The sequence below is a fragment of the Styela clava genome, chromosome 7 (genome assembly GCF_964204865.1).
Source record: "Styela clava chromosome 7, kaStyClav1.hap1.2, whole genome shotgun sequence".
NCBI lineage: Eukaryota > Metazoa > Chordata > Ascidiacea > Stolidobranchia > Styelidae > Styela > Styela clava.
This window is the reverse complement of record NC_135256.1, coordinates 6501167-6789524: the sequence shown is the minus strand read 5'-3', so window position 1 is coordinate 6789524 and position 288358 is coordinate 6501167. Positions and strand designations below refer to the sequence as shown.

General features: G+C 35.2%; 22 protein-coding genes and 1 long non-coding RNA gene across 25 annotated transcripts in view; 14 read left to right on the top strand and 9 right to left on the bottom strand.

Moving 5' to 3' along the window:
• LOC120327870 (betaine--homocysteine S-methyltransferase 1-like) overlaps positions 1-2484 on the top strand; it is a 4686-nt gene extending 2202 nt beyond the window's left edge. Inside the window, exons 5-7 of the mRNA XM_039394227.2 lie at positions 1-22; positions 503-612; positions 2178-2484. The exon at positions 1-22 is cut by the window's left edge and continues 109 nt beyond it. Of these exons, the coding sequence (XP_039250161.2) occupies positions 1-22; positions 503-612; positions 2178-2286 (241 nt within the window). The 3' untranslated portion in view covers positions 2287-2484. The remainder of the gene's footprint in view (positions 23-502; positions 613-2177) is intronic.
• A 100-nt stretch (positions 2485-2584) lies between these two features.
• On the bottom strand, positions 2585-13022 carry LOC120328064 (sodium-dependent glucose transporter 1-like). 2 transcript variants are annotated; one of them, XM_039394457.2, is made up of 12 exons: positions 12929-13022; positions 12011-12100; positions 11587-11767; positions 10926-11042; positions 10093-10200; positions 8981-9108; positions 8798-8897; positions 8285-8469; positions 7384-7521; positions 6333-6426; positions 4788-4921; positions 2585-3067 (listed from the first exon to the last, which is right to left on the bottom strand). In XM_039394457.2, the coding sequence occupies exons 1-12, from the start codon at positions 13001-13003 to the stop codon at positions 2948-2950; spliced, it is 1470 nt and encodes a 489-aa protein (XP_039250391.2). In that variant the 5' UTR covers positions 13004-13022; the 3' UTR covers positions 2585-2947. The 2 variants fall into 2 exon arrangements, with proteins under 2 accessions (XP_039250391.2, XP_039250393.2); XM_039394459.2 differs by lacking the exon at positions 10093-10200.
• Positions 13023-21449: 8427 nt separating this feature from the next.
• On the top strand, positions 21450-26701 carry LOC120328505 (betaine--homocysteine S-methyltransferase 1-like). The gene is made up of 7 exons (XM_039395015.2): positions 21450-22037; positions 22400-22588; positions 23278-23440; positions 23717-23890; positions 24289-24419; positions 25106-25212; positions 26142-26701. The coding sequence occupies exons 1-7, from the start codon at positions 21774-21776 to the stop codon at positions 26233-26235; spliced, it is 1122 nt and encodes a 373-aa protein (XP_039250949.2). The 5' UTR covers positions 21450-21773; the 3' UTR covers positions 26236-26701.
• A 6642-nt stretch (positions 26702-33343) lies between these two features.
• On the top strand, positions 33344-39424 carry LOC120328506 (betaine--homocysteine S-methyltransferase 1-like). The gene is made up of 7 exons (XM_039395016.2): positions 33344-33848; positions 34883-35071; positions 35740-35902; positions 36419-36592; positions 37017-37147; positions 37836-37942; positions 38761-39424. The coding sequence occupies exons 1-7, from the start codon at positions 33585-33587 to the stop codon at positions 38852-38854; spliced, it is 1122 nt and encodes a 373-aa protein (XP_039250950.2). The 5' UTR covers positions 33344-33584; the 3' UTR covers positions 38855-39424.
• Positions 39425-40995: 1571 nt separating this feature from the next.
• Positions 40996-49882, bottom strand: LOC120328890 (betaine--homocysteine S-methyltransferase 1-like). The gene is made up of 7 exons (XM_039395453.2): positions 48042-49882; positions 47445-47636; positions 46574-46736; positions 46327-46500; positions 45889-46019; positions 45311-45420; positions 40996-41845 (listed from the first exon to the last, which is right to left on the bottom strand). Exons 1-7 carry the CDS (start codon positions 48303-48305, stop codon positions 41737-41739), a joined length of 1143 nt encoding a protein of 380 aa, XP_039251387.2. The 5' UTR covers positions 48306-49882; the 3' UTR covers positions 40996-41736.
• Positions 49883-86595: 36713 nt separating this feature from the next.
• Positions 86596-90574, top strand: LOC120327867 (uncharacterized). Its single transcript, XM_078114511.1, has 4 exons — positions 86596-86905; positions 87265-87336; positions 89105-89328; positions 89802-90574. Exons 1-4 carry the CDS (start codon positions 86605-86607, stop codon positions 90003-90005), a joined length of 801 nt encoding a protein of 266 aa, XP_077970637.1. The 5' UTR covers positions 86596-86604; the 3' UTR covers positions 90006-90574.
• Positions 90575-93974: 3400 nt separating this feature from the next.
• Positions 93975-102950, top strand: LOC120327866 (platelet glycoprotein 4-like). The gene is made up of 13 exons (XM_078114375.1): positions 93975-94145; positions 95370-95542; positions 96057-96204; positions 96630-96899; positions 97508-97602; positions 98069-98118; positions 98348-98417; positions 98752-98939; positions 99340-99458; positions 99997-100070; positions 100815-100910; positions 101931-102042; positions 102378-102950. The coding sequence occupies exons 1-13, from the start codon at positions 93975-93977 to the stop codon at positions 102489-102491; spliced, it is 1680 nt and encodes a 559-aa protein (XP_077970501.1). The 3' UTR covers positions 102492-102950.
• Positions 102951-103089: 139 nt separating this feature from the next.
• Positions 103090-106006, bottom strand: LOC144411644 (myosin light chain 3, skeletal muscle isoform-like). Its single transcript, XM_078114513.1, has 6 exons — positions 105887-106006; positions 105650-105683; positions 105027-105170; positions 104481-104654; positions 104170-104247; positions 103090-103914 (listed from the first exon to the last, which is right to left on the bottom strand). Exons 1-6 carry the CDS (start codon positions 105887-105889, stop codon positions 103871-103873), a joined length of 477 nt encoding a protein of 158 aa, XP_077970639.1. The 5' UTR covers positions 105890-106006; the 3' UTR covers positions 103090-103870.
• A 2691-nt stretch (positions 106007-108697) lies between these two features.
• Positions 108698-111781, bottom strand: LOC120328081 (myosin light chain 3, skeletal muscle isoform-like). The gene is made up of 6 exons (XM_039394477.2): positions 111663-111781; positions 111406-111439; positions 110894-111037; positions 110307-110480; positions 109824-109901; positions 108698-109558 (listed from the first exon to the last, which is right to left on the bottom strand). Exons 1-6 carry the CDS (start codon positions 111744-111746, stop codon positions 109515-109517), a joined length of 558 nt encoding a protein of 185 aa, XP_039250411.2. The 5' UTR covers positions 111747-111781; the 3' UTR covers positions 108698-109514.
• Positions 111782-112905: 1124 nt separating this feature from the next.
• Positions 112906-131644, bottom strand: LOC120328114 (lysosomal alpha-mannosidase-like). Its single transcript, XM_039394518.2, has 24 exons — positions 131440-131644; positions 130729-130831; positions 130127-130300; positions 128434-128627; positions 127597-127729; positions 126993-127138; positions 126443-126562; positions 125574-125768; positions 125154-125244; positions 124662-124754; positions 123871-123986; positions 122958-123083; positions 122182-122295; positions 121684-121779; positions 121063-121204; positions 120073-120152; positions 119264-119320; positions 118970-119067; positions 118475-118546; positions 117926-118094; positions 116816-117049; positions 115388-115540; positions 114421-114535; positions 112906-113548 (listed from the first exon to the last, which is right to left on the bottom strand). The coding sequence occupies exons 1-24, from the start codon at positions 131530-131532 to the stop codon at positions 113448-113450; spliced, it is 3015 nt and encodes a 1004-aa protein (XP_039250452.2). The 5' UTR covers positions 131533-131644; the 3' UTR covers positions 112906-113447.
• A 1494-nt stretch (positions 131645-133138) lies between these two features.
• On the bottom strand, positions 133139-136988 carry LOC144425192 (uncharacterized). The gene is made up of 5 exons (XR_013477377.1): positions 136848-136988; positions 135967-136163; positions 135214-135341; positions 134581-134741; positions 133139-133608 (listed from the first exon to the last, which is right to left on the bottom strand). It is a non-coding gene; the product is annotated as an uncharacterized LOC144425192 (long non-coding RNA).
• A 6218-nt stretch (positions 136989-143206) lies between these two features.
• Positions 143207-169364, bottom strand: LOC120328548 (uncharacterized). Of its 2 annotated transcripts, none has more exons than XM_078114564.1 (5): positions 169079-169364; positions 147588-147644; positions 147237-147368; positions 146218-146432; positions 143207-144721 (listed from the first exon to the last, which is right to left on the bottom strand). In XM_078114564.1, exons 1-5 carry the CDS (start codon positions 169251-169253, stop codon positions 144524-144526), a joined length of 777 nt encoding a protein of 258 aa, XP_077970690.1. In that variant the 5' UTR covers positions 169254-169364; the 3' UTR covers positions 143207-144523. The 2 variants fall into 2 exon arrangements, with proteins under 2 accessions (XP_077970690.1, XP_039251001.2); XM_039395067.2 differs by lacking the exon at positions 169079-169364 and adding an exon at positions 147961-148240.
• On the top strand, positions 150013-157321 carry LOC120328549 (uncharacterized). Its single transcript, XM_039395068.2, has 5 exons — positions 150013-150505; positions 150857-150913; positions 151373-151504; positions 153457-153671; positions 154331-157321. The coding sequence occupies exons 1-5, from the start codon at positions 150316-150318 to the stop codon at positions 154529-154531; spliced, it is 795 nt and encodes a 264-aa protein (XP_039251002.2). The 5' UTR covers positions 150013-150315; the 3' UTR covers positions 154532-157321.
• Positions 164505-168647, bottom strand: LOC120328547 (uncharacterized). Its single transcript, XM_078114331.1, has 5 exons — positions 168603-168647; positions 168407-168467; positions 167567-167698; positions 166379-166593; positions 164505-165617 (listed from the first exon to the last, which is right to left on the bottom strand). The coding sequence occupies exons 1-5, from the start codon at positions 168645-168647 to the stop codon at positions 165420-165422; spliced, it is 651 nt and encodes a 216-aa protein (XP_077970457.1). The 3' UTR covers positions 164505-165419.
• A 2104-nt stretch (positions 169365-171468) lies between the features above and the next one.
• LOC120328448 (uncharacterized) lies at positions 171469-176005 on the top strand. The gene is made up of 5 exons (XM_039394937.2): positions 171469-171707; positions 172080-172136; positions 172549-172680; positions 173750-173964; positions 174324-176005. Exons 1-5 carry the CDS (start codon positions 171518-171520, stop codon positions 174522-174524), a joined length of 795 nt encoding a protein of 264 aa, XP_039250871.2. The 5' UTR covers positions 171469-171517; the 3' UTR covers positions 174525-176005.
• A 1059-nt stretch (positions 176006-177064) lies between these two features.
• LOC144425237 (uncharacterized) lies at positions 177065-179328 on the top strand. The gene is made up of 2 exons (XM_078114771.1): positions 177065-177275; positions 177635-179328. The coding sequence occupies exons 1-2, from the start codon at positions 177117-177119 to the stop codon at positions 177833-177835; spliced, it is 360 nt and encodes a 119-aa protein (XP_077970897.1). The 5' UTR covers positions 177065-177116; the 3' UTR covers positions 177836-179328.
• Positions 179329-182740: 3412 nt separating this feature from the next.
• LOC120328186 (cilia- and flagella-associated protein 68-like) lies at positions 182741-184702 on the bottom strand. The gene has a single exon (XM_039394608.2). It carries the CDS (start codon positions 184657-184659, stop codon positions 184189-184191), a length of 471 nt encoding a protein of 156 aa, XP_039250542.2. The 5' UTR covers positions 184660-184702; the 3' UTR covers positions 182741-184188.
• An 8178-nt stretch (positions 184703-192880) lies between these two features.
• On the top strand, positions 192881-203311 carry LOC120328195 (sodium/mannose cotransporter SLC5A10-like). Its single transcript, XM_078114476.1, has 15 exons — positions 192881-193079; positions 193383-193518; positions 193909-194009; positions 194325-194496; positions 194936-195055; positions 195255-195478; positions 197184-197292; positions 198368-198502; positions 199071-199221; positions 200071-200239; positions 200312-200430; positions 201024-201120; positions 201433-201529; positions 201901-201966; positions 202358-203311. Exons 1-15 carry the CDS (start codon positions 192951-192953, stop codon positions 202495-202497), a joined length of 1965 nt encoding a protein of 654 aa, XP_077970602.1. The 5' UTR covers positions 192881-192950; the 3' UTR covers positions 202498-203311.
• A 303-nt stretch (positions 203312-203614) lies between these two features.
• LOC120328194 (sodium/mannose cotransporter SLC5A10-like) lies at positions 203615-217829 on the top strand. The gene is made up of 15 exons (XM_078114569.1): positions 203615-204793; positions 205656-205791; positions 206097-206197; positions 206779-206950; positions 207447-207566; positions 207649-207872; positions 208245-208353; positions 208713-208847; positions 213804-213954; positions 214501-214669; positions 215066-215184; positions 215720-215816; positions 216071-216164; positions 216453-216527; positions 217112-217829. The coding sequence occupies exons 1-15, from the start codon at positions 204662-204664 to the stop codon at positions 217249-217251; spliced, it is 1974 nt and encodes a 657-aa protein (XP_077970695.1). The 5' UTR covers positions 203615-204661; the 3' UTR covers positions 217252-217829.
• A 4395-nt stretch (positions 217830-222224) lies between these two features.
• On the top strand, positions 222225-232351 carry LOC120327885 (choline-phosphate cytidylyltransferase A-like). Its single transcript, XM_039394242.2, has 6 exons — positions 222225-222767; positions 223053-223225; positions 224994-225103; positions 225473-225589; positions 226055-226219; positions 229590-232351. The coding sequence occupies exons 1-6, from the start codon at positions 222385-222387 to the stop codon at positions 229743-229745; spliced, it is 1104 nt and encodes a 367-aa protein (XP_039250176.2). The 5' UTR covers positions 222225-222384; the 3' UTR covers positions 229746-232351.
• Positions 232352-241584: 9233 nt separating this feature from the next.
• On the top strand, positions 241585-254730 carry LOC120328855 (cytochrome P450 2J6-like). The gene is made up of 9 exons (XM_039395406.2): positions 241585-243139; positions 243685-243827; positions 244258-244354; positions 249800-249906; positions 250602-250723; positions 251347-251474; positions 251638-251785; positions 252570-252733; positions 253299-254730. The coding sequence occupies exons 1-9, from the start codon at positions 242894-242896 to the stop codon at positions 253611-253613; spliced, it is 1470 nt and encodes a 489-aa protein (XP_039251340.2). The 5' UTR covers positions 241585-242893; the 3' UTR covers positions 253614-254730.
• Positions 245980-248784, top strand: LOC144425156 (uncharacterized). Its single transcript, XM_078114548.1, has 2 exons — positions 245980-246429; positions 248242-248784. Exons 1-2 carry the CDS (start codon positions 246105-246107, stop codon positions 248454-248456), a joined length of 540 nt encoding a protein of 179 aa, XP_077970674.1. The 5' UTR covers positions 245980-246104; the 3' UTR covers positions 248457-248784.
• Positions 254731-259714: 4984 nt separating the features above from the next.
• LOC120327587 (solute carrier organic anion transporter family member 4A1-like) lies at positions 259715-280139 on the top strand. Its single transcript, XM_039393912.2, has 14 exons — positions 259715-260215; positions 260516-260630; positions 261136-261348; positions 261695-261859; positions 262267-262357; positions 265874-266133; positions 268924-269071; positions 272869-273023; positions 274607-274814; positions 275252-275417; positions 275975-276008; positions 276854-276983; positions 277426-277645; positions 278008-280139. Exons 1-14 carry the CDS (start codon positions 259802-259804, stop codon positions 278185-278187), a joined length of 2499 nt encoding a protein of 832 aa, XP_039249846.2. The 5' UTR covers positions 259715-259801; the 3' UTR covers positions 278188-280139.
• Positions 280140-288358: the final 8219 nt, after the last annotated feature.

The following is a 288358-nucleotide window of genomic DNA, read 5'->3' as shown; positions in this document are numbered from 1 at the left end:
TATAGCAGCAATATCACAAGAGGTAAGTTAAATCATAAGTATGTCCAAAGTGCTGAGTATAATTTCCCGCAAAATGAAACCAAAGTAATAGTTCCCATATGGTGAGTATTTCTTGTAAGATTACAATTCGTGCGACTTGCGCATGTGGTTGTTATTTCCGAATTCGATAAGATTTATTTTCACGTCCATCAAAACTATGCGCACAAGTTTGTTTGCACATGTAGTTAGGCAGTGATTTTATTTGTATCGAACTCACTAATACCAGGTTCCCTCATTTCAGAAAATAGTTTTCACTGCGTGAGCAATATTAACATGACGTTCTATATAAAAAGCTAATGCGTAACACCCGAAACACTTTGCCGCCGCCTGCGATACGCTTTACTCATTTGCTGCGGTTGCCCAAGTAAAAGATAAAAACAAGAACAGTTTCGTGGGAACCCGTGGGAATCTGAAAAATACCAACCACCACTGCATATAACACCTTTTATTTGTCTTATCACAGTTGGCTCCAGAACGAGGAGGAAAACAAGCACCCGGAAGTGATATGATGCAAGCGTTTGGTGGGGAATTTTTTAAGAAGAGTGCAGTTTCAAATATTGCTTCCGGAAAACAGTAAGATACAACTAGTTCACTGCATGAATTATATTAACGCTCTTAAGTATTTATATATAGCACGTATCACACAGCACTTGAGAGTTTTGCTACAGAAAAAAAATGATTAGAGTCTTGTAATATTATCTTTAAAAAAATGCAAAGACGGTATATTTTATTACGTTTTTTTATTAGTGTCTATTGGAGCTGTTCCGGAAAACTCATGATAAAGCAGATTTAATCTCCTTCGGCAGTTAAATAATCTTAGCACAATATTGGCATTGCTAAGTAATTAAAAGGTGGAATACTGCAAACAATGCAGTCGCCGTTTTGGAACCTGGCTTATGTCTGAGTATTTGTGCAACTTTGCAAAACAATATTCGCCGTAATACGGAGTAAATTTTAAGTAAATCTAAGCAAACAAAGATATCTTCTGCCCACACAAACAAGCGAAAAAAGAAATGATAAGGAGTCGGGTCAATATAATCTGTAAAATAAGATTCATAACTCATTCATAAAGAGGTTATGCATAAAAAAGTCGCGGTGGCAGAATTCGTTTTTTATAATACAGTGGAACAACCAATCAATCTTGAGTAAAACTGCACACCGGCAAACCACAAACATATGTATAAGAAATACACTACATATACTTGTTGTTATTGAAATCTGTATGATGCAATAGCCTTGACAGATTATAATCCTAGTCAGTGTAAGTTATATTTTAGGTTGACAGTTGCCATAACCAAACTAAAACCAATTTTTTATGTTTCAACTAAAAAAATAGCTCAAGGAAGTTGTTGAGATTGCGATTAAATTTAGTTCCGGCACGAGGCTTATTGTTTTTCAATTTTGCTTTTGTAACACTATAAATTAAATTCTGTTTCTAAAGTGTAACTTTTGATGTCACACTTACATGGCCCGCCAGTCTAGGTGGGCAAATTTTTGGTCCCTGGTCCAAACACATTGCCCACCTCTGGTGTATAAGATATAGGCCTAATCCACTTTTTCTACATAATTCCTTTCGCAACTCAATCTAGAAATTTTGAAGCCACAAAAACCCCGTGAGCCATTGAGCAGTTTGATAGTGCGTTAATATAATAAGACTGATTTAACATAATAGTGAGAAGTGCACTGCTGTACGAAAGAATTTAATTCAACCTATGAAATAATGCTACACGTTTCGACTGTCCAGAATGAATAATAATTAGTATTGAATCTTCTCTCTTGAACGCTCGCTTAGGAATACGCTCGCCAACGTACCTCTGATTATCCTGCGTAGGTTCGCAGTTTCGAATCCCATGCGACCGTGGTTATGTGCGAGAAGATTGCTTGACTTGGGTGGTTGGGTGGTTCACGTAACCTGGTCGGTTAAGTCTTCCTCCATCATCAAGTCATTGCTTTCAAAAATAATTAACTGGCTAACTAATCCCATACCCGACATAGACTGGTAACCGGACGAGTGGCCGTATGATTATGCCGTCTTATCGGATTTTCTCTCCCCTGGGATAAGTATGCAGGCTCCTATTTTATGACAATCCATTCAACACAAATCCGCCATCATAACATACATTTATTTCACGTTTCAGATCGTCAAAGGAATATTGGTGTGGACTGAAAGCTGGTACTGGCAGACCTTACAACCCACCCCTTTCACAAATATTGGATAATAACTTTCAGTACGATAAGGATAATTGAACCACACCGAGAAAGCTCAAATATGCTTGGCTATTGGTTTATGTATGATTGTATTTTTTGTACAATATGATTTAACATAAATGGACAATAATGGTTAAGAGTGAGAGCTTCAAATATGAACGTAGAATGTGTGATATTCAATTAAGTTAATTATGGATAGCATGCGCATTATAAAATAAAGCATCGCGTTTTAACTTGTTTGTGTAAAGATTATATAGGCTGTAATATATAGGTTGTAGGCATATTATGCTGCCGTCCATAAAAAATGAATTGACGTCAACCAGTGCTGGGATTAAAGAGGTTCTCATGGATTCAAGCGCACCCATTCTTGGAATGTTATGTGACCATACCAGCAAACCCTTTATGAGCTGGCGATCAGTGTAATAATTGTCGTTTCGATTACATTTTAATGTTGTTTACATAGTGACATACATTGGTAATATGACATACAGTTTAAAAGCCAAAGTTAGTCATGGTTTTCTGTAAATAAGAGAACCTGTTGTTAGTGAATTCTACGCCCGTTCTAAAAATTTTGAATTCCACCACTGATGTCAACCACAGATAAATGGTGATCACAGGTGTTTACAATTTGAATACGGAGTTAGGCACACCCAGTTTGCACCTTCACCATAACATGATGACGAATCGCTAATATTTCCATTTATCGCTTAGCTGTAATTTTTTTTGTCTGGTCGTTCAATAATGATTTGTAATTCGCCATGATTATCATCATTCCAAAAGTAATAGCAGTACCTAGTGAGAATCCGAATATGAGATATATCTGAAAAAACATGTATACATGTTAGTTTCAAAAACTGCACCCCTTCACGGCCTTTTAGGATATTGTTTTCAAGTATTTGCTGAATTTCAAAATCGCAACAAAATTTAGAAAGTTATTGTCAATCTTGCTACAGCATCCTTGTATTAGATCAGTGCTCTTCAACAGGGGTTTCGCGGAACCCTAGAGTTCCGCAATACATGCGGTGGGATTCCGTGAGTTTATAGGGTTCCTTGGGGGTTCCTTTTTATTTCAGGGAAAATCATTTCTTGCTTCAGAATGTTGATGCGTCATTGCAAATATTATTCTCAGACCACCGTGTCTCATTCAAACCTCAAGTAGGCCAGTTTGTTAAACAGGAGGTTTAGGCACAGTGCAGTTAATAGACAAAACAGAAATATTTTCGGTAGTCATTGTTATGCGACTAACAAAAACGCTATTTTCGAGACTAGAGAGAGTAAGTACTACAAACTATAGTTGTTGTTCAGCTTTTGTTAGAATATGGTAAAAATAGTGTGAAACCCAACTTCTTAATATTTAGTCAATACAGATGAAGCAAAATAGTATATTTTCTTATGTGAGGCGAAATAATAACAACGGTGAAGGTCAGGGCGGCAATGAGCAAGGTAGTTCAAATGCGAAAGACGCACCTGCTCCTCTTCTGAAGCGAACCAAATGTAATTCAATTGCCAAAGTTAGAAAATGGGATGAAACATATTTGAAATACGGCTTTTTTTGCCCGAAGACTATATCATACTTTAAGCATATGAAAAGCGGCGCATGCCAGCAAAAAGATTCTTTCTTAAGAGCCCTGAATACTATTCAGGATTTGTTAGTGACTTCATATTGACTTATGAACAAATATCTACCTATTTATGTGAATCAGCATTTTCTGCTTTAACAACTATTAAGAAAAAAAATAAGTTGTTCAAAGAGTGTAGACATGAGTATGAGAATTGCATTGAGCGTCGTGGAGCCACGATTCAAGAAGATTGCAAATAAAATGCAAGAACACCTAGTCATTGAATTTCACGCTTGGAACCTTCTTGCTGTTTCGTTGTTGAAGTAGAAATATTTAAATTACAAATATTTTGTGTTACGAGTATTTCGTGTTTTTTTTTTAAATTTTGTCAATCGGGGTTTCATAAAAAACGAAAAATTATATGAGGGGTTCCACAATAACAAAAAGGTTGAAGAGCACTGTATTAGATGCATACGGATCCAGCGGCACACAAGAATAGAAGAAAGATATGTAGTTAGTACTGCAGAAACCAATAGCGCAATCTATATATTTGTTGGCATCAACATCACTATTGCCAATGCATTGCTCGAATATAATACACGGTGTCAGAATTACAGACTAACTGTACTATACGAAAATAACTCGCAGGGTCAAATTGAATAAAATTAAATTTCATCAACGCACACAGAAAAGGAATTCGAGACACTGAAAATTCCGAAGATATTCAGATAGGCCATAACAATCTAAGCGGCCGCAGTAGGCCCCGCACTTTCATGTGCCGAAGTAATTTTATGTGTGAGGTATTCAATTCAACCGATTTAATTTATAATCATGTATAATTTTTAGGATGTACTCGAAAGACTTCTTAAGTTGCCTTAATCGTGATTTTTGTACTCGGTAATAAAATGTAAAGACATTCATTTTCTACCACAAAATAAAAGCAGTGCAGAGTGAGGATTATGTAATTGGTGATATACTTACGACACTGAATGCATTTAAATCAAGTATAAATCCACCCAGAGGCACCATGATCATCTTTTCAAGCAGACTTCCCACACTGGGTACGAACATATATGTTCCAGATATGTTTGTGATCTCTGACACCCACGAAACGCCTGTATCGTATATATAATTATATCAGCGATTCAAGAGTCTGGCTTCAAACTATGTTGTGTAACATAAATCTTGAATCACTTAGGATAGTTATCGTCACTCTTGCTACAGCATCCTTGCAATATATGCCTACGGATTCACGGGCACAAAGGTATAGAAGAAAGATAACAAGTAGTTAGTCCCGCAGGAACCATTCGATATATAGTAGGTCGGGGTAGTTCGGACACCCGGGGTATGATGGTCAGTCAAAATAAAATCCTCCTACTAGCGACACCTCGCGCTTTTTCGTCGCTCAAAACGCATCGCGTGAAAGAGCGACATCATGCGAACAACGACAGAACCAAGATTTTACATTCCAGGCTCGACAACTTACAAGGCGGTGCTTTTTGGGGAAAGTGTGTTTTTGTTGGGTCAGAAAAACGTCAAATTATAGAGTCCCATGGTGGCGAAGAATAATTTTAGCCGGAAAAGTCTGCGAACTCGGTTCTATTTTGTTTATTTGTTGAAAGTAGTTGCATTAGATCGAATAAATTCTTTAGCAGACTGCCAGTACTCATATTTGGATTGGCAGGGTCACTTAAGAGGTAGGGTGGATTTTGAGTGGGGGAGGGGGGAGGATTTTTTTCAATATAGTCTGTTGGGAATGTCAATGGCCCGTCGTCATCGAAACTTATAAATAATTATTTTTTGGGAATTAGTTCCCTTTTACAACAAAGATCAAAAGCACACTCATCGCCATATTTATATTGGGTCTCTTAGAAGTTAAGCCCGGCGTAAAATTTCAGCTTACCCCGTCAAATTATTTTTTTCATATGCGTATAAAATACGCCCAAGGTTATGCCAAGAAATTACAAAATAAATACTTCTAGAGGTAGTCCGTGTAAAGAAGATATAAAAATTGCGGTTGAAAAAGCGCAAACTAAATTTTAAATTTCTAGTTTTCCTAAAACTGTTCAAGCTCTTTCGAAAATTGCCCTGTTATGTCCTTTATGGGGTAAGACGGACATACTTTTCAATATGCAAGAAGAGTGATCTGTTTAAAAAAAATTTAAGAGACATAATCCTGGGCCATCTAGGCGTTGACCGAAGTCTTATGACCGAAATCTTAGACACAATCAAGTTAATTTTGGTGTGTGTCCGTCTTTCCCACAAAGTGTCTAACTTACCCGATATTTTTTTAGCTGAAAATCGGGCGTAAATTCCGATTCGTTGCTATGGCAACATTGGGCAAATGTGGCAAGATAGCTGGAGGGTGGGTGCATGAATCAATCGTAGAACGAATGCAGCTGCGACATTATTTGAAGAGTTATTCAAAATAACTTATTAGTGGGTCCGACTTCCCCCGACCTACTATATATTAAATAGCATTTTGAAATTGCTCAGATAGAATCTAGATGATGGTTTATATCTTACCAGCTGGATATAAAATTGATACAGTGTATCCGTGGAGTGCAGAAATCACCCAAGGTATCCATGGTACCCGCTCTCCGAAAACACTCAAAATTGTCTGTTTTAAAAGTGTTAAAATTTTGTTTGAATTATAGAAAATGATATCAGAAACGACATGTAAGAACGCTATGATTGCATGTATGCTATGATAAGCATTTACTGGGCAGATGATACATAACAAAATTCTCGTGGGATTGTTTGCTAATGGCACATAATAAGTTAGATATCGGTAATTCATCACTAAATTTATACCTTGGACGTATTTGATTACTTAAGTAATCTAAAAGATTAATTTAAGAGACATTCATCGTATTTCAGATTTTCCCCATTGAAGGAATGTTTGTGGATGCATTTTTTGTGGAGTTCACATAGTAAACTTTTCCGATTGGAAACTGTACATGAAAGTTTTAATATTTTCAGTGACTCACAGCTGTACATACTACAATTATCTTCAGTAAACATTTGTTGCATATACGCAGTGGAGGGATTCATGGGGTCTGCACGAGTTTCCCCGAATCCCTGGAATGTGATAGTAATCAGTGCCCACGTTCTTGTTTTTTTAGACTGGTAACCTGCACCGCAGATGACAACTAATGATGTATTTAGCGTTTCAAAGGTTATGTATTAAATTTATGTAAAGCGTCTTGCGTAGTGACATACATTAGTTAAAACATCACGTATAAGTTGTCCTTATCTGATTATCATATAATCTTATACGTTCTTGTATTGTTTTAGAGCTATAAGTTCAGCATGAATAAGGACACCTTTTGTTAGTAAGTTCTATTCAGAAAAGAAGCTATTTTTCATTGAAAGCTATTTTTTATTAAAATTGCGAATCCTCCCACTGCATATACGATAAATTTGATAGATGCTTGCGTTGGAAACAAAATGAATCAATTCGGTCACTCAACTGTACGTCGCGCAGCATTATATATACGATTACCAAATTAGGTTATTGAAGGTGTAGTTCTAGTTCTGACAGATTGGATCTAGCTTTTTGCAATGTTCAACTTACCATAGAAAATATACTTCCAGCGATACCAAACTTAATAATAGTTTTGGTTGAGATATAATTTGACGCTATCACTCCACTTAGACGACCACATCCATGACAAAACCAAAATAAAGAATTAATTTGAGATGCTGAAGTAATCTGAAATTTTGAAAGTATTGAAGGAAAAATGTTAGTTCAAAAGTTTGTTTTTTGTCAAACGCTTGAATGAGGCAATGTTCCAACAAAAATATTTCTCAACTGAGTCAAATACTGCACTTATTTTATATATTGCGGCGATAAATATCATATTGATCATTTATGTCTAAATCCTAATTTTCATTGCCCTAATTAGCGTATTGAGGCCAAATTTTTGATTTTTGAACTGACGAATAACTACAAACCCTCCCGACAGCAAAGCCATCGGACTAAGTAAAGCGGAGTTTATTTGTGTGTAAATTATAACTCGAGCTGGGCACACAAATCGAATATCCGAATTGAATAGTGAGCTATTCGCATCACTTTTCTAATCGCGACCATGTTGTTATTTTTTCGCCATAGGTCAAAGCTGAATTTTCACTTCCTCGTCTAAATTTTTAAAATGCCATTCTGACGTAGGACTCTTTTCTTCCTAGTGAGTATTTGATGAAACTTGTTTCTTGTTGTATGTGACAACTCAGCGAACTGACTGTGTGATGGATTCCATTTTCAGTAATTTATGCGCCTAGAGGACCCATTACAATAAAATAGTCACATACAATCAAATATTTTCCAAGTATTCGAGATTCGATTCGAAATCGGATCGGAAATCACCGGGTATTTGAAAATGACCAGCCCGAATAATAACGTGAACCTCAATTACATCAAACCGAACAATATAATACGAATAAAAAATAAACAACGTAAAGTTTCTACTTGTACTCACAGAAAACTCAAGATTAGAGCAAAGTGTGACGGCATATATGTAGGTAGAAAAAAGGCCAGAAGCCGAAACAACACAGAGGAAATATCCGACCACAATTACAAAGAACGATACCAAAGTCAGCGAGGGTTTTTCTTCTGTTTCCACCGGGAAATAATCATCATACGGTGAAAATTCGGAAATACGACCTGAAAAGTACAAAATAAAGATCAATTTCTACTCTATGTTCTACTGATGAAAAAAATGCCGGTATAGCATACAACAAAATATTATTATTAATAACGGTCATAAGACGTTTACAACAGAATTTATCAAACTATGGTATATTTATATGAAAAGAGTAATGAAAAAGTATCGATACGAAACTGTTGGGAATTCTGATAATTAAAATCAGGAAGTTTTGGAAGAAAATAGTAAAAATACAGGATTTATTGAAACAATTTTACCCAAGAAACGGATTTCAGAAAATATTAGCCGTCAAATCATAAATCAAAGACAACATATATCTGGAAATACCTTCAACATCTGCCAAGGCGAGCACAAAAAATACGATTGAGACAAGAACGATAAAACAAGCTGTAACAATGAACGCCCATCCAGCTTGGTTGATTTCAATCTAAAATGATGCAAATGTGCACAATAAAGTGATCAATTTGAGCAAAAAAATCATTTTCCTAGTTTGTGTTGGTTTGTACATACAGTATCAATAGCACTTTTGTTAACACCGACGTCTTCCAACTGGAGTGTTGAATTGATTGCATTTAAAATTTTACCGGGGCAATAGTTATTTTCCGCATCGGCATCAGATAGGGCGAGAAAGTAACCAGCTGCAAAAATAAACAATGTAAAATTAGAAGTATATAATTTTGAGCACAATTATACTAATTTAAATTGAGGTTTTGCGTCAAAAATAAAATATTTCAGGCTCCGTTAGCCTCTGAAAACGCCGTTTACTGTTTTGTTACAAAGTCTGAACTTCAATGAAAATCAAGTCGAACCGTTATTTAACCACAGGTCATTCCACTCACATCCATAAATTCGGAAATACGTTCATCCCGCCTATTTTTCTAAAACATACATGTTGAAAATTTTATCTCGAACTAGACCAGTGGATTTTGATCGGGTTCCGAGGATCCCTAGGGTTCCGTTACTACAACCTACAGGTTTCACAATTCTCCATTCAAATCCAAGAATTATATAAATATATATGTACAGTATATATATAACATTAGAATGAATCAAGCAATACAAGTGTGACGCAAACAGCAGAAGTGTGAGATTATTATGGCAAGTATAGGGCAAACAGGACAAGTATTGTGCAAGCAAGACAAGCATATTGTCAAATAAATACCCGTTTGCCACTATTATAAACTTGCTACACTTTGGAGGTAATTTTATTTTATCAGTATCAAGTTTGCTCTTATGTATATTTATAGTTTATAGAGTTCAGATAATAGAAGGATATTAAAGATTTGGTTCCTCGAGCCTCGGAGGTGTTTCATTAGGGTTATGTTCCACCATAAAGGTTGGAAATCACTGCAATACGAAAAAGCTAAAATATTGGGTACTTCCGTAGTATGTGTACCAAGTTAGGGTTGGATCATAATTTTATTCCGATTTTCCTTACTTTATTTCTATTACAAGTTCGGGGACTGTCTGTGTTAGCCAAGTGAATATACCCCCTGCCCATAGGCTTCCGTCCCTTTACACAACTCGATTTGAAGTAGGCGAACAAAATTAATTATCTCCATATTGGTACACACACTTTTGGAGTGCCAAATGTTGAATAATAGAATACAATGAAGTGTTACCTATTAATGGCGTAGCAAATGATCCAAAGCTGTGCATCATGTGGAAAAGATGAATAAATGGCGCTGATGATTTACTTTCCCATGTTTGAAGAATAAATGCTTGCATCGCTAAAATAAGAGGTAGGTGACAAGTTTCCTAATAATATTATTGATGTAACTGGTTTTGGACAGCACTGACAGTAATACTGCCAAATCCGTTTTCATCTCATTCCGTAACTCTTGAAATTCCGATAACTATTGTCGTCGAAATTGATCGCATAAAACGTCATAAAAATTCAATCAAAAATATATGTCCGACTCTGATTCCTGTTGGAGTAATCACTGCAGATATAATCTATATACGCAGTGATTGGATTCATCCCGTTCTTGGGATGTCGAACCCGTTCTTGTGGATGTTCTTGTTTTTAGACGTTACTACTACAGCAACTTGGTAACGAGCGCCGCAGCTGAAGACTAACGTTATATTTGGCGTTTGGATAGCAAGTTATGTATTATATTTATGTAAAGCGTGTCATGTTGATGTAGCTTATGTGGTTACATACATTAATTAGTAAATATCACCTACAATTATACAGTTATAAGTCCGCCTTGTTTTTTTTTAAATGAGGGAATCTGTTGTTAATGAGTTCGTTACAAAATAGAAGCAGTTATCAAAAGTTTGAATCTTACTACTGTAAATACTATATACTCATGATGTCAATTGATCATGTAGTTCCATATGCAAGCCGAAACTCTTACTGCATATAACATGTTTTCTAAAGAATTGATTACCTTAACAATCATATAAACTTTAAAAGACAAATTATCATAGACTTATATTTTATCCGTCTTACCAGATTCGAGATATCCATAAAGAACTCCGTTTAGAATATAATTTCCCATAAGAATCCAGAAATTAGTCGTCCATGGGATAACTGCTTGAAGAATTCCAAAAATGAAGCAGCTAATACCTGTTTTTAAATGATGGTAACAAATCAGATAAAGACAATACTATAGAAAGGTTATAATACATGATGATTGTAATACACATTAAGTGAAACTAGGTTGATATGTCACTAACACTTAGATCATATCACGAAACTCGTTTGACAACTACAATTTAGGTATGCGAATCCGTTAATCGCTGCGATCAAATTTTAAATGATAAAATCACAAACGAGAATATCGGTCAGAGACCGACGACTTATCTATCGAAAGTTTGGGGATCTCCCAAAACTAACCCCCAATAATTCATCCAAATTTCAATAGGCTTCTGGTCCGACATACGATGAATGCACATGCAAAATCTGGAGCATATTCAATCTCGCTTTCGTGAGATATCGCGTGCATCTAACAGACAAACAGACAAATACCTATCAACATACTTACCGATTAAAATCGATGAGTAACAACCGAGGAAGTCTATTTCTAAATACACATGTGATAGCCAATAACATATTAATTGTATTAATATTAATTGTATATTAATAATTATTTGTTGATAAATTTTCTTACCAAACAACACTAAATGACGAAAGTTCGGGCCAACGAGATTCTTTATTATTCCACCCAGAACCGCACCGAATATACCTCCAACTGCCTTTCCCGTAGACAGCGTTGAAATTGTAGTTACAGAAACGTTAACTTGATCTGCGACGTACAGCAACGTTGGGCCGAACAACGACCCAATTGCAGCCTGAAAACAGTATTCATCTTCTGATTTTGTTTGGGTCGATTTATAAAATTTCATATTGTCATTCCTGTCAAGGGGGTAACTTCATACGAAAGTCTGTGCAATCTTTTGCTTCGTAGAATTAATGAATTTCGAATACCTGAGGACCTGATGATAATTTACTAATTGATTTGAAATGACCATCCCCAGTCGTAAATAATTGCTTCATTTAATGTCCTAAGATGAGGAATAGACTTAGAAACTCACCAGTCCGATTCTCGCCAAAGATATTGCTATTATGAGAGAAATTGTCCATATATTCAGCGTGGCCATGCTTTTTATGGTAAGATTGAGAGCCTTATATGAAATATGCGAATATCATATAGCAGAAATAAATTATACTTTTTGATATTCGATTCTCACTCAATAATCATCTCAGCTCATATAATGCCTGAGCACAGAACTTATATTCATATATTAACTTATGAAAACTCATGTTACATCAAGAATAAAATCATGTCTATATGCGGATGTTAGTGACACTTATTTGATTAATTAAGTGAATTAGTTTCCATAAGTCTGAGACAACTAATAGGCCAGGAAATCGTTATACTATATTAGACCCGGTTATGCAATTTAATTCTAGTGAAATGCGCTGTGCTGCAAAGCTTATCATACATTCGAACAAAACTATTCGAAAGAATTTATTTTCTTAGCCCTAAACGCATTACGATATAAAACTATTGCTGCCAAAACAGCACCGATTTTAAATTATTATTCATATTGACAGATAATAAGAGTCATCGCATTAATTTGCTTGTAACCATATAATAACGGAGTAACTATGAAATATAATTTATAAGTCCTAAAAAAGGGCTTGCAGTGACATTATCAGTAGACTTGAACAAATGAAAATTTTGAGAGAGTACATAAAACTATCAGACTTCACTAAGTTCCAAAAGTAATTATCGAATTTCAGTGCTTCAGAACCTAGATAAATATATATATATACTTGTCATTGCATAACACGAAAACTTAATTCTCTAACCAGATAAGTTTAAAAGACGCTTCTCTATAAAGAATTGTATCAGCTTAAAAGTATGTCACGAAATTCTTATGGCTATCATCGATCAATTACGTGAATTCATATTCTGCGGAAGTCAGTGTTTGCTATTGACCAGTTACCTCATTTCTTCTGTAACCAATTCGATTGTAGCATACTCTCAGCACCACAATTATTAAGTGTGGAACAAAATGCATCTCTGTTGGCTATTTGAACAATGTTTCCTTATTCAAGAGCTTAATGTTTTTAAACGGATGACATAATAACTGATGATCGAGTTGGTTTTGTAATCAATTCTCTCAATTTGTTTTTGCAATCAATAATTAAAATACAATTTCTTATTATAGAAAAATAAAACACTTGAATGTTTCAATTCGCATCATCCAAATCTATAACAACTTGCTGCAATCCCACGTGCAGATAACTACAGTCTATTTATTGGTACTCCATTTTGTAATGCAAGTTCTGACCTTGACTGCACTTTGTTGTCTTTTTGTGATTATCTCCTTCTCGCATGTTTATTATATCTCCTTCTCGCATAGTGCACAAACTACGCAAGCACCTAATTTACTATAGGAAATAAAATCAATAACTTTTAGGTATTTATTAAGATATTTGTATTAGTGTTTTTCGTCCAACATGTGCATCATGATAACACACTACCTGAACTATAACCTGTTACAATACTATGTTCAGGTTGTGCGCAATCTTGGTGCACAAACTACGCAAGCCCCAAATTTACTAGGAAATAAAATCAATGACTTTTAGGTATTCGTTGAGCCTAGCTTTGGGTCGCGATCCATATGCAGTATATGGAAATACTGTCGAAACATACGCGTAAAATAAAGAGTACTATTTCAAAATACCTGTTTTTGTTGCAATTAACAATACAAGCCTGCTAATGCAGTCACCAGTGGTTCAAGTGGATATACACCCGGTGGAGAACAGTCAATTATTTGTTAGCGAGAATTGTTATGCAGCGGGATGATCACGACGATGCAGTGAAAGATAATGATATCACGAGAACAAGAATGAGAAAATTGCTACATTTTATAGTATATATATATCCCTGGAAAAGAATGTAGTTCATTCTTATGTTCCATGCCAATGCTTTTCAAACTACCAAAGAGTCTCAACACTTTTGCTTCTTCTCTTCTATAGAAATACATTGTTATTATATATTCGCATTTCCATCTGTTTGTTCGTGCTCCCAGATAACCGATCAGCGGCCTCCAAGGAGGACGGGGTCCCCTTTTAAGAAACCCTGTCATAAACTAAAAGAGGCGACCGTGCTTCTCTTGCGTGTTGTCATGCTGTCCCTGGAATTCAGCTACAACAAAAATTTCACGGAAACGAATTTTTAAATTTTATGATTTTATTAATATTCTCAACAATGAATGATATACGGGTGGTAAAATGCCAAGTTATTTCAACAACATGATCATGTTTTGCAATTCACAACCAATATTATGTATGTAACTTTGTTTGACAGAGCCCCAAGAGCTCTAACTACAAATATCAAATATGTGAGGCCAAAAAAGACACACTACAACATTGTCACATGTGCTGTATTTACGATAGACAACAGGTTTACCAAAAAGAATTACATGAAAAATGGTAAAATACAGATCAATTCAGCAATATCCACTTGGTGATATGCATCTGTTGCTAATTTTATGTGTTTGTTTCGGAAGTTTAATAACAGAATTAATTGTGGTTGTTGGGGAGGTTTTAAGAAAAGGTTGCATAGAAAAAAGTTTTCACAAAATGTCAAGGTTTGATAGTAGTAGAGAAGTAGAAAAAATACTCCCATATTTTTTTTCATTCGATAACCTCGCCACAGAACTTCCCCGATAAGTATACGCAGCAATTGCGAGAGGCAGAAATGCCAAGGTGGGATTTCATCGCATTGCAAACCAATATTAGCAATTCTTATATATATTCGCGCATTCCCATCTGAACAGCGTGGAAAAGATTATACCCATCTACACACTTTAGGAACTATGTCAGATGAGCATCCTATTATCGAATATTAGTAAAGGAATAGTGCAATGGGAAAAGACTTATAAGGCGGAACTTTCAGTAGTGTGCAATCAAATAATCTTATTGTAGAATATATATTTAAAAACATTTCGTCACACCAACTGCAGTCCCAAACTTTTTTTCGCTTGCTGAGCTTAGATACCAATTGGCACTCATGTAAACTGGTAAGACTGTAAGAGGCACGCGATGGAGTAAATACTAAGAGTATCCATCCTCCAGCTGTCATTTGAGTGGGCACTGCTGTTTTTATTGCAGCTGTTACTGATCATTTTGTATTAAAGTATTAAGGATGATGGAAACCAACACGCAATATTACAAAACTTACTTTTAACACGCTGTTTGAATGAATGAAAAAGCTGGAACTAGTATTCTTTAGAACAGCATACAAATTCTATGGAATGAAATCATACACAAAAGCTCGTCAAAAACCTATAGCTCAATAATCAAGTGGAATTTGATGCATGTGCGCAAAAATGTGCGCGTTACTACGTACAACCGAAGCACGCAGGAAAATGTGTGTGATGTACTAGTATTCAAAACGTTTGACTCGACTATGTTGACATAACAGGTGCACATCTCGGTTTCGCATATGCATACCTTCTATCTCCACAAGGATATATTAATTTTGCCAAAGTCAATGCAGCACTGAAAGGTTGCGGTTCTTCCAAAAGAAAACACGGTACACATCTTTAGATACCAGTGGATGGTTTTACATGGCCTTGTTCAGAGTGAAAGACAAGGTCAAATATTTCAATCCAATTCAACTAATAAAATATTTCCCAAGTCCCTAAGCTTAAACTATGAAAACGAAATGCGCGCGGCAACGCAAATGTAGTCTGAAGAGCGCAATAGAAAGTGGCTAGATGCTGTCGATGGATCTTGGCTTGTATTAGTGAAATAAACTACCATTTATTCTACTAAAATTGAATTTCTGACATTGTAAGGAGATTCAATGTTACTATGTATGCAAAACTAAACCATGTAGTTATGAAATAATTGTTTTTAACAAAAAGGCGCTCCTGAAGTATTCGTACCAAGATGGCGCACAACCTGAACATTGTATGTTTACCAGATTATGGTTCAGGATGTGCGTCATCTTGGACCGGATACTTTGAATCCACTTGAAAAAAATTGCTCAACATTATACACCTGGGTATCATTATATATGTCATATACATTATATCTAAACAATAAAAAAAACTTCATGTCCCAAAACAATGTTAAGGCCCGATTCTGCACCAGTATGTATGAACGGTTTAAATTCGCATGTACAAAAACATGAAATATCGCATTAAATGCAGATCCCTGGTTAAAACGAACATGGTTTTTTAACCGTTGTTTAATTTACCTTGCACGCTAAGCATTTAGCGGTAGCAGTGAACGTTTCTAATGATGGGCAATGATTAAATAGCAACTGACTTAATATATATACCTTGCGGTGTTGACCATATCTAATAATGTTTCCTATTTGCGCAAAAAGGCTAAAAAGGTAGTCGCTCGGAATTGGACGACAGCGATTGGGCAGCAATTCGACTATATCTTAAACGGACTATGTAAATCGCGTTACTTTTTGTCATACCATTTCTAATTGAATATCGCTGCGAGTAGATATATAAATATATATATTCCACCGAATTTCGAGCAACTTACAAGCTCAGAGTGAAGATGCTGTGACCTTTGAAAACATCGACTAGGTGTGATGACCATTTGACAGAAAATGGTAAAGAGAAGCAATACGGTCGATACCGAATTTGCACAGAAAAAGCGAATTCATTTTTCCCATCCATGGTTAGTTGAATAAAATCTTTAGAACATTCCCCAGATGATTTTGATTCGTCCTGCGGTGACTAAAGGGTTCAGAAGTGAGGCTCTGACGCAAAAAGCAAACAATCATCTTCGCGGAGCTCTACGAACTTTCGACGATATTTGAAGTAACCGGTCTGATCAAGCCGTTTAATTGTGTCAGTTCGACTCCGCGCTGTGTTTGTCTTGATAATGTGCAGACTATAAAAAACACTCTTGCAATTTGAGGGTATCTCTGTCAATCTATTGTAGTCGATTGCTTATAGGTCCCCAAGGAGCGTTGAAAATCGGATTTGAAAAATTTATTCAAATTTTGTTTCCGTCTTTGGACTATGCGTTCAATTATATTTTCTCAATAGGGCACAATAACTAGACTTCAGTGCACTAAATAACGATGAGACCGGCCCGCCAAGCCATGTGGTGTGGGCTTGTCAACACTCAGATTTTTCCCCATCAAGCAAAAAATCCGACAGTGTATGTTCAAAAAGTCGCTCACGTGGGAAAAAATACATATGTTTTTGCTCTTGTAGCTGCGTTAAATCTTTCGCCGTTTGCCCGGTGTCTTCATCACCGCAAGCTAACAATACATAATTCAGGTAATTTAAAACTTTAGAACATATTCTAGAAACAATAGCCGCATTTTCTTCCTTTCCCGCGTGGATAATTTAAAATAAATCCAGAAAGTAAGTTCCAGCTTGAATGCAAAAACAATAATAATGTTTATTGGGTAATACACCTGCTTTCGAGATTTACAAATATTCTTTCTCAGATTTACGATCATGATATGCAAATTAAATTTCATTTCAACCAAAAGTTTGGGTATGGCGAGATGAAATATCAATTGACAAATGTTTTTTAATTGTCATTTTGGTGTCAAATGATATAAAAGGTCGGAGGAGATTAAGCCATATATATTGTCCTGTATGTCAGTGTGAGCCCTCTCGCATCACGCCGACTTCACTTCGAGTGTTACCGAGTTAACATACTAACTATGGGAATGGATTATCACAATTCATGTGCAGACCAAACAACGAGCTCAACTTATCTGACTTTACATTTACGATTGAAACAAATTGCTTTCACCAGTGTGAGCCTCGTCTACTTCAGTTCGAAGTGTTATCATGATAAAATACAATGTATGTGCACACCAAACAACGTGTTAAATTTATCTGAATTTGCGTTTACATTTAGGATACAACACGAGACAAAGCAAACACTACTAATAAAAGTTATAGCACATTTGCTTGCACTTTTAATGTATATACAAAAACTAATGAGGAAATATGATACCTTCCCAATCTATATTCTTACTATGATGCGATACGCATTGAAAATTCTGGTGCAATGAGGTTGAACTCACCCGCATTTGAAAAAATTTAACGAATCATGCTAGAACTAGGAACGGTATCGAAATCATCTCTTGCAATTCAAGTGGCGGGTCAATGAAAGCAATGAATAAAATCAAATGTGATGCCATAATAATAAAATATCATGCTGTAAAGAGCGCCAGACCTCAGATACGCCCTGAAACATACTAAAACTGCTGTTCTCAGCTCTTCATGATGGCCTATAAGCCTATATCATGAGTACAACTTTTACTCAATTACGATGAACCCTTTTGGTTGTTTACTCATTTTAGGAATATCGAAATCTTCTCGTGCAATTCAAGATATTTCAATTAGTTCATTTGTCGATTGTTACATGGAACCCGTAAAGAGCTTTAAAAAAAATTGTATCGAGACTATATTTATTACAGTGTCTGCCGTTGAGGTTTATATTTACTCAAATCATCATAAGTCTGCGATGTGTAAACTTCGACGTAATGAACAACTATGCGATCGGAATAAACTTTACGATATTTTGCACCGTGTGACCAATAAATAAACATTGCGAGATGGGAACAAACTAGATGTGATGTGGCAGTATTGTTCATATTTGTTATTAACAAACTGCTAAGTCAGATAATCATCACAACGAATTCAAGCTCAAATAGTCAGGTGGCTATAAAAGGGCTCTAAAATTTTGCAAGAAAAGGCTTGCAATAGGGCTTAATTTGTTGAATATATATATAATATAGGTGAATTTATATAGTATATATCGATAATTTTAATGCATAAGTGGAATTGTTTTCACAATGCTGCAGTGAAAATGATGTAAGACTGAGATTGTCGCATATTCAAGAAATTGCTTCGTTACAATATTGCTCTTCTAGAATTCTAGGTAATCTTTTATATCGCTTGATATCGTACAATATGATGACCGTACATTTGAATCCACGTACATTTGAACCCATGTGTATATCCTAGGGTTCAATCTATATGCGGGTGCTAAAACCCATGGGTTAGAGTTACTATGAGTTCAAATATCCGTAGAACAAAATAAATTTCCATAGGTGCAATAGTATGCAGGTTCAAATGTACGTTGGTTCAAATGTAATGGAACCTACAATATACCTGCGATAGGGAGTATTCAGCGAACTCTGTGAACCAAATACTTCGATGTACTGATTTGACCTCATTTAATATTACGTGAAAAAACAAGCAGGTATGAAATTTGTTTATGAAGGTTTAGTAGTTGAAACACGTCGTGGTAACATGATTCTGCTAATTGTAGAATGACATTTATTGTAAAGTTACCACGTATTCTCTTTGTCTGGTGTGTTATCGTAGATTATATTATACGGTATGTCATAGTCTGTACAAACCAAATATTATGGTGAACTTACCTGAGTTTATTATCAGCTAAAAACATCTAAGATTTGAATGCAAATCTGCTCTAAAGAAATATTTCCAATTCATAGAGCCGGTTACTTGTAAGCTCGCTTATCCTAACGTTATACTAGGATGTTGAAGCGAAGTGATCAAAGGTGATAAGAAGTTTCATCATCCTCAAACAAAGAATAATACAACAATTGAGAGCTGAAAACAGTCAAACAAATTTTCCTTCGTCATCATGACTAGTGAGGTTATATCATTCTTCAGTTACAATGCGCAATGAAGGAACTATATAATTGCAAATAAGAACTCTTGCTCATTGACAACATGTTTTGCAGAGACGTGTGTGCTTTGTGAGTTTTAATGTTGTCAGCTAAGTAGTTTCATGAGTATAAATCTCATTCGGTTTTTAAAAAATTAGCGATGAGAAACCAAGCATGAGTTTTGTGTAATACGACATAGAATTTTAATTTTAGGATCTGCCTATTCCGGGACATCATTTTTTAGACAGGGTGTTAAAAAGTAACGCAAAATTAACAGAAGTTAATATGAAATGCTACTTGAAACGTTTAGCGACTAAAATCTTTCAAAAGTATCAAATTACGATGAACTGCCACTTAAACATTTCACGACTGACGTTTCTTAACAGTTACTTTTTTAACCTTGCAATGACGAAAAATTTTATCTTAATTTTGCGTAACTTTTTTAACACCCTGTATTTTTATTTAATCTCCTTTTATTCAGTAGAATGATAAAGAATTGCCAATGACTAATCTAGATCTAGGAGATTAATCAGACTTTGAAGCACTGCAGAATTGTTGTGCAATTTGATTTGTTCAGAAGCTTTATTGTTTGTTCAATCCCTGGCTAGTGGAGGGTTCTACACAAAGTGTACATATTGACCCTTAAGCTAAAGTACAATTGTTGCTCTTAAAAAACGCTTTTCTCCACAACCGTTGGATGAATTTATTACAAATGTTTCGTACAGAAAATGGAAGTAGTCTCTAGATGACTGTTATTGTAAATTTTCAACTTTCGCGATATTTGATTCAGAATTTTCTTGTATTATTTTTATTTAGGGAACACTTTTTATAATGTATGCCGCAGGGGTGGCCAACCTCCTTGAGATCGCGATCGACTAAAATCGTCAAAATAGCTCGCGATCGACTGATCGGTAATAAGGTCTTTCACAAAAACAAATGAGTACACTGATTGCAGATAACTGCGCACTCGTATATAAAATATTCCGCCGCTGCCAATAAGCTCGGTTCTTTGACGGTGTATTATTAATGAAATCGACATAATTTGCATGTTACATTTAATTTGATTTTGTAACTGTACCCAGAGTAAATGCTTCATCATTTATTTAGGATTCATTCAAATCATACAATTCTGATTCAAGACTTGTTCAATTTTTAGTCGTGAGTGTTGAGAATTTCGCAAAGAATCTTGCAAAGTATCCATGTATTATTCTTAACCGAAAAAAATGAATATCTCCAAACCATAACTGTCATATGACTGCTCATACTTCCCAATCACAATTTCGCGAGTCCGATTCTTCGCTCGCTTGGAATTAGAAAAAATTGGCTTTCTGATGCCACTACTACCGTTGCAAATAAAATATATCACTACTCTCGGAGTGAGACAATTACTTTCGCATGGTGCAAAAGTTATTGTACGATCGTACCTCAGTCAAGGGCTCAAAGCACACGATATTCTGCAATTTTCATTTCTTAACATCGGCAGCCTCGAACCTTTCTATCGTTGCGTAATAATATGCTCTGTCGGCCTCGCCGAGCTCTAGAACTATATGCGTATACAGTATTTTGCGCGTGCGCAGTACTCTATTATTGGACACGTTTAGGGGCCATAACGAGCGTTTGTGAAAATTTTGTTGTTATTGTTATTTGTCTCCGTCTCCATTTTTAAAAAATCGCTTTTCTCTTCGAATACTGGACCAATTGCTTTGATATTTTCGGTGGTTAAAGATAAAATTTTTCTCCAGAACGCTATTACTTTTTTCTCGCTATGACGTCATCAAAATTATTGCCACTGGGTGGCGCTACGTGTCCATATATTTGAGCATAACTCTCTTGTTTCTGTTTCAAAACACACAACAAGCGCTGCATAAAATTGGTCTAAGACATTTTGACGTATCTTATTAAATTTTCTCAACATCAAACGCGATCGACTACTCAAGACGTGGCGATCGACCAGTCGATAGAGATCGACGTGTTGGCCCTGAGGTATGTGAACGCGTAGGGCATCACACGTAGCCCGTGTAAGGCTTTTAAATATTCCAGCATTGCTCTTTAGTTTTATTCGTAAAAAACATTGAATAAGTATTTTGGTATCATTTCAAATACAGAAATTCTTTTACATAGAAAACCTGCAATATATACGCAATATGTCAGAAAAAAAGGGTATTTTGCAGCGACTAGCTGAAGGTCCAGTTGTCGGAGATGGAAGCATGTGTTTTATTCTCGAGAAACGAGGCTATGCCAAAGCAGGTCCATGGACCCCAGAAGCCGTTATTGAGTATCCCGACGCAGTTCTTCAGTTGCACAAAGAATATGTGAGATCTGGAGCCGATGTTGTTCAGACTGCTTCATTTTATTCCAACGATGATAAATTAGCATACGGACGCAAGGGCGAAGAAGTAATTCATACAGTAAGTACACATATACACAGTTAATTGTTCTAAGCGATTCAAGAGTCTTTCTGCACATTAACAAAAATGTATATAAGTGAATTGGTTCGAAATGGGTATTTTAACTCTTGCTATAGCATGCTTGCATTATAGGCATACGGACCCACCAGTGCAATAGAAATAGAAAAGGATTAGTAGTTAGTCACGCAAAAACACACATCGATGGCACAGATAATCGTATTTGAACATAGGACCCCGACGCACGTTAAGTGTTTTGTAAACAAACTCATACGAACCAAATTTGACAAAACTTGTTGACACAGAAATCGAAAATTGATAGTCTTTTCTAATAAAAGAATACTAGCACAGTTTGTTTTTTACAGAGTGCAGAGATTAATGATGCAGCTTGCAAATTGGCTAAAAAGGCCGCTGACGAAAACGGCTGTCTAGTTTGTGGTGGATTTTCTCCTGTTCCGTCATATAAAAAAAGCGGAGTAGAAGCGGCTAGAGTGGAATATCGAAAACAAGCTAAAGTTTATCAAGAACACGATGTTGATTTTGTTATGGCGGAGGTGAGAAGAATATATTGCGCTATAAATATACGATAAAAGAAGATTTAGATGTACTTCTGTAGTATGCGAACCATGATGTCAGACAACGGAACGTAGATGTGTACCAGGTTAGGGTTAGGCCATAATTTTATTCCAATTTTCCCTTTTTGGTTCGATTGCGAGTTCTGACACTAGCCAAGTAACCGTAGTATGTGTACCTGAAATTATGGCCTAACCCTAGCCTGGTACACATACACATCTTGGTTCGCAGGAGTACCAATATAGATTTGTTTAAGGGAAGGCCGGATGCGGCCCACCAAGGTATAATGTACGTCCCTCTGCTCTCGGAGAAAGTTATGAAAATTTCTAACAACTATATATAGGGTTTGGATCCCTTTTTAAACTTCATTCCTAAATTTGATAAATTTGTTGACGGGAGTCGTCGAATGCATCAGTCGCGTCGTCAATATTCTGTTTATGAAAATCATCTGATAATGAGTTACTTTGCTTTATCAAATAAAATTTTATCAGCTGGTCTTTTTACTTTTCTGAATGCAGCTATTGCTAAAAAAGCTTGCCAACGCCTGGTTTAAGGCTCAAGTTATTCTCATACAATTGACACACCTCATCTTGTTTGAGGAACAAATCTTTAAAAGACAAGTATTCAATCACAGAGATTATATTTTACGAATTTAAACATTTTCTTTCAGTTCTTTCATGACATCAATGAAATTGAACTTTGTGCGAGTGAAATGAAAAAATTGAATAAACCAATTGCACTGTGTATGAGAGTCGGATTAATGGGAGATGTGAACGGAGTCTCGCCAGAAGAATGCGCAATACGGATGGCAAAAACCGGAGCGGAGATTATTGGTAAGTTTCTACACGCCCTTTTTTATCCAGTTATTTTCAGTCATACCCAGTACGCCGGTGATGATTAGTGTCAGTGAATTTGTAAGCATATAGGCTATTGCAATGATGCTGAAGTTACTTATTCTACGTGATTCATGAGTCTTGTTGCAGGCATATATTATGCTATAATGCAGCAAGACTTTTGAATTACTTAAACTCAAAATCAACGGCAATTTATCGTAAGTTATTTATTATCGTCCTACAGAGGAGGTTGTAAAATTTGTTAATGTCTTAAAGGAACAAACTGCTCGTACGACACCGATACCAGCCTCAAAGTGATGAAAAGAATAGTGAATGCACTCAAAAAGGAAGACTTGCACCCTTACCTTATCTGTCAACCAATCGGTTACGTCTGTCCTGATGCAGAAAACAGTCCAATTGGCTTTTACTCTCTTATAGAATATCCGCTTTGTAAGTACAGTTGTTTTTTGAAAATTGTAATACAAAATATGTTCAGAAATACTCAGAACCATTCATTAATTCAATAATATTCTTGTAAAGTTAAAGAAAAACGAATCTAGTTATTGAATTTTATTTACTCTTTTCAATGTCTTTGGTGGAGACGAAAATCAAACCAACACAACTGTTCAGTGTCTTGGAGGACTCAGCCACGAAGGGATTTCTTTATCCGGGGCTATTAATTGCAGTTTTATTCAATTGTCCAGTCTGGTATAGAATAAACTTGGAAAAATTGAAAGCCAATTTGCATGTTTGTCTGCAAACTTCTCATACAAACTCGAATAAATCGGACCAAGTATTTCAAAATTACATTGCTATTTTTTTACTAACCTATTTATTACCCCCACCAGGTCTTGACCCAAGATCGATGACAAGAATAGAAGCTCACAAATTTGCCAGAGAAGCGTGGGAGATTGGCGTCAGATATATAGGAGGTTGTTGTGGCTTCGAACCTCATCATATTCGTGCAATAGCTCAAGAGGTTCGTTCTGTGTTGAAAATAAATATGGAAATGTTTTATATCTGAGGGAGTATTGCCATGGCTTGATTGCTTACTAGTGTAATATGCATTGGTTGTTACTGGTTCGCAACTAAATGGTGCAGTCTTGTTCGAAGAATCTCAATCAATCAAACAACAAATGACATAATTTTTATCTACAAAACAACAGCAAGTATATTTGTGTGCTACGAAGTACGTAAGGAGAAATAATCTAAAGATCAATACGCGATACATGTATCACCAAAAATGCATGATATGTCTAACAGTTTGCTAATAAATGATAGATAATGCGATTGATTGGCAGGCATAAATAACAAAATAAGTGTTCAATCAAACCGAACTTTGAGCAGAACACACTCAGATTTTGTTGTTATAAATATTTACCGTATCTTACTGATTCTAAGACGCACTTAAAATTCTTTTCTCTCACAAGAATCGACCGTGCTTCTTCAGCTGGTGCGCCTGGTAGAGCTTTATTGCTTACAGTTAAAACCAGTACCAGTATCCGTTGCGTCTTGTAGCCTGATGCGCCTCATATACAAATAAAACCCAATCTAAGCAATTTATTAACAGTGTTCCTTGTTATAACTCAGTGCGCTTTTGGCCTGTAAAATACGGCAAATAACATTACTAACAAACTGGAAAACAAGTTTTCTTGTGTATTGTAGCTTGCTGCCGAAAGAGGTAGAAAACCTCCAGTTGAAGATATGGCACAAGCATTTGGCGGAGAATATTTCAAAACGAGCCTTGTGTCAGATATAGCGAGTGGAGAAACGTAAGTAGATCTAATGTACAATAATATGAGAAAGTTCCATTTCGTTCGAAATGTACACTGGCCCATAGAAGGGGATCTTTTTACAGCCCCCGCCACTAATGCAAAAATGTCAAATTTCCCCGTCACGTTTCAAGTAGACTACTGGTGATTGTCTTCGCTACGTTTTAAGTAATTACGCGTTCGCTAACCATAATCCTGACATCGCTGAATCCGGTGTTGGACTTCATCAATGAAAAAAATTGTGACTGGATGATTACTATTTGTTTGGCGGGGGCTTGCTATAAAAGATCCATGAAAGGTATATCTTTAGTCAGTGTGATCATTTTCAAAACATTAGGAGTTAAGGTTATGTCCAGCTGAACTCAATTACAGAAAACAAAAAATGGACTACACTTCCGAGTATGTAATGGATCTCCCTTGATAATGTAAAATACGTTCTGTAAACATAACACTTCATACCAGAGGTTTTCAATCGGGGTCCCACCGGCACAGTTCAGAAGTTTCGCAAATTTAAGAGTCTATATTTTTATTAGTTTATTGTTTAAATGTAATTAAATTGGTTTGATACTATTATTGAACTTGTTACACCTTAAAGATCATTTTGTTCTGACAATATTAGTTTTGATATTATATTAATTTTTAGGTTTTGCAATTCAGACAATAAAAGACAACTTAAGTAATCCACGGGGGTTCCTCAAGCCTCTGGGAGGTTTCATGGGGGTTCCGATTCACTAACATGGTTGATTACCACTGCTCTTAGGCTACATTCACTATTCAAACGATCATTTAGTGATGCTATTGTGTGTCAAATATTGCTTTAGTGTCATCGAGACGTGCAAGATGGAATACATAATGAAGTCACTGAAAATACAATTTCTGTAAGGAATGAAATTGTCAAATATTTAATTTTTATTTTTATATATTGCCAGAGCTACAAGAGAATATTGGATGAATATGAAACCAGGATTTGGCAGACCTTTTAACCCCTCTTGTTCAAAACCAAAGGAAGTAAAATTCAACTAACAATTCAAATGAAATATGATTTTTAAAACACTGCGGAACAACAAATGTAATTTGGTGGAAGAGATTTTACGACGGCAATTATGTATTAATTTATGATTAGAAAGATACTAAGTTTCAAGAAATACTTTTAACCTATAAACACCTGAAAGAGGATTTTGCTATTTATGTCCTTCTGTTTTGGTTCGATGATATACATAGGAGTGATATATTTATTTTCATGACAGGGTGCAAAAGTGATTACTAAAATTAAAACATTTATATCAATTATACGTCCATGACAATAAGTTCCGATTATTCAATTTTCTATGCTATTTAAAAGTATGTTGTAATAATAACAAGATTCTTAAGGGTACTAATGTAATCAAATATCAAATTTCATCGTTTTCCCTGTTAGTTTTGGATGTGCTGTGACGTTTCAATTATATGCAAAATTTGCCAAATACATGTGCTTTGCAAGACTGAAGAATATGAGTGACGGTGCTATTATACTAAGATTCCCCCGAAACTTGCTTGATAGGAGGGGGAGAGGGCCTCATCTGATCTTGCTCGTAGGGGGAGATTTTCAGTTATCGACTCTCTATTCTGTCTAGTGCCGTATGAGCGAGGATAGAAAACACATGTTATTTCAACAGAAGCCGAGTATCGAATATTTATCGTGAACAAATTCTGACAAACACCGATCATGTAATCAGGCACGCGTGCGTGACAATACTAGAAGAACGCATACATATCATTATATATACCCAATCTGGCAAAAATTGTAAAGTTTGACTGACTGAAAATGGTTGAAATATGAAGATGCTCTTGCAAACACGTTGTTTACACGATGTTTTGCATGATGATACTCATATAGTCCTATTCAATTTTCGTAATATTTCTTCAACGTGGAGTAGACATTTACATTTGCTTTGGCTCCTCAAGCTTTACTGCTGAAGCTTTACAATCTTAGCGAGATGATGTGCACATACCGTCATGGAATAAAAGTTGGTGCAATGACATTTGATTGAATAAAATCGTGCTGGGGATGGAAAGTTCCATAGAATGGATAATCTTATATTCATTATATAGTCTTTGAATATTCACGATTCTTTATCACATGATGGTGAAGGTGCAAACTGAGTGTGCCTAGCTCCGTATTCAAGTGGTAAACACTTGAGCTGGAAGGCACATGTTTCTGAATTATCTAAGAAACTATCTCAAACTGTTGGAATATGTTACAGACTAAGGAATATTTTGAATCCTGAAACACTCAAATTAGTCTACTATAGTCTATTTCTCTCGCGATTACAGTATGGTATATTTAGCTGCTGGGGGTCGACAAATAAGTCCATCTGTATCGACAGTTTAATAACTTACATCTGTGTGAAATGCATAGACTTGAAATAGCAAATTTTATGCATCGGCGTGGAAATGGCCTTGTTCCCATTGCTTTCCAACACTATTTCACTAGGCTACAAGATGTATATAGTCCAGCGGATAAGACCTCAAATATGATAGAATTGTGCACTTTTGGATGCAAGCATGAAACTTGGCACACATGTACAGTAACATCTTCTGATCAATTTTGGATATGGTGCCATACAAGAAAATACCGCGTTGCCATGGAAACGAGGCATCATCCGTATTGCTATCCAAGTGTAAGAAACATTACTTTAGGAAAGAATATTTTCGAGATAAGTAAACCGATGTTTATTTAAATAGTAAGGAATATGATAAAAAGTGCACTTTGACAAATTCCCTTGATAACAGAATACCTGGTTACCATGGAAACGAGGTATCGTTATCGACCAAACACGATTATTAGTCGCAGAACCTGAACGCTAACCGGAACACAAATACTACGTTCATGTTGTGCGCCACCTTGGTGCACATACTTCTGGAACTCCCCCAACCTTACTATTTAATGGACATACTTTCTATGTACATGCATATTAATATAGTTGATCAACATGACATTCCAGCCAAACAACGCTTGGAAAAACTGCCGTGTTTTTATGCATCGACTGCACCGAATTAGAAAATAAATTTCCATAATCAATTGTAAATCCTTTGTTTATTGAATGAACAGATTGGTACTGATTCCATCTCGCTTGTTATAAACTTGGCTTTGTTTTGGAGCAATTCCTATTGTGTTCGACACGAGCGGGAAGCAGCGATTTCCCTACACCCCCCCCCCCCCCCCCTATTGAACACCCCCCCTAAAATTTCAAACTTGAGTGAAATAGTTTAACACTTTATGGCCTTACCTTTTGAGTTTTAGATACCGTCTATCGTTACATAATCATCACAGTTTAAGAATGTTTATTTTGTAACAATTGAAATATACCGGAATCTTATGTATACGTATGGGTATTAGGATTACACACTGCAGTATTTTAGGTACCAGCCTTATATTAGGAAAGCTTGAAGATGTCACAAAACGAAAACTAGGCACCGAAAACAGACATTTTTTAGATGAAGGGCGTCGTTTTCATTTCTTTTTTGGAAAGAATCAAACTTCAGCGATTTGTCTTCCTTGCCAACAAAATATTTCAGTTCAGAAGGAATACAACATTATGCGCCATTATGATCAGTTGACGCGCGTATTTCAAAATTTAATTCATACAAAAGTCAAACAAACATGTTCAAAAATATGTGAAATGTGTTACCCCAAGCCATAAGTAGCCATTCATACGATGCCATATGCTAGATGAGCAAGTAACTTCATTAGTCACTATCAGTTGCAAATTACTTGCTGAAAGTCAAGCTTGTTATTTATTTCTCGGAAATTCTATCAGCTAAATATTATAATTAATGATTTCATTACATAACAAACTGCGATGCTAGGTGTATCTGAAACCAAGCTTAGAGCCTATTTCTCAAAATTTTCTCAGGGCGCTTAAGCGCGCCCTGAACCCCAGCCGTGTCGTCGCACATTTTCCTCGCTCCCCTTTTCTGGCCCTATAATTTTCTGCTGCTGTGTATTTTAGCTCGCCGGCAATCACCTTGGGGGGACCCCATTAGGTACATCGTTTCTTAAATACATACCAATTTTTAAGATTACAAATAGTTTTATCTCTAATAGCAAATTATTTACCACCCCCGAAATTTCGAAACACCCCCCCTAAAATGAAAAGCTGGGGAACATACTGGCGGGAAGTATTCCTGTTATCACAAATTAGGCTACATTCACTTTCCTTTGTAATTCCTTTTGTGCTCAATCAACTGTCATTGCCAATGGTATATCTTCAAACTCATACCCATATAAAGCTGGTGAAAATATAAAATATATATCTCATAACTGACGGATTATTGTTATCTTGGAGCTATCATATCGTCATCATATATATTAATGAAAAAAAATTATTCTCATAACCCTGGCATGGAGAATCTCAGCCAGATAATCTGTGGAAGACGGAAAACTTACATTACATTTCAGCTCAGACTCGGCTGAAATCGTTGATTCTTGTAATTTAGATCTAACGTCGCCTTATGTAAGTGCTACAATAAAAAATAAATAGAAAAACGATTGAAATAATTATATTTTCCAAAAATATATTCCACAATGACTCCCCAATAACCAGTGGGAGCAATTTTACTATTTAGATGTATACTTCAAACAAAGCACTTATAATGCATGAAATATATTGCCTAATTGAATTCGATTCTTGAAACAAACTTTTAGGTACATTCTACTCTTCCATATATTGCCGTTGGCTATCTGGGTCATGTGAAAATAGTAAATATCTATATTGCCCTTCTAATAATCAGAATTCAATTAACAATAGACATTTAATACTACTTTCCTCTCGAAAATCGTGTGCACTAAGCTCCAACAAACCTCAATATTTCCACTACATTTTATAAGACTGCAATTCTATTGAATACCAGGCAACATACTGTTTTATATCTGTCACAATGATTATAATCGCGGTGCACAGGAAATGTGTTTTTGACATTCGTTATTTACCGGTGATAAATTCGGCCGATTGATATAATGAATAGCGGTTTAAGACCTTAATATTTATGGAATAATAATATGTGTACAAGGATTGAGATAAGATTATGGGAATCAATTTTTATGGCTTATATCTTGACAGGTTGATGGACCGAAATAAGAAAAGGGAAATATTCTCTACTCGACGTAGTTTATCTTACCCCAGCAGATGCGGGAAATAACTTTCCTGAGGGGGTCCAGTTACAGATAATAGACTTAGTGGACTATGAAGTGAAGTGAGCTTTATAACCGTATCTGCTGCCCTGATTTCAAGCTCTTGTGTCGAAAATTGTTGGCGAAAGTCTTATATATGTTTTGTTCAGAAAAAAAAAAAAAATTCTCGTAATGTTATATTCTTCGAACACCGGAAACCCTTCATTACAAATTAAGCAGGCAGTTGAATATTGTCTTTAAAAAATACGTCTCTCCATTTCTTGATAAAAAACGTCATTCGGAATCCACATTGCGTTTCCCACTCATACTGAAGGATTTGTTACAGTGGCTAGCAAATTACGGCAGCTGCAGAGAGAATGTTGGTGAAAAAATAAGTCCAAACCAGGACTAAAATTTATATAATAAACAGCATCATGCAGCAATCGGGTCATCTTCAATGAGTTTTAGGTATAGGTGGCTGGCTTTCCACATTATTTACAGGTGCAGATAATACATGTCTATCTATATCTTAGCCGACGACTCGTTAGTTTCAACGCAAATTTTTATCCATAAAATCTATATATACTGTAGTCGTAAATTCTACAGGCACAAGTGGGCCGGATGAAATACTTCGGCGAGCTGGATCTTGCCCGCGTTGCTGTATTTTGCCCACCCTGTCTTAGTGGTACCTCAATCAATCGGACTTCAATCAATTATTGGAAACGAAGTATATATAAGGATCGTTATGTTATTATTTTGTTCTCGCACCAAGGTGGCGCACAACATGAACATAGTATTTGTGTTTCGGTTCGGGTTCGGGTTGTGCGACTAATAATAGTGTTTGTCGATAACGATACCTCATTTCCATGGTAACCAGGTATTCTGTTATCAAGGGGAATTGTCAAAATGCACTTCTGATCATATTCGTTACTTCTTAAATACATACCGGTTTACTTATCTTGAAAATATCCTATCCTAAAGTAATGTTTCTTTCACTTTAATAGCAATACGGAGGATACCTCGTTTCCATGGCAACGAGGTATTTTCTTGGGTGGAATCATATCCAAAATTGATCAGGGGATGCTACTGTACATGTGTGCCAAGTTTCATGCTTGCATCAAAAGTGTATGATTTTACCTTTTATCCGCCGGACTAATAAATACGCTACCAGGTCCCCAAAAAAGAAGTCGCATTTTACCCCTCAAGTAGCCACAGAGTTTCAGAAAGATCTCTGAAATATAGTGGTGTACAGGTCTGGAGCATTGTACCACCCGAAATCAAAAACTGTTCAGCATATACTTTCGATAAAAATATGGAAAAATTCTTGTTTTCCATGTACCGTATCCATACTATCCGTACTGTCCATGTGATTCGTATAATTCTGTTTAATATACTGTAATTGCCTTTTTTAAGCTGCTAAGTTATTGTGTATTAAGTGATGAACTGCATATCAATTGCATATCTAATTGTGCATATTTAATTGTGGATCATACATCAATATTCCATTTCTCTTTCAAGTATGTATAAATACTTATTACTGTTGGTAGCCTTTTCATAAATTAATTTAATAACCTTTTTACCTTGTTAGAATTCATTGTGTAATAAGTGTTGAACTGCGTGATCAATTGCATTTTTACTTGTGGATCATACATTAATATTTCATTTCTATTTCAAGTATGTATAAATCTTTATGAATAATGGTAGCCACTATATAGTATTCAGTGATTATCACTGTTTATTCCATAATTCTATTTCGTAAATTAATTTAGTATATTATTCATATTGTTAAAATTCATCGTGTAAAAAGTGATGCAATGAATATTTAATTGTGGACCATACATTAATATTCCAGTCTTTTTCAAGTATGTATAAATACTTATGAATGTTGGTGCTATTTTTTCCCCTGCAAACCAATTAAGGTGTCGAATGATACTTTAACGTCATGCACTGTATTACTGAATCTGTGATGATATTATTTTCTTGTCCCTATTTTTCCATTTGTGATCCCAGTCTGTGTCCAATAAATTTTTTTTTTAATCTATGATTTTTTTTAAATTCTTTCATTGGACACGATCGGCTTCCACCAATACATGTCCTCTCAAAATCCTTAATTGCCTCTTAATACCTTACATAATAACTTTGAATTGCTGATTCATTCACTCATTTCTTTATCTTTATATTTTATTTAATATCATTTGCCTCCGCCCATGGTACTATATTATGCTCTAATGAGCTTATATAAAGCATATACACAAGGGTCGGGAGTCTATATGACTTTAATCGGTCCTGCACACCGACCCGCACAAAACAAGTTTTATTATCTTCAAACAAAGATTACTACAACAATTGAGAGCTAAAAAACATTTGAACAAGTTTTCCTTGGTCAGCATGACTAGTGACGTTATATCATTCTTCAGTTACAATGTGCAATAAAAAAACCTCAAAACAGCAAATAAGAACTTGCTCATTGAAAACATGTTTTACAGAGACGTGTGTGCTTTGTGGTTAGTGAATTTTGGTGTTGTCAGCTAAGTAGCTTTATGAGTATAAATCTGATTCTGTTTTCCAAATTTAGTGATGAGAAACCGAGCACGAGTTTGTGTATTATAACGTAGAATTTTAATTTTAGGATGTCTTTTCCGGGACATCAGATTTGTTTTATATTTTTATTTATTCTTCTTTTATTCAGTAGAATGATAAAGATTACCAATGATTAATCTAAAATACCAGATCAGACTTTGGTGCACTGCCACATTAAAACAGAATTGTTGTGCACTTTGATTTTATTTGTTCTAAAGCTTTATTGTTTATTTAATCCTTGACTAGTGAAACGTTATTATACACAAAGTGTACATATGGACCCTTAACCTAAAGTACAATTGCTGCTGTTGAAAAAACGCTTTTCTTGGATGATTGAAATCGATTACAAGTGTTTTGTACTGAAATGGAGAAAAATCTCTAGATGGCTGTTATTGTCAATTTTGTAAATTTCTTGACTGCTATGGGTCGCGATATTTATTCAGAATTTTCTTGTTTTATTTTAATTTAAGGAAACACTTTTTATTATGTACCTGAACGCTGTATTCGGTCACCCGTGTGAGGCCTTTATATATTTCAGCATTGCTCTTTAGTTTTTATCGTAAAAAAAAACAGATTCGATGACTATTCTAGCATTAGTTTAACGCAGAATTCCTTACATAAAAAACCTGAAATACGCAATATGGCAGAAAAGAAAGGTATTTTGCAGCGACTAGCTGAAGGTCCAGTTGTCGGAGATGGAAGCATGTGTTTTATTCTCGAAAAACGAGGATATGCCAAAGCAGGTCGGTGGACCCCAGAAGCCGTTTTGGAGTATCCTGACGCCGTTCTTCAGTTGCACAAAGAATATGTGAGGTCTGGAGCCGATGTTGTTCAGACTGCTTCATTTTATTCCAACGACGATAAATTAGCATACGGCCGCAAGGGCGAAGAAGTAACTCATACAGTAAGTACACATACATACAGATACTCGTTCTAAGTCAGGCTGGTGCAAACCCAGGCCCGCGTCGCATTCGAAGAGTAATCAAAAAATTATATTTAGTGTTGTTTCGTCATAAAATAAACTAGAAAAATCTTTTGACATATTTTACATCACTAATGTCACTGAATTGACTAATGTTATGGCTAGCTGAGTTTCTATCTTTTTGATCAGGAATATATGCTTACAATTTTGGCATCGTTGAGAACTTAAAATTGAATGCGGATTTTATTAGCCTTGGTTGGCTATGCCTGGTAACTAAATATCAATGTTATGGTCTCAATATAATTCATGTCGGGAGTTTGTTGCAACCAGCCTAAACAGAATTACAAAAATTGCTGCCTATATGACAGAAGATTTAGTAATTATCTTCGATGTTCGGAATCACTTACAATTGCGGAAGCTCTTTTTCCGCTTGAAAGAGTTTTGAATCTTACATTAACTATAAATATAAAAAAAACTTCTGCATGTTTTATTAAGTTTTTGGTGGTTTTTGCATGTTTAGCTTAATAAATGACAAATACTGATCAATGTGTTTCCACAATAAAAGTGTTTGTTTTGTATTGAACTGTTTACCTATTCTTGGCACTATTGTGGCCTGCGAACAATGCAAAAATAATTTTGTGGTCTCCCGAGCTGACAACCTTGGACTACCCTGTTCTAAGTGATTCACGAGTCTTGCTGCACACTAACACAAATGTATATATATATATATGTGTGAATTAATCACTTGAAATGGTTATGATATCTTGCTTTAGCATGCTTGCATTGTAGGCATAGGGATCCACCAGCGCAAAGGCATAGAAAAGGATTAGTAGTTAGTCTCGCAAAAACCCAATCGATAGCACAGATAATTTGAACATGGGACCCCGACGCACGTTAAGTGTTTTGTAAACAAACACATACGAAACATATTTCATAAAACTTGTTGACGCAGGATTCGAAAATTGATAGTCTTTTTTAATAAAAGAATACTAGCACAGTTTTTTTGTTTTTTACAGAGTGCCAAGATTAATGAAGCAGCTTGCAAATTGGCTAAAAAAGCCGCTGACGAAAACGGATGTCTAGTTTGTGGTGGATTTTTTCCTGTTCCTTCACATAAAAAAAGGGGAGAGGAAGCGGCTAGAGTGGAATATCAAAAACAAGCTAACGTTTATCAGGATCATGATGTTGATTTCGTTATGGCTGAGGTGAGAAGGATATATTGCGCTATAAATATAGAATAAAAGAAGATTCAGATTTGTTTAAGAGACCGGATGCGATCCACCAATGGGTACTCCCGAAGTATGTGAACCAAGATGACGGACACCGAACGTAGTATGTGTACCACGCTAGAGTTAGACCATAATTTCAGATGCAAATACTACGGAAGTCACCTGGCTAGTCCCCGAACACCTAACATAACTAAATTAAGGAAAATTGGAATAAAATTATGCTCTAACCCTAACCTGGTACACATACCACGTTCCGGTGTCCGCCATCTTGATTCACATACTTACGGAGTATCCACCAAAGTATAATGTACGGCCCCCTGCTCTCGGAGAAAGTTGTGAAAATTTCTTACAACTACATAAAAAATTAGGATTCATTTTTAAACTTCACTCCTAACTTTGATAAATTGGTTGACGACAGTCATCGAATGCATCAGTCGCGTTGTCAATATTCTTTTTATAAAATTTATCTGGTAATGAGTTTTTGGACTTTGCTTTATCAAATAAATTTGTGCCAGCTGATGTTTTTACTTTTCTAAATGTAGATATTACTAAAAAAGTTTGCCCACACCTGGGCAACAAATCTTCAAAAGACAAGTATTCAACCACACAGACTATTTTATACGAATTTAAACATTTTATTCCAGTTCTTTCATGACATCAATGAAATTGAACTTTGTGCGAGTGAAATGAAAAAATTGAATAAACCAATTGCATTGTGTATGAGAGTTGGATTAATGGGAGATGTGAACGGAGTCTCACCAGAAGAATGTGCAATACGGATGGCAAAAACCGGAGCGGAGATTATTGGTATGTTTTTACACTCTTAGTTTCATCCTGTTATTTTCATTTTTAGTACGCTCTGCCGTCAGACAGAGCAAACAATAAAGTTGTAAAGCCGTAGAATACAGTGTTTTTCACAGCAGTAACTTTGTGAATTTTATGCACTAACAGCCGTTGTTGTGTGTTTACAGTTTCCATAAACTGGAAACAACAAAGACGCAAATCGCATAAAACATATGTGTAATGTCTTTTGATGCCTATTCCAATCTGCTGTATAAACCTGTGCTTTCGGTACCGACTATATTTATTCTATCCTTTTGCACCAGTGAATCTGTATGCATATAATTCAAAGATGCTGTAACAAGAATAAAGATAACTATATTATAAGTGAAATAAAAATAGTGTTGCGCAATAACAGAAATATACAGCAAGACTCTTGAATTAATTAAGCTCAAAATCACTGACAATTCAGCGCTATATTTCATATTCGTTAATTATTATCGCCATACAGAGCAGGTTTTAAAATTTAATAATGTAATAAAGGAACAAACTGCTCGTACGACACCGATACCAGCCTCAAAGTGATGAGGAGAATAGTAAATGCACTTAAAAAGGAAGACTTGCACCCTTATCTTATCTGTCAACCAATCGGTTACATCAGCCCTGATGCAGAAAACAGTCCAATTGGCTTTTACTCTCTTATAGAATATCCGTTATGTAAGTACAGTTGTTTTTTAAAAACTTTTATACAAAATATGTTCAGAAATACCCAGAACCATTCATTAACTCAAGAATATTTTTGTAGTATTTTTTCAAAGCTTGTAAAGCTATCCCGAAGTTAAAAAAGCGAATGTAAGTATTGAACTGTATTTACTCTTTTCAACTGGTTTGGGGGAGACGGAAATCGAACCATCACAACTGTCGACACAATCCAGTGTCTTGGCGTGTTCAGCCCCGAAAGGATTTCTTTATCCGAGGCAATTGATTGCAGTTTTATTCAATTGCCAAGTTTGATACATAAAAAACTTTAGAAAATTGGAAGCCAATTTTCATGTTTGTCGGCAAACTTTTAATAAATCGGACAAAATATTTCAAAATTACATTGTTCATTTTATACTAACCTATTTATTACCCCCACCAGGTCTTGACCCAAGATCAATGACAAGAATAGAAGCTCACAAGTTTGCCAGAGAAGCGTGGGAGATTGGCGTCAGATATATAGGAGGTTGTTGTGGCTTCGAACCTCATCATATTCGTGCAATAGCTCAAGAGGTTCGTTCTGTGTTTAAAACAATTACGGAAATGTTTTATATCTAAGGGAGTATTGCCATGGCTTGATTGCTTACTAGTGTAATTTGCATTGGTTGTTACTGGTTCGCAACTACATGATATCGTCTTGTTGGAAAAATCTCAATCAATCAAACAACAAACAACATAATTTTTGTCTACAAAACAGCAACAAGTATATTTGTGAGCTACGAAGTACGACGCATGTAAAGAGAAATGTCCTTCAGATGCAATATACCTGTGCCATCAAACAATGCTTGCCATCTCTAACAGTGTGCTATAAACTGATACATATTTTGATTGATTGCCAGGCATAAATAACAAAATAAGTGTTGAATCAAACTGAACTTTGGGCCGAACACACTTAGATTTTGTTGTTATAAAGAACTACCGTATCTTACTGACCCTAAGGCGCACATAAATTTTGTTCTCCCACAACAATCGACTGTGCTTCGTCAGCTGGTGCGACTGGTGGAGCTTTATTGCTCACAATCAGAATCAGTACTAGTACCCGTTGCGTCTTATAGCTTGATGCGCCTCTTATACAAATAAAACCCAATCTAAGTAATTTATTTACAGTGTGCCTTATGTAACTCGGTGCGCTTTTGGCCTGTAAAATACGGAAAATAACATTACTTACAAACTGGAAAACAAGCTTTTTTGTGTATTGTAGCTTGCTGCCGAAAGGGGTAGAAAACCTCCAGTTGAAGATATGGCACAAGCATTTGGCGGAGAATATTTTAAAACGAGTCATAGGTCCGATTTAGCGAGTGGAGAAAGGTGAGTAGATCAAATGTGCAATATACTTAGAACGCTTTATTTTGTTTGAAATATATACTGGCCTATAGAAGTGAATATTTTTAAAGCCCCGCCACTAATGTGAAAATGTCGATTTTCCTCGCCACGTTTTAAGTACTGGAAATGGCATCCGCCACATTTTAAGTAAATGCTAACTTTACTCCCGACATTGCTGAATTCAGTGCTGAACACCATCAATGAAACAAATTGTAATTGGATAATTACTATTTTTGGCGGGAGCATCCTATGAAAAGTCTTTCGTTTGCTAGTGTGATATTTTTCAAAACATTAAGAGTTAAGGTAATTTCCAGCTGAACTCGATTGAAGTAAACAAAATATTGACTTTCGTGTATGTAATGGATGGCCCTTGATAATGTAAAATACGTTCTGTAAACATAACACTTCATACCAGAGGTTTTCAATCGGGGTCCCGCCGGTACAGTTCAGAGTTTCCGCAAATTTCCATTCAAATATAAGAGTCTATATTTTTAAGTTTATAGTTTAAATGTGATTAAATTGGTTTGATACCATTATTGAACTTTAAAGATCATTTTGTTCTGAAAATATTAGGTTCGATTTTATAATAATTTGAAAAAGATTTGCAATTCAGACAATGAAAACAACTAATTCACGTGGGTTCCTCGAGTTCCTGAAAAGTTTCATTGGGCTTCGCTTCACGAAAATAGTTAAAAACACGACTCTATAGTATGAAAAAGATAGCATATTAGGGTCACTGAAAATACAATTTTTGTAAGAAAGGAAAATGTCGAATCCTCTTTTTTACCTTTATATATTACCAGAGCTTCAAAGGAATATTGGATGAATATGAAACCAGGCTTTGGGAGACCTTTTAACCCACCGTGTTCGAAACCAAAGGACGAAAATTACAACTAACGATTAAAATAAAATATGATATGAAAAACAAAAATGTAATTTGGTGGAAGAGATTTTACGACATCAATTATTTATTAATTTATGATTATAAACTCTTGAAAGATGATTTTGCTATTTTTCGTTTTTGCCACTGTGTCATTCTGTTTTGGGTCGATGATATGAGAATTGATATTTCATTTTCATGACACGGTGCAAAAGTGATTACTAAAATTCAAACATTTAAACCAATTATACGTCACTGACAATCAGTTTCAATTATTTAATTTGCTATGCTATTTAAAAGTGTTTTGTAATAATATTAAGATTTTTAACGGTACTAATGTAAAGTAATATATATTTTCATCATTTTCCCTGTTAGTTTTGAATGTGCTGGGACGTTACAATTATATGCAAATTTGCCAAATACAAATGCTTTGCGATACTGAAGACATGAGTTTTCGGGATCACATGAAGTTTCCGTCAAAACTTACTTGAGAGGGGGAACCTGCATATGATCCAACATGTGTGGGAAATTTACAGTTGTCGGTCCTCTCGACAAGCGAGGACAGAAAACCCAGGTTACTCCATCTGAAGGCAAGACTCGAATGTTTATCGTAAGCAAATTCCACAAATACAGATTCACTTTGCAAGCTATTTAAACGCAAAGGTAAATTAGCATCAGAATAGGTAGGCTATATAAACGTCCAGATCGTCTTGGCATTGATTAATTTTGTATACAGCTTCAATCGGAATATATCATTCTTATGTGTTGGTGTCTAGTTTACTGATTTTCATTGTGCCTTGGCAGAATTTATCCACATTTCTAGTTTGGACAATTACGAAATGATAAAAGTCGCCAATTGCGGACCGCGGGACGATAGTTTGTGGCCCCGCCTTGGTTTGAAAGTGTGATGTTAGTGCCACCCACAGGTCACTCAGATCAGTTAGCATGATTAATACATTTGATATAAGGTAGCTACCGAAGTATGTGCACCAAGATGGCGCACAATTTGAACATGGTGCGTGTACCAGGTTAGGGTTCAGGTCGTGTGCCATCTTGGTGCACACACTTTGAGAGCACCGACATAAGATATGAACACGTACGGCAAAAAAATACATTTTATCATCTATCCCCCGAAATGCATATGCGGTACGGTGACCTAACTGGACCGTACCTGTAGGCCTGATATTTAATCAGAAAATCGTTTGAAGTAAGTTAAAAACAGTGATTTTTGACGTCACTAACGCTTAGATTTATATTGATTGTCACATTTTAACCATGTTATGGTGAGACATCACGTCCATCGGCCAAATGTTTGATTGAAACATCAGCGCAACAATGATAGCAAGTTGAATTTTATATATTGCACATCCCAAACATGTCTTTTCCAAAGCCTGCAGTGAAGAGAAAGGTTGGGGATTAGCACAGACAATTGCAAGAGAAGTTGAAAATGCAATATTTCTTTGTTGAACATAGGGGCACTCTCGACATATCTTATCTGCACAGAGAAAGTTGCATTGCACCAGGAATACAATTTAAAAAGTCATTACACGACAAGACATGGGGAGTATACAAAATATCAGGGAGATGAAAGAGCTAAACGAGTTGCCAGTCTTAAAACATGTCTACTGAAGCAGCAAAATTTCTTCAAGAAAGCAACCAGTGTAGTGCAGCAGTCGAAGCTAGCTACGTGATTAATGAGAATATTACAATACCCGGAAAGCCATTCACAGAAGGTGAGTTTGTAAAAAAGTGCTTGTTACAAGCTGCAAGTACAATCTGTCCAGAAAAGAAAGGCCAGTTTAGCAATATCAGCCTTTCTGCCAACACAGTGGCAGAGCTTATTTCTAACCTGTCAAGTGACATTTATGATCAAGTGTGTGAGAAAGCCAAATGTTTTCATACTCAGTCACTCTTGACGAGAGCACAGACATCACAGACACTGCCCAGCTCGCAATTTATGTCCCTGGTGTAAAAATGACAATTTTGAAGTGATGAAGGGGTTGCTCAGAGTAGATCCAATGCACGACTAGACCCCATGCAAGAATCAATGCAAACACAACACAAAAGTGTATAACGGAATTAGAAAAAAATTGAAATATACACATAAGAAATAACGTCAGAAATTCATTGCAATCGATAAGGGGTCGCAAAGGAGTCAGCGACACCTGTTGGCTGATTAATTCAGAAGGAAAAGAATAAAATATACTAATTTAATAATTCAAAAGTATCACAAAATGAAATCACAAAATATCACTGGAGTAAGAAATGACGCAGCAGCGCCCTCATGGGTTTAACTGTGCGTTCACGAACCATGACAAACTGGTGCTTTCTATGTTATCTATCCCAAGACCGAGATGAATCCCATCACTCCGTATGTAGATTATATCTGTAGTGATTACTACAGTCAAAGTCTGATATATTATATAAACAGAAGCGAAAAAAGGTCAATTTTTAAATGACTTGAACACGTTTTTTGATATCAGTAGCGACGACAATATTTATCGGAATTTCAAGATTTAATGAATGTGATGAAAACGGACTTTTTACATATTAGGCTTCCAAAATAAACGGTGCCTCCGTAGTATGTGCACCAAGATGCCGCACAACCTGAACATAGTATGTGTACCTGGTTAAGTTATCAGGCTGTGCGACATCTTGGTGCACATACTACGGAAGCGCCAAATAAACTAACAAAAGATTAATCTTTACACAAACAAGTTACAACGCGATGCTTTGTTTCATATTGCGCGTGCTATCCATAATTAACTTAATTAAATATCACAAATTCCATGTTTACATTTAAGGCTCTCACTCTTAACCGTTGTTAGGCATTTCTGATACACAAAATGCAATCATACAGGAGCTATTAGCTAAGCATATTTAGCTCGCATGGGAGTGTTCAATTATCCTTATCAAACTGAAATTTATTATCCAATATTTGTGAAAGGGCTGGGTTGTAAGGTCTGCCAGTACCAGCTTTCAGTCCACACCAATATTCCCTTGACGACCTGAAACGTGAAATAAATGTATGTTATGATGGCGGATTTGTATTGAATAGGCTTCCATCGTATTTAGGCCTACATATTTTGTCCGTGAATAAGAAAAGCCGATAAGACGGTTTAATCGTATCGTCCGGTTACCAGTCCATGTCGGGTATGGGAATAGTTAGTCAGTTAATAATTTCTGAAGTATGGACTTGATGGTGGAGGAAGCCGTAACCGATCAGCGGTTACGTGTCGAGGAGTCCAACAATCCTTTCGCACATACCTATCGCCACATGAGATTCGTACCTGTGAACCCACGCAGGGTACTCAAAGAGGCGGGAGCGAGCGTATTCCTAACGCTTAGCGCAATGCGCCACACCGTCTTGCAAGTTTGAGATTTGCAAGATTTGTTGAATCAGTCTTATTTTTTAACGGACTGTCAAACTGAACTGCTCAATGGCTTACGGGATTTTTGTGGCTTCAAAATTTCTAGATTGGGTTGCAAGAGGAGTTCATAATGATTAAAACATGTTCAAGAGTCGGAGATTCTGGCTAGAATAGATATTAGAATAAGAACGTTGCAGTACAATCTGCGATAATAAAAAATGTATTGCATTCCTGAAAACCCGAATTCTGATACTTATATATATGTTTGTGGGTAGTCGGTGTGCAGTTTTACCCACGGTTGATTGGATGTTCAACTGTATTATGCCAAAACGAATTCTGCCACCGCGAACACCGAGAGAATCTTTTTTTATAGAGAGTTATGAATCCTATTTTATAGATTACATTGACCCGACTTCTTATCCTTTCGCTTGTTTGTATGGGCAGAAGATTCAAACTATAAACTTTGTTTGCTCAAATCTGATTTGAACTGTACTCCATATTACGGCGCATATTGTTTTGTAAAGTTTCACAAATACTTTGACTTGAGCGAGGTTCCCAATCGGCGACTGCATTGTTTGAAGTACTTTACCGTTTGATTACTTAGCAATGCCAATATTGTGTTAAAGTTATTATTTTCAGCGACGTAACTGCCAAAGAAGATTAAAACTGCTTCATCATGAGATTCTCGGAACAGCTCCGATAGGCACTAATAAAAAAACGTATCAAAATTCACTGTAAATTTGAGTTGGGTTGCGCGAGACTAACTTCCTATCTTTTTTCTATGCCTTTATGCTAGTGGATCCGTATGCGTATACTGCAAGGATACTATAGCTGGAATAAACATGACTATCCTATCCAATTAAAGAGTCCAGCTGCACACTAACACAAATGTATTTGCGTAACGTTTCGTCTGACCCAAGTCGGACTTCCTCAGACAAGCAGTTTACAACAATGGCAAGAAATAAATTTGATAAATAAATTGAAAATCTCAAATCAAGTATGACGCAACAATGCATAAACATTTGAATTTGCATTTAGCCGTAGAAGTAATGATGGGAAAATTAGAACCACAAATATCAGTGGAGCTCATTTCAGATGTAATTAAAAAAAATTTATTATTGCATTTACGAAAATGATGGGTAACTAAATGTAATTAAAATTAAGATTATGGGCACTTAGAGAACCACGAGGGAGTAAACCAACATTTAAACATAAATCAATGCTTAGTTTGGTGAGAACCAATTTTAAAATAAAATAAGGTTAAAAGTTATTGCTGAATTTTGATCCTAAATAGCGTTAAAATATAATAATAATTCATAATAATAAATGAATGAATGAACCATCTCTCACTAATATCTTTTACCCTGCTCATGCCACCTCAAACATATTACTGCAAACATTTCAAAGGGACTCTTCATAAGAATAAGAAGATCGTGCTCAAATGTCGAATTTTTCGACAAGCATGCAGAAATTATGAAACGCTATCTCATGCAACGAAATTACGAAGAGACTTCTATTGACAAAACAATAAAATTGGTAAAAGAAATGAACAGAGATTATCTTTTAACACCGAAAGGTACAAAACAAAGTCAGCAACTATTGCCATTTAATACCAACTACCACCCAAACCAACCGCACTTTAGAAAAATATTTTCGGACTACCAATATATTCTTGACAACAATGCACGACTAAAAGAGATTTTCCCTCAACCTCCGAAAATTGCATATAGAAAGTGCCCTACATTACGCGATAGACTGGTTAGAGCTAAACTACAACCAGTAATATCACAGAAAGTACAATCTGGTTTTTATAAATGTAATAGAAAAGCAAGCACCACCTGTAAATATTCCGAAGAAACAAAAATAAGTACCGGGAACGTGACGGGAGTCCATATAAACAATAACGAAAGAATAAGTTGCAAATCAAAAAATGTTATTTATCTAATAAACTGTAAGAAATGTGCGACGCAGTATATCGGCGAGACCGGAAGGTCGTTAAAACATCGTATAACAGAACATCTGAGAAGTATTACGGAAAGGAAACATGATTTAGTAGTGGGAGAACACTTCAACAAACTGGGACATTCAATAAGTGACTTTTCAGTAACGAGAATAAAAAAACTATTCAGAGACCAGGGCTATCGCCAAACAGTAGAAGCATACTACATCAACAAATCCGGAACATTGGAACCCCAAGGACTCAATTCACGGGAGAAATAGACTGTAGACTCATCTAAGAATTATTATTTAATAATAATTTTCATTTCAACATCATATAATATTTAAATTTAACAATCACCCTTTTTCTTAATATTTTATTATTACTCGCCCCTTGATTGACGTTTTATTTTACTATTATTTTCAAGTGTCCCAAGTTTAATTTTAATTATAATTCAAAACCTTGGATTTATGTGCTTGCGATAGTTTTTTAATTATTATTTTTTTTTGTCCTACTCGAAATATGCTAGATGGTTCATTCATTCATTTATTATTATGAATTATTATTATATTTTAACGCTATTTAAGATCAAAATTCAGCAATAACTTTTAACCTTATTTTATTTTAAAATTGGTCCTAACCAAACTAAGCATTGATTTATGTTTAAATGTTGGTTTACTTCCTCGTGGTTCTCTAAGTGCCCATAATCTTAATTTGAATTACATTTAGTTACCCATCATTTTCGTAAATGCAATAATATATTTTTTTTTTAATCACATCTGAAATGAGCTCCACTGATATTAGTGGTTCTAATTTTCCCATCATTACTTCTACGGCTAAATGCAAATTAAATGTTTATGCATTGTTACGTCATACTTGATTTGAGATTTCCAATTTATTTATCAAATTTATTTCTTGCCATTGTTGTAAACTGCTTGTCTGAGGAAGTCCGACTAGGGTCAGACGAAACGTTACAAAAATACATTTGTGTTAGTGTGCAGCTGGACTCTTTAATTGGATAAAATTCACTGTCTTTGCGTTTTTTTAAGATAATATTACAGGTCACTAATCCTTTATTTTCCGCAGTAAGGCTCTCAAGTGCTGCGTGATGCGCGCTATCTATAAATTAATATAAATTATGCAGTGAACAAGTTGTATCTTACTGTTTTCCAGAAGCAATATTTGAAACTGCACTCTTCTTAAAAAATACCCCACCAAACGCTTGCATCATATCTCTGATGGGTGGTTGTTTTCCTCCTCGTTCTGGAGCCAACTGAGATAAGACAAATAAAAGTGTTTTTTGCAGTGGTAAGATTCAGTCGGTTCGTTCGTTCAGTCGGCTTTCCGCGAAACTGTTTTTGTTTTTATCTTTTACTTGGGCAATCGCAGCAATACGCATTGCAGCCGGCGTCAAGCGTTGAATTTGGCGTTTCGGAAGTTATGCATTAGATTTATATAAAGCTTGTCATGTTAATGTAGCTTACACAGTGACATGTATACATAAATTTTCTGCTATTAGTTAGTTCGATACAAAAAATAAGCAATGGTTATATACGTATGCAAACAAACTTGTGTGCATATAGTTTCGGTGGATGTAAAGTCCAATTTAAGTCAGGAATTACAACCTTATAATGAGCAAGCCATACGACAATAAATATCCACCATCTTAGAACTATTACGCTTATCACATTGTGCGGAGAATTATATTTAGCGCTTGAAACAAACGTATGATTTAACTTACCTCTTGTGATATTGCTGCTATAAGATGAGGTTCGAATCCACAGCAACCACCAATATATCTAACTCCGAGTTTCCACGCTTTCCTGGCAAACTCATGAACCTCTATTCTAGTCATAACACGAGGATCTAAAGCTGTAACAGAAATCGGGCATTCTTAACAAAATTGGACTATTTTCATTTGGCTTTGGCAATACACGCTCTTTCCTTCATTGCCATGGGGCCAATACCTAACTTGAATGACCACTGAATCATATGTGATGTACGGGAATATGTACGTATGTGTATGTATAGTGGGATTGTACAGTTTATAGAATATATACTTTGGTCAAAGCACGTATGTTACCATTTTATTCTGGTCCTGTCGCCTACACTGAAAACAAATTATGCGTACGAAATGAACTCAGTTTGTATTAATTTTAGATAAATCTATACTAAATACCGAATGGAAACTCGGGTAGAGATAGGTATCCCATTTGACTTGTTTCCGTTTCTGGACAATGCATTCCCAATGGCTGACACAACAAATATGGATGTAAGTCTTCTTTCTCTAATGCTTCTTTCACTCGTTTTATTACTTTCAGACTGGTATTAACATCATAAATGCAATTGTTTCCTGGAATGAAACATTCGAAAAATATATTAATGTCTTGCCTCCGTCCAATATGGTACATTTGAACACTTCTAACCTATTATATCTGCTCCTGTTTTTGCCATTCTTATCGCACATTCTTCAACTGATACTCCGTTAACATCACCCATCACGCCTAATCTCATTGATAACGCGAACGGTTTCTTCAATTTCTTCATTTCACTGGCACATATTTCAACTTCACGGATGTCGTTAAAAAACTGAATATTAAAAAAATCTGGTTCTATGACATTTGAACCCACGTACATTTGAACCCACGGCAATTGCACCTGCATACTATTGCACCTATGGAATTTTTTTGTTTGTTTTGCGGATATTAAAACCATACTAACCCTAACCCATGGGTTTTAGCCGGCATAAAGATTGAACCCGCTGATATACACATGGGTTCAAATGTACATGGGTTCAAATGTACGGTCACCACAAAATCTATGTCGAAATAATTTGAAATCTATCAGTACATTAACTAGAAAGTAATACAATGATCGGAATTAAATGTTTGGTAGTTGAACACATTCTTCATACCTAACGTATATCTTTATCACAGTTTATTGCCAAATATCATGTTGGGAATTCATCTTTATCGCCAGTGGTGATATTCAGGGGTTTGTGCAAACGTTTTTGGAATGTCATGATTATCAGGGTTCTAGATTTTTATCGGTCTCAGACGTCAGACCCCAGAAAATGAGTATAACATTCACCACAGCTGACAGCTAGCGTTTTATTTGACTTTTCGAATGTTATGTATTAGATTTATGAAAAGCCTGTCATGTTAATGTAACTTACGTAGTGTCATACACACCTTATTTGGGAGAACCAGTTGCTGACGAGGTTGATACAAAATAGAACCCGTTCCTAGAATTTTGAATCCAACCACTGCCTGAAACCCTAATATTCAAAATTCTTACTTCACACATAACAAAATCTACATCGTGTTTTCTGTAGACTTCTATCTGCTTGCTAAATTCTCTGCGGACAATTGATTCACCTTTCTTCTGAGCAAAGGCAGGCACTGGAGATATTCCACCACATACAAGACAGCCATTCTCATCTGCGGCTTTCCTCGCTAGTTTGCAAGCCGCATCATTCAGTTCAACACTCTAAAAGAGAATAAACAAATAAATATGTAATATCACTCCCGAACTATAAAATTATAGGACCTCAAACGGTGGGGCGCGCCCTATAAGAGGGGCCTAGACAATTTTTGAGAGGGCGTGAAGCTAACCGAAAATAAAAATATTTGTTAGATTTGATCTTGACCATCTTATTTTGGATATTAACATTTCTCCATTATTAACGTTCCATCCACGTATTTTCAACATTTTCTATAAATAAAACATACTTTCGCTTTACTATCTGTTATTTGTAGCTTAATCTTAGATAGTTATTTTTGAAGTGGGGCGCCAAACTTGCAAAATTCCAGAAAGGGAGCACGACTTAAAAAGTTTGAGAACCACTGCATTAAATAGTGCTATCGTCAAAATTTTATGAATCGCTGTTCTTACAGTGTGCGTGATCTCATTTTTATCTTGAGCATACGTGAGTCTTCCATCACTGGCATAGAAAGTACATGTTTGTACAACATCTGCTCCTGCTCTTACGAATTCACGATGAAGCTGAAGAACTGCATCGGGATATTCCACAGTAGCTTCTGGCGTCCATGGTCCCGCTTTTGCATAGCCTCGCCTTTCCAAAGTGAAAATCATACTACCATCGCCGATTACTGGACCTTCGGCGAGGCGTTCCAGTATTCCCTTCTTTTCACTCATTGTTAAACGGAATAATATCAATATAAATTAGTAAATAATATACAATAACCAATGGTATCTTGAATTCGAAAGAAACATAAATATTCACAACACCCTGTACCGCTTTGCACCCCATCTCAGTAAGCGACAGTTATCTTGGATAATAAAGTTAACAAGTGGACCAAGGCGTAAAGTGGGGAAAAATCAGAATTCGAGACTTTGCGAAATTCGACTCCAATATAAGCGAAAATCGACGCAGTTTAAGATATAGCGTGGGCCAAGTTAGGATACAGTTTTTGAATTAATTATTTATTATTAACTGCTACCGTGATTTTGGCTTATGCTGTATATATATGTCTATTCAATGATAATCCCAAATGTGGTGGATTCACTTTGACTTAATGAACAGAATTAGGTAACGCTAGTTCCATTCCGTTTATGATCACCGTTTCGCCATGAGGTATAACCAGTGGTGGGATTCAGGGTCTTAACGCGAACCCGTTGTTGGAATATTGTGATGTTCTTGTTTTATGTTTTAGCTATGCATTTCATTGCAAAGCAGCTCCCATAGTCACATACATACATTTCTAAGTAAAAATATATATTTCTTGTGTTCGTAGCTAAACTGTTATTGTTGTATTTTCTGAGGATATGCCTTCTATTTCTGAATGATACAAACACACTGCTCGGTTTCCGAATACATGTATTGATATCATATATATTTCCGAATGCAAAGTGAACAGTTTAGAACTGGCTACAGCTGGACAAAATCAAATTTTCACTGCAAACATGAGTTGCAGCTTCCTAATAGTTGGTCATTTTATAAACTTGTTTTGGAGTCCCGAGGGCATGACACTGTAACGCCGTCGTACTCAGAACGACGGGTCGTCTAATTTTCGTGTCCTGTGACTAAAGATTAGTTATAATTTCAATGTCCAAATCAAATTAGGATGAATTGAAACACGTCCAACTGTTACTGTTAACTGCAGTTAGTTAAAATAATCCAAATATGCTATACGAGCATTTTATGAAACGAGGGAACCTGTTGTTAGTGAGTTAGATACAAAATGGGGATCTTTTATACAAAGCCCCTGCCACTGATGCAAAAAATTGAGAATTGGAAGAACACCTCGCCACGTTTTGAAATAAATAATTAGCAATTATTCATTTAAGGTTAGGAATGATTTGAAAATTTAAATTTCCAGCACAATCTGCATACATAAACGTAACTGGATAAAAACTAATTTTCGATTTTGAGCGTGGGTGAGGGCTTTGTATGGAAGATCGCAAAATATAACCCGTTCTTAAAATTTTGAATCTTACCACTGAGAATCACCTACTGTTATGCGCTAGCCCTCATCCCTTCAAACGTTGTTGCAAACCATTTCCTTTATCGAAACTAAATATACAGCAATTATTATACATTGTAAGGCTTCCGTTGATGTGACTCAGTCGTTGAAATCGAAATATCATTGCAAACAGTTATTTCCTCTTGTCAGTAAATCAAACAATTTCGGCGTGCTCGTCTCAATTTGAGCTCAGCTTACAGGGATTACATCCAAGAAGGATTTGTGGGTAGCAATGAATCTGTATGTAATATTCTAAAAACGACTTAGGAGAAAACGACTTTATTTTAAATTACATAGAACTTGAGTTTGTCTATATAGTTTGAACGTATGTAAAATCACAAATTACAAAAAAAAATTACATCCCTTTCGAAAAGGTTCCTCAGCAATATGTTATTGCCATGCTAATTTCCATAAATATTAACTTTTCTTTCTTCTGCATCTATTATCTTGCTCTAAGAAAACGGGTACTTCAAAACTAAATATATGCCACAGGCACAGTTAGATGCCGACACAAGTAACACAGCGATTCCCGTTTTCTCCTCTTGTTTACAGACCTAGCTATTTGAACGTACGCCGACCTCCCGTGCCGCGCCGACCGCATGTGCACCGCGACTGCCGCAGTGAATAACACTTATCAACTGAATTCCTGTCGTTCCGGCCGACTGCACTCGCTAATTAATCTATGTTTTATATTTGTCGCAAATACTTTCTGGATTTATTTTTGACAAGTCTTCTGTCTGCTGTCGGATTTTTGCGACGATTCAAGACGAATTTAAAATAGACAACGTTTTGGATATTCGCCAGAACGACATTCCTGAATTCCACCAAATAAGAAATGGTACATGAAAATAAACATGAATATACACAAAAGATTACACTGCATTGCATGTCCAACGTCGCAAGCGACAGTTTATATGAATGATAGAGTAAACAGGATTGTCGTGAAGTGAGGTGAGTGAAAAAAATTGATGCACGAGAACTGTTTAAATTCGTGCCTGTGAATAAAAATATTCCATTTCCGCCTTTCTCACCATAATTAATTGTAAAACATAAAATCGAACTTTAATTTCTATTTCAAAAACTTCGGATTTTAGGGATTGTAATAATAACTGAGAATCGCCTTGTATGCAAACGACATGTACCAATCTTCACAAACTGCGACTGGGAGCCGTGCGGAATAATCCACCCACTTGCCCTAGCCTAGGACTTTTTAATTTAGAGCAGAATAATGATACTCGTAGAAAGTCGTATTTTTGTATGTAACGGGTTAGATCCCATTTTTTTCGTAAACCTATTTATAATGTTCTTTTCCTTTTTTCTATATATTACACTGTTAGGCTCAATCGCTTCTCAATAACCAGCATTGGTTTTTCGCGCCTCCTTTCGCCAAGAAATGCCGTTTTAATGTTTCTTAATTAATTATATCAGGGGTTCCCAAACCGCGGCCCGCGGGCCAATTACGGCCCGCGAGACGATTTCAAATGGCCCGCCGAACATTAGTGAAACTATAACCATGAATAAATACTAACACGTTCAATTAACCGGTAACAATTCAATTATACCGGTATCTTAACTTACGTACCGGTATTAGGATTGCGTACGGCAGTCTTTTAGGTATCACGTTTCAGCCCTTTATTAAGGAAGCTTGAAGATGTCACAAAAACGAAAACTAGACACTGCAAACAGGCGTTTTTCGGATAAATGGCAGCGTTCTTATTTCTTTATTGAAAAGAATCAAACTTCAGCGATTTGTCTTCTTTGCCAACAAACTATTCTTGTTCTATTCCTGTTAAACTACGGTCGAGACTGACAGATAATCACTAAGAGTGCGGTATTGCAAATACAATGTAACAAATTGGAGCCACGTTTTGAACATCAGTTTTCGAGCAAACCCCAATTACACGTATCTACAAAAATGCAAGTAAATTATGTTGGTTATTCGTTTTTTTTTAATATTCATATACATTGAGACGTTTTTTTGTTTAACAAAAAAAACATGAGTCGCTATCTGGGGTCATCTCTTATCTCTGGGGTCAATCTCAACCTCAGTGTCAGTGGATAATATTGGTAGTACAACTGCAAAAACCATACTCACCAGAGATAACAGTGTTTTATAAACTTCAACTACAAATTTAATTAGATAACAAACCTTGGGTGTCGCTGCCTGATAATCAGTTCCCAGCGATTTCCCTTCCCAGTAAAATGTGTGTCAATTTTACTTTTTTCATAATTTCGTTTGCTATTTTTACTGGATGGAAAAAATACACTTGACCATGATATGAGTAGACATTTATACGAAGCCGTACTCCAGATGAGCAAGTAACCTCATTAGTCGCTATCAGTTACAAATACTTTTTGAAAGTCGTGCTTGTTATTCCTCGGGTATTCTATCACCTAACTATCATACTTATGAATTTTATTACATAACAAACTGCAATACTGGGTGTATCTAGAATCAATCTTGCATCCTATTTTGGTGCCTATTTGCGGCACCCTAGCCTTTTCTAACCCCAGCCTTTACGTCGGGCTTTTTTGGTCATCTCGCTTTACTGGCCCGCGAGTATCCTCGCCTTGAAATGTTGGCCCGCGGCCAAATAAGTTTGGGAACCCCTGAATTATATTGTTCGTACAAAGTGTGTTTTCAGTATAGTGAAAATATAAATTGTTGATCAAGTGACATTCTGCGATGTCATGTATGGCAACTTCAGCCTTCTATTAACCTTTCACTGATATTCTCCATTTCTGATGTGATATTTTCATACAACGTTTTATATGAGAAGTTGATGACGTATTTCCCGCCCTCGCTCAAGAGTTTCTTGTCTTTGATTTATCGTTTTTGATTCTGGTAATTTGGATTTCAAACGTATACTTACCTGCATTGAGGTTTTGAGTGTATTTCATAATCTGCTATTTGGAACAATTTAATTCGATCATGCAACTTTATAATGAACATTTGGCAGTACAGCCATTGTGTGCTTATTTCACTTCTGTAGAAGTCAGTTGGGTTTATTTCGCCAAGTACGATCTGAATAGCACTGGGAATAGAACATACTTTCTCCATAACGAAAAACAAATAGGATAATGGAAATCAAATTTGTATGTATTGTGTAATACTGAATAAATTGAACAAGAATCCGAATAGAAACGTCGATAATTTTTATGGCGCCTCGATGTTGTATTGATCATGACGTAGGCTACTTTTAAATGTAAATCGTCTCATGTTTGTAATCGACAAAAAAAACACTATATTTAGTACTAAATGCGATGGACACAAGTGCTGTACATATAAATGGGATCCCAAAATTCCGGGCTTTAAACCTATTTTTCTTGTCTTGATTCTAAGACTGACATGGGCAAACTACGGCCCGCGGGCCAAATCCGGTCTGTTGGGTAATTCAATCCGGCCCGCCTGATGCTGCTACAAACAAACTAGAACGAGGTTCGATGTTTCAGCTAAAAAATAGTTAAAGGAGTTTGTTGAGATTGCGATTGATTGATATTGTTTTCCACTTTCACTTTCGAAACAAGGTGAATATTGTTCATAATTGTAACTTTTACGTCACACTTACATGGCCCGCCAGACTAGGAGAGCATTTTTTTGGCCCCTTCTTCAAAAACCTTGCCCACCTTTGTTCTAAGACAATTTCAGTATGTCGAAGAAGTAACTTTCGCTTTCAACAAAGAACTGCCTGCTCCATTGCATACTTCTTACCGTGAAATGTGGAGCATTTCGGAAGAACGGGTTCTATTCAGTATCAAACTCAGTCACAACTGATTCCCTAATTTCAGAAAATGCGTGAAAAATTGTATGTTACTACGTAAGCTGGATCGACCGAAAACGCTCTGCATAAATCTAACTAACACCTTTCGAAACGCCAAATATAACGCTAGTCCACAGCTGCGGTGTATCCCATTTGCTGCTGTCGTCTAACGTCAAAACAAAAAACAAGAACGAGTTCGCTAATATCACAACATTCCAAGAACGGGTTCACTAACCCTATCGTGAGCAATAGCAACCTTTTTTTTTATTTGCGATTTCCACTTGAAGAACTAAGATTCAAATAATATACAAACTAAGGTTATCATGGTTGCTTCTTACCTAATAAAACCGTTTTTCTAAGTTGATACTTAGTGTCTTAGAATACAAGTTTAAATGTCAATATTTTTCTCTAACGTTATAAACGTTGAAGTTTACTATACTATGGGATGTCGAGGTCCTTTGGGAGCCCAAAGAGTACGTTATTTGTGCAACAACGCATGGAACCAATAAGCTATGCTATTCACGACGTGAGTAACGACCACAGTTTCGAGAGATGAAACCTATTAATTAATCAATTTTGTTCGATATAAAGTGATCTTCCAAGATGATTTTTTTTGGTGGAGATTTTGTACAAAAGATTACAAACTAAACCTCGCCAGACGAAACGTCACATAAATACAAGACTTTTTGATTTAATGAGGTATGGATATGTCGTCTTTTAATGATAAAGTTAGGGTTTGTAAAAACCAGACTTGATTTCTTATGAATTATGCATGTTGAGCATAGAAAAGGCAAAGAATGCCCCGACTCGGTATTGAATCAGGGGCCTTCAGAACTTCAGTCTCTGTCAGATTATCATATTGTATGGACATCAAGTTGATTGATTTGTAGTCATCGCCTTGATATCTTGTCCATGTCTATGTTTTTTTCCAATATATCAATCAGTTAGTCGGCATCACAGATAAAACAAATGAACAGAAATTATTGCATTATTTGTGTACTTGAGTTGCGAGGGGACCTCGGAAGATCTTTAAGCAGAGACGCCTCTGTCGCTTGTACAGGTTAGTTAGCGTCGATAATAGGGTCATTTCATCTGCCTTTTGACGTAGTCAAAGCATGTATTTGTGTGCATATATTTCCTCTATGCTCTTTTATATGGACGCTCTGAAAATTACAATTGTCGAGTGAAATATTCTTAAATAGTATTCAAATAATTTGCAAGATAGATTATAATTATAAGTTTAAAATGTGTTCTTCTTCACAATGAAAACCTATTTGGATCAGTCCCTCTAGGTCATTCAACAACCCTCAAAGAAAAATATGATGAAATTAAATTTGCACTTGAAAATATTTCATACAGACAGCACCAATGGATCATATGTGTCGATTTGAAAATGGTAGGATTTCTCCTTGGGCTACAAGGTGGCTACACGAAATTCCCTTGCTTCTTGTGTTTGTGGGACAGCAGGGCAAGAACAGAGCATTGGATAAAAAAAGATTTGCCTGTGCGCAGTGAGTTGATTCCTGGCTTTCTCAATGTTTTGGCTCCTCCTTAGATCGACCGTTCAAAAATTGTGTTTCCTCCTCTTCACATAAAGCTTGGCATCATGAAACAGTTTGTGAAGGCTCTTGAGAAAGATGGCGACTGTTTCAAATATATTTGCAGGAAATTTCCAGGTCTAACCACAGGAAAATTAAGAGCTGGAATTTTTGATGAACCCCAGATTCGAAAGTTATTGAATGATGTAACTTTCTGTAATTTTATGAATCCAACAGAATTGAGGGTTTGGACGGAGTTTACAATTGTAGTAAAATTCTTTTTGGGAAAAACAAAGGCGCCCAACTACAAAGAGCTTGTTGAAACACTACTTACAAGTCTCTGTCAACTGGCTGCAAATATGAGCATCAAGTTACATTTTTTGCACAGCCATCTTGCCCGTTTTCCAGAAAATCTAGGTGATGTGAGCGATGAGCAAGGGGAGCGCTTCCATTAAGATATCAATGACATGGAAGTTCGCTATCAAGGTCGTTGGGATTCCACCATGCTTGCAGACTACTGTTGGCCTATCAAGCGCGATGATGCCGAGGCCTCCCATTCTAGAAAATCAGTAAAACGTCAATTTATAGCCGATGACATCTATTAGTAAGCATTTATTACAAGTTCCAGCTTTAATTGTGAATATTTTGGTGAGATTCCATGGATATGTTCAAGAAAATTACAGAAAAATATTGTTCCTTCATTTGCCTATCTTTATTGTAACAATCGGCTTCCTGCAGAGAGGGATATACCATAGAGGAAAAACTAGACCTGATAGAGAAAAAGTAACAGCATTTCTGAAATCAGCGCCCTCAAATGTGCTAAAAACGTTTAAAACATCTTAGACACCATAAAAAAAATTTTTTTGTTGGCCAGTGTTATCATATATTTTCTCTCGTGCTGATGGAAATAGGCAACATTATAAAATTTGTTGCTTAACAAGAACTTGGAAATTTTACTCTCATCCAGGCCTATGTACAACTGCTATATACATTTGGCTTTCTCCAATAGCTTCGCAGCGGAAACGGCTTTGAAACCTGATACTGTATAATAAAAATGGGAAACGTTGACAAACTAGAGTCTAGAACTCTAGACTACAGGGTGTTTTCGGCGCTGACAAAATGCACAATTGACTTACTGACTTAGCAATAAAATCTTCCAAACCTTTATTTTTGGTAACTATTGTGTAAAAGAAAACTGCCTCATCCACAGCATGGAAATGTTTTTTTTTAAAAGGTAATGCCGATCAAGCTAAACTGAAGTATATCTCACCAACAATACCAACCCGCAAAAGAGTTTCATTGCTTCGATAATTTTTCTTGAATAATACTCAATATGATTTTAAAAAATAAAATCAAACAAAAATATGTTAATTAATCTATAAAATAAATATACTTATATAATAGTAGCAATGTTATTGATTTAATTATTAACATAAACCTGACGTACTAATATTAAAAATTGAAAATGTCTCTTCTGTGTCTTCAATGTGTTAGAATATTACAATGTAGGCAATGTGTTACAATATAGAATCAACAGTTTTTGTCAGATAAAGTAAATTGTAAAGTATATATGTCAAGGTATAGAGGAAACTCTACATCCACTATCTCCAACTGGATTGTCGTTTATGAAGAAAATTTTGCTTTGTAATTGCTATCATATTACTGATATTCTCCATTTATATTATTAATATTGTTGTTAATATTATACTTATTTACGCACACATTATAAAGCGGGGTGCGACTTGCGAACACCATTAGATAATGGTCCATGGAAGACTGAATTAACAAAGTATTGTTTATGTATATTGAAGAGACAATAAAGAGTTTTATAATGGGCGAAGGACAGAATTCAAAGAATCGCTTCTTTAACTACACATCGTCTTTTTACATATGACCCAATAATGGTTTCAGTTTGGTGAATAAAATTTTTAGTGTTAGAAAAAGTAAAAATACGACGAATAAAGATAACGATAAATACAACAATGTGTAATAAAGCATAAACGCGAATACAAAACATTTTACAATAGCATATTGTCGAAAAGATGAAAATAAATGATGTTTATTTCACTATATAAGTACAACATATAAAACAATATGTATTTGAGTGATTAAATGTGCATTCTATGTGCAGACTTATTTTTTCAATCATTGTAGGCTAGTTTATGGTTGATTACAGCAGAGCAAAATTCGTAATTTCAACCCAGGTCGGGGAACCTTTTTCAAGGAAATTTCTTGAGAAAAAGACAGTGATATTTTCACGAAAATTGTGCGCAAAGTTAAAAAACGGAAAATAACATGATAAATATCATAATTCTTTTCCCATGAACATCAAAACGGGAGGCAATCTCAGATACAAATAATTTTCTTTGTATTCATCCGAAAATAGTAGTATTATGATAAGAATGACTGTGAGGCCTATCTGTGACTGTAGCTTGAACTAATGTTACGTGATGAGCAAAGGGAAACAACCTAAGTTTCCATTCATCAAAGGAAGCTATGACACAGATAGTAGCAACTAGGATTACAAATTCCAGTACAAGCGAATCAAAAATTATCAAGTGAAAGTACGAATTGTATATAATAGAAATTATAGGACCAACCATCATTGCAAAGAATGTTATTGTTGTAGCGATCGAAGACCGTTTAATTCGTTTCATTAATCTTCTGTGGAAAGACAGAGAGTTTCCTCTATAATCTTCTGTGGAAGAAAATTTTGCTTTGCAATTGCTATTATATTACTGATATTCTCCATTTATATTATTAATATTGTTGTTAATATTATACTTATTTACGCGCACATTATAAAGCGGGGTGCGACTTGCGAACACCATTGGATAATGGTCCATGGAAGACTGAATTAACAACATATTGTTTATGTATATTGAAGAGACAATAAAGAGTTTTATAATAGGCGAAGGACAGAATTCAAAGAATCGCTGCTTTAACTACACGTCGTCTTTTTACATATGACCCAATAATGGTTTCAGTTTGGTGAATAAAATTTTTAGTCTTAGAAAAAGTAAAAATACGACGAATAAAGATAACGATAAATACAACAATGTGTAATAAAGCATAAAAGCGAATACAAAACATTTTACAATAGCATATTGTCGAAAAGATGAAAATAAATGATGTTTATTTCACTATATAAGTACAACATATAAAACAATATGTATTTGAGTGAATAAATGTGCATTCTATGTGTAGACCTATTTTTTCAATCATTGTAGGCTAGTTTATGGTTGATTACAGCAGAGCAAAATTCGTAATTTCAACCCAGGTCGGGGAACATTTTTCAAGGAAATTTCTTGAGAAAAAGACAGTGATATTTTCACGTAAATTGTGCGCAAAGTTAAAAAACGGAAAATAACATGATAATTATCATAATTCTTTTCCCATGAACATCAAAACGGGAGGCAATCTCAGATACAAATAATTTTCTTTGTATTCATCCGAAAATAGTAGTATTATGATAAGAATGACTGTGAGGCCTATCTGTGATTGTAGCTTGAACTAATGTGACGTGATGAGCAAAGGGAAACAACCTCAGTTTCCATTCATCAAAGGAAGCTATGACACAGATAGTAGCAACTAGGATTACGAATTCCAGTACAAGCGAATCAAAAATTATCAAGTGAAAGTACGAATTGTATATAAAAGAAACTATAGGACCAACCATCATTGCAAAGAATGTTATTGTTGTAGCGATCGAAGACCGTTTAATTTGTTTCATTAATCTTCTGGCATTTGCATTATGATTTTTTCTTAATTTCCATAATGGATAAACAAAAAGAAAAAGTAAAGAAAATTGAAAAATTATCAAAGCAATATACGCAGATGCTGTTTGCAACAGCAGTAGGGGGGTGGGATCTTCCTTTTCAGATGAGCAACCTATTGAAGTATTGCTATATTCGCCACGAAAAATCATTATGAGTAAACCCGTAACCAAACCAATGATCATAAAAGCTAAGACGAGCCAACTCAATACTTGCATAAATTTGTTGCATATTGGCTTCAGTAAATCTGACTTGTAAAATTGTCTCTGACGCAACCAGTAAATCAGATACGGTATAAGAAGACAAATAGCGACTAAAAAATGCTTCACATATCGCAGGTTTCTGCATATATCCACTTCATGGTCATAAGAATAACGTAATTCAACAGCATCAAGACATCCCACAGCAACGAACAAAATCAGAAACGTAATGATTAAGTATCTCATGACGTCACTAGCTATATGTTTTCTCATTCTTGAATATCGATTCTCCTGACGAATTCGGTTCATGATTTCCCTGTTTTCTTTTTGTACTTTCCATTCATAAATCAAAGTTACGACCAAGACGTAGAAGTTTATGAAAAATGTAAAAGATGCAAAAACTACAGCCGCCAGCCATTGTCTATATACTTCGTCTTTATAGAATGAAATGGTATCATTGGCCGAAATATTTTGACTTATTTGTAGAAACCACATCTTGTAGAAACTATTAGAAATTTTATTAGTAATTGTTTTTAAAAACAACAAATAGGTTGAAATTAGTGCATTGCCATTAGTACATTGAAAGTACATCGAATTTTAGCCTCAGAAAACCATGCATATAAAGATTTTTGTTTTATATATATATAATGAATATTGTGATTTCATATGATTGTATATGGGGATAATTTTGTTATTTTAGTAAGATTTTACTGTTGTTTTTGAAATTAATAATATTAAACGGAGTCAAACAAGTTAATATATAGATCAGGGGTGGCAAAGCTGCTTAAAGCAGAGTAAATTTTCCTCATTTAGTTAAGATTTATTCGAATCATACAATTCAGATCTAAGTCCTGTCTAATTTTTAGTCGTAAGTGTTGAAAATTCCTCTGAAAACCTTGCCAAGTATCCATATTATCTAAACAGGAAAATATAAATATTCTCGAACCATCAATGTTACATTACTGCTCAAACTTCAGTATCTAATTTACAATTCACTCCAAGTCCGACTCTTCCTTCGCTCGCTTGGAATTAGAAATAATACGGCATTTTGATGTCAGTGCTACCATTGCGAATACAATTTATCACACTACTCTTGGAGTGAGACAATAACTTCCCCGTATTGCAGATGTTTTTGTGGGATCGTTTGTCAGTCCAGACATTCGATATTCTGCAGTTTCATTTCTAAACCTTGGCTGAACCTTTTATTTGTTTCGTAAAAATATGATCTATCAGGTTTGCCCAAACTCAAATATTGTATGTGTATGACGTATTTTGCGCGTATACAGTACTGTATTTTTCCTGATTTGAAACACATTGCGATGCATGAAACTGGTCAAGGTAATTTTTGGGACATTTTATAAATTCACTCAACATCAGACGCGATCGACTACTTGAGACGTGGCACGCTACCGGTTGATGTTTGCCACCCTTGATATAGACTATTCTAAATTATAAATCGTCATAACTTGTTTTTTACTGGACATAATCGAGTTAAATAGTCCCGAACTATTTCACAACTAATACCTAGTTCTAGTAATATTTATCCCAGTTCCACGCGTAATTAAGACATTTTTATGTATTATTATTTAGTTTTTAGTACATAAACTATGGCCATTGTTCACTAGTTGATTGTCGTATCGTACGTTGGAGTTGAAAGTTAAGAATTGTCTCGTTATGGTTCTGAGTATAGTTCTAATTCGACAACTTCGAATTCGAAAGCTTTTTCCTCCCCAACAACAAACAAACAACAACAAGTCCATATTTACTTTCTTACCAATAGGCATGCATTATGAGAAATTTTCTTCTACGTTTTCAAGGGCATGTGTCTACTTTCAACTTCATCTAAAACTCCTGGATTAAATTCGGTAAAATTCCTCATTCTCATTTTCGTGGACAAAATATAAGTTTTCTCATTTTACAAATATTCTGATAAACACTTTCGGCCCTGTCCGATTTAGCGACAAGCAAAAAATTTCTGACGTTATCCCACATTCGGTATAGATTTCATGAAAGTACTGATATATATGCTACCACCTTTCCACCAATTACCTTATATAACGTTGCCGTTCAATTGACAAGAACAATGGAATGCAAACTCCAGAGTCAGAATTTTTTAATACATCCATTGACACCCTTGAGCACTGCGTCACAATCAGGAAGCGTTATAGTAAATTTGCTGAAGTGCTCCCTATTGTCATTGCAACGTACGAAAGAAGCGTTACTGCTCAATTGACTGACTGACGTAGCAATAAAATCTTCCAAATATTTATTTTTGGTCACTCTTGAGTAAATGAAGACGGCCTCACCAACATCATGGAAATGGTTTTTCAAAAGATAATGCCGATCGAGCTGAACTGAAGTGTATCCCACCAGCAATACCAACCCCATGACAGAATTTAATGCTCTGAGAATTTTTTTTTGAATACTTTGAAACGCATTATATACTCAACATGATTTAGACAAATATTATCAAACAAAAATATGTAAACACGGTAATATGTGCTGTACAGTGTTCCAAACTGCTATGCGTAAAAAAAACCACATGGTTATTCTTTGAGTAGCAAATTTTTGTTCCTTTGATAAGATCGTAAAAAGGAAACTTTCACAGATTAGAATTTAAATTCAATTTAATTTTTTTTTTTTTTTGAAGATTTACGCATTCGAGTTGCCACTTGCCACCAATCCTAATAACCAGTATAACTAACCAAAGATTTCTACATCTTTTCACGACCCACTACGATTCCTTTTGCGACCCACCGGCCACCAGTGGGTCGCGACCCATAGTTTGTCTCATAGTTTGTCGCTGTCTATGTCAAATTATGTATCGAGGAAACTTTACACCCACCTTTCCCGAAAAAAATTTTGTCATTTTTGGAAGAAAATTTTACTTTGTAATTGCTATTATATTACTAATATTCTTCATTTATATTATTATTTATTATTATTATCAATTCTAAACCACGTTGGACTAAACTCTACAACCACCTTTCCTAACAGGGTTACTGATATTCTTTATTTATATTATTATTATTGTTGGTAGTATAATGCTTATTTTCGCACACATTTTAAACTACTTGCACTAAACAAAATCGGAATTGCGACCTGGAAAAAGGGCAATAAAAGTTTTAAAATAGATAAGTCAAATTCAAAGAATCACTGCTTTACACACGCGTAGTTTGATGAATTAAATTCTTAGTCTTGGAAAAATCAAAAACACAACGAATAAAGATAGCGATAAATAATAAGTACATGATAAACCTACATATTATAAACTACAACAGAGTGTAATAAAGAATGAAAGCGAATCAATATAAATATGAAAATTAATGAATAGTATATTGTCAAAAGGATGAATATAAATGATACCTAATTTTACTATATAAGCATACAGCATGTAAAACAATATATGAGTAATTAAATGAGCATTCGCGTGAGACTTATTTTTTCGCTGTTTGTAGTTTTTAGCTAAGTAAAGCAAAGTAAAATAGTAATTTCAAAATAGTCACGAGAACCGCTGTTTTAATTTAATGAGTATAATAGACACAATGCAATTGTGCAAAAAGTTAGAAAAAATCGGATAATAGATTTTCCTATTTGCATCACAGGGTAAGGCAGACAATTAGTATTTTATGTATTCATCCGAAAATAGTAGTATTATGATAAGAATGACTGTGAGGCCAATCTGTGATTGTAGCTTGAACAAATGTTACGTGATGAGCAAACGGAAACAGCCTAAGTTTCCATTCATCGAAGGAAGCTATGACACAGATAGTAGCAACTAGGACTACGAATTCCAATACAAGCGAATCAAAAATTAACAGGTGAAAGTACGAATTGTATATAGAAGAAATTGAAGGACCAATCGTCATTACAAAGATCGATACAGCTGTAGCAATTGAACAACGTTTAATTCGTTTCATTAATTTTCTGGAACTCGCATTATGAATTATGATTTTTTCTTAATTTCCATAAAGGATAAACAAAGAGAAAAAGTGAAGAAAATTGGAAAATTGCCATAGCAATATATGCAAATGCTGATTGCAAAAGCACAATGGGGATCGTATATCTCTTTTCAGATGAGCAACCTAGTAAGGTATTGCTGTATTTGCCACGAATAAGAATTATAATTAAACCCGTAAGAAGCACACCAATGATGATGAAAGCTAATACTAGCCAACTCAATGTTCGCATAAATTTGTTGCATCTGTAAAATTGTCTCTGACGCATCCAGTAAATCAGATACGGTATAAAAAGACAAATGGCCACTAAAAGATGCTTCACATATCGTAGGATTCTGCACAGATCCACTTCATTGTCATAAAAATAACGTAATTCAACAGCATCAAGGCATCCGACAGCAACGAACAAAATCAGAAACGTTATGATTAAGTATCTCATGACGTCACTAGCTATATGTTTTTCATTCTTGAATATCGATTCTCCTGACAAATTCGGTTCATGATTTCTCTGTTTACCTTTTGTACTTTCCATTCATAAATCAAAGTAACGACCAAGACATAGAAGTTTAAGAGAAACGTGAAGGATGCAAAAATCACAGCAAACAGCCATACTCTAAATACTTCGTTTTTGCTGTAAAATGAATCGGTATCATTGGCCGAAACATTTTAGCTTTTTTGTAGAAACCACATATTATAGAAACTCCGGAACGTTAAAGCAATGAAAATTTAGTTATAATGCTTTTTAAAAACAAAAATAGGTTAAAATGAGTGCACCGACATTTTGCATAAAAAGGAGCGTTTATACTTATATTTATTTTGCACCACGGATGTTATGCAAACAATATATTTGTCGAGTTAGGCTTTTTCATATATGTTATTTAAATAATTTGCAATTTGAACCGGCTTCTGTCCCTTGTGCGGATAACGTTGTATCGATCGTTTATCGTAGAACATTCGGCAAAATGTTAGGGCCATCTTTGCAAAAAATCAGGAAATTGATTTTAATTATTGTTGTGAATTTCATACCAAGTTAACAATTATAAAAAATATTTCCAATGTTTCCAAGTGCATGTATCGACCTTATGCATTATCTAAATCTCATTGACCATTTTCCGTAAAATTTGTAAAATAGGCCGAGTCAGTAAAAAAAAGCAACTAGTCTACAGGCTCCTTCTCGTAGACAAAATAAATGTTTACTCTTCTTAAAAATACTAATAAACAATGTATGTCTTTTGCTATCGATTTCTGCTTCAACAACGATCACAACGACACTTTTTTCATCATGCCCATATTTGGTATAGTTTTCTGGAAAATATCCTCAAAGCACTGATACGTCTTTTCAAGTTAGTATAACGTTGTCGTACCATTCAGTTGATCGATTGACAAGAACAACGGAATGCAAACTTCTGACTCAGAGATTTTTCAATAGATCTATTGACACCCTTGAGCACTGTGTTACATTCAGGAAGCGTTATGGGAAAACTGCAAATGTGAAATTTAAAATAAACGTAGAAAATACCGGCATTTTACCATATGACTTTAAACTACGGAAGGTCAATTTCTGCTAATCAATATGTCGAAACTATATATCACCATCAAGTAGAAATAATTACCAAGTATTTACAGCTATTGTTAACAGTTTAACAGAAATATTCTCCCATACTTCACTATTGCAAAAAGTTTTATGATTTTTTAAGTGTTTATTGCAACGGAACTGCAGCTCCTCGGAAGACACAATATAATCGTGCTACGTAAAACAAGGAAGTGTTTTGGCGGTACCGATGCATTAAAAGGTAACGTAGACTACTCTTTCGCTTTAGTCTTCGTGTCCATGTATTTGAGCATGACTCTTTTGTTTAATTTCAGATCACATGGAACACTGGATTCACGTTAATTAAAATTACTTTTCTGTATAGGGTACCAGATTCTCAAGTGATCAGGGTCCCTGAAAGGCATGAACCGGCCCTGTAAAAGACCAAACATCTGATCACGTTTATATTCGATTTTTTGATCAACCCAGAAGTTGAAATTTTTAACAGCGTCATTTCCGTTTATTGATTAGACGCACTACACCTGCTGAGTAATATAATTACCAATATAGTAAGGAATTTTTGTTTTGTGTTTTCTTGTTAGGATAGAATAGTAGAAGTAGAATTTACTATGGCTCAATAAAAATATTACATAGGCATGGAGTTTATTTACTTCTTTCCCTAATAATGCATTAAGTTAAAAAAGCTTTAACCATTTTATTTACCTTCTAAATATTAAAATGACAGTTGATAGTCGTCTAATTGAGTCTAGTGTAGACCAGTCTGTTGGGTTTTGTTTAGTTAGCCGCATGAAATACTGTTTTTTTGCACTGTAAATAAGCTATTAAGAAAAGGGTTCTTCCGTAGTGTGTCTACCAGGTTAGAGTCAGGCCATAATTTTATTTCAATTTTCCTTATTTTAGTTCTATTACGAGTTTGGGGACTATCTGTATTAGCCAAGTAAATTCCGTATTGGTACACACTTCTCTGGTTCTACACTTCTGGAGCACCTAAAATAGGAAACTTTGCAAAGTGCTTTGATTCTAAAAAGACTTATATGAATAAAATATCAATGGTGACAATGTCATGTCCCCTTTCCAAAAATGAACACCTCAAAATGGAAATGGAAATATGGATCATACATTTGACTTGATTTGTTACAAACCTCATGTCATTAGATATCGCAGAAATCACAATGAAAAAATTATATATAGCTCGCATGGCTCTAGATTTTTCATGTTTCTACATTTCACTCTGAACGAAGTCCCGCACACCCAGCCATATTTGAATAATGAGGATTTTGCATCACTTATCCTGCCACTCTTTTACTGGTACTCCAGAGGTATGTGAACCAAGATGGCGGACACCGGAACGTAGTATGTGTACCTAGTTAAAGTTAGGCCGTAATTTCATGTACAAATACTACTGAAGTCACTCGGCTAGTCCTCGAACTCGTAATAGAACTAAAATGACGACAATTGGAATAAAACTATGTCCTAACCCTAACCTGGTACTCATACTACGTTCCGGTGTTCGCCATATTGGTTCACATATTACTGGAGCGCCTTTCTATGTTAACTTGAAGCAGGTCTGAACTGAAAGAGAACATATAACAGCAGCTACTCAGACGCTCCGAGTAATCAATATTGTTTTGTTCGAATATAGAATTATTTAGAAAAAGTTTTAAAAATAACGAGATTGCCCGTTGACAGAAATATAAATAACAAAAAAAGATTTTTTATTATTTTGGTGGAAGCGAATTTGTTGAGCTTCTCATGGATTATAACAGCAATTACATTGACCCTGACTATGTATTGAATACAGATATTAGCTACCTCTGTGTGAATTTGATATCGACTGCATTGCTTCTCTACATCACTATCTGTCAAATGGTCATCTTTATCAGGAAACGTTTATACAGAACAAGAATTCGAAACGTAAAGGATGTCTTGAAGCCTTCAAATATACAATTTCTTATGGATGTTGCAATTCTCTTATCTGACATATTTGGTATTACATTCAGTGCTTGTTTGACTGCCGTAAATATTGGTAAATTGACTTATACTAATTGTTTGGAAATAATCAATGAAGATAAAATGAACATTGAAATAGAAGATTTTGGAGAGTTAGAACTATATAGTGGATTTGAAAATTGCTTTGGTCAAACTAACTTGCCCAAGTTATACTTGGCCGCACAATTCTTCTACATGTGCTTGATAACATCTGTCTACATGCTGCTGTGGTTACGACAAACGTTGTTTATTACGGAGCCAACTTTAAAACGACTTTCTTCTAAATATTTGAAAATTTTCAGTTATTTTCAAGGATGCTTCATCATATTATCCAGCGTCGTTTTGACAATATTATGGTACTATCGTTATACTGGAGATATTTATGGTTTTAAACATACGCTCGCTTTAATCTTGCTGAGTACTCAGCTTGAAATACAGATTGCAGTCCTCATTCTCTTTTTAGTTCCGTTAATCAAGCACCAACGAAGTCTAAAATTTCTTCATCAAAATCAAAAACCTCCTGATCATCTCATACGACTGATGAAACGTTGCACTGCAGCAACAATTGTTGCTATGGTAACGGACATAGCAACAATCGTAGTATTTCAAATCGCTTCCGAATATTTGATGTCGATTAATGCTCTTATAAATATATGTTGCATTATTTTTTGCTACGCCGATTGGAGAGAAAAGTTCATTCCATGTCTTACATTATGCAAAAATGATAAAGCGGAAGCCAAACAAGTTACCCCGGGCAATGACACTAGACTTTAAGCCAAGACAGTATTTATTGTTGGGGTTTTCTGTTTAAACTTCGAGCCTGAAATTAATGACATTTCAGTTCAGAGATGACCGGTTTACAATTCGGCTCATTCATAATTTCCCAAGTGGGGAAAAACTCCTCCCCAGTAAGGACTGTCATACAGTATATTACTTGCATTCGGTGTCATTTTGCCTATTTTGTTATTTTTATTGTTTTCAGTATGATTGTGAACTTAATAATACATGTTTATGCTCATATTATAAGCTATTTAAACTGTGCAGAAGTTGGAGTGCTCATAACGCTAGCTAGGGATTGAACAATGAGGGGAAAACAAAGTTCTAGGCACAAATTGCATATAGTGAGGGAGGAACAAAGAGATCGATCCATCATAGGCTCAGAGTGAAATTTATCGATAAATGCTGGGAACCACTGGTATAAATTCTGATAATATATCTTCACCAAACTTGCGCTAAATTCGTACGTCTCATAATTATACCCAACTCCACGAGAAATGCTTGTTCATCTAACTCAGTGGTTCCCAACCAGGGTGCCAATGTGCCGCGAAAATATTTTGGTGTGCCACGAAGCGATTTCATTTTCGAATTTATTTCAAGTGATTCCAATTTCCACAAGAATTACTCACGGCTCTTGCTAACAAACAGAAACGACAAATTTGCGGAGTCGTATTTCAGGTATTTGGGTATTGTTTTATATCTAAGTTTTGCATAATGCGCGCCAACACCGTTTTGTAAAATTGAAAATGTCATCCAAGGTAACAAATATTTGTGCGAAATTTTTCTCAAATCTGACCAAGGAATTATTATTTGACTAGTAGAATTTCCATTCATGCCTATTTATTTAACTATTATTTCAACTCAAAATAACATTTAGGATTCACGCAATAACTTTCCAGGGTTTTCATTCATCATTTAATACGAAAATAAAACCGACATAATAGGAAAGTAAAATCATAAGAAGATCAACTATAAATATTCGCATTCCGACGTCAGAAATGATAATATTGTTACCTCAAAATTGGGATAGTTAATTTACAATCGGTGGGGAGGAAGATCAAACTCGGCGTGAAAGATAAGAATCAGAATAAAATCCCGAATTCACTCTTTAATAGCCGTCTTTAACATATGTCGCCCATATGAACGCATAGTTCTCCCAGGAATATAAAACCAAACGTAGCGTAAGAATTAGACCTTGTAAAAAAGAGAGGATGGGCGGAAATAGCTCACCAACATTAGAAGGCCTAGCATTCTGGATGCCCAATGTATTTGTATTAAAAATATCCGATATTCGACAATTTGTTAAAAATATTCGAATTATTCGATTTGATGAAAATATTTTATTTTGCCTATCCTTGCGATCTGTAATCATGTCAGTAATCAGGCGAAACGAGTGGTAGCACAAACACTGATGCAATGAAACTTAATATTAAAAACTTCATGAAATTTAGTAAATTGCACTACTTCACGGAAACGTGGTAGAATTGACGATTATCTTGATCTCAAACACAGAAACGGTTATTTTTCAGATAGTTTCTGCGGTCTGAAAAGTCGAATAAGCGTTTCGAAATAGTAAATTCGGCCAGGGTGGTCAAAGGTTGCGAGGTTGGCGGGCCGCAAAATTTTTTAAAAATGTCTCACGGGCCGCAGTCGGAGAAAACCCAAAAGTGATCAAAACATCGCAAATTTACTCACTTCAAATATATTCAAGAATGAGATTTTATCGTTCTAATCAGTTTTTTTAGGAGGATATATAAAGCCTTTAGTTATTTTAAAATTGCTTGCCGAGAAATACCGTAGTATGTTCGGTATGTTTTCTCGGGTTTGGTTTTGTGATGTCTTAATATTATATTCTTTCGTGACAGATATTACTTGAAAACACACCAGGCAATGAGGTTTAAGGTCGTTGTGGGCAAGAAAATACCTTTTCTCTTAGTTTACCTCGGTCACCTTTTTTCACACTGATTGTATGATGCATTGTTATATTTGGCTAATTTTATTACTTGTAGCGTGAGCAGGCCAGGTGCGAACAACCAAGTCCGTCTAAGTTGGGACTCCGGACACAGCTAAAACAAACTGGATCGCGCGGCGCCAAGTCAGATCCGCGGTTCGTCACTGCTGTCAACATAGCCAACTAATGAAAATAGAGGAGTGTTTTACTAAACTAAAGGCACACAACGTCTCTCCAAATGAGAATTTACTAAACTCGAGCTTAAAGTTCGAAGTTTAAGCGCGACTTAGCTCATCGGCTTGGTCCTGTTTGCACAAGACAAACCATTTTCCTGGTGCCGATCAAAGGGTGTCATATTGGCGCCGTCTTAATGCTTATAGATACAATATTAAAATTCCGTGATTTTAACAAACATTAATCCCGACATCAAGATTAGGAAATGGGATATTCCCAGTTGGAATGGTTCAAAAATAACTCGAAAATGTTCTGCTAATAAATACAAATATCTGCCAAGTGAACGCTAAAATTATTTCGTGGGACGCACGGAATGTGTCCGGGGGCCGCAGTTTGGACCACCCTGTGCTACGATCTTTGCCATCAAATTATGCTCGGGCCTTGCACAAAATTCATAACGTGAAAAAATTCGTTCTACGGTAAAATTGTTTATAACAACTTTGAACCTATTCAGTGTTTTTAGCGATAATAATTAATTGCTGTGATGAAACACGGTTTATTTGCCTCTTTTATTTCTTTCGCTAACAATTGCACCGTTGAATGAATTTGGCAATGGGAGAAACATTGAATTGTAACAAAAAATGAATTAAGTTGTGAAAAAGTGATAATACTTTTGGTAATAATAAGGTTACACCCAGGGGAGGGGCGAGAAAAACAAAAGCGTATCGCGTCACGTATTACTCGTACGGCCGCGCATCTCTTACAATAATGTGAGGTGGGTCTCGTGTACATTATTCTAAGGCAGGGGTGGCCAACTTATGGCGCATGCGCCAAACGTGGCGCATTGCATGATTAGAGGTGGCGCATTGCATCCTTCACCCTTTTCATGCCAAAATTGTTATTTGCACTTGGCTTCTCCACGCCAAGCCGTTTTTTTGCGATTTACATGGTGACTTTTGATTGTACCTAAAATCTATTCTCCACTTACGGCTTGTTGGAATTAGAAACAGCAGGCGATTATTGACGTTAGCTTTTGGACGGACTTTACGACATTCATTCTAGACTTTTAGCAAAAATTAGTAAAATTTACTATTTTTTTCCTACTGAAGTGAAAAGAAAATAGAAAATCGTCATTTATCAGCTTGAAACATGGATTTTCCATTGCCCAGACTTCCCAAATATCTCCCAATAACCATTGAACAACCAGTTGAATTGCCCAAGCCTAAAAAATTTCTTATGAATCAACCCACAACATGCTGAAAATGACCCCTAAATTCCACCTTTTTCATCCAAACTTCAAATGACCGTTGTCAACAAAAGCGAAGCGTAAAATCGCTTGCTGTGACGCAAGTACTAATCTCGAAGAAGCCTGGAGTAAAATCACGCGACGCTGGGCCAAACAGCTGATTAGCAAAGGCCAATTAGAATCGAGGGTAGAGTAGAGTAGAGGAGATATTGATACTAAAGAACTGAGAAAATTTGCCCAGGGTTTTATATGTCGTTTCGGAACGACATATAGATGTGAACAAACATTTTCTGCCATGGAACTAATTAAAAGCAAAGCGAGGTCAGGACTTACAGATTTAAATTTGAAGAATGCACTGCTCCTCTCAGTAACAAACTTAACTCCAAGAATAAAAAAACCGGCGAAAGTAAAACAGCAGCAAAAGTCTCATAAAGGCGGTACTTAAATAAAATTGATCAGTTTTATTTATTATACTTCCTTGCTTAATTTCTATTCATGTGAAGTTGTAAATTGTAAAAACTACATATACGTGTGTATATATGTGTGTGTATTATAAATTTATATAATTTCAACAAGAAGCGGACATTAGGCGTGGGAATACAAGAGATTTACGGCGCATCTGAAACATTTTGTTTAAAACGTGGCGCATGGTATGTGAAAGGTTGGCCACCCCTGTTCTAAGGAAACAGTTATAATATCGGTAACTATTAACCATCCATTTTTAATACAGAATATGTTATATTAACAATAATAGAATTTCCCTTATCTGATCTTCTATGTTTTTTATTATTTTATAGCTAAATGGCTTCAAGAGTAGAAAATGTTCCTGTTTTGTGATAGGTGTGCCGCAAATATTTAAATAGCTCAATAGTGTGCCGTGACATAAAAAGGGTTGAAAACCACTGACCTAACTTAATGAACTCGTACGTCCCACAAATCACAATTATAAGCAACTACGCGAGATATGCTTGTCCATTCTTGTTCAGTACAAAAATGGTGATTGTCAGGGTCATGGTTTTTATACGATGTTTTCATATCTTCGCACCAAACAAATATCTGATATAATTTGATTGCTTATAGTTTGTTGCAATATTATTTAGAGAATGAACTTTTATTTGAGGCCATACCCAGTGCTAAAATCAATCAATTGCCAATATGAAATATCGTAATGCATGGTTAATAGTTACCTAAATTCGCTGACCATCAGATCCATGAATAACGATCGCCTAACGCGTTGGGCAATATCTTATTTTGATGACGTTACACAAAACTTCAGAGTGAAAAACGAATCTCAAAGATTCACAAAAATAATAGCATTCTTGCGACAACAAGAATCTTCCACCAATCAAATTTTAAAGCAATTGGTTCAGTAATTATTAATTAGCAATAGGAAATTAGACAATTAGAGCAATCAGGCCGGGCTGAAGCAGGCCACATACGTGGTAGTTGCTATTGGAGGATCCCAACTTCCAAATTTAATAGAGCTTTCAAATCTGATTACTGCGAGCGTATTTCACAAGTAATAATAAATGTGGATTCTAGATTCTAGAATGCATTTTGTTTTCATTCAGTGATTTGAAATAGTGAATAAAGTGAGTGTGAACTCTAATGACCGTATGGTTGTATCTAGTGATGGGAATTTTAAGAACGGGTTCTCTTCTGTATTGAACGTACCAACGACAGGTTCCGTCATTTAAGAAAATATATGTATGTATGTAAAAATGCGGTCCACGTTACCCATTTGCTTCAATCATCTAAAGCTGACAGGGGCAGACTACGGCCGGATGGTCAAATCTGGCCCGTTGGGTAATGCAGCCTGATGCTCCCAAACTGAAACCGAATTTTGTTATTTTATTCGATGGGATTGGGATTAAATTTAGTTATTGCACGAAGCTTATTGTTTTCCACTTTTGCTTTTGTAACACTGTAAATATTGTTCCTGTAATGTAACTTTTTACGTCACACTTACATGACCCGCCAGTCTAGTTAGGCAAAATTGTTGGCCCCTGGTCCTAAAACCTTGCCCACCCTTGATCTAAAGTCTAAAAATAAGCCGACATTCCAACGCCTTAAAGCACTGGCCCTATATCACTCTCCCATTTCCATACCAGAATAATTTATTACTTATACGTTATTAATATTACGATGACTGTTTATGGAGTTGACAAAGCAAATATTCTTGTATGTACCTCTACTCTCTTATATTCTGGTACACATAGGTTCTCACCAATTTCGATGTAATCATCGAACTAAGTTGATGAATCAATATCCGAATGAATAGCGAGTATCTAATGACTACACAGTACACACCATAGGGCTGCCATCGCTCGGCGGAAATGGCAGTAAAGCTTTGTTTACCTCACAGACTGATGCTTACTCATGGTTCACCAAAAATATTGAAGTACGGTGACTTATTAGAGTGAAGAAATGAAATTTCGTCTCAAACAGAGATAATCGTTGGAGAAAATGACTGGTATGATGATCATGGGCCATTTCTAATATCTGCACCAGTTGGTACATTTGTACTGAACAGGGATGGACGAGCATCTCCATTGAAGTTGGTTATAAATATGGGACGTAAGAATTTAGCAATTTTGGTTAAGATATATTATCAGAATTTCTCCCTGTGCCTATGTTGGATATCTTTGTTCCTCCCTCACTATATGCATAGAACTTTGTTTTCCCCTCATTGTTCAATCCCTAGCTAGTGTTATGAGCACTCCAAATTCTGCATAGTTTGAACAGCTTATCATATGAGCATAAACATGTATTATTAAGTTAACAGTCATACTGGAAAACAATAAAAATAACAAAATCAGCAAAATGACATTGAATACAGAGTAATTTCTATATATCAGTCTTCACTGGGGAGGGATTTCTCCCTGCTTGGGAAATGTTGACTTAGACGAATTGTGATAACGGGTATGAACAAGATATCTCTGAACTGAGATGTCATTAATTTCAGGCTTGAGGCTTTAACAACAAAACCCCAACAATAAATACTGTTTTGGCTTAAATTGCATTTTCACGTCTATTATCATTGCCCGGGGTAACTTGTTCGGCTTTCGCTTTATCATTTTTACATAATACAAGACATGGAAAGAATTTTTCTCTCCAGTCGGCATAGCAGAATAGGACGCAACATATATTTATAAAAGCATTAATCGACATCAAATATTCAAACGCGATTTGAAATACTACGATTGTTGCTATGTCTGTTACCATAGCAACAATTGTTGCTGCAGTGCAACGTTTCATCAGTCGTATGAGACGATCAGGAGGTTTTTGATTTTGATGTAGAAATTTTTGGCGTCGTTGGTGCTTTATTAACGGAACTAAAAAGAGAATGAGGATTGCAATCTGTATCTCAAGCTGAATGCTCAAAAAGACGTAAGTGAGGATTCCTAAATCTTCATAGTAGTCCATATTTGCTAGATGGTATATCCATATTATTCCCATTAACAGGCCTGTTATTATAATAAAGCATCCTTGGAAATAACTGAAGATTCTTAAATATTTAGACGAAAGTCGCTTTAAAGTTGGCTCCGTATTAAACATCGTTTGTCGAAACCACAGAACCATGTAGACAGATGTTATCAAGCACGTGTACAATAGATGTGCGGTTAAATATAACTTGGACAAGTCAGTGCGGTCATGACATTTTTCGAATTCACTATTTAGTTCCAACCCGCTAGAAATTTGCATTTCAATGTCCATTTCATCTTTATGGAGTTTCATAAAACAATTATAGAAAGTCACTTTATCGATATTCACCGCAGTCAAGCAAGCACTCAATGAAATACCAAAGATCCCTGAAACGACGAGCGTAACATTCATGGGGAGTTGTATATTTGAAGGCTTCAAGACATCTTTTACGCTTCGAATTCTTGTCTTGTACAAACGTTTTCTGATAAAGATGATCATTTGACAGATAGTGATGTAGAGAAGCAATACCGTCGATATCGAATTCGCACAAAGATACCCAATTTCTATGTTTAGTTCATTTTTCTCGGCCATGTTAAATTAACAAAATCTTCATTCGCAGTTGATTTCAATTTGTATAGTGATATGTTATTAAAAGTTGATTTCCTCAAAGTATGCGATTTCTGATTTTCTGTCAAAAGACAAAACAAAAAGTTTAAACAAATATTCCCATTCAAGTTCAAAACACTCAGGATTTCACGGAAAAATCTGTTATGAATACATATATCAATAAATATCTGGGGCTTGTAGAGTTGTAAAAGATTAATTGAGTCACCACTCTAAACCAGTTGCTATCTTTCTACAACGCTGCAAAGGGGGCAACAATGGGACATTAATTTTCGTGCTCAATTATTGGCGAAATGTTGGTTTAGAAATATTGATCTTTTCAATACTAGTATTAGCGACAGCTATTTAAATCACTAGATCATCAAGAAAATAAAAATTCTGGATTCGATTTATGTATTCTAGAATAGATTGAAATATTCTGTTTTGCTCGTAGCACAGCACGGTGGTGACTACGTTATGCTGCAACTAACAAGCTCAGAGTGAGGATGCTGTAACCTCGGGAAACAATTACTACGTATTTTCTTCTGATCTAGAAAATATATTATCTATAGTTTTCGAAATATCTTTTCTCGCTGTACAAAACGTTTTTGTTTTTGACTAATTAAATAAAGCTAACACAAAAAATCCAGGCGCTTCTCAATTGTCAGTTAGGCTAATGATTTCTTTACAGACCCCGACTTTACTAAAATAAGTTCATTGCGCCATGAAAACAGCAAAGGGCTTGGCTAAAGCGAAAAGATACAGCTTGACCTAGAATAATACCTAGAGCAGCGGTTCCCAACGGCTGTTCCGCGGATCGGTGCAGTTTTTCGCTGATGTAACCGACTTGTTACCGAAAAGACGAAGTTACGTTGTGTTTTATTAAACAATTTTGTTTCCGTTGTTGTTTGACATATTTGAAAAATATGGTGTTGATTGCCCAACGAATTACTCGTCTTGACCGACGAGCAATTAAACTTTTCTAAATATGTCGCAAAAGAGTTTTGTAAATTCATTATTTAATCTCCAACTTAAAAATCTGAGAATATGCAAAGACTTGTTTAATTCCGCATCAGTTACATGAGTTTTATCGTATTTAGACAACAACAAAAAGCAAAAATTTGAAATGTGTTGTATTTCATTCCTAAATTGCTCTGCTATGTGCGTCAAATTTCAAAATACCCAACGGATAAGAATATTATTTGTTCCACATTTGTTGCTGCACTCTGTGTTTGTCGTCCACGTGGAGGTAAAAGTGTAAATTTGAGTCTAATTGACTGTTGGATTGAATTGTTTGGAACTTTTGTGTGTGTGTGTGTGTGTGTGTGTGTGTGTGAAGTATGTTGAAGTATATTACTCGAACACAGGTTATTGGATCTCCGCTATAGGAGAGCCTGTTCTCAGTCGCTCTGTTGGATCTCCGCTTCAGGAGATCCTTATTATCGGTCGTTCTGTCTGTCTGTCTGTCTGTGTGTCGATCTGTAGCGTCTAAACGGCTGGGCCTATCTATGAGAAATTCCTCATGTGGGCTCTTCTATTAACCTAGGAGTGTGCGTTTTATCGGGAGTCCGGATTGAAAAATTGGTTTTCATGACAACAGCGAAAATGCGCCGATCATTAGAAAATTCCACAACTTATCGCCGTTTTCACGCCAACCAAGTTGAAAATTGAAATTCCAAGATTGCTACCTTCCGCACGGGAAAATACTCTGTTCAACAAATTGTCATTTGTCTCAATACTCCATAAACTGGGGAAGCCTTAGGGATTTTTGCGAACGTTATTTTTTTTTCAATTTTTAGGTACCGTATATCAGTCACGCGAGTATGTCTACGAAAGGCGCAGGGTTTAAATGAACTTACCTATTTGCCAACCCGCTCACTCACCGAATCGCGCCCCGTTAGAGATCCTCAAATTTCTATTGATGGCAACCGGTTGCTTGAGTGCGAGCCTCACTTTAAGCGAAGATCCTGGACGCCTACCGGCTTGTAATAGTTATAAAGTAATGAAGCTTGTATGTCTGTCTGTCTGTTTGTCCAGCTGTAGCGTCCAAACGGTTGCACAGATCTGAATGAAATTTCTCACGTGGGTTATCCTGTCTTCCTAATACTATGCGTTGTTACCCAAATTCAGGACTGATATTTTACTTCCATGATAGCAGCTAAAAAACGCGCCAATCCTTAAAATTTTTCCCAGTTTTCCCATGATATTTTGCCATTTTCTACTTCACTAAGTCGAATATTAAAATTCCGAAATAACTATCTTCCGCGGATGAGAATACGCGTCCGAACAAACCGTCTTTCATGTCGATAGTCGATGAACTGGGCAAGCCTTGGGAATTTTAGTGATCATGTTTTAAATATTATCCGCAGCATATCGTTCGAGCAAGAATACCGGCAAGACGCACAGCGCTCAAAATTAACTGGCAGTTCCTGTAGCCTCAAGCATCGGCGGAGATCCATGCTGGGCGTCTAACGGCTTATATTGTGTTTTATGTATTTCAATATTTGTTACCGTCCGCGTACCTGTCCCCCAGGGTAAGAAAGTTGAAAACCATGGAGTTAGATATTATATACTGCATCCGCTGGGCGTTATAATAATACGATTTCATTCCTGTTCTCTGTTTCGAATCCAGTCGGGACGATTTAGAGTAAATCAATATGTTTTTGGAATACTGAGCTCTAGATTTACCTCTTTCGCCTTTTTATTGTTTAGTAAATCATCGGCGTGGATTGTCCTGATACGTTTTATAACTCGACAAATGCTAATCACATACAATAACCTGTTTCGCCATTTTCAATGGCATAAAAGTCATAAAACTTGCTAACAATGACACCTTGACGCAGGAAACCTGTCTAAGATTCCAAAGTTTTCATTCTGTACGGTAATTCTAGTTTTCGAAAATGAACACGGTTATCATTGCGCCTACATTACAATGCAATCAACTGTGTCACGATTTTACGTGTTTATTTTAGTTTCTGGTATGAACATTTTTTGGCCTTAGTCAGGAAATTAACCGTCATAGTACTGAAATATCTTCCACTGATCACGCGTAAAACTTAGGCCGGATTTCGGCGAAACTAGTAAAGATCGGCCACTGTATTTTCATTTAAAACATCGACAAACTCTGAACAAATGAAAGGAGTCCGGGAAGGGAACATTAAAACGGGCGTCCTTACTCTCAACAACCAATACAAGCAAATTGTGAAGAAGGCCGTCACGATAAATAGAATTAAACACGAAACGTGTACTTTTTTAAAAATAAAAATAATAATAGGCTTCTAGCGGCTTCAACAATTAAATGCTAAAATTGAACATCAATTAATCTATTAGTTTCGGAGAAAGTTTATTCGACAACAGCCCGAATTTAGCAAAACGTTTTATATATGGACCACTCCGTTTCCAACAAATATTTAGCAAAACGATATATAACTTAGATAAAAAAAAACTAATCGCTTCAATATTCAGAAATAAATTGTGTGAATGAATAAATAACAAATAGCAGAAGATATTTTTGTTTTACATCGTAATTCCTTGAAAAGTCCTGTCGTGAAAAGTCCACCTGAATTTGGAGCTTCCATGAGTCTGACAGGTACGAATATTTCAAGGTTGGTAACGATCACCCAAATTAATATAATTTAGGCGTTAACTTGTGAAAACGGCTTTAAGTAAAATACATCTTAACTGGTGCGACATTACACTTCAACCATCGAGTCCCGAAAAAATTGTTGGTATATATACAGTTTATTTTGCATCTTCTCGTTTATTTTGCATCAACTTGTTCGGCTTCCGCTTTATCATTTGTGCATAATACAAGACATGGAATGAACTTTTCTCTCCAATCGGCGAAGCAGAATATAACGCAACACATATTTAGGAGAGCATTAATCGACATCAAATATTCGGAAGCTATTTGGAACACTACGATTGTTGCTATGTCTGTTACCATAGCAACAATCGTTGCTGCAGTAGAACGTTTCATCAGTCGTATGAGACGATCAGGAGGTTTTGGATTTTGATAAAGAAATTTCAGGCTTCGTTGGTGTTTGATTAACGGAACTAAAAAGAGAATGAGGACGGCAATCTGTATCTCGAGCTGAATGCTGAGAAAGATAAATGTAAAAGGATCGGCATAACGCAGATAGTACATCCATGATATCCCCAGTATCACGCCGGATAATATAATGAAACATCCTTGAAAATAACTGAAAATGTTCAAATATTTTGATGAAAGTCGTTTTAAAGTTGGCTCCGTGTTGAACATCGTTTGTCGTAACCACAGCAACATGTATATGAATGTTATCAAGAACATGTAGAAAAACTGACCGGCTGAAAATAACTTAGTCATATGATCACCATAATTGACAAAACATTTTTTAATGACAGAAATTTCCGTTTCATTCTCCATATAATCTTTTTTGAATTTGACGAAACATTTCCAATAAATCACTTTACTAACATTCACCGCACTCAGACAAGCACTCAACGAAATACCAAAGATCCCTGAAATGATGAGAATGGCATTCATAACGAGAGGTATATTTGAAGGTTTTAAAACTTCCTTTACGCTTCGAAGTCTTTTTCTGTACAAACGTTTCCTGATAAAGATGACTATTTGACAGATAGTGATGTAGAGAAGAAAAACCGTCGATATCGAATTCACACAGAGATAGCTAATTTGTTTGATTAATTCATATTCACCATCCATCTTTAGTTGAAAAACTACGCATTCAATGCTAAATGCAATTTGTATATTTTTCACTATTTATCAATGTCGCTATTTACTTAGACTGTGATTTTTGTTGAACAGCTTGAAGAAAAAATAAAATGATGAATATTTCCTTAAGATATCGGAATTGCTTTGTTTAAGTAAATCACCTCAAATACAATACAATACAATATTTATAAACATGTATCTAAATGTTGGGTATACCAGGGGATTGTATATAAAACTGTCCTTCCTCCTTGTTTAATTTCTACTTCGTATGTGTTAGTTGCCACAAGGATGCTTGACTGAGATAGTATTATGTAGATAAATATAACATGAGCTGAGCATTTTCTTGAATCATTGACAACATTTATATTTTCACTTTCAAGATGCGACCTTGATTTATTCATGTCTATATATTCATTTTCGCTCAAAGCAACATTTCGAAACTACAATTTGAATTTAAAAAAAAAAGAGTTTTGAGAGATCGTTAGTGCCCTAGTAGCAAAATGCATTCTAGATATCTACACTTAATCTTTATCTTTATTTTTCTATTCCTAATCGAAAACCTGAAGTAGAACTCAAGGCGTTTTGTTTATTATTTTTGACTATTTATCTTTGAACAAAGTTTTTGAAAAGATCTCCATCTACTTTCAAATAGTGGCTGGATGGTAGATAGATGCACCAGCTTGTCTCGTTGCCATTAATCGTGAGCAAGGCCTTTCATAGGACACTGATAAAAAAGACGTTTTTTACTCCAATCACTGAATACCTGAGGTATACTCTGTATACGCCAATGAATATCACTTAAGTCAGGGTTAACGTATGATTAAGCGTCCTATTTTTTATCGTTAAATAGTCTAATGATTGTAACTGCTCGATACAAAAACATTTTTTGCGATTGGAAAAATAAATCAAAAGAACCTCCTCAATTGAATAAACCCCAAGGCTAAACACCATTAGATGATAAATTCTTAGTAGGACATTCTTGGCTTCCAATACTAAAATGACATTTAATTCGATTAGTATTTGAAAAAAATTATTGGAAATTTTGCTTGACAATGTGTCTCAGTAACGTCTAATCAATAAACGGAAATGACGGTATTGAAAAATCCAACTTGTGCGCTGATTTAGAATTGTAATTTAAGCTTGATCATATGTTTGATCTATATATATAATGCTTTGAAAATTTACTACCGTCAGTATTGAGGACGATAGCACTTTGAACTAAAGTGGACTTAGTGTAAAAGAGTTCATTCTAATGTACTGTTTTATTATTTCAGTATCAACATTCGCAACTATATAACGCTATCGACCAAAGTTACACAGCATGGACATTCCTAAATTGTTAGTTAATTCTGTCCTTCCCACCATCATTTAATTAGTACACTAATTAACTGAAATTTAATTTTACTACTGTGATCATAAAAGGGGATCAGGAAAGATGACCTGAATTTTACGACACAGGCACATCCCCACTTAAAGTATAGTCAGGCTTGTCCGTGGCAATGGGACAGCACACATTTGTATTTCCCATTCAACACGAAATGTTTGAGTATTCGATTTTTATATCAGATTACGTTTTGTGTGTCAACAAAATTATCATTATGTTTTTACCGGTGCGGTTTTAACATGACAGGACGTTCGTATGGGCCTTTTTTATGATGTTGTTGTTCCTATTGTTGCTCTTGTTCTTGTTGTCAGAGTTTTTCTTCTTATCGTTATAAAAAAAATTGCTCTTCTATTTAATTACTGGATCAATGAAATGAAATTTTCGGTGATTGAAGCTTCTATTTTTTTTAAATTTATTCCTAATTTTCTATGAATCTTATGATGTGATATTTCATCAAAAATTTTGCTGTATTATTTTTCACTAGTAGGGACATGATTTTAAAACTGAATCATGTATCATAGATCATATTCACAGGACCTGGAAAACCTAAGACAGTCCGCGCACGGTTACCGGTACCCTGATACAGGTACTAAGAAGTTACCGTGGCCGTTCGGGATACCGTATGATTTTCGGGGAATTGATGGTAGAACAATTCGTTATGGACATTGTGTTCATATATTTGATCATAGATAGCCCTCTTGATAGTTATTTAATATTTCTGAATCTTTAAAGTTAACAAAGTCAATAAATTTGGTCGATTTGCATGTCTCTTTGTACATGTAGTAAACGCTAACCTTGGGTTCAACATTTTTTATTGAATTGGATTTCAATGGGACTCCCATGGGATGAGACAGTCCACGATATATATATATATATTTGGATTTACGGATCAGGACGACAAGTCTGGAATCCAGCCCAAATGCCTTCATACCCAGTCTATGCCGACGAAATTTTTATGGATCATTTCTCTTCAATAGAGATCACCATTGTATATAGTATATACTATATACCACGTAAAAGTGGTAAGCTTCCTGTCATCACATCCACTTATATGTGTGATGGTATTTTCTGATTTGTTGGGGTTTTACGCCGTCAACTGGGCGTTTTATACAAGGGTTTTTAGAAGCCGAATTGTGCAAAGGTTCCGATATGAGAGAGCAGAGAAATTTGGTTATCAGGGGCCGAAATTAAATAAGTCCACTCACAGTTATTTTTTCTTTTCAACGTCTGTTCTTTTGCTTACTGTTTTCGATGTTAAGGATTCTGTGAATGTTGTTGTGTCCTTTCTATTTCTTCTGTTGTTGTTCTCTGTAAGGTCTACAATTGGCGGCGGTGGTGACAGCACATTTGAACCCATACATTTGCACTCGTATATCCGCGGGTTCAATCTATATGCGGGTGCTAAAATCCGTGGGTTAGTGTTAGTATAGGTTCAAATATCCGTATGTCCAAATTTCCATAGGTACATAGTATGCAGGTGCAATTGTCGTGGGTTCAAGTTACGGGTTTAAATGTACGTGGACTCAAATGTAATGGAACCGGTGGCGGTATGTTCGACTCCAGGTTTGCTGGCGCTGGAGTTGTTGCTTCCGATGGCTTCCTCCTTTCAGCGGCAGGAGACAAAGAGGCGGCGGCGGCGTAGTTCTCTGTGTCTTTTTCTTGCAGCCGATCCTTTCGCCGTCGAGGGCCTAATTCAGTGAAGGATTGCCTTAATCAAACAGCGAATTCAACGATATTATTTTCTTTTTTATCGTTATCCCACTTCCACTGATACGTGAGGAGCTGCTGTCGTGTTTAATTTCCTTGTCTGTAAAATAAGCTATCGTTTGTGGTGGATTCGAGTAAAAATCCGTACCTATGAAAGTAGAGGCCTTTCGCAAACCATTTCGTTTGATACGAAAAACTAAGACTAAACAATTATCGACAGCTTAAAATAAACAACCACTGATCTGTAAGGAGCTACAAACATAAGCGCTTTCATTGAATGATACATATGTATGAAAGAAGTTACCATATATGGTTGCAAATAAAAGTCATACAAAACATGTAAAATTGTTGCAATAGTCCACTATAAAGCATGACATTATGGTTTTTATCAGTGTTTAAAATAGGAAAACTACGCCTATGCCGAACTAAACAGTGACAATGGGTAGAATACAGGAGTAAAAGCTGCTGCACTCAGTAAAAAGACGACTTGATAACGTTTAGAGGCACCTCGTCAATTGTGGTCCAAATATAGTATGTCCCCTTTTCAATTGAATCTTTTTGTATTGTCTCGGTACAGTCTTTTATGCAGGGAATAATAAATATCCGGAAACCTTTTGGCAATCGCGGAAATCGACGGCAGAGTTTAAGTGTTTATGCTTATCGAGATATAATTTGGACGAGAAAAAGAGAAAACAATTGTAAAATTGTTCAAACAAACAACAACGGTGTAATACAAATATGGTGTAATAAATTGGATAGAAAATATCGAACCAAAATGATTCCGGTCTTTCTATAAATAGCAGATCCTTGCATGGGGCCTTGGGTACTCCTGTAGTATACGACCCAAGATGGCGGACACCGTCACGTAGTATGAGTACCACGTAAGGGTAAGCCCATAATTTCAGGTACAAATACTACGGGGTCACTTGGCTAGTCCCCGAACTCGTAATAGAACTAAAATAAGGAAAATTAGAATACAATTATGGCCTTAACCTGGTACACATACTACGTTCCGGTGTTCGCCATCGGTTCGCATACGATATGAGCCTTGTTCTGAAAAGAATAAACGAGCGTCGCATAAATAGCCTCTAGTTCAATTACCAGTAAATATTCAAATCCCAAGCCTAGCACTTCACCCTGGATAAGGATATATAATGCTCAGCCGGAAAAATCGCAAAACATTGTTGATTGCGGTCAAAATATTGTATGTTTGTTATTTCAATTTATTTTTGTATTCCTTTGTTTTATTAAACAATGTTTGTTGCGTGACTAAACCTTAGTATCTGAATTGAAATATATTAGTTGCAGAGAAGAACGAATTTTTCCAAGCAATATTAAAAAAAATCACAGCCTCGACGATTCATTAATCGACTCCGCGTCCAATACGAAAGTTATTTGTCAATCATTAGTCTGAGAAATTACATTTCTTCGTTTTTGCCAATTATTTCAATCTCGGGGCTGAGAAATGAGAGTTTACTATTTTGCATAATCCAGCACAGAAACAAGCTAATATTTACCACCATGCCTGAAAATATGTGAAAAATGAATCCAAACGGCCGCTAAAACATCAATTTTTACGCCACCAATCTTGATGATTAGCCAATGCTAAGGCAATAAACAAGTGAGTCGATGCTCTGAGAAACTTATATTGCTATGACATTGCTTTTGCCCTCCGTGAAATAGCATTAAAAATGCATTACATCACGATTATGAAATAAAAATTGACGAGGCATCCAGAGTCAAAAGCGGATGCAGTCCAAATTTAATACTCGAAAGGTCCGGATTCGGACGGCGGTCCGCGAGTTGAGTAGCCCTGCACTAGTCCATGGGCTACCAAACTGGGTATAATTACCTCCAAAAGGGAATTTGACATTTTAGGGGGTACTTTCTTATGTAATCCCTGTTTTTTTTTGCTGGTATGCGGAAAATCTGGATGTGCAGTTTTCGATTATATGATATGATTCTATAATTATTTTATATGTTCGATCATTGTGGTATTAATTCAATAAAATTTGTATTTATATAAATGAAGTTTTTTGGACGCCCTTATAATGCTTCAACCTTCACAAATTTACCTCTTATATATATTCTGCCCTAATCAAATACTTCAGGGGTGGCCAACACATTGTTTATTGTCCTACAGATATGGCGCAGCAAACCTTCAGGGCGAGAAATTAACTTCGCTGAGAAACGTCAGGGTTCAAAGAATTAATTCAGGGAGCGGAAATAGTTGTGTTTTCAAACAGGACGAATACAGTACTGTACATGCGCCAAATACGGTATACGCACACAGTATTTGAGTCTGGACAAGCCTGATAAAGCTTATTATTACGTAACAAATGAAAGTTTTGCCGCTGCCAAGGTTTAGAAATGAACGTACTGAATATCGTGCGTCTTGACTGAGAAACGATCCTACATTAGCTTCTGCAGTATGCGCAAGTTATTATCTCAATCTGAGAGTGCGACAAATATCAGAATCTGATTCCAAGAAAGCGAATGATTTGCCTTGATGGAACTGTAAATAAGATACTGAAGTTTGAGCTGTCATTAATGTTTTATTTTTATTTTTCCATTATAGGAAATACAAAGCCCTTTAAATATTGAAATTAGCTCATGTTTGATGTTGGAATAAGATACAGTCTGTCTTCCACTTTACCGAGGTTTTATCGTTTAACATTGAAGAAAAAGTGCCACCCTGGGATTAAATCAGGACATTGCTCATGTCGTTGTTATTATAATTGCGTGCTGACAATCTTATTTTTATGAAAGGGTAATTGAGCTTTTGATAATTCGATTTATCGGTAACGATATTAAAATGTTTCGGAACTACAGCACTAGCCCATTGCTTTGTGAATAATCATTGTAATTTCACATCGGTTTCTTCAAATTCTGAGTCACAGTTGCGTGTTGGGTGAAGCGAAAAACAGGGAACAATCGAGAAAGTTGCAATGTTGAATTTGACGACTTCCTTATGACGAGACATGACGTATTTTTTTTTGTTTTTCTCGTGGCAACAAAGAAGGATTCCCACGCAAAAAAAATTATATATAGCGAGGTAACCGGTAAATAAACACTCGAGTTGAATAAAGTTAGATTAGGGTCAGTTACGTATTGCGTGGCGCTTCTAAATATTTGTTCTTTGCGATTTGATCAAATGTTTTGTAACCGGTTAACCGATTTTAGATGGTAACGGTTACGATTTATCTTAACGATTACGATTTATCTTATCCGTTTACGATTTATCTTAACCGTTACCTGACATCTCAGGTACAAATTATCTTTATAATGCACAATTCTTCCAAATATGATTACGTATCGCAAATTTATCTCCTGTGGCGTTTAATTCAAAATAGTATCGCTAACTGTATTGGTAAGAACCCAATAAATGTGAAAAATAATCGAAGTACCAAGATCGCTGAATATGAAATTTGTCATTAATTAATTATGAATCAGTTTTCGGTAGAAATATACTGTTCACAATTTTATTTGAAAATCGTATATTCAATGTCAACCAACAAGTGCGTAGTTGATGCTGTTTTTCTTTATATATCTCAAAGTAGAATTTGCACAACGAACACTAAAAATTTGTCACATAAATGACATTTAATAACGAAATCGGGTTTTACTAAAATACTTCCATATGTCCAACCCATGCTGCATATCTCTTGCAGCAGACCGATCATGAAACTATCTCGATTCGTGAATAATTTCGAGCGATACCGGGATAAGGTCACGCAAAATTATTTTGTAACCATTGCAACGTAACAAGCTGAAATTATAAATTATTGTGTGTCACGCTGCTGTTAACCGGTTAATTTTACCCGGTTAACGGGTAAAGTGTTTTACCTGAAATTCCCAGACCTAGTTCCCATCAAGTAACTTACGTTCCCTCGAGGGTGGAAGGAATCGTTGGTCGGTTACAGCTTCCTTTATCAAGTCCATGCATCATAGCCGTGCCATATGATTTAACAGTTTTATCGCCTTTTCTCTCCCCCTGGATAAGTATGATAGGTCGTTTCTCCTTGTATATTTTCTACTTGGGATCCTTATGTGACGTTAGCCACATGGATAATTGAACGAGATTTGGAAATAGGATAAAGTGATAAGAGTAATAATTGACCCTAGGCCTATAGTCTATTCCTTAGCTTCAGTTACTTTCTTCCGACCTTACAGAGATTCTCATTCTACTATTTCTTTCCAGTGATTATAGTATCATGAGACGTTCGGTAATTATTGTGTTCCTCTGTCATATGTTTACTACTATTATGGCAACACAAAGTAAGCATATGATATGCAAGAATGTCGACGATGTATTTGCAGAGGACGAAGACAGTTCGATTCTCAATTATGGTTCAGCCCACTCTCGTCGGTTACAAGGCATGCCTGGTAAAAGAGGTTTGAAAGGCGAAAATGGTGTAATCGGGATGCCTGGGGTCAAAGGTCAACAAGGAGCGCCAGGAATTGTCGACTATCAAAAAGTTAATGCTACTGTTGAACAACTAATTGAGAATTCCGGTAGGTGTATTAGGTTGATATTATAGTCCTTCCTTTTCTTCTGCATGGACTGCTTTCATTTAAACTAATTTTCAATTTTCACGATATAAACCTATTTTACTGCTTGAATTATGTTTGTGGTGCATCGTACATTGAGCACGTTTGCTCCTGTTAATCATGCATTTACAAAAATAATTGCATTTAACCTGTAGGGAGGTAAGTCTGAATTTTTGATAAAATAGCCGTTTGTTTTAGACAACATTGAAAAAATAATTATCGGCGAGAAGTAAAATTAGTTCATAGTTACCCCAATTGCTCACTAATAGTAGCTAGTCCAGGGCCTTCTTTGTTAATATTAAATAAAACATTTGTTTTCACAGTGGAAAAGTTAGTGACATCAAGGATTGAAGAATTAGGAGAACGACTTGATGAATTGAAGAAGATGTTTCTAGGTAAATATCAGTGAATCCGTTATTTCCGCTTCCTCAAACTTTTCGAACCCTGACGTCTCTAAGTTACTCTCTCGCCCTGAAGGTTCGCAGCGCCGCATTGGTATGACAATAATAAAATAATTCGAAATATTGGGTATTCTGAAAGTTTAAAGCTTTTTAACAATTATGGGTGGCAAATTGACGGACATCTCAAACTAAAGCCAATTTTATCGTTCAGTTAGATAAAATTTTACATTTTAAAATTATTTTGTCAAAAAATGAGAAATTGATTTTAGTCTAAACCTAATTTTTCTGCTTGTAAGTGAGTTATGATCCCGAATCTCGTATTTGGGTGAGAATATATTACCAATCACATAAAGCTCCTTATATTCTTCCAGCTAATATTTACTTCCGTGGCTATGTATAACCAGAATTATAGCGAAATATGTAATTCTGTGTCTGGTAATCAAGTTCAATAAGCGACCCCGACGTACTCATTACGTAGCTACGCAATAGCGATCACATGACTGGCGCCACGAAGATGTTACTACGTAAATTCGAGACGTATTGCGTCGCAAATTGCGTAAGATAACAATTATCAGTTATATCCCGTCAACTTTGAGACATTGGGTGCGTAAAATGATATTGTAATGGTCTAATTGAATTATATGTTTCTTCTGGAAAATAGTTAGTTTGATCGCCAATATTAGTTTAAATGAGTATTTGCCTGCTCATTAGATCAAAATATCAGGTTATACGAAATGCTAGTCCAGTCGTCTAATGTTTTTTAATATATGGCGAACTTTTAATGTTTTTTTTTTCAGTGCACAGGGCCGGGAACCATTAAACATTGCAGGTGGTCCCTCATGGAATTTTTTTTTAAAAGTCTGGGAATCACTGTACTAGGCAATCTTTACTTTTCGAAAAAAAAAAAAGTTTGGACGACTTTAGCTGTCCATAATCTTGAAGGCGAATTTTCATGCAAGCAGCCTGCAACTCCTACCGTCTTGTAAATTATGTCGGACAACGTGATAGTACGTCTAATATGGTTTCATTTTTTTTTATTGTTCTGTTATCTACTAATAAACCATGATTTGGTTTATGTATTGTACTGCTTCAACAAATTGATGGAACTACGTCGCATTATGTTGTTGGTAACGCCACGTTGTCTTAGCGACGCAGTCGAGACTATACGGAATATGTGACATATTTGCTTATAAAATTTGAATGGCACAACGTAAAATAATTGCAAAAAGTGTCCATAGAAAGATATTCAAATTCTCTAGATATAGTGCCGATTGAACATCAGTTATTTCTTAAAAAATTGAAGTTTTTCGGTATTTCAAATTTGCTTTCACATAATAATTTCATACGCACTTTAAATAGCCAATTTTACTAAAAGACGACTGAAAAATCTAAAATCAATATTTATGACATAAATATTCCTATTGGCCAGCTTTTGTACAATATAAAACCAATTTGAACACTTATTGTGGTTCTTGAGATATGAGAGCACGAAGTTGATTGCTTTTGATTTCGTTTTTTGTGTAATCACGGCGCGATGACCTAGTTTATACAGCTTAGACTGTGTTGGCACATCTCGGGTTCGAATCCCCCTATTCATCTCACTCAGAGGGTGAAGAATTTGTTAGGCCTGGGTCCTTCCAAATAACGGCAGCCTCTTACATTTATCAGGGGCTGCTTAGGTATAATACTTGAATCGGATCAAAAGGAATAAGCGCCGGATAGAAAAGTCAGGATTTAAACTGTATATATATGATTTTCGCAGGAACTTGTGACGGTGTCGTGTACCTCGGGCAATGCTATATAGCTTCATTACACACTGCACAAGATGTCAACTACGATAAAGCTGTTGCAATGTGTACAAAAATGTCGGCAAAAACAGCAGACATAATCGATTCTCAACATTATGATTTGGTTCTCAAATATATTCGAACACTGATGTCTTCTTCAATCGTAGAAGTCACGTTGGCAATGACATATGACCACTCGGTATGTAGATAAATCGCGAGTCGCGACTATATATGCTATACAGTTAGAATCATTTGTGAGAACTATCCGATTTTGTAATGAATCCTCACTTCATTATCAATCTATCTCTCATTCCAGAAAAAACCCACTTTACATACCTGCTTTAACCATTGGCCAACCATTTTCAATAATTATTGCAACTTAAAACAAACTATCAATGCCACTTCACATGCCTACTCTAACACCTACCGTAATTTAACAGTTATCTTGGATCCCACCTTTCAGATACCTTGATCTCAAAAATGATTTTTGCGCGAATGACATGATAGTGTTCGCAATTTTTTCTATATTCGGAGCAGATTTTTTCTCATCCAATTGTATATCATATATGGCCCACTATGAAGTAAATAGAATTCAGAGCGGCCACAATCTAAATCACTACCTCGACCCTATTCACATCAATATTTATATTCACGTGTCTTTATTTTCAACAGACGAAAAGAGTTTTACTGTCAAATGGAAACACTGCTTCATACACTAATTATTACTCGGGATATCCTGACGTTACGGCGTCTTATACTCAAATGGGGATAGCCGTGAGAAATCCATCGTCTGGTGACCAAGGAATGTACAACTACCCACGATTGTATGATAGACACGGAGTCTTGTGCCGGAAGGAACTATTTTCATCCAATTAAGATACTTTCTAAAGTAGTTCATGAACAGATTCTGGGACTATGTAACACCTTTATGAGAAAGCAATAATCTCGACTGACAATTCGCCCTCAATCTGACTGTCATTTCAGTTCATTTTATTCATTTGTCTAAACTTTTACATTTAATATTCAAAGTTATTTCCATTACTTACAAGGCGAATAAGCTGTTTGTTCATAACTTTCTTGTACAAAGATATCGCTCCCATGCGGAGCCGGATTTAGACGTTGTGAAAGCCCAGGCTATATCACTCGTGAGGTCCTCTTTAATATTGGCGGCATAACATCAACTATGAATCATAATGAAGGTTCTATAAATATAACTTGTATTATGACGCCATAAATAAATTTTTGAATTGCGTGGAATACCGCCGCACAAAAGGGGCGTAGACAATTTTTTTAACGGGACGTCAAGCTCATTAAAAATAAAAATTATTGTTAGATTTGAACTTGCCCGCCTTATTTTGGATATTTACATTTCGTTATTTTGTATATTTACGCTCAATCCACATATTTTCAACCGTTGTTTTCAAATAAAACATACTTTCGCCGAACTTTATGTTATTTTCATCTTATTGTTAGCTAGTTATTTTTGAGGTGGGGCGGGAGATTTGACAATTTCTGAAAATGGGGGCGCGGCTTAAAATATTTGAGAACCACTGATCTAGATAGTAAAAGTTTCCTCTGGCGCTATAGTGAAAACAAATTACTAAAGCAACACATTCATAAAAAAAATTGTGAATATACCTACTATATATATATTTATGATGTAAATAATTGCATTTTGCTTCAAATTTTTCGAAAAACATTTTTTACTTGCCAGGGACAAAACCACAAGAAAAAATTCATCTATTTTTATTTTCCGATAAATTAAAGAAAAAGCGTTCGGAGTTTACTTGACGAGGTGCTCCTATTTTGATCTAATCAATAAGCGATAATGACGTTACTGAAAGCGCATTTATGAAAAATCACGTTTTTTACGTACTGTTAGATGTAAGGTCAATTTATTAACATATGCAAACTAAAACACTAAATTGAAATTGGAATTTGTCGGAACCATGGCATAGAAGTCATAATACTCTCTAATATGAAGACCTTGACAGCCATACCCCCATCAGGCTACACGTCACATCTATGTTGGATTTTGACGCCATGCTCCATGCAGATCGGACACTTGACGTTCACTAATTTTAAGATTATGATGAATTCAGAAAAATGAAAATATAATTTGTTTGAACAGGGGGATAGTGTGTTCCGCGTTTTCTTTTCTTATATATTTGTATTTCTGCCTTGTTAATATTTCTTTATTATGCAAGTCTACCCATTCGTTGGGAGAGAAAAGGTATGTTTCAGAATTAATCCAGCTTGGGTTGGTTCATATATTGTCATACAAGACTAGAAATCTTGGATTGCAACCCCACACTTATTATCTATCAAAAAGTAATACATTTGGATATTTGACCTAATACACGGTGATGATTTGTATGAAAACCAACTTATAAATGGTTACATTTTCACATTTGTATTTGGAAAGACAACTAATATTGCAATCAAGGCTGACTAAGGTCGTAAGACAAAGTCAACAGCATTTTAAATAAAGGTTGTGTGTATCTTATTCCATTCGTACGTACTTTAGTTTAGTTTTTAGTCTCATTTCGTAAATAGAAATACCAATCACCAGAAATATGCCTAAGATTCGACGACGGATTTGAAGTTGAGTCTTTTCATGGCTCAAAGTTTGTGGAGTTGGATGAAGCGTTTCTAGTTCTTTTTTTATTACGTTTATGCAATGTACACTGCGAGAGGAAAACTGTGAGGTGATTTTCAAACTCAGAGGAGGTTGAGCGTTGAAAGATAATACGGAATTGTATACCGGCTTGAAGGCCTATTTAAGGGCTACTTGAAGACTGCTGCGGATGCAAATACTTGCAACAAAGAACGGTACTCCCGAAGTATGTAAACCAAGACGGCGGACACCGGAACGTAGTATGTGTACCACGTTAGGGTTAGGCCCTAATTTCAGGTACAGATACTACGGGAGTCACTTGGCTAGTCCCCAAACTCGTAATAGAACTAAAATAGGAAAAATTGGAATAAAATTGTGGCCTAACCCTAACCTTGGACACATACTACGTACCGGTGTCCGCCATCTTGGTTCACGTACTTCGGAAACATTCAAAAAACTAAAATGGCGATTTTCGTATTTTGATTAGATCGTCATGTAGGCAAAATTTAGGTTTGGCCCCCGTATAAAATAGTGAGATTTAATTGATGTTTCATTTTAAGCCGCAGATATGTATGAACCAAATCCTTTAAAGTTTCATATGAGGAGACTCGAAATCATATGCAATGCAGGAGAATGCTCTTTATATATAATACACAGTATATGAATGGTATTGTGTGTATCAATATCAAATCTTTTGTAACCAGCGATTGCAAGAGTGTCCATGTTTAAAATAATTAGTGCGGTTAAATCTACACGGTTCGCAAACAATGTCGGCAAACATAATAAATCAAATCAACCAATATTTACTTCCGAAGCGTTCGAACCACATGAATAACGACGGAGTCTAACGAGAGCATATATCAAGCCCATTGCGTTACTTATAAACGGACGTTGACATTGGTCGGGGAAGGCGGTAGGAGTAATCTGCGCAAATTATTGAGTTCTGCGCATTCTTCTATGTTTCAAGTCTTCAGGCAGGCCTTTTTCGCTTTTCTCGACTCAAATTTACACATTGCTATATCATCGTTTTTAATTGTTGTACTGTCTAAGAATGCACACAATAAAACCTCATTCATTTTGTACCAATATGGATGTAACAAATTTTGTTTGCCTACTTTACCTCAAGTTGTGTAAGTTAGTCCCCGAACTAGTAATATAACTAAAATATGGAAAATAGGAATAAAAATATGCCCAAGCCTAACCTGGTACACATACAACGGGAGTACCCATTTTTATACATTATTTAATCTTACGGTTAGCTGTTCTTGTCGGTATTGTGCCTGTCAGATGCACCAGATGAGCTACTTAAGAATACTGAACACACAAAGATTATTATATTGCTTACATCTTCATATATATTCATTTTCATTTTACTGAAATCGTGAGTGATTGAATACGTCAGGCACCAGGTTTGAAACAAGTTCTAGAAATTTCCAATAAAAAAAAATTGCGAGCTGCAGTTTGATTAGGAACTACCGAAAAATATTCATAATATTTGAAACAGTAACGAATTTTACACTATACATTTAATAAATGTAATTGAATCTACATAAAATTTTAAAAGTAAGTATTAATTAATGACGTTCACGGAATATATTTATTTAGGAATTATTATATGAAATATTCACACACTTGATTCGGATTAACACACTTGATTCCTAAATAGGAAAGCAGCTAATTTAGTCAATTTGAATGTCGTATAACCGATTTTTTATCAACAAAGTCTCACTCCACTGTTCATTCATTCACAAATTGGACGACTGGCTGCAATCTTTCATTTCAATGTGCGTTTGCTCTCGCAGAAAAGCGAGAGAATAACAAAAAAGGGGAGTTACGAGCAGGTTAGCAAGTACGACCTAATGTTGTGTGACAGAATCAGTAGTAAATATTGGTTGACGTAAAGATCCGCATTTCAATACTGCTAGGCAGGCAGGATATATATATTAAATTCCACAAACCATTAGAGTAACCCTAGTAAAGGGGAATCTTTAAATTGAATTCGTGCAGCAAGGTGAAGCAACTTTACCAGTTATTTTGCTATGTTGTAAGTAACAAGTCTGCCATAATATAGAGAAACATATCGTCTGTGTTTGCATTCTAGTTGCAGTGTTGATAAAATTATTTGTTCGTTTGTTTTTTAAAACATTTTTTATTTTTATATCTATATTACTGTATCGACATTTATTTTCAGTTTCCTCATAGTATTTTAAGGTTTATAAAATCAGAACATGTCATTCGAAAAAGAAGGGCCTTCTGATGTAGTATTTTGTAAATGTTGTTGCTCGAAACGACAAAAATGTGGAATGCTATCAGTTGCAATTACAGGATTGGTCCTCAGCATCATCGGAGGATTGCTCTATCTTTTCTACCATCTTATCTTTAATGCTGTTGTGAAAGAAGTAAGTGCATCTGGATATATTATTACTATTTCCTCGAAAATAAGATTGGGTCCTATTTCAATTTTTCTTCGAAAAATAACACTAGGGCTTATTTTTAGGAAAAAATAGAAAAACCGATATTTATTCACTTATAAATAAAACGTTTATATTTAGAAAAAAAACTGCTAAGAATATTAATCATTTAAAACGTGTAGGAGAAATTTCTTGCTATTAAATGAGTCAAAAAAAATTTCGCGCAATTGACTGGGTTCTTTTTTTTAAGGGGAGGGCTTAACTTGAAATCATTTTTAAGATTTAGGCTAGTTCTTATTTTCAGGCTAAGTCTTATTTTCGTGGAAACACGGTAAGATGGCCCATCCTACATACTTGTCTTGATGCAATTTTTTTCCCCGTTGCAGCTGCTAGTCTATGTGAGCATCAAAATTTGCCCTCTAATCATCCAAACTCGGAATCATTCTCGTCTTCCTATTCGGGATGTCATAAATCATTAGTTCCTAACCTTTTCGATAAACTCCCCTCTTGCTTATTTTAGAACTATTTATTCCTTGTTCGATATGCATAAAAACCGTTTCATTTTTATTCAATATATTTGATGGGCAACCTGCACTCTGACTTTTTCACAGTTTGGATATTTCATGTTTCTATAGGTATCAAAATACTACTAAATAATTACGGTAGATTATTGGACACGTATTGGACCTATGGATCATTGTTGTTGTTGTTGTTGCTCTTGTTTGTGAAATAATATAAAGCGATATCTCCAAAAAGAACCTCTAAATTCCTTCCTGAGGTGAAATTCCTCCATAGTTAAGAAACGCTGTCATTAATTAAATCCTTCTCAGTAAACCAAGACGTATGATTGACTATTGTCCGAATTCTGTGATTGCCTGCTTTATAGTGAAACAACGCAAAATGGAAGCTCTTCATCACAATGACAATGAATTCAATGACTTAGGTCTAAAAAATGAACTTTTGAAATTATTATCCGAGCTTCTAATTTTGCAGAAGCAACTTTACATAATTCTGATAAAATCAATATGTCGGTTTTTAATCTATTGGTAATCAAACAGAGTTTACGAGTATTGTTTGCACAATTGAATGTCCTTGAACAGACTTGTTTTCTGTCAATAAACAAAGACAGTTATCAGAAAATGGGTGTGTGCTTCACGCTTCGAATGAGAGAACCAGAGAACGTCATGTAATAACGACGTTTTTATTTTACAGCAAACAAAAATAAGAGAAGGAACTTTATTATACCCGGAGTGGGTAAAACCTTCTCAAAAAGTATATGTTGGTTTTTATTTGATGAACATCACAAATGCGGAAGAATTTGCCGCTCAAAAACCAGGCAATTTTGTCAAACCAATTATAGAGCAGAAAGGTCCATACACGTACAGGTTGAAATGCTTTTTGGATTTATTTTCATCAAAATAACAAATATTATTTTATTCAAGTTAATATATATTAAATAAATAAATTGAATAATAAATTTATTGTGGTTTGTTTATATATTGTGGTTATATTAAATATTGCCAAACATAAATTGTAATGCCTAATTATAATGTTCTTATCTAGGCGTGAAAATATGACAAAAAAATCATGTTTTATGGCAGCATTGCCTTCTGGATAATTTTTAATATAAATCACACATCATAGCGATTAGAATTTGAGACAGCAAGTCGAAAATGCGTGATATATTCGAAAAAAGGCGTAGATGATTGAGTAATACAATTTACAATTTTGTGATTATATAAAATCAGGTTTTGGAATTTGGGTATTATACCAATAATTGTTAGGCAATAGGATGAAAATATATTATGTAAAGATGCGATCTGGTACCGCCTATCTTGTTGATATTCTACTGACAGTTCTCTACTATTAGGTGATGTCAAATAATATTCATTGTCATAGGGCTTACATCGAAAAGGATCGAATTCAACCACTCGACGTTTTCCCGAAACAAATCAGCTATCGTCAAACGTTTCCTCTTTATTTTGAGCCTGAATTAACTGTCGGATCAGAGGATGACTGGATAACTACAATCAATTTCATTCCTTTGGTAAATCGTCTTTAGAACATAACATGTACACAACATATATGCTAAAAATGAATTTATAACTGAAAATGTTGGAGTGCTTTTCGTGTACAAAAGACAATTATTGGACACGAAGTGGGCCTATAAATCGTTTTAATATTATCTTGCTGTTGTCGTTGGTATTTTTCTTCTTCTTGTTTTGGTAACTTTTTTTAAAATTGTATATGAAAATTATAATTTAGTGTAAAGCGCAATACTTTTCGTGCATTGTCTAATTACAAATATAGTATATTAAAACTTTTGAATTAAATCTTAAACCGCCAAACATAACAAATTGCATATATTGACAAGCATTACCTTATTATTGAATATTAAAATATTGTAAATAAATAAAGGGAAGCAGGTAGCTCAATTCACCTGTATGATAAATTTATTGCTTTATATTTCAGGCGCTGGGTCCCTTTTTTAAGTATGTTTTGTCTTCTCCCGAAGCGGAAAATGTCACCAATATTCAAAAAGCAGCAATTTATCGGACATTGAATAGACTTATTGAAGACGCGAATTCAACATTGATAACTAAATATAAAGCTGGTGAAATGCTTTTTGGAGTTCGAGATCCCCTACTTACATCGATTATTGATGTGATAAACGTTGTTCTGAATCAGACGAGTCTTTCACATTTGGTGCCAATTTCTGACTTATTTGGTTTATTCTTAATAGTAAGTATTGATCATATACGAGCTTATAAAACTAACCAAGTGCATTGGCAAACGGATTCAGGATTTTATTATTTACGCTGCATACTGGCGCGTTCCGTTCCGAACAAGACCCTGTATATCACGATATGTAAAAGAAGTTACTGTAGACCCAAATTATCCATTTCGGCCTTTTTATTACACCCGAGGTGAGGTGAGGGCATGGACCAGATATATGTAATCTCCGATACCAACACAGTTAAATCTAGCCGCTAGGCCATCGCGACGGCCAAAAGCCCAAAATAATTGGTGATTGTAAAGTGCATGGTAGTGATAACTGAACAGGGTGTCCATCAAGTCGCTTTACAATTTATGAAATACTGATCAACATGAAACAACCCTCATTGCGATAACTCATCATTCCACTTTGTAATAATTTTCCTAAATTGTAAAGAGACTTCATGGTCAACCTGTATATATATTAGAGATTTGGTTTTAAATGGGTGTTTGAATTATTTCATAATTCCAATTTTACTGATGTTGGACAATGATGAGCATTATACAGGTATTTTCCAGCAAATACAGTTCGATCTTCTTCAGGTGATTAACAGATATACATATTCACATTTCAGCCGAATTCCACTGCAGGTTGGCATCATTTCAACGCGTACACCGGAGAACCGGATTATCATTTAACCAATATGATCACCTTATATGATAACCAGACGTAGGTTCCATGTAATTATGAAATAATATAATTTAATGAAATAAAGTTTCTGAGGCTATTTTATAATTTTCATAGTTATATTCATAAGGTCTTTTGTTTCAATATTTCATGCTGGGTTTCATTGAAAATGTGAAGTCCGGGATAGGGATTCGGGTGGATTTGAATCTGTATTTTTGAGTTCGATGCGTGTTGATGAATCCTCTTATCCGATGTTTTCAATAGCACTATACCGTTTAATCAGGGGTTACTGTCTCACCAATGAGACGTACAGCAAACTTCCCATATTATTGCAAAAAGTGTGCTTTTCATGAGAGTTGTAACATTGAAAACTTCTCCTGATATCAATTCTGTAAATTGAAACTATTCAATGCTGAAATAGTTTCGAGAAAAATGGGTTTTTTGGTTGAATGCTATCCCGTAGCAATACTTGTGATTCTTTCTAATGATGCAAACTTTTCTTTTATAGAGAGCTGGATTTTTGGTTTGACAAAACTTGCAACATGATAAATGGCACAGGTGATAAAATTATTTGCATGAATATAAAACATATATATATATATGATATTAGCATTTTTTGTAATATTAAATTTAAAAAGTTTATTTAATAAGAGGGCGGCGTCAGTCGTCACGGCTCGAAATTCTATGAACATGAATGATATAGATCTCTTTATTATTGGAGGCAAATACTTTAACAATTCGAAAATTTAAGTTATACTAAATTCAAACAAGCATTTTCATTTGTTAGATGGAACCACGCGTCCTCCATTTTCACGAAGAGAGGATATTATCTATCACTACTTTCCAAACGCATGCAGGTAATTTCATTGATGATTTATTCTTGCTTTTAATTAAGCGAGCAAAACCCTTATGCGTCAAAATAATGTCGTTCATCCTTTATAGTATATTCCAACCAATTTCAGTTTGAATAGAATAATATTTACACTATATTTATCCCGAGGGAGAGAAAAGCCGAAAGGCGACTCAATCATATGGCGAACCAAGGCCTCTCGCCCGGTTACCAGTTTATTTCGATCAACCAATCAATTTATTTCGGATATGGAATTAGTTAACCAGTTATTTGTTGCAGATGCATGGATTTGATAGATGTTTTGATACAAGCAAGCATAAACAAATATCGTCCTATTTCAGGTCAACTTATGTAAAATATACGAAAGATGTTACTGTAAAAGGAGTACCCGGATGGGAATATAGGCCGCCCCCTGAGATGTTCAAGGCGCCGAGATCATCAGAGGAAAATAAATGTTTCTGTGAAGAATCAGACGACAGTAACTACTGCATTCATGATGGAGGATTATATATGGCTCAGTGTTTATTTGGTAATGGAAGCAAATATATTTTTGAATGATCTGAAATTTAGCATATATCAAAACAATTTAAGATAGGATCCCCCATGGGAAAGGAAAGTCGATGAGATGGCTTAATCATATGATCGTACCAGTTCATGTCGGATATGGAATTGGTTCATATGCATGGACTTGATAGGAAAGAAACCCGTAACCGACAGGTGGTTACATGAACCATCAATCCAGCCTGCTCATAGTAATCAGAGATGCGATGGCAAGCGTATTCCTAATACTTAGATTGAAGTGTCATACCGCCAAGCCATATAAATGATTGATTTGAGCAGCACATATTAAACTGTAGGTCGTATGTTGTCAATTCTCCTTTTGTTCTACGAACAAACGCTGAAAAACAGTATAAAATATGCATTTTCAGGTGCTCCTCTGATGATTAGTGCGCCTCATTTCTTGCATGGCGATGGATTTTATCTTGGCAAAATTATTGGAATGAAACCTGATTATGAAGAGCATACTTCATCGTTTGTTTATGAAGAGGTACAATATCCGTAACTTTTCTTTTTATATTGAGGCTTAAAACGTTCAATACATGTTCAATTTATTTCTTCATAAAAGTGAATTCTGATTTGGAATTATTTTTGGACGTATCTTTTTTGCACTCTAGCGTGGGGGAGGCTAGGATGGTACCGTTAAAACAACGGTACCGTGAAAACAAAAGTACTTGAAGTTAAAATTTATATGCACTGTATGTTAAAACTGCAATTGCGAAATAGTGTGATTGTGGATTTTGGCAAGCAATTCGAGAAAACAAACGCATTTGTGTTTACACAAAAGATTGGACAAAAACATCATGGCCCAAGTTATAATAAATGTATATATTAGTTATATATGGTAATCCATCCGATCGATTAATGTTCAACATTTCTTGCGGTATATGTATACAACCACTTACCACCCACTTCAATAACAGCGCTTGCATTGAACGAATGTCCTTGAATTGAATACACACCCATGTTACAATGCATGTAGCAAATATTTGCTAATTTGTTCTTTAAATATACTTTTTGTTTTGCAGCATACTGGTGCAGCAATTATGGCTACAAAGAAACTTCAATTCAACCTTTACGTACAGCCTGATGAAAATATAAAGTAAGCTTTGAAGGTTCTGTGAAGGCATGCGGTAAAAACTCACAGACTTATAGATGTCTCACTTATCTTGCGTAGGAAAGCCCAATGAAATTCAGCAATAACAAGCACTGACAAAATTTGATGCTAGCCCAGAGCAAACGCCGTTGCGATATGAGTTTGTATTGTGCATCGGCTCTTGGCACCAGCAGAAGACAAAATTTATTCTCGTGCTGTGAATTGAATAATTGTAAAATTTCAAGTTTATTGAATCGCTCTTTCAACCTAATTCAAATAAAGCAACCAGACTCAAGCCATTAGTCCACAGTAACTTGACCGATTTCTCTGATGTCTCTCGAGTCATGATGATTTTTATTTTAAGACTTGAAATACATACATTTGTTCGCGCACATTTTCTCGGCATTTCTGAAATTAATTTCCAATGAAAAATATCAACATTTGAATTATGATAAATTGAGGATAGTCCTGTAGATACCAAAGCTTGGAATCCACATACACTGTATTGCCACAACAGTCCGTTGTAATAAGTTATTCGATTCGTGTCTGTGATTTCATATCTTTCAATTGACTCTTTTCAATGAAGTTCTGAATGTTTGATTTTTTGTAAACAGTTTTATATAAGTATAAATCCGCTTCTTGCTGAAAATGAGTTACTACTTAAACTACAAATTTTTCGAGGAAACCCTTTTAATCGACAATGTGTTTATAATACGCTCATTTACAAATACACTAATATTGCCATTACAGAATCTCGCAAATTATGGATGAATATTGGGCATTTCCAATTATGTGGGTGAATGGGACTTACACCATAAACGACGAAGATGCGGAATTATTATTCGGGTAGGTACATAGAAAACTTGTTCTTGGCAAAGTCATGTGAGACCCCGGATTTTCGGTACTCCCGTAGTATGTGTACCAGGTTATGGTTAGGCCATAATTTCATTCTGATTTTCCCTATTTTAGTTCTATTACGAGTTCGGGGACTGTCTGTGTTAGCCAAGTGAATATACCCCCTGCCCATATGTTTCCTTCGGTTTCATTACATTTGAACCCACGTACATTTGAACCCATGACAATTGCACCTGTATGCTATTGCACCTATGGAATTTTTTTTGTTTCACGGATAGTTAAACCCATACTAACCCTAACCCATGGGTTTTAGCACCCGCATATAGATTGAACCCGTGGATATACGCATGGGTTCAAATGTACATGGGTTCAAATGTACGGTCACCGTTTCCTTCCCTTTACACAACTTGATTTAAAGCAAGCGGCGTATTTACATTTGTATTGTGTAATCGAAAAAATAAATCCCCAAAAGTCTGAATATTCCTAAATGAGATACATACCATCCAATCCTCATAGGGCTGCTAGAAGACCCCTTTTCGGATTATGGAAACAGCCAATATGTGTAGGGAAACATTATGCGAGAGCAGCCGTATTCGAGGAGAAAATGCGCTATTGTAGTTTTTCGATAAGGAATTCCTTGTGCGAATGTTGTTTTGAGATTGCAAATTTTTACGAAAATGACGACTTTCTCGCGAAAATACTTTCGCGCAAAAGGTTGTTCTTACAACTACACTCTCACAAAAATCTATTGGAACCACAAATTCTCGCAAAAATTCGTGTATTTTTTTTACCGTCTTAGTCTATATACTCATAAAACTACATTCTGGCAAGATGATTCTTGCAAAAGACGGTGTAAACCGGTGTAAAAGTCCATGTAAACATCTAGGTTACTAGATTCGCCTACGATTTCAATCGTTTTTCGTATTCACCAAGTATAGAAAAACTAGAGCTATGTATGATCTAAATATATTTAAATAATTTATAATAATTTAATTACAATTTTTATTTCAGTCTTATCGTTATATCTGAGATTGTTGTCATCGTCGTTGAAATCTTGATGTTTATAACCGGTGTTGGACTGCTTGTCTATGTTTCCCGCTATTATGTCTTCGTTTATAAAAAGGTCAGAACTTATGAAATTTATGACAAGGTTAGCATGGAGTTTCTAGTAATATTATCGACTTGAATAAAAATTCTCCACCCATGTGGCGTGAAGCAAGATATACTTACTCTTAAATTGGTGCTTAAATATAATAAATAACCACTTAAACAAACTAGTGACGGGATTGAGGGGGTCGCGAAACAGTTATTGGAATGCCGTGATAATCAGCGAACCCGTCCTTGATTTTTTAAGCTGAGACTTTGGAACTACTTGCAATATATAGGTGGTTAGAATTCATATTTTTGTGAATATACCAGATATATATACTTATGAATGACTTTTATCTTGTTCAACAGGAGCAAGAAGACAGCATCAGTCCCTACAGTTCAAAAAAAGAAAGTGTGTACAAATTCACAAATGGAGCTTACAATACTTACAATGCCGATGAAGACAAAAAAGAAATGTTGTGACTTTGGAAACTATTATCGACTAACATAATCCTATTTTTGTTAGGTTATCTATTCTCGTTGCCCGCATTCTATGCAATCGCTTTAATTCTTTTAAGTTTGTGTTTTAAAAAAGAAGGTAAATATTTCAATAAAAATATCTGTTTGAGCCATTACTTTGACTTAATCGCTTTAAAAATTATTTGTTGTACATTTTTGGGTACTCCCGTAGTGTGTGTACTAGGTTAGGCTGAGGACATAATTTTATTTCGATTTTCCCCATTTTAGTTCTATTGCGAGTTCGGGGACTGTATGTGTTAGCCAAGTGAATATATCCCCTTCCCATAAGTTTCAGTCCTTTTACACAACTTGATGTAAAGTAGGTGAACAAAATTTGTTACCTCCATATTGGTACACACACTCCCCGAGCGCCCAATTTTGCGTGTCACTTAAGTTTTATATTCGTTTATTTTTTTTTTTAATTTTTCATCATTAATAAAAAATGATTTAAATCTGTCTGTTATCTTACAGGAATTCTAATGAATTTGACAGCCTGCGCTTCTTAAAACAAAACTATTATTTACGAAACAATATTTTTTGATTATTTGAGCAAAAACACGAATTCGAGCATTTAGTATTTATTTACCATAAAATTCATACATAAAAAAAATGGAAAGATATTGAGTATCCATTGAAATATGGTGAGAGGGGAAAGCGAGAGATAAAGAGAGAGGAGGAAAATTCTCATTGAGAGAAAGGTATATTGACACAAAATATATTGCAATAAACGGTATAGAACAGGATTAGAGGTTTTATTAGAGAGAAAATGATCGCAAGAAAAGAGCACAAATGAGAAAATTTGTGGAGTTCGTCAATACTCGTACCATGCTAAACCGATGGCTCTCATTTTCAATGTGATGTAAGAGATCGAATTAGAGAGAGAGAAAAGTGGAAGCGAAAAAAGGAGGTCAGAATCCTTTAGAATTCAGGAAATCCTTGCGGAGGAAATTTTTATTAATCAAAGTACTATCCAAAAAAGGAATATATAGAATAGGATTAGAAGATTTATTAGAGAGAAAGGTAAAGAGAAAATGATCGTGAGAGACAGATAATGAGGAAATTTGAGATAAGCGTCATTGTTGAAACATGTGGGACGTTTTAGAGAGAAAGGGAAAGAGAGAGTTAGAGAGAGAAAGGAAGTCAGAGTTAGTGAGAAAATTTCAAAAGAAAATTTGCAATAAACTGTATGAAGCAGGATTAGGATATTATTTGAGAGAAATAAGAAGTGGAAATAATCATAGGGGAGGGAGAGAGAAAAGAAATATTGAGCAGATAGACATGCAAACATGCAAAACCCAATGGCTCGTATTTTCAATCAGTTTGGCGACTTTTGACGAGTGAATTTATATCGCTGAAGCAGGAACTTCAATCAAGAACTTGCTGAATCCTGAAAATAAAATCTCAGATTAAAGGAAAATACCGTTATGATTTGATTGACTGATAGATTTGCCTAATTGCATATAAAAACAAATAATAATTTATATGCAAACTATCATGTTTCATATATTGTTTTAATTATTACGCAGAACCTATATTTTTTCTGAGGCGGTTTACTGCACTGGGTTATTGATTATAATTGCACAACGATATAGTTATATTTTATGCGTAGGATAAGACAAATAAAAAATATTACATTCCTTACCTTCGTAATTGAGACTTCCACTGCTATCTTCTTGACCTTTCATAACTTGTGAAACTTCGGCAGATGTCAACTTTTCTCCTGTGATAAGAAAAATATAGAAATATTTATATTCAACGTTTTAGAAGTAGCAAATATCAAAATTTCATGAAAATATTTATGGCCGATACAAATAGATGTTCCGTTTCTGAATACTATGGTAAACACTACTATTTAGTCAACACAATATTCTATAAAATAAACTAACAACATGAAATGCACATTTTAATACCTGTTTCATTTATTATTATAAATATAAATTTAGAACATTTTACCTAAAGTGGTGAGAACGTGTCTAATTTCTGCTCCCATGACGGTACCGTTGCCGTCTTTGTCGAAAACTCTCAAGCCTTCGACAAAATCTTCCATGGTTCCCTTTACTGATCCTTGCATAATTTGACCATAAATTGGAAGGAATTCTTCTACACACAACTTTTTAGCTTTCATGTCTGCATAGAAAAAAACATATTTGTTAATTACAATCAAGTAAAACTCCACTGTTGTTAGGCACTGTTGTTAGTGTTTTTCTTGTTGTTGTCCTGAAAACAATCGCTTTTCTCTTCAACTACTGGATCAACCGCTTTGACATTTTTAGTAATCAAATATTGTTGTTGCTAAAAGGTTATTACTGTTACTTATTTTGAAAATTGTTGTGAGCTCTATGGGTTTAGTTTTTCAGTTTGAAGTCTGATCTGGTGGTCAGCGAAGTCGATTTCTTGATATGAAAGACTAACGGTATATTTGAGCATTGCTCTCTTGTTTGTTATTCATATAGTTTGTGAAGTGTAACTTATTACTAGATACTATAGAAACTTTTTTACCTTCTTTGCTGGGGTTTCCCATGAATTTTTCGACATCTTCATTGGTCGGGCATTCACCGAGGGCGCGTACAACATCACCAACTTGGTAAAAGTAAATTTTGTTGTCTCCGTCTTTGTCGAAAAGTTCGATGCATTCTTTGATATCTGAAAGTAATAGATCGCTTTAATCACAAGAGCTGTCTTGGCAGTAGGCCTAAATTGTGCTAAACGGTAGCAAGACATTTTCCATCGCATCGCCCATTAATGTAATGGGCGTATTTTAAGAATGTAATATATTTATGCAGTCTATGAGCTACACTGTATTCGATCTATGATGGTAAGCTTACTGAAAATCATGGTTAGCCATTAAGACGGTATGCTGTATCTCATACCGACCCATCGGAATAAACGAGAAAATATTATTACGATACTTATTGGGATTTCCCATTTGAATCATGTAATAATTTTTTCACGTTCCGGCTGCCAAGTTCGAAAATGACAAGAAGTTCATATTTTAAGACAATGTATCTTTTCATATAAAAGTAAAAATATCTAAAAATAAATTGAGTGATGAAAATATCAACGTTTACACAATTCTCACGAACGAGCCATATTTGGGATACAAGTTTAAAAAAAACACTCACCTTCGAGTTGTTGTTCAGTAAATTCTGTGGCGGCCTGTTACATAAAAGAAAAAAAACTATAAGCCAATAGTCAGTAACTCATTTTTGCCAAGGAAAACATTTTAATTTCAACTAAATGCTCATTAAGTAAAAGTAGAATACTATATATACATATTGTAATTTTATATTACGTCGGTACTCGACAACTCCTAGGCTTTTTTAGATAAAATAATGTAGTATAGACGGATACCATCTTACCATTTTAGATATTTATTTTTTAAACTGCAGTTGAAGCTGTAGTAGATCCAATGATATCGAAAAGATGAGTGATACCTATCGTTCATCTGAAGGACAATTTATACAAAATTTTGACAAACACACAGATGTTCTTCGCACCTTTACGATAACAATATCGCGCCATGGCGATTATTTAAGTAAGTGATAAGATCCCTAGGTCTATGCAGTGTACAATAATACAATGTGTTTATGATACATTCATTGTCAAATACATAATAATATAAATACAGAATCTCACAGATTATGGATGAATATTGGACATTTCCAATTATGTGGGTGAATGGGATTTGCACTGTAAATGACGAAGATGCGAAATTATAGAAAACTTCGAGGATTGTATAGCAAAGTCATGTAGGGCCAAGTAATTTCATTTGCACTGTGCAATCAGGAAAATAAAATTTGGTATAAATACCTCTAAATGAGATAAGTACCATCCAACCATATAATAGCAGTACCACACCTATTCGGACTATGTGGGACGAGGGCATCATGCAATATATGACAAGAAAGTAGGTTTGCCCGGATGAATTTTTTTGTGCGAATGTTGCAGTTGCAATCTTTCACAAGAATATATACATACAGTCTTTGTTTCGCAAAGATACTTTCGCACAAAAGTTTGTTATTACCGAACCACATTGTAGGGAAATTCCGTTCTCGGCCTCGCGAAACTACTTTATCATAACAGTTCACTCGTACAAGACTTTATACTCGCAAAAATGTTGTTTTCGTAAAGTTACGTGCATTTTCCCCGCAATAGTCCATTCTCGTGAAACTAAAATCTGCCACAAGTTTATATATGTGCGACTGCTTATACTGGACCTTGTTCGGAGTTAACAACGTAAATAAGCACTGAATGTGTAGCGTCGTCTTTCTAGAATAAACAGAATAATTGAAAACTGAAAACTATTATATTATTTATAAAACTTTGATTCAATTTTTATTTCAGTCTTTTTGTTATATCTGAGATCGTAATCATCGTCGTTAAAATCCCTGGTTTATAACCGGAGTTGGACTGCTGGTCTGTGTTTCCCGTTACTATATCTTTGTATATAAAAAGGTCAGAACTTGTAAAATTTATGACAAGGTTAGCATGGAGTTTCTAGTTATATTGTCGACTCGAATACAAATTCTTAACCTTATGGCGTGAAGAATCAGTAGTTTTTTTGGCGTTTAGTTTATTTTATTCACCACACATAAAATACTGTACTCTAATGAATACAGAATGTAAAAAGAGGTGAAACTGATGAGTCGAGGTGAAAAGGAGTCGCGAGAAAACAAGACTTGTTATCGAGCAGCGACACCTGTAAAAAAAAACTAACTGTAATTGATGATAGCATAAAAAAGTCGAAATATAAAAGGCTATACTAACGCTTAAACTGGTGATTAAGTATAATATCTATCCACATAAACAAGTCATTGTTGGGTTAAGGGGAGTCGCGAATACTCGCGATTCAATTATTGGAGTGTTGCAATAATCAGCGAATCCGATCTTGTTTTCAGATCAATAAGTTAGGGTTTCTATTTTCTGAAATAATGAAACCCGGTGTTAGTGAGTTCCATACAAAAAAATACCTTGTTCTAGTAATTTGGAATCATTTCACTGAAATGAACTTTGACATAAACACTATAGTCAAAGGCAAACGTCATGGTCATAGATAAAATAAAAAAAACTGAACTAAGGTAAAGATTTTACGAAGCAAAGGAGTTGGAATTACTCTCGCGTACCAGATTGAAATAAATTAAAAACTCGTTTCGCGGGTCGCACACCATTCAAAATTACACTACTCCTCGGGCCGCACTACTCCTCGGGCCGCAAAATGCTTTCTCGTGGGCTGCATTTGACCCGCGAGCCGCAGGTTGCACATCCCTGAATTGTACTTCAACAGTTGTGGGTGCTTTGAACGTTTCCTCAATAGATTGAAACCGACTACTCGCAATATATAGTCAGTTAGAATTTATACAATACGTGTTAATATATAAATATATTTATGAATGACTTTTTTCTTGTTCGACAGGAGCAAGAAGACAATATAAGTTATGAAAGATCAAAAAAGAAAGTCTATACAAATTCACAAATGGAGCTTACAATACTCACAATGCCGATGAAGACAAAAAGGAAATGTTGTGACTTTGTAAATTAACTATTATCGACTAACATAATCCTATTTTTTGTTACGTTATCTATTCTCGCCTTTTTGGTTTGCGCAGGTTAATTTAAATATTTCAGAAAAGCTAAGCCTACATCCTATGCACTCTCTTTAATTCCTATAAGTTTGTGTTTAAAAATTGAGTTGAATATTTTGTTAAAAATATCTGTTTGAGCCTTTACTTTGACTCAATCGCTTTGAAAATTATTCGTTGTAATTTTTGCGTGTTACATTGAGTTTTATTTTCGATTATTTTTTTCTAATTTTTCATCATCAATAAAAAATGATTTAAAACTATCTTTTATCTTACATGGATTTTAATTGGCGCTCCAGAAGTATGTATACCAATATGGAGGTAACTAAGTTTGTTTGCCTACTTTACATCAAGTTTTGTATAAAGACGGAAGCCGATAGGCAGGGGGTATATTCACTTGGCCAACACAGACAGTCTCCTAACTTGTAATAAAACTAAAATAAGGAAAGTCGCAATAACATTACGGCATAACCCTAACCTGGTATACAAACTACGCGAGCATCTTTTAATGGATGTGACAGCCTGCGCTTCTTAGAACAAAACTTCTATTTACTAACCAATATGCTTTAATTATTTGAGCAAAAACACGAGTTCGAGCATTTAGTATTTATTTAACAAAACAGTCTTACATAAAAAGTAAAAATTAATACGATATTGAGTAGCCATTGAAAGGTGGTGAGAAGGGAGAAGAGAGAGAGAAAGGAGGAAGCAAATAAAAGAGGTTGTTTTGGAAATCCTTATAGAGAACATGTATATTAATACAAAACAATTCGCAATACCAGGCATATATAGAACAGGATCAGAGGTTTTATTAGAGAAAAAGGTGGAAATGATCGCAAGAGAAAGCCAAAGGGGGAAAATTTGAGAAGTTCATCAGTATTGATACATGCAAAACCAATGGCTCGTATTTTCAATGTGATGTAAGAGAGAGAACGAGGCAAAAGTAAGAGAGAATTTGAAATAGAGAGAAAAGTGGAAGCGAAAAGGGAGGTTAAAATCCTTCAGAAATCAGAAAATACTTGTGGAGGAAATTCTTATTAATCAAAATCATTTTCAATTAAAGGTATAACATAGGATTGAAAGATTTGATAGAGAGAAAGAAGAAGAGAAAATGATAGTAAGATAGAGAGAGATAAGAAAAGAGAGAATGAGAGAGAGAGAGAGGGCGAGAGAGAGAGAGGGAGAGAGGGGAAACGAGAGAAAGGAGGTCAGAATCATTCGAAGAAAAAGATTCAACTTAATTTGCAATAAACTGTATGAATCGGGATTCGGATATTTGAGAAAATGAAGAAGTGTAAATAATCATAAGAGAGGAAGGGAAAAAATAAGATTGAGCAGATAGACATGCAAACATGCAAAACCCAATGGCTCATATTTTCAATCAATTTGGCGACTCGGACGAGTGAATTTATATCGCTGAAGCAGGAACTTCCATCAAGAACTTGCTGAATCCTGAAAATAAAATCTCAGATTGAAGAAAAATAACTTTCATAATTTGCTTGGCTGCTAAAATTGCATATGAAAATAACAACTAATTTATATGCAAACTATCAATTGTTATCTATATTATTTTGATTATTACGCAGAAAGTGTATGTTTTTCTACAGCGGGTCACTGCATTGGGTTTAAATGTTATTGAATATTAGTGTAATTGCACAACGATATATCTATATTTTATGCGGAGGATAATCCAAGTGAAAAATATTGCAACTTTCACCTTCGTAATTGAGACTTCCACTGCTATCTTCTTGACCTTTCATAACTTGTGAAACTTCTGCAGATGACAACTTTTCTCCTGTAAACGGAAAATATATTTTTTTATTATTTTAAACATCACAAACAAACACTTCATACAAATATAATATTCGCCAATTTGTCTAATACCTTAGCAAACTCGACTATTCAATCAACACAAAATTCTAAAAGAACGAGTTGATGATATAGGTCCATAAGGTCTTGAAATTTCTTAAAAGTGCAAAGGGAATTTATCGATAATCTGTATTGTTTTCCATTCACAGATGTATTAAGTGAAGTAAAAATACCTAAACAATTACTCATTAAAAAATAACAAACCTGGTTCAGATATATCGAGAACTGACTTCATAACAAGATTGAAATTGTAAAGGTTTATGGAGACATCTTGTATAATTGTATCATGAACTGTGTCATTTAATATCAAAATCATTTTACACCATGTTACCTAAAGTGGTGAGAACGTGTCTAATTTCTGCTCCCATGACGGTACCGTTGCCGTCTTTGTCGAAAACTCTCAAACCTTCGACAAAATCTTCCATGGTTCCCTTTACTGATCCTTGCATAATTTGACCATAAATTGGGAGGAATTCTTCAAGACACAACTTCTTTGCCTTCATGTCTGTATAAAAGCAAATCATAATTGTTAATTACAATTTAGTAGAATTTTTGGTGTATTGATCGTTCGTTATTGTGGTGTTGCAGTTATTAGTATCCATGTTCTTGTTGCTGTTGTTGTGAAGATATCGCTTTTCTCTTTAACTACTGGACCAATTGCTTTGAAATTTTAGGTGGTTAAAATTGTTGTTGTCACTAGAAGGTTATTACTTTTATTTATTTTGAAAATTTTTTGGGCTGTATAGAATTCGTTTTTTACTTTAAAGTTTTGTGTGATGACGTCATCAAAATTATAAATTGCGCACCGTGTGGCTGTTCCCCGATCTCGTGGTCAGCGAAGTCGTTTTTTTGACTGTTCGTTATTCATACAGTTTGCAAAGTGCAACTTATTACTAGGTAATATAGAAACTTTTTTACCTTCTTTGCTGGGGTTTCCCATGAATTTTTCGACATCTTCATTGGTCGGACATTCACCGAGGGCGCGTACAACATCACCAACTTGGTAAAAGTAAATTTTGTTGTCTCCATCTTTGTCGAAAAGTTCGATGCATTCTTTGATATCTGAGAGTAATAGATCGCGAGAATCACAAAAACCGTTTTGACAGTAGGCCTACATTGTGCTAACTAAACGGTAGCGAAGCATTTACCATCGCATTTCCCATTACTCCTGCTTGTAATACACAGTAATGATGCAGTCTATGAGCTACATTGTATCCGGTCTGTAATGGAAAGCTTATTGAAAATCATGGTTTGCCATGTTGCCGCCGTTTTGGATCAATTCCCAACCCATCGAAAAAAATAATCTATATTTCAGGATAGTACTAGTTATCTTTTCGTATGCAAATGAAATCAGTATTAAAAAAATCAACGTTTACACAATTCTCACGAACGAACCATTTTAGTGATACAAGTCTAAAAAAAAAACTTACCTTCGAGTTGTTGTTCGTTGAATTCTGTGGCGGCCTGTTACATAAAGGAAAGTAAGTATTAACCAATTGTAAAGACCTCACTTTTGATAAATACATGTATGGAAGTTAAGGGAAACATATTGATTCAAGTGAATGAACGGTAAGAGGAGGCACTGTAGTACATATAGCATTTTTCTATTCCGTTGGCAAACCCAATAAATTATCACTAAGGATAACACTTCAAATAATATATATTGTTTAAACGCTTACAATCTTACCATTTTAGATATATTTTTTGAACTGCTGTTGAAGCTGTAGTAGATCCAATGATATCCAAAAGATGAGTGATATCTATCGTTCATTGGAAGCACAATTTATACAAACTTTTGAGAAAACGCAGTTGTTCTTCGCACCTTTAACGGGGTACGATAACAACATCGCGCCACGACGATTGAAATTTGTTGACACCTCACTTCGGCGATGACAGCGAAACTATGTCTTTGATTTAGTAACGACATATGTTTTGTCAAACTTAGACACCGCTTGTGTGACAACTGCTCAATCACTGAGATTCCTTCTTACTATCAGGCAGATGGTACACAGGGTGTCCATAAAGGCCCTATACAATTTCAATTTTGTTGAGAGGTCAGTTCTCAATATATTTCGATTAACCCTGTTTATTTCTTTAATCAGCAATGATTTAAGTATTTTCACTTCAGTTAATATATTATTATATCTGTGAGGATCAAACAATATATGGTATCAATAAATTCCCCTTGCAATTTCAAAAAATTTCAGGATCTTATGGACAACCTATACAGTCATGCCTTTCGAGAGGCCAGCATGTTTCCAAAATCTGACATATTATATCCCATTTCTGTTATTTTTTCAACGATATTAGGGCAATATATACAACATAGCGAATTTATATTTACTTTTGGTATAAGTGTCGCCTTCGCTGAAACTGAGTATTTTAATATATATAAGGGATATTAAGAGAAGGGCTGCAGCAAGTAATTTTATCGATAAAATACAGCGCAAGACGGTGATGGTAAAGCAAGTGCTTGGATTTTTCATCTAGCTCCAAGGTTTCTCAAAGTATTCCCTGAACTTTTTCTTGTGACATAATTCCTAGGTTAAATCAGCATTGGGGTAAATTGTTGGTGTTTGATTGACAACGGAATTATCAACACGCTATTAAAGATATTAGTACTATAATGACGTGGGGTTGGCTTGCGGTATTTGAGTGATAATAATTTTTTACCGGTCGGTTACACCCATATATCTGCGTGGATTGATTCAATTGGTGAAAAATATTCCCACGTCCGACCATGGATCTCGATAGCGCAGTTACATTTATAGTAGTTATAGCTATGTGGTAAAGCCGTTTCATCGCCCCCACTGTCTTCAAATACTGTGTGTCCGTTGAACTTACAAACTGTGCAATATGTAAATCCTGACCTGTTAGTCCGCTGTCGGCGGTCACAGACGTCGCGCCATAACAAGAAATGCAACAATATGGCTTGCACAAAAATTTTTATTGAGATCAGTCTAACCATGAGAAATGTTTAAAGACGATAGTTATTGCACAGAAATCAACATACGAAAGTTCTACATTATGAGTTACATGAATAAATAAATGTCCAGAACAATTCGATAGCTTACAAACAAAACAGTATTTCAATCATTTGGAACAAGACTGTTTTTTCTATTTTTAAAGAAAATTTGCAAACAAATAATCAACATATGTGCTACAAAATGCAACAGACCCTAAACAATTACTGTTATCTGTATAAAGAGAGTTTAATGTTTAAATGCCGAAAAAAAAGTCCATAACAATTTATCCTGTCGAAATGCGAATCATGGCTTCATATTTTCAGAATGCACTCACTTGCGGATAAGCTTAGATTGGATGAGATGTAATCAGAAGGTGGAACTTGAAAATATATACAAGAGAAAATACTGCTTAAACTCAAAGGCACATTGACAGAATCTAAATCATGTAACAAAAGGCAAAAATAATTCAATCAGTATAAAATCCTTCACCGGAGCCTGATATTTATTTATTTAGTTGGCGTAACTCTCATCCTGAAAGTACGAATTTGCATAGGCGACAACGTGACATCAAAAGGTTCTTGAAAGTGCAGCTTGCTGTCTGATGGCACTGCAATTGTAACACAATGCGTTTATTTGAGAAAAACAGTCGAAGAACAAAATATAATACAAGTGCATCTTGGACAATAATTCTAATTCGTTCAGGTTGGATAGTTTTTCATAAGATAGAGAAATGATATAAACCATGCACTCATTTATTATCTGCAAATAGACTTGGTCATAAAAATAAGAGCTAGAGCAGATTGCTGTCACTGCAAGATAACCAGCTTTGATTCCACTATGCTTCTTCAGTAAAACCGTGTTAATATCTTTTTCTCATAATTAATGTTTCATAAATATTTTGGCGCTCCCCAAGTATGTGAATCAAGATGGCGGACATTGTTAAACAAATTTTAATATAATATTAATATAACAAACAATTTCTAACGCGAATAGGATCATTTTTTGGTACTCCCGTAGTGTGTGTACCAGGTTAGGGTTAAGCCGTAAATATAACTCCAATTTTCCTTATTTTAGTTCTATTACGAGTTCGGGGATTAGCCAAGTGACCCCCGTAGTATTTGTACCTGAAATTATGACCAAACCCTAACCTGGTACACATACTACGTTCCGGTGTCCGCCATCTTGGTTCACATACTACGGGAGTAGCAATATTTTTTACTGGTTGGAAAAATAAGATTAACTTGGCTTGGCATGGAACGAGATTAGTACACGCATATAATTGAGAAAAAAAATTGTATTCACCATATATTTTCATCATAAACAAATTTTAATATAACATTAAATCACTCTAAAGTATCTTTCCATTAACATTTCGAATTTGAAAGGCATAGATGGACTGTCATACTAATGGAAACATTTGATATAATTAGACATACTATTATATGTCCATGTCGCTTTATCATCTTAAAAATTCATTACCTGGATTATTTTTCACGGCTTCGCTCCACAGAAGCCTGACAACATCCTGTTTTAATGCATTGGCACCAAGAACTAATTCTTCAAGAGATGTTACTTCATATCCAACAAAAATATCCTAGATGGTATATGATTATTAGTAGGAATACCATTCATGAAATTCAACCATACAAAATTACATATCTCCAAATAAGTATTAAGGTCTATTGCAGGGGTCTCAAACACGCGGCCCTCGGCCCCAATTTTTTGCGGCCCGCGTCATGGTTGGGATTTTTCCAAAAAAACTAAAATAGTATGATGTCAACTATTAGTAGGTTTTATCATGTCATTTATCATCAAGAGTCCGACAAACTGTAAAAAGTGAAGCAAAATTCAGATACCCATTTTTGTACCTAATTTCTTGGTGTGCGGCCCGCGTGGTCAATAAATTTCAAAACGTGGCCCGCGACATTTTTGAGTTGGAGACCCCTGGTCTATTGTATGCCCCACCACTACTTTTATTCTGAATTATGGAATTATTTCACAAAATATATCGGCCAATCAGAAAAAATGTCAGAAGAATCAATGAAATATGATTGCATCATTATAGAATAGATTTTCATATTTATCTAGAGGAAAAGAAAGTTAAGAAGGCGCAATCATAAGAGGGGTCACTGCCTTTATTAAGAATAGGAGTAATAAATAAAGTTTTAAAGTATTAAATTTTTTTGAAATTGCAAATTTAGCAATACCATATATTGTTTTGGCCCTCACAAATGTATTTAATTATGTAAAAACACTTAAACGATTACTGATTAAAAAACGAAAAACCTGGTTAACATATACTGAGACCTGACTTCATAATAAAATTGAAATTGTAAAAGGACTTTATGGACACCCTGTATAAGTGGGACAATAAAAATTCAGTATACAATGAATATCCAAGCTATAGTATATTAATATAAGCTTCTAAATGATAAAATCTCATTACTTTAAGTGAGACAGTGACAGGCTGTGAATACGTTGGATCATCAGATTTCTGGAATTGATGTTCAAGTCTGATAAGAACCGACCCATCACTTGTTTCAGTTGATAATGTCAAAAGATGAACATTTTTTGGAAGACTTTTTGTCAATGCCGATTTCTGAAAAGAAGAATTTGGATTAACGAAGATTTTCCATTTGTAAAAATTATTAGAAGCAAACATAACTCTAAACTGGTGTTCAAAAGCAACTTAATGTAAATTGATGCAGAGGTTATAAGCAAATGGAATTGGGGAAAATTTACACTAGACTCCAAGTCCTCCTAACTATTGCTGATTATATACAATCGACAGCACGACATCACATTATTATTGGACACGTAGTGGACATAACGATCGTTTCAATATTATGTTGTTGTTGTTGTTCTTTGACACATTTTTAAAAAGTCGCTTTTCTCTTCGAATACTGGACCAATTGCTTTGAAATTTTCAGTGGTGAAAGATAAAAATTTTCTCCAGAAGGCTATTACTTTTTTTTTCGCTATGACGTCATCAAAATTATGTGACTCTACGTGTCCATATATTTGAGCATAGCTCTCTTGTTTTAGAATATGGTCTCATATATCATTGAATTTTCACTTTCAGCTGAGTGACTTGTTACCTCTTGAGTAGTATCGTTTAATAATTTTATTTCAACCCTCATACAAAAATCAACAAAACAACCCAAAAAAGCTGAAGGCAAGCTTAATCTAGAATACATCTTATTTTGTTCAATTACTCAAAACAAAATATGTATTTAAACACAAAATCAAATAGTTCATTCACTTCCATGTAATAATACCAGGTCAACAAGTCAGGAATTATATGCAAGTTCCACAAATGAGGGCCGACAATAATTTAAAAATACGAAAATTATTTAGCGCACAACCTTACTTCAGAAGTTGCATTGAACTGTAGGTCTACTTTCTACTTTGGATACATATGCAACCGTTGTCACAAGGATGCTTGAACGAGATAGTATTATAAAGATAAATAAAAATATTAAAATTAAGTTACATCTTGTTTTGTCTGAAGAAGCTAGACTATGATCTAACGCGGAGGTATGTAACCTGTGCAAATGCAGCCCACAAGGAAAAATTTTGCTAATTTTAATCGTGTGCAGCCCGCGAGACGAAATTTTCTATACTTAGTCCATTATTATCTACGCCTATCTATAACTTTACAATGCCTTAACAGCAAGCTTGTGCAAAGCAAACATTGCATGTCATGTGATCAATAACCAAAATTATCGCTAAATAAAAGTGCGGCCCATGGTTTCACCCAGATCTGGCCCTCCTGTATTGAAGGTTGCACACCCCTGATCTAACGAAAGCTTCCGCAAATACTTGCTATTTCATGGAAACAGAATACGCTACTCTTCTACATCTCACGACTTACTGGAAAGCTTTCGAAAGATCTTCTGTCATTGGTTGACACATTAGCATAAAATGAAACAAGCGGACTCATGTAGATTTCTTCAGCAAGTAAGCGATGGTGTTTTGCAGCATCACTCAATGAATCAACAAGAATGAAATGTTTGCCACGAACAATTAATCCATCATCAAATTGTCCAGTTTCGTTCAATGGTTCACCAACACCTTTAGCATCATCACCGAAAAGTCTTCTATGCATCTAAATGAATAAACATTTATTACTTAAATCTGTGAAAATATAAAATATAAGATATAAGAGAGATCTCTCCCTGTGGTGGTGTATATATAAGAGAGAAATCTTTAAAATGTGGCGAATCATGCAAACTAGTTTAACTCTTCCGTTGCCTTCTCAGGTGAAACTTACTAATATATTTATTACGCAAGATTGTTCAAAGAAATGTTACGAGCACTCATATTAGAACAAATAGAATACAAACAGATACAAAAGTTAGGAGTCACCAATAACAATATCTGACCAGTCAAAAGTTACACGTTGGTGCACAGCTACGAAATATATTAATAGATATCAATGAATGCGAAGACTAAATTAAATAAACCCAGTTGATAAATAATTTCGAGAGCAGAAATTCTTGAATAAAAAACTTTTCACAAAAAATGCAAAAAAGCAACAACTACAACAGATGGATGCAACTGGTAACTAACCAAGAAAATCTACCGATTAGCAACGTCATATTTTGGGGGATCAAGGGGAGAAATTTCAGACAAACACAGAGCCCATTATATTATTTTTTTTTCAGCAAAAAAAGCTTACTCTGTGATCAAGCAATGGCACTCCAGAAGTGTGTGTACCAATATGGAAGTAACTTATTTTGTTCGCCTATTTTACATAAAGTTGTGTAAAGTGACTAACGCTTATGGGCAGGGGAATATTCACTTGGCTAACACAGACAGTCCCCAAACTTGTAATAGAACTAAAATAAGGAAAATTGGGATAAACCTATGGACTAACCCGGTACACATACTACGGCAGTACCCAATCAAACTGGCTAAAGTACAACTGTTTTCATTTTAAAACTATATACTTGCATTAAATGATGGATAAAGTTGTTCATACCATAAGTTCCAAAGTTCCATTAAACAAACTGCTTCCTCCTTGGGATCTGTCTGTTAGTATCGTGAACTGAGTTTTGGTATCATTGGTATAAATACGAGAATTAACTGGATAATAATTTCCAGCTACAGGTTCAGATTGATTCAAAGTCCATGTAGGTCTGAAATCCTTTCTGTAGAAAAATTATTGACAAATATGAAAAATGCGACTATTTGCAGTGGTTATGATAGCCCAGTGCTTAGCAGGAGATTAATCTAATAATATTAACATCACAAAATCTAGATCTTACAAAAATTATAGTAGTCTTCTCAAGAAGATTTTTCTCTGAACAGCATTAGATTCAACTGGGTAGGCGTTACACATCTTGGGTTTGAATCCAAAGGGGAAATAAATTGGATACGCAGTGCCGGATCGCGAAGATTCTGGTACTTGTAAATGAAGAGTAGCTCATTACATATCATTGTATGGCTGTACAGAGTCTTGTTAAGAGCAGTCATTTAGAAAAATTAGAAAACCAAAATTTCATTTTATCTTAATTAATGTGAGACTTACTTTCGTTTCAATATCTCTCTCCCATTCGCATCTGTGTAAAATTCACCATTTGTTTGCAGCGGAAAGTAGAATCTTGAAAAAAAGTAACATCCAGTTTTCCGTAATTTGAATAATTTCAAACAATATTATGTTTAAACACTTGCTGTGTAGGCCACTGCTATGCTGCTTAGTGTCAGAATGTTGTAGTTGTGTTCTAATTAGACTGACTAATAAGTACCCTAAAAATGATAATTGATGAATTATTTTTAAACCCTCTTTATATATGAATGCCTTATTGTAGATTTAATCTGAAAGAGACATAAAAAATCCTATCATCGTAAACAAAAAAAGTCAGATGTAAAGTTCCAGGTTGTTCATGAAAGAGATGTCTGCATTCTTCTTATAAAACTACTACAGTCTATTTATCTCGGGTAAACGCGAAATAATTTCAAACCAAGTTGGCCCCTTTTATCCTAATGCCTAACTGAACAGCCATTCCAGAACAATTGAACAAACCTTGAAATAAATTCTTTCCCATATCCATCTTCGAAAGGAATTGGTCCGATCGTCCATTCAGCCTCAATGTATCGCACACCGGAATATAAACGAACAACCTATATGTATAAAAATAATCGGATGTTAATGAAAAAGGCAAAATTACTTTCGATAATAATTCATGTAATGAAACGTTCTTGTCTTTGTGAAATCCAAACTGATATAACTATTGTGCTGTACCTACTGCAGACATTGGCATGATTTTACCGAATCTATTCTTCAATGATGAGCCAATAGAAAATTAAAAGGTTATACCTGCCATGCCCAATCACTGAATTTTTGAACAACTTCTTGGACCAATGGAGTGTCGCCCTGTCAAATAATGAACACGTCGTAAAAGAAAAATAATACACACCTCAAGAGTGGTTCCCAACTATTTCAGTGCCATTGACCATTTTTCTGATTTGCCTAATTGCTTTTTATTGAATAAAACAAGGCAATACAGTTATGTATAAGGATGGTCTCCATTGAATCCACCTTGGCTGGTCGTTAAAGCATTGGACGCTACTCTATTGTATTCAACCCATACACCAACGGTGGGTAAACCGAGGCTCGCCGGAATTCTTATGCGACTCTTCTCGCTGGCAATAATTCTATATTATCCAAATTTAACTAAAAGAAATTTTAGCATAACAGTTTTTTTCAATCCATTAAGCGGTTGAAGTATATATACTTTGCAATTTTGTTATTAAATACGTTTGTGTAAAGTTCTTTCAGTTTACGGTATTCTGATATTATTAATTTCAAAAATTATGTGGCTCTCATATATTTCCGACTTGCTGCATGCGGCTCTTATACTAAAAATTTTTACCCAATCCTGCCATCCTGCCATAGACCCGTCTCACTCAATGAGCAATAAACTGAGTAGGCAATGTTGAACCGAAAAGATAAGTCTTTCCAAAAGTATTGTATTTCGTTCAGAGCCTTATTCAGAGTGAAGGATGTATAAAACGATGTATCATAAATGTGTATTTAAATTGATCACATGGCAGTGGTTTGATTTGGGTAACAAAAAAAAACTTAAATCCCATATTAATATTAAACATCCAAACCCAACAGGTTACCTGTAACACTTCTAGTTCAATCTTGCCATCTTGAGTGCAGTGAAAAGGAGTTGATGAATTTGGTCGAAAAACATAAGCTCCTAAAAATGATATAAAATTTTTTATCAAGTATCTACAAAAAACTTGAAATCTATTACGGTAGTTATCGAAAAATTTCAAACACTATTGGCATATACCAGTGTTTCCCAACTGAAGAGGAACTCGTTCTGAGAAAGAAATTTACTGTTCTTAGGACTAAATTTTATTTTGTATTATTACTTATCGATTTTAATCGGTAAGTATGTTGATAGGTATTTGTCTGTATGTATGTCTGTTAGGTGCACGCGATATCTCACGAAAGCGAGATTGAATCTGCTCCAGATTTTGCATGTGCATTCATCTTATCTCGGACCAGAAGCCTATTAATTTTGGGCGAATTATGTCGTATAATTAGCGAGTTATCAATCAATTATTGATATAGTGATCTAGATTTTTGTAAAGCGAGAGAATTTTGAGACCCGCCGAGTGTGTGTGTGTGATGCGCAGTGCGCAAGTTACAAGAGCGGATGAATCGAAACTGCAGTTTCTGTTTTGGGGGATCCCCTAACTATCCATCGATAGGACTTCGGTTTCCAACCGATATTCTCGTTTGTAATTTAATAAGATGGACCTATTTAGTAGCAATGTAATACATATTTATGCATATATTTCAAACTATTGCAGGCGCTTCAGAAGTGTGTTTACCAATAAGGAGGTTCCTAATTTTGTTCCCCTACTTCACATCAAGTGTGTAAAGTAAAGGGACTGAAACCTATTCAAATTGACCAATCTAAGTGCCTGGTATTAAAACATCTACCTCTGAAATTAAACAAAAATAAAGTCAAAATAAAGACAAAAAATTTTTCTAAGACAAAACCTTCCAAACTAAGGACAATCTTAAAAATAAGGTCGTCATGGCAGCCCTGCCTATACTAAGCACTAAAAGAGAATAGTGAAATCTAATATATTCACCAGATTTTTGGAGAGAAATGTTGTTTCCCATGCTTGCATTATACCAGAACATTTGCTGCATGACTGGAAGCGTAATTCCTGATTCGATATTAGCGATTGTTTTCATTTGGCCGTTGCTTCCGTCAAATACAACTTTGAAATACTGTAACACAAGTAAAATAGTAGTAATTCATAAAACACTAAATTTATGTAGAATATTTGAGGGCAATTTTTATTTTACATGTCAATTGTTAATGACATGATGAAAATCAAAAGTCTGCATAAGAGATTTCACACGCTATTAGGTTTTGACCACAATACCAAACACTAATACAAGGGTTTCATAACGAAAAACGAATATTAAAATTCTGAGAAATTATATTTAAAAAATATTACCAAACAAACATAGAAAAAATGCTTTTTGAGCTGGTGTACTAATCTCTTTTTAAGCTGGTGTTTTTCTCATCTTTTCAAAAGAGCTTTTTTCAAGTTTTGCCCTTTTGAGTTAAAGCCCTTGATATAATATATGCTAAGCTGTTTGTACAAAATATTAGCATATGGAATGTTTCTATGTTGAACTAGGATCTTATTTCTGGAAAAACAATCCAAAAACAAACAACTACTATATAAAACTATATAAACCTCATTAGCGATGGTCACATCTCCACCTCTAACTCTTCTATGAAAACCTTTGTTGTTAGTTTTCTTATAAACATCAGAAAAGTTGGATTTTATAACCTGATAATAGTTTATGATTTTTAGATTCTATCATCAGAAGTAAATACTGAATAAGTCAACAAAATAGCATTTGGAATTTTATAAAAAATTAATTTCTTCTATATTTCTTTATTAGATTTGCGATTTATCAAAAAATCACTTAGCATACTGAGGCATACATACAATGTAAATTGATCAAAAATGGCTCAGACATGCAATAACGAATTGGTAGTTGGCTTATCATGCAAAGCATAATGTGCACAGCTATACTATCACACCATCACATATTATTAGGTAGGTTTTGAAGCAAGAAAATTGCTGGGAAGTGGTATATGTTTTATCAACCCCGACCATGCCCCAACAAAGGTTAAATATGAAAACCCGATCCAATCCCGGCAATTTATGAAGTATTAAATATATTACTGAAAATTCAGAGAACCCAAGAGGTGGAATATTATCTGCTTTGAACACAAGCTCTGAGTCCGCATTTCCTTTGTTCCTTCGGACTAAAAGTGTCGGTTGCGTGACAGGAACAATCTGGAAAACAAAGATACAAATAATGTTAAGTGATTCAGTCTTGCTGCACACTAACACAAATATATTTCTGTAACGTTTCGTCTGACCAAGGTCAGAATTCTTCAGACATACATAGTTCAACTATAACAAAAAAAAGCAGTCGGATCCCTTGGCACAGAAGCATAGAAGAAGTAGTTAGTCTCACAGAAACCAAATCATCAGCACAATTATTCTCTTGATTCAAGAATCTGTACAATGCAGATTAGATAATGGAGCTACTCAACTTGAGAAAAATATAATTGCGCAGAATTAGGCAAACAGCATCAATAACCAGGCTGATGTGGGTTGAACATTAATTAACTAGTTCTAGGACTATGATTAAATTGATAATGGCATTAAAAGGTATTTTAGGTTTTGTAATCTGATTTTGTAAAGCAATATAATGCATGATCCAAATTCAACTATTAACTTTCAGAAGCTATTATGATATGTACAATTGGTAAGCATTACTAGAGTGGGTACTTACAGGGTACTTTTGTTTTTCTGAATGAGTTAGGACTATGAGTCTATGACCCAACGGAAGCTCACAATTTTCACAAATATAATGCTATTTTGCGGAAACAGATTATGTTATTCATACTAACTTCCGATTAAGTTATTCAATAAACAAAATGACAATATACCTGGCTCCCAACATACATTCCCGTCAACTTATCTTTCACTGTGAAGGTTCCACTATCATCAGATACTGGTAATCTCACATATGTTGGAACATTTCTCGCAAGAGGGTTGTAAACAACAACTGTGAACTGAAAAACAGTTGATCAAAATTTTTTATGTGTGGAATCTCCATATTCATTTTTAGTCCACTAGATGTCCACTAAATTTAGCTTATTTCAAAACTTGAAATTAACTTTGAAACAATGTTTTCTGAAAATTCAGTCAAAAGTATAGTACTATTCTTCCTAGAAAATTGCCATCTGGTCATCGAAAATTTACGCCAAATTACACAAGCCTAAATTACTAAAATTTAGAAGCTCACATGACTTTGCTGCAAAATTGTTCCTAAATGATCTTACATGCTGTTGCACAGCTATGATATTCTTGGAATAAGATTATGTTAACTTAAATAAAAGCACATTTCATAAACAGTGGTATTTTCCATTGTCTTTCAAATGTGGCTTATGCTTAACTTTGTTGCGTTTGTTTACAACAGTAATTTATTTGCTGAGACCCTAAAAACGGTGGCGACCCTAAAAACGGTGGTTTACTGGTGCTTCTTTTTTGTGTGCTGCTGTTAGGCACTGCTAATGTTTTAGTAAATTTCAGGCCTAATATGGGCGCTTCAGAAGTGTGTGTGTACCAATATGGAGGTAACTAATTTTGTTCGCCTACTTTACATCAAGTTGTGTAAAGGTACTGAAATCTATGGGCAGGGGGTATATTCACTTGGCTAACACATACAATCCCCGAACTCATAACAGAACTAAAATACGAAAATTCGAAATAAAATTATGGCCTAATCGTAACCTGGTACACATACTATGGGAGTACAGTCATATGCATTATAAACCATTCCTAGATGATGACACAAACCTCGTCTGTCTTCTGAGTGAAGTCACACAATGTGATATTGAGATAATCACAGAAATGAAGATCATCTGGATTTCCCATCACTGCAGTACTGATCACAGCTTTACAAACTTCACGACCTGAAACAGTATAACTTAACATTAGACAAATGGGTATAAATGATCACTGAAAGTAGAGAGTGAGAAAGATTATATTTTCACAAACAATGTTAAGAAACTTTTATAAAAAATACAGTACAGTAAACAATTTAAACATTGATTTGTGTAGGGCAGTATCGCAGGTCATCATGACCCCTGACCTTTTTTTTACACTGTGAATGAATGAATGGCAGGAAAATGAGACAGCAATTTTCTAACACTTCCATTTTCTGAATGATTTTCGTATAGATCAGGCACAACACAACGGTAATCACCACCCTGTATGGAATGTCTCAAAAATGTTGTGTCCCAAGTAAGACAAAGGGACACGTGGTACAAGTGAGACATGTGGTACAAGTGGGACACGTGGTACAAGTGAGACATGTGGTACAAGTGAGACATGTGGTACAAGTGGGACACGTGGTACAAGTGAGACATGTGGTACAAGTGGGACACGTAGTACAAGTGGGACACGTGGTACAAGTGGGACATGTGGTACAAGTGGGACACGTGGTACAAGTGGGACACGTGGTACAAGTGGGACACGTGGTACAAGTGGGACATGTGGTACAAGTGGGACACCGCTCTGTAAGAAACTGGGGTTTGGGATGATAAATCCAACATTGCAAAGATAAAATGTCAACGTATTAGATTTACCTTTATAAAGACGTTTGGCATAATCATTGGCAACATGTTGTTTTTCCGTTCCAGATACTGCATCATGATGTTGAGCTACTCCCATTGCTTCCCCTGTTAAAACGAAAATAATGAAATACGACTGTAAACACTAAAATAGAAAACATTTCCACAGCAATAACAGGAATGGGGTTGATTAGAAGGAATTCATCAACATTTATGAAATCCTACATTATTTCTGCTCGAAATAAAAGTTTGATTGTGAAACATAAGCCTGCATTTTAATTTGGTTCAAATTTAAAATACTTATTAGATTCTTCAATATTAAATGCGATCCACACGAGAACTTTCGTAATTATGATAGAAAAACGAACTATTTCCACGAAATGTCAAGCATATTTATTTGTTAGCTTTCGTTGGAACTTCTTAGACAAACAATTATTATCTTTGGTAAATTCCCACATAATTTTTTGTTCAAACTAAGACATCAAGATCTCAAAAATATTTACTTACTTAGTTTTTGCGATGAAACTGTCCCTGTTTTTGCTTGTTTCTTCCCAGAGGAAGAAAAACCTTGAGTCAAAGCTTCCATTTGTTTGCAAACCTGAAAAACGTATGTAAATAAAAAAAAAAGGACCAGCATAAATATCACGCCAGGACAGATGAATTCAGAAAAGAATAATGTAGAATGTGGTTGATACAAAATATTAGACAAATAGTCAATGGATGAGACTTTCATTTCACATACAATAAATAGAACATGGGCATCAATACCCAAAATGAATTTAGAAATACTATATGGATGAAACGAATGAATGAAAAATAAATATCTACATAGACTATCTGGATATTTTATAACTTTGGCATAAAATTGTAACAATAGACATCCAATTTTAAACTTATTTAAAAAAAATTCGTAAATTTTGCATTAACCTGCAGAAGTTTGTTGCTTTCTCTGACGTATCCTTTCAAAGCAGGTCGGCTTGTGAAATATCCAGTCCAGAACTGGTGAGGACTGTCTGCATACGGGAAGAAATCATCTGTTTTAACATTCCATTCTTTATTTGCTTGATTCAAAGCATATAGATAACATGATGGTGTGGAGTAGAACACGGATATGTTGGAATCCTAAGCAGAGAGAAACATATTGAATGCTAGAATTATATGATTTGCCTATTATACATGTTAGGTTCACTGCACAATAAGTGAACGAGAATATCGGTCAGAGACCGAAGACTTATCGATCGGAAGTTAGAGGATCCCCCCAAAAAATCGCTCTTACTCCATAGTGACACCTTGTGTCCCATCACTAATTAATTGATAACTCGCTAATTATAGACAGACAAATACCTATCAACATACTTACCGATTAAAAACGATAAGTAATTATTGTCAAACAACAAGAGGACTTCATTGGCAAATGCAAATCTTAACAAAAATCCATCCTACATAAATTTTACCATAAAAGGTAGGAAATGCTAAACTGCATACGGTTGATTACTAGTCTGGTACAACACAGGGGTAAAATAAGCATTGTAGACAAATGTACAAATGTGCAAATCTATAATCACAAGTCCCCGACATAGATTTAGCTGAATAGGATAGAATGAATTTTTCATATTTATTCCAGGAAAGAAAAAGGGCAATAAGACGGCTTGATCATACGCCGTAGCATGGCCTCTCATCTGGTTATCAGCGCATGTCTGATATGGGATTAGATTGACAGTTATTTATTTCAGATGGATACAGATGGATAAATGAAAATAAAACCGAAAAAATAAAAATACAATAATTAGATTCACCTTTGCAGCATTGACATATTTGATGAGTTTATCCAGATTCTTGTACCATTTATGAGCGTTGCTGTACTGGAAATCAGATCCCATTGTCATCATTATATGGTTGGTTTTGAAATGACCAGCCTAGAAAATTAAATATTTAATACTGCGAAGTGAGCCCTAGCCAACTATTCACTTCAAAATGCTATCAATATGAGAAAACTATCTTCTAACAAATTCGATCAGGAATTCACCATATGCTTCTGATTGCAATTTGGAGTAAGTACTGACCCATGCGATTCAAAAAAAGTCAAAAATTTCAATGAAACAAAAAAGGATTAGCAAATCCACAGTTGTCAATGTGGAGATATGGTTGTCCCATTGTCTGAGTTTTCTTGACCCAAAAAATCTTTCATTCTAAAGTCAAGTGTTGGAGACATTTTTGAATGGGTCAGAGTCACATGTCTCTTAGAATGAAATTTTCTCGTACTCCACAATCTTGCCTTGCGTGTATCGGATAAGGCATGTCACTGCTATGCTAAGCCGAACAGCAGTTTTTGAAAAGTGTACTTGCCTGAAGTCTAGCTGCATCTTCAAAATATTTCACTTTGTCTTCAACATTATTATCTTCCAAATTGGGATCATCCATGATAGGATCATCACTACAATACTCATCAAAACAAAATCCTTTTGGAGGTCCATAACCATTTTCATTAACACCTGGATTGAAGTATAGCAAAATATGTTTTTAAATGGTGTATACGAAATTCAATTTAGTTTAATGCACACCAAGGTTAAAACTCAAAAAAGTATCCAATACATAGTGTACATAAAAACTGAGGAAAAATATAAAAAATGCATTTCAGCGTGAAGGAAGAAACCATTAACCATTAATGATTATCTAGCAGCACACATATGATGAGGGTTAAAAACATTGATATTTAAGCAACCCAACCCGATATTCCTATTTCCCAGTGTCGCTCGGCCCACATGAGAAAATAACTCCAAGCATGACAGATTGGGTCACTATGACCACCACAGTGAATAGAATACAAAGAGAGGGAGTTATTCAATGGCTGGGGTATAAACAGGCTAGTTTTTGTAAGCGGGTACCAAACTAGACATGATTAACGAATTAGCAACCACTCACGAACTGAGAGACATATACTTCATGTTACCAGTCAGTAGATCTGCAGAAGCAGAGTCCAAACTCTCACTTCCTCTCCATATTTCTTCCATTCTTTTCTCTTTGGATCTCAATTCCTTGTCAGCAAAGTCCAGACGACCAAAGAAAAGACCATCGAATCCCATCTACAATGAATATAACAAATTGAGACAAACAGAAATATGGCACAGAGCTTCATTTTTGAGAATATTGATAATCAACATAGTTTTCTCGAAGCAACGTCTCGTCAAAAGCTCTCAATCAAAAGTGAAAGCCATGGAGCAACAAGTAGGTTTACAAGGGATAGTAGTTTGCAATAAGAGAAAATGATTCTGCAGTAGTATGGGGAAACTCAAAAAAAAATTTGGAATATAAGTTGAAATCCCTATTGGTTAGTTTTTAATTGTGGGTGATTCACAGATACAAGCAATTAGCTCTGCGTATGAACATCTTATGGGGGTTGTTATTAAATTTAGATAACTTGTTATGAAACAGCTTTACTTCATGACCATGTGTAATTTTACAGGGTTTCAAGCAAGATCAGATGATGAAGTGCTAAGTCTTTGTATGAAGTTAAAAAATTAAAATTTAACATTAAATTTTTAGTTTTACTTAAGACTTAAAGATGAATTTCACCACATTCACACTGGTGTATGGGGCCTTCAACACTATCTTATCAAATGTATAGAATTTGACCATTCACCATTGTAAATGAAAATTTTACATATCCCTTATTTTCAAAAAACTTACTACACAAGTTTGAAAATGATTGTGATTTGCTCTTCTTATGTAGGATTATTCATTTTCAGGGTAAAAAGAAATATTTTACTAAATATTAGACTCTAAAAACCTGAGCAAAGAGAGATGCTTGCTCTCTTGAGTGGCCAAATGGATCAATCTGCCAAGCAACTCGTGGTCGAGCACAAACCCCAAATGTATCATTCAGAAATTGCAATCCAAGCGACATTTGATCAATTATTGCATTGTAATGAGTTGCAGCTTCATCATTCATGCACCAACCCCCAAGTATAAACTCAAGTCGTCCTTACAACAAAAAAACAAAAAATTATATTTCTATAGAAATAGTATATCCTGTCAAAGCTCCATCTCATGCACAATTTGTATAAAATACAATGGAAGAGTGTTCATGCAAGACTATTAAAATGAACAGAAAATATGTCTTTGATAAATTTTATCTTTGAGTAATACCAGTATATTAGATAAATATGACAATATATAAAAAAAAAATTCAGTATATTCCTTAGTAATGTGTCAATGTAATGAATATGAGACATGAAAAATATCCAATTGAATGGGCATCCACGGAGCTATGAATCATTCCTTATTTTGCAAAATTATTGTTTGTGGCTTTTCTCCTTTAACTGTGAACAAATGGCTTTCAAATTTTCAGCAGTTAAAAATGGGATTATTCAAATTCACATCGTTTTATTTAACTTTTTGCTAATTAATGAAAGTATTTTTTTCCCAGAATCTATTACAGCAGGTGCTCAAAAAATAGCACCATGAAGTAAATATATTCAACCTTTGACTTATTGTTTTACATGCCATGATTATATAAAGGAACTAGCCATTTGGAAGTTAATAAGTCACGACTTGAAATGACAAATTTTGACTTTAATATTGCTAGCAAAGCCACTATTATCAAAGACTTCCCTATGAAAGAATCAAATTAAATTTATATGTCATCTACATCAGCTTAATATCAATGCTGAAAAAATTGAATAGTGAACGGACAATAGTCAGAAGTGTGAAACCTTGATTTACAAACTCTTGAACTTTAGATTGAACTTCAGTAGTTTGCTCTTTCCACCAACGTTCAAAAAAAGCAATTTCAACATAAATAAATTTTCTTGCGGGATTACTAGCCAAACTTGTCACAATAGTGTCCAAAATGTATTGTACACCTGCTTTCGAATAATCTTGATAATCTACTTTGCCAAATTACAAGCCAAAATTATGTCGCAAAATTTGGTAAAATTAACAATGAAGAAGAATTATCAAAACTGTAATTGTATGGTGTGAATTTGAATTTTTAAAGTATTATTCGAGCAGAATGAAATTAGTGATTGTGAGTAATTGGGTTATGATGTGGTTGAAGCATGCAAAATGAAAAGGTGAATATATGTTAGAACATGTGAGAAATAAGCAGAATATAAAGGGGTGAAGAAACTTGAAGACTGTGCAATACCTGACAACATTCAAAAACAAATAAAAGATAGCAACTTGGCAAAGGTGCTTCTGTTATATGAAACCAATTTCAATGTGAAATAGGACAGTAACAGTTTGATCGTCTCTGTCAATATTCCAGAGGTTACTTATTGCGTAATAATTGCATATTTAAAAGGTAATCCATAATTCTCAATTTTTCAATTAACATTTGGCTTTTTGAAAAAAAAATGAAAATTGTGATAGGTTAATACTATACGCAAGAAATATTATGGTCTTCACCGAGTGGCTATCTTTAACAAAAATTTCTATTGCACATTCTGCACCAAAACATGAGTGTTTTCTAACTCGCAAACCTTGCTGCACTAAAGATTGGACAGTTTCTCTCATATCATCCCTCTGTTCATCCCACCATCGTTTGAAAAATGCCATTTCAACATAAATAAATCGTCGAGATGGATCTTTAAGAAGCTGAGGGATAACTGAATCCAAAATGTACTGGACACCCCCCATCTGTATTGTTTTATTGGCTAAAAAAAGTACTCTCCATTATGTTAAATCCTCATTATATGACCAGGTATTTAGTATTTAATAACTACAGGAACAAACTTTGCTTTGAAATAATTTAAACAGAATGTCCAGCATAGAGAGGTGAAAAATATTCACTTGGAACAAGATAGTTCTGACAATATGCAATCTATTTTGAAATGTAAAATTGAAATCTAAATGTTCATTAATATGATAATTACCAAGCAGGCTATATATATTTTGAGACATCAATCCAGATAATCAAATAACTATATTAAGCTTGATAAAAAAATTTAAAATAATATTAATGCAACAGGAACCAGATTAAATATTTCAGTTTATTCATCTTCTAAAGAAGTAATCAATTTTCACTCATTTTTACAAATGACTAGAAATAAAACTGACCATACAAGCAATAAATAATACAGACCGCCATAAAAGTATTGATCCACTGTTTTTAACCATCCAACATCATCATGTGTGTGTGGCACGAGATGCACGTTGAGTTTAGTAGGATCTCCAAGATTACATGACTGAAATGTGAATGAATCATACATCAGATTTTGTATATGAAATTCAATAAATTAGAACATACGATTTTTGCAGAAAAGATCATCATTACATTTTGTAACATCAGATTAGAAGATTTCGTAATTTTCAGATTTTTTTGGGGGTCTCGTGAAGCAAACGCCGTAACTGCTTAAATATCCCCAATATAAACGTGGTGTGAAAACGAATGCTGTAAGTGCTTAAATAATGCCAAACAAAAATGTGATATGAAAATACAACCCAAATTTCCATTTTTTTTTTAAATGTAAGTCTGTCTCGCTCGAACACAATACACTAAGCGCATGGGACAAACGGGAACAAACAAACCGACTCAAGAGAGGACAGATGAGTCGTCCAACTTTTCGCATTTTTGGCGGCGACGTTTTAGGGCAATACGGGTGTAATTTCGATCTTTTTACAGTTTTACATCAAAATTTCCCATCACATTTTGTTGGGCGTTATTTGAGCAATTATGGCGTTCATTTCACATCACATTTTCATTAGGCGTTATTTAAGCCTTTTTTCCTTGGTCACAGTTCACCAAATCAAATATCTCACTCAAAAATGACTGAATTACAGATTATTGTGTTACCTGGTATGCGCCACCGCAAGTGGTTGAAGCAAGAGTCCATACACAAGGAATAGCGAAGCAGAATATAACGTGATGCAAAACGATTGACTTCATTTTATCCTGTTATTGATATTCAGCAGGTGATTACCACATCTCTATCTATACAGACTGACAGATAGAATGTTAACAGAAAACTAAGAACTGCAAAAATCAGAAGATATAGTCTACTAACAGTGACAGACTGAGGTATAGGTAATACGGTAATGGAGTATAAAAATACAGAAAGTAAAAATATCGGAAAAAAAATAAAAACTATTTGATGAGTTTGTACGGTAACATTAGGACCTAAGACGGTCAGCCAGTATATCTGTATATACAGATATATTTTAGTAGTTTCAACACTTATTTCGGTGATAGCACAGTACCGGTACCGGTACTGCACGTCTGCACCGTACACAACAGGGCAATCCCTAAACACAAACCGAACAGACAAATTCAGATGTTTGATTTCGGCTTGCAACCAATATCTGAATATTTTAATTTGAACAAAAAATAAATACATTGAAAACAAAACGTCTAAAGCCTGAAAGCCTGTCACGTTCAACTTATATTACCATATAACATAATATATTTCAGTATTTGTACCGGTACCGTCGCAAGTCCGTCGTACGCAAGTCGCGGCAACAGGGGTGATAACTTTTCTGTGGCTTTGGAGCCAGGCCACACAAAAGGGGCCAGGCCACGAAGAAAATGGGGCCAGGCCACAGAGAAAATGGGGCCAGGCCACGGAGAAAATGGGGCCAGGCCTCAGAATATTTGGGGCCAGGCCAGCGCAATGGTTATGTTAGTTATATTTTTGTTTATAAGTAATGTGGAAACTGGTAATGTTAAGACATGTACGGTACCTGTACAATTGAACCGTATCGTATGTTACAACCCGGGAAAATGCTGTATTCGAACACTTACTCATTACAAATGTAGAGGTATAAGTTTATTTCGACTCCATAATCAGCAATAGACGATAAAATAATAGATAAAAACAAATGATAAAGTAACTGATTATAGAATCGGGAAAGCAAACAAAACCTCAGGTAAAGTTCAAAGCCTACATATTTTAGATGGAAAGGTATTGATAAAAGAAGTAGTACGTGTTCGCTCACCCAATGTATTACTTATGTGAGGGGGTTATATTGCGAACGATACATTATTGTAGTGTTTCTACTGGTCACCGTATCTATATATTTATATTCCTCACCGCATTCATTGTCTTTTTACTGTAGCGTGAACTGGTGTCTATATGTTAAAAAAAACTATAAATAAATAAGTTATATTTATTGCTTGTTGCATACCTTTTTGTGATTGTTAATTTTTTTAGCGAATATGTGTTGTTATTTAATTATTTTCATACAATACATGGTTAATAGATCAGTGAATAATTCCACCAGTGACTCAAATGCTATTATTAAATGAAGTCCGTACTGATAAATTGTGTAGTTCTACCTGTATTGCATAGGCAATTGATAGGGGTTTACACACTAAGATGTTTTATATTTGTATTACAAATTGCAGGCACAACATATCGGTAGCTGGTATACGCTATCACAACCACTAGTATCCCAATACTCAACCTACAAAAAAGACTACTCTTCTCCGTTATACATTATCCCCAACAGAGAACAAGATCCATACATACCAGTTGATTAACTGTTTCATTTATTGAAAAATATGCCAAAAAAAATTGCAAACACCAGATCGGCAGGATCCCAACATACTCTTTTTGAAAATAAGATTCATCTCCGAGGGAGTCCTTTTTGTTAGCATCTTAAGACTTTCCTATTACCGATAATTACTTCAATTATATTCAGCGTAATGAATATCAGGGATAAATGTTCAATCATAAGACTGTTTTTTCAATATAAGTCATCATAGATATATCGGAAAAGTAACAGTAGTACAAACGCATATTAGATAATCATAAGCAAGGAAATTGTAAGACTCTTTTGACTGGAACTGGTTTAGAGATTCGAGGGAAATTTCTCAAAATTCAATTTGGTATTTTTTCAAATTTGTTTTTAGCAACTACACCGGTAAGGTTGAGTATCTCCTACACAATATAAAACCAAAATTATATAGAGTCCGTATTGTTGCATCATAGCAGACACCATGATTTAATTTCTTCTTCTCTCCAAGCTATAAAACAAAAAAATTATGTTAAAATTCTTGATGACTTGAGTGGTTTATTATTTTACAGTACTGGGAATCAAAATACCTATTTCACCAATAAATACTTTTTGATCCTGCACACCATTTTGAGAATACAGGTAAAACGTAAAATTAAATGGTAGTGATATTAGGGAGTGGGGTTTTATGGCACGGTTGTTAGCAACAATATGGGATGAAATTTATCTAACAGAAGGAAGTATGTAGGTTTCATATAGAATTAAAACATCATTTTTATCATTGTCAACTAGTCAATTCAAATCTAACGAAGATTCAATAAAACATGGTGTTTATTCGACTAGACCAGGGGTTCTCAACCTTTTTTCTGCAAAATACCCCCCAGAGGCACGAAACAATCAACGCAAACCCCCAGTAATGTGACACTGAACAAAGTTGTGATATATCGACTAACAATTTGTTAAACAACAATTTATTGACCAGATAAAACTAAATTTAATCTCCCTGTTACTAATATTGCCCTAACTAATAAATTCTTGAAATCCCTCTCAAGTTTCAATAAGGATATCACTGTCTCCAGTGCTCGCAGCACGCTGTATTTGCTGTGAATTTCACATTGTTTACGTCACAATCACAACAACGCAAGATCAGGGAAAATCTATGTTTCAATTGGCAACCAGTTTCAATCGGCACGCATTTTTCTCTGGTAGTAATAAAGAATATTAAAAACAGCAACACGCAAAAACTCGACTGCCATCCAAGCACCCCCTGAAATCTTCTCGCGAACCCCAGGTTGAGAACCCCTGGACTAAAGACTGCTTGGTCCATCCCTGATTTGTATACATCGCAGATCACTTCATTATCAAAAACTCATTAGGTTAGGAAACAAATGGAATGGGCCAATTTTTATATTCTATTCTGTTTTTACTTATTGTTGCCTATGTCCTGCTATAAAGCTCAGTACAAACAATACGTCAAACTCACATTGAGGTACGTAGAATCTGAATAAATCTTCGAGCAATCATAATACCACACTTGCCAATTCCACGTCATTCTATTGTTTTATGTACGCGATGTTTTGGAGAAGCAAAATCAATAACATGGAAACTACGACAACTGTTTGCATGTCGTTACGACGTGAGCACCTGAGATGTCACAAAAATTATGTTATTTGTTAAAGCCATACTGAACAATTTTTTATCATGTGATACAATTGATACATATTAGGCATTACATGTATTTCTTTACAATGCTTAGTGATTGAGGCAATATTTAAAAATGAAACCGATAGTGGCAAAAAATTCACATCTTACACTTTTATAAAAAAAAAAAGAGTGCTTAATAGGGAACACCATTTGCAAAAAACATCATCTCTTGGAAATGAAATTTTTCCAAATACAGTATAAAAATAGCAAATAGTCAAGAAAAATTGTGAAAGAACTTGCAAATGTTATTTTAGGAAAACAAATGTACAAAATTCAGACTTGACTATTAGACGACTATTAGACACAATCTTGACTGGAACAAAAAAATTTAACCATGGAGATCGTATTCAGGTCTCATCTGTACAGTTATTGTTACAATGATGTGATCAAGGCAAATAATACCAAATCTTACCATTATACTATTCCATCTATTTTAGTATTTAATCTTTGTAGTGGAATCTCGTTCGGAATATATTTTTATGTCTTCTCGGAAAAACTTTTTCGCTTGATTCCTGGTGTCATCATCAATTTAAACAATCCCTGAAATCAGATCCAATTATGTATGTAGTAGTAATCATCACAAGAATATAATACAAATATGTTATGCATGCTTCAGGTGGATATAAAAATATAAGGAATATTAATAAGTATTTCTAGCTTTGTCTCAACCGTAAAACATTGCAGAACAATCTCAAAAACAAATATATATTTAAATCTCTACTCAAACCATTTGAATGACGAACGAATATAAAAGTGTGAATCAAAGCTTCCCCCAAAACCAGTCTTAAATGAAAAATCCAGTGCGCCAGCTAATGTTATCTAATAAATAATATACATTGTAATATTAGGCTAAAATGTATAGTCTGATATATGAGTATTACTTATAAATAGTTTGAGTAAGATAAGCTTGAAATATTTTTCCCAACCTGGTAAATGTAAACTACAAATTAGCTTTCATATTCATAATCTATGATCAAATTGATATGATACCAGCTTCTTACAGCCTAATTCTTGTATACATTCCTCAGTTATCGTGTAGTATCTGTTTCACTGCGATCATTACTCATATCAGCATATATACTGAACAAAAAACATTAATTCCCCAAAAAGTGAAACAAATCTCATGGTACTATTGTTGTAAAGTAACTTAACCATCATTACAAACCTGTTATATGAAATGAAAACTATGACTAATCCACTTCCGACAACATTCAGACATTTCGTCCCCGAATCACCTCGCTGTATGAATCCACTTTTTAAACTGCACTTCCAGGCAACAAATTTCAAAGTATTTACTATTCAGACAGTCAAACATGATTTCATACTATTATGGTTACCTGTAACTTGAAGATCTTTACTAACCTGTTGAAAACCATGAAAAAAAAAAATACAAAATCATCTCCATAACAGAAATCAAGTATGGCTCCATATACAGATATACCATGTTTCCCCAAAAATAAGACTGGGTCTCATTTCAATTTTCTTCCGAAAAATAACACTAGCGCTTATTTTCGGGGGATATCTTATGTTTTTATTTATTAAAAACAAACTTAAAAAGTAGAGAATTACGAGATTTTCAAATATACAAACTATGAACCTCGGTTAAATGTGATTCAAGCGAATTCTTTTCGCTAATAAGGTTTGCCTGTACCTTCAAGATCATTACTAACCTGTTAAACACACAAAAAATAAGACTAATCCACACCTCATAACAGAATTTGAGTGTGGCTCCAATTTCTATCCTGTATTTCCAGGCAATATATTCTCGGTTAAATACGATTCAAGCGAATTCTTTTCACTAATAAGGTTTGTCTGTACCTTCAAGATCATCACTAACCTGTTAAACACACAAAAAATAAGACTAATCCACTTCTCAAAATGAATTTGGGTGTGGCTCCATTTTCTATCCCTGTATCCTGTATTTCCAGGCAATAAATTCTCGGTTAAATGTGATTCAAGCATATTCTTTTCACTAATAAGGTTTGCCTGTACCTTCAAGATCATTACTAACCTGTTAAACACACAAAAAATAAGACTAATTCACACCTCATAACAGAATTTGAGTGTGGCTCCATTTTCTATCCTGTATTTCCAGGCAATAAATTCTCGGTAAAATGCGATTCAAGCATATTCTTTTTACTAATAAGGTTTGTCTGTACCTTCAAGATCATCACTAACCTGTTAAGCACACAAAAAATAAGACTAATCCACTTCTCAAAATGAATTTGAGTGTGGCTCCATATTACTGAACTGCTCTAGTCTGTGGCTCCATTTTCTATCCTGTATTTCCAGGCAATAAATTCTCGGTTAAATGTGATTCAAGCATATTCTTTTCACTAATTAGGTTTGCCTGTACCTTCAAGATCATCACTAACCTGTTAAACACACAAAAAATAAGACTAATCCACTTCTCAAAATGAATTTGAGTGTGGCTCCATATTACTGAACTGCTCTAGTCTGTGGCTCCATTTTCTATCCTGTATTTCCAGGCAATAAATTCTCGGTTAAATGTGATTCAAGCATATTCTTTTCACTAATTAGGTTTGCCTGTACCTTCAAGATCATCACTAACCTGTTAAACACACAAAAAATAAGACTAATCCACTTCTCAAAATGAATTTGAGTGTGGCTCCATATTACTGAACTGCTCTAGTCTGTGGCTCCATTTTCTATCCTGTATTTCCAGGCAATAAATTCTCGGTTAAATGTGATTCAAGCATATTCTTTTCACTAATTAGGTTTGCCTGTACCTTCAAAATCATCACTAACCTGTTAAACACACAAAAAAATAAGACTAATCCACTTCTCAAAATGAATTTGAGTGTGGCTCCATATTACTGAACTGCTCTAGTCTGTGGCTCCATTTTCTATCCTGTATTTCCAGGCAATAAATTCTCGGTTAAATGTGATTCAAGCATATTCTTTTCACTAATTAGGTTTGCCTGTACCTTCAAGATCATCACTAACCTGTTAAACACACAAAAAATAAGACTAATCCACTTCTCAAAACGAATTTGAGTGTGGCTCCATTGTATTACTGAACTGCTCAAGTCTGTGGCTCCATTTTCTATCCTGTATTTCCAGGTAATAAATTCTCGGTTAAATGTGATTCAAGCATATTCTTTTCACTAATAAGGTTTGCCTGTACCTTCAAGATCATCACTAACCTGTTAAACACACAAAAAAATAGGACTAATCCACTTTTCATACCAGAATTTGAGTGTGGCTCCGTATTACTGCATAGCACCATGGCCTGGCCCCGATTTCTCCGTGGCCCGGCCTCAATTTCTCTGTGGCCCGGCCCCAATTTCTCCGTGGCCTGGCCCCAATTTCTCCGTGGCCTGGCCCCATTTCAGTGGCCTGGCCCCAAAGCCACAAAAAAGTGACCACTCCCTCTCAGTCGCGGGACGCCAGTGCAGGATTGCCACTTTTGTCTAAATAAAAACATATCATCTTTTCCCCGACCTTTGACCCCCGGGAAATTTTTCCTATACTTCATCATTATAAAACTTTTGGTGTTTATTTTAAGAATAATTTCGCGAGTTGTCACCTGTAAAATAGGGTATTTGCTTCAAACCATCATAATGATTCATAGTATTCAACAATCTGTTCTTTAAAAGTATCGGTAAAGAATTTTAGCCTAGTCTATTACAGCTATTTCCACATCAATTTTTGATTACTGCAATTAAACCTAAACTTCTAGGAAGACAAAGTAATCATTGAATTATTAGATTTATATTTAAATGTCCGAAACACAACTGAAAACTAACGAATAGAATTCAAAAATGCAAAAACGAAACATTTTTTTACGACCACGCTTGAAAATCTGTCTGATTGAGAAAAGTGTCTGAGCGAATGAATTGTAACGTCACGTTTTGCATCTTGCTGATTGGCCAATGTCACGAAGTAAACAAAAAGTAGATACTTGGGGAAACATCTTTAGATTGACCTCAAAAAATATCTAGATATCAAAATAAAACATCCAAAAATTATATTTAAATATGGAGTTATCCAAGTTAATGAAAAATAAACAGAACAAAAGAGTACAAATAGCTCATTATATTACATCATACTGTCATAGTAGATTTCGAAGATTATTCGACAATGAAGTTGATGCTGTTGCTGTTGGATTTTCTATATATGTTTCTGCCGTACATATATTTTTAAAATCGAAACAGGTTTCTTATAGGACTTGCAACATCCTGATGTAGACCATTACTTCAAATCGCTAAATGTACTTAGGGATAAAGATATAATGAGGTATTATCGTTAGTTGACTTTCATAATACACGCTTTTTTTCACCTGCAATTAGTTTACTTTCAATTAATAATATATCTAGTAATATAATATGTAATCAGGGCATGTTTAGCTGGGTATGTTTGCCTTATTCAACAATAATTAACATACTTAATTAGATAGCTGAACACATTCTGACTTTTGCATGTTTTTTTTTTTAATGTTGAATTTTTGATATAACACATAGTCTACATGGCTTTTGTTTTCCATTTGCGTGGTGTAATTATTTATGAGGGATGTAGACCTTATAATATAGTTCCTGTAAGTTAACTAATAATTGCAATTAGGATAGCAGTGAACCTATATTTAATTCTGTGCTTTGTTTGAACTGAAACCAAAATTTAGTATTTTTTGCAAGGTTTGTAAACAGCTAATTTTATACTTTTGGGTGAACAAAAAATGCCTCTTTATTTAAAAACACCTTTCAATCTAAAATCTGTACTTACTCGAGGTTCTGTTAATTCTCTTGATTCTGTAATCAGTTTGATTCATTTTGTTTTTATCTATTTTTCCCTCGTCTTCCATGCTGAATATGGAGTCAAAATAAATCTATTGTTAGGGAGGAGGGAGCCCTAATCGACCAGCGGGAAGCGAGTAGTCCAGCAATCGCACATAAGTATCCCCAACGGGATGCGAACCAATAGATAAAGTCCGGCAGATAAGGGGGCCTTTTTGGCCCAAGTTTGATTTCAGACATAAAGTTTTTTTTATTTGTGATTATTCATCTTGGTGTCATTGCCCATCGTTTCTACATGGGTGTGGAGTTTGCAGCCTTGAGCAATTTTTTTACGGCTCGATATATGTATTAGTGTTTTTTGTCAAACCTGTGCATCATATTGACGCACAACCTGAACCATAACCTGTTACAATACTATGTTCAGATTGTGCGCAATCTTGGTGCACAAACTACGCAAGCACCAAATTTACTAGGAAATAAAATCAATAACTTTTAGGTATTTATTGAGATATTTGTATTAGTGAATGACGCACAACCTGCACCATAATCTGTTACAATGCTATGTTCAGGTTGTGCGCAATCTTAGTGCACAAACTACGCAAGCACCAAATTTACTAGGAAATAAAATCAATAACTTTTAGGTATTTGTTGACCCCAGCTTTGGGTCGCGACCCATATACAGTATATAGAAATACTGTCGAAACATACGCGTAAAATAAAGAGTACTATTTCAAAATACCCGTTTTTGTTGCAATTAACAATACAAGCCTGCTAATGCAGTCGTCAGTTGTTCAAGTGGGTATACACCCGGTGGAGAACAGTCAATTATTTGTTAGCGAGAATTGTTATGCAGCGAGATGAGCACGACGACGCAGTGAAAGATAATGATATCACGAGAACAAGAATGAGAAAATTGCTACATTTTATAGTATATCCCTGAGAAAGAATGTAGTTCATTCTTATGTTCCATGCCGATGCTTTTCAAACTACCAAAGACTCTCAACACTTTTGCTTCTTCTCTTCTATAAAAATACATTGTTAATATATATTCGCATTTCCATCTGATTGTTCGTGCTCCCAGATAACCGATCAGCCTCCTCCAAGGAGGACGGGGTCCCCTTTTAAGAAACCATGTTATAAACTAAAAGAGGCGACCGTGCTTCTCTTGCCTGTTGTCATGCTGCCCCTGGAATTCAGCTACAACAAAAATTCCACGAAAACGGATTTTTAAATTTTATGATTTTATTAATATTCTCAACAATGAATGATATACGGGTGGTAAAATGCCAAGTTATTCCAACAACATGATCATGTTTTGCAATTTACAACCAATGTTATGTATGTAACTTTGTTTGACAGAGCCCCAGGAGCTCTAACTACAAATATCAAAAATGTGAGGGCAAAAAAGTCACACTACAACATTGTCAAATGTGCTGTATTTGCGATAGATAACAGGTTTACCAAAAAGAATTATATGAAAAATGGTAAAATAAAGATCAATTCAGCAATATCTACTTGGTGATATGCATCCGTTGATGATTTTATGTGTTTGTTTTGGAAGTTTAATAACAGAATTAATTGTGGTTGTTGGGGATGTTTTAAAAAAAGGTTGTATGGAAAAAAGTTTTTACAAAATGTCAAGGTTTGATAGTAGTAGAGAAGTAGAAAAAATACTCCCATGTTTTTTTTTTCATTCGATAACCACGCCACAGAACTTCCCCGATAAGTATACGCAGCAATTGCGAGAGGCAGAAATGCCAAGATGGGATTTCATCGCATTGCAAACCAATATTAGCAATTCTTATATATATTCGCGCATTCCCATCTGAACAGCGTGAAAAAGATTATACCCATCTACACACTTTAAGAACTATGTCAGATGAGCGTCATATTATCGAATATCAGTAAAGGAATATTGCAATGGGAAAAGACATATAAGGCGGAACTTTCAGTAGTATGCAATCAAATAATCTTATTGTAGAATATATATTTAAAAACAATTCGTCACGCCAACTGCAGTCCGAAACTTTTTGTCTCTGGCTGAGCTTAGATATCAATTGGCACTCATGTAAACTGGTAAGACTGTAAGAGGCACGCGATGGAGCAGGTACTAAGGGTATCCATCCCCCAGCTGTCATTTGAGTGGGTACTGCTGTTTTTATTGCAGATGTTACTGATCTTTTTGTATTAAAGATTTACTGGCATCACCGATTTAAGGATGTTGGAAACCAACACGCAATATTACAAAACTTACTTCCAACACGCGGTTTGATTGAATGAAAATGCTGAAACTAGTATTCTTTAGAACAGCATACAAATTCTATGGAATGAAATCATACACAAAAGCTCGTCAGAAACCTATAGCTCAATAAACAAGTGGAATTTGATGCATGTGCGCAAAAATGTGCGCGTTACTACGTACAACCGAAGCACGCAGGAAAATGTTTGTGATGTACTAGTATTCAAAACGTTTGACTCAACTATGTTGGCATAACAGGTGCACATCTCGGTTTCGCATACGCATACCTTCTATCTCCAAAAGGATATATTAATTTTGCCAAAGTCAATGCAGCACTGAAAGGTTGCGGTTCTTCCAAAAGAAAACACGTTACACATCTTTAGATACCAGTGGATGGTTTTACATGGCCTTGTTCGGAGTGAAAGACGAGGTCAAATATTCCAATCCAATTCAACTAATAAAATATTTCCCAAATCCCTAAGCTTAAACTAGGAAAACGAAAAGCGCGCGGCAACACAAATGTAGTTTGAAGAGCGCAATAGAAAGTGGCTAGATGCTGTCGATGGATCTTGGCTTGTATTAGTGAAATAAACTACCATTTATTCTACTAAAATTGAATTTCTGACATTGTAAGGTGATTCAATGTTACTATGTATGCAAAACTAAACCATGTAGTTATGAAATAATTGATTTTAACAAAAAGGCGCTCCTGAAGTATTCGTACCAAGATGGCGCACAACCTGATCATTGTATGTTTACCAGGTTAGGGTTCAGGATGTGCGTCATCCTGGACCGAATACTTTAAATCCAGTTAAAAAAAATTGCTCAACATTATATACTCCACACCCACCTGGGTATTATTATATATGTCATATACATTATATCTAAACAATAAAAAAAAAACTTTATGTTCCAAAACAATGTTAAGGCCCGACCGAGAGAGTGATCCGAGATGCTGTGGCAAGCGTATTCCAAACAATTAGGTACCAAAAGTATGCCGAAACGAGGTTAAACCTTGGTGGCTGCGAAGTTGAGCTATGAATGAAAACAACCATTTTTGATGAACTGTGGGTGTAAATACCTATTACTTCAAATACCTGAGTGTGAAACTGACATGGGCAAACTACGGCCCTCTGGCCAGCCCGATGCTGACACAACCAAGGTAAAACCAAAATTTTGATGTTTCAGCTAAAAAATAGCTCACGGTATTTGTTGAGATTGCAATTAAATTTAGTTTTGGCATTGTTTTCCACTTTTGCTCTGTAACAATGTAAATATTGCTCATAGAATGTAACTTTTTACGTCACACTTACATTGCCCGTCAGTATAGGTGGGCAAAATTCATGGCCCATGGTTCAACACCCCTGCCCACCCCTTGTGTAAAACAATAACAACAATGGAGTAAAAGTGTACACTGTACAAGATATTTATTGCAATATACAATGTAACTACTCAAAATTCGAGTCTTGTTTTTATTGAAGACTGACTGCAAATAGCAGTGTTATATTAAATCATGCGAGATGAATCAAATAATAAGGGAATATACATATCACAATTTACAATAGGATTCACGTTTTAATTCAATAAATATTATGGCGTGCGGCAAATGGATTGTTACAGGTAGTTTCCAATTTGACGGCTACACTTTCCTGTATAAAATTGTTATCTTATCACAAACCGAAATGTGAAAGGTAATATAGCTGGCCATTTTGGTTTCATGGTCAAATTCATTTTTTTCCATCTAATGAAGAATTAGCATGCAAAATTCAAACGAATAAAGTTGAAAACACAATTCACTTGGAAAGTGAATCTGCCGAGAACTGAAGCTGGTTAGTATACAGCGATTCTCAAGGATTAAATATCTAATTAATCATTTGTAATTTTGATTGTCAGATCATTGTACTGTACTAAATAAGAGTGATAGGTATAAACTCTGGCATAGTCAATGCCACCTACAATGACAGGCTAAAAAAGTAGGGCTTTTTGAAGGTGAAACGATGAGCGTAGGATCACAGCCAGACTTGTAAAACACCGATGAGAAACAGTAATGTGTATATGAATGAGAAATATAGTACCTTGATATAAGGCTTTATTCAACTTAAATTTAAAGCACTCCTAGAATGAATCTAAAGTAATATAACACAAGCAAATGTTATTTAACAGTAACTATTCAATCTTGGATTTAAATGGTGTTTTTTCAACATTTCAAAACAGATAAATTTGTTATTCGCATGAGTGACAGAACGATGTCCAGATTGGGGATTTTAATGTCCAAGCAGGAATCTACTTGCCCAGAGACTCTATCATTCAGATTCATTCACCAGTATTCCACGTATGGACTGCAAATTCATACACTTAAGAAATGACTTCTTTCTATTAGTTCTCAGGCATATTTAAACAAATACTTATTAGTGTCAGAAATTTGTTTGGTACTCCCGTAGTATATGAACCAAGATGGATGACACCGAAAGTAGTATATATGTGTACCAGGTTAGGGTTTGGCCATGATTTTATTCCAAATTTCCCTGTTTTGTCCTTATTACGAGTTCGGGGACACGCCAAATGACTCCCGTTGTATTTGTACCTGAAATTATGGCCTAACCTGGTACACATACTACGCTCCGGTGTCCGCGATCTCGGCTCACATATTACAGAAGTACTATTTGTGTGACGAGAAAAGAGTCTCATCTCTAGTCCTTTATTTGACATTTCGTTGTTTGGGTGGGAGATTAAATTTCACACAAGACGTATGTTTCCTGTTCATTGAGGTTGATGATGTATTGGTATGGGTTTGTCAAAGTGTCTTCAATCCCGACATACACGTGTGTGTAAATATGTTGTGGCCCCTCATATTTTGGAAACCCTTTCCACCATCTTAAACCACTGTCTGATGCCGAGGTTCCGTTTCGGTAATTGAGAATCTGATTCTAGAAAAAAAGTGGACCGGTTAACTTTAACGAGGTATTATTAAAGTAGTCAATTTCATGAAATTTTTACTCGGTTAGTTTAGCATCACATGTCAAAGATCTTGCGTTTGTGAAATCTCGAACAATAGATTTTCTACCAGACTTCATTCATAATGACTTATGGAGCAAATGTGACTTAAGGTAAGAAGGGGGGATGTCAATGCAAAATTGGGAATTCTAGAAGTGTGTGTATCAATATGGAAGTAACTAATTTTTTGCCTACTTTACATCAGGTTGTGTGGCGACAGAGAATATATTCTCTTGGCTAACACAGACTGTCCCCGAACTTGTAATAGAACCAAAATAAGAAATATCGGAATAAAAGTATGGCTCAACCCTAACCTGGTACACACACTACGAGATTTTCCAAAATTGTTTATATAAATACCTAAAACGTTGAGTTCACTCAGTGAGAAATTCTTATCTAAAAAATGACTTTTCCGATTGAACTAGTTTTTCACGTTCGAAAGGACAGCCAAATAGAGCCCTATTTGAGGCAAAGATGCAAATCTTTTCTAAAACTAATAATCTTTGTTTCATACCAAAGCATAGCAACTGACAGTTTTCAAATTACAAACGATAAACTTAATCTATTCAAGAGTCTTGCTTCATACGAACACAAATATATTTCTGCAACGTTTCGCCTGACCGAGGTCAGACTTTTTCAGACAAGCAGAAGTCTGACCTCGGTCAGACGAAACGTTAAAGAAATATATTTGTGTTCGTGTGAAGCAAGACTTTACACACTCTTGCTACAGCATCCTTGCGAAATACGCACACGGATCCACCTGCGCAAATTCATATATATATATATATATATATATATATATATATTAAAAGGAAAGGTAGTTAGTTTCACGAAACCCCACTTGTTAGTTACGACAGCGGTTCCCAAAAGGAGCGCCGCGACGCAATAGTGCGCCGTGACGAGTTGCTAGGTGCGCCGCGAAAATTTACAGAATTGTGATAAACATAACTGAAAGATGATTGAATATTCTACAAATTGTATTAATTTAAATCTTTAATTGTATCTTCTTTCAAATGCTGTGTATATGAATCAATAAGTTCAATTCACCTTTCTATGTCGTTTATTTTTTGTCTGCCTCTATTGTTACGTATTATTAAAGGTAACCACAATTTGCTGGAATTTCGTGATCTGCAGTCCATTTATCTGGTGAATCGAGATTTTTTTAGCATTTCAAATGATATTGCAAAGGCCCACATGTGTACAAACTTTAAAAGACATAAAGTAATATATAATATAATTGAAAGCAGCATTTTTTTCGTGTAAGTGCGCCGTGAGTTTTTTTCCTTGGTAAAATGGCGCCGCGGGAACAAAAAGTTTGGGAACCGCTGAGTTGCGATAAAGTTAATGATTGAAAAATCATAATGATTTTAATTGTGGAATATTAGCAATGATAATGGATACTGTATATATATATATATATGTAACTTACAACAGTGTCATATGTCATGCCAAGAGAAAATTTTTTGAATCTTTTTTTGCCCATCTTGTTTTCTCGAATGAATGTCATTATTTTGTTCAGGTGATTTTGATTGTATATATTTGCCAATTCTCCGCCTAATTGTTGACATGTGGCAATTGCTGCTGCTCTGTTAACCTCTTGACATGCCCACGGTATATATTTTCTTCCGCCATAGTGAACAATATCTGTAAGTTAAATGAGCAGCGATGGGTAAATGATGTGAACTATCACCCATTTGCATATCTGGTTGACCTTGATGCTATATATCAATGTGCTTTGGTTATTTCCAGACCATGGGAACGACGAGATACTTGATACAAATACTTGATAAATCGTATTGCTTTAATTAAAATCATCTAAAAAGTTTCTACGATTCCATAATGACTCATAGACTTGAATATTAAATTTAAATACAGGCGCGGCGGTGTGGCTCAACGGGCTAAGCGTTAGGAATACGCTCGCCACAGCACCTCTAATTACTCTGCGTGGGTTTGCAGGTTCGAATCCCATGCAGTGATGGTTATGTGCGAGAGGATTGCTGGACTCCTCACCGTCGTTGGGTGGTTCACGTAACCGCTGGTCGGTTACGGCTTCCTCCACCACCAAGTCCATGCTTCCGAAAACCGTGGTTCGCCATATGAATAATCCGTTTTATCGGCTTTCCTCTCCCCCGGGATAAATATGTAAATCCTATCCTATCCTATCAAAATAAAACGCAACGCAAATAAAAACGTGCTCCAGAAGTGTGTATATGATGTATGTATACTGGTATATGTGTGTATACTTTACATCAAGTTGTGTAAATCCGATGGACAGGGGTTATCCCCACTTGGCTAACACAGACAGTCTCCGAACTCGTAATAGAACTAAAACGGGGAAAATCGGAATAAAATTATGGCCTAACCCTAACCTGGTACACACAATACGAGAGTACCGATAAAAACACAAATCAAAATCCAATAAATTTTAATTTTTTTAATGTAACAAACCTTGTTCCGTGACCTCAGGAATGATCGACCGGGGAGATAACTGAGCTGCGGTCGCATTCTCTTCCAATTTCTCTATTCTTTTTAGTAATTTGTTTATTGTTTTGTTCAGTCCTGTTCGCTGTTCTTCCAATGCTAAACGTGAGTTTGGGATAGTTCATTAAATCAGTGGAAATCGTCTCGCATTTATTTAAAAAGAGAGAGTTAATGCACGAATATATGGACTCTAAATTTCAAACGAAGTGGGCGTCTAAATTTTAACAGTAGTCTTCCCAAATTTGACTGACTACCACACCGCACGATTGCAAACACGGAACCTAATTGAACAATTCTGATATATGAGCCAAATCTTACCTTTTCTCAATTTATTTCCTTCTTTTCTCTTTATTTTTGCAATCACTTCCTTCTTAACTAAAAATTAAATTTTTAAAATATTAGCTTAATTAAAAAAAACTTTGTGGAAATTTTTATCAGGGAATATTGTTACTTTTCACAATGGACATTTCAAGGTTTTTGCTGAATGCACCAACGTCCAGAAAAATTTGTATATTGGACTTCTAATTTCTCACAATCATTTTACTAGTATTATTAAGTGCCAAGAGTTCTCGCTGTGAATGAAAAAAGTTTTTACGATCGAATTTTAAGATAGTTAAGTAAGTAAGTTGAGTGACTAATTTATTGTCTTATTAATAACTCTAATGAATAATCAATAGCATGACTCCCTTACTCGATTTCATAATTTCCCTAATAGTAGCATTGGTATTCTCATAATCCACTATACAAGCATTTTTTACTGGACTTCCCTGAAGACGAGTATTCGATGCAGAGTCGATGTTTTCGTTCTCAGATAATTCCTCATCAACTGTGCAAATCATACGCTGTTTCACACTTTTCACTGAACTAGCAAAAAGGACAGCAATACTCGCAATCAACACGGTACTGGCAGAGACTTTCATTGTAAGAAATAGTTTAATTGAAAATCCAGTATTTAGTAATACGCTTGGTAATTTTCTGTTGCCTACCATACCATTTGAGTATTTGGTACATTGTGTAAGAGGAGTGAAAAAACAACAACATCAAACAAAATGTAATATTTCTTTTTATCTATGAATGAGAAATTGGTTGAACCCGGTATGGAATTCAAACGTTTAATAACGGGTTCGCTTTTGTTCCAAACTCATCAACAACGGGTTCCCTCATTTAAGAAAAGCCTTTGAATTTATGGTCCTCAACCTCAACTATACGTCATATTTAGTAATTTATGTTGTTAAATAAGCAACATTTAACATGAATCGCATTACATAAATCTAATACATGTCCTTCGAAACGCCAAACATGAACACTTATCGACAGCTCAAGAAAGAATTCGATGATAACCATGCATGAACGCGTGTGAGACTCCTAAATTCTTCCACTGGGTTGAAGATGCGACATTTTTATGAGCTATTTTACACGATCAAACGTGCACATTTCTACAATAATCTAATTCATTAATAGATAGCGCATCAATATTATTTGAAAACTAGAATAAGTTTACGAATTCTAGCTGCCAGATTCTGCCATCTACTGATATAGCAAGAGCTCTCTTTCTATTCAATAAAATCAGATATATTTGATTTACTTCACTAGTTGAACCAAAAGCCCTGAGTGGGTAATCTGTTTGAAATACTTTCTACTGGTTATAGCTTTCTACGCCGTTCTATTCTCCTTTTAAAAAACTTATAGTTCATTTTCTTCGCACTTGCCTGAAAAACAAAATTGACATTTGAACAAAAGCAGGTTATATTTAACCTCTTTACTCGAAATCTCTGACAAGCTAATGACTGTTTGAGGCGGCAAAGTCTGAATAATCAGTACAATAAGCCAATTAGTACATCCCTCATACAGACGTTTCTACTATATTTGACCCCTTGTTAGCCCGAACCGCGTCTGTTTAATTTTGTTTTGGTTGTTATCTAGTGTTTTGATCTGTTTTTCCTACTTTCGTACATTGAGTGAGTGACCTAAAACATTTACAGTACCATATATATATCATTTGTTAATATATGGTCGCCTGAATGTAGTCTTTTATCTTCATAACATTTCCGCATGACATCTGTGGACCACCCTATGTTTATTTGTTTCACCAAGTTTGTATTATTCAATACTTACTCTATTTACTTCTTCCGAGCACAAAATGAGGCAGTTTGTTTCGACACGAAAATTAACTTGAAGTGGAAACACCTGCCCTAGGAATGCGCTACTCGTATTATTAAAGTAATTATTCAGACTTTGCCCCCGAAATAGTCATTATCGTGCCGGCGATTTGGCATAAAGAGATTACGTGGACGGAAACAACTTGCACTCAAATGTCGCATTTTTTTCTGGCAAATGCAAAGAAGTTATATTATTATATATTTTAAAAAAAGATTACAATAACGCAAAAGACTGTGATCAGTAATAAATATTTTAAACTGAATAGTCTGTCAGAGCTTTTGGTTCAAATTGGATTGAAAGGCGGTTGTTGTACATAAACGTACAGAAAATATATCCTATTTTATGGCATAAAAAATAGCGTTTGCGACAAGCAATAAATAGTTATACAAAATCTGAGAGATAGAACTCGTAAAACTAGGATAAGATGGGATTTACATATATTAACCCGGGGGGAAAAGCCGATTAGACGTCTTAATCATATATGGCGAACCACGATCTCTCGTGCGGTTACCAGTCCTTGTCGGGTATGAGATTAGTTAGCCATCGTTTATTTGTTTCAGATGCATGGACTTGATGGTAGAAGAAGCCGTAAACAACCAGCAGACAGTATTTTGGCTTTCAAACAGTACCATATATGGTATCTATATTATTTGAAAAAGTTCAAAATGATTGCAGATGTAGACATGCGATGGTGTAAAACAGCTTATAAATACTAAGAAATAGAATATAAATTATTTTTATTGATAGACATGAAAAAAAATTACATTTTGTTTGATTGTTTTTTCACTTCCGTTTAACAAGGTACCAAACACTTAAAAGGTAAGGTACAGAAAATGACAAAGCTATATTTTTAAATATTAGATCTATAGATAAACTATTTCCCAGAATGAAATTACTCGTCAGTACCGTGCTTTTTGCGAGTATCGCTGTTCTTTTCATCGATCCAATGAATTGTACTAGACAGCGTGTGAATTGTACTGTTCCAGGCAAAAATCCAAATGGCGAACAGGAGGTGTCTTCTTGCACATTAGATTATGAGAATATAAATGCTACTATCAAGAAAATTATGGAACAAGGTAAGAGCTATTGATTATTAATTAGAAATTTTGACAGGTCAATAAATTCTATCGACGTACCTATATTATAATTTTATCGTAAAAACTTTGATTCGCCATTTTATTTTCTCTGGAAGATACTGAATTCCATTACATCGTTTTATTTCATTGTCAGTGAAAACTCTTCGCATATACCAAAACAATATTATTCTGATAGTACTAAAATACTGATAACCGTAACGTTTATAATCAAATATCTACAAAAAATCAATAAATCATTTTTTGTAAAATGTAACAATATGACCTAACAAAAATTGCCATAAAGTTTTTTTTAAAATAAAATGAAACTTTAGAAGTCTTTTCCCCTTTTAGACCTAAATTACGTGGTTCCAATGATAGAGGGAGAGGAGAGAAGAAAATTTAAAATAGGTGAGTATTTTCCCAATTTTAGTTCTATTACGAGTTCGGGGCCTGTCTGTTTCAGCCAAGTGAATATACGAGGTTTCAGTCCCATTACACAACTTGATGTGAAGTAGGCTAACAAAATTAGTTACCTTCATATTGGTACACATACTTCTGGAACGTCAGGATCAGAGCTCACACAATTAAAATGAAAACTGATAATTTATATTATCAATGATAAATATTTTATATTAGAAAAGTGAGTAGAAATGCTGGTTTTTACTATATTTGAAAACCCCAACTCTCCTATTAATTCCGCCCGTCTTATTTGTTTTAGCTTGATATTGAATATTCGTAAGAGATTTTATATAACAGAGAAAGAAAGATATCCATGTGTAGTTATTATAGCTACACTCAGCCAAGTATCGAGCCAGACGGATTTAGAGACAACATTGCTATTTTCATAATGCTATCATTTGCGTTCAGCGATGGAGGAACAGCGAGTAATAATGAGCAGAGCAATAGGTGAACTACTCGAAAGAATCATTAAATTAGAAGAAATTGCAGCTGGAGCTAATCAATCTTCCCCGTTGATTCTTCCTGGAATTACTGAAATAGGTTTGTTACTTTAATATTATTTGCTTTGTTTGAGCTTTAGCTTTTATCGCAGTAATGGTATGATAAACGCCTAATAATTAACTTTAGTAAACTGTGACAAAATTGTAAAAAATAAGTCGCATTTCACTGATTAACTATCCAACTTTGTTTAGAGTAGGGAAGTCCAACCCGCGCATGTGGCCCGCACAAAGGAATCGTCCGGCCCTCTTGACATTATTGTTTTAGTCATGCAACTGTTTATCTTGTGACCTGTGACCACATGACAAAGCTGAAGTTGAAGTCATATACCCAAACCCGATATTAAAATTTTTCTTCCTTTCCCTATGAAATCACTTTTTTTTTTAATTTTTGGACCAATTGCTTGCTACTTCCGGTGGTAAAAGATTGTATTTTGGGTTAAAAGGCTATTGTTTTCATTCATTTTAAATATTTCTGTGACCTCTATGTCTGGGGTTCGCTTTTTGTGTGCTATGACGTCATTAAAATCTGCGCATCTTGTTGCGATTCCGTGGACTCATACCAGCGGATATTATGCTTAGCAAACGTCGGCGGAACACCACTCACCGAAAAAACATCGAAGATTCCAGTCGATAATAAAAACCTAAGACATGGTATTCAAAAAAAAATTAAAAAAAAAATTGGATAAAAAGAAAATAAAAAGGTTGACAACGATGGTCCGCCTCGTGGCCCATTGTTGTCACGCGTTTTTATTTTTGGAAAATTCGATGCTGCTTGGGACCAACGTTGTCAGGCTTAATCCTACACGCACAAATGTGTTTCCTGGGTTTCTAACTCACTACTGATTTTCATGAGCAATATCTAATAAATTCAACATGAAAATGTTCTATAAATTCTCCATGCTACAAGTTCAACCACAAGCAGTATATTTATAATAATGATAAGAGAATATAGAATTGGATACGAAAATTTGTTTTTACGGGTAAAAGGTAATTTAATTGGAAAATGCTGCTTAACTGCTCAGTTTTCTGGTCACTCGTGCAATGCCGGTACGGTACCGTCTGACCGTACCAGTACCCATGCAATCTCTCATGAAATAATGGGAGATACGGATAGTCTCGTAGAATATAGTCTACTGAAACATTCTCTGCGCCTGCCCCATACCGTACAGCCGTAACGTACCGATCCAGACAAATGATAAATCGCCCGTGCTCAACCATTTATTTCAATCCATACCTCGACTCACAATATTCTACTAGGATCGAGGTATGGATTGAAATAAATGGTTGAGCACGGGCGATTTATCATTTGTCTGGATCGGTACGTTACGGCTGTACGGTATGGGGCAGGCGCATGGGCCACCATAGACATGACTGGTCTAGAGTGAAGTGCGTCTAAATATCACGAAGAAAATCGCGATAAATAGGAAAATAAATAAAAATAAAATAAGATTTCGATTTGGTATTCTTATTTGCATTGCGTTTATTTTACTTTTTCATTTAAATTGGAGCCTATGAATCGTTGAGAAATTATCAAAGCCTATTTTGAGATTATTTAAAGCATAACTGAACAATTTAACAAGTTTTGGCTATGGTTTCCACGCTATGGAAATATCCATGATTTACACCGGAGTAATTCGCGGTCGAACACAGTCAGGGGTGTGCAACCTTTAATACAGTCAGGGGTGTGTAACGTTAGGGTTAGGGTTAGGGGTCAAACCGCGGTCAAATTTTTGTTTTCGATCGTATGACATGCATTGTTCGTTTTGCACAAGCTCTTGCAGCGCAAAGGCATTGGAATTATTTTCGCATACTAGATTAAACTAAATTAATAACTTGTTTCAAAGGCACGCCATTCAAAATTGACACTTCACAATTCCTTCTTGTGGGCCGCAATTGGCCCGCGGACCGCAGGACGCATCGAGGACAAATGAGTCATAACACAATTAGTTCAATTCTCATGATTTATCTAATGTTGCTTAATTGAAATTACAGATATTGTGCGCTATGATGGAAGAATATATATACCTTGGTTATGTGAAAAGGTTGACATGGCATCAGCAATCGCCAAATGTCAACAATTTGGCGGAGAACTCGCAAATATTTATAACCAAATTCATATGGACAATATAATGACATTCATACGTGACAACAAGTTGGGCGAGAGACGATATAAAGATTTTTTGCTCGGCATGACTTATGACCCTAGGGTAAGTTATATATATATGTAAGTATTGTCAGTATTTCTACATACCGTTTTTATCAACTTTATCGTCTGTAATGAATAAAAAAATGTATGTTGTGATAGTAAACAAAGGTTAACTTTTTGCGAAGAAGTATGTTTTGAGTCTCTACGCCCACAATTGCGTACTCCCGTATTATGTGTACCAGGTTAGGGTTAGGTCATAATTTCATTCAGATATCCCTTATTTTGGTTTTATTTCGAGGTCGGTGACTGTCTGTGTTAGCCAAATGAATATTATCCTGCACATAGGCTTCAATCTCTTTACATAACTTGATGTAAAGTAGGCGAACAAAATTAGTTAACGTCATATTGATACACATACTTCGGGAGCGCCCACAATTCTACATTAAAATAATTTATTCCAAAGCCACTGTCGCCCACTTAAGTGATTACAAATCTTTCTTGAAATATATTGAATTTAAAGATAGAACTATTGAATTTACAAAGGGGAATTTAGAGCTTAAAGGTTAAGAACCTTGTTCTAGCTAGATCGACTCAGTCCGTAAAACTTATTTATTAGCACTGATAGACCATATCTCAAAATAATCGGAAAAATGTCTCTTAAAGTTTAAATATGACTGCATTGTAATGATAATTAAGTATTGTTCAATTTATTCTTTCTAGAATCAGATTCTTCGTCTCCGAAATGGAACAGCGATATCACAAACTGATTTCAGATGGTCCTACCATCATCCATACCGCGGAAAGAAATTTCGTAAATACAGGAACGTTTATGTCGTAATTGAAAAAGGTTTACTAATCCCATTTCAATACTTCATGAACCTCAAGGAAAAAAAGTCATACGGAGTGCTGTGTGAAATTTAAACTTTCATGGATAGCGAATGGTCAAACGCACAACTAGAAATTAGACGAACAACTCCTTTCTCGTCAAACTGTTAAATTCTGACACAAATAAGCATTTGTTCAAATATACTTAGAAACTAATGCAAAGATTCCTGCCAAGTGATTCTTGTAGGGTTCAGTTTATAAATTTGTGAAATACTGGTGAAAACATATAAATAGTGTTATATCCACAACTGTCACCCATACGAGAAATAAATTCGTCTGGTTTGCCATGGATACCAATAGGCCTACCTGATATGGTTCTGCCGTTAAGTCACCGCTGGTTATCAAATGCATTCTTTACTTCATCAACTAGCGTGCTAATTTCATTTTATTTATTGTACCTGATTTTTTTTTTATTGGTATTCATTGCCTAACACTTCACTATACAACCACGTGGATGGCTAGGTCACCTTCAAACTTCCCCAGCTATTTTGCAGAACAAAACATTCGTTTCAGGTATCCCAGTGTAAACGGAGATTCGCTGATCTTACGGTTCATTTAATACACGGTAATTTCTGGTAATAATCTTTAATAATCGATGTCAGTTTGTTAGTTGGATAATTTGCAAAATTCAGAAGGTTTTTACCATTAATATATATCAGTAATTTTGAAATTCTCCGCCCCAATCTGTTGAACTAGATTTTAGGACAGCCGGTGACACTGCTCGATAAACAGTTTTGGTTCCCCGCGGCTTCCCTTGCGCAATAATGTAAATATAATTTTTTCCTTTTTTTTTTGCATGATATTTGTTTTTTACTTGTTGAAAAAAATAAACTTGTCTTGAGTTGAATGCAAGACCAAGTAAAATTCGAACCGCATATCAAGTCTGTTGTAAGCGTTTTAGAAATCTGGTAATATCCTCTTTGAAACCGAAATGTTTCAGCCTGTCCTTTAATACGGCATTTGATAGTTTTATGACTTGTTTATATCGCCTTAATACTACCTCAAACAATTGATTTTGCACTAAAATATATACCAGATATATTACCTTCCACATTTTGGTTGTGATAAATTACAAACTTATATCGGAAAGAGAATATTCACTGAATTCAAACCTGGAACCTATGGTAATATTCTTTATAAAACAGTAAAATTTGTGGCCAGTTCTCATTAAAAAAGAACTCAAAGTTCAAGTCATTATATTGTTTATAGAAATAAATGCTGTACTTGCACATATTTACGCCATTGTTGTTATTGTTTCGCAATTTGAAGTAATGATTATTGACATCGATAGTTAGGGTTACCATATTTTCAAGACAACGACCCCTTAGCTGTGATTTTGTATCTTGACGTTTTCCGAGTTTACTACAAAGGCCCACATTTAAAGCAATCTCGGCTGTCTTCATTGACCATATTGTCATCGACAGTTTATGTGCATATTCTCTGTCTAAATATCGGGTTCAGATCGAAAAACAGAACGGAATTGATGTTAACGATACCAAATAATTCGAATTTAATTTTTTTATGTACAACAAAAAGAGAATGAATACTAAAATAGGCTGCGACCTTCAGTCACTGAGAATTCACTTATTCGCCTAATCATACTTTTCTGTTTCTACCTTCTACAAAAAGATGTTGTTCAATATTACTTACGTAATAGTCAGAGCAGGTGATAGGTTCCCTAACAATGAAACAAACAAAATAACGCATTCACCTTCAGTAAGTAGGCATGCGCTGCGCTGCAAAGCAACAGCAGTAACCAGAACATGTTAATTGGTAATGTTCGTGTATTATGCTGGATGGCTGAACGCCAAAGCGAGACTTCTGGCTGACTTGTCGGGACGGCCGAAAAAAACGCTAAAAAGCGGGTTGTCATACTTTTGCAGTATATTATTGACTAAAGTATGCTACACCTTTTGCATATAAAAAAAAAAATGAATATTGACACGTAACGTAAGTCATTGCATATACAGTACTACATTATAGACGTAAGACCTTTCACCAGTGATTCCCCTGCACCCAATATAGGGAGTGAAAACCCCTCTAAAATTTTGCCGTTTGGGGGTGGTATTTTGCTTTGTATTTACTGTTGTATTACCAATATTCTCTATGTATTTACTACAGTATTAATATAATACTTATTCATGAACACGTAATAAACTGCGTAAACTGTACAAAAACAGGAATACGTCTTGCGCATAACACCAGATTGAACAAATAATGTAGGCTAGCTTAGGGACGGACAAATAACGAGTTCCGAAATAGGCAAGAGAAGGAATTTTATGAAGAAGGTTGGAAACCACTGGTCTAGTAGATGATCTTTGGGGTTCAGCTGCTGAAGCCATACTCACCAATGATTACAGTTTTCTAAAACATAATTCACGACCTCATAAATTTAAAATTAGATATTGAACCTTGAGCATCGCTGCTTGATAACCCGTTTTGGTTAGTGACGAAAAAAGTTGGGACCACTGGTCTAGTGGATGCTGTTGTAACTCACTAATGATAACAGTTTTCAAGAAACCTAATTAGATATTAAATCTTGGGGGTCACTGCTTGATAACCAATTTTGATGGCCAGTAAACTGTTTGATCAACTTCATTTATTTTCATTTAATATTTTTAATTTAGTATGTGATTTTTTTGAATAAACTTGACTATGACATATATTTCGATGCAACGCTGCTAAGAGAAGGGCGTTAAAATTGCAATAAAATAGAGACATCTTGAGATATAATTTTTGTTTTATCATAAAACCAAGCATTTTGAAATTCGGACAATGAGAGGATGCCACAAAGCTCACAGAAATCATAAGGTTAAACCTTCAATTGACTGACTTTTAAATATTTATCAAGACTGGCAGCTCGTTAATCATACCCAGTATGTGTAAGAGGTAACTCCATTACATGTTACGGCCTCTGTATTGGAAATGTATATAAAATATAGATAGCTCTGATGTCACAGCCTGCTACCTAGTGATGGGCATTTTTTGTATGCAACTTTTTGAAAAGAGAATCGCTATTCATCGATCGGAATATGGAAATCAAATAAGTGGTAATATTGAATAGTAAGTCCCGCTTTTTCAGTGAAATTTCCCGTAGTTCCCGTCATTCCCGCATTTTAGTTTTTGCAATTTCCCGTCGTTCTCGCATTTTAGTGCATTTCCCGTAGTTCTCGTTTACCGCATTTTAGGGTTGCCCGGCCGCACAACATCCAAAAATGGCACTTATCCGCGAGCCGCACAGTTTTTCTCGCGGGCCGCATCTGGCCTGTTACATCGAGAATCGCATTCACTTGATTTTTTGTATTGACTTAGAATATTGCGTCCGTTTAACTGTGTAGTAATTTATTTGTTATTGTTGACGCCGTAATTTACCTTGATTGACAGTGTGCTTCCACACACTTTGTTACGAAACAATTGATGGAGTCTTCGTGGCAATTGATTGCCCAGACATGTCTCGCTTAGACAGGGATAGTTTCGGTAATTTGCTTTAGATAGCGCTTTACTTTTGCAGAGAATGGCGCTCGTTTCGTTGTAATTTGAAAATAAGTTGAAATTGTTCAGCGACCTTGACTTTCTATTTTGACAGTAGGACGATTAAATAATGTAGATTATGGCTGCCCCACATAGGCCTAGTTTAAGGATATTTTATGAGCATTAGACTGCCTTTGTGATTGTTTTTACAGTTATAGTTTATTTAATTGATTTGTTCGGATTTCATTGACGAATGATTTCATGTTCAACTTATGATAATTTAAGCCTGGAATAGCAGACAAATTCGGTATGTTATAATTTGTAACTCTTTCTGATTTGAAGACTGCAAGTTATTTAATAGTAATTTGGTTCGGCTTAATAAGTAACTATGTTTGATAATTGTGTTCATGAATTTGAGTAGGCTTTCTAAAGGACGAATTGTGTGTGATTATTTATTTATTGCAAATATTTTGTATTGATTTGTTTTTACGTTTGTATTAAGATAACCGTGTCAACTGTATACTTCGAGTTGTGTGATTTTCTGGATTGAGAATACAAACTTGGGGCTTGAAGGACCACGTTATTTAACTGTTAATGAATATCTAGTGTGCAGTCGGTGTCGTCCAGGTCGCAAAGAATGGCTGTTACATGGCCCGCGGGCCGCACTTTGCACACCCCTGGTCTAAAGTAAAGCCTGAAAGTCTGGCACGTCCAACATAGGAATAAAGACACTACAGAAATTTAACATTATAACATATTATATTTGTACCAGGTAAACTTTTAAATTACGGAAGTGTCTAGCTATAGCTGTAAAAATCTAGCAAAACCGAAATACGAATCTATTTTCAGTGTGTGCACAAGAACGCAAGTCGCGGGACGGCAAACCATATAGCGTCACCACAGGATTGCCATTTTTGTCTGAATAAAAACATATAGATCGACCTCAAAAACATCTAAAAATATCTAGATTTCAAAACAAAACATTCAAAACATATATTTAAATATGAAGTTATTAAAGTTAATAAAAAACAAGAGAGCAAATGAACACGTTTGACTCTACCGGTATTATCAAAAAATTCCCGAATATTTAGTGGCAAGAATTTTGCAGAATCAAAACGTACAGCCAGTCAACACACGAACTAAAATCCATGTTCCCATGGATAAAAATAACACAACGGAATTTTGTACGATATATCAAATTTCATAGAATTCATGCGAAATTCAGAAATAAATAAAAGTGATAGCCTTCTAGAAAAAAAATCCATCTTTAAACACTGAAAATTTCAAAGCAATTGGTTTGGTATTCAATTAGAAAAGCGGTTTTTTAATATCGACGAAATTATGTGTCAAAGAACAACAACAAAAAGAAGAAGAGTGCCAGCAAAAACGGAAAGCGATCGTTATGTCCACTAACGTGTCCAATAAACAGAATAGGAAAGTACAAATAGCCGATTATATTACATCATACTGTCAAGTCATAGAAGATTTCGAAGATTATTTGACGATGAAGTTGATGCTGTTGCTGTTGGATTTTCTATATATTTTTCTGCTGTACATATATTTTTGAAATCAAAACAGGTTTTTCATAGGACGTGCAACAACCCCTGGCGTGAACCACTACTTCCAACCGCTAAATGTACTTAGGATTGAAGATATGATGAATTATTATCGTTAGTTGACTTTCATAATACACGCTTTTTTCACCTGCAATTAGTTTACATTTCAATTAGTAATATATATATCTAGTACTATAATTTGTAAGCAGAGCATGTTTAACTGGATATGTTTGCCTTATTCAACAGTAATTAACATTATTAATTAAATAGCTGTACACATTCTGATTTTTGCATGCTGTTTCTTTTTTAGTGTTGGTTTTTTGACATAACACATAGCCTACATGGCTTTTGTTTTCCATTTGTCATGGGGGTTGTAGACCGTATAATATAGTTCCTGCAAGATAACTTGTAATTGGGATAGCAGTGAAGCTATATTGAATTCTGTTTATTTGAACTGCAATTTTGATTAACGTTTTGCTGTAAAGTTGACATAATGATAAACTCGTGGATGGTTTAACCAAAATTGAGTGTTTTCGCATGTTTTATAAACAACTAATTTTAAACTTTTGGGCGAGCGAAAACAGGCCACTTCATTTGACAACACCTTTCAATCTAAAATCTGTACTTACTCAAGGTTCTGTTCGTTCTCCTGATTCTGTAATCAGTTTCGTTTATTTTGTTTTTATCAATTATTTTATCGTCTTTCATGCTGATTATGGAGTCAAAAAATCTAATATTATGGAAAACGGAGCCCTAATCGACCAGCGGTTACGTGAACATTCTACGCAAGCTAGTAGTCCAGCAATCGCACATAAGAGAGAGTGATCCGAGATGCTGTGGCAAGCGTATTCCAAACGCTTATCACGATGCGCCACACCACCGGCAACAGCGGCCGAAAACAGGTTAAACCTTAGTGGTTGCGAAGTTGAGCTATGAATGAAAACAACCATTTTTGATGAACTGTGGGTGAAAATAACTATTACTTCAAATATCTGAGTGTGAAACTGACATGGGCAAACTACGGTCCCCGGGCTAAATCAGGCCCCTTGGGTAATTCAATCTGGCCCGCACGATGCTGCCACAGCCAAGGCAAACCAAGTTTTGATGTTTCAGCTAAAAAAAATAGCTCAAGGAGTTTGTTGAGATTGCAATTAAGTTTAGTTTTAGTACGAGGCTTATTGTTTTCCACTTTTGCTTTTGTAACAATGTAAATATTGTTCATAAAGTGAAGCTTGTTACGTCACACTTACATTGCCCGCCAGTAGGGGAGATGCGGGTGACTTGTTCCTTCCCCAGAATTAACAACATGCATTAGTAATAGAATGATATCGCGTCCTCTGTTGGTAGGTTGTGTCATTACTTTATATTTGGCTGTGAGAAGCAGACGTTCTGTAGCTCTGGTGGTAAACAGTTGATGAAAAAGCCGGAATCGCAGCAAAAAGTGGATTTCGTGGTCGCAGGTAATATGTTTACTATTACTAATATTAAAGGTCGTGGTTTAGTCACATTTGGTCATTGTGTAGTCTATGCTGTGATGCTCTAATGGAGTCTATTGCCGCGCACGTCAAGTAGTCATTCGGCAGTAGCGGAGCTCAAATGAGAAGTTGGCCGATTATGGGAGGGTTTATCCAGCGGTCACCAGGAGGGTTGCTCCGTGGCTCAACGCTCCTGCATTGAATATTTCTTACCCCATTTTTTCTTTTTCATGCCGCAAACATACAAAAGAAAATCAACCCGTGAAAGTGATCCGGCATTAGTCGAAAAGGCGGCAGAAGCGGTAAAAAAGGGATGCAGTATTAGAGCCGCAGCGAGAATATTTGATGTGAACCGAATGACGCTTAAGCGATACATGAATAAACAAAAACATGACCCGCTTGGTACAAGCGGATACAAGAATTGCAAGCTCAAGAATATGATATTCAGTCCTGAAATGGAAGCTGAACTAGCTAGTCACATCAAAACACTTGCACCAAACCATGGTCTATCCAAAGATAAATGCCGATGTTTGGCGTATGAGTTTGCAGAAAGAAACGGTGTTGATGTGTCAGAAAACTGGAAAATCAACAAAAAAGCTGGTCAAGGGTTTGGCTTGGATTGGAAGCATGCAAAAACCTTGCAATTCGAAGTCTAGAAGCTACTTCATTAGCCAGAGCAACGGCGTTTAACACAGTGGGGCTGTTCTACAAAAACCTTGCCATAGTAATGGACCAACACAAATTTGAAGCCCAAACGTATATAACATCGACAAAACAGGGTGCCATACGGTGCAAAAGTCTGAACGCATTATTACGAAAAAGGGGGTTAAGCAGATTGGTTCTGTCACATCAGGTGAAAGAGGTGAGCTGGTAATCGTAGTCGATGCGATCAACGCTGCTGGTGGATTTATTCCGCCCTACATGATATTTTCCCGTGTCAAATATTGTAATTACTTCATACGAAGTGTGCCATCGGGATCTGACGGTGCGGCCACCAGAGCAGGTTGGATTAACGAGGAAACGTTTATCAACTATCTCGATCACTTCAATAAGCATACACGCTGTATACCCGACAGAAAGGTATTGCTCATCTTTGACAATCACGATGCCCACGTTTCACTGAGAGCTGTTGACATGGCAAAAGCGAACGGAGTTGTGGTGTTGACCATCCCTCCACACACGTCCCACAAACTCCGGCCTTTGGACAAGTCTGTTTATGGACCATACAAAAGAGCCTACGCGCGCGCGATGGATAATTGAATGAGGTACAATCCGGGTAAGACTGTGGGTATATACGATATAGCTCATTTGGTGAACGAAGCTCACATCTGCGCATTTGTACCGCGTAATATCCTAGCTGGCTTCCACAGCACTGGTATTATGCCTTTCAACAGCGACGTATTCTCAGATGAAGACTATGCGCCATCTTCAGTTACAGATCGCAAAAATCCAGTTTACTCGGCAGTAGACAATGTTGAAAGCGTGTCGGGTTTACAGAGAAATCCCGATACTCCCACGAACCAAAAAGATAACACAATTCAGTCAGCAACTGGCGTTGAGAGCAATACTGGTTTGACTAGAGCAGTGCAGACTAGCAACGCGGAGACTCCATATGTGTCTCCAAGTGATATATCACCTTTACCGAAAGCAGGGCCAAGGAAGGTGAAAGCTTCCAATAGGAAAACAGGTAGCACGAAAATTTTGACAGACACAACAGTTAGAAATGACATAGCAGCGAAATCAGTGGCTAGGATAGAAAAAAAATAGAGCAAAGAACTTCGGTCGAGCTAAAAAAAAATGCTTTTTGCAAACAAGTAAACAGTTAGAGTGAGGGTAGCACCATCCGAGTGTAGCACCTCTCCTAGCAAAAGTAAATTTAACGAGAATGTATTGTGCGACGATACTGATGACTCAGAGGAGAAAGATCAAAATATTATCGAGGGCGATTTTGTCATAGTCAAGATTAGTGGAAAATCTCGAATTGTTCACTACGTCGCAAGAGTTGATGCTTTCGAAGGAGAAGAGTTCGAAGGAGTGTTTCTCCGCCGGGTTTTAAGCGTAAATGGTCGAACTACCTTCATTCTGAATCTCGAAGATGAAGCATTTGGTCGAAGAAAGACATTGCAAGAAAATTACCCATCCCCAGCATTATTGGAACTTCACGTCGCACCCGGTTCACGTTCTTTTGTGACCTCGATGAATGGAATCTTTGATTTTTACATACTCTGTCACACGCTATTTCAGCTTATGAATAAACGTTTCTTTCCGATTTCTAGGTGCTACCAAGGTGTAATAAGAATGATTCGATTGTATATTTCGTTGCATTCTGTATTGACTGACAACAATTAATAAGATTATAGATGCATTGACTCCTATTTAAGATTAGCTAAGTTAAATTTGCCCAGTTGCCTCACGGTTCCGATACAGAAGTATTTGCATCCTTGTGAAAGATACTCTCCCGATTGCAACTTAAACGCTACTTCCCGTGCCATTCTGCATGTAGCGGCTCATCTCTCATCAATGGTATGCACAACTCTCCTCAACGTGCAGGAGACTTGTGACATCTGCTGACATCCCTTTTTAAAATTGGCATAACTCAGAAACGGTCAGTTGGATTAAAAGAGACATAACTGTAATATAGCAGAGGTAATGACCTTCGAATGATATGAGCGTCTTCAAGTTACTACGAACGATTGAGGAGCGATATAACTGAATATAACGAACGATATAACTGAATATATAAAAATGGATCATCTCTCCCGCATCCCCGCTGAAAAATATAACTTTTGTGAAGGAACCGGCTGACAAAAAATTTGAATCCCACCACTGGATGTAACCTTATAATATAGTTCCTGCAAGATAACTAATAACTGCAATTGGGATAGTTCTCGTCTCCCATGCTGATCATGGAGTCATAAATTATGGAGGAGGGAGCCCTAACCGACCAGCAGTTACGTGAACCATCCCACGAAAGTAGCCTAGCAATTGCACAAAATTATCCCCCGGGAAAGCGTATTCCAAACGCTTATCACGATGTGCCACACCGCTAGCAAAAGTATGCAAGGTTAATTTACAAGGTTAAACCTTAGTGGTTGCGAAGTTGAGCTATGAATGGAAACAACCACTTTTGATTAACTGTGGGTGAAAATAACTATTACTTCAAATACCTGAGTGTGAAACTGACATGGGCAAACTACGGCCGCGGGCCAAATCCGGCCCGTTGGGTAATTCAATCTGGCCTGCCCGGTGCTGCTACAACTAAGGTAAAACCAAATTTTGATGTTACAGCTTAATAAAATAGCTCGAGGAATTAGTTGCGATTAAATTTAGTTTTAGCACGAGGCATTGTTTAGGTTGCTCTGTAACACTGGAAATATTGTTCATAAAATGTAGATTTTTATGTCACACTCACATTGCCCGCCAGTATAGGTGGGCAAAATTCCGGGTCCGTGGTTCAAAACCCTTGCCCACCCCTGGTGTAAAACAATAACGACAATGGCGTAAAAGTGTACAAGATATTTATTGCAATATAAAATATAACTACTCAAAATTCGAGTCCAGTTTTTATTGAAGACTGACTGGTAATAGCAATGTTTTATTAGATCATGCGAGATGAATCGAATAATGAAGAATATCACAATTCACGATAAGATTCACGTTTTAATTCAATGAGTATTATTCCGATTTAACGGCTGCACTCCTTCCTATATAAAATTGTTATCTTATCACAACCCAAATTTGAAAGGTGATATAGCTGGCCATTTTGGTTTCATGGTCAAATTCATTTTTTTTTTCCATCTAATGAAGAATTAGCATGTAAAATTCAAAAGAATAAAGTTGAACACACAATTCACTGAGGACATGAATCTGCAGAGAACTAAAGCTGGTTAGCAAAAAGCGATTCTCAGGGTTCTAATATCTCATTGAACATTTGTTATATTGATTTTCAGATCATTGTACTATACTGAATACCTTGTTCGGAGCGGTATAAGGGTGATAAATATAAACTCTGACATAATCAATGCCACGTTCAATGACAAGGTAAAAAAGGTAGTTTTTTTTTACGGCAACGCCAGACTTGTAACACGCCGATGGTGAACTGTATATTGGATTTGAATGCTGTTTTTTCAACATTTCGAAACGGATAAATTTGTTATTTGCATGAGTGACAGAACAATGTCTAGAGTGGAGATCATTCGGGTTGAAGCAGGAATCTGCTGGGGCAGAGACTCTATCATTCAAATATATTTACCAGTATTCCACAACTGTATGAATAGAAAAAATTGAAAATTGGCACATTTCATTAGTTCCTGGGCATATTTGAACAAATACTTGTTAGTGTCAGAATTTCGTTTGACGAGAAACAAGTTTCCCCTCTCATCTGTAGTCCTTTATTTGACATTTCCTTATTTAACCAGACGATTAAATTTCACACAGAACGTATGTGTCTACTTCAATGAGATTGATGAGGTATTGGTATGGGTTTGTCAAATCTCTGTGAATCCCGACATACACGTGTGTGTAAACATGATGTAGCCCCTCATATTGTGGATACCCTTTCCACCATCTTAAACCACTATCTGATGCCGAGGTTCCATTTCGAAAATTGAGAATCTGATTCTAAAAATGAGAATTGAAACAATATTAAATTATTATTACATTGTAGTGAAATTCATGAAATATTTGCTCGGTAAGTATGACAAAGATCTTGTGTTGAGTAAAACTAAATAATACAGACTGCGTCATTCTTAACCTCCATTCATCTACTAATTTTAAAAAAGTTTACTTTAAGACTTTATTCATACTGACTTATGGAGCAAATGCGACTTAAGATAGAAGAATTTCAATGCAATATTGTTTATGTAGAGGCCTAAAATTAAGTACGTTGAGTTCACTCAGTGAGAAGTAATGAGATAAAACTAAAGTGAAATTTCCGATTGAAGTAGTTTTTCGACTTCGAAAGGGCAGCTAAGGACACCAATTTGAAGCGTAGATGCAAACCTTTTCAAAACATATTAACCTTTGTTTGTGTCCAAAGCATCGCAACTGACATTTTTCAAATTACAAACGATAAAAATAATGAAAAATCATTATGAATCAAATGATGGAATACTACCAAAGGTAATGTATACAGCAGGGATTTTAAACCAGGAGCCAAAAATTTTGCCTACTTAGACTGGCGGGCCATGTAAGTGTGACGTTTTTTATGAACAATATTTACAGTGTTACAAAAGTTATTTTTAGCTGAAACATTCAAATTTAGTTTCAGTTTGGTTGTGGCAGCATCAGGCGGGCCAGATTGAATTACCCAACGGCCGGATTTAGCCCGCGGGCCGTACTTTGACCATGTCTGGTATACAGTGTTTGTATATGTGACTCACAGCAGTGTCATATGTCATGCCAAGCGAAAATTTTTTAAATCTCTTCTTGCCCATCTTGTTGTCACGAATGAATGTCATTATTTTGTCCATGTGAATCTGGTTGTATATATTTGCGAGTTCACCGCCTAATTGATGGCATGTGGCAATCGCGGCTGCCCTGCCAACCTCTTGACATGCCCAGGGTATATATTTTCTTCCGCCATAACGAACAATATCTGTATTTTAAAAAAGCAGCAATGAGTAAATGATGTGAACCAATACTGTTATCACGTATTTGCATATCTAGTTGGCCTTGATGCATTATATCAATGTGCTTTGTATTTTTCCAGAGCGATGAAATACGATATACTTGATACAAATATTCAGGCTTGTCCGTGGGACATATTTTTCTGTCCCATTCCCATCCCATTCCATGGGATTACCATTGGAATAAAATTCGTTAAAAATTGTTAAATTTAGGTTTAGGGTCTACTAAATAGGACTACATGTACGAAGCGACGTGCAACACAACAATATTTACGGACTTTGTTAACTTTATATTTATAACTATTATGCATGTGTCGATCAGCCCCTTCACGAAGTATATTGTTAGGACTAAATTGCTCTTTATAACTAACAAGAGAGCTATGCTCAAATATATGGACACGAAATCCATAACAAAATGTTTTACCATCCCCTGAGAATCATACGGTTTTCGTGTCCCACGTTTCTCGTGGAAATACAAATGTGTGCTGTCCCATCTCATCCCGTGGAACGTTTTCCATGGGATTTCCGTGGGAATCCCATTCCCATGGACAAGCCTGCAAATATTTGATAAATCGTCTTGCTTTAAAATCATCTAAAACGTTCCCACGATACCTTAATGATTGAGGACTCAAATATAAAATGCAAATATCAAAATAAAACGCAACGCAAATAGAATTACAAATAAAAAATTATTGGATGATATTTAAATTTGAACTCCCCGTTGTTTTTGCACTGTCCCAAATTTTATTTCTCTCTATTTGTAAACAACCCAACAATTGCTAACGACTATTTATGTGCATGCTTTCGCTTTTCTTATCATAGTTGAAAAATGCTTGTCTGAAGAAGTCTGAACCCAGGGAGACGAAACGTTACAGAAATACATTTGTGTTAGTGTGCAGCAAGACTCTTGAATCCAATAGTACAAATAAAAATGCAACAAACCTTGTTCCGTGACCTCAGAAATGATCGACCGGGGAAATAATTGAGCTGCGGTGGCATTCTCTTCTAATTTCTCTATTCTTTTCAGTAATTCGTTTATTGTTTTGTTCAATCCTGTTCGCTGTTCTTCCAATGCTAAACGTAAATGATAGTTTATTGAATCAGGACAAATTCACTTGCATTTATTTAAATAAAGGGCAATGCTCAAATATATGGACACGAAAATAAAAATGAAGTAGTACGGGTATCTGATACTTAACAGTACGGTACTGTAGTCTTCCCAACTTTGACTAACCACCGCATCGCACGATCGCGAACGCGGAACCGGCACAAGATACGCAATTTTCAATTTTGAAGACGTCATCACACACAGATACAAAAACAAATCTCATACAGCCCAAGAAAATTTTTGAAATAAATGAAAGTAATAATCTTCAACCACTGAAATTTCAAAAAGCAGTCGGTCCGAAAATTTTTCATAACTTTATAACAACAAAAAAGACAAAAATAAAAGGAAAAGCATTCTGACACCAGCAGAATACCAAGACGAAATAAAGGTCCACGTCGTGTCCAATAACAAAACACGCAAACTGATTGTTTGCTGGAGATAGAATTCAATTGCTACATACGTTGAACATTAATCGATAATGATACGAATTACCAGTTTCCTTTTCTATTGAGTGACGTTAAGTCTGAACGAGACTTTAAACAAGCGTATGTTTTTTTTTTTGGAGGGGGGGGGGAGAATGAAACAACTCACACTTGATTCAATATTTAAGTTACAACAAAAATGCTCACAAATATTTCTAATTGAATAATTCCGATATATGAGCGAATACCCACCTTTTCTCAATTTATTTCCTTCCTTTCTCCTTATTTTTGCAATCACTTCCTTCTTAATTAACTGAAAAAAATTGGAAAACAATGGTTGATTTTTAATTAAAGAAAACATTGTGGCAATTGTTATCAGGTAATATTGTTACTCTTCCAAGAGAATTATTGCAAGGATTCTCCTTAAGTTGTCAATGAATTCACCAACGTCCAGAAAAATTTGTATATTGGACTTCTGATCCTTCACAATCATGTTACTAGTAATATTTAAGTGCTAAGAGCTTTGTTTTTGCTGTTATTAAAAAATAGCACGTGTAATCAAATAAAACTTTTTCTGGGAGAGAATATGAGCGAATCGAAGTTTTTTCAATCGAATTATAACAGAGATAAGTAAATACATTGAGTGACAAATTTATTGACTTATTGATATTTAGTGCATCAAAAGTATGTGTACTAATATGGAGGTAACTAATTTTATTTGCCTATTTTACATCAAGTGTGTAAAGGGACTGAAACCTATGGACAGCAGGATATTTACTTGGCCATGATGGACAATCTCCGAAGTCGTAACAAGACTAAAATAAAGAGAATCGGAATAAAATTATGCCCTAACCCTAACCTGGTACACATACTACGGGAGTACCGATTTTTCTTATTAATAATTCAATAGCATGACTCCCATACTCGATTTCATAATTTTCTTTATAGTATCATTAGTATTCTCATAATCCACTAGACAAGCAGGCATCTCCGGTTCCCCATTGGGGTCATTTTTGACGGGACTTCCCTGAAGATGAGTATTCGATGCAGAGTCGATGTTTCCGTTGCCAGATATTTCCTCATCTACTGTGCAAATCATACGCTGTCTCGCACAATTCACTGAATTAGCAAAAAATACAGCAATACTTGCAATCAACACAGTTCTATCAGAGACCTACATCGTAGAAAATAGTTTAAATATGAATCTAGAATTTAGAAATACGACTCGATAAATTTCTGTACCGTACCATTTGAGTATTCGGGGTAATGGAAGTGAACAAACAACAAAAATAATTAAAAAATGTAATATTTTTTATATCCATGAATGAGAAATCGGGTTGGACCAGGTGTGGGATTCAAAAATTCAAGAACGGGTTCGCTTTTATTTCAACTCACCAACAACGAGTTCCCTCATTTCAGAAAGGACTGTAAACTTATAGTTCTTAACTATACGTCATATTTAGTAATTTATGTCGCTAACTAAGCAACATTTAACATGATATGTTTCACATAAATCTAATACATGACAACTGAAACGCCAAATATAACACTAGTCGACATCTCAAAAAAAATTTGCTGAATATCAGGCGAGCCTCCTAAATTCTTCCAATTGGTTCCACGCAACATTCTTTATGAGCTATTTTACACCATCTTACGTTCACATAACGGCAATAATTTTAAACCTAATACAATAATAGATAGCTCATCAATATTAATCGAAAACTAGAATGAGGTTACGAATTATAAATGTAATAAAATTAAATATTTTGGTTTACTTCACTAGTACACTCTGAACCAAAAACTCTGAGTAACTAATCTGTTTGAAAATACTTTTTACTGATCATAGCTTTCTACGCTACTAATCTCCTCTTAAAATTTATAATAAATTTTCTTTGCACTAGCCGGAAAAACAAAGTTGACATATGAACAAAAGCAGATTATGATTTAACCTCTTCACTCGAGACCACTGGAAAAATGGGGTCACTTGGGCAGAGATGTTTGGAGTTGGTCAAGAACAGTGAAATCTGATCCAATGAAAGTCATATCAGTCGAGACCATGCCCTGACATTTATTATTTGCACTAGCCAGAAAAACAAAGCTGACATATGAACCGAAGCCGGTTATAATTAATGACTGTTTGAGGCGGCAAAGTCTGAATAATCAGTACAATAAGCCAATTAGTACATCCCTGATACAGACGTTTCTACTCCAAGTATACAAACCGCGTCTTAGTAATTTTGTTTGGGTTTTTATCGAGTGTGTTGACCTTTTTCCCTACTTTAGTACATTAACTGAGTGACCTAACTAGAGTACCTTATATATACATATATTTGTTAATATATGGTCGCCAGAATTTGGTCTTTTATCTTCATAACGTTTCCGCATGACATCTGTGGAACCCGCCATGTTTATTTGTTTCACAGAGTTTGTATTATTCTATTCTTACTCTTTCGAGCACAAAATGAGGCCGTTTGTTTTGACAAGAAAATTAACTTGAAGTGGAAACATCTGTTCTGGGGATGCGCTAATCAAATTATTGAGGTAATTATTCAGACATTGCCCCAAAAACAGTCATTATCGTGCCGGCGATTTGGCGTGAAGAGATTACTTGCACGAAACCCGCATGCACTCAAATGTCGGTTTCGTTTTTCTGGCAAATGCAAAAAAAAATGGTAATATATATTTGATGAAGAGATTACAATAACGCGTAAGGTTGTGATAAATATGAAATATTGTGAACTGAATAGTTTGTCGAAGCTTTTGGTTCAAAATGGATTGGTGTTGTTGTATCAAAACGTACAGAAAATATAACTATCTTATTTTAATGGCGTAGAAAAAGAGCGTTCGCGTCAAGCAATAAGTAGTTATACAGAGTCTAACAGTAAGGATTCGTAAAAATAGGTTAGGATTTACATATTTATATCGGGGAAAAGAAAGTCAATTAGACGGCTTAACATATGGCGAACCACGGACTCTCGTGAGGTTACCAGTCCTCATCGGGTATGGGATAGTTAGCCAGTTTTAGATGCATGAACTCGATGGTAGAGGAAGCCATAAACAACCAGCAGATACTATTTTGGCTTTTAAACAGTATCATATGGTATCTATATTATTGGAAAAAGTTCAAAATTATTGCAAATGTGGACATGCGATGGTGTAAAACAGCTCATAAAAACTGAAAACCAGAATATATAGATTCGAGATTTCATTTCCCCTCCTTATCCATATATAAATAGAATAATTACATTTCTTTTTGTTGTTTTTATATTTCGTTTACCAATGTACCAAATTAAAAATTAAAGTACAGAAAATGACAAAGCTATATTTTTAAATACTAGATTTATAATTCAACTATTTCCTAGAATGAAATTACTTGTCAGTACCGTGCTTATTGCGAGTATCGCTGTTCTTTTCATCGATTCAGTGAATTGTACTGGACAGCGTATGATCTGTACAGTTCCAGACAAAAATCCAAATGGCGAACGGGAGGAGTCTATCTGCACATTAGATTACAAGAATATAAATGCTACTATTAAAAAAATTATGGAACAAGGCAAGAGCAATATTAATTAGAAATATTGATAAGTCAATAATTTCACTCGACGTACTTACCTATATTATAATTTGATCGTAAAAACTTAGATTCGCCATTTTTTCCTCAGCAAAAGACTGAGTTCCATTACATTGTGCTATTTCATTGTCAGTAAAAATTGTCATTGTCTCTTCGCATTAAAATTATATTTTTTTATACCAAAATAATACTATTCTGACAGCTACTAACTTGGTAATCGTAACGTTGATAATCAAATATCTACAAAAATCACTAAACGATTTTTTGTAAAATGTAACAATATGACCTGACAAAAATTGCCATAATGTTTTCTTCAAATAAAATGAAACTTTTGAAGTCTATTTTCCCTTTCAGATCTAAATTACGTGGTTCCAATGGTAGAGAGAGAGGAGAGAAGAAAATTTAAAATAGGTGAGTATTTTCTCAATTTTAGTTCTATTACGAGTTAGGGGACTGTCTGTTTCAGCCAAGTGAATATACCACCATAAGGTTTCAGTCCCCTACACAACTTGATGTGAAATAGGCAAACAAAATTAGTTACCTTCATATTGGTACACACACTTCTGGAACGTCCGGATCAGAGCTCACACAATGAAAATGAAAACTGATAATTTATATTATCAATGATTAATATTTTATATTAGAAAAGTGAGTAGAAATGTTTGCTTTACTATATTTGAGAACACAAACTCGTCCTATTGATTCCGCCCGTCTTATTTGTTTTAGCTTGATATTGAATATTTGTAAGAGATTTTATATAACAGAGAAAAAAAAATTTTTGGGACAACATTGCTATTTTCATAATGCTATCATTTGCGTTCAGCAATGGAAGAACAGCGAGTAATAATGAGCAATGCAATAAGTGAACTACTCGAAAGAATCATTAAATTAGAAGAAATTGCAGCTGGAGCTAATCAATCTTTCCCGTTGATTCTTCCTGGAATTACTGAACTAGGTTTGTTACCTGCTTTAGCTTTGAACACAGTAAAGATAAACGCCAAATAATTCACGTTAGTAAACTGTGAAAAAATTGTGAAAAATAAGTCGCATTTCAATGATTAATTATCCAGCTCCGTTTAGAACAGTGGTTTTCAAACTTTTTAAGCCATGCCCTCTTTTCAAGTCTCGCGCCCCACCTCAAAAATAATTAGCTATCAAAAAACTACAAATACAAGATAATAGGGCGAAAGTATGTTTTACTCAAAAACACATTGAAAACACGTGGATGGATCGCAATCTCTGAACAGTAAAAATCTGAATATCCAAAATAAGGCGGGCTAGATATAAATTAACAAATATTTTTATTTTTAATTAGCTTCACGCCCCCCAACCTGAAAAATTGTTTACGTCCCCTTGTGGGGCGCGTTTTGAGAACCACTGGTTAACAGTTAAAGGAATCTAAATATCACGATAAAAATCGCAATGAACGAGAAATAAATAAATGTGAAAATAAAATTTCGATTGGTATTCTTATTTGCATTGCGTTTTTGTTTACTTTTTCATTTTAAAATGTAGCCTATGAATCGTTAGAGAATCATAGAAACCAATTCTGAGATGATTTTAAATCATAACTAGACTGTTCAACAAGTCTTTGACTGTATCCAATTGTTCTGTAAACATCCGCAATTTTAACCGGATTAATTCGCAGTCAATCACAGTCGCATAAAGCAGGGGTGTGCAACCTTTAAACTAATAACTGGGTCAAACCGCGGGCCATACCGGGCCGTGCTAGTAGTTGCAGGTCCAAACATTTTGAATCTCGATCTTATGACATGCGTTGTTCGTTTTGCACAAGCTCTTGCAGCGCAAAGGAATTATTTTTGCATACTAGATTAAACTAAATTAAAAACATTTTTTTTCAAAAATGTTTTTCCACGAGCAGCACAATTTTTTCTTGTGGGCCGCATTCGGCCCGCGGGCTGCAGGTTGCACGCTCCTAATATAAAGCATCATAGGAAAATGAGCCATAACACACTTATTTCAATTCTCATGATTTATCCGTTGCTGCTTGTTTTAAATTACAGATATTGTACGTTATGACGGAAGAATATATATACCTTGGTTATGCGAAAAGGTTGACATGGCAACAGCGATCGCCAAATGTAAACAATTTGGTGGAGAACTCGCAAATATATACAACCAGATTCATATGGACAATATAATGACATTCATTCGCGATAACAAGTTGGGCGAGCGACGATATAAATATTTTTTGCTCGGCATGACCTATGACCCTATGGTGAGTCGTCTGTATCGCTTTTAATAACATTGTCGTTTGTAATCAATGACAAATATCAGTTGTGATGTCGTTATAGTAAACAATGGTTAACTTTTTGTAAATAAGTATGTTTTAGGTCCACAACTGGGCACCCCCTTTTTATGTGTACCAGGTTAGGTTTTATAAAGGTTAATTTTGAGATAAAAAAAAATCATGTTCTAAGTCGACTCAGTAAAACTTGTCTGTGGGAACTGATTGAGCATAACTCGAACCCATGAGCTTCGATATATGATTTGAAAATAATCGGGAAAATGTCCATAGAGTTTAAATATAAATGCATTGTAATAATAATTGGATATTGTTTAATTACTTCTTTCTAGAATCAGATTCTTCGTCTCCGAAATGGAACAGCGGTATCACAAACTGACTTCAGATGGTCCTACCATCATCCATACCTCGGAAAGAAATATCGTAAATACAGAAACGTTTATGTCGTAATTGAAAAAGGTTTAACAGTCCCATTTCAATACTTCATGAACCTCAAGGAAAAAAAGTCCTACGGAGTCCTGTGTGAAATTTAAACTCTTCATGAATAGCGAATGGTAAAACGCACAACTAGGAACAAGACGAAAAACTCCTTTCTTGCCAAACGTGAATTCGGACACAAACAAGCATTTGTTCAAATATGCGTAGAAACTAATGCAAAGATTTCTGCCAAGTGATTCTTGTAACGTTCAGTTTGTAAATTTGCAAAAAGGTGAAAACATATAAATAGTGTTATATCCACAGCTGTTACCCATACGAAACCAGTAGGCCAACCTGGTACCATTCGGCCGTCAGGCCACCGCTGGTGATCCAATGCATTCTTTACTTCGACAGCTAGCATGCTAATTTAATATTATCTATTGTACCTGATATTTTATCGGTATTCATTGTCTAACACTTCACAATACAACCACGTTGATGGCTAGGTCACCTTCAAAATTCTCCAGCTATTCTGCAGAACAAAACATTCGTTTCAGGTATCCCAGTGTAAACGGAGATTCGCTGATCTTACGGCTCATTTAATACACGATAATTTCTATTTCTAGTAATATTATTAATAGATGTCAGTTTGTTAGTTGGATAATTTTCAAAATTCCTATGATTTTCACCATTATTAACAGTAATTTTAACATTCTCCTCCCAATCTGTTGGATTAGACGTTAGGACGTCAGGTGTCACTGCTCGATAAACAGTTTTGGTTTCCCGCGGCTTTCCTTCCGCAGTAATGTAAATATATATATATCATTTTTACCTATTTTTTTTGCATGGTTTTTATTTTTTAATTGTTGGAAAAATAAACTTGACTTGGGTTGAATGCTAGGCCAAGTAAGATTCGAACCAGAGATAAAGTCCGTTTTAAGCGTTTTAGCAGTCTGTTAGTTTCCTCTTCGAAACCCTTAGCTTTTTTAGCCTGTTCTTTTATGCGGCATTTGGTAGTTTTATGACTTGTTTATAACACCTTAATACTACCTCAAACAAGGGATTTTGCACTAAAATATATACCAGATATATTACCTTCCACATTTTAGTTGTGATGAAATTACAACCTTTTATCGGAAAGAGAGAATATTCACTGAATTCAAACCTGGAACCTATGGTAATATTCTTTATAAAACAGTGAAATTAGTGGCCAGTCCTCATTAAAACAGGACTCGAAGTTTAATTCATCATATTCATTATTAGAATAAATACTGTACCTTGTACATATTTTACGCCATTGGTATAATTTCGCAATTTGAAGTAATAATTATTGACATCAATAACTAATAAAAATTATTGTTGCAAATCAAAATTTCAGCTACCTGTCCAGTGACCATACAATTTTAAAATCGTTTCGGCATACTTTGGATATTGAAACGTAACATAAGTCATTGCATGTACTACATTATAGACGTAAGACTTTCCACCAATGATTTCCCTACACCCAATATAGGGGGTGAAATTCACTCTAAAATTTTGCCATTTGAGGGAGGTATTTTGCTTTGTATATGCTTTAGTATTATCAATATTATTTAGATTTTCAATACAGTATTACATTAATACTTATTCATGAACATATAATAAACTGCTTGACCTGTACAAAAACGGGAATGCCTATAACACCAAATAGAGCAAATAATGCAACTTAAAGAAAAATAATGAGTTCCGAAATAGGCAAGAAGAGGAATTTGACGAAAAAGGTTGACCTACTCACAAATGATAACAGTTTTCTAAAACACGATTCCCGGCCTCGTAAATTAAAAAATAGATAATATATTGAACCTTGGGCGTCGCTGCGTGATAGCCCGCTTTGGTTGGTGACGAAAAGAGTTGGGACCACTGGTCTAGTATATGCTGTTGTAACTCACCAATGACATACATTTGATGTATCGCTGCTAAGAGAAGGCCGTTAAAATTGCAATAAAATAGAGGGATCTTGAGATATAATTCTTGTTTCATCATAAAACTAAGCATTATGAAATTCGGACAATGACAGGATGCCACAAAGCTCACAGAAAACATGAGGTTAACATTTCAATTGACCAACTTTCAAATATTTATTAAGACTGGCAGCTCGTTAATCATACCCAGTATGTGTAACAGGTAATTCCATTACATTTTACGGCCTCTGTATTAGAAATGTATATAAAATATAGATACCTCTGATGTCACTGCCTAGTGATGGGCAATTTTTTGTAAGCAACTTTTTGAAAAGAGAATCGCTTTTTATCGATCGGAATATGGAAATCAAATAAGTAGGAATATTGAATAGTAAGTATTATTAGCTAATTACAAAAATTCTCAACAACATTACAACATTTTGAATCTCGATCTTATGACATGCGTTGTTCGTTTTGCACAAGCTCTTGCAGCGCAAAGGAATTATTTTTGCATACTAGATTAAACTAAATTAAAAACATTTTTTTTCAAAAATGTTTTTCCACGAGCAGCACAATTTTTTCTTGTGGGCCGCATTCGGCCCGCGGGCTGCAGGTTGCACGCTCCTAATATAAAGCATCATAGGAAAATGAGCCATAACACACTTATTTCAATTCTCATGATTTATCCGTTGCTGCTTGTTTTAAATTACAGATATTGTACGTTATGACGGAAGAATATATATACCTTGGTTATGCGAAAAGGTTGACATGGCAACAGCGATCGCCAAATGTAAACAATTTGGTGGAGAACTCGCAAATATATACAACCAGATTCATATGGACAATATAATGACATTCATTCGCGATAACAAGTTGGGCGAGCGACGATATAAAGATTTTTTGCTCGGCATGACCTATGACCCTATGGTGAGTCGTCTGTATCGCTTTTAATAACATTGTCGTTTGTAATCAATGACAAATATCAGTTGTGATGTCGTTATAGTAAACAATGGTTAACTTTTTGTAAATAAGTATGTTTTAGGTCCACAACTGGGCACCCCCTTTTTATGTGTACCAGGTTAGGTTTTATAAAGGTTAATTTTGAGATAAAAAAAAATCATGTTCTAAGTCGACTCAGTAAAACTTGTCTGTGGGAACTGATTGAGCATAACTCGAACCCATGAGCTTCGATATATGATTTGAAAATAATCGGGAAAATGTCCATAGAGTTTAAATATAAATGCATTGTAATAATAATTGGATATTGTTTAATTACTTCTTTCTAGAATCAGATTCTTCGTCTCCGAAATGGAACAGCGGTATCACAAACTGACTTCAGATGGTCCTACCATCATCCATACCTCGGAAAGAAATATCGTAAATACAGAAACGTTTATGTCGTAATTGAAAAAGGTTTAACAGTCCCATTTCAATACTTCATGACCCTCAAGGAAAAAAAGTCCTACGGAGTCCTGTGTGAAATTTAAACTCTTCATGAATAGCGAATGGTAAAACGCACAACTAGGAACAAGACGAAAAACTCCTTTCTTGCCAAACGTGAATTCGGACACAAACAAGCATTTGTTCAAATATGCGTAGAAACTAATGCAAAGATTTCTGCCAAGTGATTCTTGTAACGTTCAGTTTGTAAACTTGCAAAAAGGTGAAAACATATAAATAGTGTTATATCCACAGCTGTTACCCATTCGAAACCAGTAGGCCAACCTGGTACCATTCGGCCGTCAGGCCACCGCTGGTGATCCAATGCATTCTTTACTTCGACAGCTAGCATGCTAATTTAATATTATCTATTGTACCTGATATTTTATCGGTATTCATTGTCTAACACTTCACAATACAACCACGTTGATGGCTAGGTCACCTTCAAAATTCCCCAGCTATTCTGCAGAACAAAACATTCGTTTCAGGTATCCCAGTGTAAACGGAGATTCGCTGATCTTACGGCTCATTTAATACACGATAATTTCTATTTCTAGTAATATTATTAATAGATGTCAGTTTGTTAGTTGGATAATTTTCAAAATTCCTATGATTTTCACCATTATTAACAGTAATTTTAACATTCTCCTCCCAATCTGTTGGATTAGACGTTAGGACGTCAGGTGTCACTGCTCGATAAACAGTTTTGGTTTCCCGCGGCTTTCCTTCCGCAGTAATGTAAATATATATATATCATTTTTACCTATTTTTTTTGCATGGTTTTTATTTTTTAATTGTTGGAAAAATAAACTTGACTTGGGTTGAATGCTAGGCCAAGTAAGATTCGAACCAGAGATAAAGTCCGTTTTAAGCGTTTTAGCAGTCTGTTAGTTTCCTCTTCGAAACCCTTAGCTTTTTTAGCCTGTTCTTTTATGCGGCATTTGGTAGTTTTATGACTTGTTTATAACACCTTAATACTACCTCAAACAAGGGATTTTGCACTAAAATATATACCAGATATATTACCTTCCACATTTTAGTTGTGATGAAATTACAACCTTTTATCGGAAAGAGAGAATATTCACTGAATTCAAACCTGGAACCTATGGTAATATTCTTTATAAAACAGTGAAATTAGTGGCCAGTCCTCATTAAAACAGGACTCGAAGTTTAATTCATCATATTCATTATTAGAATAAATACTGTACCTTGTACATATTTTACGCCATTGGTATAATTTCGCAATTTGAAGTAATAATTATTGACATCAATAACTAATAAAAATTATTGTTGCAAATCAAAATTTCAGCTACCTGTCCAGTGACCATACAATTTTAAAATCGTTTCGGCATACTTTGGATATTGAAACGTAACATAAGTCATTGCATGTACTACATTATAGACGTAAGACTTTCCACCAATGATTTCCCTACACCCAATATAGGGGGTGAAATTCACTCTAAAATTTTGCCATTTGAGGGAGGTATTTTGCTTTGTATATGCTTTAGTATTATCAATATTATTTAGATTTTCAATACAGTATTACATTAATACTTATTCATGAACATATAATAAACTGCTTGACCTGTACAAAAACGGGAATGCCTATAACACCAAATAGAGCAAATAATGCAACTTAAAGAGAAATAATGAGTTCCGAAATAGGCAAGAAGAGGAATTTGACGAAAAAGGTTGACCTACTCACAAATGATAACAGTTTTCTAAAACACGATTCCCGGCCTCGTAAATTAAAAAATAGATAATATATTGAACCTTGGGCGTCGCTGCGTGATAGCCCGCTTTGGTTGGTGACGAAAAGAGTTGGGACCACTGGTCTAGTATATGCTGTTGTAACTCACCAATGACATACATTTGATGTATCGCTGCTAAGAGAAGGCCGTTAAAATTGCAATAAAATAGAGGGATCTTGAGATATAATTCTTGTTTCATCATAAAACTAAGCATTATGAAATTCGGACAATGACAGGATGCCACAAAGCTCACAGAAAACATGAGGTTAACATTTCAATTGACCAACTTTCAAATATTTATTAAGACTGGCAGCTCGTTAATCATACCCAGTATGTGTAACAGGTAATTCCATTACATTTTACGGCCTCTGTATTAGAAATGTATATAAAATATAGATACCTCTGATGTCACTGCCTAGTGATGGGCAATTTTTTGTAAGCAACTTTTTGAAAAGAGAATCGCTTTTTATCGATCGGAATATGGAAATCAAATAAGTAGGAATATTGAATAGTAAGTATTATTAGCTAATTACAAAAATTCTCCAAACAACATATCAAAGACTTCGAATGAATAATTAATTACTTTTGAACTGATAATTTATAACTGAACTGATACCGGCGCGGCGGTGTGGCTCATCGTGCTGAGCGTTGGGAATACGCTCGCCACCGCATCTCTGATTACCCTGCGTGGGTTCGCAGGTTCGAATCCCATGCGGGGTAGTTATGTGCGAGAGGAATGCTGGACTCCTCGCCGTCGTAGGGTGGTTCACGTAACCGCTGGTCGGTTACGGCTTCCTCCACCATCAAGTCTATGCTTCCGAAAAACAAATACCTAAAACTAATCCCATACCCGACATGAACTGGTAACAGGAGGAGAGGCCGTGGTTCGCCATATGGTTAAGCCGTCTTATCGACTTTCCTCTCCCCCGGGATAAATATGTAAATCCTATCCTATCCTATAAAACAATAATTTTATTGGGAACATTTTTCCAGATGGCACGATAATTTTTTTATGCAACTTTTCCAAAAGAGTCGAGCAAACCGCTATTTATCAATCGGAATAGGGAAATCAAATAAATAATATTATTGAATAGTAGGTACTAATAGCTAATTTTAACAATTTTTAAATAACATACTACTTCAATCTTTCAAAATTTGTTTTGTATTGGGAACATTTTTTTCGGATGGAACTTTTATTTTGATATCGTAGACATTCGTCGTTCTCACCTCGGTCAAAGGGTTGAACTACTTTCTGTTGCTTCTTGTTTGAGTTTGCTTGGCTAACCTTCCAGTATCCGAGAAGATGTCGCAGTTGGATGAAGATGCGATTAAAGACCGAATAAATAAACAGAGAACTGCACCTTTTGATCCACGTTATCCGAATTGCAACCAAAGCCGAAACTGTTTCCAAAACTACATCGACTTCCATCGATGCGAAAAAGCTCTTGAAAGAAAGGGAGTAGACATCGGCTTGTGTCAGATTTTCCGCAAGAACTACAAATCACTATGCCCAAGTGAATGGGTTGAAAAGTGGGACGGCCAACTGGAAGAGGGTGTTTTACCAGCGAAAATTTAAGGAGCATGCTGGTATCTTAATTTGAGAAATATTCATGGACATGTTATGTTTAATCTAGTCTATTATTGTAAACTTTGACAAATCTGCATTAAAAGTGTTGAAGGATTTTGAAATACTTTGTGACTTTTGTTAGAAAAAAAGTTGTTTTCATTTGAGGTTAAGTTGGATATACCATACTGATATAGATATCAACCTGATACCGTACCGGTACAGTCTGACAGTGCATGGGGAAAACTTGTTCTGTTGTTAGAGACTTATTTTTACAATTCTGGAATGAAAGATTTAGACATTCGCAATACAGAAAATATTAGACTTTGTGAAAACTAATATATTTATGTCTTGTAAATTACCGGAAAAAATAGTTAAAGTGTATAATCGGAATTAGGCGGATAAGAAATAAACACTGTAGTTATAAGGTTATAGGAAATGATAGTTATATTCCACCTGATTTTGACACCTCTAATGGTAGCTCTTTGACAAGAGAACTTTTTTCGTAATCGCAAACCTCGTATGAAATCTGGTAATATATATTGGATTGCCAGAATGATTTGATCTTTGTCAGAATTTAATGAGATTTCCGCAATTCCTTTAGTAATTCTCAAAGACTTTTCCCACAAATTAAATATTAACACTATTTAGGCAGATATAGAAATATTCTTATAATATTAGCAAGTTGGCTCAATCATATGGTGAACCACGGCCTCGCATTTGGTTACCAGTTCCTGTTGAGTATAGGATTAGTTAACCAGCTATACTGTTGCCTGTTCATTTTGAACGGATCATTCTAATGCATTCCGGAACTAATTTAACAGTTATGTCTATTGCTTCATATCTATCAATACTAATGTCTTGCTTGTCATTTTTAGATAATTACATGTATGTATCCACTTCAAATTCAGAGTCTGTGCGAACAAATCATTATTGATGACCACTTTCACTCACAGCATATGTACAAATAGGCCCTTTCTGCTATATTATCTTTTTTATATTAACACACATTGAATATGCCTAATAAATTCATGTAAAATTGAAGTCTTGGATAAAAAAGATTATTTTTCTGCGATTATTTTGCCAAATCCATTTTTTTGAAAAACGACTTAGAAACGCATTGAAATAATGATCTGTAAACAATAGGTGAAACATTTTGTCCCAGTGTTTGTTACAAGCCCCTAAACCTCAGTCATGGGTTTCTGGCTTAGCAAATTGTGAAGCTCGAGTCACTAGTAGAATTTCTGCTGTTTCGACTTATAGTAGACTTCACAAGTGACAATTAAATGAATAAGGGTCTTGATTCAAACTTTCCATTATAGCACATATTGAATCAGCATCATATTGTAATAAAAACTAGGATTCAATCATCTGTCTGCATCAATTTGCGTATTCAGATGGGGTAAATCCTACCTAACCTGATATTATTGTTGTTTATAATTTAATTGTCAGGTCTCTCTGGCATTACTTGAGTCAAGTCTCCCAACACTGAATATTCTGTTCTATACACGACATTTGTTTATTTTATGGTACAGTATTTTTTCCTAAAATTCACCTAGTGTATGGATGAGGTATTAAAACTAGCACTAAAACTGGTTGTGCCCTATAGCCCGGTGCGTTTTATGTGCAGACAAAACCCCAATCAGAGCAATTTATTGACGATGCGTCTCATGGTGTGTAAAATACAGTATATGACAAAATCAGAGAATAAACTCCATTAACATTAGGCTCATGAATGAGCCTTTTTCAACAAAAATTTTGGTTTAGTGAATTCCAATAACATAACAACACCTAAACTGACTTTATTAAAACCTTGTGTATCAACCTTCGTGTGCATTTCATAAGTCTAGAGGACCATGAACCTACATCTTGATGCTTGTCTACATCTCGCACAAGACTATATTTAACCAGAAAAATTATCATCAATTACATTATCACAGGATAGGTAGATAAATAAAAAAATACAGTGTAAAGAATTGTCTCAAATATACTTTTGAATTGCAGTCTAATTAATATGCATATTATTGAATCATTTTTTCAATCCATGAAAAATATACCTGGATAAACATACATGCCAATCATATAGAGTAAACTTTTTATATAAAAACATATTCAACTATAATGATGTAGCAATTATTTAATCTTCTGTCTTGAATATATCATGCCTCCCAAGTTCCAGTATGGTCAATTGAGGATGGTGATCTTTGGTGAGTGTTCCCAGTCCATTTAATCATAATGACCAACAGTTGATAAATTTCACACAACAGGGTTTTATTATTCGGTTATATTGAATATTTAAAGCAGGGGTCGGCAACCTGCGGGCCGGATCCAGCCCGCGGAGCAATATAATCCGGCTCGCGACGCTTCGCTGAATTATAGTAACAAATTATAGCTGTTTTGTCGATTATATTCTTTACGCAGAGGAATTTACGTGTAGACTAAATTATATTATAACGTAACAAGTATAAAATTCACAATTACTCGTTTAATGAGCCTGACAAATGACAACAAAACGCAGAAAAGTTGATGCTAAGTGCAAATGGTTTAATGGCGCAAAAAATATTCAAATGATCAGTCTTCTCGCGCTGCTTAAAATTTAACTTCTGATCTGTGTGATAAAATGTGATTCATCGGTCATCCATTAGATTTTTAACATTCAAAAAATATGTGCGACCTGCCAATGACTTGCAACCTTTAATTTTGGCCCGCGAACGATAAAAGGTTGCCGACCCCTGATTTAAAGCATTCATCATAAACCGATAATTCTAATTCAGTAATTGAAGTTCAAATATTGGTGCACCAGAAGTATGTGTACCAATATGGAGGGAACTAATACAATAATTAAGATGGTGACATCCTGTAATTTTCACAAACCTTTTATTGTAATGAATGTGTCAACGAATTTTTCTTAGGTAAGTTATGAAAATTTTCATTAGACAGTAATAAGTGCTTTAAAACAAACAGGCAGTTAAACAATAATATAATATTTTTGAGTGGTAAAATAGGTAGTATATATTTGGAAACGTGGGCAAATGGCTTTTATAAATAATTGAAAAATCTCTTTGTGGCAGATCACATTAAATAATCACATCCTGGAAGGTTGTCTTCTTTTGTCAGGACGAACATACCCAACTCGTGATGTTGTCATGAATGAGTTGTACTGTGCTTTGTCTTCTTCATGGTCTAATTCGGGTTGGTGTCCTGGATATGCTCTCGACTCCTTTCCTGCAGTTTTCAATACTCGTAACTGCTTCATGGATTCCTCTGTCACTTTATTGTTATTCTTATAGTCTGATTTGCATGTTGTATCAAAATAATGTGCATATTGTGATGGGAGTGGCTTTAATGTAGCAGCATCTCTGTGCATGTCATATCGTTCTTCATTCCAGTTGCCAATCAATGTGTTCGTGCCATAACTACTTTCTTTCGTTGTGCTTCTCCATCCAAATTGCGTAAATTTCAACTCATCGTGAGTATGGGTCCATACTTCTGCCAATCCCGATGCTCTAATATCAGAGCGAAAAGCAGGAAATCTTTCTGTTTCATGTAAAGACATTGTTTATGTATTAACTTGAATTCTGAAAGAAGCAATATAAATATAAGACCATTACTTCCAGGTTTATATAAACTTGAAATGAGGAATTTTAGATTCAAACAGCAAATGGTTGGAATTTAATAAAATTGTACATGACTGTATATACCAATCAATCATTTATTTCAGTACAATGCTGTTTATTGCAACATTTGAAGTTGAACTGATATGTGTGAACATTTGGGTTTAGACAAAAATCAAAAATCTATGGTGTTAATTTAAAAAAACAGTTTGCGGGAAAACATTGTCACCCTTTTTTAAAATCCCTTAAACCTCACAAATGAACATATTATCTGTTTCTACTATAAAGACAATCAGTTAGTTATCAACATGACAATAGATTTTATGAATTAAAATATATTTAATTGCCAAGTAGTTAAGTCAGTTGTAAACATATTTATAGTAACATATTAACAGATTAGAATATCAGCAGTCATATACATAGTGTCTATAAAGTCATATTTAATATCAGGTTTGTTAGTTTTAAAAAAATTTAAGACTTATGGACACCCTATATTATTGTGAAACCAATATACTTAAGTTTTAAATTGGATTCAAACATGTGCGATTGCTGGAATGGTTTCATACTCGCTTTAGTTAAAGTTTATGCAAAAATTTAAAGTGTTGATTAGCATATTTATTTTCTGGTTTGACAAAAGCAATAAATTTTGTAACATATGTCCATATATGGAAATGATTGTCTAAACCAGTGGTTCCCAAACTGTTTAGAGTTGGGACCCACTATTTATTACCACAGCCTTTGGCGACCCATTTAACTTTTTATGACATAACACAGAACACACCAATGGCTAATCATCGCAAAACTACCGTGTTTCCTCGAAAATAAGACCTGGCCTGAAAATAAAACCTAATTTGAATTTTTAAAATGACTTTAATTAAACCCTACCCTTAAAATAAATTTAAAATGTGTGTGAGAGGAATTTCAATGACCTGAGGTAAGGAGAAGATCACACCACTATTCAAGATTGTGTGATGTCACAAACACAATTATGATATTTGTCACTTGATTTTTGTATAGGAAATACAAATAAAAACAATGGAAGTCGGTTTTTATATAACGTTCATTAAAAAATCTCGTGATTTTCTACAATGTGATTTTATTTTTGATAAATGAACACAAAAGACCTCTTCCAAAAAAAACCATAGTGATATTCTTCAAAAGAAAATAAATCTAAATTCTATCTAAATTTCGGGGGAACAAGGTAAGAAAAGCTGTACAGTGTACAAAACTGCTATGCGTAAAAAGGCCACATGGTCATTCCTTGTGTAGCGAATTTTTGTTCCTTTGAGAAGATCGTGAAAAAGGAAACTTTCACAGATTAGAATTCAAATTCAATTTAATTTGTTTTATTTTTTTGAAGATTTACGTATTCGAGTCGCCACCAATCCTAATAACAAGTATAATTAATCGAAGCTTTTCTACATCTTTTCACGACCCACTGAGATTCCTTTTGCTACCCACCAGTGGGTCGCGACCCATAGTTTGGGAACCGCTGGTCTAAACTATCAGAAACCTAATTGCAAATTTTATCCTATAAAAATACAATCCCAACATATTTTAAGGTAAAATAACAAATTAAATGACAGAATGATTGCGACCACTAATTAAATACTCTTACAGCAACAGCAATGATCAAAATAAAGATAAGCATTGACTTTATTTGATAAAAAAAAACATCTGTAAAGCAATGGCTGAATGGTAAGATTTATAAGTATATTAACGTTTAAAACTGGTGTCCAAAAAAGGACAGAGGTACAGTGCTAAGTACTGCAGTACTCCTAACGCGTTTGAAGCTGACTTGGAAGTAATTGCATAAATCTTCCAATTATGCTATTGTAAAATTCCTCCACTCGATCTAAATGCGGCTCGTATAAAAAATGCAAAACTTAACGCAGAAACCTTTCATACTAAAAAAAACGATACAGTAACCATGGTTTCCGCTACGCTTGAATACTTTTACATTTGGAAGATAAGTTGAGTTTGATTTTTCGTACGTAACGTTATCTATCAAAGGCACGTACACGGAAAAACGTAACAATTTCTCTAACCTAGTTTAAAAATCAGGGAGGAAATACGCACTTCAATTCACCCACCCAATGCAATCAAAAACGCAGATGAGGCGATTCTACCAGGGTGGTTGATAGGTCGCATGAACTTTGAAATAAAAGCACACCGCAAAACTATCAGACATGAGTGATATGACACTATAGCATCATATGTCTGTGTGTTGTCAACACGGACAGAATACAGCAGCTTCCAAATAAAACAATGTGTAACAAAGTAAAATGACGGCATTAGCAGTGAATATTGCTTTGTGGATTCTCGTCATCATCGCGCGGAAAGGAAGTTTGTTGCCGGCAATCATGTAACCATTCGTCACCAAATGATAAAGTCCAATCCAAAAATCCAAATCCAATTTCTTTCATTGATTCCCTTTTATTGTAGTCTCAAACGTAAAAATAAAATATACATCGCGCCGTGCTGCCGAGAACTCCTTTTGGTTAGATTTCTACAACGGGATCTGGTGAGCGCGATCTCTCGCTCAGTATCTTTTTGGTGCTTACATTGCATATGTATTGCTTACTTTCAAAATTAGTGAATCGTTGTACAAATAGTACCTCGCATTGTTTCACGGTTTGATAATTGTCTTTACAGTCCGGGGTTTTTCAAACTGGGCACCCGAGTCTCTAGGTGTCACAGTGGAATTCTCTTGAGGACATCAACATAGGCTTTCAAATAGGGTTCCATTACATTTGAACCCACGTACATTTGAACCCATGACAATTGCACCTGTATGCTATTGCACCTATGGAATTTTTTTTGTTTCACGGATAGTTAAACCCATACTAACCCTAACCCATGGGTTTTAGCACCCGCATATAGATTGAACCCGTGGATATACGCATGGGTTCAAATGTACATGGGTTCAAATGTACGGTCACCTTCAAATAGACATCATTCGCGATGACTGTATTAATATAAAATTTAGTGTGAATTATGCCATTCTCTGGCTCTATTTATTCTTCTACTGCATTTATTCTTCCACTTTTTTAGTTTTATTATTTTTGAATGTGGTGCATAGAATAACTGGTGGGAAAAAAATTAAGTATATATTTATATACAAGAGGAAAGGCCCCTAGAGTTGAAAGTCTTTGGTAGGATGTCCGCTAATCATGACAGTTTAAGAACCACTGATATAGTCTATGCATCTGATTCCTATACCTGATCTCGGATTGTAATCGATAGCGAGGTTATAGTTCCAAATTTGATTGAATCATCTTGGCGGTTTTCGTCTTCCTAATCGAAAATTTCTATTCTATTCAACGCTCTAAGATTAACAGTCATAAGCTGAAAAAGTACGTCAGTTGCACTTTCTCTAACGCTTACAGTTGTTTGATTCTTCAATTAGCTTCGTTGATCCAAACAACATCTAACTAATCAGTCTACACTCAAATACCTCGGTGCCTAAAGCAATAAATAACATATTGTGTTTTGATCTGTTGTTCAGTTATTTCTTTGGCTCCCATATTTGGTATAATCTGTTACATTTTTATGAGGACAGATACAGTGTTGGTTAAATTTATCCTCTCTCTTGGACCAAACGGTTTTTGTTTATGTCGGTCACTTCTTTGTCATTTTAGCATGCTAGTTTAGGGAACATTTGTCTTTTTGCTATTATTTCTGTATTGCTGTTGTTTCTGATCTGATCTTATGAAGAAGACATACTTCTGGTACCGAATACATATATTGCAATTGTATATTTACAAATACAAAGAACAGTTCCAAGTCATGACTGATAAGTCACATAAAATCAAAGTTTCACTGCAAGCCCGAGTTCGTTAATTACTTGTCCATCGTTATCCTTTCTTTTCTCTCCTAACGATTGGTCGCTTTTATGCTGGTTTTGGTATCCTTAGGGCATGACGCGTTATCGTCATCGTACCTTACAGGACGTCTAATTGTTACGTATTTTATGACTGAGAGATTGCTTCTAATTTTAAGATTAGTATGACTTTAAGTCTAAACACGTAACTTAACCAAAAGCAGCGAAATTACCCAATATCCTATACTATGCACCTACTTTAGCTGCGGAGCAGTGGCCAAGCTTGGGCGTGCAGTGAAAAACAATACACAAAATGCAACAAAATTCATAAAAACATAAGAAAGTTGAAATTATGATTATGAGACAGAATGTGTGTGTGTTATACAGTGTATGGAAAGAAAAAGATTTGGCGTTGGTTTATTTTATAATTTAGGTGACAGATTACTACCAATGCTTAGCTTTAATACACTTCGTTTCACATTAATAAATTTTGAAGCGCTGAAAAAAATAAAAAAATACGCGTGTTGCGTTGATGAGCCTTTCCGGCTATAATTGTGATGAGCCTCTTTGGGCGTTTAAAAATAAAAAAAATGAGGATTTCACTTGCGTTTATGCAAATACATCCCGAAGCGCTGATTCGAAATACGATCGTATTTGTAATCATATTTTGAAAAAAATGTTAAAGTCAACGTAAAGTATATTTAAAGAAAACGAATGCTAATATCTGCCAAAATCGAATAAATTAAATATTTTTGAGTAAACCTCGTTGGGTTTAATACCAAATATAGAACGCCTTAAAGATTAGAAAGAAGGAAACGTGAAATACCTGTGAAGAAGAAGAAGAATGTCTGTCCATTTTGTACACGAAATTGAAATATTTATAGTACAATATAAAATGCTACAATCGCGCGGTTTCTTGAAGTTGGTTCGCGGGCGTTTCTTTCTGAAGTTCTTTCGTTTCATATCTTTCTCATTTGTTTTTGTAGTCAAGAGTTCCGACTAGTTTTTGATTTTACGGTTTTTTTTCTGGTGTAAAACAGTTCATATAGTGTGAATGTTTTACACACATATTTTTATAACAGTCCATATAATGTGAATCTCATACACCTTTTAAATCTAACAGTCTTTTTCTTTTTGTCAGAGTCTTTGGTATTTCGCTTGTAATTCCTTGATTTTTCATACTGTCTGAATCTTGGTTTGGTGGTTGTTTTTCATTTTCCTTGATCTTTTTATCCTCGGCTTGCTTGTGGAGTTGATGTCTTTGGGATCACCTTTAGTTCTAACGGTTGGTTTTCAGACTCCATCTCAGAAAGGCGCTGGTTCGTCTGTCGGGTCACCATTTTTAGGGAACATTTGTCTTTTTGCTATTATTTCTGTATTGCTGTTGTTTCTGATCTGATCTTATGAAGAAGACATACTTCTGGTACCGAATACATATATTGCAATTGTATATTTACAAATACAAAGAACAGTTCCAAGTCATGACTGATAAGACACATAAAATCAAAGTTTCACTGCAAGCCCGAGTTCGTTAATTACTTGTCCATCGTTATCCTTTCTTTTCTCTCCTAACGATTGGTCGCTTTTATGCTGGTTTTGGTATCCTTAGGGCATGACGCGTTATCGTCATCGTACCTTACAGGACGTCTAATTGTTACGTATTTTATGACTGAGAGATTGCTTCTAATTTTAAGATTAGTATGACTTTAAGTCTAAACACGTAACTTAACCAAAAGCAGCGAAATTACCCAATATCCTATACTAGCTCTTAGCAAAGGATTACAATTATGCTCTTTGGAATGTGTACTATCGAGTTTATATTGCAAACAGTATTGAATTATTGCATATTTTCATCTTCAATTTGTCTCTTGAAAAGTACAAATGTGCGAAGAAATGAAGTGGGCACACTGGCACAGTGGTCTGAAGACTTCCATTGTATATAAATACCCTTCCAAATGTGAAGACGACAACTCGAGCATAATAATTGAGATGTACTCGGTAATTCTAGTACAGCGTTCCCCAAACTTTTTTGGCCACGGAACATTTACACGTTTTATCTCGCCTAGCGAAACACCAAAAAATTAAAGGCAAAATTGATATAAAGAAAAACGGTTATGTAGCGGTTCCCAATGGATTCGCCGTGGCGAGTTGCCAAATGGGCCACGCAAACTAATAGAATGTCTAAAATATGATTGAATATTTTACATATTTCATTTATTATAAATGTTTCATAGTTTCTTAATTTAAATGCTGTGTTTATGAATCAATAAATTCTTTTTAACTTCCTATGTCGTTTACTTTACATTACGGAGGGTTTGCCTCTAATGTTACGTCTAAAGGAGATAGAAGCAGTTGGTGCAATTTTGCGAGCTGCAGACCTACAGTTTACTTATCTGCTGAATCGAGTTTAGCGAACATGAGTAAGTTTTCGAGCATTTCAAAGTAAAACCAGGCAGAGATGGAAGAAAAAGAATTGACCTTTTGTCTTTAGTCTTTAGATCTACTTGTTTGCATATATGGCACGGCAACCTACGGCCCGCGGGCCGGATCCGATTACATTCTTTACGTAACAGAATTTATTGTATCATGTATATAATTTACAATTACTCGTTTAATGAGCCTATAATTTAATTATAATTAGACAAATGGTAACAAAACACAGAAAAGTTGATGCTAAGTGCAAAAGGTTCAATGAGGCAGAAAATATTCAAATGGTATTTTTTAAGATGAACAATGGGGAAATAAATCTATATTCTATTCGAGAGATGTATCACTGCTTGATTTTTATTATAAAAAGTATCTTCTTCATAGAAAACTCTATCAAAATTTGACAAACCATGCAAAAAACAATCACGTTGATGTTTTGAAGTACATATGCATGCGAACAATTATTTTCGAAAATGAACATTAGTAGGAACAAGCTGAAAACTCTGATCAGTGATTTCCATTTACGAACTGTTTTAATCTTGGCTTCATTCAGTGTCCCATTTAGAAAAGCGTGATGCAACAAAAAGTGTCACATTAAATGTCATTTATAAATTTTTTCTTCAAGTAAGTCGGCCAAGTTTAGTTCATGAATTGGCGCAGTCTCGGCGCGCTGCTTGAAATTTAACTTTTGATCTGTGGGGAAAAATGTGATTCATCGGCCATCCGTTCGGTTTTTAACTTTCTTAAAATATGTGCGGCCCGCCAATGACTTGCAACCATTCAGACCCGTGAGCGACAAAAGGTTGCCGACCACTGGCCTATAGAAAAACCAAAAGGATTTCCGTAAACTTGTGATAATGATATCGGTCACTTAAATGTGTTAAAAGGCTTCGACTTTATTATTTTATTCATTATTCACGACTTTTGCTAGTATCCTGTTTGACTTTTTTCTCACTATGATTTAATTTTTAGACTCACTCCCCCAGGGTGACGCTGCTCGATAACCTCTTCTGGTTTATTGCGCCTCCCTTCACACTGAAAGTATTGTTTTATATGTGATTCGTAGTTATTTTTCTCTATTGTGTACTTTTGGTATGTGATAAATTAAACTACTGACTGACTGACTTATGTTAAGGTCAGATTAGAATTGCATGTAATATACACATATATATCACTATTTGTCAAAATTGCCAGGATTAAGCAAGAAGGCCAAGTTACCATTGGACTTCTTAGAATTTTCAAAATTCAATATATACGACATGAGTGAACAATGCATTATTTGATATAAACAAAAAATGTCATCGTTCTCTTCGGTTGCAAGTGAATTCCCATTTTCTGGATCCAATATTTTTGCTCGATGCACAAATAATCGTATCCCTTGGCAATAGTGTGAGCGTTATTGAAATGAAATAACAAACTAATGGTGATAAATGGATTTGTGGAAGCGATCGGTGATAGGGTCGGATTAAGTCCAGTTCGATACATTTCATACGAACCTGAATTGACCTACGAATCGTTGGTGAAGGTCTTTTCGAAATCATTATTTCATCTTCTCCAATAAAATTCGTTGACTATGCTTCACTAAATCCTAAAAATTTTTAACGTAATGACCTCTTTTGCGCATTACATGTGGCCACTCAACATATAACTATTTCTTTGCACCGGGAAGCAATTGTTGCCAATGATTCATGCAATTATACAAAATTTGCTGACAATTTTGGAGCTCGTGCAGTATTATTGTAACCCAATAAAAACAATTTGGACATGCCAAATGGTTCCGGTCGGTACGTAAAGCCGGATGCGACAACTTTTCTTTACTGTTGCTTGATTTATTTTCGAATTTACAATCTATAAGGAACATAAACCAGGATTAACTAAACTACAATTATTTCTATGGTTTTATCAGTAACAGCCGGCAGATTAAGTATTAATTTTAAAAAAATTATATATTGCAAAGATTGCTGCATACACCGTGGAAACAGAATGGAAATAGAAACAACTACAGCAGCCAATGGAACACAGGGCGATAATTTCAAGTCTTCTGTTCTATCCAGCGTTGATATAATTGTGATTGTCTTATACTTTATTGTCACGTTGGCGGTTGGACTTTGGGTTGGTATACGCGATATACTTTTCAACAATAATATAATGAGGGACATTTTCTCGTTTTTGTTAATTTTTTTTCTATCTATTTTTTGTTTTGGTAAAATGACAAAGGTATCCTACATTGTTATTGGAAAACAAATGCGTGAGAAGTACCAGGGAACTTTATTCTAGAATCTAGATTGTCTAGCTATGCTGGAGAAATGGCGCAAATATAAAACGTGTATTTGAGATAAATCGTAGAATTTCGTTCATAAAAGTGATTCAATATCGAATTCATACAAACGAAAAGGTATACGTCTATATTTCTAGGCAAGTCGATCATCATCGCGTAGAAGTGTGAAAGGTTATTTTCTTGCCGGAAGAAGCATGTCTTGGCTTCCTGTCGGAGCATCGTTATTTGCATCAAATATTGGAACTGGACATTTCATTGGTTTGGCCGGCACAGGTATATTATCATTTAGGTACTCCTGATGTATGCGTACCAAGATAGCGGACACCGGAACGTAGTATGTTTACCCGGTTAGGGTTAGGCCATAATTTTAGCTACAAATACTACAGGAGTCACTTGGCTAGTCCCCGAACTCGTAATAGAACTAAAATAGGGAAAATTGGAATAAATTTATGGCCTAACCCTAACCTGGTGCACATACTACGTTCCAGGGTCCGCCATCTCGGTACTCATACTTCAGGAGTACCATCATTTCCACAGTTATAAGAATTTTATATTTGTTATTTATTAAATACTCGTAAATTTTGACTCTCGACTCGACATTTGTAATATATATGCAAACAAATAATAAGCATACTAACTGTTACAGTATTATTTGTTATTCAGGGGCGGCAAACGGAATTGCCATAGGATCATTCGAGTGGATTGCGCCATATCTTATCCTTTTACTTGGATGGGTGTTTCTTCCAGTGTACGTTTCCTGTGGCGTGAGTTTATGTTTTGATTTTTTTATTAACTATAAATATAATGAAATTATTAAAATGAACACATCTAGATTGGAAAACAAAACATTCAAAAAATATATCTAAATATAAAGTTACTAAATTTAATAAAAATAAACATAATATATAAATATGCTATATATTACCTGAGAAAATAATATTGTGAAAATATTAATCTGTGTGCTTTAAATTTATCTCAAGACTTATATTCTCATAAGTCATAACTCGTCGTATTTAACAATGTCTCTTTCTTTCAAGGCAATGCTTTTATTACAACCTTTTTTATATAACTTTACACAGGTGTACACGATGCCAGAGTATTTACGAAAGCGATATGGCGGCCAAAGGTTGAGAATTGCAATGTCTGTTATATCAATGATGTTGTATGTTCTAACAAAGATAGCGGTTGATATCTATGCTGGAGCCCTATTTATTCAATTGGCTCTTGGAATAAATATGTACTTGGCCATAGGTAAGGTAATTTGGGTGTTCCAGAAGTATGTGTACCAATATGGAGGTAACTATTTTTTTCGCCAACTTTACATCAAGTTGTGTAAAGGGACGAAAGCCCATGGGCTGGGGGTATATTCACTTGGATAACACAGACAGTCCCCGAACTCGTAATAAAACTAAAATAAGAAAAATCCGAATAAAATTATAGCCCAACCGTAACCTGGTACACATACTACGGAAGTAACGTATTTTGTGCGTTGTTAATCTTATGTACCTTGTGTGCCATAAACGGGCGACCGACAAATTCATATTTTGAATCCATATGCCTGCAGAATATTCTCCCACAGCGCGAATTTTTGATTAAACTCGGCATTTTGATTTGACGCTGACGCTCAAACGTCTCTAAATAGATATATATATCAGATCTGAGTAATTTATTTGCATCATTCTAATTTAAGTATCTCTTCTCGTTGTTGCATCCGTATATACGATCCTGGGAGGTTTGAAGGCTGTCATTTACACTGACACGATGCAAACGGTGGTAATGCTTATTGGAGGAGTACTTGTTATGGCGATGAGTAAGTTGAAGTAGTTTCTTGAAGTAGTTTCTGAAATGTTTTTGCAAAATTGAGCCATGATTATATAGTATTTGAAATTTAAATGACAGAGTGGACGTAAATAGCAAAAATGACACCAAATGAAGCTATGTTTTTGGACGTTTTTAAAGCATTATCAATTCAAGGTCATTACTAAGTTGTAAATCTAATTCTCGTTTAGGTTTTGCCAAAATCGGTGGCTATAACGTCTTGGAAGAAAGATATATGAATGCAATTCCTAAAACAACAATTGATAGTTGGGGAACTTCAAATTCCACAACATGTGGAGTTCCGAGAGCTGATTCATTTCACATATTTCGCGACGCTGTGGATTCCGATCTTCCATGGCCTGGCATGTTGTCAGGAATTTTTCTTCTTGGAACGTGGTATTGGTGTACTGATCAGGTACAAAGCTGCACATATTTGTTCGACTAATATTATAGTAATTTTTGTGCTTTCAATAACGCTAAAGATAGTGACTTTAAAGCATTGAGTAACAGTAAATTTGAACCCCTTACAAAATCTGAATTAATACATAGGAGTTTGCCTTAGTACGAGCAATAAATTTGTGAACTGTTTTTATCTTTTCCCCAGGTTGTCCATTGTCCAAAGACGATAGACAAAGACCGTAAACATAGTCATAGAGCATGAAATACCACCAAATTTATACGATTTAAAAATTTATACGCACCCTAAAAACGTTGTGCATCTAATTTTTTTGAGTAAAAATTCAGCCACAAAATCGTATTGCAGAATCAGAATTAATATTCATAAATTTTTACATCTAATAGCAATGATTTTGTTCCATGACATGAGTAGAGACATTGACTCATAAAGCATATAGCAGGGATGGCGAACCACTGACCCGCGTTTTATTCGTGACCCGCCAAGGCACGAATAAAATTTAAAAAAAATGCTAACATATCAGTGATAAAAATTGATAAAACCGGCCTTAAATTAATCTAACAATAACTAAACTATTATAATGTACCGTCAGCTGTGTAGTCAGTGCTGCGATCGCTCATATTCAAATTGGTAATTTTTGGGTCGGTATGGGTATTTTCAAAACCCCTAATGTTGGACGCATGTCTGCAACGCTGTGTAGCGGTATTCAGCTATTGGCTCTGACATCGTTTATGACATAACAATGCAATTGATCTGTTCATTTCTCGCAACGTCTTGTCACTTTCGGGAGTGCATCTGCAGACTGTTGTACGGGTTATACGAGAACTAGATGCTACTTTGCATTTTATTAGTTTCTCGCCTTCAATACCGTTGAGAAAACAAAATCTTTCATACGTGAAATAAAAACCTAGAAATCTGAAATACCAATGGTACAGTATAAAAGTGCCTTAATGTGTGGGAAGCTGATCGAAAAATATAACACTATATCAGAGTGGAATTCCCTCCTAACTCTTTGGAACCGTAAAATAATTTGCCGCATCATCCAAACGTTTCATATGCGTAATTCATATACGTGTTTTCGTACTCTAATTTCATAAAATCGATTGCCATAAAAGTTTCTGAAAGAAGTGCTGCACAAATAAAGCACAAAACTACACCAACATCAAGATTTCAAAAGTTTCTTATAGATACAAACATCGATTAAATATCTGTGAGACTGTGACCCACTCTCTTCTGTTCCGCGATAAAAATATAATTTTTGACCCATTCATTGAAAAAAGTTCGCCATCCCTGGCATATAGTAACATTAAATTGGAGTCGCTTTTAGGTCATTTTGAAACGTTGTGCATCTTCCCTTCGTATTACAAATTCGGATGCAAAAAAACAAAAATCACAATTAATTCGGTACTCTCGAAGTATGTGAACCAAGATGGCGGACACCAGAACGTAAGAGGTGTACTAGGTTAGGGTTAGGATATAATTTACGGTACAAATATCACGAGAATCACTTGGCTAGTCCTCGAACTCGTAATAGAACTAAAATAAGAAAAAATGGAATAAAATTATGGGAATAACCCTAACCTGGTACACATACTACGTTCCGGTGTCCGCCATATTGGTTTACATACTTCGGGAGTACCCTTAATTTTTAGGAGTTTTACTTAGTTCGGGAATAATTTTGGTCTGTGTTTTCATTTTCTCTAAGGTCATCGTTCAAAGAGCATTGGCATCGAACTCAATTCAGCACGCGAAAGGAGGATGTGTTTTAGCTGGATTCCTTAAACTGATTCCAATGTATATTATAGTGATGACAGGTACGATACCTTAGTTTAATATTTATTTTACTACAATTCATTCGGCGCTCCAGAAGTGTGTGTACCAATATAACTAATTTTGTTCTCCTATTGTACATCAAGTTTTGTAAAAAGACTGAAGCCTATGGGCAAGGAGCATATATATATTCACTTGGCTAACACAAACAGTCCCCGAACTCGTAATAGAACTAAAATAAGAAACATCGGAATAAAATTATGGCCTAACCCTAATCTGGTACACATACGGAAGTACAAATCATTCTGTTATCTTGTCCACATTGCAGAATACAATCAATGCATACCCTGAAACATGATTTCGGAATTGATTATTTTCAAAATCAGAAATAATCTTTAGTAGCTGAAGTTTTGAAATATTAAAAAGGCAGTACTGTACGCCTCAGGCTGACCTATATTAGTCTGCCACTTTTTTCTTTGTTTCATATCCGGTAGGTAGCATGTTGAATTAACCTATAATCGATTGTACTTCATCGTATCTTACTACGTGTAATCTCCAGTCTTGTCCATGGAATGGGACACCACACATCTGTGTTTCCCATATATTAGTTCTGAGTTTCCAGAATTGACAAAGTCAATAAATTTTGTCGTTTTGCATGTTCCTTTGTACAGGTATAGTCATATTTAGTATAAGACGCTAAACCTAAATTTAGCGATTTTTATCGAATTGCATTCCAATAGGAATCCAATGGGATGGGGTGAGACAGGCATAAATTGCTATGGAATGGAACAGAAAAATATGTTCCATGGCAAGCCTGGTAATCTCTGCCACAGCAACAGTTGAATTAGAACACAAGATGTGTCGGATAAAATGTTTATCTTGGGCCGATCTTATTTGAACCCAGGCTGAATACAGCTTAAATAGGGTGCTTTCGAAGTATGTGTACCAAGATGGCGCACAACCTGAACATAGTATGTGTACCAGGTTATGGTTCAGGTTGTGTGTCATCTTGGTACACATACTTCCGGAGCGTTTTAAATAGGACCCTTAATCCGACCCTACTGCTCGAAACTTTGAAAGAGCATTTTGCACAAAGCCATATCTTCGGTATTTTTGCAGGAATGGTCAGTCGAGTATTGTTTCCGGATGAAGTTGCATGTGTTGAACCAAGCGAATGCGAGCGAGTTTGCCAAAACCCAGAAGGTTGTTCAAATATTGCCTATCCGAAGCTTGTTCTCGAAGTATTGCCAACCGGTAAGTATGCAAGGTGACAATATCAAATATTGAACACGAATACATATGGGTCGTCTTACTAACGTCTTATCGTAGTTGTTGGGGTGACAAATATATCTTCTTCGCGTTTAATGGAACACTCGATTCATATTTTCCATTTTTTAAAGGTAGAAGAAGTCGTTTAAAGGTCATTAATTTTATTATATTTTCAAATGCCCCTGAATCCCATGAAACGGGATATTCACCAGAAATTTAGCTGCTTCATTTTGCTTTAAGAAGAACACTTTTTGTTTCTCATTGCGCGATTGTAAGCTTTCGTACAAAGCCCCCGCCAACTGTCAGAATAAGTAAATATCCAGTTAGGGTTAGAATGCAGATTCGATTTTTCAAATCATTCTTAGTTCTCGCCCCAACTGAATAATTATCAGGAATTTTATTTTTCATTGCTCGATCGGCCTCCCCCTCCGCCCTCTTGATCTATTTTAAATTTTTAGTAAAGGTCGCTAGGCGGCTTTCACTTTTATTTTATTTTGTTCTAAAATAGTTATGACCGAAACAGGCAATTAAATTTCAGTTTTTACTATCCCAGGCCTGCGAGGAATCATGGTTGCAGCAATGCTTTCTGCTCTTATGAGTTCTTTGACATCGATCTTCAGCAGCACCAGCACAATTTTTACACTTGACATATGGACACGCATTCGTAAGACTGCGACTGAGAAAGAACAATTGATCGTTGGCAAGTAAGAAACTAAAAACAATAACTTTACCAAAGAATATAATAGTTTAAAAACACTAACCCTTAATTGCTTAAGTTACTATTATGACAAGTGGTGTATGTCCAGTGTGATAAAATTTCCGTGTGTTTTTTTTTCACTCGTTTTTCTATTACGATATTTGCTGTTTTGGTTAAATGTGAAGTCGCTTTGATTGGTTCCCCGAAACGTGAAAGTTTGCACGGAGTTGCCTCGTGGCATGTTTGCCTAGGACCTGAAAGAGTTCCTTGAGAATTCCTAAAATTTCCTTGAGTTGAGAACGCCCATTTGCGTTAATTCGTACATACCGTGTTTTCCCGAAAAAAAGGAAGGGTGTTATTTCAATTTTCCTCCGAAAAATAACTCAAGGGCTTATTTTCGTGGGATGACTTATATTTTCATTCATCAAAAACAAAATTACAAAGTGGAAAATTACGAGATTTTCAAATATACAAAATATGAAAACCGATATCCATTTACATATAAATAACACGTTTTTCTTTAAAAAAAAAATGCTAAACATAGCTTATTAATCATTTAAAACGTGTAGAAAAAATTTCATTTCAAAATCATTTTTAAAATTCCAGCTAATTCTTATTTTCAGGCTAGGGCTTATTTTCGGGAAAACACGATATGTGCTGAGTCATATCAAACTGAAAAGTGATATTGAAATATAGTCGAGGTCAAACATTTTCAACTTCTGATTTTAGCATATCAAAAGGATAACGGGAAGGAAAATCTGCGAAAGCGGATGGACTTCCAGTATTACTCAATCGTATAGTAGTAAGTATTCTTTGAAAAATTCCCCTAAAAACTCTAATAAAACCATGTTTTTAGAATTACTGTCGTTCTTCTTGTTGCAATATCAATACTTTGGATTCCGATTCTTCTGACGTCAGCCGGAGGACAACTTTTCATTTACCTTCAGGGAATTCAATCTGCTCTCGGGCCACCTATATTCGCTATATATTTCTATGGTATTCTGTTTCCAAGAATAAATGAGAAGGTAGCTAGCGTTAAAATACGTAAATGCCATCTTTTACTACAAAAATTACAATGTTATTTATTAATATTGCAGGGGGCGTTTTGGGGTTTGATTGTTGGGTTTTCCGGAGGAATTATTCGCTTGATTCTTGACTTCTCCCACAAAGCACCACCATGCGGAGATGATGAATACAGACCTGCCATTTTGTTTAAGTATAAAATTCATTTTTATTACACAGCAGATTAAACAAATTTTTGAATATGCTCCACCATAGCTTAGCAATTTTGTTTACAATATATTTTATACATCGCCGATGTATGTTTGCAATAAACAAAATTTACAAAATGAGTGAAAATCATAAATCTTCACACTGGCGCAATTACTGCAGCTTCTCCCGACTCAAAATTGTTTGCGATACTCTTTCCAAAAAATATTAATATTATTATTCAGAAATTTTGCATGCAATCAGGTGCTTCACTAAAATATGCAACATCATATGCAATTCAAACTGTCATCCTTTTCCAACCTTCCAACATCCTTGATGTGAAATGTTTCAAAATTTGGATCTCAATAAAGTATATACTAAATAATTTGCCAAAATTAGTTTGGCAAGTCTCTTCATAGTTATAGTATTTTTGCGATAAATGATGTCATTCATAATGCCGTGATTTATTTTTTAATAAATTATCCAACCACTTCTAATCAGCCAACCACTTCGTTATTTTCAAATCACAAATTATCGAGGGAGTATAACTCTGATTCAAAACTTAAACGAAACATTTACGAGTAAGCTTTTTGTGTTTAGAATAAACTACCTCTACGTAAGCTCAATTGTGTTTGCTGCCTCAACAATCGTTATATTCACTGTAAGTTATTTGACTGCTCCACCTAAAGAAAAAGAGGTTTGTCACAATACTTATAATAATTATAGAGCAAATTTATAGTGCGAATTCTGTTAGGTTAGGGCTAGGCCATAATTTCACTCCGATTTTTGTTAATCTTTCCGAACTGAGAATATTTTAGTTCTATCCCGAGTGCAGGAATGTCTGTGTTAGCCAAGTAAATATAACCCCTGCCATAGGTCTTAGTCCATTTATACACAACTTGATGTTAAGTAGGCGAACAAAATTAGTTACCTCCATATCGGTACACACACTTCTGGATCGCCGTAAATTCAACCATGTAGCATAAGGTATTTCAAATTCAATTCACAGCTCTATGGGACGACTTGGAAAACAATTCATAAGCGAATGGCGGAGTCTCATGGTAGAAAGCCTTCACTTGAAGAGAGAGTTGTTGTCGAACCATCTGGTAAGAAAACTATTTTTTTGATCTCCATTAGCATTTATCTGAATTCAATTTGGATTCTCACCAGCGGTTTCAGTTGTGGTACAAGTTTAGTAATTTCACTCGTCGGAAGTAAAATTTAAGGGCGCTCAAAAAGTATGTGTAGCAATATAAAGGTAACTAATTTTGTAGGCCTACTTTACATCAAGTTGTGTAAAGGGACGGAAGCATATGGGCAGGTATATTCACTTGGCTAGCACAGACAGTCCCCGAACTCGTTATAGAACAAGAAGTGGGGACAATGAATTAAAAATCTACAACAAATTCACAATATAAAAAATGCATACGAACTATTAAGTTATAATATATTATATAATAATTTTCTATTCCATCAGAAAACGTAGAACCGGAATCAAATGAGATGGTTGAGAAGAAGGAAGAGGACATAAATAATGATTATCGTAAGTAAAAAAACCTCATATGCATATTTTTATTTAGCCAAAGTACGAACATATATATACTCATTAAAGTTCATCATTGTACTGTAGTAAACGCCTCGTGTATCTGTCTAAAGAGTAATTTTCTTTCTATAAGTGCAATACTACGACGAATATTTTAAGTGACTACTGACAATCCCATATATCCTTTTTTCTTGAGATCTACCTATTTCACCATGCATCAGTTGAGGAAAATTAATCAAAACTACAAACGTTTTGTATTCTGTATTATAAATCGCGTTTTGCTAATGACATGTGTATATTCGAATGTTTATTTTGTCACTTCTGGTCTCAAGACAAAAACAAACCAGCGTACTTTGCGTACAAAGTAACGTAATATAATTTTTAAATCTAGGAGCGGAAACAGACCAATCGAAGCCTAGCGAATATCACCTGAGTGATTTGTATGAAGACGAAGGCTATGCTTTCTGGTTGAACGCAATTGCAATTTCTCTAATCATAATCACAACCTTCTTGATGGGATATTATGGATAAACTCAATCTACATCAATCAAAATTGATTACTAAAATTCCGGTTTATTCCGATTTTTGCTAGTTTCTTGTTCGCTTACACCAATTTGAATGTAACGACTAATAAATATGACTATTGCAAACAAAGAAAACTCTCATTGAATATTTTGATATATATTACACTTAAGACTATAAGTAGACAATGCGGCAAAAATTCCCGACATTTTAACATTTGAAGCCCTGAATGAATAAGTAAACTCAACTAGGAGTCAAATTATATGCATCATTTTATGCATTGGCTTGAGGGTTTATATTATCCAGGCTACTCTTCGAAAATCACATTCTACTTTTGCATTATTAATTTTGATTGTTCTTTTGTGATTATTACTCTTGTAATCAACGCAAGAATAACATATATATTATACCATGTAGTTTATTTACAGACAATTATTCATAGGAGATTTTATTTTACAATGGAATATTTACTTTCACGTTGGTATTATACTTGGTGTAGCTATACAGTGAATCAAAAAAAGACAAATAAACAAAATATGCCCAAGTATTTTGCTACATATTCTTGATTATTATAAAAAAATATTATGCGACCTACTCCAATGCTGATGTCAAAATAGTCATATTCTAGTTTATTTTTCCATCTAACAATAACATGCAAAATTGCCAAAAAAATAAAAATCAAACACACATTTATACTGGGGAAGGGAAGTCGCGGAGAATCAAGATTGGTTATCGAGCAGCGAAATCCAAGATTTCTAATGTCGTAAATTGAGTTTTTTAGAACACTGTTATTATAGGTGAATATGGCTTTGGCAGCTGAACCACTAACCGCATCAACAAGACATTTTTAGCTCCAATTTGTTTCGAAACTCATTTTAATGGATGTCACCTCAAATATAGCACGCTTTGCACTCTGCATCGAGAAACAGAATATAATAAAAAGAATTTGAAATAAAAAATCGAAAATCTAATTCAAAAAGCAAACCCATCATTTTTATTTCGAAATTTAAAAAAAAATCGCACCTTGACTATTAGGGTATCAATCTGTTAACATTTTAAAAATTGTGTGCCTTTCTCGCGATTATGTATACGGAGACAGAAATGGAAATTAATTTGGCCGCAGTGCCGCAGATCTTTGCTGGAGATATAATTAAAATATCATTCGCACAAGTTGGACAGCCAAGTACACGAAAATCTGCAGTTCGCAATCGCAACTCCTACTTGACGTCTAGTTTGAGTGCAATACCTCGATTAACAGCTTGTTTTTTATTTATTTATTTAGTTAATGATTACCCTACTACGTTGCAGCTTATATCCCACGTGTTTCCGTGCAGAGCAGTCTGAGTTAGTAGTTATCAAATTTATTAGCGTATTATGTACATTAAAACAATGAAATCGAGAAATTCTTCGACTGAAAGGGTGAAAAGTCCAAGATGTTAAAAAAAACTAGAATACAAGTGGTATTTTGACTACAAGTGGATTGATTATACAATGCATATGCATATCAAGGCAATTCTGCCATACAGTTAGTGCGCTATAGTAGCATATTATGCTATTTTAGTCAGTTTCCAAGAGTCTTAAACAGACTGGTATTTGTCTAGCTGGGCATAAAAGCAGCTTTTTCTAACTCGAGCATGATACGCTAGGTGTCCACTCTACACTTTTATCGGTACTTCCGTAGTGTGTGTACCAGGTTAGTGTTAGGCCATAATTTTATTACAATTTTTCTTATTTAAGTTTTATTATACGAGTTCGGGGATTGTCTGTGTTAGCCAGGTAAATATACTCATAGATTTCAGTCCTTTCACACAACTTGATGTGAAGTAGGCGAACAAAATTAGTTACCTCCATATTGGTAAACACACTTCTGGGGCGCCATTTTGATTATTTGACTATCAGCACAGTTTTGAGTAAATACAGAAACAATCCATTGTATTGTCAAATGCTACATCCGAACTTGAGATCCCGGAGTTGTGAATCAAATCCAACGTGGGTGAGGTCTTTTTCTCGCCCGTTATAATAAAACTTCAGTTAAAACCGTGACAAATATACGTTTACAAATTTTTTCGTTGTCCACATAAAATTTTAAACATATAAGTTTGATAATTGAATAGCAATATCCTGCTAAGCTCAGATTCTCGGTAACTTGCTGATATATTGTAATAAATGAACAATGTCAACCGCAGCGCCCAATTTAAATTGGACTACAGCAACCACTGAACAGAATGGAGATCCATCATTGGCAATCGTTGATATTATCGTGATCTTTGTTTACTTTGCTGTCATTCTTGCTATTGGATTGTGGGTAAGTCACTGTTGCTATTGGATTGGGGGTAAGTCAATATCCCTCTATTTACAATATAATCATCGGCAGACATGGCAGGGGCCATAGGCGCCGTTTGAAAAGAGGCGCAAAACGGCGAAAGGTTTTAATCGTAATTTGTGTCAATAAAATAATTTCTAATTGGAAATAATTGGAACTCTTTTTTTTAGTTAAATATTATCGTACACAATTCAATAACAGTCGTTAAAAATTGTCAGTCAGCGATCAAGGAGGCGCATTTTAAAACTTTGCCATGGGCGCCATTTCACGTGGATGCGCCACTGAATATAATACCTTGATTACATGTAGTGCTTCTGAAATATAAATCAAGGCAATGTTATGTATTATTATGCTATTATATTCTGGTATCAATTTACTGGAATATCGAATCGGGAACGCTTGTAACAGAAATCGGTACTCCCGTAGTGTGTGTTACTCGATTTTCCTTACTTTAGTCCTATTGTGAGTTCGGGACTGTCTGTGTTAGCCAAGAGAATATAACCCCGCCCATAAGTTTCAGTTCCTTTACAATACTTGATGTAAAAGAGGCGAACAAAATTGGTTACCTCCATATTTGTACATACACTTCCGGAGCGCCAAAATATCATCATCTTGAATTCCAGTTCTTTTTAGAATAAACAACTTGACTATTTAACAGAAAATAAATTAGGTAGTTAAATTTGCTTGCTCAAATCGAACCGTTGTGATAACCGTGTAGCACAGATTGAAACGCATTTGAGAGTATGTAATTTTTGTCCAATAAAACTAATCTGTACCAAGGTGTGCAAAAGTAAAAATATGTAACCGTTGCTCATTATAAAATTTCGTTATCTATTGCAATCAGGCGACGTTTACATCATCGCGCAAGAGTGTGAAGGGATATTTTCTTGCCGGCAAGAACATGGTATGGTGGCCTGTCGGCTGTTCTCTTTTTGCCTCAAATATCGGTGCTGTTCATTTCATTGGCTTGTCGGGTACAGGTAAGGATTTCATAAGAAAACTGGCAATAATAAATATCATAACTATCAGTTGCGCAGGACTAACTACCTTTCCTTGCCTTTGCGGAAGTGGATCCTTATGCGTGTAACTCAAGGATGCTGTGGCAAGAATAACGATAACTATTCTATTTGATTCAAGATAGTTGCTGCAAATTAACACAAATGTATTTCTGTAACGTTTCGTCTGACCGGGGTCGGACTTCTCCAGACAAGCATTTTCCAGTTAATAAGTATCATGTAAGCAAATAATTATATTATTTCACTTGTGTTTTCATTCATTTTTGCAGGCGCAATTGCCGGAATCGCTGTGGCTTCTTTTGAATGGTTGGCAGCCTATTTGATTCTTTTGCTTGGATGGTGCTTTGTACCCATATACGTATCTTCTGGGGTAGGTTTATATTTTTAAACATTTAATTAAAACAGGTCATCGAGTTGTATTCTGATGGCCTGAGATTGCGTATTTTCAAATAATATGAGGATGCCACCAGGGTAAGTTGATCTGCACCTCCAATTTCAAAAAGTTGAAGCATTAGACTCAACTGTGTCGGCATCGCAGATTACACATCCCGGGTTCAAATTCCATGACCACTGACCTCACCCAAGGTGTAATAAATTGGGTAGGCAAAGCCGAGCCGGAAAGAATACTATTTCTCCAAACAATATCGTTAGATATCAGTGACATGGAATTTGGGGTGACCGTACATTTGAACCCATGTGTATATCCGCGAGTTCAATCTATATGCGGGTGCTAAAACCTATGGGTTAGGGTTAGTTAGGGGTCAAATATCCGTAAAACAAAAACATTTCCATAGGTGCAATAGTATGTAGATGCAATTGTCGTGGGTTCAAATGTAATGGAACCGGAATTTGGCACTGGCGCCAAAACTACAAACATCATTATACCTTTCGAGATAAACTCATGGCGAGATAAACTTTGCTTATATAAATTTCCACACTTTTGTCTTCAAGGTTTACACCATGCCAGAATATCTTCAAAAACGATACGGAGGACAACGCCTGAGAGTAACAACAGCTATTATATCAATGTTTTTATATGTCACCACAAAAATTGCAGTTGACCTGTATGCGGGAGCTCTGTTTATTCAGCTGACTCTCGGAATTAATCTTTATCTGGCAATAGGTATGGAGATTTCGGCAGTATATTCTAGTAACAGTTTGGTATAACGGTTAAATGGTAAATTTTCGTTAATGGATAGTACAGGGATAACTATGTAAATCCTATCCTACGAGGTTATATGTTAAGTCAAGTCAGGTATAGCGCAGAAATTGTTACATAACACCGTTTTTGTAATCAAATTGTTGATTTAATTTAGTGGTAATACTGAACATAGGCCTACCCATATACAGCTTTCATCAATACAATTAGGTGGTTGGCAATTCGTAAGGTGGTTGGCAAAATGATGAAAAATATCTTGTCGTACATTCGATATCACCTGTTGCTACACATGCCATTAGGAATGGAACGTCCTGCTTATTACGGAATTCAACTAATTCATCATACAAAAACCACATCCTACCCAAAGCCTGTTGTCTTGTGCTTTTTAAACCGTGCCCGTTGGGAGCATACTCGCTCGAATGTCGTACTCGATCTTATTTTATTAAATTCGTTTCCACAGTTTCATTGCTGGCAGTTACGGCGATTTATACAATACTTGGTGGATTGCGAGCAGTAATTTACACTGATACAATGCAAACAGTGATTATGGTGATCGGTGGATTGATACTTATGTTCCTGGGTAAGTGTTGCCAGAAAACGTTTCAAGCAAAATATGGAGAAAAAAATTCAGTTATTATTCAGCGAACTCCAAATATCTACAGGTTTTGAAAAAATTGGCGGATACGACAAATTGGAGGAAAAGTACATGAATGCAATTCCGCAATCAACGTTGGATAAGTTAGGCACAGAGAATGCGACTTCATGCGGACTTCCACGATCAGATTCGTTTCATATGCTCAGACACCCTGTTGACTCCGATTTGCCATGGCCTGCAATGATATCTGGCATCGCTATAATTGGAACGTTATATTTTTGCTCCGATCAGGTTGTGATACAAAATTATTACAGTAAATAATTCAACTCGGAATATTTTTAAATCAGTTAAACAAATATATTGAATATTCAGCAAAATTTGGGCGCTCCAGAAGTATGTGTACCAATGTGGAGGTAACTAATTTTTTTTGCCGACTTTACATCGAGTTGTGTAAAGAAACGGAAGCCTATGGGCAGGAGGTATATTCACTTGGCTAACAAAAACAGTCACCGTACTCGTTATGGAACTAAAACAGGGAAAATCGGAAACCTGGTACACATACTACGGATTGTCATATAAAGGACATCGAAAAAGTACTTAATATTTTGCGTTACTATATAAAATGAAACGCATGTTTCAAATGTAAAATACATTCAACTTTAGGTGATTGTGCAAAGGGTTATCGCTGCGAATTCTATACAAGATGCCAAAGGTGGATGCATACTCGCTGCTCTCTTGAAAATAACTCCGATGTATCTGATGGTGATGACAGGTAATAAAATATTTGATAAAAAATTCTAAAGTTGAATTTCGAAATTATGTATATAAAATAATGAAATATATATATATACACATATATATTGGTAAAAATAGAATCAGATGGTTATCAGGTTTGCTATATTACTGAACTTGCTACACTTTAAAGACCACATGCTTCGACAGGATTATGGTTGTTTTTATATATATTTATAGTTTATACAATTCAACCATTAATAGACAACTATGGCACGGAGGTTACACGAATCTCTAAAAAATTTTATTGGGTTTCCGCCCCACCAAAACGGTTGTAAACCACTGATTTAAACAGTCGTGTAATACAGCGTGCCATTACACCACATTTCATTCAATTAGGTATGATTAGCAGAGTGTTGTTCGCTGATGAAGTGGCGTGTTCAAATCCTGCGGACTGTGAAGAAATCTGTCAGAATCCGCAAGGATGTTCTAATATTGCGTACCCTATGCTTGTTCTTGGAGTTCTGCCTGCAGGTAAAGTTCATTTAAACAGAATTTTATTTTAAAACCGTACTTGTCTTGATAGTGTTTTACGGAGGCGAACACCAATGAAGGATTCTAATGCACGGAGTTTAATATTATTTTACGCCAAGATATAGATTATAATCAGTGGTGGGATTTGGGGGGGGGGACGGATTCGTCTTGAAATGTCCTCTAAGTCAGTGGTTCCCAAACTTTTTTGACCATCGCCCCCCTGCAGTAGTTTATACAACTTCATCGCCCCCCGGCACTACAAAAAATGTGTAAAGTCAGAAACGAATATATTACAGATCAAAAAAGAAGACAAATTATAGTTTATAGAGCTTTTTAATGAGATGGATTAGCTTGGTGTTCTTCATCGAGCTTTTTATTATATCTAAAATTACCCCGTTTACTGATGGAAAGGCGATTTCGTTGTTTTGATAGCAATAGTAGCACGGTTGAAACCCCCTTTTTCACCAAATGATATGTCGGAAATGAAAGAATCCAGGGTTCTACCTCCTCAAGAACCGCCGTGTACTCATGCCTTATAGCATTTATCTCCCTAAATTCACCCCATTTCACATTGAAATAATGAAAACAAAGTTAATTTTCCCAGACTTATAATAATGATTTTCGTACATCTCATTCATTCCTACAGCCTGATGACCTGCACCAAAATACTTCGGTAAAATTCATCCCCGATTCCCCATCCTACCACGGTCTCCAGTCCATAGAATTAATCAGCCATTTGATTTTGGATTCATGGACTCGGATGTGGAAGAAGCCGTGACCGACTATCGGCTACGGCGCAAGGGTCGGCAGATTTTATGTCGCTCGCGGGACAAAATTTAGGGTGGCTAGTCTTTTGCGGGTCGCTTATTTTTTTTTTTAAGTTAAAAACGGAACAGCGCGCAAAAGCTGCGACAATTCGTGAACTCAACTCAAAAAAATTATTACAATGACTTTTAATGTGACACTGTCTTGTTGCTGCATCGCGCTTGGTAGCTTTACGACGCCAAGGAACTTTTTCTAAATGGGCATCCCAGTTTTTGGTTGTTCTTTGTAATGTTCATTTTCGAAAATAATTGTTCGCACAAATGTGTACTTCTAAACATCGAAGTGAATATTTTCACCTGGTTTGTGAAATTTTGATGAAGATTTTCTTTAAGAAGATACATTCTTACAAAAATTAAGCAGGGATCAATCTCTCGAATAGAATATGAATTTTATTTTCTTATTGCATTGCAACATGTTCGAATATTTACTGCGCTTTTGAACCCCTGCCCTCAGCATCAACTTTTCTTCGTGTTCCTATTTGTCTAATTATAATTAAATTGTGGGCTCGTTAAACGAGTAGCTAGCTGTTCAATATAGTTTTTAGGATATAATAAAATTTAGTCTAATCGTGTCTCACGATAAATTCTGTTACGCAAAAAAATGTAATTTACTCCTCGAGCGTAGATTATAAATAAAATTAATTCATTGTCAAAAACGTGGTTCGAATGTTTCCCCGGGCATAGACTTCCTTGTTTACTTCGTGACATTGGCCAATCAGCATAATGCAAAAATAAACGTAACAATGCCCCCTTTCGCATCCACTCAGACAGATTTTCAGGCGTGGTCGTGAACATTACCTCATTTTCGCGTTTTAGAATTATATTTGTTAGTTTTTAGTTGTTTTTCGAAAATTTAAATATAAATCAAAGAAGTCAATGATTACTTTATCTTCCCATGAGTTTCAGTTTAAATACAGTAATCAAAAATTAGTGTAGAATAATATGTGATAGACTGTAGGGCTAAAATTCTTTATCGGTACTTTTAAAAAACAGATTGTTGAATGGTATGAATTAATATGATAGTTTGAAACAAATACCCCATTTTAAGGCAACCACTAGCGAAACCACTCTTAAAATAAGTAACAAAAACTTTAAAATGGGAATGTATAGGAAGAATTTTTCGCGGGCAAAGGTCGGGGATAGGTCCATTCAGTGAATTTTCCCGGGCCAGATTATTTTCTCCGGCCGTATTTTGCCGACCGATACGCAAACTACCGTACCTTGCAGCAAAGACGATTCCAGCAATCCTTTCGCGTGTGATGATCGCCCACGTGATTCAAGCCTGCGAATGCACACGGAGTACAGAATTAAGTGCACGATGCACCGAAAAAAAACAGGTATCGCGAAATTGCCCCCCTGTCGCTCCCTTTGACTTTTTCGCCCCCCTCTGTATCGTTTTCGCCCACCGGGGGGGGGGCGATATTACCCACTTTGGGAATCACTGCTCTAAGTCATAGGTTCTCAAAGTGCTCCGTACGTAGCCCCAGGGATCCGCGAGAGAAACCCAGGAGCTCCGCGAGCTATTCGATTACTCTTCAAAATACTGACTCAAAATTTTGTAACTGTTCAAAGAAGCAATAACAGCTTTGATAAAATCTGACAACAATATAGCCTCGAAATATGGTAAAGCGGTGGAATTAAAAAATGACATTATTTATAAGCAGGAGCGCAGCCAGGAAGAGGGAGGTGGTTCAAAATTGGAATCGGAAATTTCCGCGCAACATTCTTCGCGATTAAAAAGACGGATAACTAGATTCTGTTGCGTAAAATATTCAATCCATGACCGATGCGAGAATTTAACGTGTCTCGTCGTTATAATGTAATTGAGCTCATCGTTACTCACGTTTGGTTCGAGATTACTTTTAAGATTACTAAAATGAAAGAATACTGTTCTAAAATAACATAAAATATATATGTGATAAACTGCCAACTATGAATAAATTGGAGTCGTATTTTTGCGATCTTGGGATTTGTCAAACTTGATTTGTTCTTTCGCACTTGAAATTATTTTTAAGCAAGATATCGCCGTTTAAAAAATCACAATGTCTGGGCAAAATACGAACAATTGGAATTTATTTTATTGCATTCGACTTCGTCGGTAGTTTCAGAATGAAATAGAGGTACATCGCGGATCGCGCGCACAATTGATTGCGTGCGGCTTCGTCCGTAGTTTCAGAATGGGATAAAAAGGTACAACGCTCGCACAATTGACTGTGTTTCGATTTCGCAGTTACTACGATGAAAACCTAACATAACATCAAATTTTGTGATTTACAATGTCTATAAAAGCGTTTTTAATCTGATGTGAGTCTGCTGAAACCAAGCATGTGATCTTCCATTTTAAGTTTCAGTTTTATTATTTTAGAATGCCGTTTTTCAATCAAGTTGCGGATTTACCTCTTTATTAATTATTATTTTTAGCATTTCGTCTTCGATGACTATCATATGGTAACATGTTTTTCACATTGAACTCATAATTCCCCACGAGAACAAAAAAGCATTTAACGTCGTCATTGTGTAACAATACATATATATGCCGAGGAAAATTTTTGATCTAGGGAGAATAAACACCGACGTAAAGATGTTTAAAACACACCATGCTGACGAAAAAAATCGGCGATTGTAACAAAATGAAATCGCGCACGTTATTAGCGCCTTTTAATTAAGTCTTCCAAAAATGTCAAAAGAAAAAAGATTCGAACCCTAATCTATTAATATGTTCGTCAAGTGTCAAATTTACAGCTTTAGTATAAAATTTAGATTTATTTATGACTTGTGTTAACCCTAAAAAGGTTCAGCATTTAAAATAAGAAAAGTACTTTTAACTTGCTCAGGAATATTAATCTGAAGTAACAATTTCTACATTTATTTTGGGGCTCCGCGAATAATATTCAACCTTTCAAGGGCTCCGCAACACTAAAAGTTCTAGAACCCCTGCTCTAAGTAATCTAACCCGTTCTTGTTTTGTGTTTTAGGCTTTCGACGACAACAGGTAACGTGCGCCTCAGCGTTGTACTTTGCGTCCGAATATTATGTATTAGAATCATGTAAGGCTTGTCATGTCAATACCTGCTTACGTAGTAACATACATATATTTTCTGAAATTAGGGAACCTGTTGTTAGTAAGTTCGGTACAAAATATAACCAGTACATAAAATTTTGAATTTCCATACTGGACAGGCGGTTGTCAATATCAATTAACCACCAGAAATGTTTTTTAATACTATTTTAAAGTCAAGTCAAGTTTATTTTTTCCAACCAGTAAAGTACAAAAAACATGCAAAAAATAAAGAAAGCAAGCCGGTAGGCGCCCAATATGGATCTCCGCCGTTACTTGAGGCCCGCGTTATTTCAGTTTACTATACTAAAGGATAATATGGAGACGCCATTGTAACGAGAAAAGTGTACCAAAACTGCCAGTTCATTTTGAGCGCTGTGCGTCTCATCGGTATCCGTGTGCATGGTTATGCTGTGGCTAATAATTAAAACACGTTCACGAAAATCCCTAAGGCTTCCTTAGTTTATGGATCTAGATGGGAGACAACTAGTTAGAAAGAGTATTTTCCTCTGCTGAAGGTAGCGTTATTGGAATTTCAAATTTCGACTTGATTCACGAGAAAACGGCGATACATTGTGAAAAAATGGAAATTTCATAACGATCGGCGTGTTTTTTCGCTGTTGCCATGGAAACGAACCTCCAATCCGGACTTTCTATAAAACGCCCATTACTAGGGCGACAAGATAACCCACGTGTGAAATTTCATCTAAATCGGCCCAGCCGTTTAGACGCTATGGCTTGGACACACAGACAGACAGACAGACAGACAGACAGACAGACAGACAGACAGACAGACAGACAGACAAACAGACCGATAGACAGACAGATAGAAAAACCTATACCTATAGCGGAGATCCAAAATGATATTTACATTACTGGGGAAGGGAAGTCGCGAGGAACAAAAACTGGTTATCGAGCAGCGACACCTAAGGTTCTAACATCTAATTTTACAGATTGGGGAGAAGAGTTTCAATTGATAAATACCATATGAATTTTGCAAATTAGTCAACTAATATCAATTGTTATAGGTTATTACTATTCATTATTACCTAAAGTTATTACCCAAACATTCAGGACTCCGTGGAGTTATGGTGGCTTCAATGTTGTCAGCCCTGATGAGCTCACTGACATCGATCTTCAACAGCACGAGCACAATTTTTACTCTCGATATATGGAAACGTATCAGGAAATCGGCAACTGAAAGAGAACAGCTAATCGTTGGGAAGTCAGTTACATCTTTTTTTATTTAAAAATGATCACTAGAAAATTTTCCAAAAACAGTGCTACAATAATGCGATATGTTTTATATCTATCTTCACTGACACATATCTCCAATGCACCTGACCTCACCTAGGGTGTAATAAATTGGGTAGGCAATGCCGAAACGGAAAGATTTCGATCCTTCCGAATAATAGTAGTTCTTGCATATCATGAGATATTCGTGACTGCATGCATAAGGGCTTGTTCGGGGTACTCCTGTAGTATGCAAACCAAGATGGCGGACACCGGAACGTAGGATGTGTACCAGGTTGGGATTAGGCCATAATTTTATTCCAAAATTCCATTTGTCCTTAAAATTTATTCATTCTAATGTATAACAACGTCTATAATTTGTTTATTCCTCGAATTTATTGTATAGAGGGGATTATTATCAGAAACTAGCCCGGGCAGCAGGAAAGTTTGGCACGCTCATACATACAGGACACTTCTGTTAACAAATAAATACATGCATTGATTCTATAATATAGCACAATTTAATATGCTTGTGTAGGTTGACCGTACTGGCTCTTGTTGTAATATCAATTCTGTGGATTCCAATTTTATCATCTTCGGCGGGAGGACAACTTTTTGTATACATAAACGTTGTATTAGCTGCACTGGGGTCTCCAATCGTCTCACTTTTTATTTACGGTATCTTGTGGCCAAGAGCGAATGAGAAGGTATGATAGTTCTTCACACCTCATTATATATATAAACATCTCAGTGAAACATGAATTACAATGCACTTCAACAACTGCTAGTTAGTCAAGGACTATGGCATGATAAATTTGCATCGCCATCCTATGATTCAGGGGTTTGTGCGTTTTTGGAATGTTCTAATACTCAGCTGAAACGTTCTTGCTTTTAGTCCTAAGTTGAGTCTGTTTCTTGAAAATAAGACAACATGTTCTTTGTAAGTTCGATACAAAATAGAACTTTTTCTAAAAATTGGGAATCCCATCACTACTTGTATCTAAGATTATTTTAAAAACACTTTTGCTCATGCTTACGTTTTTATTTACACGAAGCATCTATATCAAGAACGTAGTAAAAATAGATTGAACATTCTTTTGTAGGGCGCATTTTGGGGATTGGTTGTTGGATTTACAGTCGGATTGACTCGTTTGATTTTAGAGTTATTTTACGTCGCCCCATCTTGCGGAGAACCCGAAACGAGACCCCCAATCATTTACAAGTTAGTATAATTTTTGTACGATCATGACAGATTGGTGGGCTTTGAAATTTTCAATGCTCAATGTAAGTTACAACGACAAGTCTTTATATTCACGATGAAAATGATGAGATGAAAACAAGATAAATCACATGTGCTGCTCGATTTCGTTTGTCCAATCCAATATCTTGCAACTAAAATTTGAATTGCAGTAATTTTAACATATCTTCGCAGCTATGCTTTCTGGGCGCTGCAGAAGTGTGTGTACCAATATGGAGGTATCTAATTTTTTTTTTTGGCCCATTTACATCAAGTTGTCTGAAGGGACTGAAACCTATGGGCAGGAGGTATATTCACTTGCCTAACGCAGACAGTCCCTGAAACCGTAATATAATTAAAATTATGAAAATCGGATTACGGAGTACCGCTTTTTGTGTTTCTTGAATTAGGAAATTCATATTGCATGACTACAAAACAATATCTAAATATAAATATTTGATAAACATGAGCTTCTACAACTATTCATAAATATCGTGTTTACCCGATTCTTTTATTCCAGGATAAACTATATGTACGTTAGTCCGATTATCTTTGTAATTTCTTCCGTCGTTATCATTTGTGTGAGTTTTCTTACAAAACCCCCGCATGAAAACGAGGTAAGTTTTTGTTCGTCATTATATATATATATACTTAATATTATGAACAGCAAGTAAAATATTATTTTAACCTGTTCGAGGCAATTTTATACCAACATATATAGAGTCTTAAAATAGAGTCCTGAAGTCTTAAAATTTTTAAAATTGCAAAGGGAATTTATCGAAAAATACTTGAACTTTGACTTATATGCCTGCATCATTGTGGGTACGTTTAAGGTTTAGCTAAAATGGATTATCCCAACTTTCTCGTTTAGTTATACGGCACCACGTGGTCAACGATAAGAAAACGGAAAACAACAGTTGCAAATAATTCATCTGGAGATTTAAATATGAGAGAAATGGAAGCAGGTCGGTACATTGTAAAAATACCAATATTTTCTAAAATTTTTAAATGCTTTTGAGTTTTGACCATTTTCAGCCGTAATTTGCTGTCGAACCACCGTGATATACCGATTATAACTGCTTTGTTTGCGAAAGACCGTCTGATATCCACTTTTAAGCTTTAATATATAGTTTTCTTCATGAAAAAATAATATCACTATCGGTTTAAAAAAATGATTTTAAAAACTGACTCGTGACCCTGACTTAGCAATCTTTTGCAAAGCGTTAGATGAATAAAGAGCTTTAATACTACAGGCGTTATTGGTTCCCCGAAAGAAGAAGATATTGATAACGAACTATCAGCTTTGGATGGGATGAATAAAGATGAAGGTAGGAAATAAGTTTTTATTTACCATTGTACAGTTCTGCTCTAGCTCAAAATTCATTGTTATAAGTTTCTTACTGATCATGCATTGGTTGTCACTAATTTGTAATGTATTAAGTACGAGAGTTAGAATATTATAAAAATATAGGTACTCCTGAAGTATGCGTACCAACATGGCGGACACCGTAACGTAGTATATGTTACTGGGTACCAGGTTAGGGTTAAGCTATATTTTCAAGTACAAATACTACGGGAGTCACTTGGCTAGTCCCCGAACTCGTAATAGAACTAAAATAAGGAAAATTGGAATAAAATTATGGCCTAATCCTAACCTGGTACACCTACTACGTTCCGGTGTCCGCCATCTTTTACGCGTACTTCAGGAGTACCAAAATATATGCTATGAGCATATACTAAATACATATTCATGTTCTATTATTGCATTCAAACATTATTACATAATATACACTGAATTGCGGTCAACCACTGTTACTTTACTGATATTGTTATCACGACTCGTTGGTCGATGGTAAGAGACATCTATTGACATGATATTCTTCTAAATACCTATGTCTTACTGCTTTTTCAGGGTCGAGTGTTTCTGTTTCTCTTCAAGAAAACCAGTATTTAACTGAACTGTACGAAAACCCTAAGTGGTCGTTTGTTCTAAATACGGCGGCAATATGTGTAATGATTACCGTTGCATTTTTAGTCGGACTTCACGCGTAATACACCCCTTGGAAATTCTAAACAAATTATAATTCGGAACAAGGGGCGGGCTAAGGCTTCAGTGGCGAAAGAAGAAAATTTGCAGGGAGCTGTTTGTATCTTTATGCTATCGGTGAAATGCTTGATTGTTTTGTTTTTTTTAATTTTCGGACAACTGGGAACAGACGTTTATGAAATTTGTCGATGTTTATTTTTGCTCTCGAGAGCCACACAGAAAATTAAGCGGATTTTCGACATAGTACAGAAGCGTGGCAACTGACTAACAAGATTAGTTCAAAACAATGTGAAATCGAGACAACATATCATTCCAGTGAGGGATTAACAAAATGGACTGTTTTGCTTTATCTAAATTGTATTCACGATTTTGATGTGTAGTATTCAAAATTTAAGTTAGATAAAAACCTTTTTGATATAGACAAACAAAATCACAAGTCTGACGATTGGATTTTGCAACACTCATTGTTTTTATCCTTGCGGAACGCGTGAACTCCAATCGGTCCTACCCAGTGCTTTTCAGTCAAGTGTATAGTACACCCCAAGATATGTCGGAATGTTTGAATGGCATGCCGCAGCGATAGAGAGTACTAGGGTATACCACATAAAATAGACAGAACAAAATAACTTGTGCGTATTTTGCAAAGATTTGGCAAACAAGCGTACCGGTAACTTATATGTGCGAATAAAAATGAATAAATTTTTATTGTGTCATCCCAGCCATTCCCGGCTTCGACCAGTTGCCTTATCTTCTTCGGTCTTCTCATCCTAGGCCCACTGCACCATCCTTCTTAAACTCGCCAACCGTCCTACCCCCGGCATCCTTCCTATCCTCGACCCACTTCCCTATACCCTCATCCTTCCTAGCCTCGATCCACTGCCCTATCTCCCTCAGCCTTCTTATCCCCGACCCACTTCCCTATCCTTCCGAGCCTCATAGCCTCGACCCACTTCCATATCCTTCTCAGCATCCTGTCCTCGACCGATTCCTCTTAGCCTCCAATACTTGACTCACTGCCCCATCCCCTTAGCCTTCCTATCCTCGACGCACTGTCCCGTCTCCCTCAGCCTTCTTATCCTCGACCCACTGCCCTATCCCTCTCCGCCTTCCTATTCTCAAACCACTACCTGTCTTCTCTTAATCTTCCTATCCTCGACCCATCGCCCTATCTACCTCAGCCACCCCATATTCAACCCACTACCCTATCCTATCCCCTCAGCTTCTCTAGCTTCGTCCAAATGCTTTACTCTCTCAGCTTTCCGATCCTTTCAAGAATGTAGTTTTCTTTGTTTCTGAAGTTATTAAAAAAGTTATGGGTTACGTTTTTTTTGGGGGGGGGATCACCATGTAATACACATTATAAACTTTACGCGAGTTTTTTTCCGCCTTTCTGTACTTTTTACTGCCTGTTTGTTAATGTTCATTGATTTATTGAGACAAATATAGGGTTCGGAATCTCCCGTTCGAACATTTTTTTTCACCCAGATACACCGGCTAATGACCTTTCCCTGACCTTCAACCCCCGAAAAATTCTTCCCATTGCAATGTTTTCGGGGCTATTTTAAGAGTGCCTTTGCGAGTTGGCGCCTGCCTAGATGTGTTTCAAACCATCATTATGATTCATTGCATACAACAATATGTTGTACCGGTAATGAAATTTAGCCTAGTCCATCACAGCTATTTCTACACTAATTTTTCATTACTGCAATTAAATTAGAACTCCTAGGAAGACAGAGTGATCATTAAATTTCTATTTAAGTTTCCGAAACACAACTGAAAACTAACGAATAGAGTTCAAAAACGCGAAAACGAGGTAATGTTTACGACCACGCTTGAAAATCTTTCTGAGTGAGAAAAGTGTCTGAGCGGGTGCGAAAAGGGTGCATTGTTACGTGACTTTTTAATCTTGCTGATTGGCCAATGTCACGAATTGTTCTGGTGTTCTGTGTGAAAATAACACAAGGAAACGTTGAAATAAAAATTAATTAATTAGGAATATTTATTAACCCTCTACTAGACACAAAATCTTGCAAGTTCAAGGTTGTTCAATAAAAATTTTGTCGCATAGAAAAAGTATTATTAGAAGAAAGTGTTTTAAACATATATAGCTGAATAGAACTTCAGCACACGGTATTAAAAAGTCATTTAGGGGTTGATGGTTGACAATAAAAATATTTTAAAAATAACCTATGTAAAATGGCCCCAGAGCGACCGTTAGAGTAGGGCCGGCATTTCATTTTTCTTTTGCTTTCCGACCAGCTGATCCACGCAGCAGATCCACGCAGAAGTGCTATCAAAAGGAAATTTAGAATGTTTACATTTGAATTTTAAATTGGAAACTAATATAACTATTCCAAAATTTTATACCAGTATTATTAATTCATTCAAACAAATTAGCTTAGAATGGAATCAACCACAAAACTATGCAGAAATATCGCAGGAAATTATTTGGCACAATCCATTAATCTTAGATAGGAATAAAACTGAACTAACTGCAAAATTAAGTTGGGTCCAAGGATAAATAATAACAATTGGTGATATACTTGACAAAACGTTTGATAGCCTATCCAAAAGAATTTATCCGCAAATACAAAATAATACAATGAATACGTTTAGGAGAAATAGTTTACTAAATAAGTGTTCAAATGAGTTAAGGCAAGTATGGGAAGCTCTTCCGATAGAATGGAGAGAAATCCTATCAAGAAATAGAGAAAATAGTCCAAAGAGGTTACTTATCAATAGGTACAATGGGTCGAAAGACTTATCCACTAAACAAATTTATAAGCTTTTGCAAAGAAAGAAAAACAGTGCATTTTTGAATAATCACAATGAATATATCATAAATAAATTTCAACTAACCAAGTCCATTAATTGGAACAAAATATGGAAAATTAACATAGGAAATAAGTATAAGGAGTTGTGTTGGAAGGTTATTCATAATGGACTGCCAACAGGGGATAAAATAAAACACTGGTTCATGAATGAACCAGGTATATGTGTTATGTGTGAATGTAATATTAAAGAGACTTTATGTCATTTATTTTTGGAATGTCAATGGGCTGTTGATTTCTGGCAATGGTGCTGCGTAGAAAATAATCGAATTACTATTTTAGCAAATGATTCGGAATGCAAATCTAAATTAATCACAATAATATGCGGAAAATCAACAATTTGGGAATATAGAAATTCAGTAAAATATGATGAAATAGTTAAAAGTAAAAGTAGTATGCGCTCAATATTCAAATGTAAACTGATAGGAGTTTTAAATTTAATGAAAACAAGTGAAAGAAATGATTTACTATTGTATGAACATATGGATGATCTCATACATAGGTCAATCATGATGTGACATGACATTGACATTTTCTATGCAACACCAACTTAAATGGATAGTACATGAAAAGATTCCAATGTCCAAATTTATGCATCATTTTGATTTACCGTAATTCATACATAGATAGTGAATAGAAAAATGCCAAAAAACCCACTTTGGCTGTTTTCTGATTTTCTGTCTAATTTTCTAATTTCCATGCGAAAACTAACTAAATCGATTAATTATTGGTAACTATATATAAAATGTGTGCACGAATTGGATGACGACTGATAATATGGATTAACCTATATTCAATGGATATAAACTGGACTATATATGATACAAAACTCCGGTAAGAGAGTAGCCTACAACAGCCCGAAAGTTTATTACTATCGTGTATTTTGTTTAAGTTTGGCCCAAGCCTCATTTAATTGGGCTTGTGTTTTTGTTTGCGTGCTGGTGGGCAGGCACATGAGATACTTCATGTTTTAAACTTTTTTGTAGGTTTTGCTTGCCCTCCAGAATTCTCCATTTTTAATTTAGGTTTGTTATGGAGTTTTCGAAATAAACTATCTATCTATCTATCTATCTAATGGTATGGTTTTATATTTTAATTGTTACATATATTATTGAACTTGTGGGTAATGTGTTTTGAAATTATGAAATTGTTTTAATTGGGTGCAAATTATACTAAGTCGACAATAAAATTAATATACGAAAATTCCGTTTGGCAATGGAATTTATTTGGCAAAAAAAAAAAAAAAAAAAAAAAAAAGGTGTCGTCAGGAGCATGGACTTACGCAAAGTGACTGTAAAGTTATAACTTAGTCACTTTGGGTGGTATCGGTATGTTAGTCGTTGCTTTGGTTGTACGAGAGAGGTCGTTGTCGTTGAGAGTTCAGTTTCGCTCTCGCAGGCGCTATTGCAGTAATAAAGCATTATGCAGTCATGGGCGATCGTCGCTATACTTCTACAAGCAAGACCTGAAGACCTTTACATGATTGTGACATAATTTTTAGATGACCTAGGCAGGGCAGGAGGGGGTCACGATTTACTAATGACATGTTGTAAAATCGTTAGTCGAAGTCCACTACAGCACTAGAAGTAGACTACGGTAGTCTGGTACCGGTACATAGACTAGTTGTCGATTTCTTCCAGTGCGAGATAGAAAAATAAAAATTTGTGCTGTATTTTCGATGCATATTTTTGTTTGGCATTATTCGAGCTGTTATTGCAGTATTGTGTTTGTCTCGCTATACAGCTATAACCTAGGCCTATACTGGAAGTACATACTGGCAATTGTAAATTGCAAATTTAACATAACGAAGCGAACACATCCTACTTCTTTTATCAATACCCTCTCACCTAAAATCTGTACGCTTCAAACATTACTTGAGGTTTCGTTTGCTTTCCCGATTTAATAATCAGTTTTATTTATTTTGTTTTTATCACTTATTTTATCGTCTATAGCTGGTTATAGAAATTTTCGAAATAAACTTATGCTTATACATATCTGACATATTGGAAAAGTAAGCACAAGTACTGAAGTACAGACAAATCAGAATATTGACTCTCGCAGTCTTAATCCTGTAATGCAGTAATGGGAGGTTTTTTGTAACAAGGCCCAAATGCTGAAATGCAAACACTGACAATCATTCTATACTGTATGTTCTGTAATTTCATATTCTTGTTTAGTGTTATTACATTCTACATATTGACATTGGATTAGGAGATCGGCTCAGTTTTTAATGCAACACCATTGGTGACACCTTTGGGGGTCTACCATAGTGATTCAACCAGATTTTTGTACAAAAAAAAAACAGAAATGTCACAAAAAATCAGTGCAAGAAAGCGCAGTCTGCCCAATAATTCTGATTCAGAAGACAAATCAGGGGGTGAAGTAATTGCAAAAAAAATTTCCAAAAAAGCAAAACCAGAAATCGAGAAAGAAGATGAATTTCAGCTTGCCCTATACGTGCCAGCGTTACTGGCAGATCCAGAAGGTAGCTCACATCTTGGGGAGTACAAAAGGGTAACTAAAGAAGAAGCGATGAATGTACGACCACCCCATCGACCAGTTCGAGTCTATGCAGATGGGATTTACGACATGTTCCATTCTGGGCATGCAAGAGCCCTTATGCAGGCAAAGAAACTTTTTCCTCACACTTACCTTATCGTTGGTGTATGCAGCGACGAGTTGACTCATAAGTATGTTTATTGTTCAAGTATTGCCTAAATGTCATGCTAGATAAGCATAAGGCTGCAAGGGGTTCTAAACTTTTTCGATGCATACCTTTGGGATCTGTTTGTGTTAGTCAAGTGAATATACCCCCTACCCATAGGTTTCAGTTCCTTGACACAACTTGATGTAAAGTGGGCGAACAAAATTAGTTACTTCCATATTGATACAAACACTTCTCGAGCGCCATTTTATCTATAAAATATTTCATATAAAATATATATCAGATAACACAAGTCCTTGATTTTCCACAGATTGAAAGGTCGGACTGTCATGTCAGAATGGGAAAGATACGAAGCAGTTCGTCATTGTCGATATGTAGATGAGGTTGTACGTGATGCTCCGTGGTCATTATCACCAGAATTTTTGGAAAAGCACAGAATTGATTTTGTGGCTCATGATGACATACCTTACAATGCTGGGACAGGTATGTGCAGCTGGTTCTAGAATATTTTGCCATAGGAAATTTCGCCGCATGAAAATCACGCCGAAATCACAAATACTTGTTTTACAGATAAATGCTCTATTGGCGAATTTTCCTATGAGGCGAATTTCCTGCGACGAATTTTTAGAACATGTTTGCAGCTTATGAGAAATACCCAATAATCTGATTAATTTTGTTAGTTACTTAATAATAACCATTTATCTCAACAATCTTTGTAAGGTTGCAAAATATTTCCTCATTTCTAGTTAGGTTATCGAGGGATAATTGAGGTGTTCCCACAACCTCAAAAATGTCACTGTATGTTACAATTCATCTGCTAATATCAATACCTAATATATTTATAGCATATGGAGTGTTAATAAATTGCTCTTCTCACTATGTAAGTTCTTTGCACTATCACCCTTTAATATACCAATATTGTTGTAGTTCAATGACCCCATGTCAAAATGTAGGCTCAATTGTTGAATTGCTCAATTGCCTATGTGCTTCAGACGAACTTTATTAAAAAAATTAATTCAAAGAATTTGGATAAATAGGTATTGTGTTTTTCTTTTATTTAAAAATGTTAGCGTTGAATCCCTGTGCTGTGTATATTCGGAATAAAATTTTTCATAGTATCATGATTTTTCTGTTAATTAAATATGTATATTTAGAATAAATCCATATAATGCTACTAAACTATTCTGATATTGAACTTAGTAAAGTTTAACTTATATATTTCAACTAAGCAGATTTAGTGAAACAAACTTTCAAATAATGATAAAAATAGTTTGTTGACTGAATCAAAACAGTATCTTTCAAATATGACATTTACAATGAATATTAGAAAATGAGGTATTAGTTTTTCTGGTATTCTGAAGTGGAAAAATTTACATGTTTCAAAGTGTTTTTCCAGTCATATCTCATTTTGAATTTTTGACAAGAGCCAGCAGTATTGTTCCATAGGCTACCCAATTATAAATGATGTGTCTTCTGTCTACCTTGTCATCTGCAGAAATAAATTATTAACCAGATCAATCAATGACTTAATTACCACATGTCATTCATCATTCAAAACCTACTGTAATTATCAGTGATTACACAACACAGATTAATCGAAATTTTTAAATCTTATAATTTTATACTGTAGTTGTATTTGAACTTACGATAATTGAATAAATATTCAATTGTAATTGTAAATTGTTATTAGAAATCATCTCAATCCAACAAATTCATTAACTTTGCCTGGTTTTGCTCCACAAGATTATTCGTATGTTTCAGTTCAATCACCACAGTGTAAAAGCCCCAAACCCACAGATTGTCCGAGTCGAAAGTTGAGTATAAGTTCGAGTCATTTCATTTAGATCAGTGGTCCTCGACCTTTTTTAGTTTGCGGACCGGTACAATTTCAAAACTAGTATTGCGGATCGGTGAACTTTTAAAATCGTCCCAACATGTCATGAATGTAAATGAATGAATCTGAATGTAATAAGACAAAAGTATGCAATTCATAAGCAGACAATTCCATTTAATGAGAAATTTGCTGCTGTCTTTTTGATATCATACATGTAAAAGGTGATTCTAATGAAGTCAATAGGAGTTGAAACAAAACAAATAAGCAGGCCATCAATACCTTACATTCTGCAGTTGAGATATTCTATTGGAATATATTTGACGGACCGGCACCCCCCCAATACTGTAACAAAACAATGTATTACCTTTCCAAAACTGATTGTAGATGTCTAACAATAAATTGTTGTTTCGTTTGCAGGTTCATCATCTGGAGATGTTTATGCTCATATCAAAGAAGCAGGAATGTTTTGTGCAACTCAAAGAACAGAAGGAATATCTACTTCTGATGTCATTACCAGGATTGTGAAAGTAAATAATTAACCATCATGTATTATGTCTGTATATTACAGGTACCATCGTCACATTATGGACTTTTCACCTGGGGGGGAGTGTATTATTTCATTTATGAAATTTGCAATTTTATTCATGACAATTTTATTCACTGTTCTCATTCTTATGTTTCTTTATCGCCACTATGTTGTTGTGCATCGGTGAAATGCCATGATCTTGTAGTTATCGGCGTATTGGAAAACGATTTCATCCTTCATAATAAATACCGTATTTTAGGAAATTGAATTATCATTTAGTAAGAATGAAGTTGACTGTACTGGCATACTCTTACATTAAGAATATTCACTTAATTACACTGTGTGATCAATTTTTATTTCTTATTAACAGGATTATGACATGTATATTCGACGTAATTTGGATAGGGGATACACAGCTAAAGAGCTCAATATAAGCTATATGAGAGAGAAGAAGATTGTCGTGCAAAATACAATGGATAATGTGAAGGTACTGAGACTTGTATATCCTCCATTGATCTGATCAATAATAACATGTAGGCTATATTATTAACTTCATTAACTCAGTATTGGATTTAAATATTTCATTTGTATATAACTACACTGAACATTTCCTATGGTCTCTTAAAAAGCTTTTTCTTGAATTACATTTGAGAAATATGAAAATATGATTGCAATATATGTTGCAATATGTTGCAATATCAACTCTACAAACTGTATAAAAAATTTCATTTTAATTTGAAAAAATTACAAAAAAATAGCTGTATTCAGGGCTAGTTTTCAAATCAAAGTTTAAAGCCATATTCTCCAAAGTATTTCGATAAAAAGTTAGATATGTTTTTAAGAGTCAATAATATTCGTTTCTCTCGTTTTTTTCTCAATTTTTGTCCCTTTAGTTTAAAGCCCTACTATGTATTTGACCAATATTAATGTAACTATTTTTCAACTAAATCAGGCGAAAGTAAAAGACATGGGAGAAAAATACAAGACTGTGGTGAAGAATCTGGATGACAGGAGGCAAGAAGTTCTTGAAAAATGGAGAGAAAAATCAAACGATTTTGTTCGTAATTTTATTCAAATGTATGGAACTATGAATCAATACAAAGATCAAATTATTGAGGTTTGTTTTGTAAATCTTCATTTTTCGCGACAAACAATTCATTTCGATCTGGAAAATTATCTGAAAATTTTGGGTCTACCGTATTTATATAGCATTTTCTTTTATTGAGTATGAAATAACATATAATATCTCTGTGCAGTGTGCGTGTGCCTGTGTTTGGGCAAAACCTATCGCATGAGAGATTCCCTAAATTGCATAAAAATGTTTTAAAAAAATATTCATTGACATTATACAACAAAGTAAATTGATTGCTCCCTATCAGAGTATTTCAGTAAATCATATAGGGATTAAGTGTTTTCAAAATATTATCAGGCCACTGCCGAGTGCGCCGACCCCCAAAAAATCTTATATGTATAATATTTGTACCTGCCATGCTAAATCTGCAGTGAGGCAATTGTTAAATAACCAAAGAAAGATTGTATTGTAATGGAGACAACTAAGACGGAATATATCCAATATGCTGGAATAGTGTTTGAACTTAAATTTCTCATTTTGCGGAATATGCCCATTGCAGCACCAATGGATAAATTCAAGTTTTTGCTGTTTCATAAATTAAATATTTAGATATGAAAACCACAAATTTGTGTCAATGCCCTGTGTGACGTCTTTTATTTAAGTTGGTTGAAAGCTGTGCAATAATCAGGTTTGGTTCCTGTCTTATATGAACTTTTGGAACCATTTGAACGTCTCAGGTTTCTCTTCAGTACATTGGACACTGGTATATTTTTTTACCATAAAAGGGATATATTACTCAAATCACTTTAATTTAGAATTGTTTATTTTAATCCAAAATATAAAAAATTTTAAGTTGGTATGGCCAATAGAATGTATCATAATTGTCACAGTCTTGGCAAAAACAAAGGTTATGGTACAAATAGAAATCTTTAATGAGTTATAAAATTCAATCAGGCCTACTTAACTCTGAACAAAGTTGAATTTTAAATTCAATGAAGCAGTGAAATTGCTTTTGATAGTTGAGTCATTTCTTTTAAAAAAGAACTTTGCTCAATGTGTCACGTTGACACACTCATCTCCACTATTGTTGAACAATATGCTGCTACAGTGCTACGAATTATCTTCAATGGTGTTCAATATATTTTGCCTTTGTCATCAAGTTTTTTCGAAGTTTTCTAGCAGAACAATGACTTGATAACTGTAGTAAGCCCCGCTGATTATTTTTAGTACATTGTTCCCTCAAACAAAATAGTTGAGGCGTAACCTTACATAATTACATACTAGGCTCAACAATTGGTTGGACTTTGACTCCTAAAATGATATTGCGTAATGCAAAGTGTTTTTTGTTTTGTTCGGCCATAATTTTATTGCATTTTGCTGATTCATAGCAAAGATTGTTAATGTGGTATGTGCACTTAAGATAGGTCTAAAGTACTAGATCAGAAATAATTTATCTCAAGACCAGAAACATTGAATTTAAAAAGTAAACAATACTAGAAAATGGAAATGTCTGGGTGTATGCTTGTTCTAGTGTGTCATCTGCAACCTTCTATGCATGTTGTGGCCTTGTCTGATCAAGCAGACTTTCTCAGCGTTCACAATAAATTTGATCCTTATAATATTCTTGAAGATATAAAGGTGACTTCACTTGTATTTCATTCAAATTCGCCCTTTTCTGATACAAAGTTGTACAAGAATTGTTTGCAAGCTGTTAATCTTTGTACCTTACATAATTCTGTTGATTTATTTTGTTGGACTTTGTTCTGAGTTGGAACAATATTGTGCAACAAATAGATATAAATTTTATATGACTATATTCATGGTCTGTGACTTAAAGATAAATCTACACAATTAATGCCAATATTTATTTTATGTTATGAAATCCCCACATGTGTGTGACATCTTGAAAGAAACTGCAAAATGATGTATTAATTCATGTTTTGTCTACTTATCAATATTTCATTTTTCTGCCAATTTCTATTAAAATTTAACAAGCCGTGTTGGTCATCAATGAAAATATAAGCAGAATGAAACTTTCTTCAAAAGGAAACAATATTTTTTGTGATTTGGATGTTATACTGAATTCTATTATTTTGGAAGCAAAAGTATTTTAATGGAAAAAATGCAATATTTTATTAGTGGTCTGATATCCATTTTGTATTTAAAGTGTTTTTTAAATTTTTAAATCTTCTGTACCCCGTCTAATATACTAGAGGCATACACACCACGAATCATTTTGAAGTACCGGTATTTGCAGAGATACAGATAGGTTATTTCAAAACAACCTGTTTGCATATAGAGTCATTGCTTGCTCAGCATTTGAGACATTTGTTCCTGCGGACTTTGCTTTGCAAATAAATTGTGTGAACGATTTGATGACATTGTTATCAAACCAATTATATTCATTAATGATATGATCATAGTTCAGCTTAAGTTAACGTGATATGGTACATATTTGATTAAAATCACGCCATGAGCCAACATGACAAGTAATTTCATGCAGCGATCTTGTCATTGTTGATCATAATGACTCACAATATCGGCTATTACAAATTCTCGGAACAAAACTTATATCTCTGAAAAGTTCCTAGATCAATTAATAAACAAACAAAACATGCATACTATGCAGTTTATAAACTGCTTGTCTGAGGAAGTCTGATTTTAATCCGACGATAAACGTTACAGATATACATATGTGTTAGTGTGCAGCAGGACTCTTGAATTGCATAGTATGGTGTTTTTATTCCTGCTACAGCATCCTAGCATTATACGCATGCGGATCCACTAGCACAAAGGCATATGGGGGAGGATTGGGAGTTAGTCTCGTCACTCGTGCAACCTCTACTGATAGTTAAAACATATATAGTTAGTATTCCAGGGATGCACAAAACTGAACAATATAATTTTTAATATTCTGAAACATTCTTTTTTGTTATTGTATATATTCAATTCAGTAGATAATTTATGCAAATCATGATATATTACTTTCTTTGTAACAGAAATTTGATTCTGTTATGCTACAGCCGCGGGCCAAATCTGGTCCGTTGGGTAATTCAATCTGGCCCGCCTAATGCTGCCACAACCAAATTAAAACCAAAGTTTGATGTTTTGTCTCGAAGAAATTGCAATTAAATTTAGTTTTGGCATGAGGCTTATTGTTCTCCACTTTTGCTTTTGTAACACTAAAATGTAACTTTTGTGTCACACATTCGTGGTCGCTATTCTAAATGGGCAAAATTTTTGGCTCCTGATTCAAAAACCTTGCCCACCTCTGTGTTATGTTATTCTCACCAAAATCTAAGTGAAATTTATACTTCTTACTTTCAGATGCCGAATGCCAAAAAAGGCATTTCTGAATTTCCCCAAAAAATCAAAATCTTTCACTATAATTACCAATATTCAATCCTCTATTCAGGCAATGTCACCAGGACGTACCAGTCCCAATGGCGAAGGACCAAGATCTCTATCTCCAACACTGTGGGCTCGTTCTTCATTTTTCGGGAACAAACCGGAATTATCTGGTCAAGTTTCAAGAGAAGATCAAGATTCTGATATTTCAGACGAAGAATAATAAATTGCAGTATTTACTGGTTATCTTGTAATCATAAGAAATTGTTGAATTATAATATAGCTGTCAGAAACGGGTATAACCACATGTAACATTGTTAACTTCATTTGGTTATACCGGTAGAATCAGTTTAAGTATTATTATTAGAAATTTTGTTCATTTTCACGAAGTGCATTGACCTAGAATAAAACAAATTTGGATATATATATTATATATTTCCATACAAAATAGGCTTTTAATTCGCATGCACTGCTTTTTTTATGTGCAATACTGCTATTCTATTTTCGTTTTCAAATATATGTGAGTCATTGCAATTTATGAGTTCCAATCTCTGCTTAATTATTTATCCATTTTAGATTGTATTAGCTACACATGTTCTTATAAAGGAACTTTCAATGTAGATGTTTCAGCACTCCAGAAGTATGTGTACCAATATGGTGGTAACTAATTTTGTTCGCCTATTTACATATCTGTTTAAAAAGACTGAAGCCTATGGGCAGGGGTATGTATGTTCACTTGGCTTACACAGACAGTCCCCGAACTCGCAATACAACTGAAATAAGGAAAATCGGAATAAAATTTTGGCCTAACCCTGACCTGGTACACATACTACAGGAGTACCGATGCTTCTGAATTCATTTCTATTGTTATGGAGCGGGCATCTGAGATTTGAAAACATTATTTAACAGCATAATTCTCAATAATTCCCATTCACTGCTGGTTGGGAATATTTTTTTCAAAGAATATATTTTTACTTATAAATGTAATTTCATGTATATGTGGTGTTATAACCATAAATGTAAGCACATTAAGGCTTGCCATCATCGATGTATTATTATTTTCTCATAATTTAATTATTTTCCGCTACTGCAAGTTCAGCACTAAAAATGTTAGTTTAGTTACATATGTAAAGTTTTTTTTTGTCATTAATTTGACAATTTTATTGCACAATAACGTGTGTTTGTTTGCCTAATGATGGAATGCTGAACAATATTAGTACTTACTACTTACCTAACTTGCTAATTAGATTGAAAAATGTTTTCTTATGATGAATAATTCAAAGAGGTTCAGAACAAGACTTTTAAGGAGACTTTGGTATAACAGGCATATTGTGGCTGAATATTTTTAGTTTACACTTTTTGCTTCTTTTTTCATAAAATAGCTCGATTAATCATTGAGAAGGAATTATTTGTGAGACTAAGTTGGGTGTCCTCCATGAAATATATAGGTCTGGTGATCTTTTACACCCGATTCCTAATTTTTTATATGGTTAACAACTGTTGATGGGATTCCAAATTTTGAGAATGGGAACTCACTAACAAGAGGGTTAGTGAGTCCCTTATTTAGAAATTAAAGCCAAACTCATAGCTCTAAAGTGCAAATTGTTCACCTAATATTATCACATTCCGAAAACGGGTTTAAGAACCCCTTAATCCCATTGCTGTTAACAACCTAATTTACCTAGATTTGCTCAGAAGAATTTAACAAGAGATCTAGTTGGTTTGATCACAGTAAACTAATATGTGTTGCTTCATTTGATTTTTTGTATATATTTTAAATCTCATATTGATTACCAAGCAGTGCAATATTTTAATCAGAACATTGCGTAATTTATATTCCCACAAACATAAGAAGAAAACAAATGGCTTATAGGCAATGGGGTACTGCACTCTTTTTTTTAAATCCTAAAATATAATGAACTCTTTTGCTGATCAATTTTAAGTGTTACTTTCCAGTCTTTGTTGAATTAATTTTTAATATAACTGTGACAGACATGTAAATTTATGTCAGAGAAGAGACAATATCCTTATTGTTTATTTAAAAACCAATATTAGTACATTGGAAAGTAGTATGGTACACAAACTGTGTTTCTATTGGTATTTGTGAACGATTTTAGGTTGAAGTTTTTGAAATATGAATTTAAAGATGTAGAAATACCTTCTTGACAATATTTTTCTGTTATTGTCATCCTATCTATAGTTCGTAACTTTGTGAAGCGCACAAAGGATATTCCTATAGTATTATATTGCCTGCCATTTACTCCCAAAATGATCAAAATTTCATTATAATAAGCCAATTTGTATCAAGGTGGAACAATTTTTGCTATGACATTGTTTTGTTTAAATTTCACCATTTCACTTGCTGTTCTTATGATTAAATTTTTGATTGTTTCCATCTGATATCAATGGCGTCCATGACATTAGATAAATTCAAAGAGGTAATTTAGGTAGTAGAAAATGTGGACTTGAAAACTGCAAACAAATGGAATAAATTTGGAGTGAAAAGGGTCTCTCAATTAAATAGTAAATACCGTAGATTGAGCTGTGATTGAGTAAAGAAATCAAGCCATTTTTGAAATTGACATAACAGGCTGGTATTTGAATTCAATTTGTTCGATATATTCAAGTAATTTTGTACAGTTCACTTATTCACATGTATTCTACTGTTAAACAAAACTATATTAAATTTTAGTTGGATTATTACTGCAAAATGTCAGTATTTCAAATGAATGTACGTACAGGTTGCAGTCTAGATAAGAGTAATTTATTTTAATTTGTTATTCCATTATTGGCTGTAATTTTCTTCGCAAATATAAAATTATTGTTGCTCTTCCGTTGTTTATTCTATGTTGTACTGCGAAATGTATTCTAGAGTGATCATTCACCGTTTTGCAGGCATGAATTTTGAGATCAGATGAGATTATTTCAAATCAGCAGCACAAATCGACTGAACCAATGAAGAGTCAAAAATATAACAACAAACTTGTCACAATGAACAATAAAATAAAACGGATTGGGTGGTTGAAACTCTCAAGTGCGATTACGATTGCAGATACCAGTAACTTTTTGCAGTAAACAACTCGTTCCATAAAAATCCCACTACAGACTGTGTCCAGTGTTTAACCCTTATTTTTGTAGAAGGGAACAGAGTCGCACAATTAATTTTAGATTCGTTTTGTCAGCATTGCGACTCGGACGAATATGGGCTACTTCAGACTGTGCTGGTTAATGGTGAGCTCGTTGCAGATACGGACCATACGAGAATACAATTTTTCAAAAGCTCTCTTTATTAGTTTGAATAACAAGCTCCAGACGCAAGATGGAGCAGCTGTACAGGTTAACATTTTATCTTTCTTAGTCACGCAGGTTCAGGGAAGTCGCGAAAGCTCTAGTTGGAAAGTGTGAAGGCAAGCACACTAAAGAAAACTAACAACTGCTCCCGCGTATTTGTACGCCCGATGTTTTGCTATTGAATCTCTTTTCTGTAATTTCATCCCGGCTGCCACAGATCGTGTTTACGTAAGTGGATGGAATGCACGACAATCTAAACCAGTGGTTCTCAAACTTTCTTAGTCCCAGAGCCGCATTTCAAACCTCAAAGTTATGAAGAGCCGCACACAAACAACGCAAGGTAAAATAGCAACAAACCTTAAGCGCGTATTTAAAATACCAAGCCATCGTAACTACAACACACGTAACAACTAGGGCTGGGCAAAATTTTCGAATAATAAAATATTCGAATGGCATTTTACGATTCGAATATCCGGTAGCACGTGACCTGCGCCGCTCTGCTTGGACACCGAACTCGAGCGTCTCCAACTCAATCGTGAATTGTGCGAGATTTCCCAACGGCGCTCGCTATCAGAAAAAAAGAAAAATTTTGAAAAGTCGTCTTTGCGTTATGGTGTTATATGCTTATTTTTGCACTTGACGTATCCTTTCAATTCATCATTTTGCAAAAAAAAACGTACCGACCGTTCCGTAAATTTAGAAACGTCAAACCAGATCAGGTATTTAAAATAAATTTCCCAGATTTAAACTCGGCAAGCTTGGTGACATGTCATTAGCCATTTCTTGCATTACCGAACATAAAGTTGATTAAAATTAAATGTTAAAATGACTTTTCGGCGTTTCATTGTGAAAAAGGCGATTTTAGGTCGTTAAAACACTCTAGTTATGTAAATAGCATGGATTTCAAAATGGCCAAAAGTTTTTCCAAAAGCTGGTATGAGTTACTTGTATGGAAAACACTCATTAAGTTGTAACCAGATAAGAAATGTCATGTCCTACTCCCTTTAAAGCACTTTGTATTTGCTCTTTAGTGATCCCTTCCATCCTTGGCCAAGTAATGTTTCGAATATGTAACATTGTACTCGACCCTGCATGGCCGTTGAGCCAAGAGTAGAACGTAAAATCAATCGTGAATTTCGTTGTAACAATGCACACTGACTCGTTCACGAATTGTTGCGTCTATTATCATCGAAAATGATTACAATTGTTAAATTTTGAAGCATTTGGGCAGTAATAATTAAGCCTCAGGGCATGACATAATCAAAATCATTAAGTGAAGTGCTGAATTTGCAAATTCCGTAAAGAAAATTGAGCATTACTCAGTACGTATTTTAGCTATAATAACCATCGGGGTTTTGTTGGGGAAAAAAACGTTAAAACTTGAAGGAATTAGGTATAATTAGCGTCTGACCCTCTATTAGGCACAAAGGCCTAGAAATGCCTTTATTGTCAATTTATTTAATCGCTATTTTATATCAACATTCAGGATTCACGCAATCGTAAATTTGCTAGGTTTATCTATCTAATACTAAAATAACACGGACACCATAGAAAAGCATGAGAAACTCAAATATCATTATAATAAATATCTGCATCTCGGTTACTGTTCACTTTAAACATGCACGGTTAATTTACAAGCGGTGATAAGGAAGATCGAATCCAAGGCAGAGGATAAAACTCAGAATATAAATAAATTTGGTTTTGAAATCAGTCCTTAAATGTATTCAACAGCTGTCGCTGATGTGAACGCAAGGGTATACTAGAAATATGAAATTTCGATATTCGGCGACCGCTTATTCTTGCAAAAACGAGAAAGGGCGGAAATATAGAATACCAACTTTAGGATATCGACAAAGACAATCAGCAATTATGATAAAATTAACCATTAAAAAACGCTTTATTGCCGACTTTTTAATGTTTCTATTAATTTCCAAATGGAGTAGCGACCTCCGACGATCTGAATCCCTGTTATGTATAAAAAAAATATTCAAATTATTCGATTCGAAAAAAGATTCAATTTTGCCCACCCTAGACTAACAGCCATTTAATTTGGCTTTGATTTCTAATAAGTTTGTCAAAGCGGGTCGTAATCGTTGAGGATGCAAGGTGCAGTAGCTGCTTGAGATGATCGCCAGATTTTTCGGGACTATTTACGATTACTGGAACAAAATTAAAATGCTATAGAAATTATATTAATCATCGAGTTATTCGATTTATACATAAGATCTGGAAATACGACAAAAACTGAAAATCCACGAAAGCAAGCCAATTATTACAGCCATGTCTGAAATCTTTCCAAGTGAAAAGTGTCCGATTGGCCGCGAAAACGCTCACTGTTGCGTTACTATTGCATCTTATAGGTTAGTCAACGCTACGCAAATAAACACGGGGGAATCCATTCGACTAACTAATAGACTTCAGCATTTTAATTTCGAGTCAATGATTAGTTTTCGATGAAAAATTTTCTTTGAAAATAATTAATTTTTTAAATATTAACGGGAGCCGCAGGAAAGGTTGTTGAGAGCCGCATGCGGCTCTCAAACCCTAGTTTGATAATCACTGATCTAAACTTTGTGTTCTGTACTTCGCGTCCACTTGGTTGTTTAGCTCAGGGCTTCCCAAACTAGGGGCCGCGGCCCTGGAAGGTGCCGCGAAAAGAACACCAATTTTACACAAAGTACTATATCTATTGCACTTTTTCACTCTTGATATGAAATACAATTATTATTAAAAATAGTGTAAAACGATAATTTCACGATTCCGAGTGAATATACATCATCATACCGTGTTTTCCCGAAAATACGACATTGTCTTCAATTTTCTTTCGAACACTGGGGCTGATTTTTGGGGGATGTAGAGAATAACGAGATTTTTTTCAATATACAAAATATGAATACCGAAATATATAAATAATATGATTAAATATGATACCAATTTAATAGTACGTTTTCATTCAAAATAGCTGCTACCTATAGATTATTAACCATTTAAAAAGTAGATTTCTTTTTATCGACTAGGACTCGGTGGTTTTCGAACTTCATTGTACTGTGACGCCCTCCAGAAATATGCTTAAGTTGCGACTTCCCGTGAAACATACCGTACGTATTGATACATTTCAATATAATACCTTTTTTGCAATGAGTTTTATATAAACAAACAAACAAAACCTAACAACAGCCAGTGAAATCACATTTATTGGGCAATGGTAGAAAAGCCTGCTTTATATAAATACGAAATCGCAAAGGAGATGGGGTGCGCAACGCTTTTTAAACCAAGTAAAAATAATCGTTATCTACAGAAAACCGAATTTTCAGAATTAAACTTATTTATTATAAAACACCATCACGAAATTTTGCGACGCCTTAGTAGAATTGAAACTTCAACGGGATTAGGTGAACAAATTGCGCTATCGCCGAAGTCTTTTTCAAAGGCGAGCGGTTGAATTAGAATCATTTTTGAAATTCAGGCTTATTTTGGGGGAAATACGGTAGAATCATCGCGCTTGCATAACAATGCATATTCTGATCGTTTGACCCGATTTGCGTGCTTGCATAACAATGCCGGCTTTTAACGCTAAGCTAGCGGTTCCGGAAAGCGATTTGCTCAGTGCGCCTCGAAACATATTACATATTATATTTATTCCAAATGTTTTATTGTTTCTCATTAAAGCAAATGGTGTGTATATGAATCAAATTCATTTTACCGTTCTATATTATTTACTTTCTGTTACGTTGTTACGTAACAGGTAAACCCTAATGCTGCAATTTCGTTGGCCGCAGTTTATTCATTTGCTGAACCGAGTTCATCGAACATGAGTGAGTTTTAAGCATTTTAAAGAAAAGCTAGGCAGAGTTAGGCCTACATGTTTATAAACCTCAAAAGGCATAAAGTACATATTAACGATGACCAACTTGTGTTTTATTTTGCGACAGCATATTTTTAGTGGAGGTGCGCCATTAGTTTTTCTTTGATGATTTGGTGCCGCTGCAAACCGCTGCTTTATGCTAAGTTTCATCAATAAGAGTGAACAATTCCGGATTAGGACCAGGTCGTCGGTGGACAGACATCGAAATTCATCATTAGGCCTGCATAAACAAACATTGCGCCACGGCTGAACTTGCTATGCAGCAAGAAGCATTCACACCCATTACATTGATTTGTTTTTGTTATTGAGTAGCCCTATTAAAAGTTAAGAATTAGCTGTGTCAATAAAATATCAAAAATGCATATTTTGAACTGTTTAGCATTATTAGCGTGAACAAGGGCCGCGAAAAATTTTAATATATTAAAAGGGGCCGCGAACTCAAAAGTTTGGGAAGCCCTGGTTTAGCTGATAAAAGTGACATAGCACCCTTACTTAATCGAAAAGGCAAGCAGTAAAATTCAATAACAATTTATTTGACCCCCTAGGAATGAATGATTGAACTCTTTTAGTTGGTTAACGGTTATTTATTTTGACCGTTTACTTACAGATCACCTTTATACTGTATAATTCCTTCAAAAATGATTAGTTCATTGCAATTTTAAATTCCGTGGTGTTTCATTCAAAAGAATATTACTGACTGTATTCGTTAGCACCAAAAGTGTAAAGAATAATTGTGGTATCAGTGTCGATGATTATAAAAATTAGACAATAATAAGATTCTGGTTAGAAAATTTTGTTCACGATTTTTTTACAAAGCGGCTGTCTATTCCATGTCATCCAACAAGTGCGCATACTGCACCAGAAATATATAGCAAATCGACATTTTCTAGAAGTAGTGATGAACGCTTTGCTTTGAATCAATAATATTTTCAGTCGTGTTGAATGCACCATCCAGGAGCGTAATCAGCTTGTATGTGAATTTATACGACGCTTACTCGTGCATTTTTCTTCGAGCAAGGCTACACAAAAGCAGTCACCGATATCTAACAATATCCTAAAGAATCTCGGTACAGACTTACTTCGCTGTCGAAGTTATACAATCGCGCATTTTCATCTATCTCGGTTGGTTCATTTGATGAACGGATTATATTTATAGCAAGCCAGGAAAAGTCAGTTTTCAGTAAATCGTTCGAAATTAGTGTAAACGGTGTTGGAACAGGCGTAAGAATTTATGTCGCAAAATTGCATTTCAAAATAAAAATGTTGATGCATGGCTACGCTTATGCTCGTATCACTTATTATGGGACTGATAAGGCTAGTAGCTCCTGATTGCAGTTGATGCTGTATATCTATATGATATCTCAAAGAAGAAGTTGTATCACGAATACTAAAAGCTTTGTCATATATATAAATTAATCCAACCTATTCAATTAAACTAACTCGCGCAACCCAACTCAAAGTTACCTAATTATTAGTATGATTGCTACCGTACCGTACTAATTATAAACAGAAATGCATATCACACATTGTGCTAACTTGATACCAATATCGACCGGCAGTCCAAATTCTTATTACAGGTGACACCCACAAAACAATCTAATCAATCCTCATAGTACCTACCCCTTTCTGAAGGGTCATCATCTTACCCCTGTCATGCGATGTTACAATTAGGGGTGGGCAAAATCGAATATTTTTTTCGAATCGAATAGTTCAATTATTTTTTACGAATACCGAATAGTCGAATAACGAATATTTTTTTAAATACAACGGGGGTCCGTCGGAGGTCGATGCTCCCTTCGAAAATTAAAAGAAACTTTGAAAAATCGGCAACAAAGCGTTTTTTATTTACTGGTTAAATTTATCAAAATCGCTAATTGTTTTTGTCGCCGCGATCCTAAAGTTCGTAATCTGTATTCCCGCCCGATTCACTTTTTTGAAAGTATTAATTCTTGCGGGTCGGCGGACATCGAAGTTTTATATATTAGGTATACCGGGGCGTTGCCGTTGAAATTTTTTTAAAACTGTAAAAGTCGCCAATAACGCGTGCAATAGCATTTTGCTATAATCGCCGATTGTTATTATCAGCGTGACGTGGTATTTAGGCCGTAAACAACTTTATGTTGGTTTTATCTTCTCTAAATCAAAAATTTCCCACAACTTTGTGCGACGTTAACGATGATAATTATTTTATTTATGTACACACACGGAATTGCGATTGTTTAATTAATATACGTTCATCGGCGTCGTGTTTCTGAGGACAACGCAAATTTTTTGATTGAAAAGCGGAAATATAAAATACTGAAAATAAAACTTTAAACAATACGAGTTTTATTGAGGCCTGCGACAGTTTAAAACCCCCTTTTTGACATTGAAAATCGCAAAATTTCGTGTGCCTCTCGCACACATTATGTTTGGCCGGCGTTTAGAAAACATATCATCACTAAAATCGAAGCACTGTTAATTGTGGGTGGGATTGGCCATATTATCCATTACTTTAAATTGCCCTCGAAAATTTTCTTTTCAATATTATACAAGGTTTGAAACGGACAACTTTCCCCGGGTTGTGATGATATATATAAAATAATCAATCAAATGTATATTCAATCAATTTTTATTGTGCTAAAATAAATTTTAACCTGAGATATTACAGCAGATTTATGGAATTATTGATGTTACAAGTCCTGAAAATAAGGAAATCAAAGCTTTATATATTCGAGCAGTTTACCACACTTTATATCCGCAGATTGCCGTGGTATTTTAAAATTGTGAAGATTTTATTTTGTCGACTCAACCGCTGGTTAAATTGAAGACAATAATAAAGCAAGACATTTTAAATATGCCCTTATCGGTCACAAATTTATTTACTTTGCACAACAGAAAACTCATTATTCATTGCAAAAGTCTGCTCTTTTAACAAGTGGCCTAATCGCGGCGATGAATATGTATTATTGATTAAACGATATACTTTATATGTATTTTCATTGTACGAATTGAAATTGTACTCTACGGGATTTTATATCAGTTATTGAGATTTTTCTAACGGCGACAAGGAGTTCGCAAGATTCCTAAAATACGTATTAAAATTAAATACACCTGTCAGTTCATCTCATACTTTTATGTACACAGATCGCCGTGGCATTTCAGAGAAGTAATGTTTTAATTTTGACTTAAGAAGAAGCAACCGCGAGTTACGTTTGACATAATTAAATTAATATATAAGGACATTTTGGAATCCTGTAGTTGTCATGGATTGATCATTTTACGCAACAGAAAAATCATTATACGCTGAAAAAATGTCTCTTTAAAACGAGCGCGTAATCGCGGATACAGACGGCAATGAAAATTTCCGATTTTTTAAATACATCATCATACGTTCATAATTTACAGAACGTTCATAAATTAAAGCAACGGTGAGGACCTATTTTGCAAAATAAGGAAATGAAACGATACGTTGGGCGTGAAAAGAAAACAAATAACATCATAACGCAAAGAAAATTTGTCGCTTTTGTATGTTAGCTCGCGTAATTCATGATTCCAAATTCCGTGTTGAAGCAAAGCGGCGCAGGTCACGTGGTACGGGTATTCGAATAGTAAAATGCCATTCGAATATTTTGATATTCGAACGGGTAGAACCGTACAAAAAATGGAAGACTAAGAATATGGTAGCCCGCAACAAAAACATTTAATGTGCAAATACTAGTATTAAATGTTATATAACGTACAATAATCATCAATCATAAATGTATTTGCATAAAATGAATGTGCATTACATCCGGTGACCTTGCGCTTCTGCTTCATATCACGACTGAATTGTCAGTAGTTAAAAACAATTTTAGATTTTACTAATCACATGGTATAAGCTTCAAATCTTTACAACTTTGTAGCAAAATTTCGTTGATATTTTTTGACCAAAATTCTCTTTCGCGGTAATCTTGTTAGTAAATGATTTAGGTTCTTATATAGACTACAGTCTTAAACGCAACAAACTTTTTTGCAGTGTCTCTCTCTCTGTGTTGAGAAGATGGATGACGTATTTCCGCCTTCAGACGAAAGATGGGAATAATGGGTACTCCCGTAGTGGGTGAACCAAGATGGCTGACACTGGAACGTAGTTTGTGTACCAGGTTAGGGTTAGGCCATAATTTCATATACAAATACTACGGGAGTCACTTGGCTAGTCCCGAACTCGTAATAGAACTAATTTAAGGAAAACTCGAATAAAATTATGGCCTAACCCTAACCTGGTACACATACTACGTTCCGGTGTCCGCCATATCGGTTCACATACTTCGGGAGTAACGAATAATGGTGTTTTTCATGTTTCTTCAGATCTGATTTTGGATTTCAACCGTATACCTTTATTAAGGTTTAGGCGTATGTTTCATCATACATGAATCATTTTCATTCGATCTTACAACTTTACAATTAACCAACATTTGGCATTACAATATATTATGTGCCTATTAGACCTCTGAAGGAGTTGACTTGGGGTTTACGTCGCCAAGGTACGTTCATTAGTACCGGAGAAATAAAACGCTGACTCATCGTTTTCTATCAATAAGAATTCCGCATATGTTATTGGACAGGCAGTTTACATACGGCTTGAATTGTTTTCGTTGTTGTTGCTGTCGTTACTGCTGACGTAAAAAACTCACAGTTGAAATCGCAAGCAGGCTATTACTTTAATCTTTTCACCTAATATTTTGCTTTTTCGTTTTAATTAAAAGGGAAAGCTTTTAATCCGGTCTCTGTTGTCAACGCGCAAACAAATGAGGTGTATGGAGGGCAATCAAACATTACCTGGGAACTATATCAGTTACCCATGATTTAACCAATATTTGAACAGCGCACAAATTCTAGACCGCGAGTTGAGCAGGTAAACCGTCCGCTGTAATTGATAGAGAACACATAGAGCAGGGGTGGGCAAGGGTCCCAAAAATATTGCCCAACTAGTCTGGAGGGCCCTGTAAGGGTGACATAAGAAGTAGCATTTACATGAACAATATTTACAGTATTACAAAGCAAGGATGGAAAACAATATGCCTCGTGCGAAAACTAAATTTAACTGCAATCTCAACAGATTCCTTGAGCTATTTTTAGCTAAAACATTAAAATTAGGTTTCAGTTTGGATGTGGCAGCATCAGGCGGACCAGATTGTCTTACCCAACGGGCCAGATTTGGCACGCAAGCCGTACTTTGCTCATGTCTGATATAGAGTCTGAAAATTTTTCAGTAACTCCGAAATGCTTTCTATTTGGTCGATTTTTTTCAAATTCTACGTTCTGCTACAGGGTATACTCTACATTAAATCGATCAGCTGGAGTCCGTCCAAACATCAAATTAATGCTAATTTTCGACATCGCGCTATTTCCATTTTTAGATCGAAGGACGATATCAGATAATCATGTGGCTAATTTAACTTTAATGACCTCCAGTTTCGTTGTATCAGGTAGTCAAGTCATTAGTTCAAAGTCAGTCGGATAATGTTTTGTTAAAGAGATGTAATTGTCGGCGGAATTTTTCAGTTGTATCAAAGTATTTGAAAAATGAAAAAAATAACCCCGAGGCATCAACGACTTTTCGGTCAGAACGTTCTACGTCTCATGATGTGACGACATTTGCAAATTCAGCAGCAATTTATGTTTACATTTGGCTGGCTGATGCGAGCAAGTCAGATTTTGCAGAGCATAGAATAATTTATATTACTGTATGTATATGTATTCGTCAGCAAAGGTAACGTTGGTATCATTTTTCAATAATGATTTGGTTTCTGCGGGGCTAACTACTTATCCTTCGTCTATGTTTTTGTACCGATGAATCCGCATGCATATATATAATGCAAGGATGCTGAACTGCTTCACACATTCGTAGTCGTGCTGATACTTCTGTGCATCTAAATCATGGAGAGGATATCTTTTTACTATAAAATTCTTATAGAAAAGATTTTCACGGCTTAAATTTGGGCAAAAGGATAATTTTATTTACAAATCGAGGGTAAAATTTAGATAATTTTTATTGTAATGAGTTTACTTAGGATAGTTATCTTCACTCTTGCTACAGCATCCTTGCAGTATATGCATACGGATCCACCGACACAAAAGCATAAAAGAAGGAAAAGTAGTAGTAGTCTCGCAGCAGAAACCAAATCATTGGCGCTATATTGTCATATTCGCTACTTTTTTAAGTCCACGAAGATTAACGCGGGTCAGCTGATATGTTGATCGGTATATTTTCTCTATTGTTGTTTGTATTAACTCTTTACTATCTCCAAATATGGTGGAAAGACAAGCAGCTTCCACCCGGACCAATCGGGCTACCATTAGTTGGATATCTACCATTCTTGGGACGAAACCCAGCCTTAACTTATTGGAAATTGTCGCAAAAATATGGACCAGTATTTTCTATTCGAATTGGATCAAATACGATGGTTATTCTCAACAGCAAAGAAGCTATTATTCAGGTAATTTTAAAAACATTTTAATCTATAGCACTTTGAAAAATTAAATATAAAAAAATAGATTTCACTGAACTACATGGCAAAAAATCGGCGCTCCGGAAGTATTCGAACCAAGATGACGCACAACCTGAACCAAGATGACCCTAACCTGGTACACATACTATCTTCTGGCTGTGTGCCATCTTGGTACGAATACTTCGAGAGCACCAGAAAATCGGCATACTTTAAATATATAAATTTGAGTTGGGTTACAGAAAAACATTTGTGTTAGTGTGCAGCTGGACTCTTTAATTGGATAGAACTTTAATTATATACTTTATAATTTGAACGGACTGATATTCTAAAACATACTCCGTAAAGCTTTCAATTTTAGTCTTTCTCGGATAAAAAAGTGATGATGTGGCGTAACAATGTAGCATTTTTCCTAAGTTTATATACATTATAAGTGTTTGTGATGTGTTCATTCACAACCTTGCCGCAAACAAGGCCAGAACAAGAGGAAATTTTTGGCATATGGATCTGTCGTCTAATTCTCCCTCACTTTTCAGGCATTTTCCAAGCAAGCAAGGTTGACTGCCGACCGACCTTATAATCCAGTTTTACTCGAAATGTCACGTGATAAAAGTATCTCCATGACCAGTGGTCAACGTTGGAAGACGGGTAGAACTCTGGCAATGAAATTCTTCAAGAAGTAATGTGAATGAATTTTTTAAAGGACTATATAAAGTCAACACAAATCCCGGTGGAACATGCGATGACCCTACATTTGAACCCATACATTTGCACATATGAGGGTGCTAAAATCCATGGGTTAGGGTTGGTATGGGTTCAAATATCCGTAAAAAATTCCAGTGGTGCAATAGTATGCAGGTACAATTGTCGTGGGTTCAAATTACGGGTTCAAATGTACGTGGGTTAAAATGTAATGGAACCGGAACATGCAGCCAATTTAATCAGAAATTAGCAAAATTTACCTGTAAACGTCTATGGAGAACTGATTGCATTGCTCATCAAATTTATTTGCATGCATTTTAAATTACTTTGATTTTATTCCAAATTTGGATAAAATAAAACTAAATTAATTAAAGACAATCTGTTACATCTGAACTTTTTTTTTCAAGTTTCAACAAACAAATGATTGAGCAAATAATAACTGAAGAATCTGAATATTTGTGCAACGCATTACGTGAAACTGGAAGCAAACCAATGAAAGACCACGTAAATTTTATTTCTGCTTCCTCTGGTAATCATTAACGATCGTACCTATTTACATACATGATAACGTACATAAAGAGAGATAGTTTTAGATCCGTAAACGCAGAGTTTGTTCGAGATATTAACTATTTTCAGTTGCTCCACCAAAACAGTGGTTCCCAAATCGTGACCCGCGGGGCCAATTATGGCCCGCGTAACGATTTAATATGGCCCGCCGAACCTAAGTGGAATAGTTCAACACTTTGTTGTTGGTTTTTGCATTCTAGATACCGCCAATTGTTACTTCATCATCACAGTTTAAGAGCGTGTATATTCGTAACAATTCAACTTTAACGGTAAATTAAGTATAGGCTTACCATACGTCCCGCTTTAGGCGGGACAGTCCCGCTTTTCAGCGTTTTGTCCCGCCGTCCCGATAAGTCAGCCAAAAGTCCCGCTTTTCCAGCATAATACACAAACATGTTCTCGTTACTGTTGTAGCCTACTTACTGAAGGTGAATGCGTTCGATTCCCATTGATGGCAGACGTATCGCATGTAAAACCAATACTAATTAGTGTTACGTTGTAAACGTACGTTTGTCGTATATTTTGCCACTGTATGCAGTGCATCGTGCTCTGCCTTGCATCCAATCATTGTAGACCCATTATTACCTTTTGTTTGTAGCGTAAATTAGTATTATTATCTATTGTCTGGTTTAGCGTTTTCCTTTCGGTCATTTGCATCACGTATTCGTCGTGTAAAGAGTCGCAGATATTTGTCTGTATTGTGGACTGTTTATTTATTTGTTATATATTGTAATTGTATTAGCCTCCCGGATCGGAAAACGTTTGGTGAGAAATTTGCCTTTTGTTGTTGTTATATGCTTTGACTTATGTTAATCAATTTTGTTTTATTTATTTAAGAAAACCGCTGTTCTCTGCCAAGTATATAAAGAAGAAGTAATTTATGCACGTGTCTTGTTTGTGGACAAAGGGGCTGAGAGTGGCGCGTTCGATACGTTTTCATTGTGTCTCGTCGATATAGATTCCGGGCTATCAAAAGACGTGACATAAAAGTTTTCAAACGTGCTTCAAAATTCAAACGATTTCAAGTCTCCAAACATAATTTGTGAAGTTTTCAATGATATTAACGTTAATACCAAAATTCTCAAGTTTTCAACCAAATGGTTTCAAACATTAATTCGGGTTCTCAATAATGGCAACCGGTGGTAGGTCGAATGACCAACATCAGGCAATGATTAGCAATGCTCCTGGCAGTTTTAATGAATTTAAAACTCATCTAGATGTTTGCAGGAGTTCCAGTGACGTTAGCGACGTGAGTTCTTCAGCGTCATCGACTTTCTCCGTCCGGAATGCAAGAGTGAAGTTGGAGCTGGCACGCCTAAAGGCCCGTCAAGAAGAAGAACTCTCAGCTTTAGAAGACGACTTGCGTAAGCTTCGGACAAGACACGCTTTACAGGCTGCTGAAACAGAATTAAAGGTTTGGGAAATGAGCGATGACAAATTTTTGCGGTGGGTAACAGTAGATAGAATTAGGCACGACAATAGCGTGAAATCCCGTGATTTCCGACCTAAATCACAGCTCATTGATAATGGCCGTGAAAATACTCCAGCACGGCGTTTGCCGACTTTGCCTACACACACAGCTGATAGTAGCTCAGCTAATCCTGTGCCTCCACGTTTGAACCATGCTTTACATCGCAGAACTGTCGATCTACCCAAACCAGAAATTGCAAAATTTTCAGGTGATCCAATGGAATATTATTCCTTTATCCGCAACTTTAAGGCCCATGTTACAGATCTTGTAGATGATGATAACGTACGTCTGAGTTATTTGTTACAGCTGTGCCAGGGCGAAGCGAAAAATGCCATTGATCATTGCTCAATGATGGAACCGAGTCGCGGATATCGCGAAGCTATGAGAGAGCTGAAGAATGAATATGGTAAAGATCGTGTCATTTCCCGCACCTGTTTGGACAGGTTGAAGCGTGGTCCGAAGTTGAACTTTGACGACGCGAAAGGTATGCAAGCGTATGCGCGACTGATGCGGAAATGTGGCTTAGTTCTTGGAGAAATCAGTGAGTACGACAATCTTAATAATTTTGACAATTTGCTGGCCATTGTTAAACGATTGCCACCAGAGTCGCAAAACGCTTGGGATTTCAAAGTGACAACAATTTTAGAAACGGAGGATCGCGAAGCTAGTTACAACGACCTCTCTAAATTTGTCACCGAGCAAGCTAATGTTTCAAGATCAGACTTTCGTTTTGCCCGTAGAGATAGAAGGCAATCAAATTATTATGAAAATTCTAAGGCGAAAGGTAGTGCTTTTGCTATTTCTGCTAGTGGTTCAAATTGGCACTGCCCGTGTTGTAATTTTTCTCACGAATTATTCAACTGTAAGAAATTTAAAGTCCTTTCATGGTACGAACGATATAACGTGGCTAGACGGAATCAGTTGTGCTTCAAATGCTTAAGACGAGGGCATATGTTTAGACAGTGCACACAGAATGAAAGTTGCCCCATTCACGATTGTAAGTATCCGTTCCATCATGTTTTGTTGCATCGCGATTTCGAGACACCTACACGGCGAGATGGTATTAGTAAACAGACTTGTTCCGTCGGTACCTCGATGAACCATGCGGATCACGACGTTCACGCTAATAAATTGGCGCCCGCAAAGCAACAAGGGAACACCGGTATTTACATGAATATCGTCCCGGTGACAGTAACTGCTGGCAACAGGGCTTTTGATACATACGCTCTTTTGGACTGTGCTTCTACAACCACCATGTGTAGTGTGAAATTGATGAACAAATTAAATCTAACCGGGGTGCCTATAGATGTTACATTGCAAACTGTTGGTAATCGTCCCAAATCTGTTAAAGCAAAGAAGTTGTCCCCTCTACTCGTTAAAGAAATTGACGGACATGACGATTGCATTGAATTGCCCAATGTATTGTGCGTCAGTAACTTGCCCATAAAGCCCAATAAGCTACCCTCGCGCAGTTCCTTGCGTAAGCTATCCTATTTGTCTGATATCGACTTTCCTCGAATACACGACGGTGAAGTGACTTTGCTGATAGGAGCGGATGTTCCCGAAGTGTTTGTGTGGGAGGAATTTAGAAAGGGTCGGAGTCAACAGCCGATTGCGGTGAAAACCCCTCTGGGTTGGTCTCTTATGGGTCCGTCTCTGACCGTCTATGAAAACACTTCCATTAATTTTGTTGATACAAATCCTTTGGCGTCGCAGATTGAGCGACTTTGGCGTACGGATTTTTGACGTCCCCAGTATTTGTGACACTAAAACTTCCCGCGAAGATAGAATAGCGCGTAGTTGCATGGAAGACAAACTCAAATTTGTTGATGGACATTACGAACTACCTTTATTGTGGAAAATCGATCATCGCGAGTTACCATGTAATCAGAAAGTGGCGGAGAATCGCCTTCGTCAGTTAAGAGACGTCTTTTAAAAGATGACACATTGCACCAAAAATATATTCAGACATTCAATGATTATGTTGATAAAGGATACGCTCGTATAGCTGACAGTCCTAGGTCGCCGAACATCTATCCAACAAAATGGTTATTGCCACATCATCCTGTGATAAACCCAAAGAGCCAGACGACTTCATTGACGCATTGAGACGCTTTACTGGACGCAGAGGTCGTCCTATTCACATATATTGCGACAATGGAAGCAATTTTGTAGGTGCTTGTCGCGAATTGAAAGAATCAATTAGCAAATGGAACGAGCAAAGTATTGCAAACTATCTGCGTCAACGTGACGTAGAATTTTAACTTCAATCCTCCATACGCCAGTCATGTGGGTGGCGTTTTTGAAAGAATGATTAAATCAACTAAACGAATTCTATCTGTATTGTTGACAGGTCAATCGATTACTCATGAGAAGTTGGAGACACTACTAGTTGAAGTGGAATCGATACTGAATTCCAGACCGATAACTCCAGTGATAATGGACCACTCAGCTGATGAACCGTTGACGCCCAACCATCTACTACTTGTTGGTTCGTCACCAAATGTATCACCAGGTGTATTCACGAAGCGTGATTGCTACGTTCGACAGCGATGGCGCCAGGTATAATATCTGGCTGATGAATTCTGGCGTCGATGGATAAAAAGAGTACCTGCCAACAATAACACAAAGGTCAAAATGCACGAAAGGACGTGATAACTTCAAAGTCGACGATATGGTTCTGCTAGTTGATGAATCGATTCCTCGCGGTCGATGGACTGTTGGAAGGGTTATAAATACCTTCCCAGACAAACATGGACTCGTCCGCTCAGTGTTGGTGAGAACCGGCACAAATGTTGTCAGACGACCCATTACTAAACTATGTCGATTTCTAGAAGACCAAAAATAGTGGATCGAATTATTGTTTCATTTACAACGTTTAATTTTTTAGAATATATTCCCTGGGTCATATATTCGGGTGGGGGTATGTTACGTTGTAAACGTACGTTTGTCGTATATTTTGCCACTGTATGCAGTGCATCGTGCTCTGCCTTGCATCCAATCATTGTAGACCCATTATTACCTTTTGTTTGTAGCGTAAATTAGTATTATTATCTATTGTCTGGTTTAGCGTTTTCCTTTCGGTCATTTGCATCACGTATTCGTCGTGTAAAGAGTCGCAGATATTTGTCTGTATTGTGGACTGTTTATTTATTTGTTATATATTGTAATTGTATTAGCCTCCCGGATCGGAAAACGTTTGGTGAGAAATTTGCCTTTTGTTGTTGTTATATGCTTTGACTTATGTTAATCAATTTTGTTTTATTTATTTAAGAAAACCGCTGTTCTCTGCCAAGTATATAAAGAAGAAGTAATTTATGCACGTGTCTTGTTTGTGGACAAAGGGGCTGAGAGTGGCGCGTTCGATACGTTTTCATTGTGTCTCGTCGATATAGATTCCGGGCTATCAAAAGACGTGACAATTAGTCTAAATTCGAATTATTTGTACCGGTATCGTTAACGTCAATTCCTTCCTATTTTTCGAACTGAATCCGATATTTGGACAGAGAATATGCGCATGAAATTTCGATACTAATATGGTCAATAAAGACTGCCGAGACAGCTTTAAATGTAGGAATGTAGGCCTATGTAGCAAAATCGGAAAATGGGAAGTTATAAAATCACAGCTAAGGGGTCGTTGCCTTTCGAGGCGTCCCGATTTGAAGTCACAAAAATATGGTAACCCTACTTAATTATATATACGTATACCGGTACCGACATCGGTTCCTCGCGGCCGCTCCCCTCTCGCGACCCGCGAAAATCCTTCCGCTTCTAATTGTGGCCCATGGTCAATCAACTTTGGAAACCACTGCTCTAAAATCAAACTATATAAACAAAATACTTTAAAATGAAGTGCTTCCCTAGAGCAATAAATATGATATAATCCTTTATCACCCGTTTTTATTTTTCAGACCTTGTTTGCGAAAGTTGTTATAAATGTGACGTGTAGCATGTTGATTGGTACCAGATTTTCTTATGATGACCAAGGGTTGGGCAGACTGCTTTCATACACATCACAGTAAGTAATTCTATAAATAATCATACCTTCAATACATGTTATACTAAAGATCTTTCTTCGTGGCCGTTTTATCGTAATTTGACTTAGACGTCAAATATTCTGCTTATGCACCTGCTACGGCCTCACGTTATTGGATTTGCGATTTTAAACGCTGTATGGGCGTTACATGCTGACGCAATAGTTTATAAATGACTCTGAGATGAGTTCCGTAGTCCAGTTTCTCCTATGAAGGAATGCGAATGGTGCCGGTCAGCCGGGCGCCATTACGGCATTGATGCCGTTCTTTATAAAACTCTCATTCACGGCATGCCAGAAATATTGAAGGTATACACAAAGTCTCAAATTTTTTTTAAAGGGCAAAGGGAATTCATCGATACCATATATTGTTTTAATCCTCACAGATGTATTAAATGAACTAACAATATTTGAACAATTTGTTAATAAAAAACAACAAACCTGGTTAAGATGTATTGAAAACTGACTTCATAACAAAATTGAAAACTGTAAAGGGACTTTATGGACACCCTGTACATTACAGTATACCATTTTACCCCCGATGAATGAACGACCTCTCCACCCGTTGCGTGAATATTAGCAGATGTATTCGAGACAATTGAGTGAATTTGCAAATCGGTAGAATGGCTGAACATAACTATATGTGATTTAATTTGAAATTGTTGTAACGTTTACTTCAGGTTGTCAGATGAATATGACGGTGATATTCTCGGGATACTATTGATTGCTCCTTTCGTGCGACACCTTCCCTTTTTCAAACAATCCTATAAAAAGTTGTTACAGGGAGTAGTGATTATTGAAGGTAATGAAAGTTTCATTGATTAGTGATACAAACCTGAAAAATGTTATGTTGGTGCATAGTAGCGAAGTTGTCAAATGAGACAAGTCGAAATTATCTCTAATAGATATCGTATAAGATATGCATTTCCTGCGGTCAAAAAATATAGAATTCATGCCAACACAGCGGTGATGTTCAAAAGTTTTTCTAGAACTCATCCCACGGCTCCGTTTATGCTTCGAAAACATTGATTTAATCATAGATAGGAATAAAAATTAATTTCATTCGTTGCATTTATTAAGTAAGATTTATTCAAGCAAGTAAAAGTATGACTTCCGGAACGTTTTGAAAATCAAAGCAAATTTCAGGACGAAGCTGTTACGCATAGTTTCTAGCTAGACAACGCGTTGAAGGTAGAAAACAGTTTAAATTGATGGAAAGGAAATTACGCTCTCATCAGGTTTATTGAACGAAAATGTTTAGATACTATATTTCTGAAAATTTCTTCTTTCATTATGTTATCGGTGCCTGGCATGGAATCATTTTATTTTATTTTTTGGAAAAAGTTCGAAGAATTTTCACTCAAATTATTAATAGGAAAATATATGTACGTCAATATTAATTGGACATATTACATTATATCACAGCGGAAATGGATAAAATTATAAAGGAACATCGACAATCATACGATAAGAATTACTCTCGTGATTACGTCGATTTCATTTTGAAAGAATTGAAGAGCAGCTCCACTCTCAATGACAAAGATTTAATTGAAGTGAGGATTTCTTTTGACGTTCTGTGTGTCACAATATAGATGACTGTTGTATAAGATTTGATAATCACTGAAATTTGTTGCCAAAAATGAAGCTTTTTTAGATGTGAACTTGTATGAAGTATGTAGCCAATTCATTGTTTGTTTGTTTTTAATTCGTTTTAAGGATCAAGACAATTATATACAAACAGCCTTCGATTTGATCGTAGCCGCTACAGATACGACTTCCAGTACTTTACGATGGTGCTTACTTGCGCTGATCATTTATCCTGAATGTCAGAAAAAAATTTCAGATGAAATATATGATGTTATGGGTTTGTATTAACGTTAATGGAAACTAATTTTTGCAATAACCAAACCTGGAAGACCAAGATCTCTCGAGATATTTTACGTTGGAGTATTCATTCAAGGCCCTCGATTGTCCTCTGTATTGCTACCGTGTACGCTCTCTATGGCAGGGGTGTGCAAACTGCGTGCAAACAAGTGCCAATTTTGAATGGTGTGCCCGCGAAACAACTTTTTAGTTTAGTTAATCTGGTACGTGCGAGCAATTCCAATCCATTTGCACATTTTTTGTGCCTGAAACTATACCAGTAAGGATATATGTCTCAAAAAAAGGTGCGGCCTGCGGCTTCATCCAATTACTTGAATCTGGCCCTCCTGTAATAAAGGCTGCACACCCCTGCTCAAATACGGCTTCAAATCTCATATAGACTGTAGTGGGCAAGATGTTTATTACTAGTCAAAAATAAAGAATGCGAAAGACTTGTTAACCTAATAAAATAATAATATATATATTATACTAAATACATTGATACGGCGTTTTTCGTCGTCTTTCGCTAATTCAAAGAAGACTGTAGCTGATTTCTCTGATATTTTGCATACAAACTCAATGACCTTTTATTCAGCTATGTATTGTCTTTTGGTCGACTTCTTGGAATTGCCAGAACTAGCTCTGTAACAAACAAAATTCGCAATATAGCAACTTTTTTTAAACGTATGTATTGATCCTCAGGCAATCTGACAAAAATTTGTTCTTCACTTTATCATAATTCTACTTATATATTGATTATAATTGTGATATTTTGATTGCAACAGGTTCCAGTGGGAAAATTGAAATGAAACATCAAGACAGAATGCCATATACTCGAGCCTTCATTCAAGAGATATTGAGATATCAGTCACCGGTACCTCTTGCTATTGCTCACAATACAACTGGTGAAGTCAACATTGTAGGATTCAAAATCCCGCGAAATACAATGGTAAGTACATCAGTATTCGATATGGGGGATATTTGGGTCTATGCCTTCTATCTATCGTTGTATGTGTATTTATGCTACGACTTATTATATATATCAGTAGTTTTTCACGCATATCGTTTAATTAAGCAGAAAGCCATAATGATCTACAATCTACATCTAGGTATTCCGTCAATATCAATAGTTCTCGAGCTTTTTAATCCGCGCCAATTTTTGGAATTTGAAAGTCTCGCACCCACCTCAAAAATAACTAGTTAACAATAGACTACAAATAATAGATAGTAAAGAAAAAGTAAGTTTTTATCAAAAAACACGTTGAAAATACGTGCTGGAACGTAAATATCAAAAAAAATAGTTGTATGTATCCAAAATAAGGCTGGTAAGATCAAATTTTACAAATATTTAAATTTTTAATTAGCATAACGACCCCTCAAAAAGTCCCCCCCCCCCACCGTTTGAAAAACACTGATCTAAATCATTTTGTCGAAATTTACAAATCAGTTTCAAAGTGAGTACTTATTGTCTTTGCATTAATCCATACAAATAAACATTTCAATTTTTGTTTCAGATTGTTCCGAACCTTTGGGGTTCACAACGCGATCCTGCAATTTTTCAGAACCCTGATGAGTTTCAACCAGAAAGATTCATCGATTCGGATGGGCAGTTTGTAAACAATGAAAATTTTGTATCATTTTGCATTGGAAATCGTCACTGCGTTGGAGAGCAGATTGCCAGAATGCAATTATTCATATTTATTACAAATATTGTACAAAAGTTCAAAATTTGTGCGTCGAAGAATGAGACTTTGCCATCTTTCAACGAAGGAGTGTTTTCAATTGGCTACAGTCCTCATGACTTTGCAGTTGAATTTCATCAAAAATAGGTTTCAATCATGGCGCGGTATATATAAATGAATAGCTTATTGACATGGCGTCAAATCACAAGAGCAAAACTACTAAATAAAATGATAAAAATGTGAATGGCTCCGTTAATTCAATGTTGTACTTTCCGGCTTATTCTTCTTGCGCCTAGTATGAATGTATTCTGTGAAGCTCAAGCAAAATAAGCACTTCAATCTGTATAGCTTATAAAGAATTGCGTTTAGATTGAATATAATTAGGAAAAATATCTCGCAATTATTCAAATTCCATTATGAAATACCAATATATCAATGACAACATTTAATACAAGAGTTCAAATGACTGTTGAAATTATTATGTTTGACCAGAAACAACAATTACATTTTTTCCAAGTAAATTATTTACACATTTCCGGCGAAAATTAATTCGGCCAGTGAAGCGAGGTCAACCATTACAGGCTTTTCGAAAACTTTCTGGATTGAGTTTTATCCATACATGAGGCGAACTATAATGCGCAACCGGTACTGGTAATGGTTTTGAGTGTAGGCACTGACGGGCCATGTAAGTGTGACGTAATAAGTTACATTTATGAACAATATTTACAGTGTTACAAAAGCAAATGAGAAAAACAATAAGCCTCGGGCCTAAACTAAATTAAATCGCAATCCCAACAAATTCCTTGAGCTATTTTTTTTAGCTAAAACATCAAAATTTGCTTTTAGTTTGGTTGTGGAAGCATCAGGCGGGCCAGATTGAATAACCCAACGGGCCGGATTTCACCCGCAAACAGTAGTTTGTCCATGTCAGCATTAGACGCTTCTACTCATTTTTGAGAAAATCAGTATTTGAAGCGCCGCCTCATGGTCTGTAAAGTACCTTTTTGTCGTTACTAACTTTTGTTGTAGGTGAATTTGGTCGGGGATTTTCAGAATATTTTAAAGTATTCAACTGCTCACATCTTCGCTTGATTACTGTAAACTTTGATTGATGCATTAATTGAACAATTAAATTTGCATGCTTGCTACGTGGCTTCAATATTACAACAAAAAATATATATATAATATTCAATGAAATATGCTGTAAACTGCTGTTGTCATCTCTGAAAACCTGAATATAATATACAGTAAGATGTCGTTATATCAACAAATAGACTCGCACGGCCGAGAAAACGCCGTTTTGGATAATAAACCGTATTTCTGTTCTAGCAAGCCGTTTAAATATCGATGCAGGTTGAGCAATACAGTTGATTGATCTCTAACTTCATCAGAAAATTGATGAAACTGATGATTACAAATTCTTTGCAAAGGATATATTATATATAGTAAATTGAAGTTTCTAATTTTGATTTAATCATCTAGTATGTGAGTATAAGTTGGCGATGGTATGGAAATGAAGTGACTTAAGCCTCGCGTCGTCTGCAAACTTCATCTAAACACTACCAGCAACTATTTGGCTAAAGGTACAGGCTCACAGAAATGCTCGCAATTTCAATTGTGTCTTTTTTCCTGAAACTTTCTAGTTTAGAAATCGCAGGTATTTTAAGTGCGGATAAGATTGGCCATATTCTCCACATGAAAAAATCCGCAAAAGTGCTTCAAATTTATATTTAACGAAATGTTGCCAGTCAGAAAACTCTTTGAGGCGATTGTGTTTAAAATGTTCTGGATTTACCATATACACCGACAATTAAACAAATTTCCAGATGGACTAATCCGGTGCTTGTCGCGTCCCTGTGACCAGTACCGGATTATGGCCTTTAAAGGAATAATATATATAAATTGTAACTAGTGTTATGTGTTATCTAAAATTGAATAAGTAAGTTTCAGTATTCATTACGTACTGGAGGCCAAATTATGATTAATTCACATGATATTTTTGGAAATATTTCTCATACCTACAAACATTTATAAAGTAGTTCAAGATGATAATTGGTTATTTCTGACGTGCCAATTTTGAGGTCCGAATCGTCTGACCAATCATTTCGTTAAACACTGAAGCACTATGGTGCCCTAAGCACATGCTTTTTTCGCTCAATGGTCAAATCAGCCCCGGCAACAATATCTTTGCATTATTATGCGCATGCAGCATAATAGAGTGAGACTAAATAGAATAGAGTTAGTCTCGCGTTGTAACCCGAACTAATACCTTTAGTAAAACGAACATTAACAGTATTGAAAATTCGGTGAAATGCTATTTAAACGTTAACGGCTGACGCTTTTAACAGTATTTAAGTTACGTTGAAATGCCATTTATACGTTCAACGACTGACCCTTTTAACAGTATTTAGGTTACGGTGAAATGTTATTTAAACGTTCAACGTCTGACCCTTTTAACGGTATTGAAGTTACGGTGAAATGCTATTCACGCGTTGAACGACTGGCGCTTTTTAACAGTACCACATTACTGTTAAAAAGCGCCAGTCGTTAAATGTTTTAAATAGCATTTCATCGTAAATTCAATACTGTGACAAAGTCGTTTAACGTTTATATTCCCGATGATATATCGTCAGTGCTGGATGATGATTGAATTGAAACAGTAGAAACGCAGTGTTCCACGAGTTCATGCGTGTTTCACGAGTACTTATACAACCGTGAATAAATAATAATACAGCTGGATATCGATTTCTCCGGTGTGTATTAAGACAATGTTTTCAGTTATACCACCGTGTTTGCAGTGTAGCGAATATACATTGTGGGTTGATAGTCTTTATCCCTAAGACCCATCATCATCTCTTTCTCCCTATAGCAGTGTGTGTTTATGTTACATTAACGATACATGTTCATCTTTTTAGCAAGTGTGTGTAACGGAACATATATTTCTACGTGTTTGAACATTACTGGAATTTCGCCAGTTTTACCAATATTCTGATTCTGTGTGTCCATTATTTTATGCATGTTTTCCGAGGAAATCAAATAAACGCATACTATACTTATACTGTACTTTGATTTCGTATATAGGTGCTCGTTTTTAAATTTGAAACCTGGTCAAATAAAGTTGTTTTGTTTTACATATATTTCGTCACAATACAATATATCTTCAATATGCCGGAAGTTGGTAATTAAGTCCTTTGCTAGTCATATATAGCAGTGATATAGAAAGCTTAGCAATCGCGCCCACGTTTTCAAAAAGCAGAAGTTGATATGCTATGAAAATTACCACCCTCGATCGATGTTGTCACAAACTCGAATCTTAGTTTACACTGAAAAACGGAACGTGACTATCGAAGGTTTACTGTCGGTCAGTTACTGGACGTTTTAATCCATTCCGATCCTCACGCTGCTGTCGTACGAACGCGGGACGACTATAATCTCGTCTCGCATTGCTTTTTTTCGAATATCTTGGTGTATCCAACTGATTTTATGTTGGATTTCAAGGGAAATTAGGATTAGTACGGTAATATTTCACAGCGTCCGCGAATAGACCGATTTATTTGGTATTACCACCCTGTTTGTCAGATTAGATAGGTAGATTTATTGATTTGTTAACCAAAAACAAATAAATGAAAGAAAAAATATAACAAAATAGCACACTGTCAACTATTACCGAACCTACGAAGCGAACTCCTTCCTGCGTCAGAGAGAGAGAGGGATTTTATTTCGTCAGGTTTGCAGTTCGTATCATATTTTATCGAGTTGCCATGTATTTCAATTCTGAGTGTGTCCTATTGCTATTACGGACAAGTTGGAATGAAATCACGAAACTATCATATTGCAATTGATTTACAAGCTAAGATAGGCTACCGGTAATTAGTTTTATTTTAAATGCTTATTAAAGTTGAACGTTCCATTTTGCATTTTAAAATGAATTACTGTGTTTGAAGGTAGACTACCTACCTTCAGACCTTTGGACATTGCAAGCGACAGGGAAGAAAAGTTAATACAGTAATATCAGAATATACGGTACCTAGTCTAGTACTGCAGTACTTGAGTTGTTTGTCTTTCAGTGTGTACCATAGTAGACTACTTAAATACTAAGGAAATAAATTCTGAAATTGTATTATATGAACTGACAGGCCGGCAAAGGACTGAATACAGGAATCATGGTATGTCTGTATGTCCAGATGTCAGTATGTGGTCCTAAAGTTATAGCAAATTTATTGCACCTGGACAATTACTATTTATGGAACAGATTCATTATTGCTTCGAATTCATCATATTCTGAATAGCTTTTGAAACTTCTGAAGATTGGTAAAATTGATCAAGATGTTGGAAAATGTTGATTAAATGAATAACTAAGTTTCTCATCGTGTTTAGTGCTTTTTTATTTCAATTTTTGACTCATTTTAAATCTTCGTGTCGCAGGCTTATGATGACCATTTTGTGGTTCTTCACGACTTCCTGTCAATTGCGATGAAATCCGTTACTGTATTGTATTATAATTTGTGTATGATTTCTTGCATGACAAAATGAACGTATTGTCTATTGCTGTATTGTCAATTGAATTTTGCAAAATACAGAAATATGTTTATGGTGGGTTACCTATTTAAGTTAGTCTGGTAGTAGTCTACTATCAAACCATAGAATTAAGGTAAAATAGTTTATATTTGATCTACACTACACTAAGTCTCCATGTAACCTGCCAACTTTTACACCTTCTTGAGTGTCTTATAAAGATTTGATAAAAGTCTATTCCAATTCCTGATTTAGTTAAATATGGATTTCTCGACTCCAGTCACATTCAACTGTTTTAAAAACAAAAATTTTGTTCTAAATATTTCATGCCGGTGAAAATAAATATCATATTAATTTTTTTTTCTTGTGACACAAAATCTTCGAAATCCCTGTAGGCGTCAAAATATGACATTTTATCACACTTATAAATAATGCAAACACTTTTATCTTGAAAAGTTTAACATTTCTACATTCAGAGCAACAGTGATGTGTGATTCTGATTTGTGAGTTGCATGAAATGTAGATGAAATCTTTCTCAGTTGATGTAGTGAACTGCTTCTTTCCAACTAGAGTTGGTAATGACTCTGTGTATGTAGCTTTTAACCGACATCGTGTTCCACCTTCTATTTCATTTTTTGATGTTGTTTATAAAACTTAGAAATTGTAACAGAAATATGTGTTTGTTATATAGTATAGTTTTGAAACTTGCTTTGCTTATAAAATGAATAGGCCTACCTACTATTTATCGTATTACAGTATATTATTATTTTATTGAACTCAATTTGTCTTGTAAAAGTCCTTGATATTTATACAACACAATAACTACTGTATATATTATATTTCACAATAAAACTATCAGAAATAAACATAACATACCGTTAGTAGATAATCACCCGCTATAGGCATTTATTTTTAATAATGTTTCTAAGTGAGAATTAGTGATAAAAACCTCGACCTTGGTGATTTTTGATTCTTTCCCCCATTATCTTTTTATTTGAAGCCCCAGGCTGTGGTTTAGTTTATATCCGAGTAACATGATATTTGAAAGATGAGGTTATAAGTTGAGCGATTGTCTAAAAATAATTTGGACTTTTAACGCATCAGATCTTTATCTGAACGCGGGTTATTTATTAATTCAATCCTCGCATACTGTTTTTGGTCACTAAAAAGTGTAAATCAAAGAATTTATGAATCAGTAAAACATTCTATTTCAAATTCTGTCAATCAGAATTCAGAATTGCTATCTCAGTTTTTACTTCAACCTTATACTTATATATTAAAGATACTACTTGAGCTTTTTTGGAAATATTCAGAGACATAGCAAATGAAAATAAGGGAACTTAATAACAAAAAATTTCTACTACTTTGGAAAATATTTATTTTGTTAAATTTACAGTTAATATCCATAGTATATTGAATTTTGTACAATGTTAGGTCCTAAAATATTTGAAGATGATATGTAGACACCTAATTGGATATGAGCATTCCTATTTGTATTGATGTATTGATATTTTAACCTGCCGCAGTGTGTTTGTATGATAATGAGGTAATTTTAGGCAATATTCTCTTGTCAACAACAATCTCCCAATGGGGATTCTAATTAGATTGTCACACATGTGGGTAGTTTATTGGTTTATTGATATCTATTACTATATTTGAGAGAACCTTCCTTTCCTAGTAATTGGAATATTTAGTTCACTTTGAATAAATTAGAATCCATTTCTTAATTTAATTGCCTTAATCATTACAGATTGTTTAGAATGTTAGCAAAAAATTCAATATTATTATGTGATGATAGTTTTATTTAAAAAGTATCTTAAATGGAATCTACATTGGATGTTGTGAAGTTCAAAAAAGAATCTGATAACACGTCAAACATTGATGATGCTTTGAATATTAAAATTGCTATGAATGAAAAGAAAATTTCCAAAGATGTACGAGAAACTGATTCTGATGTTTTATTCGTGCATGGAAGATCATCTAGCCTACCAAGTGCTCGTCCCTTTTCTCCGAGATCTGAGGTTGACAGAAAAGGATATTCTCTTGATTCAGGACATCCAATAAGTTTAGGTCAGCCGTTACATCCAAGACACAAGACTGAATCAATGAAATATGGATGGTGGTGCCTTACTCCGTATTGCCTCCAACATCTGCTCAATAATGCCAAAGCTTTTGTTTTTCTTGTTACTCTCGCCAATGTTTTTCAGGGTGTTATTGTCAATGGTTTGTTAAAGGTAAGATCTGAGATATTGGTGTTTTTTTGTTATTCACACGTCTGCACTTACGTATATAGGAGAACAAATATCCCCGCTTCTCTAAGCTCAGTATATGATAAAAGAATATTTGTCTGGAACCTTGTTTGGATTGAGGGTATAGAATACAATATAGAATAAAACACGATATTTGTGTCATCTTGAGTTCTATATTAAAATAATGATCATTGGAAAAACAAGAGTGAAATAAATATTTCTAAGAGAGAATAACTCACTTTATCCCAGTATATGACCTGTTACAATATGTATTTTTTAATTTAGGTAAATGTCACTACAATCGAACGTCGATACCGTTTACTCAGTTCTGAATCTGGTTTTATCATCAGCAGTTATGATATTGCTGGTTGTCTCTGTCTGTTGCCAATGAGCTATATAGGTAAAACAATTGTATACATAACATAATTTTAAATTCAATTTATTTCACTGCTCATTCAATAATTTTGTGCATTTAAGAATATTGTTTTTTATAGCACTTCGTCATGTAATTTTTTTTATGCTTCTTGAAAATCACAATGATGGCAATGATTTTCTTTGAGTGAATTGTTATAGAAGTTTGTCACAGATTGATAGATGATTCGTTTAGAACAATGCCATAATTTTATCCCGATTTTCCTCATTTTAGTTATATTACGAGTTCAGAGATTGTTTGTGTTAGCCAAGTGAATATACCCCCTGCCACAGGCTTCCGTCTCTTTACACAACTTGATGTAAAGTAGGCGACCGAAAGTTGTTACCTCCTTATTGGTAAACATACTTCTGGAGCGCCGAAATTTCTTAGTTGAGTAGCTACACTGGGTGGTATTACATGACGCATTTTCTGAAAAATACCATTATGTACTTTTAGTGTTTTGTACCTTCTTATTTACGGTTAACATTTCCAGGTGGTCGTGGTCACAAACCGAGATGGATAAGCATCGGCGTTTTGATGTTGGGACTTGGATCTCTTATTCTTGCATTGCCACGATTTTTGATTGGACCTTATCAATATGAGGGATCAGTGTATTCGAAGATTTCGAAAGATGAAACGAACGGATTATGTCAACAGCGCTTGGATGGAAATGTTCCCAATGATAGCAACAATGATGTTATGGATGGTAGGTGTCTCATTTTATGTTCAACATAATGTGTTAATCAGGCATCAAAATTTATTCTTGCGCTATTGATTTGGTTTCTGCGGGACCAAGTACCAGGATTTTGTGCCGTTATCTATATGCATATATTACAAGAATGAAGATAACTATTCTGATTCAAGAGTCTTGCTGTGCACTAACACAAACATATTTCTGTAACGTTTCTTCATACTTCCTGTTATATACATAATTCACCTATGTTTCAGAAATATATGTGTGTTAGTATGCAGCAAGACTCCTAATCACTTCTTTTTAGGAAATTATGACGTATTTCTAGATTCCTAATAATGAGTTGATCTAACTATTTCAGATCTTTGTGACGGTTCTCATTTGAATGATGTTTATCTTAAACAAATGAAGTATGTTTTCATGTTGGGTCAGTTTTTCAATGGCATCGGAAACACTCCACTTGGTGTTCTGGCCGTAACGTTCATTGATGAAAATGTTGACAAAAGGGTTTACCCAATTTATATTGGTAAGTAAACTGAAGCCGTTTATCGTGTCAAAGTCAGCACTGTCAGAGTATTCTAAGAAAAATTAAACCAAACAAATTATGTCATAATGTTTGTTTTGCAATGGGGGTCAAGTCAACTCTTATTAATTAATGCTGCACAAAGAAAATGAATATATTCTGTTGATTGTCTACGAAAAGTTATTGCAACACCCCTTATTAACATATCTTACTAGTTTTTATATATACTATTTCTCTATACTTGTATACTTATCTTACTCTCTCATTAGAAAAATTATGTGATTTACATTAATGTATGGGAACCTCAAGTACGAAGGAAATGGTAAAAGTGATAATGAGATGATTTTTGGGTACAGGTACTTAATTAATCTCAACCACGAAATCGCTTTAAAAGATTGCTCTATCTTTAGGTATTTATTACATGGGAGCTCTTCTTGGACCAGCTTTCGGATTTGTTCTAGGAGGTCAGCTACTGACATCGTTCACAAATCTAGGAGAAACGTTAGTATTATTATTGTTGTTGGTGTTCAAAGAAATGATATATGAAACTGATTTTATTGTGATATTCCTTTCTAAACAATATTTCAAGTGTTATATTCAAATTGAATAGTTCCTATAGATAAATAGCAATCTATCCAAGTTACAACCTTTTATAGTTTTAATACAATTTGAAATCACTATTTTCCGAATATACTTTATTCTTTACTTTGCGTTGGTCACATTGATCCAGTGATAAGCTGTGTCTTTAGTTTGACATGCTGCCAACACAATTCCCCTGGGGTGTGCAGGGTCAGCTCATTTCTTTATCTTGTCAAAATGTATTAAAATGTTAGTAGCAATGCTATTATGTAATGAGTTATTTTCACAACTCAGTATCGCTACACATCCAGGCGCTTGGCATGTTTAGAACCTGAACTAAAATAACATTTTCTATTACTAAATTACACAAGGATTAGGTATGTACTATGCAATTAATAGTTGATTGTAATGAATTTGGTTTAAAAACTACTTCAAAATGTTGTCAATAGTAGAGGTACGGGGGGGGGGGGGGGCGGTTGGGAGTTCAGTCATAAATTCTATGTGTATTCCTTGTTTCCCTTTTTCCTAGTGGCAAACATTCCGATTTATTACTGGTATGTATTTAATGTGCTATTAGATTTGTTTACATAGCAGTTGCTAAGTATTGAAACATGACCTAAATAAACTAATAACCAGTAGTAAAGAAATTAGCACAAGCTCAGCAATTTTCACACCAGACTGGAGATGAAATATGGCTTTGGTCAAAGCTGTCTAAACAATTTGATAATTCTCCAAGAGTTAAGATGAAATGCTTAATAATGTGTGTGTGTTAGGAATTATATGTAAATTGTTGATTGGATTTAAACATTATCATAATAAACTTAGCTGATTCAGTATTTACGAATATAAAATGAACTCCAGCCGTTGTCTGTATTTTAAGAAGCACAATGTTGACATGATGCATGATGTAGCATGAACTGATTTACCCCTCAACTTCTGACTTGTTATTGTAGTCAGGAATTTAAAAAATTCATGGACACATAAACCAGGTGCTTTATCAGAAAACCTAAGTTCGAGTTCATCCTTGGTTCCTTATATGTATTAATTTACTTCCAATAATTTCATGTGACCAAGTTCATGTTCTTTAACAAAATTTTACTAGGTATATACTGTCTGAATAGGTTGATGTTTAGAGATGCCGATTTTGTTAATTTAGTTGTTTCATATTCTTATCGATCTACAAGCTAGGCTTACATGAAAATGAAGTATTTTGAGGAGTGTATCTAACACGATTTCCATGGTCTGAATGTTAAACACAATGCATGACTATCATGTTTATTGGAAAGTTGTCTGCGGTTTGCAATGTTTCCAATCAACAAATTCTGCTGGGTATATGTGTATCGTGTATATTTAGGTCCTTGTTTCTGAAAATAGATTTCACCTACTGCTTTTGGTGCTTTTTTCACATCTGCATCCTGTTTACAAATTCTCTGCTCAAGTACATAGAGATAGGCTGATTGAGACAACTAGCGCCATTTTGACTTTTATGATGCAACAGTTATAAATAATTTGTATGAAATGTCATTGCTTTGAGAAAATCCTCCCAGTTCAGACTGCTTTGTCTGGAAATTTTATTAATTATTCAAATAAATTCAAAATCACTTGTATTCCATGAAATAAAATATTGACTATTATTTTTATTTGCAAAATTTAATTTGCTGATTTTTGGCATTTTTATTCAGACCAAAAATTTACATTTCTTTTATCTTTTATCAAGTTTTATAAATATATAATGATAAAGCATAATAAATATATAAACATATAAATTTTTGCACATTTCTTGTTGTCCAATTTAGATTAAAATGAATATTCAAAAATTAAATTAAAATTAATTCAGAAAATTACATTCTATTTTTTTTGCCATCCTTGTATTGAATAATTTGTAACATCAGATTATTATTCTCGTTTTGAGTGCTGTAATATTAATTAGTTCATACTTAATTTAGGATAACCAATCTTGTCATAACCTGCTAAATTGTTACTTAATATATTTTTTTGATTGACAAGTTGGTAATTGCTCTCAACTCATTTGGGAACACAGGTGATAATTTGACATGAGATTCCGCTGTGTACTTCTATCAATAAAACCAATATACCAACGTTTAATTGACACCTATAACCTTCTAGGAATAAATCTGGTAAAGCAGTGGGGGATATCAATTAGTAATGCACCGATGAAGTACAATATGTCATAGGAATTTGTGATTTTTGGTAAAGCAGCAATGTGACAATTGAAATTTCTTGTTTGCCTCATATAACAATGGTTGAGTTGTGTGTAATCACTTTTGATGATTTATCGATTTTTTATGAATTAATTATATACAATGTACAATGTGCATTCACACATCCGTATTCACGGCATTATACCTTTGATAATCCAGAACATAGTGAATCAGATATACCGGTAATTCTAATTGCCGTATTTATTCAAGTTGGTGAGAGCAAAAATTTGTTTGTAAAGTGGGAATACTTTATACAACTTGGCCAGAGAAATACATTCAATTGCAAAATTTGATTATTTCAGATCATTTCCTTAGAATTCATTTTCACATCAAATAGTTTGAATAAATCTTGTTTTTGCTCCAATACAACTGACATAAATCATAGTTTGGTGCAAAAATGGAAAATTTCTAAAATTATTATGATTTCGATATTCTGAATTAATAAAAAAAATATCTGCTTCGAAAAAATCATATTATATTTCTTTGAAGTAAATTTTCAATCCAATTAATTAAAATACTGACAACAGCCTGCCTCTTACAATATTTACCAATAGCTCAACATTTGTAATAAATTATGCAGTGTTCAATAGTTCATTAACCAATTACTTCTTCTTTTCTAATTTTTATAATCAAAATTTTGGGTTTCAATCTCATCTTGGAGTATTCTAAGAGCTTTGTTGTTATTATACAAGGTTTAAGATTATTTAATTCAGTGATTATCTGTGATTATCCTGCCTGTAGGAAGATTGATCTTAATATTTTGTACACACAGGATATTGATCCTTGCTTTATAAAATTGGATTATAAAATCAAATGCATTTTGATTATGTTGCAGATAGTTCTTCAAATTCTCCAAAATGGGTACTCCTGTAGTGTGTGTAACCAGGTTAGGGTTAGGCCGTAATTACATTCCGATTTTCCTTATTTTAGTTCTATTACGAGTTCGGGTCTGTTTGATGTAAAGTAGGCAAACAAAATTAGTTACCGTACCTCCATATCGGTTCACTACACATACTTCTGAATCGCCGAAAATTGTGTTTATTATTTATATTTCGTTAATATGTTTAGGTTTGATAATCACTGCTAATATATCTCCTTTTTGTGGATGGCAATTTTAATCTTGACTTTTTTGAAGCTTTTTTGCTCGCGTTCATTAACCAGTTTTAATCTTCTCATGCAACTTAGTCACACGTCTTTTTGCTTCTTATATTTTCAGGCCAGAAGATATTTCACTAGAAAGTCCTAAATGGATTGGAGCCTGGTGGGTGGGATTCATCATCGCTGGCATTGCCACAGTGCTCTTGTCTATCCCACTGTTCGGTTATCCAAGGATATTATCCAGCCATCCTAGGAGAAGAAAAGTTAGACATGGTTGCTGCTACACTGCATGGTGGAGAAATTGCTCAATTGATCAGACTGGCAGTGAAACCACTGATGAAGATGATGAACACCATGGAAAATATTATTCCAAAAACAGTAAGTTAAAAATTATGTTGATATTTTTCAATTGAGGATAAATTGTCATTTTTATTCCGGGGGTGAATTAGGTCGATGAAATAGCTCAATCATATTGAAAGCCACACCCTCACATCCTGTTATCAGTCCAAGTCTGGTATGGGAAGTTAGTCAGGTACTTGTTTCAGATGCTGGACTTGTGGTGAAGGAAGCCATAACTGACCAGGGGTCAAGGATGCGGAGTCTAGTAATCCTCTCGGCTCGTGCACATAATTATCCCAACGGATTCCCACAGAATTAGAACTAGCATATCCATGGAGGGAAATCAGAGTTGCGATGGCAATTGCATTCCTTATTAATAATAAGCTTAGTGCAATGCGCCAACCGCCTTCAATTTATATTAGCTAGATTAAACGCAGCTTTCTACAGCTATCCTACAGGAAGGCTATTGCTGTTTTTATTTATTTTTCAAATTCAAATTGATATGAACGTCTTTGTAGTATTCTACATTATCAATTGGCCAGAATGATCGTTTTGCTAATTTGTTGATGTTCTCAAAGTTTTAAGAAAACACGGCGAATTAATTTTGAATTTTTATGCCTCAATGATAGGTGTTTTCCCCCTTGAGTCCTACCCAGGCCCTGAAAATATTTTGCTCCAACTGTTATCTTGTTTTCATAAATAACAACACTCATTTATATGGCATTCGGTATTATTCTTTCTACGTTAAGCATAAATTTAGCTGACATTGTCATATTATTAGTATATTTGATCATTATGTACATCTATTTGAACATTGTTGTCTTGTATCTTCAAACTATGCGCAATATACCCACACCCTTGTATAAAGACGAATTTAGTTTGTCACTTTATCTAATTAGCCTTGTTGTGAGAATGGAATTTTCTTGTTCGATAGTAATAGAATTCATAGTTTGTTCTCATCGATTCCCGATTTCAATGTTCAAAGCCTGACCAACCAATCACATTAATAATGCAAATTGAAATCGTAGCAAGTCGCAAGCACTAATTACACTTAAACCAAGCGTAAATCTTCATTTGCAAACAGTCCATACTTGTACCCAATGTGACATGTTATTAAAAATCCAATACTGATGATGAAATTACCTGGCCTTATAGGTCACACACTCAAATCAGTTATATGTCAGCTGATTGAAAATAAACTGACAACAAAAACAAACCTATTTGGGTTACTCATTCTAACTTGTGATGGGAAAAATTACTAAATCGAACTTTGCATCCTATAATTTACGTATTACTGGCTTGGCTACGTACTCATAGATATTTTAAAAACCAAAGCTTCATCATTGGTTACAAAATTTCTAGCTTATTTATTAATAAAAGCTCAATTGTATCACTTTATTGCTGTGAATAATGGATCTCACTGTGTAAATTATCATTTTCTTGTAAATTGTGCTTGTGTTATTTTTTTAATGGTTTGAAAATATAAACTTGACTTTTTTTGGTAGAATGGTTTAAAATTTTGCTTTATTAATTTCTTGGAATTTGACAATAATAGCCTATCCAATAATATGACATAAAATCGCTATTTACTATGACTTATATAACTAATGATCATTTTCACTGTTTATTTTTCCAAATGGGTTAATTTAGTAAACAACTTAAATGAATGCTCAAATTACTGATCCAATTTGGAAATGATTCTGGACTAACAATTATACTCTAACAATACCAAAGGAAAATACTGAATCATATGGATAGCAAGACTTTGCAGCCTTCAGCTGTCTGAATAAATATCAAATTTGTCGGTGGACAAGCGTGACAGAATAAACTGTTTCCATATTTGATGAAATGAATTTATGTGAATTAAAATAAAACAGCAAAATTTAGTGCAAAATAGGTGTTACTGGGATTCTCAGGAAATTAAAAAAGTTAATAGTCTTATAGCAGCAATGAAAATTTCTATTCGCTTCGTTCGTTAGTGAAGATCAATCTTTACACAACAACAATATTCTCGACCATAAACCTGACCACAACAAGATTTTCCATAGGCCACCTCCACAGCAAAGAAGTAAACACAGTATCATATCTTATTATCACAATACACCCATAGGCGCTGTTGTTGAAATTGGAAAGATGTCTTTTGATTCAAACCCAGCTTTTTTGGCATGCCATTGGTTGGTTTACAACTTGCGTAACTTTGTAAGTGCATCATTTGTTTTGCAACTCAGTTTCCAATGCCAGTAACCACAAATGAAAACATTTAAATTCGTTTCCTGCCTACTCGTTTATTTTTAGAAAATTGATATTTTCTAATAACGTAAGTCTCCCACGCAACACAGACCGTAATTGTTTTATGTAAATAAAACGCAAATATAATCCTCTTTTTTTTTTGCGAAATCTTTGTTTGAAAACAAATTCTATATCGGCAACTAAATCTGGTTAAAGTTATTACTCATAAAATATTCAGAGTTTCGTTGAATTTTAGATTCTCATATTTCACGGTTTTGCATAATTTATGTTTAGGTATCAGACTACTTAAATGTTTTGGCAACATGTGTATTTCATGACACGGCATGAACTTTATTAGAAAGAAAATCAATCCAATTTGATATATGAGCTCAATGTTAATAACCTGTTATAGAAAAAAGTAATTTTGCCATGAGGTTTTTAATCAGGAATCTTATAAACTGGCCATATGGAGAATTGGAAATTATGTAGACAAAGTCAGCTGTCAGAAATTACTGACTAGTTTTGGTGGATACTACATATTCTGTGTACTACAATTTTAAGCATGCCAATAATAAAGTAATAGTTGTTTGTTACTTGCAGATCCTGAAACATCATTCAATTTGCCTATTGATGAAGCAGAATGTCAACCAATGGTAATGCAACAACAAGAACATGTAAACACACATAACGAATCAAATGATCCGATTTTACGTACTTCTACTACTGCTGTTATTCAAAATTTTTTCAGGTGAGTTTATTCAATTCAAATTTTAATAGTAAGTGAAGCATCCCTGGTTGAAATATACATTTCACCGACTCAATGATTTTGAATTGAATGCTCGGAGACTAATTCAGGAAGTAATACCTTGATCGGCACTCCGGAAGTGTGTGTGTCAACATGGAGTCAACTAATTTTGTTCGCTTACTTTATATTAAGTTGTGTGAAGAGACTGAAACCTATGGGCAGGGTGTATATTCACTTGGATAACACAGACAGTCCTCGAACTCATAATAGAACTAAAATAAGGAAAATCGAAATAAAATTATGACCTCATTCTAACCTGGTACTGGTACACACACTACGAGAGTACCCGTAGATCAGAGTGTAATAATTTCAGTATGCAATGTAGAACCAGAAAGATTTTAACCTTTCCAAAAATATGAGCTTCTTGCATATCATTGATGCTTGCAAACAGCCTTGTTCGGGGTGAAAAACACATAATAAAATGATCATTGCTGGCCACTGGGCTATGTCAGAAGTTGCGATTTTTTTATCATAGGCACAGTAGCTCTTTATTTATTAGTGCCTGCTGTTGTGAAGCATTGAATCTATCATTCAAAATTACTCAAATGGTATTCATCATACCGTATTGCTATATTTGCTAATATTGCAAGCTGATATTATTGTATTTGTTTTTAATATATTTCTGATTGAAAATTTGTATTCATTCAAACACGTAATATCAATATATTCTGATGGGAATAATATTACTTTATGTGTGCTCAGACAATTGTGACGTTGTGTTTAATTTCAGCATAATTGAAAAACATTCCCCTATTGCCAAGCAATAACAAATACCGTATTTCCCGGCTAATAAGTCTACCCCGCAAATAAAAGAAAAGCCTATTTTTATAGCACTAAAAAAGGGTTTTTCCATATTATAACCTTCCACTAAGACAGGCAGGAAAATTGATTTTCTATTGGTCAGTTAAGAACTAATGCGCTCATAATTTTATATGATTAAAACCAGGTCATGTTTGTTTCAGATAGAATCATACTCACAGAATTAACTGTTCTTAACAATAACTAATTTCATCATTAGGAACAACCCATTAACTGCAACATTGAAATACCCTGTGAATATGGTGTCATGAAGTACGGCGCTGGACCTCCATGGGTTAGTTAACAGTCTGGTGTGTTTTTCCCTGAATCCGCAAAACCAAATGGGTCATAAATCAATCACTTTATCTGGTGGTGGCCCTTTTCTATTTGAAGTACTAATATCAGGCATGGATAAGGAGTGTTTTATGGCAATGGCCAGTTTTTATAAAGTAAAAGACTAATAACAGCTGACAGTCCAAAGTGAATTAATTAATGTGTTTAGCAGACAATTTGGCATGAATACATTATAAAATATAACAATCCAGATACAAAGTTCACACAAATCATATTTGAGAAGACTCATGCAAAAAATAAACCGGCCTTTAAAAAAATAAAATGAGCATAGTCAGCCAATAAGACGTCCTCCCCCCTCTAAATCAGGCAAAAAAATTGGGTCCAGAAAAGCGACGACATAGCCGAGAAGTACGACTTAATAGCCAGGAAATATGGTTTAAAATGAATCAAATATTCAAGTGAGTTTGATGTCAGAGATTATACAACAGCTAGTCACAGTCTTAAATTAATATTGATAATGAATTATCTTGAGCCAGTCACTTCTATTATTTAAATTTTTTTTTTTCAATTCAAATCTATCATAATCACCTACTAATCAGATTATAAGTGATTACGTCTGGTATTAACGAATTTAATACTGGAAATTAATTCATCCGTATGCATATTTCATGTGTATTCCAAGATCAATCATTTATCAATCCAATTTCAGTTGATTCCTACGTGGGAAGTTAGAAAATAATGGATAATTCTGTTCTGCAATGGATGATGATGAATAAAATTCTCCATATTGACTAAGTTAGTTATTTATCTCATGAGAGATTTGCTCAAATCAACGTCACACCCCACTCCAGATGTTAATGAGCTCATCTTTGAGGGATTCCAAGAACTACCAAAACTATAACCTAAAGACCTCTGTGCAGTAACGGTATTAAGACATAGAAAAACCTATTTTGAATTTCTAATCCCCAAGAAACAGAAATGAAATGACAGTTACATTGCTTTTGCCTTTCCGAAAGTAAATTGTTACAGCATATTTTTGGAATGGTAAACAGGCGAAGAGTGCTAAAACGTCTGGAAGTGGGTCACGAACCAACCAACCAAGGTTGAGAACCACTGCCATATAGACTCATGGTGACGCATTATGTGCTTGCGGATAAAAGGTTCAAAATAATTAATCAAATAATTATGGTAACTTTCTATGGGAACTTTACTAAATGCTAAGGGATTAACCACCATTACTTATTATGTATTGACTTTAGAATCATAATTGATTGATTGGATTATTCGTAATGACTTTGCTTTCTAGACAAAATTATGATTGATTTGATAAATGGATTTTTCAGCTTAGAATATGTCTAAGGGTATGATTTTAGCTCGGTTAAGTTTTTCTGCAAAAAATGGGAAAACATGTTCAATAGCCTGATGGACGTATGATAATAAAAATTGATTACTTTCCATTCTCAATTGTACACTACAGACTGTTTGTTCAATTTTGGTGAGTTTTTTCATATGAACATACGGTATTCGTAAAATGGACATTTGTACTTGTTTAATAATGGATGCCTGGAAAGAAAATTGTCTCGCCCTGTTATCAGATAATATTATTCACTTTTGCTGGTTTTCGTATTTTTCATGACCATGTTTCCATCTCTTGATATGTTTTGTTGTTTTAATTAAGTTTGTTTGTGCGGCCAGCTTTGCTTGCTTTAATCCTATTATACATTACACATATTCGCTGCACAATGATGTTGGATCAATACCATGAAGCAGTTAATCCTTATAATGATTTGAAATTGGTAAAATACAATGAATTGTAGCTCGCTATTTATATGTTTATTGAATACAAAGTGAACTTCTCTTTAATAACCACTGATACAATGCCTTTTAAGAATAGATACTTGAAGAATGCTTCCTACAGGGCTATTGGCATTGCTTTTATTTTTTTCAAATTATCCCGTGTTTTTTTCTAAAATTATTTTACAATTTTTAAAATTGCATCTCCACATCGATTTTCAAAAATTGATTTCAGCGAGCTCTGTTTGAAACTGAAAGTACAGATAATGTTACTCTGTCATCTCCAAGTATTTTTACATTTCTCTCTTGTTCTTCAATATGATTTTATTCTGCATCCATTTCAAGTTATTATATAGGAAATTCATGATTCCATTTTGGTGAAAAAAATTAAAATATTTGTAATCAAGGGTATGTGGGGCAATTTATATAAAATCTATATTTTGTTTGGGATTGTTTAATCAAGTGGTTCTCAAACTTTTCAAGCCGTGCTCCCTTTCAGTATTCGTCAAGTCTCAAACCCCACCTCAAAAATAACTACCAGTAGCTAACAATAATCTACAAATAACAGATAGTATGGCGAAAGTATGTTTTTTTCGAAAACATCTTATTAAAAATGCGTGGACGGAAAGTAAATATCCAAAATAAAGAAATTTAAATATCCAACATAAAGGCAAGATCAAATCTAACAAATTTTTCAATTAGCTTCACGCCTCCTTAAAAATTGTCTACATCCACCTTGTGGGGCACGCCCCACTCTTTGAGAGCCACCAGTTTAATCTCAATAGTGTTTCATGGAAAATTTGCAAAAAGTAATAATTTTTACTATTCTGTTTCCTATCAATATTCATTTGCAGGGACATCGTCTCAGTTGTATCAAACAGAGCATTCATATTCCTGAGTCTATCTGCTGCTATATTCAGTACTTTAGTTTCTGGCTTTTCAACATTCGGACCGAAATTTATTGAATCGCAACTTGGAAAATCTACATCAGATGCCGCTAATTTATTTGGTGAGTTTACAGGAATGTAGATTACTTTGTTTTTTTTCACTGTAAAATCCAAATTGATTGAGATACCTCCCAAATAAGAGGGCTTGTTGAACTCGGAAGGGCCCATTTCAATTGTTTTGCTAGATCAATGTTGTTAGGATTATTGTTGATGTTACTTTTTTGTTGGAAATAAATCACTTTTTACTGAAATCGATTTCAAAGTAGTGCTATATTTTATAGCATTGCTCCCTTGTTTATGCTTTTAAAGATTAGGAACCATTCCAAAATATTGAAAGAGAAAAAAAAATGACATACTAGTCGTACGCAGTGGTGGGATTCAAATTTTTTGTCAGCCGGTTTTATCACAAAAGTCATATTTTTCATCCGGTTGTCAAAAATCGGTGTCTCAGATAAGATGCAAATATCCATTGACAGTGCAGCAGTAACCAGTAATGCTAACCGATTCGCTGATCTCATAAAATTCCTCGAGACGGTTCTATAGAACTGGTGCGAACCGGCCGAATCCACTGGTCAGACACTATAACAGCGATAACAGTCTGTGATTGGCTGTCTTTGCCATACATGTGATCTATTGCGTGTTTACACTATGACAGCACACATTATGACAGCAATAATGGTCTGTAATTGGTTGTCATACACATGATCCCTTGTGTGTTTACACCATGATGGCAATTATAGTCTGTGATTGGTTGTCTTACACATGATAGCTATGACAGCATTCATAGTCTTTAATTGGTTGTCATGATTGCTTGTGGCTTATATGCAAATTTTTATAAATTCACCAATTTAGAGCTGTTTTTATGGGGTAGACTATATCGACACCTCAAAACCAAACAGTGCTAAGTCCACTTTTCCAAAAAATGACATTTTTTAATTGCTGATTTCCCTGGACTTAGCTCTACATTTTGGTCTATTTGCCTTATCTCTAGGTGCTCTAGATCTCAAGACAGCTATGGACATAACCCTGCTTTTTTTAGGGCATTTGAGATCTAAACAGAGCTGTGTCTACTATAGTGGACTTAGCTCTGGATAACTGCATTGTAAGTTGGGGCTAAGTTCGTTTTTTGGACATAGCTTCTCTCAAAAAATATAATACAAAGCGCTAAGTCCATACCAGCCTCTATAATAACATAATAAAGGGGCCCTAAGTCCAATAAAATTGTTTCTGGTCCAGAAAATTGAGAGCCAAAAAGGGTTAAGTTCAAAAAAAAAACACCCAAACAAAATTGGGGCGGAGCACAAATTTTTTTATACCATCTAAATATGGCCTTCATTGTAACATTGGTGGACCATAAAAACTAGACATCCTCGATGTAAGGTATTAGAGAAATAAAAAAAAGAAACAAAAAAAAAAACGTTTTTTGCATTTTTCTCAAAACTAGGAAAATGGACTTAGACCAATTTGGATTTCATGCGTCGATATGCGAGGATATCTTGTACTTGAGATAATTACTCTTCTTGTACGGGTATTGAAAAAGAAATTAACATGTCATAATACACACCATTTAATGGTTTAAATGAGACAATGGTTTCATTAGATACACTGCCATTAGTACTCACTCATCAAACTTTTTATTTGACAGGCTACATCTGTATTCCTGCTGGTGCTGGAGGCATGCTCATTGGAGCATTTCTTATGACAGGGCTCAAAATGAACCACAAAAGCGCCTTACAAATGTGTATTGCTGTCAGCCTTGTTAGTCTGCTTGCTCAATTTGTTCTTGTACTGAGCTGCGAAGATCTGGATATTGCAGGAATTACTGTGCCTTATACTAACCATTTTAATACAGGGTAAGAAATTAACATTTTATTGTCATTGGATCAGGATCATGGTCCTGATTTGACAAAAAAGTTTCATTTAAGAATAGATATGTTCCATGATTGCGAAGAATTATAGCATTTTGTCCATTTTATGTTTTTTTGTAATCGGTGTCAATTAGTTTGTTTGAATATTATATGACAAAAATGTGATCTGTCTGAAAAATACTTAAGCATTAACTTAAGCTCGATCATTGCAAAACAAACATTCTTCGTTTTGAAAAATTTCATAGAATGATGATCATGAGTTTGTTGCGAAAGGACAAATTTCACTGCAAATACAGTAATTTCAACATCAAGAAATTTCAATGTTAGTTTTTCTCAAAAATTCAGCAAATTTTTTTTTCAATTAAGCATGTCAAACAGTAAGATATTTAAACTAAAAAACATCTTATTTTCTCAATTAATAGGATATCGGACATTGAAGAGAATCTCTTAAACATGACATCTTTGTGTAACACGGACTGTGCATGTGATCTGAACCCTCATTTCAATCCTGTATGTGGAGGAAACAACATCACATATTTCTCTCCATGTCATGCTGGCTGTTCTGCTGTTAATCTAAATGGAGAAAAGGTGAATATTGCGTATTTTATTGCCAAACGCTTGAGACCAATCCCAAGGTGTGTCATACATGAAACACCAATTGTCTAATAATCTATAAATTAGGATAGGCTGATATGGGTCATGGATTTTGTAAAATTGATTTTTCAATAATATGTTTTCACACCTTTACTGTCACACTAAATCCACCATTATTTAAGAAAATAATACTATCTTTGGAAAACCTGAATCTTTCTATTACATCATTGCCTACTCAGTTTTTGACATACTAGCTAAGGTAGTAGGCAATAATGAAATGGAGTAATCAAAGTTCTATTACATAAAAGAAATTAAATAATATTTATTTAACACCTTCCGTCTTATCTAATAGTTGAGTGTTATTTTTGTTTTATAATTCGTTTTAATTAATAATGCCAATAATAAGTCTACTTCTAGTTTGCCATAGAGAAGTTTACTAATTTTGCTTCTTTCGCTTGGACTAACACACAATCAATGAAAATCAAAGAAGGTTTCACTGTCACCACTCTTATTAAGCCAGAAAATAGTAAAGCGTTATTTTTGTATTTTAGGTTTTCAGGAATTGTGCCTGCATTGCTGAGGCTGGTGAGTTGTTGTAATAGATATTACCTGATTTGAACTTTATTTGTGTTTGACCATGATAAAGACAGTCACCTTCATTCAACAATAAAATAATGCAATTCTTTAAAAATTGAATATAACAGTAGGAAATAATAAGTAGATTCCTGTAAAATAAAGAGTATCTCAGTTAAAGCAGAAAGCCCAGTAACTTGTTTTATGTGGTTTCCACTATGCTATGTCTTAGATGTTGTGTAACCTAATCTGATTACAAGATAAATTATGTGCGAGGGGAGGATTGCTTGACTCCTCGCTGTCGTACGGTTCCATGCATCTGGTCAACTATTTCCATGCTAGACATGAACTGGTAACCAGGCAAGAGGCCATGGCTCGTCATGTGATTAAACTGTCTCATCACCTTTTCATTTCCCCCTGGACATGAATATGAGAATCATAACCTTGCCCTAGATCAGTGGTTCTCAAACTTTTCAAGCCGCGCCCCATTTTTAGAATTTGTCAAGTCTTGCGCCCCTCAAAAATAACTACCTGTAGCTAGCAATAAGCTACAAATAGCAGATAATAAGGCGAAAGTATGTTTTATTCAAAAAAATCGTTGAAAATATGTGGATGGAACGTAAATAATGAAATAAATGAAACGTTTTGAAATGTAGATAGCCACGAGGCAGATAAGATCAAATCTAACAAATATTTTTACTTTTAATTAGCTTCCCCCCCTCATTGTAGGGCGTGCCCCACCATTTGAAAACCACTTCCCTAGATAATGTATTAAGAATAGGTTGGCCATGGGCTTGAACCAATTAATGTTATTACAAATCTTATAATACAGCCATTATTTATTGTTGGTTTTCCAGATCTCAACTTTGTTCAACCAGGAAAATGTTCAGTAACCTGTCAATGGCAGAATCTGATTTTATTCAGTTTGTTTGTTGTGATATTGACAACGTTTGTTTGTACTGTACCAGGTGTAGATTTATCACTAAGGTGGGTTTGTGTCTTCTCTTATATTCAACATTTCTGAGAGAATGATGATTTACAATTGAGAAACACGAATTTTGCAGTTTATATTAGAATTGGCATCTTAAGTGCTTCGTTTAGCGCAAAGCATTTTTTTTTAACATATTGAAAAAAATCACTAATTCAGTCTTTCGGTCCTTTAATTTTTTTTTTAGCGTTATATGATATCTCTTATAAATAATATAATCTCAAGTTCAGACTATGTATCATGTGTATATTTATATAAACATTCTTTTTATTTTAAGCTAAAATTCTATTTATAATATAGATGTTTTCATTATTTCAAATAAAAAAAGATAGGAATTTATTTTGAATGTATCTATCGTTAACAATTTAAATTTTTGTATAAAATTATGTATTATATGCGGTGAAATACAGTATTCTGAATCTTATTATCTGCATTCTTTAGGTGTTTTCCTTATCGTCAACGTTCTCTAGCAGTTGGAATTCAATGGATTTTGATTAGAACGCTCGGTATGATTCCAGGGCCGATTATATTTGGTGCAATGATTGATGGTACCTGCTTGTTATGGGAAGAAGCAACATGTAACTCTGACAAAGGATCTTGTCTTATGTATAAAAACAGCGAACTATCGTTAAGTTTTCTTGTTCTTTCAGTCTTTTATAAGGTATGTATTGGAATTTAGTTGTCTATTTACATTTGAGGGTTGTTATACAAAAGGCGCAACAGGCTATAAGACGCAGCAGTTTCTAAAGCAATACCCGTACTTGTTTTGTGTGTACGCAATAAAGGGTAAAGCGCTTCCTGATTCTTACTTTAGGCGACACGCCTTATTGTCTATATATTACTTTAAGCATTAAAATATGTTTTATTTTGAAAAATCTCTAATGTTAAATAGTTTTAAATGTTGCCAATATAAACATTCTGCCCATGAAACCGAAATTAAAATCTAACTTTAGACGAGTTTATTAGTTCCCTGTAGTTTAGGAATAAAACTTCAAACCTAATTTATGTTATTTTTTGTTCTAGGCTGCCGGTATCATTACATTGTGTTTAGCATTGTTTTACATCGAGAGATATACACCGGACTCTTCTACTCACTCCATGCAAAACACAAACAAAAGAATTATCGAGTTGCCAATGGCGACAACAAGTTCCAACCACCAGTCTACAAGTGGCCTGAACACCAATGCAACCACTACTTCATAATCTTTCACTTCATATCTTCAGTGTTCAATTTTAATAACTGCTTGCCTTCATTCACCATCGTGTCTATTATATTAATGATATAGTACGTTACGAGTTGTCAGTATGTATAAATTTCGTTCCTAAACCTTACCACTGATTTTAAATGAAATCTAATTACTGGAAGTATCTTTTTTATTCATTTTAAAACAATACTGCACATATATATTGCACTGTCTGATCTCTCTAGAACTTAACATTAAATATTGCCTTTAAGTACATGAAGTTTTATCTTATACTAATCTCCATTGGTGTTTTCAATTGTTAATCGTTACTATTACTCTGGTGCATCAATATATTTCTTCGTTACTACTAGCTTATAAATTTTGTGACCACACCAATCTTGGGAGGAACTGATTTTCAACATTTATTGTTTTCTGCGACCAACCAACCCAAGTTTAAAAAAAAATTTGCCTAGTTCAAAGGTAATCTGTGGATTGTGAAAAACATATTGTGTGGCCAAGCGTGATTCTCTAAAGTATTTGTTTTTAAATGGGTAGCAAACATTGTTACATGTAATTTTTTACCAATATTTTATTTTTAAACTGGTTTTCATTTGAGTTGACAAAACTTAATAAATTATGCTTGTACCAGTTGATACAAAAGTCCAGCTGCATACTAACACAAATGTATTTTTCAAGTGCGGTATGTCTGAAGTCTGACCCAGGTCATGCGAAATGTTACAGAAATACATTTGTGTTAGTATGCAGCAAGACTTGAATAAAATAGTATACAAGTATAGTCATCCTTATTCTCGGCACAGCATCCGCTTTCACAAAGGCATAGAGCAAGATATAATTACTTTATAGATAACAGTTGTTAGTGTGCGAGTTTTTTCTAACTTGCCTGGCATGCCGCAAGGCTGCTCACATTTATGATCTTATATTCAATCTTCATCATTCCACCTCATATTGTCTTTCATTTGTAAATATTAAGTGTTGTTTCATATAGGCATGATTAAATGCTTAATTAGCCAAACCAATCTATGTCGAAAGCTGGTCTTTCGATCTGGATTCTGCAACTATGATTTGCTTTAATCAATGTCAATTATAAGTCTACTTCTAGTTTGCCATATACTTTCGCTTGGACCTATCTCACACACAGTCAATGAAGATCAAAGAAGGCTGTCAATACTCTTATTTAACTGGGAAATAAATATCTTATGGCGTGAAAATAAGGTGTTAAGTAGACTCATCTCGACTTTTCATTTGAATGTAAACTATTTTAAATGTTAAAGAAATTTATTCTTAAGTTCCATTTGTACTCTGTCTTTTATTTTGCTGTAGTATTATATCTTTGTGTTTTTAGATGGATAGTTGCAATAATTAGCCCCAAATGTATTTTCTCCCTGTGACGTTAATTTGGTTGGCACGTGCGATAGGTCAAAGTTTAAATGGAGTGTGGAGTGTGCCACTAAGTATAATTTTTCATCTGAGCTACAGAGGATTAATTTTTTAAACAGTCACATAAAAAAAATTCACAAATATGCTGATTAATAATTATATACTACCTAATTGGTGCACTTTAATTTTGTCCTATTCTTTTTTTTCAAACCCATAGGCACATGTAGCAGGCTGGCCTGTGTGAATGTCTGTTGATTTGGAAAACTACTGTATAAAATAGCTGAACACTTGAGTGTAAATTTCTGCTTCATCTGCATTTCATCATTTTTTTTTCAGCGGTTTGTATGTTTCTTGTCATTCATAGTGAGAGTCAAATATATCATATGTGTAAAAAATATGTGTATTTTGCTCGCTCGCTCAACTGTTCTGGTCCATCTAGATCAGGGTGGTTCAAATCCAGGCCCGCGGGCCACATGTGGCCCCGCCGCTTCATTATCTGTGGCCCACGTCACATTCGGAGAGTAATCAAAAAATCGCATTTTGTGTTTCGTAATAAAATTATTCAGAAAAATCTTTTGACATATTGTTACATCACTTATGTCACTGAATTGACTAGTGTTATGGCTAGCTGAGGCAACTAGCGAAGTTGAATGATGTGCTTGGCAGTCTAAATTATTATCTGGCTTTCTATCTTTTTGGCCAGGAATATATGCTAACAATATAGGCATCATAGAAAACTAAAAATCGAATGCGGATTCTATTAGCCTGGGATGGCTGTCTGATAACTATGTGTTCGCGTTTACCCATTCTCGGCACTATTGTGGCCCGCGAACAATGCAAAAAAAAATTTGTCGCCCGCGGAGCCGACAACCTTGGACCACCCTGATCTAGATCATTGGTTCTCAATCTGGGGTCCGCGAAACGATTTTAGGGGGACCGCGAGCCAACTCGGCACAGAAGCACTTTGATTTGAAGTAAAGTTTTGATGTCATGCTTTTACAGTGTTTCTCCAAAGCACGACGCGCTCTTCAAAAGACATTATACGTAACAAACTTTGGTGAACGTGGCGAGTACCGTAAATCAGAGCGTATTGTTTATGGCATAGGTTCTCAAAGTGCTCCGTACGGAGCCACAGGGCTCCGCGTGCTGTTCTATTACTTTTCAAAATACTGACTTTGCTAATTTAGTAATTGTTCAATGAAGCGATAACAGGTTTAATAAAATTTGACAACAGTATAGCCTCGAAATATGGCAAAGAGGCGGAATTCAGAAATTACATTATTGGACACGTTTAGTGGCCATAACGATCGTTTCAAAATTTTATTGTTATTGGACACGAGGTGGACATAACGATCGTTTCAATATTATGTTGTTGTTGTTCTTGTTCTTTGACACGTTTTTAAAAAGTCGCTTTTCTCTTCGAATACTGGACCAATTGCTTTGAAATTTTCAGTGGTTAAAGATTAATTTTTTCGCTAGAAGGCTATTACTTTTATTTATTTCAAAATTTTGCGTGAATTCTATGAAATTTGATATTTCGTCTAAAATTTTGCTGTATTATTTTTTTATCCATGGGAACACGGATTTTAGTCAGTGTCATGACTGGCTGTACGTTATGATTCTACAAAATTCTTGCTACTGGAAATTCAGAACTTTTTTGAGGGTACCGGTAGCGTCAAAGGTACCGGTAAGGACTGATTCGCTCTGGTCTAACGTGTCCATATATTTGTGCGTAGCTCTTTGTTGGACACGTAGTGGACATAACGATCGTTTCAATATTATGTTGTTGTTCTTGTTCTTTGACACGTTTTTAAAAAGTCGCTTTTCTCTTCGAATACTGGACCAATTGCTTTGAAATTTTCAGTGGTTGAAGATAAAATTTTTCTCCAGAAGGCTATTACTTTTTTTTTGCTATGACGTCATCAAAATTATTGCCATTGGGTGGCGCTACGTGTCCATATATTTGAGCATAGCTCTCTTGTTGTTATTTGTCTTCGTCTCCATTTTTAAAAAATCGCTTTTCTCCTCGAATTCTGGACCAATTGCTTTGATATTTTCAGTGGTTAAAGATAAAATTTTTCTCCAGAAGGCTATTACTTTTTTTTTCGCTATGACGTCATCAAAATTATTGCCACTGGGTGGCGCTACGTGTCCATATATTTGAGCATAGCTCTCTTGTTTATAAGAAGGAGCGCAGCCAGGATTCTTAAAAGGGAGAGGGGTTCAAAATTGGAATCGGAAATTTTCGCGCAACATTCTTCGCGATTGAAAATTAAATTTCAGTGGATAACGAGATTTCTGTTGCGCAAAATATTCAATCCATGACCATTGCAAGCAACATTTAAAATGTCTTGTCATAATAATTTAATTGTGCTTATCGTTACTCACGTTTGATTCAAGATTACTATTAGGTTTACTAAAATAAAATATTACTATTCTAAAATAATATAAAATACGTGATAAACTGCCAACAATAAATAAATTGGAATTGGAATCGTATTTTTACGATCTTGGGATTTGTCAAACTTGATTTGTTCTTTCGCACTCGAGATTACCTTTAAGCAAGATATCGGTTTTACAAAAAGCCCTAGGTTGACGTTAAAACTCAAAAAGTACAATTTACAATCTATGACCTATGCGGGCATATTTAAAATGACTTGTTCATTGGGTTAATTGTGTTCAATGTAATAAATCATTACTTCTCAAATTACCACGGCAATCCGCGGACATGAAATGAGAAACAAAGTTAAGTGAACGAAGTTCTTGTGGACTACGTATATCCTGAACAAGGCTGTTATCATAAGATATTAGAAACAAAGTCATGTTGCCCACAAAAGAACATACCTACTACCGGTGCCAGTAGTTTGATAAGATATTTGTGCCTTTCCTGATTAATTCATAATCGTAGTCATGGCTGATTGGCAGGGCGTGGCAGTGTGGTAGATTTAGCGAATTCGACAAATATGAGCCGTTCTTGCAACACTAACTCCTACCGCGCAGGTCTGCCACTCAGATTCTTTGCAAGATATCGCCGTTTAAAAAATCACAAGGTCTGGGCAAAATACGAACAATTGAAATTTATGTTATTGCATGCGGCTCCGTCGGTAGTCTCAGAATGGATAAAAGGTAGGCTACATCGCGCGCATTATTAACTGTGTTTCGATTTCAGTTACTACGATGAATAACCAAATAAAATCTAACATTACACCAAATTTTGAGATTTTCAATGTCTAAAAAAAGCTTTAATCTGTCGTGAGTCTGTTGAAACAAAACTTAGTGTTATCCTCCGTTTTAAGTTTTAGTTTTAATCATTCATGATGCCGCTTTTCGATCAAAAAATTTGAGTTGCGGATTTACCTCTTTATTAAATATTTTAGCCTCTCGTCGCCGATCAAGCAATAACTATAATATGGTAACGATGCTTTCATATTGAACTCATAATTCCCCACGAGAACAAAAGAGCAATTTTCGTCGTCATTGTGGAACAAGACATGTATATGCCGTAGGAAATTTTTGATTTAGGGAGAATAAACACCGACGTGAAGATGTTAAGGTTTTAAAAAAAAACAGGCCACGCTGACGAAAACAATCGGCGATTGTAACAAAATGCAATCGCGCACGGTATTAGCGACCTTTCAAGTCTTTTAAAAATATCAAAAGGAACAAGATTCGACCTCTAATTTATTAGTACGTTTGTCAAGTGTCAAATTTACAGCCTTTTTATATATATATATATATATATACATATAATTTATCTGTGAAATTTAAATTTATTTATGGCTTGTATTAACCCCATTAAAAAAGGTTTAGCTTTTAAATTCGTAAAGTACCTTTAACTTACTCAGGAATATTAATCGGAAAGTAACAACTTTAAAATTCATTTTGGGGCTCCGTGAATATTAGTCAACCTCTTCACGGGCTCCGCAAGACCAAAAGTTTGAGAACCCCTGGTTTATGCAATGTGTGGGCGTCTGATTGTAAATTTTCCCGGGGTACTTTAAAAATGCCCCCCTTATCACCATAAAAAATAAATTTAGATGTAACTATTTATATGTGAAATTTGGTTTTCTGTGATTAATTGGAGGAAAAGAAAAACCACAGTAGCACCGTCCGATGGCACTAAAAACGCTCATTCCATTTGCAACAACCTAGGAATGTGAGGCAGCTTTTTCCACGTTACTCGCTATTAAAATCAAAATGTTGAAACAGAATATGAGAGTTGCATTATCCAAAACCAAATTATCCAAAAGGTAGCATCGTGGATTTGAAACAAAATTTGTTCATTAGGACTTGTGCTATAAATAGGGTTACCATATTTTTTTGACTTTAAAGCGGGACGCCTCCAAAGACACGACCCCTTAGCCGTGATCCTGTAACTTTACAGTTTCCGATTTTACTACATATGCCTACACAGCCTACTCCTGGCTGTCTTCATTGACCATATTGTCATCGAGAGTTCATGCGCATATTATCTGTCCAAATATCGGTTTCACTTCGAAAAATAGAAAGAAATAGACGCTAACGTTACAAATGATACGAATTTAGATTTTTTTATGTACAGCAAAACGAATAAAGAATAATGAAATAGTCTGCCGTTTTTAAGCATTGAGATTTGCTTATTCGCTCAAGCATGCTTTTCTGTAGATGACACCTTCAAAAATACGTTGTTCAATGTTACATTCACGTGAACGTCCTAACATGACCAATTAGAATTGATTTTACATGTGATACGTTCGCTAACAATGTTAGCGGGAAACAACGAAACAAAAAAAATACCGCATTCACCTTCAGTAAGTAGACTAGCGCTGCGCTACACAGCAACAACAGTAACGAGAACATGTTCGTGTATTATGCTGGATGGCTGAACGCCAAAGTGGGACTTTTGGCTGACTTGTCGGGACGGCGAGACAAGACGCTAAAAAGCGGGACTGTCCCGCCTGAAGCGGGACGTATGGTAAGCCTAGCTATAAATCTACTTTTTTGTCGTGCAGTGTACGTCTGTAAATGAAATTCAAACAATTCGCAGCCTCCACGATTTACTCTCGGAAATGTATTTTGGTGTAACAAGCACACGTCGGGCAAAATGTCTTGGATAGCTAAAATTAAGCCGCGACGTCTAGTCCTTTTGCCGTCTGATTACCAAACGCTCACTTGTAAATGCACAAATTACAACCGCGCGCTGTGTGTCTTAATTATTATAGGCGTGACTCGCCAATATTTGCGCATGATAGAACAGTTTGGAGCAAATTGTCATTATTTTCCCTTCGAGCTGATGGAGAGCGAAGTTGGGTGTTTTGGTGATTCGTTAATTTGCTTGTGCGTTGCCTTATTTTTTTTTATCTGTAAGACTTTTCCTAAAATATAAAATTATGTTTATAGATTTTCTTTGTAACACTCCAAATACTTACCTAGCTATGTCTGTATTAATTATGGAGATGGATTTTGATGGCTATGAGCATTTGCTGCATTTGGTTGATTCTGAGTACGAAGAGAAATTGATTGAGGAAGTTGAGAATTGTCAAAGCCAATGGGTTTGACAGAGGGTTTCAAGATGGTAGGACAAATTCTCCATGCCAGGAAACCAAACAAAGCGTTACTAGCAACGACCGTTCAACCGAAGAATCAATCCAAGAGATAGCCACTCTAATGTAACGGTAAACTATTATCGAATGCTTTACCTCAGATTCGGAATCAAAATGGCCGTTCTGACGCTTAAAGCAAATATGGAATCAATAGTCCTTCGCTTGGAAGAAAAGCTCCAAATAGGTCAACACATCATTGTGATTGACTCAACATGTGATAGCGAATGGAAAGGTTTGCCCGTTATCAAAACCACACACACCCTTTTTCCTGCAACAGCTCCTCTGGTTCCTATACTTGTGGAACTGCCAGTCGGGCTATTAGCAACGACAAACATGAAATCGTATTGTTTTGAAGTTAAACATATCACATTAATTAAAGCCACTTTTGTGGAAAGCTGCGCAATGCGATGGTGGTTATGGGATTGATTGCCCAGGCAGTTTTGCAGAAAAACGAATGCTCGTTGCCAAAATTTAGATTGACATTCCGGGAATATATGTTGATTGGCAACCATATAGTAGCAGGACACCGACTATGAATTTTTTTGATCGGTCATTGATATTAGTGTCCGCTACAGGGAAATATCTCATAATGCTGGGTTTTCTTAAAACTGCATTGAACGCCGCAAAAGCTTCCGTATACTTGGTTGGGTCAGGCCGGAACAAAGCTCTTCTGATACGTAACCAGCAAATTCAAATTGCGCATCAGTGATCTGAAGATACTGGGTGAAAAATTACCACAGTTTCAAAATGAGGAATCTGTGTCGGAAGAAAAGCCAGCTATAAGAACTCGAGTTGATGAGCCATCAACGTCTGGAAATGCTTGACTATTATACTTTGTTGCATTTTTCTTTACACGTTTGTTCTATTATTGTATGTGTGTTGACATTGCATTTTATTAAATATGTGTTTGTAATAATTTTTTTGTGAAATAAAAAACTCATGCTTTAATGGTTATTTCATTTAATATTGAAAATATATTAATTTAGTTGGGGTTACGGGAAGCTAAGCAAGACTTCTGAATTAAATAGAATGTTCACATATAAAGTGCGGTTTTTCAATATCACGCTATAGCATACGTTATGAAGTGCGTGTTATATATCTACCTTTGCAAAAAGTTTGGGGTTATCAATAATAGCATTAAGATCAGCACCACATAAGCTTTGCAGATTACAAGATTTTAAGTTTCGTCAATTTTGACAGAAACAAATAACATTCCTAAATATCCTAAAGCACAGGGTGATCGCTATAGAAATAAAGAAAATTTGAAGGTCAGATGAGATCACGGATAAAATGAGTGCTTACTCATTTGTTTTCGATACGTTTTGACTTCTTTGAGGTCTTAGTTGTTTTAGGTTCTATTTGAATTTTATTTTGACACCCAAAACTGCTAATGGGTATTTTGAACGTTTATAACTTTTTATCAATTATGGGTAGCGTGTTGACTGACGATTCAAACGAAAGCGATTTAAATCGTGAAGTTCAAAAAATTGTTTGAAATATAATTTTGTCGGAAAGTGCAAAATTGATTTTAATTTGACTATGTTTTTTTGCATTGAGGCGAGTTATGACTAAGTACTTATAACAAAGATCGCACAGTAATACCTGTAGTTGAGTTGCTTTACAAAGTTCAATATTTCCGTACTTTTTACCTGATACCTGAGATCTTATACATAAATTAATATATATTATACTTAGCTGTATTGCTTCTGCAGCAATTGTCACATTCCCTTGTGTCATGTACATTTCCTCGAATATATAATGGATATTCTGGTTTATCTGGCCGCCCCATCCGCTGAGGTATGCAATTGGTAGAAATCATTTGTAAAGTAAAAGTTCGTAAAAAATCGGTGGCAGCTTGTGATTTTGACTCTGCTTCTAATGGTGCTTGTGCGTCTGTGGGTGAATATGTAATTGTTTGTAAATTGGGAAAAATAGCCCAAAACGTCTGATTGGATTTGGCTAGCATTAACGAAAGTTTGTGGTCTTTTCCATAACGAATTCTTACACCCTCATCTGCATCGAATATATCGATATAACTGGACGGGCAAGCGAATGACGCTTTGTAATGTATGGGAGTTGGTGAACAATCGGCCAGTGTGCCAGTCTTATGAAGAATCTAAAGGCATGGGCATGACTAGAAAAATCATAGAAAAGTCATATTTGGGTATACAAGGTAATTAAAGTGAAGTTCACGACAAAAAATTTCCGTCACGATCGAGTGAACACGCCCTCTAAAATTGATAGAAATCGACTTTCATTATAAATAATCAGTTTATGACAGTGGTTCCCAACCTTTCTAACCTGGCGGGCCGGTAAAATTAAATTAAATGTACTCGCGGACCGGCAAAAAATGAAATGACCGGAACAGAAAAGAATAACATATATTTGAGTAATACAATACAATGTCGGGCACTCAATAAGCATCTAGACAAAAAGGCACACTTAAAAACAGCTCACACGAAGAAAAACTATCAAATATGGCGGCCAAAAATTGAAATCGGTGAAACATAACATAATGCCATATATCTGCGTAAAGAAATGCAGTGCTGGGCACTCATTATGCGTAAGAAAGGCACACATAAAACACCTCACATAAAAAACATGTACATGCCAAATCATGTACAAACGCAATTAACTCTAGTGAGAATTTTGCTACTGTTTAGTTTCCAGTTTAGGATTGCAAACGATGCCCCAAGGAAGTTTCTGCAACACGTAGCTCTGCAGCGGCGTGCAGCCAATTTCGTTGCTTCGCTCTAATTAAAGCTAGTGATGAAATTTTTTTTTATATATAGGTAGTAAAAATATAAGTAACTCGTTGAAAATACGGACAACAGTTTGATTGCTTGATTACTTAGCGATGGGTATTCGTTATCAAGAGATATATATCCAAAATTGTGACAGTGATTCTTTTTTAAATCTGGACTGTAAAGTAGAATCACATTTTGAATCAAGCTTTTTCTTTTTCATCCGGTTTATCATATTAATCTCTCTGCAGTTGATCGATGCTTCAAACGAAATGAATTTACATTACATTGACAAAGTCGTCGGTAACTTGGCACTAGGCTCAAAATCCTACTTTGTCTGCTCAAGATACTGGAAAAGATCTCAGCGGCCCATGCTTTTTTGCGCACCTCGTGACCACCTGCCATATTTTTCTGGAGTATTATACTTTTCCTGACTATTTTCGGGTTTGAACAAAGAAATATGCAT

What these genes read in the sequence shown, in the direction of transcription:
- LOC120328186 (XM_039394608.2), bottom strand. Translation starts at nt 184,659, where the DNA reads ATGTCTTTACATGAAACAGAAAGATTTCCTGCTTTTCGCTCTGATATT.
- LOC120328505 (XM_039395015.2), top strand. Translation starts at nt 21,774, where the DNA reads ATGTCAGAAAAAAAGGGTATTTTGCAGCGACTAGCTGAAGGTCCAGTT. An exon ending in TTGATTTTGTTATGGCGGAG is followed by an intron (nt 22,589 to 23,277) that starts GTGAGAAGAATA and finishes ATTTTCTTTCAG; the next exon opens with TTCTTTCATGACATCAATGA. An exon ending in AACCGGAGCGGAGATTATTG is followed by an intron (nt 23,441 to 23,716) that starts GTAAGTTTCTAC and finishes AATGTCTTAAAG; the next exon opens with GAACAAACTGCTCGTACGAC.
- LOC120327587 (XM_039393912.2), top strand. Translation starts at nt 259,802, where the DNA reads ATGGAATCTACATTGGATGTTGTGAAGTTCAAAAAAGAATCTGATAAC. An exon ending in GTTGCCAATGAGCTATATAG is followed by an intron (nt 260,631 to 261,135) that starts GTAAAACAATTG and finishes TAACATTTCCAG; the next exon opens with GTGGTCGTGGTCACAAACCG. An exon ending in GGTGTAGATTTATCACTAAG is followed by an intron (nt 276,984 to 277,425) that starts GTGGGTTTGTGT and finishes TGCATTCTTTAG; the next exon opens with GTGTTTTCCTTATCGTCAAC.
- LOC120327867 (XM_078114511.1), top strand. Translation starts at nt 86,605, where the DNA reads ATGAGACGTTCGGTAATTATTGTGTTCCTCTGTCATATGTTTACTACT. An exon ending in ATTGAAGAAGATGTTTCTAG is followed by an intron (nt 87,337 to 89,104) that starts GTAAATATCAGT and finishes TGATTTTCGCAG; the next exon opens with GAACTTGTGACGGTGTCGTG. An exon ending in CAATGACATATGACCACTCG is followed by an intron (nt 89,329 to 89,801) that starts GTATGTAGATAA and finishes TATTTTCAACAG; the next exon opens with ACGAAAAGAGTTTTACTGTC.
- LOC144425237 (XM_078114771.1), top strand. Translation starts at nt 177,117, where the DNA reads ATGGCAACAGCGATCGCCAAATGTAAACAATTTGGTGGAGAACTCGCA. An exon ending in GCATGACCTATGACCCTATG is followed by an intron (nt 177,276 to 177,634) that starts GTGAGTCGTCTG and finishes ACTTCTTTCTAG; the next exon opens with AATCAGATTCTTCGTCTCCG.
- LOC120328448 (XM_039394937.2), top strand. Translation starts at nt 171,518, where the DNA reads ATGAAATTACTTGTCAGTACCGTGCTTATTGCGAGTATCGCTGTTCTT. An exon ending in TAAAAAAATTATGGAACAAG is followed by an intron (nt 171,708 to 172,079) that starts GCAAGAGCAATA and finishes TTTCCCTTTCAG; the next exon opens with ATCTAAATTACGTGGTTCCA. An exon ending in GAGAAGAAAATTTAAAATAG is followed by an intron (nt 172,137 to 172,548) that starts GTGAGTATTTTC and finishes ATTTGCGTTCAG; the next exon opens with CAATGGAAGAACAGCGAGTA.
- LOC120327866 (XM_078114375.1), top strand. Translation starts at nt 93,975, where the DNA reads ATGTCATTCGAAAAAGAAGGGCCTTCTGATGTAGTATTTTGTAAATGT. An exon ending in TTAATGCTGTTGTGAAAGAA is followed by an intron (nt 94,146 to 95,369) that starts GTAAGTGCATCT and finishes TTTATTTTACAG; the next exon opens with CAAACAAAAATAAGAGAAGG. An exon ending in CAATCAATTTCATTCCTTTG is followed by an intron (nt 96,205 to 96,629) that starts GTAAATCGTCTT and finishes TTTATATTTCAG; the next exon opens with GCGCTGGGTCCCTTTTTTAA.
- LOC120328855 (XM_039395406.2), top strand. Translation starts at nt 242,894, where the DNA reads ATGTTGATCGGTATATTTTCTCTATTGTTGTTTGTATTAACTCTTTAC. An exon ending in CTGCTTTCATACACATCACA is followed by an intron (nt 249,907 to 250,601) that starts GTAAGTAATTCT and finishes CGTTTACTTCAG; the next exon opens with GTTGTCAGATGAATATGACG. An exon ending in ATGACAAAGATTTAATTGAA is followed by an intron (nt 251,475 to 251,637) that starts GTGAGGATTTCT and finishes ATTCGTTTTAAG; the next exon opens with GATCAAGACAATTATATACA.
- LOC144425156 (XM_078114548.1), top strand. Translation starts at nt 246,105, where the DNA reads ATGGAATATTATTCCTTTATCCGCAACTTTAAGGCCCATGTTACAGAT. An exon ending in CTTAGTTCTTGGAGAAATCA is followed by an intron (nt 246,430 to 248,241) that starts GTGAGTACGACA and finishes TATTGTTGACAG; the next exon opens with GTCAATCGATTACTCATGAG.
- LOC120328506 (XM_039395016.2), top strand. Translation starts at nt 33,585, where the DNA reads ATGGCAGAAAAGAAAGGTATTTTGCAGCGACTAGCTGAAGGTCCAGTT. An exon ending in AACCGGAGCGGAGATTATTG is followed by an intron (nt 35,903 to 36,418) that starts GTATGTTTTTAC and finishes AATGTAATAAAG; the next exon opens with GAACAAACTGCTCGTACGAC. An exon ending in GATTTAGCGAGTGGAGAAAG is followed by an intron (nt 37,943 to 38,760) that starts GTGAGTAGATCA and finishes ATATATTACCAG; the next exon opens with AGCTTCAAAGGAATATTGGA.
- LOC120328890 (XM_039395453.2), bottom strand. Translation starts at nt 48,305, where the DNA reads ATGAGTGAAAAGAAGGGAATACTGGAACGCCTCGCCGAAGGTCCAGTA. An exon ending in TCTACCCGAGTTTCCATTCG is followed by an intron (nt 46,020 to 46,326) that starts GTATTTAGTATA and finishes TTTCTGTTACAG; the next exon opens with CTTTAGATCCTCGTGTTATG. An exon ending in TAGCAGCAATATCACAAGAG is followed by an intron (nt 45,421 to 45,888) that starts GTAAGTTAAATC and finishes GTCTTATCTCAG; the next exon opens with TTGGCTCCAGAACGAGGAGG.
- LOC120328548 (XM_039395067.2), bottom strand. Translation starts at nt 148,189, where the DNA reads ATGAAAGTCTCTGCCAGTACCGTGTTGATTGCGAGTATTGCTGTCCTT. An exon ending in TAGGGAAATTATGAAATCGA is followed by an intron (nt 147,645 to 147,960) that starts GTAAGGGAGTCA and finishes TTTAATTTTTAG; the next exon opens with TTAAGAAGGAAGTGATTGCA. An exon ending in GCATGACATATGACACTGTT is followed by an intron (nt 144,722 to 146,217) that starts GTAAGTTACATA and finishes CTTTTTTTCTAG; the next exon opens with AATCAGATTCTCAATTACCG.
- LOC120328547 (XM_078114331.1), bottom strand. Translation starts at nt 168,647, where the DNA reads ATGATTGTGAAGGATCAGAAGTCCAATATACAAATTTTTCTGGAC. An exon ending in AGGAAATAAATTGAGAAAAG is followed by an intron (nt 167,699 to 168,406) that starts GTGGGTATTCGC and finishes ATTTACGTTTAG; the next exon opens with CATTGGAAGAACAGCGAACA. An exon ending in TTCTGAGGTCACGGAACAAG is followed by an intron (nt 166,594 to 167,566) that starts GTTTGTTGCATT and finishes TTTAAAATACAG; the next exon opens with ATATTGTTCGTTATGGCGGA.
- LOC120328064 (XM_039394457.2), bottom strand. Translation starts at nt 13,003, where the DNA reads ATGCATTTTGTTCCACACTTAATAATTGTGGTGCTGAGAGTATGCTAC. An exon ending in TTGGTTACAGAAGAAATGAG is followed by an intron (nt 12,101 to 12,928) that starts GTAACTGGTCAA and finishes ATTTCATATAAG; the next exon opens with GCTCTCAATCTTACCATAAA. An exon ending in TTATGGATATCTCGAATCTG is followed by an intron (nt 10,201 to 10,925) that starts GTAAGACGGATA and finishes CTCTTATTTTAG; the next exon opens with CGATGCAAGCATTTATTCTT.
- LOC120327885 (XM_039394242.2), top strand. Translation starts at nt 222,385, where the DNA reads ATGTCACAAAAAATCAGTGCAAGAAAGCGCAGTCTGCCCAATAATTCT. An exon ending in TCATTACCAGGATTGTGAAA is followed by an intron (nt 225,104 to 225,472) that starts GTAAATAATTAA and finishes TCTTATTAACAG; the next exon opens with GATTATGACATGTATATTCG. An exon ending in ACAAAGATCAAATTATTGAG is followed by an intron (nt 226,220 to 229,589) that starts GTTTGTTTTGTA and finishes TCCTCTATTCAG; the next exon opens with GCAATGTCACCAGGACGTAC.
- LOC144411644 (XM_078114513.1), bottom strand. An exon ending in TACTGAACAACAACTCGAAG is followed by an intron (nt 105,171 to 105,649) that starts GTGAGTGTTTTT and finishes TATTACTTTCAG; the next exon opens with ATATCAAAGAATGCATCGAA. An exon ending in TGGAAGTCTCAATTACGAAG is followed by an intron (nt 103,915 to 104,169) that starts GTAAGGAATGTA and finishes TTTTATTTTCAG; the next exon opens with GATTCAGCAAGTTCTTGATT.
- LOC120328114 (XM_039394518.2), bottom strand. Translation starts at nt 131,532, where the DNA reads ATGAAGTCAATCGTTTTGCATCACGTTATATTCTGCTTCGCTATTCCT. An exon ending in TCACTCAGAAGACAGACGAG is followed by an intron (nt 123,084 to 123,870) that starts GTTTGTGTCATC and finishes ACTGTTTTTCAG; the next exon opens with TTCACAGTTGTTGTTTACAA. An exon ending in ATGGAACTTTGGAACTTATG is followed by an intron (nt 117,050 to 117,925) that starts GTATGAACAACT and finishes TTATTCATTTAG; the next exon opens with ATGCATAGAAGACTTTTCGG.
- LOC120328194 (XM_078114569.1), top strand. Translation starts at nt 204,662, where the DNA reads ATGTCAACCGCAGCGCCCAATTTAAATTGGACTACAGCAACCACTGAA. An exon ending in TCTTGGAGTTCTGCCTGCAG is followed by an intron (nt 208,848 to 213,803) that starts GTAAAGTTCATT and finishes CCAAACATTCAG; the next exon opens with GACTCCGTGGAGTTATGGTG. An exon ending in TATGAGAGAAATGGAAGCAG is followed by an intron (nt 216,165 to 216,452) that starts GTCGGTACATTG and finishes TTAATACTACAG; the next exon opens with GCGTTATTGGTTCCCCGAAA.
- LOC120328081 (XM_039394477.2), bottom strand. Translation starts at nt 111,746, where the DNA reads ATGAACGATAGATATCACTCATCTTTTGGATATCATTGGATCTACTAC. An exon ending in CAACGAACAACAACTCGAAG is followed by an intron (nt 111,038 to 111,405) that starts GTAAGTTTTTTT and finishes TATTACTCTCAG; the next exon opens with ATATCAAAGAATGCATCGAA. An exon ending in TGGAAGTCTCAATTACGAAG is followed by an intron (nt 109,559 to 109,823) that starts GTGAAAGTTGCA and finishes TTTTATTTTCAG; the next exon opens with GATTCAGCAAGTTCTTGATG.
- LOC120328195 (XM_078114476.1), top strand. Translation starts at nt 192,951, where the DNA reads ATGGAAATAGAAACAACTACAGCAGCCAATGGAACACAGGGCGATAAT. An exon ending in AGTACTTGTTATGGCGATGA is followed by an intron (nt 195,056 to 195,254) that starts GTAAGTTGAAGT and finishes ATTCTCGTTTAG; the next exon opens with GTTTTGCCAAAATCGGTGGC. An exon ending in GGACATAAATAATGATTATC is followed by an intron (nt 201,967 to 202,357) that starts GTAAGTAAAAAA and finishes TTTTAAATCTAG; the next exon opens with GAGCGGAAACAGACCAATCG.
- LOC120328549 (XM_039395068.2), top strand. Translation starts at nt 150,316, where the DNA reads ATGAAATTACTCGTCAGTACCGTGCTTTTTGCGAGTATCGCTGTTCTT. An exon ending in CAAGAAAATTATGGAACAAG is followed by an intron (nt 150,506 to 150,856) that starts GTAAGAGCTATT and finishes TTCCCCTTTTAG; the next exon opens with ACCTAAATTACGTGGTTCCA. An exon ending in GAGAAGAAAATTTAAAATAG is followed by an intron (nt 150,914 to 151,372) that starts GTGAGTATTTTC and finishes ATTTGCGTTCAG; the next exon opens with CGATGGAGGAACAGCGAGTA.